This window comes from Phyllobates terribilis, unplaced genomic scaffold (assembly GCF_046119375.1).
Source record: "Phyllobates terribilis strain yellow unplaced genomic scaffold, ASM4611937v1 Scaffold_1__5_contigs__length_1240528914, whole genome shotgun sequence".
NCBI classification, from domain to species: Eukaryota; Metazoa; Chordata; class Amphibia; order Anura; family Dendrobatidae; genus Phyllobates; species Phyllobates terribilis.
This window is the reverse complement of record NW_027362761.1, coordinates 968,425,084-968,713,441: the sequence shown is the minus strand read 5'-3', so window position 1 is coordinate 968,713,441 and position 288,358 is coordinate 968,425,084.

Sequence of the window (288,358 nt, the reverse complement as noted above, 5' to 3'; positions counted from 1 at the left end):
ATATGATGGCCAGAGATGCAAATACAATAGAAGTGGTAAAAATGTATGCAGCTATTAAGAGTCAGTTACCAGTCAGATGAAAGGCCTGGCTTGCGGGAAAGAGGCTTCCACTTGGGAGGCTTGTGGTTCCCTCTGTTGCGTGACTTCTCCCCACATGAGAAAAAACTGAGAAAAAGCACTACACCTCGGATGAACCTGAATCTCCTCCCTGTGTCCATGGCAGATAATAAGTCCAAAACGTCAGATGGGTCATAACTCCTTAACGGATGGTCCTAGGGAGGCGGTTCTGGTGTCATTGTATCCAGCAGGGCCCCTGATACGCGTGGAGAGTAAACACAACCATACTATCAATTTCTGAATAGCTGTTCTATGTATCTCCCTATCCTTATGTGTTAAACTGGGTCGAGAACCAGGAGGACATTCACCATGTCCTGGGGATCATGGAAATATATTCGATGTATGGCTAGGACATATAATATTTCCATTACTCGACATGAAATTCCTATCTGTCTGAAGAAAGGAAACCACGTGGCTTGGATCCACATGGCAAGTGAGTCCTTTGTAGTGTTGAGCCACCCCCGTAGTGTTCGAGTTCGGTTCGGTTCGTCGAACACCCGTATGTTCGCAGAACTGTTCGTCGAACTGTTCGTCGAACACCTTCGAACACCATTAAAACCAATGGCAGGCAAACAAAAACACATAGAAGCACATAGAAAACACCTTCAAAGGTGTCCAAAAGCTGACAAACTGCTCAGAAGACACAACTAACACATGGAAAAGTGACAAGTACATATAGTCATGCGAAAAGAAAAGAGGTGGAGGAGTAAAAGGAGGGGGAGACACAAATATAGGCATGTCTAAGCTTTTTAATTTAAATTGTCTCTCTAATTTGAATGAGTACACTTTAAATCCTTTTACAAGGATCTATTGGAGGGCAAGTCTCATGCCAGCAGCCGCGTAATTCCAGCTCCAGTAGCATCCACTAAAGCTGCTGCAGTTAAAAAGCTTTTATAAGGATCGAGCTCGGCAGTCCACCGCAAGGCGTCCTACCGCCAGTCCCAGCCTCTATGCCTTGGGGTGCCTCCTGATGCTCTTCACTGAGTATCCCGGGGTCCCGAAGCATTTCCTTTGAAAAAATTAAGTGTCCAAACTACAGGTGGTGTAGCTTGCTTAACAGCCAGGATAATCCGCTGACTAGCAGACACTGCTACTAGGCACAAAGTATTTCCTGGGCTAGATGCAGTTAAAAAATTGTAATTAGATACTCTCGTTGGATGCTGAGAAAGCATTCCATAGAGTCTCCTGGCACGCCATATATTATTCTCTTAAAAAGCTTGGGGTAGGGGTCTAGGGGCCCCTTTTATAGCCAAAATCATGGCCCTGTATCGCAGTACGTCACCTAGGCTGAAGATAAATGGAACTGTAGCACCCCGAGGGCTCGGTTGCTACAGAGGTATTGCACCTCACCCAGAGGTGTGATATCTCACTCTCAGATAAGGATGGAGTGTGGATCAGGACCCCGACACCTGCATGCATTACACCACATTGCCGTGGGGCAGGGCAACCAATATGCCCCTGAGATGGGCACGACAGTCCCTGTCCCTGGCTGGTGTGGGGGGAGGGAACACCGAGGAAGGGGAACCCTGTAGTGCAGGAGCAGGGAGGAAGCAGTTCCTGGGTGCATTGAGAAGGGAGTATAAAAGGTGGGCACCATCTTAGTTCAGTGCAGAGAAGTCTGAGCAGAAGTGACAGGGAGCAGGGGCTCTGCATAAGCTCTGCTCCGGAGGCGGGCCTAGTAACAGAGGCCCAGGCATGGAAGAGGGAGAAGGAAGGAAGAGGAGCGAAGAAGGCTCCAGGAACGAGGAACGAAGGGATTCCAGGGGTGCGGACGGGCGAGTCGCCACCGCACGCCCAAATCCACCTGCGTGGAGGGGTCAGGCCAAAGGGGGAGACCGGTTCTGAAACTAGTGGAGGCGGTAAACGACCCTCAGCTAGAAACCGGAGGCTGTGACATTTTATGTGGCGCAGCCCCTCGCTACACCCGCTAGGAAGGCACCACATAGGGTCAGGGAAACTGGGGCCAAGTTTACCAAGAGGAGGCCCGAGGCAGCCGGACAGAAGGGTTGGTAAGAAAGGCCAGACAAAGGACACACAAAGGGGGTCCTGTGAAGCGCTCCAAAGTTATCTGGGAGTTGTCTGAGCCCCTCACCTGGTGAGCACAGTACGACGTGGGCAGCGGTTACCTGCAGAAGTGGTCTGCATAATAAGAACTGTGAGTAAAGGCCCTGGACTGCATCACTGACTCCGTGTCGTTACTGCTGCTGCTCTGCACCATCACCCCCATCCTCTGTATACACTGCCCTGAGGCTATGGGGAGTTATATTCCGCTCTGCTGCACCCATAACACCAGCCTAAGCAGTCTGCCCTGCAGCGGCGGTTCACTCTGACCGCAGTCCACGGGTGGCGTAGTCGGACATTTAAACATCAAAAACACATAAATAGTTCCGCCACTGGTTTCACCGCCCTGAGCCACGGAACCGGGTCGCGGCCGCGGAGACTACAACCACCAGCATCCACTAAAAAGGGTCCGGCTCCGGGTGTCCCAAGGCCCAGGGGGCGCGTCAGAACATTTTCATCACCTTTCATAATCACCAATGGGACAAGGCAGGGATGTCCTCTGTCCCCTCTCTTATACATCCTAGTGACGGAGCACCTGCTCTCATCAATTCGCCATAACCCCAATATTAGGTGGATTGAGGTGGGAGGCACCGAGTACAAGTGCTCTGCATTTGCTGATGATGTCCTAGTATATATCACTCAATCACATATATCCATTCCTGCTGTTATGGCTGAAATAGATCACTTTGTTACATGGTCAAATTTTAAAATCAATGCAGCGAAGTCTGAGGCCCTCGATGTCTCCCTCCCCAAATCCATACAGGATTCCATCCAGTCCAACTTTCCCTTTGCCTGGCCCTCACAGGGTATCAAATACTTAGGAATTCCTATTCATAGAGACCTCTCCCGTCTATGTTATCTTAATTTTGGGCCCTTTATTGAACAACTCCATACAGACCACGGTTGGCAAGTTAGAACTGTAAGATTCACTACGTGAACCACTGGTGTTTTGTGGAAAAGCACATGTACACTGTGTTCCAAAATATTATGCAAAAAGTGTTTAGGAGTGATAAGGGAAGAATTTGTTTGTTTGTCAGTTAAACTCATTGATGGTGATGTGTGTCAGGGCTCTTTATATCACTGTAAGCAATTGCAGACACCTGTGCTAATTAGTTTGGCAGGTGTGTCCAATGAAAGGCAAGACTACTTAAGAAGGCTGTCCCACATTATTAAGCAGCCTACATTTTCTGCTAAAATGGGAAAGAAAAAGGATGTGTCGGCTGCTGAGAAGCAACAAATTGTGGAGTGTTTAGGTCAAGGCATGACTACAATCAACATTGCCAAGACACTTCATCCTGATCATCGCACAATCAAGAAGTATGTAGCTGATTCACAGTACACACGTGTGCGTGCTGATAAGGGAAAATTGAGGACACTTTCCTACAGGCAATTACGTCAGGTTAAAAGAGCTGCGGCAAAAAAGCCTTGTCATAGCAGCAGACAAGTTTTTGAAGCAGCTTGTGCCTCCAACGTCCCCCGAACAACAAGATGCAGAGTCCTTCAGAGGTTTGCAGCTGTGCGTAAGCCATCCTGTCGACCTCCTATATCCACTGCACACAAGCAGAAACGGCTGCAGTGGGCCAAATAATATATGAAGACTGACTTCAAAACTGTTTTGTTCACCGATGAGTGCCGTGCAACGCTCGATGGTCCAGATGGATGGAGTGGAGGATGGCTGGTTGATGGACACCCCACGCAAACACGGCTACAGCGCCAACAAGGAGGAGGTGGAGTAATGTTTTGGGCTGGAATCATGGGGAGAGAGATTGTCGGCCCCTTTAGGATCCCTGAAGGGGTAAAGATGAACTCCATAATGTATGTGGAGTTTATCAAACAGCACTTCCTGCCATGGTTCAAGAAGAAGAACCGTGTATTCCACAGCAAGATCATTTTCATGCATGATAATGCACTGTCTCATGCTGCACATAACACATCTGCATCTCTGGCTGATATGGGCATAAAAGGGGACAAACTTATGGTGTGACCCCCATGCTCCCCTGACCTCAACCCCATTCAGAACCTCTGAAGCATCATCAAAAGGCGTGTCTATGATGGCGGGAGGCAGTTCACATCTAAGCAACCGCTCTGGGAGGGTATTCTGTCCTCATGCAAAACAATTGAAGCAGAAACCATCCAAAACCTGACAAATTCAATGGACGAGAGAGTTCAGAAGCTCCTTTCGAACAAGGGGTCCTATGTGCAAATGTAACATCACCTAGAATAAAGTTTTGAGTTGAAAACTGATTGATTTCAGTTTCTAATAACCTGCTAATGCTTATAATTTCAAAAATGACAATTTTTTTGTTCTTTATTAAAATGAAAAGGTTGATCGAAGAGTGTGGGGGATCTAAGAGTGTGGCAACCCAGTAGTCAGGATTACTTCGATTTCTGACAATCTGAGGGTCATGTTGCAGGTAGTGCAGCATGAAGGCACTCATGTGTCTTGCACATCTAGGAGACCCAAAATTATTTTCCGGGCTAGATGCAGCTAAAAATTATTATTAATTTGAAAGCTGGTGGATCTTAGTATAGATGGCCTAATAGAATCAGTAGTGCACACTGCTACAAAGCCCAAATTATTTTCCAGACAAGATACAGATAAACATGACTAGTAATTTTAAATCTGGTGGAGCTTAGTATAGATGGCCTAATAGAATCAGTACTGCACACTGCTACAAAGCCCAAATTATTTTCCAGCCAAGATACAGATAAACATGATTAGTAATTTTAAAGCTGGTGGAGCTTAGTATAGATGGCCTAATAGAATCAGTACTGCACACTGCTACAAAGCCCAAATTATTTTCCAGCCAAGATACAGATAAACATGATTAGTAATTTTAAATCTGGTGGAGCTTAGTATAGATGGCCTAATAGAATCAGTACTGCACACTGCTACAAAGCCCAAATTATTTTCCAGCCAAAATACAGATAAACATGATTAGTAATTTTAAAGCTTTAAACGGTTGGTGAGGTGATTTTAACCAATCATCAAGCTTTTACTCTCCCCAGGATGACACAGGTTTAGAAAAGTCGAGAGAGCCGCGTGCGCTTATCTGTCAGCACACCACCAGCAGCGCTGAACACACATTCAGACAGAACGCTGGCTGCAGGGCATTACAAGATCTCCAAGGCGTAAGTGGCGAGCTCCGGCCATTTATCCAGATTGGAAGCCCAAAAAGAGCAAGGGTCTAGTGACACTGTCATGGCTTCAATATTTACTTGGAGATACTCCTGTACCATCGTCTCTAGGCATTGACTATGTGTCAGACTTCTTGTCTCCTGTGGCCTTGCCAAGGATGGGCTAAAAAAGTGGTGAAATGATTCCGCAAAACTGATGTTACCAGCAGATACTGTGTTTCTGTTACGGTTTGAGTGCTGAACACTCGACGGTCCCACGGTTGACAAGTTGGAACTGTGAGATTCACTACGTGCACCACTGGTGTTTTGTGGAAAAGCACATGTAAGATTCTGCAACAGTCTCTGCTAATACTCCTGCATGCGTGCATCCCTTTCTATGGCAGGAATAATTTCTGCAAATTTACTTTTGTACCGGGGATCTAACAGTGTGGCAACCCAGTAGTCAGGATTATTTCTAATTCTCACAATTCGAGGGTCATGTTGCATGTAGTGCAGCAAGAAGGCACTCATGTGTCTTGCGCAACCAGGAGCACCAAGTCCCTGTTGTGTTGGTGGCGAGGTAACAATCATGCTTCCTTCCTCTGTCCTCTCCCCCCAACCTCGCACAACAGAAATGTGATCAAGGTCTCCCTCATCTGATGAGTCTTCCATCAGTTCGTCCTCCACTTCTTCCTGGGCTCCTGCACCTTCCTCACTAGTTTGGCTGCTACCATGCGCCCTGGTAAAACCATCTCCCTCACCCTCACATGCCTGCCGCCTTGGTGCTGCCGACCATCTAGACCTTGTAGATGTTAGCCCTTCCGGATACAACTCCTCCTCCTCTACTTCCTCCACCTCCTCTTGTGCCACCACCTGACTCCGAAATCTGTTTAACATGTGCTCCAGCATGTAAATCACCGGAATAGTCATGCTGATAATGGCATCGTCAGCACTAAACATCTTCGTCACCATTTCAAAACTGTGCAGAAGGGTGCATAGGTCCCTGATCTGAGACCACTCCTCCAGCGTGATTTGCCCCACCTCTGGATCTCTTTGGCCCAGGCTATACGTCAGAACGTATTGCACCAGGGCTTGTCGGTGCTGCCACAGTCGCTGCAACATGTGCAGAGTTGAATTCCACCGGGTAGGCACATCGCATTTTAGCCGATGAAGTGGCAGGCCCAACGACTTCTGTAGAGGTGTAAGTCGCTGAGCTGCGGGATGCGAACAGCGGAAGTGAGCACACAGCGACCGTGCCCTCTGCAGAAGGCTATCTAGCCTGGGATAGTGGGCTAAAAATTGCTGGACAACCAGGTTCAACACGTGAGCCATACAAGGCACGTGTGTGACATTGCCCCGGCGAAGGGCCGCACCCAGGTTTGCAGCATTGTCGCACACGGCCTTCCCTGGTTTCAGGTCCAGTGGAGACAACCATTCATGAAACTGGTTCCCCAGAGCTGACCACAACTCCTCAGCTGTGTGACTCACATTTCCCAGACATTTCAAAGTAAAAACCGCCTGATGACGTTGAGCCCTACTGCCAGCATAGTAAGGAGGTGTGCATGATCCCTTCTGCGCAGTTAGAAAGCTTGTGGCATGACCAGACAGGCTTTGGGTGCAGGTGGAGGACCGAGAGGAGGTTGAGGAGGCAGAAGCAGTGGAGGAACTTTGAGATAAAGAGGATTGACGCACAACTCGTGGGGACGGCAAGACTTTGACAGCAGCCCCTTGTCCTGCTGTCACCATAGTTACCCAGTGCCCAGTCAGCGACATGTAACGCCCCTGTCCATGCCTACTCGTCCAAGTGTCTGTGGTGAAATGCACCCTGTCACACACAGAGTTTCTCAAAGAAACGGTGATGTTGTGTGTGACATGCTGGTGGAGCGCAGGCACACCTTTCTTTGATAAGTAGTGCCGACTGGGCATCTGGTACTGGGGCACTGCGACGGACATAAGGTCTCGAAAATCCTCTGTGTACAACAGGCGGAAAGGAAGCATTTCTGTAGCCAAGAGCTTGCAGATGGTGAAATTCAACCTCTTAGCTTTCTCATGGCTAGGAGGAAATGGTCTTTTACTTGTCCACATCTGAGGGACCGAGGGCTGGCTATTGTGCTTAGACGGGGTTGATAAGGGTGTCCCCGGCAAACTGCCGGTCTGTGAGGAAGATGCAGGCGGACATGTTAGGTTGCCTTGATCCAAAGGTGGTGCTATCGATGTCGGACAGCGCTCAACACCAGCTGGTGTTACCACCTCCAAAGAAAATGATGACCTGCCAATCACGCTGGCTGTTGCGGGTAAAGAGTTGGCAGGTCTGCGTCCCAAAACAGGTGTGACTGCTGTCCCCCCAGTCACAGAGGATGAAGAGGCCGCGGATGCACAAGATATGGCAGACGGTGCTTGGCCCGGCCGGCTAGGCCGCATTGTAGCACACTGAGCTTCCCACTGCAACTTATGCTTCATGTCCATCTCCGAGATGCGCAAGACACATAAGTGCCTTCTTGCTGCACTACCTGCAACATGACCCTCATATTGTCAGAATTCGAAGTAATCATGACTACTGGGTTGCCACACTCTTAGATCCCCCAAACTTTTCGATCAACCTTTTCATTTTAATAAAGACCAAAAAAAGGTCATTTTTGAAATTATAAGCATTAGCAGGTTATTAGAAACTGAAATCAAACAGTTTTCAACTCAAAACTTTATTCTAGGTGATGTTACATTTTCACATAGGACCCCTTGTTCGAAAGGAGCTTCTGAACTCTCTCGTCCATTGAATTTGTCAGGTTTTGGATGGTTTCTGCTTCAATTGTTTTGCATGAGGACAGAATACCCTCCCAGAGCTGTTGCTTAGATGTGAACTGCCTCCCGCCATCATAGACACTCCTTTTGATGATGCTCCAGAGGTTCTGAATGGGGTAGAGGTCAGGGGAGCATAGGGGTCACACCATAAGTTTGTCCCCTTTTATGCCCATATCAGCCAGAGATGCAGTTGTTTTATGTGCAGCATGAGATGGTGCATTATCATGCAAAAAAATGATCTTGCTGTGAAATACATGGTTCTTCTTCTTGAACCATGGCAGGAAGTGCTGTTTGAGAAAATCCACATACATTATGGAGTTCATCTTTAGCGCCTTCAGGGATCCTAAAGGGGCCGACAATCTCTCTCCCCATGATTCCAGCCCAAAACATTACTCCACCTCCTCCTTGTTGGCGCTGTAGCCGTGTTTGCGTGGGGTGTCCATCAACCAGCCATCCTCCACTCCATCCATCTGGACCATCGAGCGCTGCACGGCACTCATCCGTGAACAAAACAGTTTTGAAATCAGTCTTCATGTAATGTTTGGCCCACTGGAGCCGTTTCTGCTTGTGTGAAATGGATAGAGGAGGTCGACAGGCTGGCATATGCACAGCTGCAAACCTCTGAAGGACCCTGCATCTTGTTGTTCGGGGGACGTTGGAGGCACCAGCAGCTTCAAAAACTTGTTTGCTGCTATGACAAGGCTTTTTTGCCGCTGCTCTTTTAACCTGACGTAATTGCCTGTAGGAAAGAGTCCTCAATTTGCCCTTATCAGCACGCACACGTGTGTACTGTGAATCAGCTACATACTTCTTGATTGCCAAGACACTTCATCCTGATCATCGCACAATGTTCTCAGCAGCCGACACATCCTTTTTCTTTCCCATTTTGGCAGAAAATGTAGGCTGCTTAATAATGTGAGACAGCCTTCTTAAGTAGTCTTGCCTTTCATTGGACACACCTGCCAAACTAATTAGCACAGGTGTCTGCAATTGCTTACAGTGATATAAAGAGCCCTGACACACATCATCATCAATGAGTTTAACTGACAAACAAACAAATTCTTCCCTTATCACTCCTAAACACTTTTTGCATTTATAATTTGGAACACAGTGTACATGTGCTTTTCCTTTTTCATCCCGCAGACACTGAGAAGAGCAGGCATGCTTGCGCTCCACATTGTCTCTCTGTGACGGCATAAAGATGAGCCTAGGTCATGTCCAATGAACTCGGCTCACCTCATGCACGTCACTTACAGCGTGGGAGAATTCTCACGCTGAAGCGCTGAGTGCAGGAGAATTTTCCCACGCTGTCAGTGAGGTGCATGAGGTGAGCTGAGTACATTGGACATGAGCTCACCTCATGCACGTCACTGACAGCGTGGGAGAATTCTCCTGCACTCAGCACTTCAGCGTGAGAATTTTCCCACGCTGTCAGTGACGTGCATGAGGTGAGCCGAGTTCATTGGACATGACCTCGGCTCATCTGGATGCCGTCACAGCGAGACACTGAGGAGCGCAAGCATGCCTGCTCTTCTCAGTGTCTGCGGCATGACAGGCTGGATGGCAGCGTTCTGCTGCGGTCCAGCCTGTCATCTCGATGTAGCAGAGCTGAAGCTGTCGTGGGAACCATGGAAAGGTAAGGATGAGGTTGGTTTATTATTTTTCTTTTATTGCAGGAGATCGTTGGCTTCAGCTGGAATGGGCGTGAGGGTAAGTATAGTTTAATTTAGAACAATAAAGAATTGTGTGTTTATTTCAATTAAAGGACTTTATTCTGGGTGTTGTGTTTTTTTTAAATACTTTACTAGAAATTCATGGCGGTCATGTCTAATACTGGCGTGACCCATTAAATTTTGGGCTTGGGGCCAGCTGATAATACCAAGCTGGCCCTAACCCCTTTATTACCCAGTGAGCCACCGCACCAGGGCCCTGGATGAGTTGGGTACAGCGCCAGAAGATGGCGCTTCTATGAACGCGCCATCTTCCGGGGTGGCTGCGGACTGCAATTTGCAGCGGGGGGGGGGCCCAGAAAGCTTGGGCCTCCCTGCGCTGCAGATTCCAGCCCCCAGCTGCCTAGTTGTACCTGGCTGGACACAAAAATAGGGCGAAGCCCCACGTATTTTTTTTTTTATTATTTCATGAAATTCATGAAATAATTAAGAAAAAAAGGCCTTCCCTATATTGTTGTGTCCGGCCAGGTACAAATAGTCAGCTGGTGGTTGGGGGCAGCCCGTTCCTGCCTGCTGTACCTGGCTGGACACAAATATAGTGCGAAGCCCCACTTCAATTTTTTTTAATTATTTCATGAAATTCATGAAATAATTAAGAAAAAAAGGCCTTCCCTATATTGTTGTGTCCGGCAAGGTACAAATAGGCAGCTGGTGGTTGGGGGCAGCCCATTCCTGCCTGCTGTACCTGGCTGGACACAAATATAGTGCGAAGCACCACTTCAATTTTTTTAAATTATTTCAGGAAATTCATGAAATAATTTAAAAAAAATTGACGTGGGGCTTCGCACTATATTTGTGTCCAGTCAGGTGCAGCAGGCAGGAACGGGCTGCCCCCAACCACCAGCTGCCTATTTGTACCTGGCCGGACACAACAATATAGGGAAGCCCTTATTTTCTTAATTATTTCATGAAATAATTTAAAGAAAATTGACGTGGGGCTTCGCCCTGTTTTTGTGTCCAGCCAGGTACAACTAGGCAGCTGGGGGCTGGAATCCGCAGCGCAGGGAGGCCCAAGCTTTCTGGGCCACCCCCGCTGCAAATTGCAGTCCGCAGCCACCCCGGAAAATGGCGCGTTCATAGAAGCGCCATCTTCTGGCGCTGTACCCAACTCATCCAGGGCCCTGATGCGGTGGCTCACTGGGTAATAAAGGGGTTAGGGCCAGCTTGGCATTAACAGCTGGCCCTAAGCCCAAAACTCATGGGGTCACGCCAATATTAGACATGACCACCATGAATTTCTAGTAAAGTATTTAAAAAATACACAACACCCAGAAAAAAGTCCTTTAATTGAAATAAACACACAATTCTTTATTGTTCTAAATTAAACCATACTTACCATCACACCCATTCCAGCTGAAGCCAACGATCTCCTGAAATAAAAGAAAAATAATAAAGCAACATCATCCTTACCTTTCCATGGTTCCCATGACAGCTTCAGCTCTGCTACATCGAGATGACAGGCTGGACCGCAGCAGAACGCTGCCATGCAGCCTGTCATCCCGCAGACACTGAGAAGCGCAGGCTTGCTTGCGCTCCACAGTGTCTCTCTGTGAGGACATCCAGATGAGCCGAGTTAATGTCCAATGAACTCGGCTCACCTCATGCACGTCACTGACAGCGTGGGAAAATTCTCCTGCACTCAGCGCTTCAGCGTGGGAGAATTCTCACGCTGAAGCGCTGAGTGCAGGAGAATTTTCCCACGCTGTCAGTGACGTGCAGGAGGTGAGCTGAGTTCATTGGACATGAGCTCACCTTATGCACGTCACCGACAGCGTGGGAGAATTCTCCTGCACTCAGCGCTTCAGCGTGAGAATTTTCCCACGCTGTCAGTGACGTGCATGAGGTGCGCCGAGTTCATTGGACATAAACTCGTCTCATCTTTATGCCGTCACAGCCAGACACTGCAGAGCGCAAGCATGCCTGCGCTTCTCAGTGTCTGCGGGATGACAGGCTGGATGGCAGCTTTCTGCTGCGGTCCAGCCTGTTATCTCGATGTAGCAGAGCTGAAGCTGTCGTGGGAACCATGGAAAGGTAAGAATGATGTTGCTTTATTATTTTTCTTTTATTGCAGGAGATCGTTGGCTTCAGCTGGAATGGGCGTGATGGTAAGTATGGTTTAATTTAGAACAATAAAGGATTGTGTCTTTATTTCAATTAAAGGACTTTATTCTGGGTGTTTGTGTTTTCTTTTAACTTTGACTATGGGGTTAGTAATGGGGGTGTCTTATAGACGCCTCTCCATTACTAACCTGGGCTTGATGTCAGCTGGCATTATAAGCTGACATCAACCCCAGCCCTATTACCCCCTGCCACCGCTACAGGGCAGCGTGGAAGAGCGAGGCTAAGTGCCAGAATTGGCGCATCCTATGAATGCGCCATTTCTGGGGCGGCTGACGGCTGGTGTTTCTAGCCTGGGAGGGGGCCAATTTTCATGGCTCCCTTCCTGGGCTATTAATATCAGCCCCCAGCTGTCTGCCTAGCCTTTGCTAGCTATTAAATTAGGGGGGACCCCACGTCATTTTTTGGGGGGGGGTCCCCCATTTTAATAGCTAGTAAAGGCTATGTATTCAGCTGGGGGCTCATATTAGTAGCCTGGGAAGCTCCGTGGGTATTACCCCCTTCCCAGGCTTCAAACATCTGCCCCAGCTGTCTGCTTAACCTCCGCTAGAGACTAAAATTAAGGGGAACCCCACGCCAATTTTTTTTTAATAATAAATCCTTTATTTTAATACTAAATGACAAGTACAGTAACCAACACTGTCACTGTACTTATTATATATGTGACTGACATGTTTCTATCTATCTAATCTATGTGTGATTCTCTATTCTGTCTGTTATAAATTGTCGGGTACAGATGCTGAATTGCCGGCCGGCTTTTTTAAAGAGACGGTGCATGAAAACACTATTATTTTTTTTAATAAATCCTTTACACTAAATGACAAGTACAGTAAGCAACATTGTCACTGTACTTCATATATATGTGACTGACATGTTTCTATCTATCTAATCTATGTGTGAAGCTCTATTCTGTCTGTTATAAATTGTCGGGTACAGATGCTGAATTGCCGGCCAGCTTTTTTAAAGAGACAGTGCATGAAAACACTATTATATTTTTTAATAAATCCTTTACACTAAATGACAAGTACAGTAAGCAACACTGTCACTGTACTTCATATATATGTGACTGACATGTTTCTATCTATCTAATCTATGTGTGAGGCTCTATTCCTTCTTGTCTAAATTGTCGGGTACCGGTGTATGCCGCTGCTGAATTGCCGGCCGGCTTTTTTAAAGAGAGTGTCTTCTGAGCAGTTTGTCAGCTTTTGGACACCTTTGAAGGTGTTTTCTATGTGTTTCTATGTGTTTTTGTTTGCCTGCCATTGGTTTTAACGGTGTTCGACGGTGTTCTAAGGTGTTCGACGAACAGTTCGACGAACAGTTCCTCGAACATCCCGGTGTTCGACTAACCGAACCGAACCCGAACACTACGGGGGTGGCTCAACACTAGTTATGGCGAATTGATGAGACAGGAGCTCCGTCACTAGGATGTATAAGAGAGGGGACAGAGGACATCCCTGCCTTGTCCCATTGGTGATTGTGAAAGGTGATGAAAATGTTCTGATGCACCCCCTGGGCCTTGGGACACCCAGAGCCGGACCCTTTTTGGTGGATGCTGGTGGTTGTAGTCTTCGTGGCGGCGACCCGGTTCCGTGGCTCAGGGTGGTCAAACCAGTGGCGGAACTATTTATGTGGTTTTGATGTTTAAATGTCTGACTACGCCACCCGTGGATTGCGCTCAGAGTGAACCGCCGCTGCAGGGCAGACCGCTGAGGCTGGTGTTGTGGGTGCAGCAGAGCGTAGCATAACTCCCCACGGGAGGAGTATAGCCTCAGGGCAGTGTATGCGGAGGATGGGGGTGATGGTGCAGAGCAGCAGCAGTAACGACACGGAGTCAGTGATGCAGTCCAGGGCCTTTACTCACAGTTCTTATTATCCAGACCACGTCTGCAGGTAACGGCTGCCCACGTCGTACTGTGCTCACCAGGTGAGGGGCTCAGACAACTCCCAGATAACTTTGGAGCGCTTCACAGGACCCCCTTTGTGTGTCCTTTGTCTGGCCTTTCTTACCAACCCTTCTGTCCGGCTGCCTCGGGCCTCCTCTTGGTAAACTTGGCGCCAGTTTCCCTGACCCTATGTGCTGCCCTCCTAGCGGGTGTAGCGAGGGGCTGCGCCACATAAAATGTCACAGCCTCCGGTTTCTAGCTGAGGGTCGTTTCCTGCCTCCACTAGTTTCGGGGACCGGTCTCCCCCTTTGGCCTGACCCCTCCATGCAGGTGGATTCGGGCGTGCGGTGGCGACTCGCCCGTCCGCACCCCTGGGATCCCTTCGTTCCTCATTCCTGGAGCCTTCTCCGCTCCTCTTCCTTCCTTCTCCCTCTTCCAGGCCTGGACCTCTGTTACTAGGCCCGCCTCCGGAGCAGAGCTCATGCAGAGCCCCTGCTCCCTGCCACTTCTGCTCAGACTTCTCTGCACTGAACTAAGATGGTGCCCACCTTTTATACTCCCTTCTCAATGCACCCAGGAACTGCTTCCTCCCTGCTCCTGCACTACAGGGTTCCCCTTCCTCGGTGTTCCCTCCCCCCACTCCAGCCAGGGACAGGGACTGTCGTGCCCATCTCAGGGGCATATTGGTCGCCCTGCCCCACGGCAATGTGGTGTAATGCATGCAGGTGTCGGGTCCTGATCCACACTCCATCCTTACCTGAGAGTGAGATATCACACCTCTGGGTGAGGTGCAATACCTCTGTAGCAACCGAGCCCTCAGGGTGCTACAGTTCCATTTATCTTCAGCCTAGGTGACGTATTGCGATACAGGGCCGTGATTTTGGCTATAAAAGGGTCCCCTAGACCCCTACCCAAGCTTTTTAAGAGAATCATATATGGCGTGCCAGGAGACTCTATGGAATGCTTTCTCAGCATCAAACGAGAGTATCTAATTACAAATTTTTAACTGCATCTAGCCCAGGAAATACTTTGTGCCTAGTAGCAGTGTCTGCTAGTCAGCGCATTATCCCGGCTGTTAAGCAAGCTACACCACCTGTAGTTTGAACACTTAATTTTTTCAAAGGAAATGCTTCGGGACCACGGGATACTCAGTGAAGAGCATCAGGAGGCACCCCAAGGCATAGGGGCTGGGACTGGCAGTAGGATGCCTTGCGGTGGACAGCCGAGCTCGATCCTTATGAAAGCTTTTTAACTGCAGCAGCTTTAGTGGACGCTACTGGAGCTGGAATTACGCGGCTGCTGGCATGAGACTTGCCCTCCAATAGATCCTTGTAAATGGATTTAAAGTGTATTCATTAAAATTAGAGAGACAATTTAAATTAAAAAGCTTAGAGCTGCCTCCATCACAGGGGGGCTCGCTCGACCCACCAGCGGACAGGCACCAGTATTGGGAGAGGGGGGCTGGCCGTCAGGGTTCACCGCGGCTCTGGCACAAACCCGGCGACACGGAGGTGGCACGGGCAGGAGCGGACTGGCCGTGTCGGCTTCTCACTTTTTGGATTTTAGAAGGGCAAGACATGCCTATATCTGTGTCTCCCCCTCGTTTTACTCCTCCACCTCTTTTCTTTTCGCATGACTATATGTACTTGTCACTTTTCCATGTGTTAGCTGTGTCTTCTGAGCAGTTTGTCAGCTTTTGGACACCTTGGAAGGTGTTTTCTATGTGTTTCTATGTGTTTTTGTTTGCCTGCCATTGGTTTTAACGGTGTTCGAAGGTGTTCGACGAACAGTTCGACGAACAGTTCGGCGAACACACGGGTGTTCGACGAACCGAACCGAACTCGAACACTACGGGGGTGGCTCAACACTAATGAAGAGGCCGCGGATGCACAAGATGTGCCAGACGGTGGTTGGCCCGGCCGGCTAGGCCGCATTGTAGCACAGTGAGCTTCCCACTGCAACTTATGCTTCATGTCAAGGCTTAGCACCCATGCGACCTGAAGAGCCACCACGACTTGTGGTCAGAGGCAGAGTTGTATTTGATGATGCAGTTGTTGACGTGCTTCCAGTACTACGTCTCTGTCCAGGAAGGCACAACCTGACCTCGTCGTCACTAGCATCTTGCTCCACCTCCTCTGCTGACCTCATCTCTTGGCTGACTGTGGGTTGACAGTAAGTGGGATCTCCAACTTCATCACCATCACCCTGTGTGTTATCACACCCGTCGTCCTCAGAGCCTACCTGTTCCTGCCCTGACAAAAAACTAAAGTTGTCGCTCCAATCAGGTATTTGAGTCTCATCATCGTCTTCCTCATTGTCTCCACCAACAGGAGTTAAAGTTTGGGAACGAGGGTCTACATTATGGTCAGAACCTTCTGCGTCTGGTCCTGGATCCGACTCATAAAGATTCTGGCATCAGTGCAGATCATTTCCTTGTCTGGATTCACAGAAGCTCTGGAGCCGACCTCTGATTCCCAGACTATAGTATGAGTAAACAGCTCTGCATACTCAACCATCTGTTCTACCGCATACTCAGACGGGCAGCGGGAGACTTGGGAGCTGTGAGTAAGCAAGTACGATTTGGGTGACACCTCTGAGGACTGGAGTATTTGTGATGTTGAAGTTGAGGTGGAGGAGAGCCCACTTAAAGGAGCACTTGATATCCATTGAAGCACCTGCTGTTTTTGTGCCTCATCTGGAATTTGTAGCGATTGGAGTGGTCGTAAGAAAGGGATCTTATCACATTGTCCGCTAAAAGAAGTAGACTTTTTATTTTGGCTGGAAGATGGTCTTTCTTCTGCAGATGTTACTGTTGCTTTAACACCTACCCCACGGACACAACCTTTTTTCCCCTTCCCAACACGCCTCTTCCCTTTTCCACCAGCAGCAGGCCTTTTTTCACTCATTTTGGTGGTTAACTAATTCACAACTCTGGAGTTGTTTGCACAAAAAAACAATGGATGGGAACCGAGCAGAGCTGAGTGGCCAAACTGTGGTATTAGGCCAAAAGTATTGGCTGGGTTAGATGCAGATAAAAATTATATTGAATTTGCAACCTGGTGGAGGTCAGTATAGATGGACTAATAGAACAAGTCCCACACACTGCTAGAAGCTGAAATATTTTTTCAGAGCTACATGCAGAAAAAAATTATATTGAATTTGCAACCTGATGGAGGTCAGTATAGATGGACTAATAGAACAAGTCCCACACACTGCTAGAAGCCCAAATATTTTTTCAGAGCAAGATGCAGATAAAAATTATTTTTAATTTGCAACCTGGTAAAGATTAGTATAGATGGACTAATAGACCAAGTCCCACACACTGCTGGAAGCCAAAATATTTTTTCAGAGCTAGATGCAGATAAAAATTATATTGAATTTGCAACCTAATGGAGGTTAGTATAGATGGACTAATAGACCAAGTCCCACACACTGCTAGAAGCCTAAATATTTTTTCAGAGCAAGATGCAGAAAAAAAATATATTGAATTTGCAACCTGATGGAGGTCAGTATAGATGGACTAATAGAACAAGTCCCACACACTGCTAGAAGCTGAAATATTTTTTCAGAGCTAGATGCAGAAAAAAATTATATTGAATTTGCAACCTGATGGAGGTCAGTATAGATGGACTAATAGAACAAGTCCCACACACTGCTAGAAGACTAAATATTTTTTCAGAGCTAGATGCAGAAAAAAATTGTATTGAATTTGCAACCTGATGGAGGTCAATATAGATGGACTTATAGAACAAGTCCCACACACTGCTAGAAGCCTAAATATTTTTTCAGAGCTAGATGCAGAAAAAAATTATATTGAATTTGCAACCTGATGGAGGTCAGTATAGATGGACTAATAGAACAAGTCCCACACATTGCTAGAAGCTGAAATATTTTTTCAGAGCTAGATGCAGAAAAAAATTATATTCAATTTGCAACCTGATGGAGGTCAGAATAGATGTACTAATAGAACAAGTCCCACACACTTCTAGAAGCTGAAATATTTTTTCAGAGCTAGATGCAGAAAAAAATTATATTGAATTTGCAACCTGATGGAGGTTAGTATAGATGGACTAATAGAACAAGTCCCACACACTGCTAGAAGCCTAAATATTTTTTCAGAGCTCGATGCATAAAAATATTAGATTGAATTTGCAACCTGGTGGAGGTTAGTATAGATGGACTAATAGAATGATGCTATGCCCAAAAGGTTTTACTTCACTAGGTGCAGTAAAAAAAATTGTATTCTATACACAGGTGGTGTAGCTTGCAACACAGATAGGCTACTCCACTGACTAACACACTCTGCAATAGGCCAAAAGGGATTTGCTTTGCTAGATTTAGCCAAATGCTGTGAAAAAAACTTGCACAGCACTGGCACAGACCTGCCTGGCAAAAAGTGATAGGAAGTGATGTAACCTAGCCCTGGAAAGGACTGCAATTACAACTAGTCTTTACTCCCAACCTATCTATTTAAGAGCACAGACCTGCCTGATAAAAGTGATAGGAACTGATGTAACCTAGCCCTGAAAAGGACTGCAATTACAATTAGTCTTTACTCCCACAACCTATCTATTTAAGAGCACAGACCTGCCTGATAAAAGTCCTAGTAAATGATGTAACCTAGTCCTTAAAAGGACTGCAATCACAACTATTCCCTACTCCCAAGCTATCTGTAGATTTGTGCGAAAATTGGCTTGAAATTAACAAAGTATAGCGCACACAGCAAAAGCAGTGCCGTCTAACACGCAGCTGCAGCAGTGAGAAAATGGTGGCGATGGGGAAAATGGCTGAGTCTTATAGGGCAAGGACATGTGACATACACTGCCAATGACACATGCCCTTGCTTGTGTGAAAAAAACAGTTCGCTCCGTGTGTGCGCTGCTGATAGGCTGACAGACTGCACCTCCCCACTGTAAATGCGGGAAAGAGAAAAAAAAAATGGAGATCTTCATTATTCCTGCGGAGATCCATCCCCTGCCCCTCCCCCCGCCCTGCTGTACACTCAAACTGCGTATTAACATTAATTTTCAGCATTACTGAGAAAAATCCAGTTATGATTTTGGTGCACGAACAGTTATCGAACATAACCTCGAACAGCCAAATTTTTTTCAAATCGTTCGTGTTCGCCGAACGGCTCGAACACCGCCCAAAACAGCTCGAATTTGAGATTGGCGAACAGTTCGAGTCGAACACCGCTCATCTCTAGTCCTTTGTTCTAAATTGAGCTGGCTCGAGGTGTGATATCTGTCACTGACAGTCTCTTGACCCACACTGCTGCTGCTAACTGTTCTGTTACAACTGTACACTGAAGGGGGGATTATAATACCAGGCCAAATATGATACAATGATTGACATGAAATTATATCTCCAATATTCTTTACACTTTCATATTAAACAGTGCAGGTTTTTTCTTGCAGTGCAGCGGTTAATCTGCTCTGTCGAGATCTCCTGGAAGCTTACCTGCCTTAAGGCTTTCTAAAACCGTAGTCAACAGACGTGATCCCATATTACTGCGATAATAATTGTGACATTATTTGGAATGGGCCAAATATTACACTCCATTTAAAGTGGACAAGGCACGTGGCAAGGGAAGGGGAAGTGGACGTGATGGTGAATGTGCACGCAGAGACCGAGGCCGTGAACAAGATGAAACTGTGCCTGCTGAGGGAGCACAACAAACACCCACATCATGTCCAACTACCTTCCTGTTCCAATTACTAGGGGGCCGTGGAACAACCACTCTTGAAGCCAGAGCAGTGTGAAAAAGTTGTTGCTTGAACAGCAGATAATGCTTCCAGACAGTTTGCCACCACCACCACCCTGTCTTCCACATGGTCAAGTCTCAGTAGCCATGGGTCTGGACCACATATTCCTCACCCTGATCCTCCTTCCTCCCACCATGCTGAGTGCCCGAAGACAACTGATCCCACACTTGGACACTCCGAAGAGCTGTTCACTTTTCCATTTATAGATTCGGGCCTCTTGCCCGGCCCGCTTCAAGCAGGGCAAGAGGAGATTGCATGTAGTGATTCCCAAATATTTGAGCAGCCATGATCACACGGAGGCGACAGTGGGAAACTGTCGCAAGAGGTCGATGATGATGATGAGACACAATTGCCACCAAGTCAGGAGGAGGCCCAGGTTGCATACATGGAAGACACTGTGGTGGACAATGAAGTCACTGACCCAACCTGGCAAGTTGACATGCATAGCAAGGACAGCACCACACAGGGGGAGGGAGACATAGCATCACAACAGGCAGGAACAAGCAGTGGAGTGGCCATAGACACAAGGTGCGCAACTGTTCCCCAAAACATCAATACGAGCCAAGTTTCCAGTCCAACTTCCAGAGTCTGTCTCTTTTTTAAAGACTGTTCAGATAACCCCAAAAAGGCCATTTGCAACCTCTGCCATGCCAGCATCAGTAGGGACAGCAAAACTACCAGCCTGACCACCACCAGCATGCTCAGGCACAAGACAGCAAAGCACCCGACTAGTTGGGCCGAATGCCAGGGTCCAGAAACAGTGTCTGCGTGTGACACTACCACCTGTTCCGCTATTGTGCATGCACTCCAATCCTCTGTCCATGGCACAGGCGAAGATGCCTCCCGCCCTGCACGTGTCATTGCACACTTGCAACCATCACCATCAGCATCCACGATCCCTATCCCAGTCTTTTTGAACGCAAGCATAAATACGCAGCAACAACACTAAACTCAGACATTTCTCGAATGCTTGCACTTGAAATGTTGCCTTTTAGACTCATGGAGACAGAATCTTTTCGTAATCTTATGACGGCAGCCGTCCTTCAGTACTCAGTCCCCAGACGCGACTATTTCTCCCGGTGTTCCTTCCCGCATTACACAAGCACGAGTCCCCTAACATTACCCGTGCCCTCAACATTGCAGTTATTGGGAAGGTCCACCTACCCACAGACACATGGACTGATGACACACTGGGTTATTATAGTGGAAACCGGGACCCAGTCGACCTTGGGACGAAACACTCTGGGTTAATCAGGGTTGCCCCTACATTCTACAGCTCCTGCACCTCCTCCTTCTCCTCAGCCTCCATCTCCGAAATGACAACATTAGTCCCAAGCTGGAAGCACAGCAGCACTGACTCGACAAAGCAGCAACAGTCAGTGCTGTGGCCAAGGGACAACAGTCAGTGCTGAAGCTAATATGCTTATGTGACAAACCGCACACCGCTGCAGAGTTGTTCACAGCTGTAAAAGAGCAGGCAGATCTGTGTCTGTCACCGCTGAACCTACAGCCAGGCATGGTCATGTGTGACAATGGCTGGAACCTGGTGGAGTCTCTGAAGCTAGGCAAACTCGCACACGTACCATGCCTGACACATGAGCTCAACCTCGAGGTTCAGCGGTTTTTGAAAACCTACCCAGATCTGCCTGATCTGCTTGTCAAAATATTCCGCGTGTGTGCCCATTTTCAAAAGTCACCTACAGCTTCTGCTGCCCTCGCCGTGCTTCAACAGCATTTGCAGCTTCCTGCTCACTGACTGGTGTATGATGTCGCCATGTGTTGGAACTCAACATTGTAGATGGTGGGAAGAATTTGTGAGCAGCAGAGGGCAGTTATTAAGTACCAGCTTCAACACGCCTGTCATTATTCAGGTCAGCCTCTGCACATAAGAGCTGATTAGTGGGCATTGATGTCAAAACTTTGAGGACTCCACCAAGATGGTGAGCAGCAATGATGCCATAATTAGGGTCACCATCTCTCTTCTCTGTCTACTGAAACACTCACTGCTCACAATTAAAGAGGAGACATTGCACGCGCAGCACGGTGAGATGGAGCAAGGAACTATATCGGATGATGCTAAACAGCCCAACCTCATCTCATCTCAATGCGGATTGGGTTATAATGAGGAGGAGGAATAAGAGGAGAAAGAGGAGCTGTTTTCCTGCGCTACAGACGGTACTAACCACACAACTGTCATACCATCTGTTCAACGTGGATGGCCTGAGTAGAGGGAAAACGAGGAGGAGGAGGAGGAGAGCATGGACAGTCGTCCTCTTGGTCAGGACAGGGAAGACTTGGCTGTTGGCAGTCTGGCACACATGGCTTTATGTTCCTCTGCCTTTCCCGTGACCCTCGCGTTGTATACATTTTGGCCAACAGTAATTACTGGTTGGTCACACTTTTAGACCAATGCTACAAGGAGAACTTTCTATCTCTCCTTCCCGTGGCGGAGAGGTCTAGTAAAATGTTGCAGTACCAGAAGGCCCTTGTTGAGGAATTATTAAAAAAATTCCCATCTGAAAATGCTGACAGCAGAGGTCACAGTTCCTTGGACAACCAAGGAGTACAGGTGAGAGAGACACAAATACGATGCAGCAGAGGCAGGGGAACACTGTCAAAGGTGTGAGACAGTTTTTTCAGACCCTCCCAGCTCCCAAGCCCTGATACGTGGGGTACTCTGACAAGGAGGGAAAAGTTTTCGAAGATGCTGGAGGAGTACCTTACTTACCATATCAACGTCCTCAGTGATTCCTCTGTGCCTTATAACTGTTGGGTATCCAAGCTGGACATGTGGCATGAACTGGTTCTCTATGCTTTGGAGGTCCTGGCCTGCCCTGCCGCTAGAAATTTTGTCAGGGCAGGTTTTTATTGCCTCCGGGGTCATTATAACTGATAGGCGCATCCGCCTGTAGACTGAAAATGCTGACAGGCTGACTCTTATCAAATCAATAATGGGAACATTTTTTTTTACTGAGACCCTCCTTTATGTCTTTTTAAAGGGGTATTGGGGTGCATCCAAATTTTTAGCAACCCTTGCAGTCATTGCATATGCAATAACAGTATAGGAGACCCTCTTCTTAATAATTGGAACAACAAAGCATAGCCAGCTGATGGCCCTCTTACAATAGTGAGGGTTAACTGCTGGCCCTTTAAGAATAGTAAGGGTCGCCTGATTGCCCTATAAAAATAGTGTTTGTGACTTTCAGAGTCCGTCTTTCATAAATGAAACAGAATGTGTCTGATCATGTCTCATATACCACATGGTCAGATAAGGTAGTAAAATGTTAAAATTACATTTACTGGTGAATGTATTTTTCACCGTTGAAAGTAATGCAAAAGTGCAAAAACTCATCAAAAAACGCTACATGTGAACATAGCCCAAGGTGTGGAGGAGTGGAGGAGCTTTTTTTTTTTGTGGTTTTTGGTTTGCCCTGTATACAAGTCATTACCCTGGAAAGAATGTCCTTAACGTTTTTTAAAGTAAAATCCATTTTGGCTTTGTTTAGTATGTTTTGTTGTGAGTCCGTAAAAGTGGCATAATACTCTTTGTTGACAGCAGTGACCTGGAAGTCAGCCATGCTTCCAGGGGTCTTCCCCATGCTGTTCCCATGTCATTTGAGCACTGTTCCCATCGATTTGGGCAATTTTTTATCCCCCCTCCAGACCTCCGGTGGGGCCGCTTGAAAAATGCTCGAGTTTCCCATTGACTTACATTGTGCTCGTTGCTTTACGATTTGCTCAACCCGAGCAACGAGCACCTGAGCATTTTAGTGCTCACTCATCACTAATAGCTAGGGCTCCCCTAGCATTAGGGACAGGAAAGGAGCCCCTGGATACCCGAGCCGTGACAGTGACCTACTTTATTATGTGTTGCGCAGTCAATTATTAAATAGTTTTATCTTATATATAGTGTCATACATTAGTACACAGTGTCCTCACTTATTAAGTATAGCACCATCTTGTATTACATAGTATATTCTTTATTATGTAAAGTGCCATCCCATATAAGAAAGTATCTTTCATTTTGTATAGAGCTATCCCTCATTACAGTGTTATATATTGTGTAAAGCGTTGTCCATAGTTGCAGAAATTTCTCTCAAATGTATAACATCATCAGTTATTACATGGTGTCCTGTTTGATTATACCATGCTCAGCATACACTCTAACAGATTTGTCAGAAACCTTTAGTGTCCTTTCAGAATTGACATTTTCTATGGGATTCCATTCTAGAAAATTCTCCCACAAATGTGAGCCATTGATTGCAAGCAAGATTTGTTATTTTGCACTCCCAAAAAAAGTAATTTTCCTAAAAAATGAATACATGACCATGTTGAAAAAATGAGTACACCCCAATGAAAGTCTCAGGAACAAAGCTAAATGTTATAATACAAAACTTTAAATAACAAGAATTTAACTGTAGGTAAGGCTAATTATTCATTAAACATGTGTCCAACAGACAGTAGACTATAAAAATGCATTACTTAACAAAGAAAACCCCTTTCCATTTCATGCTGTCAGCAATTTACAGGTGTACTGCTCTATATTGAAAGAGAGAAGATGCTACCATTACTCTGTGACCTTGGTAGAAGTGCACTTTACCAACATGACAATGGTACCATTGCCTTTAAACTGAATGACTTGGGTCAAACGTTTAGGATATTCTTCCACAAGTTTCTCACAATAGTTGGTCAGAATTTGGGCTCTTTCCTCCTGACAAAACTGGTGTAACAGATTCAAGTTTGTAGGTCGCCTGCTCACACCTGCCTTTTCAGATTTGCCCATTGATATCAGGGTTTTTTTTGATGGCCACACTGAATTTGCTATCCTTTAGCCACTTTGTTACCATTTTTGCAGTATGCTTCGGGTCATTGTCCATTTGGAATACCCATTTCCACCCAAGCTTTAACTTCCTGGCTGATGTCTTGAGATGTTGCTTCAGTTTTGCCACATAATCTTCTTTTCTCGTGATGCCAACTATCTTGTGAAGTGCACCAGTCCCTCCTGCAGCAAAACAACCCCACAACATGATGCTGCCACCTCCGTGTTTCACAGTTGGGATGGTGTTCTTAGGCTTCCAAGCTTGTCCCTTTTTCTTCCAAATGTAACGATGGTCATTATGCCCAAAAAGTTCAATTTTAGTTTTATCAGACCACAGGACATATCTCCAAAAATTAAAGTCTTTGTTCCTGTGTGCATTTGCAAACATTAATCTGGCTTTTTTATGTTTCTTTTGGAGTAATAGCTTCTTCCTGGCAAAGTGACCTTTCAGCCCATGTTGATATAGTACTCGTTTCACTGTGGATATTGACACCATCTTACCAGCTTCCACCATCATCTTCACAAGGTCTTTTGATTTTGTCCTTGGGTTGATATGCACATGTTGGACCAAAACACGTTCATCTCTGGGACACAGAACCCCTCTCCTTCCTGAGCGGTATGATGGCTGGACATTCCCATCTTGTTTGTACTTGCGCATAATTGTTTGTACAGATGAACGAGGCACCTTCAGATATCTTGAAATTGTACTTAAGGATGAGCCAGACTTGTGCAAGTCCATAATTCTCTTCCTGATATCTTGGCTTATTTCTTTAGACTTTCCCATGATGCTACACAAAGCAACAGTGTGTTCAGGTGTGCATTAAAATACATTCCTAGGTGTTTCTCTAATTAACACAGATTTTGTCAAAAACCTATCATAAGTCATCCAAACACATGAAATCATCATATGGGCAGTCCAAAATTGTTTAAAGGCGTAGCAATCTTATTGTATGTAAACTTTTGACTTTGCTGTAAGTAATAAAAATGCCTTAAAACATTCTCTCTCTCATTCTGGAATTTGGCAAATATAAAAAATTAGGGTAATCCTAATTGACCTAAAACGGGAAAGGTTTATTCTGATTTCATATCAGATATTAAGAAAAACATGCCTATGTGTCTTTTTTATATAGTGTATGTAAACTTTTGGTTTCAACTGTATGTCTCCTGATCTAAACCCAATTGAACACCTGTGGGGAGTTCCGAAGAGAAGGGTAGAGCATCACTCTCCAACCAACATCCAGGCTCTAAAAGAGGTCATTCTTGGAGAATGGAAAAACACAGATGTTGAAATATGTCACCAACTTGTTCATTCCATGCCTAAAAGACTTGGTGCTGTCCTTGAAAATTATTGCGATCATGCAAAATACTAAATGTAATTGATTTTTGGAAGTTGTGTTAATTTTTCCATCAACATTTGAGTGATACTGAACATTTATAGATTTGGGCCTCTCGCCCCGCCAGCTTCAAGCGAGTCAAGGGGAGAACGTGTGAAGCGATGCCCAAACATTTGAGCAGCCATGGTCACACAAAGGCAACGGTGGGAAAGTGCAATTACTGTTGCAAGAGGTGGATGATGAGAAGACACAATTTCCAGAAAGTCAGCAGGAGGACCCGGGAGTGGAAGTGGAGGACGAGGTGGTGTATGATATAGTAACTGACCCAACCTGGCAGGGAAACATGCAGAGCGAGGACAGAAGCACACAGGGGGAGGGAGGCTTAGCACCACAACAGGCAGGAAAAAGCAGTATGGTGGCCACAGACAAGGCGGGAAAGCGTTCCCCGTAACGCCAACACGACGGAAGTTGCCAGTGCAAGGTCTTCCCAAGTATGGTTGTGTTTTAAAGACTCTGCCAGTAACCCCAAAAAGGCCATTAGCACCACCTGCCAGGCCAGCATCAGCAGGGGTAGCAAAACTAGTAGCCTGACCACTACCAGCATGATCAAGCACCCTACTAAGTGGGTCAAACCCCATGGTCCACAAACAGTGTCTGTGAGTGATACCACTGCTTCTTCCGCTGTTGTGCGCATGTGCAGGTCAATCCTCTGTCCATGACACCTGATGAAGGTGGCTGTGTCCACCGAAACGCGTTGTGTGTATATTAATAAATCAGTCCTTTTAATATTTTTGCCCTGTTATTGGCGCTCTGGTACCGCTATTCATATCCATTTATAATCCTCTGTCCATGACGCATACGAAGATGTATCGTTGCACACTCTCAACTAGCACCAGCAGCAAGCACGTCCACGTCCTTGTCACAGTGCAGCGTTCAGTTGTCCCTACCCCTGTTCCTGGAAAGCAAGCACAAATACTCAACCAACGCCCCCAGGCCACACTACTAAATTCACACATTTCGGGACTGCTTGCGCTCAAAATGTTGCCGTTTAGGCTCGTGGATATTGAAGCTCTATGCAACCTGATGGCGGCGGCTGTCAGTACTCGGTCCTCAGCCTCCACTATTTCTCACGGTGTGCTGTCCCCGCATTACATGAGCACGTGTCTCACAACATTAGCCGTGCCCTGAACAACGCAAGTACTGGAAAAGTCCACCTAACCATGGATACGTAGACAAGTGCTTGTGGGCAGGGATGGTACATCTCGCTGAAGGCACACTGGGTTAATATAGTGGAAGCAGGGACCCAGTCGGACCTTGGGACGGAACACATCCTCCCGACGCAGAGGATTGCGGGCCCTGGGTAAATCAGGGTTGCCCCCACATTCTACAGCTCCTGCACCGCCTCCTCCTCCTCTTCAGCCTCAGTCTGCAAAATGAGCACATCAATCAGAAGCTGGAAGCACTGCAGCACTGACTTGGCCAAGCAGCAACAAGTGGTGCTGAAGCTAAGGTGGGAAACCGCACACCACTGAAGAGTTGTGGATAGCTCTGAAAGCGCAGGCAGATCTGTCGCTGACACCGCTGAACCTACAGCCAGGCATGGTCATGTGTGACAATGGCCGGAACCTGGTGGTGACTCTGAGGCGAGGCGAGCTCACACACGTACCATGACTGGCCCATGTGCTTAACCTCGTGGTTCAGCAGTTTCTCAAAACCTACCCAGATCTGACGGATCTGCTTGTCAAAGTACACTGCCTGTGTGCCCATTTTAGAAAGTCAGCTACAGCTTCCGCCACCCTTGCCGTGCTTCAGCAGTATTTGCAGCTTCGAGCTCACCGACTGATCACACGTTGGAATTCTATATTGCAGATGTTGGGAAGAATTTGCGAGCAGAAGAGGGCAGCTGTTGACTACCAGCATCAACAAGGCTGTCGGTATTCAGTACAGACTCCACACGTAAAACCTCAGGAGTGGACATGGATGTCAGACATGTGTACCATCCTCCAAAACTTTTGAGGACACCACCAAGATGGAGAGCGGCAATGATGCCATAATGAGCATCACCATCCCGCTTCTCTGTCTTCTGAAACACTCTCTGCTCACAATTAAAGAGGATGCATTGCAGGCGGAGCACAATGAGATGGAGCAAGGAACCATACAGGGTGTTTCCACACAGCCCAGCCTCATCTCATCCCAACGTGGATTGGGTGACAATGAGGAAGAGGAGGAGAAGGAAGAACAGGAGCTAGTTTCATGCGCTGTAGACAGTACTACCTGCACAACTGTCATACCGTCTGTTCAGCGTGGATGGCCTGAGGAAAAGGAGGAGGAGGAAGAGGAAGAGGATGAGTAGAGCATGGTCAGTTGTCCTCTTGGTGAGGACACGGAAGTCTTGCCTCTTTGCAGTCTGGCACACATGGCTGAGTTTATGTTAAGATGCCTTTCCCGTGACCCTCGCGTTGTCCAAATTTTGGGAGACAGTCATTACTTATTGGTGACACTTCTAGACCCACGCTACAAGGATAACTTTCTGTCTCTTATTCCCACGCAGGACAGGCCTAATAAAATGGGGCAGTATGAGAAGGCCCTTGTTGCGGAATTTTTTAAAAATTCCCATCTGAAAACGCTGGCAGCAGAAGTCACAGTTCGTTAGACAATCCAGGAGTACAGAAATGAGAGACACAAATGCAATCCAGCAGAGACAGAGGAACAATGTCAAAGTTCTGGGACAGTTTTCTCAGACCCTCCCATCGCAGAGGCCCTGAGACGCGGGGCAGTCTCACAAAGAGGGAAAAGTTTCGGAAGATGGTGAGGGAGTACCTTGCCGACAGTACCAACATCCTCCGTGATTCCTCTGGGCCTTATAATTATTGGGTATCCAAGCTGGACACGTGGCATAAACTGGCTCTCTACGCCTTGGAGGTCCTTGCCTGCCCTGCCACTAGCGCTTTGTCGGAGCGGGTTTTTAGTGCTGCCGGTGGATTTATAACCGGTAGGCACATACGCCTGTCAACTGAAAATGCTGACAGGTTGACTCTTATAAAAATGAACAAGGGCTCGATTGGGCCAGACTTCTCAACACCCCCGAATGTTAGCAGCATAACATAAACTCAAATACAGTGGGGTTTTTTTGGGAGGTCTAACTCTATTCCCATGCACCTCTGTCTTCACACCCAGACATGGGTAAACGCTTGCTGATTTTGTCTATTTACTTTGGCCTCCTCCTTCTCCTCATCCTCATCCTCCACATCCTCCTCCATATCACCACCATATCTACCATATTACCATATCTATGTCTCTTGCATGTGACATTGGAGTTCCTCCAAATTTTTGACAGCATTCATTGCATAGGCAAACAGTATGAGTGACCCATTTCCTAATAATGGGTACATTGTTTTCAGGAGGCCCTCTGACCTCTACATCTCTTGCAAGGGGCATTGGAGTTCCTCTAAATTTTTGGCAGCTGTTGCATTCACTGCAGAGGCAAACAGTATGGGAGACCCACTTCCTAATAATGGAAACATTGTTTTCAGGAGGCCCTCCGACCTCTCTGTCTCTTGCAAGGGGCATTGGAATGCCTCCAAATTTTTGGCAGCCGTTGTATTCACTGCATAGGCAAACAGTATGAGAGACCTACTTCCTAATAATGGGAACATTGTTTTCAGGAGGGACTCTGACTAGTGATTAGTGTTGAGCCACCCCCGTAGTGTTCGAGTTCGGATCGTCGAACAACCTTGTGTTCGCCGAACTGTTCGTCGAACTGTTCGTCGAACACCTTCGAACACCGTTAAAAACAATGGCAGGCAAACAAAAACACATAGAAACACATAGAAAACACCTTCAAAGGTGTCCAAAAGCTGACAAACTGCTCAGAAGACATAACTAACACATGGAAAAGTGACAAGTACATATAGTCATGCGAAAAGAAAAGAGGTGGAGGAGTAAAAGGAGGGGGAGACACAGATATAGGCATGTCATGCCCTTCTAAAATCCAAAAAGTGAGAAGCCGTCACGGCCAGTCCGTTCCTGCCCGTGCCACCTCCGTGTCGCCGGGTTTGTGCCAGAGCCGCGGTGGACCCTGACGGCCAGCCCCCCTCTCCCAATACTGGTGCCTGTCCGCTGGTGGGTCGAGCGAGCCCCCCTGTGGTGGAGGCAGCTCTAAGCTTTTTAATTTAAATTGTCTCTCTAATATGAATGAATACACTTTAAATCCTTTTACAAGGATCTATTGAAGGGCAAGTCTCATGCCAGCAGCCGCGTAATTTCAGCTCCATTAGCATCCACTAAAGCTGCTGCAGTTAAAAAGCTTTTATAAGGATCGAGCTCGGCTGTCCACCGCAAGGCGTCCTACCGCCAGTCCCAGCCCCTATGCCTTGGGGTGCCTCCTGATGCTCTTCACTGAGTATCCCGTGGTCCCGAAGCATTTCGTTTGAAAAAATTAAGTGTCCAAACTACAGGTGGTGTAGCTTGCTTAACAGCCAGGATAATCCGCTGACTAGCAGACACTGCTACTAGGCACAAAGTATTTCCTGGGCTAAATGCAGTTAAAAATTTGTAATTAGATACTCTCGTTGGATGCTGAGAAAGCATTCCATAGAGTCTTCTGGCACGCCATATATTATTCTCTTAAAAAGCTTGGGGTAGGGGTCTAGGGGACCCTTTTATAGCCAAAATCACGGCCCTGTATCGCAATACGTCACCTAGGCTGAAGATAAATGGAACTGTAGCACCCCGAGGGCTCGGTTGCTACAGAGGTATTGCACCTCACCCAGAGGTGTGATATCTCACTCTCAGGTAAGGATGGAGTGTGGATCAGGACCCGACACCAGCATGCATTACACCACATTGCCGTGAGGCAGGGCGACCAATATGCCCCTGAGATGGACACTACAGTCCTTTTCCCTGGCTGGAGTGGGGGGGAGGGAACACTGAGGAAGGGGAACCCTGTAGTGCAGGAGCAGGGAGGAAGCAGTTCCTGGGTGCATTGAGAAGGGAGTATAAAAGGTGGGCACCATCTTAGTTCAGTGCAGAGAAGTCTGAGCAGAAGTGACAGGGAGCAGGGGCTCTGCATGAGCTCTGCTCCGGAGGCGGGACTAGTAACAGAGGCCCAGGCCTGCAAGAGGGAGAAGGAAGGAAGAGGAGCGGAGAAGGCTCCAGAAACAAGGAATGAAGGGATCCCAGGGGTGTGGACGGGCGAGTCGCCACCGCACGCCCGAATCCACCTGTGTGGAGGGGTCAGGCCAAAGGGGGAGACCGGTCCCCGAAACTAGTGGAGGCGGGAAACGACCCTCAGCTAGAAACCGGAGGCTGTGACATTTTATGTGGCGCAGCCCCTCGCTATACCCGCTAGGAGGGCAGCACATAGGGTCAGGGAAACTGGCGCTAAGTTTACCAAGAGGAGGCCCGAGGCAGCCGGACAGAAGGGTTGGTAAGAAAGGCAAGACAAAGGACACACAAAGGGGGTCCTGTGAAGCGCTCCAAAGTTATCTGGGAGTTGGCCGAGCCCCTCACCTGGTGAGCACAGTACGACGTGGGCAGCCGTTACCTGCAGAAGTGGTCTGGATAATAAGAACTGTGAGTAAAGGCCCTGGACTGCATCACTGACTCCGTGTCGTTACTGCTGCTGCCCTGCACCATCACCCCCATCCTCCGCATACACTGCCCTGAGGCTAAACTCCTCCCGTGGGGAGTTATGCTACGCTCTGCTGCACCCACAACACCAGCCTCAGCGGTCTGCCCTGCAGCGGCGGTTCACTCTGACCGCAATCCACAGGTGGCGTAGTCGGACATTTAAACATCAAAACCACATAAATAGTTCCGCCACTGGTTTGACCGCCCTGAGCCACGGAACCGAGTTGCCGCCACGGAGACTACAACCACCAGCATCCACTAAAAAGGGTCCGGCTCCGGGTGTCCCAAGGCCCAGGGGGCGCGTCAGAGCATTTTCATCACCTTTCATAATCACCAATGGGACAAGGCAGGGATGTCCTCTGTCCCCTCTCTTATACATACTATTGACAGAGCACCTGCTCTCATCAATTCGCCATAACCCCAATATTAGGTGGATTGAGGTGGGAGGCACCGAGTACAAGTGCTCTCTATTTGCTGATGATGTCCTAGTATATATCACTCAATCACATATATCCATCCCTGCTGTTATGGCTGAAATAGATCACTTTGTTACATGGTCAAATTTTAAAATCAATATAGAGAAATCTGAGGCCCTCGATGTCTCCCTCCCCAAATCCATACAGGATTCCATCCAGTCCAACTTCCCCTTTGCCTGGCCCTCACAGGGTATCAAATTCTTAGGAATTCCTATTCATAGAGACCTCTCCCGTCTATGTTATCTTAATTTTGGGCCCTTTATTGAACAACTCCATACAGACCACGGTTGGCAAGTTAGAACTGTAAGATTCACTACGTGAACCACTGGTGTTTTGTGGAAAAGCACATGTACACTGTGTTCCAAATTATTATGCAAAAAGTGTTTAGGAGTGATAAGGGAAGAATTTGTTTGTTTTCTCAGTTAAACTCATTGATGGTGTTGTGTGTCAGGGCTCTTTATATCACTGTAAGCAATTGCAGACACCTGTGCTAATTAGTTTGGCAGGTGTGTCCAATGAACGGCAAAACTACTTAAGAAGGCTGTCCCACATTATTAAGCAGCCTACATTTTCTGCCAAAATGGGAAAGAAAAAGGATGTGTCGGCTGCTGAGAAGCAACAAATTGTGGAGTGTTTAGGTCAAGGCATGACTACAATCAACATTGTGCGATGATCAGGATGAAGTGTCTTGGCAATCAAGAAGTATGTAGCTGATTCACAGTACACACGTGTGCGTGCTGATAAGGGCAAATTGAGGACTCTTTCCTACAGGCAATTACGTCAGGTTAAAAGAGCAGCGGCAAAAAAGCCTTGTCATAGCAGCAGACAAGTTTTTGGAGCTGCTGGTGCCTCCAACGTCACCCGAACAACAAGATGCAGGGTCCTTCAGAGGTTTGCAGCTGTGCGTACGCCATCCTGTCGACCTCCTCTATCCATTGCACACAAGCAGAAACGGCTCCAGTGGGCCAAACAATACATGAAGACTGACTTCAAAACTGTTTTGTTCACGGATGAGTGCCGTGCAACGCTCGATGGTCCAGATGGATGGAGTGGAGGATGACTGGTTGATGGACACACCACGCAAACACGGCTACAGCGCCAACAAGGAGGAGGTGGAGTAATGTTTTGGGCTGGAATCATGGGGAGAGAGATTGTCGGCCCCTTTAGGATCCCTGAAGGGGTAAAGATGAACTCCATAATGTATGTGGAGTTTCTCAAACAGCACTTCCTGCCATGGTTCAAGAAGAAGAACCGTGTATTCCACAGCAACATAATTTTCATGCATGATAATGCACCGTCTCATGCTGCACATAACACATCTGCATCTCTGGCTGATATGGGCATAAAAGAGGACAAACTTATGGTGTGACCCCCATGCTCCCCTGACCTCAACCCCATTCAGAACCTCTGGAGCATCATCAAAAGGAGTGTCTATGATGGCGGGAGGCAGTTCACATCTAAGCAACAGCTCTGGGAGGGTATTCTGTCCTCATGCAAAACAATTGAAGCAGAAGCCATCCAAAACCTGACAAATTCAATGGATGAGAGAGTTCCGAAGCTCCTTTCGAACAAGGCGTCCTATGTGCAAATGTAACATAACCTAGAATAAAGTTTTGAGTTGAAAACTGTTTTATTTCAGTTTCTAATAACCTGCTAATGCTTATAATTTCAAAAATGACCATTTTTTTGGTCTTTATTAAAATGAAAAGGTTGATCGAAGAGTGTGGGGGATCTAAGAGTGTGGCAACCCAGTAGTCAGGATTACTTCGAATTCTGACAATCTGAGGGTCATGTTGCAGGTAGTGCAGCAAGAAGGCACTTATGTGTCTTGCGCATCTCGGAGCCCCAAAATTATTTTCCAGGCTAGATGCAGCTAAAAATTATTATTAATTTTAAATCTGGTGGAGATTAGTATAGATGGCCTAATAGAATCAGTACTGCACACTGCTACAAAGCCCAAATTATTTTCCAGCCAAGATACAGATAAACATGATTAGTAATTTGAAAGCTTAAAACGGTTGGTGAGGTGATTTTAACCAATCATCAAGCTTTTACTCTCCCCAGGATGACACAGGGGTAGAAAAGTCGTTTCAGATCCATGATTTGTTCATCTTTATGAACGTGAGTCTGTCTACATTATCAGTGGAGAGCCGCGTGCGCTTATCTGTCAGCACACCACCAGCAGCACTGAACACACGTTCAGACAGAACGCTGCCTGCGGGGCATGACAAGATCTCCAAGGCGTAAGTGGCGAGCTCCGGCCATTTATCCAGATTGGAAGCCCCAAAAGAACAAGGGTCCAGTGACACAGTCATGGCTTCAATGTTTTCTTGGAGATACTCCTGTACCATCGTCTATAGGCGTTGACTATGTGTCAGACTTCTTGTCTCCTGTGGACTTGCAAAGGATGGGCTAAAAAAGTGGTGAAATGATTCCGCAAAATTGATGTTAACAGCAGATACTGTGTTTCTGTTACGGTTTGAGTGCTGAACACTCGACGGTCCCATGGTTGGCAAATTGGAACTGTGAGATTCACTACGTGCACCACTGGTGTTTTGTGGAAAAGCACATGTAAGATTCAGCAACAGTCTCTGCTGATACTCCTGCATGCGTGCATCCCTTTCTATGGCAGGAATAATTTCTGCTAATTTACTTTTGTACCGGGGATCTAACAGTGTGGCAACCCAGTAGTCAGGATTATTTCTAATTCTCACAATTCGAGGGTCATGTTGCAGGTAGTGCTGCAAGAAGGCACTCATGTGTCTTGCGCATCCAGGAGCACCAAGTCGCTGTTGTGTTGGTGGCGAGGTAACAATCATGCTTCCTTCCTCTGTCCTCTCCCCCCAACCTCGCACAACAGAAATGTGATCAAGGTCTCCCTCATCTGATGAGTCTTCCATCAGTTCGTCCTCCACGTCTTCCTGGGCTCCTGCACCTTCCTCACTAGTTTGGCTGCTACCATGCGCCCTGGTAAAACCATCTCCCCCACCCGCACATGCCTGCCGCCTTGGTGCTGCCGACCGTCTAGACCTTGCAGATGTTAGCCCTTCCGCATACAACTCCTTCTCCTCTACTTCCTCCACCTCCTCTTGTGCCACCACCTGACTCCGAATTCTGTTTAACATGTGCTCCAGCATGTAAATCACCGGAATAGTCATGCTGATAATGGCATCGTCAGCACTAAACATCTTCTTCGCCATTTCAAAACTGTTCAGAAGGGTGCATAGGTCCCTGATCTGAGACCACTCCTCCAGCGTGATTTGCCCCACCTCTGGATCTCGTTGGCCCAGGCTATACATCAGAACGTATTGCACCAGGGCTTGTCGGTGCTGCCACAGTCGCTGCAACATGTGCAGAGTTGAATTCCACCGGGTAGGCACATCGCAGTTTAGCCGGTGAAGTGGCAGGCCCAACGACTTCTGTAGAGATGTAAGTCGCTGAGCTGGGGGATGCGAATGGCGGAAGTGAGCACACAGCGACCGTGCCCTCTGCAGAAGGCCATCTAGTCCGGGATAGTGGGCTAAAAATTGCTGGACAACCAGGTTCAACACGTGAGCCATACAAGGCACGTGTGTGACATTGCCCCGGCGAAGGGCCGCACCCAGGTTTGCAGTCTTGTCGCACACGGCCTTCCCTGGTTTCAGGTCCAGTGGAGACAACCATTCATGAAATTGGTTCCCCAGGGCTGACCACAACTCCTCAGCTGTGTGACTCACATTTCCCAGACATTTCAAAGTAAAAACCGCCTGTTGACGTTGAGCCCTACTGCCAGCATAGTAAGGAGGTGTGCAGGATCCCTTCTGCGCAGTTAGAAAGCTTGTGGCATGACCAGACAGGCTTTGGGTGCAGGTGGAGGACCGAGAGGAGGTTGAGGAGGCTGAAGCAGTGGAGGAACTTTGAGATAAAGAGGATTGACGCACAACTCGTGGGGACGGCAAGACTTGGACAGCAGCCCCTTGTCCTACTGTCACCATAGTTACCCAGTGCCCAGTCAGCGACATGTAACGCCCCTGTCCATGCCTACTCGTCCAAGTGTCTGTGGTGAAATGCACCCTGTCACACACAGAGTTTCTCAAAGAAGCGGTGATGTTGTGTGCGACATGCTGGTGGAGCGCAGGCACACCTTTCTTTGAGAAGTAGTGCCGACTCTGCATCTGGTACTGGGGCACTGCGACGGACATAAGGTCTCGAAAATCCTCTGTGTCCACCAGGCGGAAAGGCAGCATTTCTGTAGCCAAGAGCTTGCAGATGGTGAAATTCAACCTCTTTGCTTTCTCATGGCTAGGAGGAAATGGTCTTTTACTTGTCCACATCTGAGGGACCGAGGGCTGGCTTTGGTGCTTAGACGGGGTTGATAAGGGTGTCCCCGGCAAACTGCCGGTCCATGAGGAAGATGCAGGCGGACATGTTAGGTTGCCTTGATCCAAAGGTGGTGCTATCGATGTCGGACAGCGCTCAACACCAGCTGGTGTTACCACCTCCAAAGAAAATGATGACCTGCCAATCATGCTGGCTGTTGCGGGTAAAGAGGTGGCAGGTCTGCGTCCCAAAACAGGTGTGACTGCTGTCCCCCCAGTCACAGAGGATGAAGAGGCCGCAGATGCACAAGATTTGGCAGATGGTGGTTGGCCCGGCCGGCTAGGCCACATTGTAGCACAGTGAGCTTCCCACTGCAACTTATGCTTCATGTCCATGTGCCGGTTCATGCATGAAGTACTCAAACTATGTATTTTTTGGCCTCTACTTAGCTTTTGTTGACAAATGTTACAGATAACACGAGTTGGGTCATCTTCATCGATCTGAAAAAATGCCCAGGCTATGCAAGGCTTAGCACCCATGCGACCTGAAGAGCCACCATGACTTGTGGTCAGAGGCAGAGTTGTGTTTGAGGATGCAGTTGTTGACGTGCTTCCAGTACTACGTCTCTGTCCAGGAAGGCGCAACCTGACCTCGTCGTCACTAGCATCCTCCTCCACCTCCTCTGCTGACCTCATCTCTTGGCTGGGATGATCTGGCGTGGGATCTCCAACCTCATCATCATCACCCTGTGTGTTATCACACCCGTCGTCCTCAGAGCCAACCTCTTCCTGCCCTGACAAAAAACTAAATGTTGTCGCTCCAATCAGGTATTTGAGTCTCATCATCGTCTTCCTCATTGTCTCCACCAACAGGAGTTACAGTTTGGTAATGAGGGTCTACATTATGTTCAGAACCTTCTGCGTCTGGTCCTTTATCCGACTCATTAAGATTCTGGGCATCAGTGCAGATCATTTCCTCGTCTGGATTCACAGAAGCGCTGGAGCCGACCTCTGATTCCCAGGCTATAGTGTCAGTAAACAGCTCTGCAGACTCAACCATCTGTTCTACCTCATACTCAGACGGGCAGCTGGAGATTTGGGAGCTGTGAGGAAGCAAGTGCGATTGTAGTGACACCTCTGAGGACTGGAGTATTTGTGATGTTGAAGTTGATGTGCAGGAGAGCCCACTTAAAGGAGCACTTGATATCCGTTGAAGCACCTGCTGTTTTTGTGCCTCATCTGGAATTTGTAGCGATTGGCGTGGTCGTAAGAAAGGGATCTTATCACATTGTCCGCTAAAAGAAGTAGACATTTTAGTTTGGCTGGAAGATGGTCTTTCTTCTGCAGATGTTACTGTTGCTTTAACACCTACCCCACGGACACAACCTTGTTTCCCCTTCCCAACACGCCTATTCCCCTTTCCACCAACAGCAGGCCTTTTTCCACTCATATTGATGGTTAACTAATTCACAACTCTGGAGTTGTTTGCACAAAAAAACAATGGATGGGAACCGAGCAGAGCTGAGTGGCCAAACTGTGGTATTAGGCCAAAACTATCGTCTGGGTTAGATGCAGAAAAAAATTATATTCAATTTGCAACCTGATGGAGGTCAGTATAGATGGACTAATAGAACAAGTCCCACACACTGCTAGAAGCCCAAATATTATTTCAGAGCTAGATGCAGAAAAAAATTATATTCAATTTGCAACCTGATGGAGGTCAGTATAGATCGACTAATAGACCAAGTCACACACACTGCTAGAAGGCCAAATATTTTTTCAGAGCTAGATGCAGATAAAAATTATTTTTAATTTGCAACCTGATGGAGGTCAGTATAGATGGACTAATAGAACAAGTCCCACACACTGCTAGAAGGGCAAATATTTTTTCAGAGCTAGATGCAGATAAAAATTACTTTTAATTTGCAACCTGATGGAGGTCAGTATAGATGGACTAATAGAACAAGTCCCACACACTGCTAGAAGCCCAAATATTTTTCAGAGCTAGATGCAGATAAAAATTATTTTTAATTTGCAACCTGATGGAGGTCAGTATAGATGGACTAATAGAACAAGTCCCACACACTGCTAGAAGCCCAAATATTTTTTCAGAGCTAGATGCAGAAAAAAATTATATTCAATTTGCAACCTGATGGAGGTCAGTATAGATGGACTAATAGACCAAGTCCCACACACTGCTAGAAGCCCAAATATTTTTTCAGAGCTAGATGCAGAAAAAAATTAAATTCAATTTGCAACCTGATGGAGGTCAGTATAGATGGGCTAATAGACCAAGTCCCACACACTGCTAGAAGCCCAAATATTTTTTCAGAGCTAGATGCAGAAAAAAATTATATTCAATTTGCAACCTGATGGAGGTCAGTATAGATGGACTAATAGCATGATGCTATGCCCAAAAGGTTTTACTTCACTAGGTGCAGTAAAAAAATTGGTATTCTATACACAGGTGGTGTAGCTTGCAACACAGATAGGCTACTCCACTGACTAACACACTCTGCAATAGGCTAAAAAGGATTAGCTTTGCTAGATTTAGCCAAATGCTGTGAAAAAAACTTGCACAGCACTGGCACAGACCTGCCTGGCAAAAACTGATAGGAACTGATGTAACTTAGTCCTGAAAAGGACGGCAATTACAATTAGTCTTTACTCCCAACCTATCTATTTAAGAGCACAGACCTGCCTGATAACAGTCATAGGAAATGCTGTAACCTAGTCCTTAAAAGGACTGCAATCACAACTATTCCCTACTCCCAAGCTATCTGTAGATTTGTGTGAAAATTGACTTGAAATTAACAAGGTATAGCGCACACAGCTACAGCGGTGCCGTCTAACACGCAGCTGCAGCAGTGACAAAATGGTGGCGACAGGGAAAATGGCTGGGTCTTATAGGGCAAGGACATGTGACATACACTGCCAATGACACATGCCCTTGCTTGTGTGAAAAAAAGCAGTTCGCTCCGTGCGTGCTCTGCTGATAGGCTGACAGATTGCACCTCCCCACTGTAAATGCGGGAAAGAGAAAAAAAAATGGAGATCTTCATTATTCCTGCAGAGATCCATCCCCTGCCCCTCCCCCCGCCCCGCTGTACACTGAAACTGCGTATTAACATTAATTTTCAGCATTACTGAGAAAAAATCCAGTTATGATTTTGGTGCTCGAACAGTTATCGAACATAACCTCGAACAGCCGAATTTTTTTCAAATCGTTCGTGTTCGCCGAACGGCTTGAACACCGCCCAAAACAGCTCGAATTTGAGATTGGCGAACAGTTCGAGTCGAACAACGCTCATCTCTGCTAGTGATCAGCAAACACTAAAATGCTCGGGTACTCATTGCTCAGGTCGAGCAAATTGGAATACTCGGGTGCTTGACCCGAGCAATGAGCCCAATGTAAGTCTATGGGAAACTCGAGTATTTTTTAGGTGGCACCCCCCTGGCGGTCTGCAGAGGGCCTAAAAATTGCCCAAATTGACGGGACCAGTGCTCAAATGACATGGGAACAGCATGGGCAAGACCCCTGGTGATTGCTGTCAACGACAATGTCAACGACAATGTCAGAGGTATTACGCCACTTTTACGGACTCACAATAAAACATACCAAAATGGATTTTACTGGGAAATATGTTAAGGAACATCCTTTCCAGGGTAATGACTTGTATATAAGGCAAAATAAATAACCAAATGCTCTTCCACACCGTGGGCTATGTTCACATGTAGCATTTTTAATGCGTTTTTGCACTTTTGCATTGCTTTCAAAAAAGACAAATGCATTCACTGGGAAATGTCATTTTAACATTTTACAACCTTATCTGGCCATGTGGTGTGTGACACATCATCAGACACATGCAACAGTGCTGAAAAGACATGGGAACAGCATAAGGAAGACCTCTGGAAACATTTCTGATTACCGGGTCACTGCCTAAAAGTTTGCCCATCATGAGTGATCCTTGGCGCATGCGAAGATGCCTCCCGCCATGCACCTGTCATTGCAGACTTGCAACAATCACCGTCCACGTCCTTGTCCCAGTGCAGTGTTCAGTTGTTCCTACCCCATTCCTTGGAATGCAAGCACAAGTATGCAGCCAGCCATCCACCCTCCCACAGGCTGAAATACTATGCTGACAAATTTTTGACATCTGCCTGCAGTTGAAATGTGGCCTTTTAGGCTCGTGGAGGCAGAAGCTGTCCACAATCTTATGGCGACGGTGACCGGGTATACATACTTGGTCCCCAGCCGCCACTATTTCTCCCGGTATCGTCTCCACCTTCCACAAGCACGGGTCCCACAACATTACCAGTACCCACCCCAGTGCACTTCCTGGGAAGCACCACCTAACCACAAACACGTGGACAGGTGAATGTGGCCAGGGACGGTACAGAGTCATTTTACAGCTTTTTTGCTGAGTTGTGTTTAGCTCAGTGAAAGGACTGGCATAGAGGGAAACCGTATCTACTCTGGGTGTCATTTCCCCCCAGGAAGTACTTTAATGCAGCTTGTTGCAGAAGCAATGGCAGCCCGTCCAACATCAACTTGCACTTGTCGATGGTGCTTTGACACCCAAACATCTTTCTTTGCGCATTTAATTTCATGACTACAGAGTTGGGCAAAGGCCTGATCTGCAATGCGGTTTGAGAAATAACATGCATAAGCATGTCCGATTAACATTAAAAAAGCAGCCATAGAGTGTCCGGGAACTTTCCCCCACACTTTCCTTAGCCAGAACTGCTTCTCGGCAGGGTTGGATGGTCCCAACAGAGAATCCTGTGGTGTGCCCTGGCTTCTACCTCAGGAGAGTTCATGATAGCGCTAACTTTGCAGCTGCTATGGGGCTCTTGAGCGGGGGGGAGAAAGGTGAAACCTCAGAATCAAATCCTCTGGTGGGCACAATGTTTTTCAATCTGAAACACCTTCTCAGTGGGAGTTGTATTTCACCACAGCCATATTCTTTAGCTCGGTGAAAGGACTGGCATAGAAGGAAACCGTATCTACTCCGGATGTCATTTCTCCATCATCAGGTTCTGCCCATTGTCACACACGACCATGTCTGGCTGTAAGTTCAGCGGTGAGAGCTACACATCAGGCTGCTGTGTTACAGCTTTCAACAACTCTGCAGGCTGGGCGGTTTGTCACCAAAGCATTAAGCATGATATCTTCAGCACAGCCTGTTGCCGCTTGGCCAAGGCAGTGCTGCAGTGCTGTCAGCTTGTGAATGATGTGGTCATTTCGGAGATGGAGGAGAAGGTGCAGGAGCTGAACAATGTGATTACATTGAGGTTCAATTGGTGACGCTGTTTTTTATAGTAAAGAAAGATCCTATTGTTTGTTTTTTACAATATTTTTAAAAGACAAATGCATTCACCGGGAAATGTCATTTTAACATTTTACAACCTTATCTGGCAATGTGGTGTGTGACACATCATCAGACACATCCTGTTCTATTTATGATGGAGGGACTATGAAAGTCTTGAAGCCTATTTTTATAGTGCCATCAGACGGCCCTTACTATTCTTAAAAGGCTAGCAGTCGGCCCTCGCTATTGTTAGAGAGCCATCAGCTGGCTATGCTTTGTTGTTCCCATTATTAATAAGTGGGTCTCCTATTCTGTTATTGCGTATTAAGTGACTGCAAGGGCTGCCAAAAATTTGGACGCAACCCAATACCCCTTTGAAGAGACATAGAGGAGGGTATCAAAAAAAAAATGTTCCCATTATAAAGGAGCGGGTCTCCTATAGTGGTAATGCTCATGCTGTGACTGCAAGGTCTGCCAAAATTTGGGAAAAACCCCACTAAGAATTTAAAGACACATAGAGCAGGGCCACAGTAATAAGTACGACATGTGCCCATTAGAAAGTAGAGGGTCTGCTATACTGTTATAGGGTATGCAGTGAGTCCAACGCTGACCAAATTTAGAAAAAACCCCACTAAGAATTTAAAGACACATAGAGTAGGGCCACAGTAACAAGTACGACATGTTCCCATTAGAAAGGAGAGGGTCTGTTATACAGTTTTAGGGTATGCAGTGAGTCCAACGGCTGACCAATTTTAGGAAAAACCCCACTAAGAATTTAAAGACACAGAGAGCAGGGCCACAGTAACGACAAATTCCCATTAGAAAAGAGAAAGTCTGCTACACAGTTATAGAGTATGCAGTGAGTCCAACGGCTGACCACTTTTAGGAAAAATCCCACTGAGATTTTAAAGACACATAGAGCAGGGCCACAGTAACAACAAATTCCCATTGGAAAGGAGAGAGTCTGCTATACAGTTATAGGGTATGCTGACCAATTTTAGGAAAAACCCCACTAAGATTTTAAAGACACAAAGAGCAGGGCCACAGTAACAACAAATTCCCATTAGAAAGGAGAGAGTCTGCTATACAATTATAGGGTATGCAGTGAGTCCAACGGCTGATCAATTTTAGGAAAAACCCCACTAAAATTTTAAAGACACATAGAGCAGGGCCACAGTAACAACAAATTCCCATTAGAAAGGAGAGAGTCTGCTATACAGTTATAGGGTATGCAGTGAGTCCAACGGCTGACCAATTTTAAGAAAAACCCCACTAAGAATTTAAAGACACATAGAGCAGGGCCACAGTAACAACAAATTCTCATTAGAAAGGAGAGGGTCTCCCATAGTGTTGGCCTTTGCAGTGAATGCAAGGGCTGCCAAAAATTGGGAGGCACTCCAATGCCCCTTGGAAGAGACTTAGAGGGCCTCATAAAAAAATGTTCCCATTAGAAAGGAGCGGGCCTCCAATACTTGTAATGCCCATGCACTAAGTGTATGGGCTAATAAACATTTACCCCTGGGGAGTATACATGAACATACTGTATAATTTTTTTTTTTTTACGGGCATCATAAACACCCTTTAAAAAAATTATGTGGGTGTTGCATCACGGACCACGGTCATCCTGGTGATATGGTGGTGGAGGATGAGGAGAAGGAGAAGGGCAAGAGCAAACAGCCAAAATCAGGAATGTGTATGCCCATGTGTGGGTATGAAGAGGTGCATGGGAATACACCTCCCAAAAAAAGACACTGGATTTGAGTTTATGTTACGCTGCTATCATTCGGTGGTGTTGAGAAGTCTGGCACAAAACAGCCCTTGTTCATTTTTTTAAGAGTCAGCCTGTCAGCATTTTGATAAAACGCTGGTGGCAGGGCGGCCCAGGATCTCCAAGGCATAGAGAGCCAGTTCATTCCACGTATCCAGCTTGGATACCCAATAATTAAAAGGCACAGAGGAATCACGGAGGACGTTGGTGCAGTCGGCAAGGTACTCTCTCAGCATCTTCCCAAACTTTGCACTCCTTGTTAGAGTATCCCGCACCTCAGGGCTTGTGCGATGGGAGGGTCTGAGAAAACTGTCCCAGAACTTTGACAGTGTTTCCCTGCCTCTGGTGGATTGCATTTGTGTCTCTCTCGCCTGTACTCCTTGGTTGTCCAACGAACTGTGACCTCTGCTGCCAGCGTTTTCAGATGGGAACTTTTTTAATAGATCCGCAACAAGGGCCTTCTGGTACTGCCCCATTTTTGTAGACCTGTCCGCCTCAGGAATAAGAGATATAAAGTTCTCCTTGTAGTGTGGGTCTAGAAGTGTCACCAACCAGGAATGACTGTCACCCAAAATTTTGTGAACACGAGGATCATCGGAAAGGCAGCGTTACATAAACTCAGCCATGCGTGCCAGACTTCTAACAGGCAAGACTTCCGTGTCCTCACCAAGAGGATGACTGACCATGCTCTTCTCCTCCTCCTCTCTGTCCTCTGGTTATCCACACTGAACAGACGGTATGATAGTTGAGCAGGTAGTACCATCTGTAGCGCATGAAACTAGCTCCTGTTCTTCCTCCTCCTCCACTTCCTCATTGTCACCCAATCCACTTTGGGATGAGATGAGGCTGGGCTGTGTGTAATCACCCTGTATGGTTCCTTGCTCCATCTCATCGTGCTCCTACTGCAATGCATCCTCTTTGATTGTGAGCAGAGAGCGTTTTAGAAGATTTTCCCAGTAACTGCGTTTTTGAAGGCACGGCTAATGTTTTGGGACACGTGCTTGTGGAATGCGGGGATGGCACACTGGGAGAAATAGTGGTGGCTGGGGACCGAGTAGCGAGGGACGGCCGCCATCAGGTTGCCGAATGCTTCAGTCTCCACGAGCCTAAAAGGCAACATTTCGAGCGCAAGCACTAGTGAAATGTGGGAATTTAGTACTGTGGCCTGTGGGCCGTTAGCAGCGTATTTGAGCTTGCGTTCCAAGGACTGGGTTATGGACAACTGAACGCTGCACTGGGATAAGGACGTGGGCATGCTTCCTGATGCTTCTACTTGAGAGTGTGCAACGATAGGTGAAGGGCAAGAGGCATCTTTGCATGCACCATGGACAGGGGATTGGCTTGCATGCACAACAGCGGAAGAAGCAATGGTGCCACCCGCAGACACTGTTCCTGGACCCTGGGGTTCGGCCCACAAAGTGCAGTGCTTTGCTGCCGTGTGCCTGATCATGCTGGTGGTGGTCAGGCTGGTCGTTTTGCCACCCCTACTGATGCTGGCCTGGCAGGTGGTGCAAATGGCCTTTTTGGGGTTATCGGCAGAGTCTTTAAAAAACAGCCAGACTCGGGAAGACCTAACAGTTGTACTGGCAACATCCTTCGTGTTGGTGTTACGGGGAACGTTTGCCTGCCTTCTTTCTGCAGCCACCACACTGCTTCTTCCTGTCTGTTGGGGTGCTCTGCCTCCCTCCCCCTGTGTGCTGCTGTCCTCGCTCTGCATGTCCTTCTGCCAGGTTGAGTCAGTTACTATATCATCCACCAACTCGTCTTCCACTTCCGCACTCTGGTCCTTCTTCTGACTTTCTGGCAATTGTGTCTCATCATCGTACACCTCTTGTGACACTTTCCCACCGTCGCCTTTGTGTGACCGTGGTTGCTCAAATATTTGGGCATTGCTACATGCGATCTCCTCTTGCCCCACTTCAAGTGGACTGGGCGAGAGGCCCGAATCTATAAATGGGAAAGTGAACAGCTCTTCGGAATGTCCAAGTGTGGGATCAGTTGTCTCTGGGCACTCGGCATGGTGGGAGGAAGGAGGTTCAAGGTGAGGAATATGCAGTCCAGACTCACAGCTACTGAAACTTGACCGTGTGAAAGACAAGGTGGTGGTCATGGCTAAGTGACTGGAAGCATTATTTGCTATCCAACCAATAACCTTTTCACACTGCTCTGTGTTCAATAGTGGTGTTCTGCGGTCTCCTATTAATTGGGACAGGAAGGTCGAGCGAGATGATGTGGGTGTTTGTTGTGGCACAATTTCAGCTTGCCCATGGCCTCGGCCTCTGCATGCACCATCATCACCATCACGTCCAGTTCCCCCGTCAGTTGCCACGTGCTTTGCCCACAAATGATTGAATTTGGAGCAAACTTATATGTGATCCGTGTGACAGACAAACCACAGTTTTAAATACCTGTCCTGTAGGTAACTATTTTGAATTGCAATCTCGTGTCAATTGCTTCACTGACACACTGCAACAAATTTTTAATGAAGGTCAGAAATGGCAGTATTTCCTGAAAATGTATATGTGATCCGTGTGACGGAGAAAACAGTTTTAAATACCTGGTCTGTAGGTAACTATTTTGAACAGCAATCTGGTGTCAATTGCTTCACTGACACACTGAAACAAATTTTTAATGGAGGCCAGAAATGGCAGTATTTTCTGAAAACGTATATGTGATCCGTGTGATGGAGAAAACACAGTTTTAAATACCTGGCCTGTAGGTAATTTTTTTGAACAGCAAACCGGTGTCAAAAACTTTGCTGACACACTGAAAAAAAAACTTAATGGAGGCCAGAAATGGCAGTATTTTCTGAAAACGTATATGTCATCCGTGTGACGGAGAAAACACAGCTTTAAATACCTGGCCTGTAGGTAACTATTTTGAACAGCAATCTGATGTCAATTGCTTCACTGACACTGCAACAAATTTTTAATGAAGGTCAGAAATGGCAGTATTTTCTGAAAACGTATATGTGATCCGGGTGACGGAGAAAACATGGTTTTAAATACATGGCCTGCAGGTAACTATTTTGAAACGCAATCTAGTGTCAATTGCGTCACTGACACGCTGAAACAAATTTTTAATGGAGGCCAGAAATGGCAGTATTTTCTGAAAACGTATATGTGATCCGTGTGACGGAGAAAACACAGTTTTACATACCTGGCCTGAAGGTAACTATTTTGCATAGCAAACCGGTGTGAAAAACTTTACTAACACACTGAAAAAAAATTTAATGGAGGCCAGAAATAGCAGTATTTTCTGAAAACGTATATGTGATCCGTGTGACGGAGAAAACACAGTTTTCAATACCTGGCCTGTAGGTAACTGTTTGAACAGCAAACCGGTGTCAAAAACTTTGCTGACACACTGAAAAAAAAACTTAATGGAGGCCAGAAATGGCAGTATTTTCTGAAAACGTATATGAGATCCGTGTGATGGAGAAAACACAGTTTTAAATACCTGGCCTGTAGTTAACTATTTTGAACAGCAATCTGGTGTCAATTGCTTCACTGACACACTGCAACAAATTTTTAATGGAGGCCAGAAATGGCAGTATTTTCTGAAAACGTATATGTGATCCGTGTGATGGAGAAAACACAGTTTTAAATACCTGGCCTGTAGGTAATTTTTTTGAACAGCAAACCGGTGTCAAAAACTTTGCTGACACACTGAAAAAAAAACTTAATGTAGGCCAGAAATGGCAGTATTTTCTGAAAACGTATATGTCATCCGTGTGACGGAGAAAACACAGCTTTAAATACCTGGCCTGTTGGTAACTATTTTGAACAGCAATCTGATGTCAATTGCTTCACTGACACTGCAACAAATTTTTAATGAAGGTCAGAAATGGCAGTATTTTCTGAAAACGTATATGTGATCCGGGTGACGGAGAAAACACAGTTTTAAATACCTGGCCTGTAGTTAACTATTTTGAACAGCAATCTGGTGTCAATTGCTTCACTGACACACTGCAACAAATTTTTAATGGAGGCCAGAAATGGCAGTATTTTCTGAAAACGTATATGTGATCCGTGTGATGGAGAAAACACAGTTTTAAATACCTGGACTGTAGGTAACTATTTTGAACAGCAAACCGGTGTCAAAAACTTTGCTGACACACTGAAAAAAAATATTAATGGACGCCAGAAATGGCAGTATTTTCTGAAAACGTATATGTGATCTATGTGACGGAGAAAACACAGTTTTAAATACCTGGCCTGTAGGTAACTGTTTGAACAGCAATCTGGTGTCAATTGCTTCAATGACACGGAAAAATTTTTTAATGGAGGCCAGAAATGGCAGTATTTTCTGACAACGTGTACGTGATCCGTGTGACGGAGAAAACACAGTTTTAAATTGCTGGATTTTTAGCGCTGTTATATGGAAATGACCTGGTTGTAATCTGCAGTGCCAACAATCAAATGGCACAGAAAAACTGTGTTCTCTCGATTGCTTTTTAAGCAAATAATGAGGATTAATATCCCCAAAAAAATTATTCCTGGTCCCTGAGACCTGGGCCTATTTCTAGAAATATAACAGAAGCAGCAGACAACACTGGAATGGAGCCTCTTGTGCTATATGCACTGCAGTCTGCTATATACCCTGCCTGCCTCCCTATATGCACTGCCTGCCTGATATCTCTGCAGATGGATTAGTACTCAGAAGGACTGTTTGTTGAGGTGGATATGTGTCTCTAATATAGTTTGGTATACCTACACTAAACAAGCAAATCTCTCCCTAGCTCAGCAGCAGCTCTCCCTACACTGTCTGATTTCGGAGTAACTGTGATGAGCATGGTGGCGTCAGGTCTGATATAGACCTGATGACGCTGTGCGGCAAGCCAATCACTGTAATGCCGCAACCAACATGGCTACGGCATTACAGTGAGTGGCAGGCAATTCCAAACATGCAGGGAGGAGACCCGAGCTCCCGCCGAGTAACCCCAAAAATACTTGGCGAGCATGTCGAGCAGTGAGATGCTCGGGCGAGCACCGAACAGTAGCGAACATGCTCGCTCATCACTACCTCTGACCTCTACGTCTCTTGCAAGGGGCATTGGAATGCCTCCAAATTTTTGGCAGCCTTTACATTCACTGCAAAAGCAAACAGTATGGGAGAACCACTCCTTTTAAAGGGAACATGTCATACTCATTACTGTTGCCCAGCTCCATGTGTCTTTAAATTGTTAGTAGGGTTTTTCCTAAATTTTGGCAGCCATTGGATTCACTGCATACCCTATAACTATATAGCAGACCCTCTCCTTTCTACTGGGAACATGTCGTTACTGTGGCCCAGCTCTATGTGTCTTTAAATTGTTAGTGGGGTTTTTCCTAAATTTTGGCAGCTGTTGGACTCGCTGCATACCCTATAACTGGATAGAAGACCCGCTCCTTTCTAATGGGAACATGTCGTTTCTGAGGCCCACCTCTGTGTGTCTTTAAATTGTTATTGGGGTTTTTCCCAAATGGTGGCAGCACTTGCAGTCACTGCATAAGCATTACCACTATAGGAGACCCACTCCTTTATAATGGGAACATTTTTTTTACTGAGACCCTCCTCTATGTCTCTTCAAAGGGGTTTTGGGGCGCGTTCAAAGTTTTGGCAGCCCTTGCAGTCACTGCATACACAATAACAGTATAGGAGACCCACTTGTTAATAATGCGAACAACAAAGCATAGCCGACTGCTGGCCATTTAACCCCTTTCCAGCCTGTGCCGTATTAGTACGGCACAGGCTAGCACCCCTGGTTCAGCCTGGCTTCCGGCGCTGAGCCCACACTGAACCGAGCACAAGTCAATAAATACAGCTGACATGTGCCCGAAACAGCTGCGGGTGGAATCGCGATACACCCGCGGCTGTTAACTAGTTATATGCCGCTGTCAATCTCGGACAGCAGCATTTAACTCGCACTTCCAGGAAGCGCGTTGTTAGCCCCGCCCATCGGTGACCCTCTGATCGCGGGTCACCAATGGGTTGGCATGACAATCCGGGGTCTGCAGCAGACCCCTGTGGTTGTTATGTCCAGATTGCTATGAGCGCCTCCCAGTGGTCGGCGCTCATAGCAAGTGAGCATTTCTGCTGCATATAGGGAATCTGCTTATCCCCTGTATGCAGCAGAGCCGATCAGGCAAGTGCTCCTTCTAGTCTCCTATGGAGACTATTGAAGAATGCAAAAAGTAAAAAAAAATGTTTTTAAAAATATTTAAAAAATTAAAAAAATATATAAGTTTAAATCATCCCCCTTTCGCCCCATTCAAAATAAAATAATAATAAAAAAAAAACACATACACATATTTGGTATCGCCAAATTCAGAATCACCCATCCTATCAATATTAAAAAATAATTAATCCGATCGATAAACGGCGTAATGAGAAAAAAATTCTAAACACCAGACTTACTTTTTTTGGTCGCCACAACATTGCAATAAAATGCAATAACGGACGATCAAAACATCGTATCTACCCCAAATTGGTATCAATAAAAATGTCAGCTCGGGGCGCAAAAAATAAGCCCTCACCTGGCCCCTGACGCTAAGAGTCTCGGAAAATGGCTCCATTTTTTTTTTTAGCAAATTTTGAATTTTTTTTTTCACCACTTAAATAAAAAAGAACCTATATATGTTTGGTGTCTACAAATTCGTAATGACCTGGAGAATAATAATGGCTGGTTAGTTTTAGCATTCAGTGAACATGGTAAAAAAAACAACTGTGGAATTGCATTTTTTTGCAATTTCACTGCACTTGGATTTTTTTCCCATTTTCCAGTACACGATATGGTAAAACCAGTAATGGCGTTTAAAAGTACAACTTGTCCTGCAAAAAATAAGCCTAAGGCGATATTGACTGACAAATAAAAACGCTATGGCTCTGGGAACAAGGAGAGCAAAAAACGAAAATGCAAAAACGGAAAATCCCAAGGTTGTTAAGGGGTTAAGAATAGTGAGACTGTAAAAATAATGTTTGTGACTTTCACAATCCCTCCTTCATAAATGAAACAGGATGTGTCTGATGATGTTTCACACACAACATGGCCAGATAAGGTAGTAAAATGTTAAAATGACATTTCCCGGTGAATTCATTTGTCTTGGTTGAATGCAATGCAAAAGTGCAAAAACGCATCAAAAACATTACGTGTGAACTTAGCCCAAGGTGTGGAGGAGCATTTTTGTTTTTGGTTATTTATTTTGCCTTATATACAAGTCATTATCCTGGAAAGGCTGTTCCTTAACATATTTCCTATGGAAAATCCATTTTGGTTTTGTTTTTGTATGTTTTATTGTGAGTCTGTAAAAGTGGTATAATACCTCTGACAACGTTGTTGATAGCAGTGACCTGGGAGTCAGAAATGCTTCCAGGGGTTTTCCCCATGTTTTTCCCATCGATTTGGGCAATTTTTTAGGCCCTCTGCAGACCGCCGGGGGGAGCCACCGGAAAAATGCTTGAGTTTCCCATAGACTTACATTGGGCTCGTTACTCCGGACCGAGCACTCGAACATTCCATTTTAGTGCTTGCTCATCAATATCGAACACGGACATTCTCCTGAAGTCCGGTGCAGTGTTTGGGTAAGTCCGGAGAGAGAGAAAAAGAGAGAGAAAGAGAGAGAGAGGTTTTTTTTCTTACAAGTTCGGGCCTCCATTATTTTCAATGCGCTTCGGGTTATGGTGGAAGTTCGGGTACTGTTCGGGTACCCGAACCAAACTTTTTCAAAAGTTCGGGTCAAGTACCAGAGCACGAACTTTCACCGGTCCGCTCATCCCTCTTGAACTGTGTTATAGTTTCAATTCAGCCTTTAGCTACAAAGCAGAATGTAAATGGATTGTTTGCAAACAGCTGTTTTAACCCCTTCACCCCGAAGCTTGTTTTCACCTTTCTGACCAGGCCATTTTTTTCAATTCTGACCACTGTCACTTTATGAGGTAATAACTCTGGAACGCTTCAACTGATCCTAGTGATTCTGAGATTGTTTTCTCATGACATATTCTACTTCATCATAGTGGTAAAATTTCATCAATAGGACTTGCATTTATTTGTGAAAAAAATGGAAATTTGGCAAAAATTTAGAAATTTTCTAAATTTTAATTTTTATGCCCTCAAATCAGAGAGTCATGTCACACAAAATAGTTAATAAATAACATTTCCCACATGTCTACTTTACATCAGCACAATTTTGGAAACAATTTTTTGTTTTGTTACGAAGTTAGAAGGGTTAAAAGTTGACCAGTGATTTCTCATTTTTACAAAAAAATTTACATAACCATTTTTTTAGGGACCAAATCATATTTGAAGTGATTTTGAAGGGTCTATATGACAGGAAATACCCAAAAGTGACACCATTCTAAAAACTGCACCCCTGAAGGTGCTCAAAACCACATTCAATAAGTTTATTAACCCTTCAGGTGCTTCACAGGAATTAATAGAATGTGGAAGGAAAAAATGAACATTTTATTTTTAGTCACAAAAATTATATTTTCACCCAATTTTTTTTATTTTCACAAGGGTAACAGGAGAAAATGTACCCCAAAAGTTGTTGTGCAATTTCTCCTGAGTACACTGATACCTCATATGAGGGGTAAAACCACTGTTTGGGCGCACGGTAGGGAAGGAGCACCATTTGACGTTTTGAATGCAAAATTGGCAGGAATTAAGAGTGGACGCCATGTCGCGTTTGGAAGGCCCCTGTGCCAAAATAGTGGAAATCCCCCACAAGTGACCCTATTTTGGAAACTAGACCCCTCAAGGAATTTATCTAGAGGCATAGTTTTATAGTAATGATTATAATGCTTTTGGTTTTACTGGTGTATGAAATCATAATATGGTATGTATGAATTGTGCGGAGTACATCAGATTATAAAAGTGTGTTGTGTCAACAGGGTAAAACAGCATTTTATTAATTTGCAGATGTGTGGTATGCTTTGAAGCAATTCTTAATGCAAAGGCCAGGTTTTTCAGGGCAGGTTTCACAATTGTAAAGTGTGTCTTTTCGGATTACCCTTTTGGAGCATTATCTGCACCGTTTTTGTGATCTTCCCTTCCTCGCAGTTTCAGGAACCTCTCCTGGAAAATGCTGACTTGGGACGATACGGGCACTATCAGTTTCAAAAGTACTGAGACCCTCAACTTCCTGATTGCCAAACATTAGGGTCTTGATGACTGCCTCCTGAAACTGAAGGAAGGTCCCGGTATTGCCTGCAGATCTAAATAACACAAAAGCATTGTACAGTGCCATCTGTACAATGTGCATGGCTAATTTTTTGAAACATACAGTACTTTAGCTTTTCAAATGGCACTGTATGGTTTGAGGACCTGATATGAGAGATCTACACTCCCCATGGACTTATTGTAGTCCAAGATACAATCTGGCTTTGGGACTTGCGTTGTGGTACCTCGGACAGTGAAAAGGAAGCTGTTGTCATGGTGTATGGTGTTAAAGATAAGGACATCCCTCTTGTCCTTATACTTGACCACCAACATGTTGTCGCAGCATTGGGCTCTGCTTTCGCCCCTTCTCAGTGGTTGCCCAATTAGTGGCTTAGGGTGGTTTCCCTGATTTTTTTGCATGGTGCCGCATGCAACTGTACCTCTGCCAAAGAGGGTTTTGAACAGCGGGATGCTGGTTTAAAAGTTATCAATGTAGAGGTGATAACCCTTATCCAGCAGTGGGTGCAGCAATTCCCACACAATTTTCCCACTCACCCCCAAGACAGGGGGGCATTCAGTTTTATTCTGTACCTGGCCCTCTTACTGGGCAGGTATTGTTGGAATTGTAGTCTCCCTTTATGCAAATTGTCTCTTCAATACATCAATAAAACTCACTGATATTTGATCAGGTGCTGCCATTTTTTAAACTTCCAAACGCCCTCTGCATCAGAACCACCACCGCCTTTGCTGTCTAATTTATAAATCAAGAATAACCTAGAAAGGATCAGAGTGACACACTTATTCACAGATAGATGCTTCTCTATGAAAAGTCCTAATTTCCTCACATCCCACAAACACAGCATCACACATGCCATAATTAACCATAATACTCTATTTTTCACAAGACTACATGCACCATATCCTAACATCGCAACACGCCAATCAATGAAACTCACACCCGCTAACTTTTTAGAAAAAAACCCAACACTCTTCCACACACTGTATGCATAATCACAGTCCCATACCAGACCTTACACTTGAAAGCAACAGGCACTCTAGCATCCCTCTTTCTCCAACATAATTCATGCAACATCCAACAAGCTGAATAACTTGCCAAATATACTCCCTTCTTCTCTTTATTCAACAACATAACTACCGTTTTGATATACTGAAGCCCCCCAAAAATCTCAATGTTTGGAAAGGCAATGCCACCATGGTGACAAGCCTTGAAAAGATTTTCTCTCTTAAATTTCTCCATTTTACTGCTCCAGAAAAAAGTAAAAACTAACTTCTCCACTCTTTTGATTTTCCCATAAGACAGTGGAAAAACTGTTGCAATAAAGAGCAAATCGGAAGAAGCCACACTTTTATGATCAAAATCTTACCACTCAGAGTCAAGTCTCTCAGGCGCCAATAATTTAACTTACGTTTTATGCGCAATCCACACTCCTCCCAGCTCTCCTTAACTTACAAATCCTTATTAAATAATACTCGCAGCACTTTGATAGCACCCTCCTCACACTTTACTCCATTTCAACCCTGTCATCCCCAAAACATTTAAAACTACATTTATTCCAATTCACTCTAAAGCCAGATGCACCACAGAAAAAAATCTAAAAGCAACTTAAACCTACTCAAAGATGCAACACTTTCACACACAGCCACAACGTCATCCATATATCCAAGAACTTTAACATGCTTCCCACCACTTCCTGATACCAACAATCCTCCAACCATTTTATCACGTCTCACCAAGAACAACAAAGGTTCAATCACACATACAAACAAGACAGGGGACATGGGACACCCCTGCCTAAGGCTATGTGCCCACGTTGCATTTATGAAGCAGAAAATTTCTGCTGCATAAATGCAAGTCCTCTCCCGGAAAAACGCATGCGGAATTCCGCACGCGTTTATCGCGCATTTTTCGCATGCGTTTTTCCGGGAGAGGACTTGCATTTATGCAGCAGAAATTTTCTGCTTCATAAATGCAACGTGGGCACATAGCCTTACATCAGACATAACATTCACTTTCTCACTCAACCATCCATTAACAAGAAACTCACTTGACACACGATCATACAAAGACATTATCTAATTCACAATTTTCTTAGGAAATCCCATTCTCTCCAGAACTTTAAACAAAAAAAATGCAAGACCCTATCAAACGCTTTCTCAAAATCATTTGCAAGAACCATACACTTCTGTTTCTTCACCATGCAGTCTCCAATCAAATCCCTTAATAATAAAAAGTTATCACTCATACTTCTTCCAGGCACAGCACACACTTGATCGTCACCAGCAACACTACCAATCACTTCACGCATATGATTCGCCAACAATTTGCTGTAGATTTTGTAATCTGAATTCAACAACGTTATAGGTCTCCAATTCTCTGAACACGTTCTCTCACCTTTCTTGTACACAAGCACAACCACACCCTCTTTCATAGATTCACACAACTTACCATTCTCCCACATATACTTACATACCTCAGTCAAATCAGCACCCAGAAATCCATCTTTACCCGGTGTCTTATTCTTTTTAGCACTCTTCATCTTGTTTTCCACTTCATCCATAATCACATCCTCATTCAAAATATCACATTCATCACTGTCCAACTTATTCTCTAACCCATTCAGCACTTCTGAATCAAGAATCAATACATTTTTTATCATATAACTTGCTATAGAACCTATTCACCTCCTTTATCACATTCTCACCTGACACACACAAACAGTTCCTTTCCAAGACTTTATCCATATCAACCTTTCTCCCATTCATTTTCTTAAAAAAAGAACCTCATGCACTTTTCATCTTTCTCAAGATGTTTTATTTTAGTACAATAAATTATTTCTTTCCCTTTTTCATCCATAACATGCTTTAACTTACTGTCAACCAGCAGATCAGACACATACATCCCACTTGCTCAACACTTTCTTAACTAGTCTATAGTGTTGAGCCACCCCCGTAGTGTTCGAGTTCGGTTCGTCGAACTGTTCGTCGAACACCTTCGAACACCGTTAAAACCAATGGCAGGCAAACAAAAACACATAGCAACACATAGAAAACACATAGAAAACACTTCAAAGGTGCCCAAAATCTGACAAACTGCTCAGAAGACACAACTAACACATGGAAAAGTGACAAGTACATATAGTCATGCGAAAAGAAAAGAGGTGGAGGAGTAAAAGGAGGGGGAGACACAGATATAGGCATGTCATGCCCTTCTAAAACCAAAAAAGTGTGAAGCCGACACGGCCAGTCCGTTCCTGCCCATGCGACCTCCGTGTCGCCGGGTTTGTGCCAGAGCTGCGGTGGACCCTGACGGCCAGCCCCCCTCTCCCAATACTGGTGCCTGTCCGCTGGTGGGTCGAGCGAGCCCCCCTGCGGTGGAGGCAGGTCTAAGCTTTTTCATTTAAATTGTCTCTCTAATTTGAATGAGTACACTTTAAATCCTTTTACAAGGATCTATTGGAGGGCAAGTCTGATGCCAGCAGCTGCGGGAATTCCAGCTCCAGTAGCGTCCACTAAAGCTGCTGCAGTTAAAAAGCTTTTTAAAGGATCAGGCTTGGCGGTCCACCGCCAGTCCCAGCCCCTGTGCCTTGGGGTGCCTCCCGATGCTCTTCACTGAGTATCCCGGGGGCCCGAAGCATTTCCTTTGAAAAAATTAAGTGTCCAAGCTACAGGTGGTGTAGCTTGCTTAACAGCTGAGATAATCCGCTGACTAGCAGACACTGCTACTAGGCACAAAGTATTTCCTGGGCTAGATGCAGTTAAAAATGTGTAATTAGATACTCTCGTTGGATGCTGAGAAAGCATTCCATAGAGTCTCCTGGCACGCCATATATTATTCTCTTAAAAAGCTTGGGGTAGGGGTCTAGGGGACCCTTTCATAGCCAAAATCACGGCCCTGTATCGCAATAGATCATCTAGGCTGAAGATAAATAGGACTGTAGCACCCCGAGGGCTCGGTTGCTACAGAGGTATTGCACCTCACCCAGAGGTGTGATATCTCGCTTTCAGGTAAGGATGGAGTGTGGATCAGGACCCCGACACCTGCATGCATTACACCTCATTGCCATGGGGCAGGGAGACCAATATGCCCCTGAGATGGGCACGACAGTCCCTGTCCCTGGCTGGAGTGGGGGGAGGGAACACCGAGGAAGGGGAACCCTGTAGTGCAGGAGCAGGGAGGAAGCAGTTCCTGGGTGCATTGAGAAGGGAGTAAAAAAGGTGGGCACCATCTTAGTTCAGTGCAGAGAAGTCTGAGCAGAAGTGACAGGGAGCAGGGGCTCTGCATGAGCTCTGCTCCGGAGGTGGGCCTAGTAACAGAGGCCCAGGACTGGAAGAGGTAGAAGGAAGGAAGAGGAGCGGAGAAGGCTCCAGGAACGAGGAACGAAGGGATCCCAGGGGTGTGGACGGGCGAGTAGCCACCGCACGCCCGAATCCACCTGCGTGGAGGGGTCAGGCCAAAGGGGGAGACCAGTCCCCGAAACTAGTGGAGGCGGGAAACGACCCTCAGCTCGAAACCGGAGGCTGTGACATTTTATGTGGCGCAGCCGCTCGCTACACCCACTAGGAAGGCACCACATAGGGTCAGGGAAACTGGCGCCAAGTTTACCAAGAGGAGGCCCGAGGCAGCCGGACAGAAGCGTGGTCACTGGTGGGGTAAGAAAGGCCAGAGAAAGGACACACAAAGGGGGTCCTGTGAAGCGCTCCAAAGTTATCTGGGAGTTGGCCGAGCCCCTCACCTGGTGAGCACAGTACGACGTGGGCAGCGGTTACCTGCAGAAGTGTTCTGGATAATAAGAACTGTGAGTAAAGGCCCTGGACTGCATCACTGACTCCGTGTTGTTACTGCTGCTGCCCTGCACCATCACCCCCATCCTCCGCATACACTGCCCTGAGGCTATACTCCTCCCGTGGGGAGTTATATTACGCTCTGCTGCACCCATAACACCAGCCTAAGCGGTCTGCCCTGCAGCGGCGGTTCACTCTAACCGCAATCCACGGGTGGCGTAGTCGGACATTTAAACATCAAAAACACATAAATAGTTCTGCCACTGGTTTGACCGCCCTGAGCCACGGAACGAGGTCGCGGCCACGGACACTACAACCACCAGCATCCACCAAAAAGGGTCCGGCTCTGGGTGTCCCAAGGCCCAGGGGGCGCGTCAGAACATTTTCATCACCTTTCATAATCACCAATGGGACAAGGCAGGCATGTCCTCTGTCCCCTCTCTTATACATCATAGTGACGGAGCACCTGCTCTCATCAATTCGCCATAACCCCAATATTAGGTGGATTGAGGTGGGAGGCACCGAGTACAAGTGCTCTGCATTTGCTGATGATGTCCTAGTATATATCACTCAATCACATATATCCATCCCTGCTGTTATGGCTGAAATAGATCACTTTGTTACATGGTCAAATTTTAAAATCAATGCAGCGAAGTCTGAGGCCCTCGATGTCTCCCTCCCCAAATCCATACAGGATTCCATTCAGTCCAACTTTCCCTTTGCCTGGCCCTCACAGGGTATCAAATACTTAGGAATTCCTACTCATAGAGACCTCTCCCGTCTATGTTATCTTAATTTTGGGCCCTTTATTGAACAACTCCATACAGACCACGGTTGGCAAGTTAGAACTGTAAGATTCACTACGTGAACCACTGGTGTTTTGTGGAAAAGCACATGTACATTGTGTTCCAAATTATTATGCAAAAAGTGTTTAGGAGTGATAAGGGAAGAATTTGTTTGTTTGTCAGTTAAACTCATTGATGGTGATGTGTGTCAGGGCTCTTTATATCACTGTAAGAAATTGCAGACACCTGTGCTAATTAGTTTGGCAGGTGTGTCCAATGAAAGGCAAGACTACTTAAGAAGGCTGTCCCACATTATTAAGCAGCCTACATTTTCTGCCAAAATGGGAAAGAAAAAGGATGTGTCGGCTGCTGAGAAGCAACAAATTGTGGAGTGTTTAGGTCAAGGCATGACTTCAATCATCATTGCCAAGACATTTCATCCTGATCATCGCACAATCAACAAGTATGTAGCTGATTCACAGTACACACGTGTGCGTGCTGATAAGGGAAAATTGAGGACTCTTTCCTACAGGCAATTACGTCAGGTTAAAAGAGCAGCGGCAAAAAAGCCTTGTCAAAGTAGCAGACAAGTTTTTGAAGCTGCTGGTGCCTCCAACGTCCCCCGAACAAAAAGATGCAGGGTTTTTCAGAGGTTTGCAGCTGGGCGTAAGCCATCCTGTCGACCTCCTCTATCCACTGTGCACAAGCAGAAACGGCTCCAGTGGGCCAAACAATACATGAAGACTGACTTCAAAACTGTTTTGTTCACCGATGAGTGCCGTGCAACGCTCGATGGTCCAGATGGATGGAGTGGAGGATGGCTGGTTGATGGACACCCCATGCAAACACGGCTACGGCGCCAACAAGGAGGAGGTGGAGTAATATTTTGGGCTGAAATCATGGGGAGAGAAATTGTCGGCCCCTTTCGGATCCCTGAAGGGTAAAGATGAACTCCATAATGTATATGGAGTTTCTCAAACAGCACTTCCTGCCATGGTTCAAGAAGAAGAACCGTGTATTCCGCAGCAAGATCATTTTCATGCATGATAATGCACCGTCTCATGCTGCACATAACACATCTGCATCTCTGGCTGATATAGCCATAAAAGGGGACAAACTTATGGTGTGTCCCCCATGCTCCCCTGACTTCAACCCCATTGAGAACCTTTGGAGCATCATCAAAAGGAGTGTCTATGATGGCGGGAGGCAGTTCACATCTAAGCAACAGCTCTGGGAGGGTATTCTGTCCTCATGCAAAACAATTGAAGCAGAAACCATCCAAAACCTGACAAATTCAATGGACGAGAGAGTTCAGAAGCTCCTTTCGAACAAGGGGTCCTATGTGCAAATGTAACATCACCTAGAATAAAGTTTTGAGTTGAAAACTGTTTGATTTCAGTTTCTAATTACCTGCTAATGCTTATAATTTCAAAAATGACCATTTTTTTGTTCTTTATTAAAATGAAAAGGTTGATCGGAGAGTGTGGGGGATCTAAGAGTGTGGCAACCCAGTAGTCAGGGTTATTTCGAATTCTGACAATCTGAGGGTCATGTTGCAGGTAGTGCAGCAAGAAGGCACTCATGTGTCTTGCGCATCTTGAAGCACCAAAATTATTTTCCGGGCTAGATGCAGCTAAAAATTATTATTAATTTGAAAGCTGGTGGAGCTTAGTATAGATGGCCTAATAGAATCAGTACTGCAAACTGCTACAAGACCCAAATTATTTTCCAGCCAAGATACAGATAAACATGATTAGTAATTTTAAATCTGGTGGAGTTTAGTATAGATGGCCTAATAGAATCAGTACTGCACACTGATACAAGGCCCAAATTATTTTCCAACCAAGATACAGATAAACATGATTAGTAATTTTAAATCTGGTGGAGTTTAGCATAGATGGCCTAATAGAATCAGTACTGCACACTGCTACAAGGCCCACATTATTTTCCAGCCAAGATACAGATAAACATGATTAGTAATTTGAAAGCTTAAAACGGTTGGTGAGGTGATTTTAACAAATCTCCCCAGGATTACACAGTGGTAGAAAAGTCGTTTTGGATCCATAATTTGTTCATCTTTATGAACGTGAGTCTGTCTACATTATCAATGGAGAGCCGCGTGCGCTTATCTGTCAGCACACCACCAGCAGCGCTGAACACACGTTCAAACAGAATGCTGGCTGCGGGGCATGACAAGATCTCCAAGGCGTAAGTGGCGAGCTCCGGCCATTTATCCAGATTGGAAGCCCAAAAAGAGCAAGGGTCCAGTGACACAGTCATGGCTTCAATGTTTACTTGGAGATACTCCTGTACCATCGTCTCTAGGCGTTGACTATGTGTCAGACTTCTTGTCTCCTGTGGCCTTGCAAAGGATGGGCTAAAAAAGTGGTGAAATGATTCCGCAAAATTGATGTTACCAGCAGATACTGTGTTTCTGTTACATTTTGAGTGCTGAACACTCGACAGTCCAACGGTTGGCAAGTTGGAACTGTGAGATTCACTACGTGCACCACTAGTGTTTCGTGGAAAAGCACATGTAAGATTCTGCAACAGTCTCTGCTGATACTCCTGCATGCGTGCATCTCTTTCTATGGCAGGAATAATTTCTGCAAATTTACTTTTGTACCGGGGATCTAACAGTGTGGCAACCCAGTAGTCAGGATTATTTCTAATTCTCACAATTCGAGGGTCATGTTGCAGGTAGTGCAGCAAGAAGGCACTCATGTGTCTTGCGCATCCAGGAGCACCAAGTCCCTGTTGTGTTGGTGGGGAGGTAACAATCATGCTTCCTTCCTCTGCCCTCTCCCCCCAACCTCGCACAACAGAAATGTGATCAAGGTCTCCCTCATCTGATGAGTCTTACATGAGTTCGTCCTCCACTTCTTCCTGGGCTCCTGCACCTTCCTCACTAGTTTGGCTGCTACCATGCGCCCTGGTAAAACCATCTCCCCCACCCGCACATGCCTGCCGCCTTGGTGCTGCCGACCGTCTGGACCTTGCAGATGTTAGCCCTTCCGCATACATCTCCTCCTCCTCTACATCCTCCACCTCCTCTTGTGCCACCACCTGACTCCGAATTCTGTTTAACATGTGCTCCAGCATGTAAATCACCAGAATAGTCATGCTTATAATGGCATCGTCAGCACTAAACATCTTCGTCGCCATTTCAATACTGTGCAGAAGGGTGCATAGGTCCCTGATCTGAGACCACTCCTCCAGCGTGATTTGCCCCACCTCTGGATCTCGTTGGCCCAGGCTATACGTCAGAAGGTATTGCACCAGGGCTTTTCGGTGCTGCCACAGTCGCTGAAACATGTGCAGAGTTGAATTCCACCGGGTAGGCACATCGCAGTTTAGCCGGTGAAGTGGCAGGCCCAACGACTTCTGTAGAGATGTAAGACGCTGAGCTGCGGGATGCGAACGGCGGAAGTGAGCACACAGCGACCGTGCCCTCTGCAGAAGGCCATCTAGTCCGGGATAGTGGGCTAAAAATTGCTGGACAACCAGGTTCAACACGTGAGCCATACAAGGCACGTGTGTGACATTGCCTCGGCGAAGGGCCGCACCCAGGTTTGCAGCATTGTCGCACATGGCCATCCCTGGTTTCAGGTCCAGTGGAGACAACCATTCATGAAACTGGTTCTCCAGAGCTGACCACAACTCCTCAGCTGTGTGACTCACATTTCCCAGACATTTCAAAGTAAAAACTGCCTGATGAAGTTGAGCCCTGATGCCAGCATAGTAAGAAGGTGTGCAGGATCCCTTCTGTGCAGTTAGAAAGCTTGTGGCATGACCAAACAGGCTTTGGGTGCAGGTGGAGGACCGAGAGGAGGTTGAGGAGGCAGAAGCAGTGGAGGAACTTTGAGATAAAGAGGATTGACGCACAACTCGTGGGGACGGCAAGACTTGGACAGCAGCCCCTTGTCCTGCTGTCACCATAGTTACCCCGTGCCCAGTCAGTGACATGTAACGCCCCTGTCCATGCCTACTTGCCCAAGTGTCTGTGGTGAAATGCACCCTGTCACACACAGAGTTTCTCAAAGAAGCGGTGATGTTGTGTGCGACATGCTGGTGGAGCGCAGGCACACCTTTCTTTGAGAAGTAGTGCCGACTGGGCATCTGGTACTGGGGCACTGCGACGGACATAAGGTCTCGAAAATCCTCTGTGTCCAACAGGCAGAAAGGCAGCATTTCTGTAGCCAAGAGCTTGCAGAAATTCAACCTCTTACCTTTCTCATGGCTAGGAGGAAATGGTCTTTTACTTGTCCACATCTGAGGGACCAAGGGCTGGCTGTTGGGCTTAGACGGGGTTGAGAAGGGTGTCCCCGGCAAACTGCCGGTCTGTGAGGAAGATGCAGGCGGACATGTTAGGTTGCCTTGATCCAAAGGTGGTGCTATCGATGTCGGACAGCGCTGAACACCAGCTGGTGTTTCCACCTCCAAAGAAAATGATGACCTGCCAATCACGCTGGCTGTTGCGGGTAAAGAGGTGGCAGGTCTGCGTCCCAAAACAGGTGAGACTGCTGTCCCCCCAGTCACAGAGGATGAAAAGGCCGCGGATGCACAAGATGTGGCAGACGGTGGCTGGCCTGGCCAGCTAGGCCGCATTGTAACACACTGAGCTTCCCACTGCAACTTATGCTTCATATCCATGTGCCGGTTCATGCATGAAGTACTCAAACTATGTATTTTTTGGCCTCTACTTAGCTTTTTCTGACAAATGTTACAGATAACACGAGTTGGGTCATCTTTATCGATCTGAAAAAATGCCCAGGCTATGCAAGGCTTAGCACCCATGCGACCTGAAGAGTCACCCCAACTTGTGGTCAGAGGCAGAGTTGTGTTTGAGGATGCAGTAGTTGACGTGCTTCCAGTACTATGTCTCTGTCCAGGAAGGCGCAACCTGACCTCGTCTCTAGAATCCTCCTCCACCTCCTCTGCTGACCTCATCGACTGGCTGACTGTGGGTTGACAGTAAGTGGGATCTCCAACCTCGTCATCATCACCCTATGTGTTATCACACCCGTCGTCCTCAGAGCCAACCTCTTCCTGCCCTGACAAAAAACTAAAGTTGTCGCTCCAATCAGGTATTTGAGTCTCATCATCGTCTTCCTCATTGTCTCCACCAACAGGAGTTACAGTTTGGGAACGAGGGTCGACATTATGGTCAGAACCTTCTGCGTCTGGTCCTGGATCCGACTCATAAAGATTCTGGGCATCAGTGCAGATCATTTCCTCGTCTGGATTCACAGAAGCTCTGGAGCCGACCTCTGATTCCCAGGCTATAGTATGAGTAAACAGCTCTGCAGACTCAACCATCTGTTCTACCCCATACTCAGACGGGCAGCTGGAGACTTGGGAGCTGTGAGGAAGCAAGTGCGATTGGGGTGACACCTCTGAGGACTGGAGTATTCGTGATGTTGAAGTTGAGGTGGAGGAGAGCCCACTTAAAGGAGCACTTGATATCCGTTGAAGCACCTGCTGTTTTTGTGCCTCACTTGGAATTTGTAGCGATTGGCGTGACCGTAAGAAAGGGATCTTATCACATTGTCCGCTAAAAGAAGTAGACATCTTAGTTTGGCTGGAAGATGGTCTTTCTTCTGCAGATGTTACTGTTGCTTTAACACCTACCCCACGGACACAACCTTTTTTTCCCTTCCCAACACGCCTATTCCCCTTTCCAACAGCAGCAGGCCTTTTTCCACTCATTTTGGTGGTTAACTAATTGACAACTCTGGAGTTGTTTGTACAAAAAACAATGCATGGGAACCGAGCAGAGCTGAGTGGCCAAACTGTGGTATTATCCCAAAAGTATTGGCTGGGTTAGATGCAGATAAAAATTATTTTGAACTTGCAACCTGGTGGAGGTTAGTATAGATGGACTAATAGATCAAGTCGCACACACTGCTATAAGCCGAAATATTTTTTCAGAGCTAGATGCAGATAAAAATTATATTGAATTTGCAACCTGGTGGAGGTTAGTATAGATGGACTAATAGAACAAGTCCCACACACTGCTACAAGCCGAAATATTTTTTCAGAGCTAGATGCAGAAAAAAATTATATTGAATTTGCAACCTGGTGGAGGTTAGTATAGATGGACTAATAGAACAAGTCCCACACACTGCTACAAGCCGAAATATTTTTTCAGAGCTAGATGCAGATAAATATTATTTTGAATTTGCAACCTGGTGGAGGTTAGTATAGATGGACTAATAGAACAAGTCCCACACACTGCTACAAGCCGAAATATTTTTTCAGAGCTAGATGCAGATAAAAATTATTTTGAATTTGCAACCTCGTGGAGGTTAGTATAGATGGACTAATAGAACAAGTCCCACACACTGCTACAAGCCGAAATATTTTTTCAGAGCTAGATGCAGAAAAAAATTATTTTGAATTTGCAACCTGGTGGAGGTTAGTATAGATGGACTAATAGAACAAGTCCCACACACTGCTACAAGCCGAAGCCAAAATATTTTTTCAGAGCTAGATGCAGATAAAAATTATATTGAATTTGCAACCTGGTGGAGGTTAGTATAGATGGACTAATAGAACAAGTCCCACACACTGCTACAAGCCGAAATATTTTTTCAGAGCTAGATGCAGAAAAAAATTATATTGAATTTGCAACCTGGTGGAGGTTAGTATAGATGGACTAATAGAACAAGTCCCACACACTGCTACAAGCCGAAATATTTTTTCAGAGCTAGATGCAGATAAAAATTATTTTGAATTTGCAACCTGGTGGAGGTTAGTATAGATGGACTAATAGAACAAGTCCCACACACTGCTACAAGCCGAAATATTTTTTCAGAGCTAGATGCAGATAAAAATTATTTTGAATTTGCAACCTCGTGGAGGTTAGTATAGATGGACTAATAGAACAAGTCCCACACACTGCTACAAGCCGAAATATTTTTTCAGAGCTAGATGCAGAAAAAAATTATTTTGAATTTGCAACCTGGTGGAGGTTAGTATAGATGGACTAATAGAACAAGTCCCACACACTGCTACAAGCCGAAGCCGAAATATTTTTTCAGAGGTAGATGCAGATAAAAATTATATTGAATTTGCAACCTGGTGGAGGTTAGTATAGATGGACTAATAGAACAAGTCCCACACACTGCTACAAGCCAAAATATTTTTTCCGAGCTAGATGCAGATAAAAATTATTTTGAATTTGCAACCTGGTGGAGGTTAGTACAGTTGGACTAATAGAACAAGTCCCACACACTGCTACAAGCCAAAATATTTTTTCCGAGCTAGATGCAGAAAATAATTATATTGAATTTGCAACCTGGTGGAGGTTAGTATAGATGGACTAATAGAACAAGTCCCACACACTGCTACAAGCCGAAGCCGAAATATTTTTTCAGAGCTAGACGCAGATAAAAATTATTTTGAATTTGCAACCTGGTGGAGGTTAGTATAGATGGACTAATAGAACAAGTCCCACACACTGCTACAAGCCGAAATATTTTTTCAGAGCTAGATGCAGATAAAAATTATATTGAATTTGCAACCTGGTAGAGGTTAGTATAGATGGACTAATAGAACAAATCCCACACACTGCTACAAGCCAAAATATTTTTTCAGAGCTAGATGCAGATAAAAATTATTTTGAATTTGCAACCTGGCGGTGGTTAGTATAGATGGACTAATAGAACAAGTTCCACACACTGCTACAAGCCGAAATATTTTTTCAGAGCTAGATGCAGAAAAAAATTATATTGAATTTGCAACCTGGTGGAGGTTAGTATAGATGGACTAAAAGAACAAGTCCCACACACTGCTACAAGCCGAAATATTTTTTCAGAGCTAGATGCAGATAAAAATTATTTTGAATTTGCAACCTGGTGGAGGTTAGTATAGATGGACTAATAGAACAAGTCCCACACACTGCTACAAGCTGAAGCCAAAATATTTTTTCAGAGCTAGATGCAGATAAAAATTATTTTGAACTTGCAACCTGGTGGAGGTTAGTATAGATGGACTAATAGATCAAGTCGCACACACTGCTACAAGCCGAAGCCGAAATATTTTTTCAGAGCTAGATGCAGATAAAAATTATATTGAATTTGCAACCTGGTGGAGGTTAGTATAGATGGACTAATAGAACAAGTCCCACACACTGCTACAAGCCGAAATATTTTTTCAGAGCTAGATGCAGAAAAAAATTATATTGAATTTGCAACCTGGTGGAGGTTAGTATAGATGGACTAATAGAACAAGCCCCACACACTGCTACAAGCCGAAATATTTTTTCAGAGCTAGATGCAGATAAATATTATTTTGAATTTGCAACCTGGTGGAGGTTAGTATAGATGGACTAATAGAACAAGTCCCACACACTGCTACAAGCCAAAATATTTTTTCAGAGCTAGATGCAGATAAAAATTATTTTGAATTTGCAACCTCGTGGAGGTTAGTATAGATGGACTAATAGAACAAGTCCCACACACAGCTACAAGCCGAAATATTTTTTCAGAGCTAGATGCAGATAAAAATTATATTGAATTTGCAACCTGGTGGAGGTTAGTATAGATGGACTAATAGATCAAGTCCCACACACTGCTACAAGCCGAAATATTTTTTCAGAGCTAGATGCAGATAAATATTATTTTGAATTTGCAACCTGGTGGAGGTTAGTATAGATGGACTAATAGAACAAGTCCCACACACTGCTACAAGCCAAAATATTTTTTCAGAGCTAGATGCAGATAAAAATTATTTTGAATTTGCAACCTCGTGGAGGTTAGTATAGATGGACTAATAGAACAAGTCCCACACACAGCTACAAGCCAAAATATTTTTTCAGAGCTAGATGCAGATAAAAATTATATTGAATTTGCAACCTGGTGGAGGTTAGTATAGATGGACTAATAGATCAAGTCCCACACACTGCTACAAGCCGAAATATTTTTTCAGAGCTAGATGCAGAAAAAAATTATATTGAATTTGCAACCTGATGGAGGTTAGTATAGATGGACTAATAGAACAAGTCCCACACACTGCTACAAGCCAAAATATTTTTTCAGAGCTAGATGCAGATAAAAATTATTTTGAATTTGCAACCTGGTGGAGGTTAGTATAGATGGACTAATAGAACAAGCCCCACACACTGCTACAAGCCGAAATATTTTTTCAGAGCTAGATGCAGAAAAAAATTATTTTGAATTTGCAACCTGGTGGAGGTTAGTATAGATGGACTAATAGAACAAGTCCCACACACTGCTACAAGCCGAAGCCGAAATATTTTTTCAGAGCTAGATGCAGATAAAAATTATATTGAATTTGCAACCTGGTGGAGGTTAGTATAGATGGACTAATACAACAAGTCCCACACACTGCTACAAGCCAAAATATTTTTTCCGAGCTAGATGCAGATAAAAATTATTTTGAATTTGCAACCTGGTGGAGGTTAGTATAGTTGGACTAATAGAACAAGTCCCACACACTGCTACAATCCAAAATATTTTTTCCGAGCTATATGCAGAAAATAATTATATTGAATTTGCAACCTGGTGGAGGTTAGTATAGATGGACTAATAGAACAAGTACCACACACTGCTACAAGCCGAAGCCGAAATATTTTTTCAGAGCTAGACGCAGATAAAAATTATATTGAATTTGCAACCTGGTGGAGGTTAGTATAGATGGACTAATAGAACAAGTCCCACACACTGCTACAAGCCGAAATATTTTTTCAGAGCTAGATGCAGATAAAAATTATATTGAATTTGCAACCTGGTAGAGGTTAGTATAGATGGACTAATAGAACAAATCCTACACACTGCTACAAGCCAAAATATTTTTTCAGAGCTAGATGCAGATAAAAATTATTTTGAATTTGCAACCTGGCGGTGGTTAGTATAGATGGACTAATAGAACAAGTCCCACACACTGCTACAAGCCGAAATATTTTTTCAGAGCTAGATGCAGAAAAAAATTATATTGAATTTGCAACCTGGTGGAGGTTAGTATAGATGGACTAAAAGAACAAGTCCCACACACTGCTACAAGCCGAAATATTTTTTCAGAGCTAGATGCAGATAAAAATTATTTTGAATTTGCAACCTGGTGGAGGTTAGTATAGATGGACTAATAGAACAAGTCCCACACACTGCTACAAGCCGAAGCCAAAATATTTTTTCAGAGCTAGATGCAGATAAAAATTATTTTGAATTTGCAACCTGGTGGAGGTTAGTATAGATGGACTAATAGAACAAGTCCCACACACTGCTACAAGCCGAAATATTTTTTCAGAGCTAGATGCAGAAAAAAATTATATTGAATTTGCAACCTGGTGGAGGTTAGTATAGATGGACTAATAGAACAAGTCCCACACACTGCTACAAGCCGAAATATTTTTTCAGAGCAAGATGCAGATAAAAATTATTTTGAATTTACAACCTGGTGGAGGTTAGTTTAGATGGACTAATAGAATGATGCTATGCCCAAAAGGTTTTACTTCACTAGGTGCAGTAAAAAATGTGTATTCTATACACAGGTGGTGTAGCTTGCAACACAGATATTCTACTCCACTAACTAACACACACTGCAAGAGGCCAAAAAGGATTTGCTTTGCTAGATTTAGCCAAATGCTGTGAAAAAAACTTTCACAGCAATAAAACAGACCTGCCTGGCAAAAAGTGATAGGAACTGATGTAACCTATCCCTCAAAAGGACTGTAATTACAATTAGTCTTTACTCCCAACCTATCTATTCAAGAGCACAGACCTGCCTGATAAAAGTGATAGGAACTGATTTAACCTAGCCCTGAAAAGGACTGCAATTACAATTAGTCTTTACTCCCAACCTATCTATTTAAGAGCACAGACCTGCCTGATAAAAGTCGTAGGAAATTATGTAACCTAGTCCTTAAAAGTACTGCAATCACATTTATTCCCTATTCCCAAGCTATCTGTAGATTTGTGCGAAAATTGGCTTGAAATTAACAAAGTATAGCGCACACAGCAACAGCGGTGCCGTCTAACACGCAGCTGCAGCAGTGAGAAAATGGTGGCGATGGGGAAAATGGCTGGTTATAGGGCAAGGACATGTGACATACACTGCCAATGACACATGCCCTTGCTTGTGTGAAAAAAAGCAGTTCGCTCTGTGTGTGCGCTGCTTATAGGCTGACAGATTGCACCTCCCCACTGTAAATGCGGGAAAGAGGAAAAAAAATGGAGATCTTCATTATTTCTGCAGAGATCCATCCCCTGCCCCTCCCCCCGCCCCGCTGTACACTCAAACTGCGTATTAACATTAATTTTCAGCATTACTGAGAAAAAATCTAGTTATGATTTTGGTGCACGAACAGTTACCGAGCATAACCTCAAACAGCCAAATTTTTTTCAAATTGTTTGTGTTCGCCGAACGGCTCGAACACCGCCCAAAACAGCTCGAATTTGAGATTGGCGAACAGTTCGAGTCGAACACCGCTCATCTCTACTAGTCTATTCACCTGTTTATATCATTAAATCTGCTCCAATAAATAGTAGTTTTTTATAGCCCCATTTTTTTAATAATTTGTTGCAACACACTTTAACCTAGTCCCACCATTCAAGCAAACACGCAAAATTCCTCTTACATGGTCTCCACTCTTTATACTTTATTTTTAATTCATTCATCACAGCCTCATCTTCTGACATTCTTACATTCAACTTCCATACCTCACACCCATACACACTGTCATCGATCGCACTAAACACTTCTCTCAAATACTCATGATAAGGAAAGGGTACAACATTTTGTTCAAAATTCATACACAACATATTTTTGGAAAACAAAATTTTATCTATTCTAGATACAATACCACCCCTAGCAGCATGGTATGTTGGCGGAGGTGGAATGCCAAATTCAAGAACAGCAGCATCTAGAAGGGAGAAATCAGAAATAAGATTAGGTAAGTTTTTACCAGTTATGTCACAATTCCCTTCTGTGATGCAATTGAAGTCCCCAACTTAAACTGTAGGCATTTTGCCTGGAAGAAACAAACTTAATTTTTAGAAAAGAGACAGTCACTCCTTTTTTTTGTCCTTTCCTGAAGGACAGTACACATTAATAATTCTAACCTGCCACCCCCTATAGCTAACATGTGCAATTATACATCTACCCACCTCCACTACCGTGTAGCTATCTAAACTAATCTCCCTGTTACCCATTAATATCCCACAATAGTCCACAATCCCACATTCCTGAAGATATCAGCATTCATCAGTTTGATATAATCAAGGACGATTACCCTCCTGGATTTGTATCTAATTTGCCTGACATTCAGGGACGTAATGCCCAACCAGCCTGGGGAGCTACAACATGATGGTATTATATACATGACGACAAACAGGCCACTTCCTCTTCAACTGTTTTCGTCTCACATCTGGAACTGCAACTCCTCTAATCTGTTTACGTCTGTGGGAATGCCTAAAAAAGCACTGGTGTCAGGAGAGAAGACATTCTGAGGGTAGCTACTTTCACTCACGGGACTTAAAACATCTTCACCGGCGTCTGCCCAATCCGTTCTGGGCTTCTTACAAGAAGTTCCAGACTTCTCGTCTTAAGAGGACTTTACAAGAGTGAAGTCACCTTGACCTCCACAACTGGCCAACTCCTCCTCAGTGTCTATCCAAGATACACTGGGGGACTTACCAAGAGAACCTTCCAACTCCCCCTCCCCACAGACATCAGACTGATGAGGGAGTTCACACTCAACTTCAGCAAGTTCCAAACTCGCCAAGTCTGGGCTGGGAGACTCTGTTTGGGGAGGGCCTCCTCATGTGCATCCATGATTTCAGGTTCCTCATTAAGATCCGAGCCTGTAACCTGTGGAATGTCAACAACAGCAGCAGGGGGTGCAGCCACCTACCCTGAGACTTCAGCATAAGACCTAGGACTGGTTCTGGCCTTACTGCCCCGATACTTATGGCCTTCCTCACCACAAGCATTGCACATAACAGGATTTGTGCAGTCTTTTGCCATATGGCCAGAACCATTGCAATTCCTGCAAGGTGGCATATCCCCACAACTATCCTGGGTATGCCCGAAATTCTTACACCTCCTGCAGAACATCGGGGCATCCGGAAAAAACTAAAAAACACGATTCTTCCCAACTGAAAAATTATGAGGGGGGTAATGGATGCCTCAGGGGGCTTTGGGGATCCATCCCAAATCTCTCAAAAAATGTGTACTTCCTGGTCCAGTGCCCTCCCCATTCAGGACCCTGTGGGAGTACTGAACATAAATGCAATGTCTCTTTAAAAATAAAGTAATGTCATCCAGGCAAACAAAAGGGTTGTGCATAAAAACTACAAGTGGGACATCCCCCTTCGAGTAAAGCACAGTAAAGGTAAGACCTTCCAGCAAAGGATTTGCAACTCCATTTGTCAGTGCAGCAAACAAATTCCGGCAAGCGGCCATAGAAGATAGTACCAGCACATACCTGGCTTCTTTCCTTAACTCCTGCAGGCATATTATCTCAGACTTGTGAATCCTCAGGATGTCACAAAACACCATGTTGACCAAATATCCCAGAGAAAAATGCAACTTTTTATCTTCAGTGATGTCAATCCTGAATCCATTTTTGACACGGCTACCACCGGTCCCAGAGAATTGAAGCTTGACTCCCATCATCCACAGCTTCCAGAATCTCCCTCCCGATACCTCCTGCCTATCTCCCAAAATCAGCAACTGGCTTAAGCCACCGAAGTGGCAATGCTGGAAGGCCAAGAGACAGCACTCAAGGTGTTCAGGAGACTTTGCACCTCATCAGTGCAAAGTGTGAGTTCTGGTTTGGTTGGGTGAGAGGTGTCAGACCGGTATCTAAGGGGTAATATTTCTCCTTGCGGAGAGCGACATGTTAATCCTGTCATGGTGAGGAGACTTTTAAAGGATTGCTACTTCCTGTAGGTGGCACTAGAGTTCTGGTCCTCTTCCTCTCTGAAGAGACAATTTGCATATTTCCCAGAGGAGTATTTTAAAAGTCTCCTCACCGTGACATGCTTAACATGTCACTCTCAGCAAGGAGAAATGTTACCCCTTAGACACCTGTCTCCTTTTAAAATGAGCCAGAGATTCATCTATAGCGATGTCCCTTTGGGGGTTGTACGCCTCAGAAAATTTTCTGCTGAAGTGTCCAACTACTGGCCAAATTTTGTATAGACGATCAAAGTTAGGATTGTCTCGGGGAGGACACTGCACATTATCATTATAATGCAAACATTTTTGGATAGCTTCAAATCGTGTCCTTTTCATGGCCATACGGAATACCGGTGTGCCGTAGAGAATATCAGTACTCCTGTATTGCTGAAGCTTTGGTTTTTTGATTATGCCCATATGTAGCACAATGCCCCAAAATGTCATCATCTCTGCTTCATTTGCAGGCGTCCATCTGGCATATGATGAAGTTGGATTTTGGGAGAAAAATTGATGGGCATAAAAATTTCTCTGAGCCACCATAACATTTATTATTTACTCGCTGAAAAAGAATTTGAAGAAGTCAATTTCAGTGAGGCATGTAACATCAAATTGGATTCCTGAGTTGCAGATGAAATTCGGAATTACAGGCTGATAATTTTTGGGAGGCGCAGTCCATATGGGATTGATTGCTGTAGGGGTTGCCTGGGACCTAGGACGCCTTTCTGGGGGTCCTTCCTCACAAGATGAGGAGGAGGAAGAGGAATAGAGGAATGTGGGATCTTCCTCACTGCCTGAATCTGTGTGGGAGGCAAGGAAAGTGTATGCCTCCTCTGATGAATAGTGTCTTCTTGATGAACGGGCAATTTTTATTTTAATTTTCAAAACACTGGGGATGTGTGTGTAATCGGTGGTTTTACACGTGTATTGTGTGGGGCCTGTGTAAGGGGTACTATTTATTATAAAAAGTAGAGCGAGAAAAAAAGAGAGAAAATATAAAAATTTAGAAAAAACAGGAAAAATTGATGTAAAAAATAAGTTTGTCTAAAAAAATTACAGTGACGTTCACTACACTAAAATTTACTCAACGCAAATAATTCTTTTTTTTTTGCAAAAGAAAAACGGACGTCACCAACACTGCAACATACACTCCCCTAATGCACTCACTAACAATTTACTCGACGCAAATAATTCTTTTTTTTTGCAGAACAAAAATGGACGTCACCAAACGCTGTGACATCCGCTACTCTAATATGCTACCTCGTTATCTATAAAACTATTCCAAACTATTTTTTTTTCTCTAAACAAAATCGGACTTCACAAATTCTGTGACGTCCTCTACTCTAATACGTTACCATGCTATCTATAAAACTACTCTGTATTATTATTTTTTTCTCTAAACAAAATCAGACGTCACCAAACTCTGTGACATCCGCTTCTCAAATATACTACCTCGCTACTTATAGAACTACACTACACTAACTACTACGGATGCTCAGCTCAAGACGCCATGCACAAAAAAAATCGCAAAAAAGAAATGTGCAAAAAATTAAATTGGGTGTGATGGGATGGGGAATGGATGGGGGACTGGAACAGGGATTGGGGAACTGCTGCTGTGATCACAGAGGAGTCACACAGCAGCCAGCAGCACACAGCACAGGAAGAGATCTGAGCACATAGTTCAGATCGCACAGGACACAGCAGGAGCAGAAGGCTCCACAGCACAGCTCTGGATCGCAGGGGGATAGCACTGGCCACCAATGAATCTCTCTGTCAGGTAACACACGGGGGCTCACAACAGCTCTGCACGCCAACTCTGAGGTAAAGATGGCGTGCAGAGCGGTGATCGCTATTTTAGAGTAACCTCTTTGGCGCTGATTGGTCAGAAACTATTGTTCAGCTGATCAGCGCCACAGGGGTTAATTATGATCACCCCACCCATTGTGATGACTGTGATTGGTGCTGTGTCACACAGCACCGATCACAGCATGTCAGATGTTGTTTTTTTTTCGAACTTTATTGAAACATTGCTGTGATTGGCTGGACAGAATTGCCCAGCCAATCACAGCGATCACCGACACGGGGGGGCGGTACAGACCCCGGGGTGACGTGCAGGGATGGCATGCTGTCAGAGACAGCAGCTATCTTAACCCTGTCACCCCGTGATGCAGCGCGGTGACCGGAAATAACAGCGCCGTACATATACTGCTCTTTGCAACACCTAAGTTTCCGCAGAGCAGTACATGTACTGTGCATGTTCGGAAGAGGTTAACAGCGAATAAACATGCGGGGATTGCCTGCCTCTCACTGTAATGCTGCAGCCATGTTGGTTGTGGCATTACAGTGATTGGCTGGCCATATAGTGTCATCGGGTCTATATGTGACCCGGTGACCCTATGCTCGTCACAGTCAGAGTAGGGAGAGCTGCTGCTGAGCTAGCGAGAGAATTGGCGGTTTATTAGTGAGGTAGTAGGTATTCCACAGCTATATATACACATCTGAATTAACAGTACTTCTAAGGACTAATCCAGCTGCATATATCATTAATCCTGATGATAGCAGGAGTTAGGCAGGCAGAGTTTGTGGAGAGTGTGTGACCAGATTAGGATCCATTGCATGTTCTGTCTGCTCTGCTGCTGTTACAGATATCCATAGCCCTAGATATCAGTGCTAATTTTTTTTTTGCTCTTAATCCTGATTATTTGCTTAAAAAGCAATATGGTGCACCAATTTATTGCTCCATTTGCTAGTTAGCAGAATACAGACCAATTTTTTTTATTTTATTTGCATTGCTGTATTGTGGAAGCAAAGAAACTTGTCCAACATAAGATGTGATATGATATTACTGCAGTAATAGTTGTGACATTATTTGGAGCGCGCCTAATATTATCCTCCATTTAAAGTCTGCCACTTGGGTGTTGTTTATCCTATTCACACTTGGTCGCTGACCAATACCACATCTATTAGGCCACTTCCCAAAACCGTGGTCATCAGACGTGATCCCATGTTACTGCTGTAATAATCGTGACTTTTTTGGAGCAGGCCAAATATTATACTCCATTTAAAGTGGGCAAGGCGCGTGGCAAGGGATGAGAAAGTGGACGCGATGGTGCACAAAGAGGCCAAGGCCGTGGGCAAGATGAAACTCCATTTAAAGTCCGCCAGTTGTGTGTTGTTCAACCTATTCACACTTAGTTACTGACCAATACCACATCTACAAGGCCACTTCTCAAAACTGTAGTCATCAGACATGATCCCATGTTACTGGGGTAATAATCGTCATATTTTTTCGAGTGTGCCAAATATTACACTCCATTTAAAGTCTGCCAGTTGTGTGTTGTTCAACCTATTCACACTTGGTCGCTGACCAATACCATATCTCTAACACCACGGCCTAAAACCATGGTCATCAGACGTGATCTCATGTTACTGCGGTAATAATATCTCTAACGCCACTGCCTAAAACTGTGGTCATCAGACTTGATCCCATATTACTGCGGTAATAATCGTCACATTTTTTGGAGCGTGCCAAATATTACTCTCCAGTTAAAGTCTGCTAGTTGTGTGTTGTTCAACCTATTCACACTTAGTCACTGACCAATACCATATCTCTAACACCACTGCCTAAAACCGTGGTCATCAGATGGGATCAGATATTACTGCCCTAATAATCCAGAATTTTTTGGGAGCGTACCAGATATTACACTCTATTTAAAGCCTGTCAGTTGTCTGTTGTTCAAACCGATTCACACTTGGTTGCTGACCAATATCATACTAATAGGCCACTGCCTAAACCATGTTCATCAGACGTGATCTGATGTTACTGCCGTAATAATTGTAACATTTTGGGGAGCATGCCAGATATTATACTACAATTAAATTCTGCCAGTTGTGTGTTGTTCAAACCTATTCACACTTGGTGGCTGACCAATATCATACTAATAGGCCACTGCCTAAAACCGTGTTCATCAGACGTGATCCAATATTACTGTAGTAATAATCGTGACATTTTGGGGATCATGCCAGACACAGTGGGTACGGAAAGTATTCAGACCCCTTTTTAATTTTTCACTCTTTGTTTCATTGCAGCCATTTGGTAAATTCTAAAAAGTTTCTAGCAATCCTGCAAGCAGCTCTCATTGAAAATTTGCTTGGTCTTTCAGACCTTATCTTGATCTCTGCTGTTCCTGTTAACTGATATTTCTTACAGTGGGTACGGAAAGTATTCAGACCCCTTTACATTTTTTACTCTTTATTTCATTGCAGCCATCTGCATTCTAAAAAGTTCATTTTTTTTTCTCATTAAAGTACACTCTGAACCCCATCTTGACTGAAATAAAAACAGAAATGTAGAAATTGTTACAAATTTATTATAAAAGAAAAACTGAAATATCACATGGTCATAAGTATTGAGACCCTTTGCTCAGTATTGAGTAGAAGCACCCTTTTGAGCTAGTACAGCCATGAGTCTTCTTGGGAATGATGCAACAAGTTTTTCACACCTGGATTTAGGGATCCAAAAAATGAACTTTTTAGAATTTACCAAATGACTGCAATGAAACAAAGAGTGAAACATTTAAAGGGATCTGAATACTTTCCATACCCACTGTATTACACTCCATTTAAAGTTTGCCAGTTGTGTGTTGTTCAAACCTATTTACACTTGGTCCAGAGGAGTACATAGAAATCAAGGGGCTCCATAGTAGAAGCAGTCCTCCAAACAGTATAATGCACCCCCATACTGTATTATGGCCACCGGTCACTGATCTAAACAAAAATAAATACAATACTCACCTCTCCTGGTTCCAGTCGATGCTCCAGTCCCCTCAGCATGTGGTGTGAAGAGCCTGACATCTCTGAGCTGTGGGCACCCTGTAATGACGTCAAACATTGAGAAAAAATTATGGGGGTGGAAGCATCAGCTGATGCTCCCTCCTCCATCATCATCGCTCGCACTGGGCCCCCCTGTGGCCGTCAGCGCGAGCAATGATGATGGAGGAGGGAGCGTCAGCAGATGCTTCCACTCCAATCATTCTGTGCAGACGGTCGGCTGGGCAGTGCGAGTGGTAACGGGCAGAGGCGGGGCCCGATGCGGTCAGGGCACCCAGCGGTGAAAGCCCACTGGGGGCCTCACCGGCTCACGGGCCATTGGCGGTACACCACTGCATATATACACACACATATACATATACATATATATATATATATATATACATACTGTATATATACAGTACAGACCAAAATTTTGGACACAACTTCTCATTTAAAGATTTTTCTGTATTTTCATGACTATGAAAATAGTACATTCACACTGAAGGCATCAAAACTATGAATTAACACATGAGGAATTATATACTTAACAAAAAAGTGTGAAACAACTGAAAATATGTCTTATATTCTAGGTTCTTCAAAGTAGCCACCTTTTGCTTTGATGACTGCTATGCACACTCTTGGCATTCTCTTGATGAGCTTCAAGAGGTTGTCACCGGAAATGGTCTTCCAACAATCTTGAAGGAGTTCCCAGAGATGCTTAGCACTTGTTGGCCCTTTTGCCTTCACTCTGCGGTCCAGCTCACCCCAAACCATCTCGACTGGGTTCAGGTCTGGTGACTGTGGAGGCCAGGTCATCTGGCGTAGCACCCCATCACTCTCCTTCTTGGTCAAATAGCCCTTACACAGCCTGGAGGTGTGTTTGGGGTCATTGTCCTGTTGAAAAATAAATGATGGTCCAACTAAACACAAACCGGATGGAATAGCATGCCACTGCAAGATGCTGTGGTAGCCATGCTGGTTCAGTATGCCTTCAATTTTGAATAAATCCCCAACACTGTCACCAGCAAAGCACCCCCACACCATCACACCTCCTCCTCCATGCTTCGCGGTGGGAACCAGGCATGTAGAGTCCATCCGTTCACCTTTTCTGCGTCGCACAGACATGGTGGTTGGAACCAAAGATCTCAAATTTGGACTCATCAGACCAAAGCACAGATTTCCACTGGTCTAATGTCCATTCCTTGTGTTCTTTAGCCCAAACAAGTCTCTTCTGCTTGTTGCCTGTCCTTAGCAGTGGTTTCCTAGCAGCTATTTTACCATGAAGGCCTGCTGCACAAAGTCTCCTCTTAACAGTTGCTGAAGAGATGAGTCTGCTGCTAGAATTCTGTGTGGCATTGACCTGTTCTCTAATCTGAGCTGCTGTTAACCTGCGATTTCTGAGGCTGGTGACTCGGATAAACTTATCCTCAGAAGCAGAAGTGACTCTTGGTCTTCCTTTCCTGGGGCGGTCCTCATGTGAGCCAGTTTCTTTGTAGCGCTGGATGGTTTTTGCAACTGCACTTGGGGACACTTTCAAAGTTTTCCCAATTTTTCGGACTGACTGACCTTCATTTCTTAAAGTAATGATCGGCACTCATTTTTCTTTACTTAGCTGCTTTTTTCTTGCCATAATACAAATTCTAGCAGAAATTTAGTAGGTTTCAGTTCACACAGGAGAGCAACCTGAGTGACCTCCCCTTGTATATCACACCAGTGACTCTGTCACAATATATATATATATATATCTATATACAGTACAGACCAAAAGTTTGGACACACCTTCTCATTTAAAGATTTTTCTGTATTTTCATGACTATGAAAATTGTACATCAAAACTATGAATTAACCCATGTGGAATTATATACTTAACAAAAAAGCGTGAAACAACTGAAAATATGTCTTATATTCTAGGTTCTTCAAAGTAGCCACCTTTTGCTTTGATGACTGCTTTGCACACTCTTGGCATTCTCTTGATGAGCTTCAAGAGGTAGTCAGCGGAAATGGTTTTCACTTCACAGGTGTGTCCTGTCAGGTTTAATAAGTGGGATTTCTAGCCTTATAAATGGGGTTGGAACCATCAGTTGTGTTGTGCAGAAGTCTGGTGGATACACAGCTGATAGTCCTACTGAATAGACTGTTAGAATTTGTATTATGGCAAGAAAAAAGCAGCTAAGTAAAGAAAAACGAGTGGCCATCATTACTTTAAGAAATGAAGGTCAGTCAGTCCAAAAAATTGGGCAAACTTTGAAAGTGTCCTCAAGTGCAGTTGCAAAAACCATCAAGCGCTACAAAGAAACTGGCTCACATGAGGACCGCCCCAGGAAAGGAAGACCAAGAGTCACCTCTGCTTCTGAGGATAAGTTTATCCGAGTCACCAGCCTCAGAAATCGCAGGTTAACAGCAGCTCAGATTAGAGACCAGGTCAATGCCACACAGAGTTCTAGCAGCAGACACATCTCTACAACAACTGTTAAAAGGAGACTTTGTGCAGCAGGCCTTCATGGTAAAATAGCTGCTAGGAAACCACTGCTAGGGACAGGCAACAAGCAGAAGAGACTTGTTTGGGCTAAAGAACACAAGGAATGGACATTAGACCAGTGGAAATCTGTGCTTTGGTCTGATGAGTCCAAATTTGAGATCTTTGGTTCCAACCACCGTGTCTTTGTGCAACGCAGAAAAGGTGAACGGATGGACTCTACATGCCTGGTTCCCACCGTGAAGCATGGAGGAGGAGGTGTGATGGTGTGGGGGTGCTTTGCTGGTGACACTGTTGGGGATTTATTCAAAATTGAAGGCATACTGAACCAGCATGGCTACCACAGCATCTTGCAGCGGCATGCAATTCCATCCGGTTTGCGTTTAGTTGGACCATCATTTATTTTTCAACAGGACAATGACCCCAAACACACCTCCAGGATGGGTAAGGGCTATTTGACCAGGAAGGAGAGTGATGGGGTGCTACGCCAGATGACCTGGCCTCCACAGTCACCAGACCTGAACCCAATCGAGATGGTTTGGTGTGAGCTGGATCGCAGAGTGAAGGCAAAAGGGCCAACAAGTGCTAAGCATCTCTGGGAACTCTTTCAAGATTGTTGGAAGACCATTTCCGGTGACTACCTCTTGAAGCTCATCAAGAGAATGCCAAGAGTGTGCAAAGCAGTCATCAAAGCAAAAGGTGGCTACTTTGAAGAACCTAGAATATAAGACATATTTTCAGTTGTTTCACACTTTTTTGTTAAGTATATAATTCCACATGTGTTAATTCATAGTTTTGATGCCTTCGGTGTGAATGTACAATTTTCATAGTCATGAAAATACAGAAAAATCTTTAAATGAGGTTTGTCCAAACTTTTGGTCTGTACTTTATATATTTATATATATATATATATATATATATATATATATATATATGTATATCTATATATACAGGTGCTTCTCACAAAATTAAAATATCCTCAAAAATTTTATTTATTTCAGTTCTTCCATACAGAAAGTGAAACTCATATATTATATAGCGTTATTACAAAAGAGTGATCTATTTCAAGCGTTATTTCTGTTAATGTTGATTATTATGGATTACAGTCAATGAAAACACAAAAGTCATTATCTCAGTAAATGAGAATACTTTATAACACCAGCTTGAAAAATGTTTTTAAAATCCGAAATGTTGACCTACTGAAATGTATGTTCAGTAAATGCACTCAATACTTGGTAGGGGCTCCTTTTGAATCAATTACTGCATCAATGCTGTGGCACTGCTGAGGTGCTATGGAAGCCCAGGTTGCTTTGATAGCAGCTTTCAGATAATCTGCATTGTTGAGTCTGGTGTATCTCCTCTTCCTCTTCACAATACCCCATAGATTCTCAATGGAGTTAAGATCGTGCGAGTTTGCTGGCCAATCAAGCACAGTAATACTGTTGTTTTTAAACCAGGTATTGGTACTTTTGGCAGTGTGGCCAGGTGCCAAGTCCTGCTGGAGAATGAAATTTCCATCTCCAAAAAGCTTGTCGGCAGAGGGAAGCATGAAGTGCTCTAAAATTTCCTGGCAGACAGCTGCGCTGACTTTGGTCTTGATAAAACATATTGGACATACACCAGCAGATGACATGGCTCCCCAAACCATCACTGATTGTGGAAACTTCACACTAGACCTCAAGCAGCTTGGGTTGTGTGCCTCTACACTCTTCCTAAAAGAAATGCAAAATGTACTTTCATCTGAAAACAACACCTTGGACCACTGAGCAACAGTCCAGGTCATTTTCTCCTTGGCCCAGGTAAGACGCATCTGACGTTGTCTATTGGTCATGAGTGGCTTGACACAAGGAATGCGACACTTGTAGCCAATGTCCTTGATACGTCTGTGTGTGGTGGCTCTTGAAGCAATGACTCCAGCAGCAGTCCACTCCTTGTGAATCTCCCCAAATGTTTGAATGGCCTTTTCTTAACAATCCTTTCAAGGCTGCGGTTATCCCTCTTGCTTGTGCACCTTTTTTCTATCATACTTTTTCCTTCCACTAAACTTTCCATTAATATGCTTGGAAACAGCATTCTGTGAACAGCCAGCTTCTTTAGCAATGACCTTTTGTGGCTTACCCTCCTTGTGGAGTGTGTCAATGACTGCCTTCTGGACATCTGTCAAGTCAGCAGTCTTCCCCAAGATTGTGGAGCCTACTGAAACAGAATAAGGGACCTTTTTAAATGCTTAGGAAGCCTTTGCAGGTGTTTTTTGTTACTTATCCTAATTTACTGAGATAATGACTTTTGTGATTTCATTGGCTGTAATCCATAATCTTCAACATTAACAGAAATAAACACTTGAAATAGATCACTCTAAATAAATGAGTTTCACATACTGCTGCACTTGCTTATTTTTACTAAAAACGCAGCAAAACCTGATAGCTATGTTCACACATCATGTTTTATTCAGCATTTTTTCACGATCTTTATTTCCAATGGGTGAAAAATGCTGAAAAAACGCTGAAAAAAGTGACATGCTCTATTTTCCAAAAACTCAACCAAGGCAGAAAATGTGCAGCAAAAAAAAAAAAAAAACAAGATGTGAGAACAGAGAATTCTGATTTCTCATAGACTTTGTTGGTACTGCAAAATGCAGCTGAAATTTTCATAAAAATCTGCAGCAAAAAGCGCTGAAAAACCCAACATGTGTGAACTAGTGATGAGCGAGCATGCTCGCTACTGCTCGGTGCTCGTCCGAGCATCTCACTGTATTTCCGGGTTGCTCGGGCGGGAACTCGGGTCCCCTCCCTGCATGTTTGGCGGTCTTTAGAGAGCCAATGAACATGCAGGGATTGCCTGCCATGCACTGTAATGCCGTAGCCATGTTGGTTGTGGGCATTAAAGTGATTGACTGGCCGCACAGCGTCATCAGGTCTTTATCAGACCTGGCGCCGCCATGCTCATCACAGTCACTCCGGATCAGACAGTGTAGGGAGAGCTGCTGCTGCGTTAGGGAGAGATTTGATTGTGTATTAGGTAGTGTAGGGAGAAAAAACGAACACTACACATATCCATCTTAAAAAACAGTCCTTCTGAGGACTAATCTATCTGCATAGATATCAGGCCGGCAGGGTGTATAGGCAGGCAGTGTATATAGCAGACTGCAGTGCATATAGCACAAGAGGCTCCATTCCAATTCTGCCTTCTGCTGCTGTTAGATATTTCTATAGAAAGGCCTAGGGGCCAGGAATACTTTTCTTTGGATCTTAATCCTCATTATTTGCTTAAAAAGCAATCCAGAGAACACATTTTTTTCTGCGCCATTTGCTTGTTGGCACTGCAGAATACAGCCAGGTCCTTTCCATATTAGAGCGCTAGAAATCCAGCTATTTAAAACTCTGTTTTCTTCGTCACACGGATCACATATACGTTGTCAGAAAATACTGCCATTTCTGGCCTCCATTAAAATTTTCCTTTAGTGTGTCATGAAGCAATTCACAGCAGTTTGCTGTTCAAACTACTTACCTACAGGTAATGTATTTAAAACTCTGTTTTCTCCATCACACGGATCACATATACGTTGTCAGAAAATACTGCCATTTCTGCCCTCCATTAAAAATTTCCTTTAGTGTGTCAGTGAAGCAATTCACCGCAGTTTGCTGTTCAAACTACTTACCTACAGGCCAGGTATTTAAAACTCTGTTTTCTCCGTCAAACGGATCACATATACGTTGTCAGAAAATACTGCCATTTCTGGCCTCCATTAAAAATTTATTTTAGTGTTTCAGTGAAGCAATTCACACCAGTTTGCTGTTCAAACTACTTACCTACAGGTCAGGCATTTAAAACTCTGTTTGCTCCATCACACGGATCACATATAAGTTCACTCCAAACTCAGTCATTTGTAGTGAGCGTGGAAGATATTGTCCTCCATTTAAAATGGGCAATGCACGTGGCAAGGGACGGGGAACTGGACGTGATGGTAATGGTGCATGCAGAGGCCGAGGACAAGGCCGTGAGCAAGCCGAAATTGTGCCACAACACCATTATTGAACCCAGAGCAGTGTCAAAAGATTGTTGGTTGGATAGTGGATAATGCTTCCAGTCACTTTGCCACCACCACCCTGTCTTCCACACGGTCAAGTCTCAGTATCTGTGAGTCTGGACCGCATATTCCTCACACTGATCCTCCTTCCTACCACCATGCCGAGTACCCAGAAACAACTGATCCCACACTTGGACACTCTGAAGAGCTGTTCACTTTTCCATTTATAGATTCGGGCCTCTCGCCCGGTCCACTTGAAGTGGGGCAAGAGGAGATCGCGTGTAGCGATGCCCAAATATTTAAGCAGCCACGGTCAGACGAAGGCGACGGTGGGAAAGTGTCACAAGAGGTGGACGATGATGAGACACAATTGCCAGAAAGTCTGGAGGAGGACCAGGGTGCGGAAGTGGAAGACGAGGTAGTGGATGATATAGTAACTGACCCAACGTGGCAGGAGGACATGCAGAGCGAGGACAGCAGCACACAGGGGGAGGGAGGCAGAGCACCCCAACAGGCAGGAAGAAGCAGTGTGGTGGCTGCAGACAGAAGGCAGGCAACCATTCCCCTTAACACCAACATGAAGGAAGTTGCTAGTACAACTGTTAGGTCTTCCCGAGTCTGGTTGTTTTTTAAAGACTCTGCCGATAACCCCAAAAAGGCCATTTGCACCATCTGCCAGGCCAGCATCAGCAGGGGTGGCAAAACGACAAGCCTGACCACCTCCAGCATGATCAGGCACACGGCAGCAAAGCACCCGACTTTGTTGGCCGAACCCCAGGGTCCAGGAACAGTGTCTGTGGGTGGCACCGTTGCTTCTTCCGTTGTTGTGCATGCAAGCCAATCCCCTGTCCATGGTGCATGCGAAGATGCCTCCTGCCCTGCACCTGTATTTGCACACTCTCAAGTAGCAGCATCAGGAAGCACGTCCATGTCCTTGTCCCAGCGCAACGTTCAGTTGTCCATACCCCAGTCCTTTGAACCCAGGATCCCAGCGCTGCAAGGCTTCAGTGATAACCACTGATCCAATGTGCTGCCGTTCACCCTCTAATATCTAACAGTCTGGAGAAACTTGCACCTACTGCCCTACTGCCACTCTATCTTCAGCTCCATTGTGAGAAAATGTATTCGGGCAGCCACTCAGTCTACCAAATAAAATTCCTGAGAAGGAAATTGGGGATGGCTTTGCTACTGGTTCTGGGGGCAGTGCTAATACCATGGCGTTGTACCATAGTTTGCTAGAAATATTACAGGCTGGTAGGAGGCAAGCAAATTCCCACAGAAAAGTGGCAGCAGTAATGTTCAGGCCACATTTCAAGTGCAAGCAGCTTTAGAGGACTTCCTGGGAGAAATGACACGCAGGGTAGATACAGTTTCCCTCTATGCCAGTCCTTTCACCGAGCTAAATACAGCTCTCAGCAAAAAAAGTTGTGGACTGGCTCCGTACCATCCCTGGCCACATTCACCTGTCCACGTGTTTGTGGTTAGACGGTTCTTCCCAGTAAGTGCACTGGGGAGGGCACGGGTAATGTTGTGGGACCCATGCTTGTGGAAGGCAGAGACGATACCGGGAAAAATTATGGGGGCTGGGGACCGAGTATGGATACCCAGTCGCCGCCAGCATGAGGTTGTGAAAAGCTTCTGTCTCCACGAGCTTAAAAGGCCATATTTCAAGTGCAAAGAGCTGTCCAGAAATCTGGCAGTTTAGTGTTGCGGCCTGTGGGTGGGTGGGTGGGTGGCTGCATACTTGCACTTGCATTCCAAGTAACAGAAAACTAAGCAGATGGTGGCCTCTATCATCATCATGGCCTCACCTCGGCACTATGAACTCTCCTAAAGGAGAAGCCAGGGCCCGTCGGAGGAGTCTCCGTTTCTCTGGTGGGCCTGTCCAACCCTGCTGAAAAGCAGCCCTGGCTAAAAAAAGTGTGGGGGAAGGTTCCCGGACACTCTATGGCTGCTTTTTTAATGTGGATCGGCCATGCTTATGCATGTTATTTCTCAAAACGCATTACAGATCAGGCCATTGTCCAACTCTGTATTCAAGAAATTAAATGCGCAAAGAAAGATGTGTATGGGTCAAAGCACCACCGACAAGTGCGAGTTGATGTTGGACGGGCTGCCATTGCTTCTGCAACAAGCTCAATTACAGGACTTCCTGGGAGAAATGACATGCAGGGTAGATACGTTTCCCTCTATGCCAGTGCTTTCACCGAGCTAAATACAACTCTTATCAAAAAAAGTTGTGGACTGGCTCCTTACCATCCCTGGCCACATTCACCTGTCCACATGTTTGTGGCTAGGCCGTCCTTCCCAGTAAGTGCACTTGGGAGGGCACGGGTAATGTTGTGGGACCCGTGCTTGTAAAGGCGGAGACGATACCGGGAAATATAATGGCGGCTGGGGACTGAGTATGGACACCAGGCTCCCACGGCATGAGGTTATGAAAAGCTTTCACCTCCACGAGCCTAAAAGGCCACATTTCAAGTGCAAGCAGCTGTCAAAAATTTGGCTGTATAGTATTGCAGCCTGTGGGTGGGTGGCTGCCTGCATACTTGCGCTTGCATTCCAAGGAATGGGGTAGGGACAACTGAACGCTGCACTGGGACAAGGACGTGGATGGTGATTGTTGAAAGTCTGCATCTACAGGTGCATGGCGGGTGGCATCTTCGCATGCGCCAAGGATCACTTATGATGGGCAAACTTTTAGGCAGTGACCCGGGAGTCAGAGATGCTTCCAGAGGTCTTCCCCATGCTGTTCCCATGTCTTTTCAGCACTGTATGTGTTGAAGGAGGGCAATAACCCTTCACGGTTGACCAAGTGAGTGTCAAATTATTATGTTGATTGCGCAATCCACAGAAAACCAAACAGAGGCAATGCGTGCTCTGTATTGGGAGGATTCAAAGAATCTCTGATCCCTTTTATTTTGCTTAGCATTTTATATTGTTTTGAGTTTATTAATGTCCAATCATCTACACCCTTACTACAGGCTTGAACCAATGTTAGTACAATTATTACGGAAATACACATATGGTCATATTGTCGTTAGTTCGGTGCATGGTGGAAATGTACAAGGTCAATCCTGGCCTAGACTAGTTAGATAACAGGAGCGGGGTGTCTGACAAAATGTTCTTGAGATAAAAAGTTAGTGTGGGAAAGTTCCATGGGAAGAGAAAGAAACAATGTATGTTATGCAGGGAGTGATAATAACATGATTTTAAAGCAAGCAGAGAAAATTGAGTTGCTCTAGCATGAGTATCAATATGTCTTTTACACTTGGATAGCATGAATATTAATATGTCCTTTACATTCACCCCTAAAAATTATGTTCTTATCAACAATAGAGGTGCTTTCCCAGGGTCATGCTTTGAGCCTGAGGGACATTGGTCTTCACTCAATTAGTGCCCTTGTCACCAATAGAGGCTGTCACGGCATGTCCATCCCCCGTTGTTTGTTGACATTATCATAATGCTCTGATATTCAGACGTGAAGTTGGTCGGGGCAAGCGGGTAAAGGTCATCATTCCCTTGTCGTTCAGGTCCTCAATGCTGGTTACGTCTGGGAGGTCCGTGTACAGTAGCACTGGATGTTGGTTGACAGCGTCCTCCTTGCTCCTCTCTGATGACTGGCAAGCTTTCCTCATGCAAAATGGGATACAATAAAAGACTAGTTTTAGTAAAACATATATTAACAAGATGCAAGCAGCAATATGCATCACTCCTTGTAATATTCCAGCAATCCATCCACCAATCCCTTTAAACCAATTAGTAGGATTTAAAAAGAAAAACGTATCAGACCACCAACTGTCTTTGGTCAATTCATTATGTTTGTTATACTCTTCCTTGAGTTTCCTAACGTCTTCCATTTTAGTCTTTAACCGTATGGTAGAGTCGGGGTCAATATAGTGACAACAGGCTGGGCCTATAACCTGACACATCCCTCCTTGAGCTGCTGTCAAATAGTCCAGCACTAAAGTATTTTGATTAGCCACTATAATAAGTTGATTCTGCACTGCAACAGTAGTATTAATTACTTCCAAAACACTCCAAATCTGGTCATCTAAGTAATCAGTGACCTCCAATAATTTATCCCACATTTGTGTTACCATAGGGTAGAGGAAGACAGTACTGACTATCTTATTGGGTATACTCATTTGTACTAAATGAGGTCTTCCTGATGGGCGTGGGGTGTTGTCTTTTGCACGTTTATAAATGGTATGAAGAGGGATGGCTCTCATATCTACTTCACTATGGGGAATAAGATAAGTGGCTGGAGTTAGCCGGGCCAACGTACAAGTGCCCCCTACTCCGACTGGGAGCCATTTGTATGCATTATTCCCACAGACCCAAAATGTGGCTGATGGCAGGTCTCATAAAACAGAGTGCTGTAATACTAATTTATGTACCAAATCGATAAAAACGGTGTTATTTGATAACATACACCATGAAGACATTTGTCCCAGGGGGCTACAATATCCAACATTCGGATTGCCACATGTTGGATCACTAGACTTATATTCAGAAAATTCATGTTTTACTGCTGTTGGGGTTGTCAGGAGTAGAGATGAGCGTTGTTCTACTCGAACTGTTCGCCAATCTCAAATTCGAGCTGTTTTGGGCGGTGTTCGAGCCGTTCGGCGAACACGATCAATTTGAGAAAAATTCGACTGTTCGAGGCTATGTTCGATAACTGTTCGTGCACCAAAATCATAACTGGATTTTTTCTCAGTAATGATGAAAATTAATGTTAATACGCAGTTTGAGTGTACAGCGGGGTGGGGGGAGGGGCAGGGGATGGATCTCTGCAGGAACAATGAAGATCTCCATTTTTTTTTCTCTTTCCCGCATTTGCAGTGGGGAGGTGCAATCTGTCAGCCTATCAGCAGCGCACACACGGAGCGAAGTGCTTTTTTTCACACAAGCAAGGGCATGTGTCATTGGCAGTGTATGTCACATGTCCTTGCCCTATAAGACCAAGCCATTTTCCCCGTCGCCACCATTTTCTCACTGCTGCAGCTGCGTGTTAGACGGCACCGCTGTTGCTGTGTGCGCTATACCTTGTTAATTTCAAGCCAATTTTCGCACAAATATACAGATAGCTTGGGAGTAGGGAATAGTTGTGATTGCAGTCCTTTTAAGGACTAGGTTACAGCATTTCCTACGACTTTTATCAGGGAGGTCTGTGCTCTTAAATAGATAGGTTGTGGGAGTAAAGACTAATTGTAATTGGAGTCCTTTTCAGGACTAGGTTACATGAGTTCCTATCAGTTTTTGCCAGGCAGGTCTGTGCCAGTGCAGTGCAAGTTTTTTTCACAGCATTTGGCTGAATCTAGCAAAGCTAATCCTTTTTAGCCTATTGCAGAGTGTGTTAGTCAGTGGAGTAGCCTATCTGTGTTGCAAGATATAACACCTGTGTATAGAATACCAATTTTTTTACTGCACCTAGTGAAGTAAAATCTTTTTGGCATAGCATCATTCTATTAGTCCATCTATACTGACCTCCATCAGGTTGCAAACTGAATATAATTTTTTTCTGCATCTAGCTCTGAAAAAATATTTGGGCTTCTAGCGGTGTGTGGGACTTGGTCTATTAGTCCCTCTATACTGACCTCCATCAGGTTGCAAATTAAAAATAATTTTTTTCTGCATCTAGCTCTGAAAAAATATTTGGGCTTCTAGCAGTGTGTGGGACTTGGTCTATTAGTCCATCTATACTGACCTCCATCAGGTTGCAAATTAAAAATAATTTTTTTCTGCATCTAGCTCTGAAAAAATATTTGGGCTTCTAGCGGTGTGTGGGACTTGGTCTATTAGTCCATCTATACTGACCTCCATCAGGTTGCAAATTAAAAATAATTTTTTTCTGCATCTAGCTCTGAAAAAATATTTGGGCTTCTAGCAGTGTGTGGGCCTTGGTCTATTAGTCCATCTATACTGTCCTCCATCAGGTTGCAAATTAAAAATAATTTTTTTCTGCATCTAGCTCTGAAAAAATATTTGGGCTTCTAGCAGTGTGTGGGACTTGGTCTATTAGTCCATCTATACTGACCTCCATCAGGTTGCAAATTAAAAATAATTTTTTTCTGCATCTAGCTCTGAAAAAATATTTGGGCTTCTAGCAGTGTGTGGGACTTGGTCTATTAGTCCATCTATACTGACCTCCATCAGGTTGCAAATTAAAAATAATTTTTTTCTGCATCTAGCTCTGAAAAAATATTTGGGCTTCTAGCGGTGTGTGGGACTTGGTCTATTAGTCCATCTATACTGACCTCCATCAGGTTGCAAATTAAAAATATTTTTTTTCTGCATCTAGCTCTGAAAAAATATTTGGGCTTCTAGCAGTGTGTGGGACTTGGTCTATTAGTCCATCTATACTGACCTCCATCAGGTTGCAAATTAAAAATAATTTTTTTCTGCATCTAGCTCTGAAAAAATATTTGGGCTTCTAGCGGTGTGTGGGACTTGGTCTATTAGTCCATCTATACTGACCTCCATCAGGTTGCAAATTAAAAATAATTTTTTTCTGCATCTAGCTCTGAAAAAATATTTGGGCTTCTAGCAGTGTGTGGGACTTGGTCTATTAGTCCATCTATACTGACCTCCATCAGGTTGCAAATTAAAAATAATTTTTTTCTGCATCTAGCTCTGAAAAAATATTTGGGCTTCTAGCGGTGTGTGGGACTTGGTCTATTAGTCCATCTATACTGACCTCCATCAGGTTGCAAATTAAAAATAATTTTTTTCTGCATCTAGCTCAGAAAAAATATTTGGGCTTCTAGCAGTGTGTGGGACTTGGTCTATTAGTCCATCTATACTGACCTCCATCAGGTTGCAAATTAAAAATAACTTTTTTCTGCATCTAGCTCTGAAAAAATATTTGGGCTTCTAGCAGTGTGTGGGACTTGGTCTATTAGTCCATCTATACTGACCTCCATCAGGTTGCAAATTAAAAATAATTTTTATCTGCATCTAGCTCTGAAAAAATATTTGGCCTTCTAGCAGTGTGTGGGACTTTCTCTATTAGTCCATCTATACTGACCTCCATCAGGTTGCAAATTGAATATAATTTTTTTCTGCATCTAACCCAGCCAATAGTTTTGGCCTAATACCACAGTTTGGCCACTCAGCTCTGCTCGGTTCCCATCCATTGTTTTTTTGTGCAAACAACTCCAGAGTTGTTAATTAGTTAACCACCAAAATGAGTGGAAAAAGGCCTGCTGCTGGTGGAAAGGGGAATAGGCGTGTTGGGAAGGGGAAAAAAGGTTGTGTCCGTGGGGTAGGTGTTAAAGCAACAGTAACATCTGCAGAAGAAAGACCATCTTCCAGCCAAACTAAAATGTCTACTTCTTTTAGCGGACAATGTGATAAGATCCCTTTCTTACGGCCATGCCAATCGCTACAAATTCCAGATGAGGCACAAAAACAGCAGGTGCTTCAACGGATATCAAGTGCTCCTTTAAGTGGGCTCTCCTCCACATCAACTTCAACATCACAAATACTCCAGTCCTCAAAGGTGTCACCCAAATCGCACTTGCTTCCTCACAGCTCCCAAATCTCCAGCTGCCCGTCTGAGTATGAGGTAGAACAGATGGTTGAGTCTGCAGAGCTGTTTACTCATACTATAGCCTGGGAATCAGAGGTCGACTCCAGCGCTTCTGTGAATCCAGACGAGGAAATGATCTGCACTGATGCCCAGAATCTTTATGAGTCAGATCCAGGACCAGACGCAGAAGGTTCTGACCATAATGTAGACCCTCATTCCCAAACTGTAACTCCTGTTGGTGGAGACAATGAGGAAGACGATGATAAGACTCAAATACCTGATTGGAGCGACAACTTTAGTTTTTTGTCAGGGCAGGAACAGGTTGGCTCTGAGGACGACGGGTGTGATAACGCACAGGGTGATGATGATGAGGTCGGAGATCCCACTTACTGTCAACCCACAGTCAGCCAAGAGATGAGGTCAGCAGAGGAGGTGGAGGAAGATGCTAGTGACGACGAGGTCAGGTTGCGCCTTCCTGGACAGAGACGTAGTACTGGAAGCACGTCAACAACTGTATCCTCAAACACAACTCTGCCTCTCACCACAAGTCGTGGTGGCTCTTCAGGTCGCATGGGTGCTAAGCCTTGCATAGCCTGGGCATTTTTTCAGATCGATAAAGATGACCCAACTCGTGTTATCTGTAACATTTGTCAGCAAAAGCTAAGTAGAGGCCAAAAAATACATAGTTTGAGTACTTCATGCATGAACCGGCACATGGACATGAAGCATAAGTTGCAGTGGGAAGCTCAGTGTGCTACAATGCGGCCTAGCCGGCCGGGCCAATCACCGTCTGCCATATCTTGTGCATCCGCGGCCTCTTCATCCTCTGTGACTGGGGGGACAGCAGTCACACCTGTTTTGGGGCGCAGACCTGCCACCTCTTTACCCGCAACAGCCAGCGTGATTGGCAGGTCATCATTTTCTTTGGAGGTGGTAACACCAGCTGGTGTTGAGCGCTGTCCGACATCGATAGCACCACCTTTGGATCAAGGCAACCTAACATGTCCGCCTGCATCTTCCTCACAGACCGGCAGTTTGCCGGGGACACCCTTATCAACCCCGTCTAAGCACAATAGCCAGCCCTCGGTCCCTCAGATGTGGACAAGTAAAAGACCATTTCCTCCTAGCCATGAGAAAACTAAGAGGTTGAATTTCACCATCTGCAAGCTCTTGGCTACAGAAATGCTGCCTTTCCGCCTGGTGGACACAGAGGATTTTCGAGACCTTATGTCCGTCGCAGTGCCCCAGTACCAGATGCCCAGTCGGCACTACTTCTCAAAGAAAGGTGTGCCTGCGCTCCACCAGCATGTCGCACACAACATCACCGCTTCTTTGAGAAACTCTGTGTGTGACAGGGTGCATTTCACCACAGACACTTGGACGAGTAGGCATGGACAGGGGCGTTACATGTCGCTGACTGGGCACTGGGTAACTATGGTGACAGCAGGACAAGGGGCTGCTGTCCAAGTCTTGCCGTCCCCACGAGTTGTGTGTCAATCCTCTTTATGTCAAAGTTCCTCCACTGCTTCTGCCTCCTCAACCTCCTCTCGGTCTTCCACCTGCACCCAAAGCCTGTCTGGTCATGCCACAAGCTTTCTAACTGCGCAGAAGGGATCCTGCACACCTCCTTACTATGCTGGCAGTAGGGCTCAACGTCATCAGGCGGTTTTTACATTGAAATGTCTGGGAAATGTGAGTCACACAGCTGAGGAGTTGTGGTCAGCTCTGGAGAACCAATTTCATGAATGGTTGTCTCCACTGGACCTGAAACCAGGGAAGGCCGTGTGCGACAATGCTGCAAACCTGGGTGCGGCCCTTCGCCGGGGCAATGTCACACACGTGCCTTGTATGGCTCACGTGTTGAACCTGGTTGTCCAGCAATTTTTAGCCCACTATCCCAGACTAGATGGCCTTCTGCAGAGGGCACGGTCGCTGTGTGCTCACTTCCGCCGTTCGCATCCCGCAGCTCAGCGACTTACATCTCTACAGAAGTCGTTGGGCCTGCCACTTCACCGGCTAAAATGCGATGTGCCTACCCGGTGGAATTCATCTCTGCACATGTTGCAGCGACTGTGGCAGCACCGACAAGCCCTGGTGCAATACGTTCTGACGTATAGCCTGGGCCAACGAGATTCAGAGGTGGGGCAAATCACGCTGGAGGAGTGGTCTCAGATCAGGGACCTATGCACCCTTCTGCACAGTTTTGAAATGGCGACGAAGATGTTTAGTGCTGACGATGCCATTATCAGCATGACTATTCCGGTGATTTACATGCTGGAGCACATGTTAAACAGAATTCGGAGTCAGGTGGTGGCACAAGAGGAGGTGGAGGAAGTAGAGGAGGAGGAGTTGTATGCGGAAGGGCTAACATCTGCAAGGTCCAGACGGTCGGCAGCACCAAGGCGGCAGGCATGTGAGGGTGGGGGAGATGGTTTTACCAGGGCGCATGGTAGCAGCCAAACTAGTGAGGAAGGTGCAGGAGCCCAGGAAGAAGTGGAGGACGAACTGATGGAAGACTCATCAGATGAGGGAGACCTTGATCACATTTCTGTTGTGCGAGGTTGGGGGGAGAGGGCAGAGGAAGGAAGCATGATTGTTACCTCGCCACCAACACAACAGGGACTTGGTGCTCCTGGATGCGCAACACACATGAGTGCCTTCTTGCTGCACTACCTGCAACATGACCCTCGAATTGTGAGAATTAGAAATAATCCTGACTACTGGGTTGCCACACTGTTAGATCCCCGGTACAAAAGTAAATTTGCAGAAATTATTCCTGCCATAGAAAGGGATGCACGCATGCAGGAGTATCAGCAGAGACTGTTGCAGAATCTTACATGTGCTTTTCCACAAAATACCAGTGGTGCACGTAGTGAATCTCACAGTTCCAACTTGCCAACCGTGGGACCGTCAAGTGTTCAGCACTCAAACCGTAACAGAACCACAGTATCTGCTGGTAACATCAATTCTGCGGAATCATTTCACCACTTTTTTAGCCCATCCTTTGCAAGGCCACAGGAGACAAGAAGTCTGACACATAGTCAACGCCTAGAGACGATGGTACAGGAGTATCTCCAAGTAAACATTGAAGCCACGACTGTGTCACTGGACCCTTGCTCTTTTTGGGCTTCCAATCTGGATAAATGGCCGGAGCTAGCCACTTACGCCTTGGAGATCTTGTCATGCCCCGCAGCCAGCGTTCTGTCTGAACGTGTGTTCAGCGCTGCTGGTGGTGTGCTGACAGATAAGCGCACGCGGCTCTCCACTGATAATGTAGACAGACTCACGTTCATAAAGATGAACAAATCATGGATCCGAAACGACTTTTCTACCCCTGTGTCATCCTGGGGAGAGTAAAAGCTTGATGATTGGTTAAAATCACCCTACCAACCGTTTTAAGCTTTCAAATTACTAATCATGTTTATCTGTATCTTGACTGGAAAATAATTTGGGCTTTGTAGCAGTGTGCAGCACTGATCCTATTAGGCCATCTATACTAAAGCTTCACCAGATTTAAAATTAAAAATAATTTTTAGCTGCATCTAGCCCGGAAAATAATTTTGGGGCTCCGAGATGCGCAAGGCACATAAGTGCCTTCTTGCTGCACTACCTGCAGCATGACCCTCATATTGTCAGAATTCGAAGTAATCATGACTACTGGGTTGCCACACTCTTAGATCCCCCAAACTTTTCGATCAACCTTTTCATTTTAATAAAGACCAAAAAAATGGTCATTTTTGAAATTATAAGCATTAGCAGGTTGTTAGAAACTGAAATCAAACAGTTTTCAACTCAAAACTTTATTCTAGGTGATGTTACATTTTCACATAGGACCCCTTGTTCGAAAGGAGCTTCTGAACTCTCTCGTCCATTGAATTTGTCAGGTTTTGGATGGTTTCTGCTTCAATTGTTTTGCATGAGGACAGAATACCCTCCCAGAGCTGTTGCTTAGATGTGAACTGCCTCCCGCCATCATAGACACTCCTTTTAATGATGCTCCAAAGGTTCTGAATGGGGTAGAGGTCAGGGGAGCATGGGAGTCACACCATAAGTTTGTCCCCTTTTATGCCCATATCAGCCAGAGATGCAGATGTTTTATGTGCAGCATGAGATGGTGCATTATCATGCAGAAAAATGATCTTGCTGTGAAATACACGGTTCTTCTTCTTGAACCATGGCAGGAAGTGCTGTTTGAGAAAATCCACATACATTATGGAGTTCATCTTTAGCGCCTTCACGGATCCTAAAGGGGCCGACAATCTCTCTCCCCATGATTCCAGCCCAAAACATTACTCCACCTCCTCCTTGGTGGCGCTGTAGCCGTGTTTGCGTGGGGTGTCCATCAACCAGCCATCCTCCACTCCATCCATCTGGACCATCGAGCGCTGCACGGCACTCATCCGTGAACAAAACAGTTTTGAAATCAGTCTTCATGTAATGTTTGGCCCACTGGAGCCGTTTCTGCTTGTGTGAAGTGGATAGAGGAGGTCGACAGGATGGCGCATCCACAGCTGCAAACCTCTGAAGGACCCTGCATCTTGTTGTTCGGGGGACGTTGGAGGCACAAGCAGCTTCAAAAACTTGTCTGCTGCTATGACAAGGCTTTTTTGCCGCTGCTCTTTCAACCTGACGTAATTGCCTGTAGGAAAGAGTCCTCAATTTGCCCTTATCAGCACCCACACATGTGTACTGTGAATCAGCTACATACTTCTTGATTGCCAAGACACTTCATCCTGATCATCGCACAATGTTGATTGTAGTCATGCCTTGACCTAAACACTCCACAATTTGTTGCTTCTCAGCAGCCGACACATCCTTTTTCTTTCCCATTTTGGCAGAAAATGTAGGCTGCTTAATAATGTGAGAGAGCCTTCTTAAGTAGTCTTGCCTTTCATTGGACACACCTGCCAAACTAATTAGCACAGGTGTCTGCAATTGCTTACAGTGATATAAAGAGCCCTGACACACATCACCATCAATGAGTTTAACTGACAAACAAACAAATTCTTCCCTTATCACTCCTAAACACTTTTTGTATAATAATTTGGAACGCAGTGTACATGTGCTTTTCCACAAAACACCAGTGGTTCACGTAGTGAATCTTACAGTTCTAACTTGCCAACCGTGGTCTGTATGGAGTTGTTCAATAAAGGGCCCAAAATTAAGATAACATAGATGGGAGAGGTCTCTATGAATAGGAATTCCTAAGTATTTGATACCCTGTGAGGGCCAGGCAAAGGGAAAGTTGGACTGGATGGAATCCTATATGGATTTGGGGAGGGAGACATCGAGGGCCTCAGACTTCGCTGCATTGATTTTAAAATTTGACCATGTAACAAAGTGATCTATTTCAGCCATAACAGCATGGATGGATATATGTGATTGAGTGATATATACTAGGACATCATCAGCAAATAGAGAGCACTTGTACTCGGTGCCTCCCACCTCAATCCACCTAATATTGGGGTTATGGCGAATTGATGAGAGCAGGTGCTCCGTCACTAGGATGTATAAGAGAGGGGACAGAGGACATCACTGCCTTGTCCCATTGGTGATTGTGAAAGGTGATGAAAATGTTCTGACGCACCCCCTGGGCCTTGGGACACCCGGAGCCGGACCCTTTTTGGTGGATGCTGGTGGTTGTAGTCTTCGTGGCGGCGACCCAGTTCCGTGGCTCAGGGCGGTCAAACCAGTGGCGGAACTATGTAAGTGGTTTTCATGTTTAAATGTCCGACTACGCCACCCGTGGATTGCGGTCAGAGTGAACCGCCGCTACAGGGCAGACCACTGAGGCTGGTGTTGTGGGTGCAGCAGAGCGTAGCATAACTCCCCACGGGAGGAGTATAGCCTCAGGGCAGTGTATGCGGAGGATGGGGGTGATGGTGCAGGGCAGCAGCAGTAACGACACGGAGTCAGTGATGCAGTTCAGGGCCTTTACTCACAGTTCTTATTATCCAGACCACGTCTGCAGGTAACGGCTGCCCACGTCGTACTGTGCTCACCAGGTGAGGGGCTCAGACAACTCCCAGATAACTTTGGAGCACTTCACAGGACCCCCTTTGTGTGTCCTTTGTCTGGCCTTTCTTACCAACACTTCTGTCCGGCTGCCTCGGGCCTCCTCTTGGTAAACTTGGCGCCAGTTTCCCTGACCCTATGTGGTGCCTTCCTAGCGGGTGTAGCGAGGGGCTGCGCCACATAAAATGTCAGAGCCTCCGGTTTCTAGCTGAGGGTCGTTTCCTGCCTCCACTAGTTCGGGGACCGGTCTCCCCCTTTGGCCTGACCCCTCCACGCAGGTGGATTCGGGCGTGCGGTGGCGACTCGCCCGTCCGCACCCCTGGGATCCCTTCATTCCTCGTTCCTGGAGCCTTCTCCGCTCCTCTTCCTTCCTTCTCCCTCTTGCAGGCCTGGGCCTCTGTTACTAGGCCCGCCTCCGGAGCAGAGCTCATGCAGAGCCCCTGCTCCCTGCCACTTCTGCTCAGACTTCTCTGCACTGAACTAAGATGGTGCCCACCTTTTATACTCCCTTCTCAATGCACCCAGGAACTGCTTCCTCCCTGCTCCTGCACTACAGGGTTCCCCTTCCTCAGTGTTCCCTCCCCCCACTCCAGCCAGGGACAGGGACTGTCGTGCCCATCTCAGGGGCATATTGGTCGCCCTGCCCCACGGCAATGTGGTGTAATGCATGCAGGTGTCGGGTCCTGATCCACACTCCATCCTTACCTGAGAGTGAGATATCACACCTCTGGGTGAGGTGCAATACGTCTGTAGCAACCGAGCCCTCAGGGTGCTACAGTTCCATTTATCTTCAGCCTAGGTGACGTATTGCGATACAGGGCCGTGATTTTGGCTATAAAAGGGTCCCCTAGACCCCTACCCCAAGCTTTTTAAGAGAATCATATATGGCGTGCCAGGAGACTCTATGGAATGCTTTCTCAGCATCCAACGAGAGTATCTAATTACAAATTTTTAACTGCATCTAGCCCAGGAAATACTTTGTGCCTAGTAGCAGTGTCTGCTAGTGAGCGGATTATCTCGGCTGTTAAGCAAGCTGCACCACCTGTAGTTTAGACACTTAATTTTTTCAAAGGAAATGCTTCGGGACCATGGGATACTTAGTGAAGAGCATCAGGAGGCACCCCAAGGCATAGGGGCTGGGACTGGCAGTAGGATGCCTTGCGGTGGACAGCCGAGCTCGATCCTTATAAAAGCTTTTTAACTGCAGCAGCTTTAGTGGACGCTACTGGAGCTGGAATTACCGCGGCTGCTGGCATGAGACTTGCCCTCCAATAGATCCTTGTAAATGGATTTAAAGTGTATTCATTCAAATTAGAGAGACAATTTAAATTAAAAAGCTTAGAGCTGCCTCCACCACAGGGAGGCTCGCTCGACCCACCAGCGGACAGGCACCAGTATTGGGAGAGGGGGGCTGGCCGTCAGGGTTCACCGCGGCTCTGGCACAAACCCGGCGACACGGAGGTGGCACGGGCAGGAGCGGACTGGCCGTGTCGGCTTCTCACTTTTTGGATTTTAGAAGGGCATGACATGCCTATATCTGTGTCTCCCCCTCCTTTTACTCCTCCACCTCTTTTATTTTCGCATGACTATATGTACTTGTCACTTTTCCATGTGTTAGTTATGTCTTCTGAGCAGTTTGTCAGCTTTTGGACACCTTTGAAGGTGTTTTCTATGTGTTTCTATGTGTTTTTGTTTGCCTGCCATTGGTTTTAACGGTGTTCGAAGGTGTTCGACGAACAGTTCGGCGAACACACGGGTGTTCGACGAACCGAACCGAACTCGAACACTACGGGGGTGGCTCAACACTAGTCAGGAGCACTTGGTATGGTCCGTCATACAATGGTTCTAGTCCATGTTTCCGAACAAGCTTATTCACATACACATAATCTCCAGGCTTGAGGGTATGACAACCTTCTGCATCAGCTGGATCTGGAATAGAAGATGATACTAATGCATGGGTGTTAGTTAAGGCTTTGGCAAACTGAATCACATATTGCACAACATAATCTGTTTCTTCTGATAATTGTTGTGGGGTAAATCGAGCTATGGCTGGTTGTGACCCAAATAGTATCTCATAGTGTGACAGTTTGTGTTTCCCTATGGGGGTGGTGCGTATGTGATATAATGCAATGGGAAGGAGCTCAGGCCACTGGGCCATAGTCTCCTGCATCATTTTGGTTAATTGCCCTTTTCAATCTCTCCACCTTGCCACTTGACTGTGGATGGTAAGGAGTATGTAACGTCACTGTGGATCCGATCATGGTAAGTATTTCTTGATATACACATGAGGAAAAGGCTGGTCCTTGATCACTTTCGATAACTTCTGGGACTCCATACCGGCAAACAACTTCAGAGACCAACTTCTTGGCAGTAGTAAGGTTGCAGCCTCTACCAATGTATCTTCCGTTGTAACAGCATATCCAGTATCCAGTATGAAACCTGCCAGAGGTGTCAGCATATCTTGATCCATCCGTATATAACGTAAGTTCTGGATCATCCAAGGGTACTTCCCCCACTAGAACAAGTGGAGTTGACTCCGCAGTAATTTGTTCCGGACAATCATGCGGTGGAGCCTCTTTCCCCTCTCCTTCAGGTGCTGGTAGCAGGGTGGCAAGGTTGATGCTGGTGCACCGGTGTAATTTCACATTTTCTGGCAAAATCAATGAACACTGCAGCCGCAGGTGCCTCTGTGTAGACAGATGTTTAGGTTGCAGTGTGGCGTGAACCGCTCGTAGACAACTGGGGGAGGCCCTGGCTACCGGGTCCAGATGCGCTGAGTAATAACCGACTGGGCGCTGCTTTGTACAGTGTTTCTGTGTAGTACCCCGGCTGCATGCCCTCCTGTCTCAGAGACATACAAATGGAAAGGTTGAGCATAGTCCGGGTTTCCAAGGGCAGGGGCTGTCATTATCCTTGACTTTAGTTGCTCAAAGGCTTGTTGCAGCTGTTCTTAGAGGTCCTTGTTGTTTACATCAGCCAGAGTGTCTTCTTTTAATGCATCATATAAGGGCTGCATCAGACATGAGGCGTCTGGGATCCATTGTCTGCAATATGTACATAGTTCGAGGAACCGTTGCAGCTCTATGGGATCTTTTGGGAATGGTAGTGCATAGATGGCCATCTTCCTTTCTTCTGTGAGATGTCTGGCACCCTGAGTAAGGCAATGGCCTAAGAAGACCACTTGACCGAGGCAAAACTGAAGTTTCGAGGCTGAGACTCGACAATTCAGTTTTGCTAGATGCTTGAGGAGGCTAACACTGGCCCTGATGGACATTTGCTCCGTGGGGGCACACAAAAGAAGATCATCCACGTATTGTAAAAGTACTACCTCAGAGTTGTCCAGCTGCCACGGCAGCTAGACATGTTCTTTGCAAACTGATTAGGGCTATTCTGCGCACCCTGCGGCATCACCGTTCAAGTCATTTGCCTACCCTGATATGTAAATGCAAAGAGAAACTGACAGTCTTTGTGTAGTGGAATGCTAATAAAAAATAAAAAAAACGTTTGCTAAATCAACTACTGTAAACCAGACAACGTGTATGTGCATCTATTAGAAACTTAAGGATATATGACCATCTAGAAAATTAGTTTACATCACCATATTTTAGCCCTAATGTCAAAGTGGACATAAATATGTGCTGTTGAGGGCAGTGGATTGATCAGCTAACTTATCCTGAGCCCATATTTTAAGGGCTTGACAGAAGTTAACCCCACTCTCATACATATTGGCGTCTAATGCTCTGTCACACACTGATCATGAAGATCTTCCTCATACATATTCCGGGTGTAGAGTGTATTGCTGCCTGCATTCCGGGTGAGCCAAGATGGCCGCCACCAGAAGGAAGCATACTACAGGAAGGGTGCACCAAGATGGCCGCCACCAAAGGGACATCTGGTCAGAGGCCGGAGGTGATGCAATGGGTGTAGCAACATGGCCGCTGCAGGAAGGGTTGGAACTTTGGGCGGACATAGGTATAACAGATGAGGATGGGGCACTAGGAGTGGCTTGGGTAGTAGTGAGGGGTGGGCCTTCTGGACCCTGGACGGGGTGCGTGACATGCAACACAATAATCTGCTGACAATGGACTCTGCTGGCCACAATTAGAACATTCCCAACAATTCATTACTCCGCCATTATCGGAGAGCAGTATCTTTGTAATACACATAACATAGCGTCTTTCCCTTATTGTCAGTATTTTAATTCCTCTATTCACCCTATATTTTTTTTTTTTGACAAATTCTCTGCTGTTCCGTATCAAACCAAGGCCGTTTTGCTATGCTAGCAGCTGTAACTGGGAGCCTCTCTGGCAGCGCGCATATTTCAGTTAACCATTTAAGTTCCTCCACATACTTTTTCCTTCTGTCAACAAACTCAGCGCAACCTTTTTTTCACATGCATTCACTTTATTTTTCAACATTCCATTATCTCTTCCTTGCTGCATTTAACATCTTCAACTGTAATTTACAGTACAACCCACACACGTTACTCTTTTGGTTTTCTCTACATGTATAACAAACTGACATGATAGCTGTCCGACTCTTGTAGCCATCACCTCTCCTTCTCTTAACGGACCATGGTCACGGATGTAATCATTAGATGCAGCTTGTATTGTAGGTCCCCCAATACGACATATCTCTGCAGCTAGCCCCCACCCATGCTGCAGTTTCGCATTTGCTGCGTTTACAATGATCCCAACTTACTGTTGTGGTATACTCCCCATGCCTATTCTCAGTATAGTGGAGAATTCCGAAGGACCATTCAGTAAAACAGACGCCACCTCCTGATACTCGTGTCCATGTTCTATTTCCCCAGTTTGGCAGAGGGTGAATAGGGAAGAGTTCTGAGGACCCTGGGTCTCTCTGAATGGAGTATGGACCATGGCAGGGGCAGGTGGGGGTAGTGATTTATAATACCCCCCGTCAGCATTAAGTAATGGGCAGGTTGGTGCTACAACACCGGGTTTACATGCTCCACAATTATAGCACGTCTTGCGCCATTCCTGGATTAGTGACCCAACACACATTACAGAGCCAACCGTCTGGGTTATATGATGGTGGCTGGATCTCAGTGGGAAGTGCAGGGTATTTAATCTCATAAGGTATAAATTGCTCAGTTTCCGGATTCAGGGGGGCTGGGGTACTGCTACATTTGTGGGGGTAGGGGATGCTTCTTTAGGGGCTTCAGATTCCGGTTGTGGACACATAATTTGGGAAGGGGAACTTATTTCCTCCTGTACTTTTTCCCCATCAGCTTCATTTTGTAGCACAAAACAACCAGTTTTTGTCACAGTGCTAGATAATTTTCCTTTCTTGACATAAAAGTAATTGAAATAACCAGGCTTCATCTCCTCTTCTATTTCAACATATCCTTCATCACAAATCTCATGTGCAACTTTCCTAAAGTTTTCAGCATCTTCCAACAATCCACAATCAACTAACTTTCCTCTATTGTGGCGAATTCCTTCGTCCCACAACGCAGGGTTAAGTCTGCCCTGCACAGGAAAGTTTAACACCTTAAAAACTTTCAGTGCATTTTTAAATGTTCTGTTCCCCTCTCGACTGATCATGACAGTCATCACACGTCCTCACTCTCCTTTGGGGAAGACAAATTCTTTCTGCTCCACGGAAACATTGATTAATCACTACTGCCGCTTCACAACCAACAAAGATTCTTAATTCTTGTGCACAGCGGAGTCTGGCCAGAGCTCCCAGCTGTTCCACTACTAACTCACCCCTCCAGTCGGGGGGAATTGTACGGATGGCTAATGAAAGGAGGAGCGCTTCTGCAGCTTTGCAGCGCTCTGGACACTCGATGTACGTATATCTACTTGCGTGTCCTACCCAATCTTCGATCACCTGCCGCGACTGAAACTGACAATGTCCAGTCTCTTAAGAATCTTTGTCAGGAGTTAAAGAAGGATAGATTCACACAATATTCACTTGTCAATCCGAGGTGATACTGTTTTAAAGTAAATAATATCAGACTCCTAATGGGACTACACTGTCACGGGTGTGTCGCCACGAAGATCGTCACGATTACACAGCCTGACTTCTCGCAGCTGACTTTTTGGTGCTTTGTGTTTTCGGCAGTGAGGGAGTTAATTCTCTTTCTCTCTGTGCTAGACGAGGTCCAGCCTCGCCCAGCTGCAATCAATGCTGCTGTAGTGAGTCTCCTTCAAATGCCTGCTGGTCTGTTTGGGAAGTGTCGGTGAAAGCTTTTCATACAGACTTACAGAGCGGATCGTGGTATTTGGAGTTTCTGAGATAAGTGTATTTGGAGTGTATTTTCCCTTCCTCGCTTTATCATTTATCTCCTTTCCCGTTCGTGTTCCCTCTGTTGTAGTAGTGTAGTCTTTGTATGCAAGGTGGTTTTGGTTTTTCCCTTGTACTGTCTCGTTCGTCTAAGTACTGTGTGTGGGCATATTATTACTTGTCCTCTTTTGTTGTGATCGGGGTCCTTCTCAGGACTAGATTACTTAGGTGCAGGGATCCTCAGGAGGTAGGGGTTACGCTGGCGGCCTGGACCTCTGTACCTTTAACAGTACCTCCAGGTTGAGGGATTAGTCAGGGCCCCAGCTTAGGGTCAGCTTAGGCCCCTACCTCCAGTATACAGAGACAGTGTGACATTTTCACCGACCCACTTAGTTTTTCTCCAGCTACCATGGATCCAGTAGCCGGTCTAGCTCGGCAGTTGCAGAGTTTGTCCATGGAGCTGGCGGACGTTAGGTCCAAGGTTTTGCATCCTCTGGAGCAAGCCGGACCAGAACCTAAAGTAGCTCTCCCTGACAGGTTCACTGGGGGGCGGGACAAGTTTTTTGTTTTCCGGGAGGCATGCAAATTGTACTTTCGGCTGCGGCCTCGGTCATCGGGGAGTGAAGAACAAAGGGTGGGAATTGTCATCTCGCTCCTACAAGGGGACCCACAATCTTGGGCGTTCTCTCTTCCCCCGGGCTCCCCGGCTCTCCAGTCAGTGGATAGGTTTTTCGCTGCTCTGGGACTTGTATATGATGACCCAGATCGGATCTCCCTTGCTGAGTCTAAGTTACGTAGGATCCAGCAGGGAGATCGTCCGGCGGAGGAATTCTGTTCGGAGTTCCGTAGGTGGGCCACGGACACCCAGTGGAATGACCCGGCTCTTAGGAGCCAGTTTTGTCAAGGTTTATCCGACAAATTACAGGATGTGTTGGCACAGTATGACTCTCCCGCGTCACTGGAAGCCGCTATGGCCCTGGCTATTCGCGTTGACAGACGGCTTCGGGAGAGGTGCGGGATAACTCGACCCCCTGTGATGACTCCACCTCCTACAAGGTCCCCTCATATGGTGGTTCCCCTGGTCAGTCCAGAGGAGCCTATGCAATTAGGAGGGACATCATTTCGGGGGAGGGGACCGGTGGTGCGCCATAAGACAGGAAGGTGTTTCTTCTGCGGGAGAAAGGGACATTTTATTGGGGGGTGTCCATCCCGTCCCTTGCAGAGTGAAGAGTCGTCGGAAAACTGTTGATCCCAGGTTGTGTGGTGGACGGCAATCTGGGAGTAGGTATTTCGTCCCTAGGTTCGTCTCAGTTTCTCGTACTGGCGGAGGTGGTGGTGGGTACGAGAACTGAGAAGATATCTGTTCTTCTGGATAGTGGGGCCGGGGCTAATCTGGTTGATGCTCGGTTTGCCCGGGTTCAAGGTATGCGATTGAGTGAGTTGGCTAAACCCATCCCCATATTCTCGATCGATGCCAGGCCTCTCGGTCAGGGAAGTTTTTTGCAAGCTGTGCATGACGTAAAACTTCAAGTGGGGGCGATACATAAAGAACTGTTGTCTTGCTACGTGTTGGAGGGTCTTCCCACTCCTATAGTGTTGGGCCTTCCTTGGTTAACTAAGCATAACCCGGTTATTAATTGGCAAACCAGAGAGATAAGCCAATGGAGTAAATTCTGTAATAAAAACTGCATGAACACGGTCATCGGTGTGGTTACTCCTTGGGTCTTACCTCCATTTCTGGCGGACTTTGAGGATGTATTCTCGGAGAAAGGGTGTCAGGAACTACCTCCTCATCGCGAGTATGACTGTTCTGTAAAACTGCTCCCTGAGGCCAAGTTACCTAAAGCTAGGTTGTATAACCTTTCTGGTCCTGAGAGGCAGGCCATGAAGGATTATATTTCAGAAATTCTGGCTAAGGGGCATATTAGACCTTCATCTTCACCGGTGGCTGCGGGGTTCTTCTTTGTTAAGAAGAAAGATGGAGGCCTACGCCCTTGCCTGGATTTCCGTGAACTTAATCGGATTACGGTCCGAGATCCGTATCCACTCCCACTTATTCCCGATCTCTTTAATCAGATCGTGGGCGCCAAATGGTTCTCTAAGTTGGATCTCAGGGGGGCGTACAATCTGATTAGGATGAAGGAGGGGGATGAGTGGAAGACGGCGTTTAACACTCCGGAGGGGCATTATGAGAACCTTGTCATGCCATTCGGTCTGACTAATGCCCCGGCGGTGTTCCAACACTTTGTTAATGACATTTTTCGCCGCCTGGTGGGACAGTTTGTTGTCATATATCTGGATGATATCTTAATTTACTCGCCGGATCTGGTGTCTCATCAGGAGCACGTTAGGCAGGTGTTACAGATCTTGCGGGATAATAAACTGTATGCCAAATGGGAAAAGTGTGTGTTCGCCGTACAGGAACTCCAGTTTTTAGGCTTCCTGGTTTCAGCGTCCGGTTTTCGTATGGACCCTGGGAAAGTGCGGGCAGTTCTTGAGTGGGATCGGCCAGAGAATCTTAAGGCACTACAACGTTTCCTGGGGTTTGCTAATTATTACCGGAAGTTCATTCGTAATTTCTCGTCCATGGTTAAGCCTCTCACAGACATGACTAAAAAGGGGACGGATTTTTCTAGGTGGTCTGACAAGGCTTGTCAAGCATTCTCCTGCTTGAAAAAATGTTTTGCCTCGGCACCCATACTCATTCAACCTGATGCGTCACAGCCATTCATTGTAGAGGTAGACGCTTCCGAGGTAGGGGTGGGAGCAGTATTGTCACAAGGTTCGTCCCCTGGTAAGTGGCATCCGTGCGCCTTTTTCTCTAAAAAATTGTCGTCCGCTGAGAGGAATTACGATGTCGGCAATAGGGAACTCTTAGCCATTAAGTTAGCTTTTGAGGAGTGGCGCCATTTTTTGGAGGGGGCAGTCCATCCGGTCACCGTCATCACCGATCACAAGAACCTGCTATATCTGGAGTCCGCAAAACGTCTGAATCCCAGACAAGCTAGGTGGTCATTGTTTTTTACCAGGTTTAATTTTGTCGTTACATATCGTCCTGGGTCAAAAAATGTAAAGGCGGATGCCTTATCTCGTAGTTTCCCTGGGGCCGGGAATACGGACGACCCGATTCCTATCCTTCAGGAGGGGGTGGTGGTTTCGGCAGTATGCTCTGAGCTGGAGGAGGAGGTATTGGAGGCTCAGGGGGACGCCCCTGTTGGACCTCCGGGGAGACTGTTTGTTCCAGATCAGTTGCGACAAAAGGTGATCGAGGCACACCATAACTCAGTTTTGGCAGGACACCCGGGGAGTAAAGCAACTGTGGATCTTCTCTCGCGTCGGTTTTGGTGGCCTAACTTACATAAGGAGGTGGTAACTTTTGTCGCGTCCTGTGGGGTTTGTGCGCGCTCTAAGACCTCACATACCCGTCCGTCTGGGGCCCTCTTACCTTTGAAGATCCCGGAGCGTCCTTGGACTCATCTGTCTATGGACTTTATTACGGACCTCCCTCCGTCTTCGGGTAAAACGGTCATACTCGTTGTAGTGGACAGGTTCAGCAAGATGGCACATTTTATCGCTCTTCCGGCTCTCCCTAATGCTAAAACTCTTGCGGAGGTGTTCATTGGGGAGATTGTGAGGCTTCACGGGGTACCCTCCGATGTGGTGTCTGATCGGGGGTCTCAGTTTGTGTCCAAGTTCTGGAAGGCGTTTTGTGCACGGCGGGGGATGCATTTGTCATTCTCATCGGCTTTTCACCCTCAGACCAACGGTCAGACGGAACGTATGAACCAGAGCTTGGAGACATATCTCCGGTGTTTTGTGTCAGAGAACCAGGAGGACTGGGCTTCTTTCTTACCTCTGGCAGAGTTTGCTCTCAATAATAGGCGGAGCGAGTCCACTGGTAAGTCCCCGTTTTTTGGGGCATATGGTTTTCACCCCCAGTTTTGTACTTTCAGTAGGGGGGGCTCTTCGGGGGTTCCTGAGGAGGAACGATTTTCCTCATCACTCGCTTCAGTATGGAGAGGGGTGCTGAAGAATCTGAATACTATGGGGAACCGATACAAACGTATGGCTGATAGGAGGAGAGTGTCTGGTCCGGACCTAAGTGTGAACGATCGGGTATGGTTGTCTACCAGGAATATTAAACTTAAAGTTCCCTCCTGGAAACTGGGTCCCAGGTTCATCGGGCCGTACAGAATCAGTTCTATTATTAATCCGGTGGCATTCCGTCTTGACCTCCCCCCTACGTTTAAAATTCACAACGTGTTCCACAGATCGTTGCTTAAGAGGTATGTGGCGCCGGTGGTACCGTCACCTTTACCTCCCCCTCCAGTGGTGGTCAATGGTAACTTGGAGTTCCAGGTATCAAGGGTCATCGATTCACGTTTTAATCGCCGGTCCCTTCAGTACCTGGTTCATTGGAAAGGGTATGGTCCTGAGGAGAGGATGTGGGTTCCTGCGTCGGATATTAACGCAGACCGATTAGTTCGGGCCTTCCACACGACTCACCCGGATAAACCTGGCCCTGAGGGTCCGGAGGCCCCTCGTAGAAGGGGGGGTACTGTCACGGGTGTGTCGCCACGAAGATCGTCACGATTACACAGCCTGACTTCTCGCAGCTGACTTTTTGGTGCTTTGTGTTTTCGGCAGTGAGGGAGTTAATTCTCTTTCTCTCTGTGCTAGACGAGGTCCAGCCTCGCCCAGCTGCAATCAATGCTGCTGTAGTGAGTCTCCTTCAAATGCCTGCTGGTCTGTTTGGGAAGTGTCGGTGAAAGCTTTTCATACAGACTTACAGAGCGGATCGTGGTATTTGGAGTTTCTGAGATAAGTGTATTTGGAGTGTATTTTCCCTTCCTCGCTTTATCATTTATCTCCTTTCCCGTTCGTGTTCCCTCTGTTGTAGTAGTGTAGTCTTTGTATGCAAGGTGGTTTTGGTTTTTCCCTTGTACTGTCTCGTTCGTCTAAGTACTGTGTGTGGGCATATTATTACTTGTCCTCTTTTGTTGTGATCGGGGTCCTTCTCAGGACTAGATTACTTAGGTGCAGGGATCCTCAGGAGGTAGGGGTTACGCTGGCGGCCTGGACCTCTGTACCTTTAACAGTACCTCCAGGTTGAGGGATTAGTCAGGGCCCCAGCTTAGGGTCAGCTTAGGCCCCTACCTCCAGTATACAGAGACAGTGTGACATACACCCCTTATAGTCTCACCTTTGACTATATCCAACCAGGACGTCCGGAGATACTGCAAACAACCACACACCACGTGGAAACCACGCCAAACGGTCAGTGTCACTAGTAAAGAACTTGTGCACTTACCGTGGCTTTTTGTGGGTGATGATCAGTCCCAATTCCAGTGGGGGAGGCTGAAAGCAAGTCTCTCTTTGTGAACGTCCAGAGGTGGAGGGGCGTCCCTGGTTAGGGATCTGAGTCACGGCACCAGCTGTTGAGGGAGGGCAATAACCCTTCACGGTTGACCTAGTGAGTGTCAAATGATTATGTTGATTGCGCAATCCACAGAAAACCAAATGGAGGCAATGCGTGCTCTGTATTTGGAGGATTCAAAGAATCTCTGATCCCATTTATTTTGCTTAGCATTTTATATTGTTTTGAGTTTATTAATGTCCAATCATCTACACCCATACTACAGGCTTGAACCAATGTTAGTACAATTATTACGGAAATACACATATGGTCATATTATCGTTAGTTCGGTGCATGGTGGAAATGTACAAGGTCAATCCTGGCCTAGACTAGCTAGATAACAGTAGCGGGGTGTCTGACAAAATGTTCTTGAGATAAAAAGTTAGTGTGGGAAAGTTCCATGGGAAGAGAAAGAAAGAATGTATGTTATGCAAGGAGTGATAATAACATGATTTTAAAGCAAGCAGACAAAATGGAGTTGCTCTAGCATGAGTATCAATATGTTTTTTACACTTGGATAGCATGAATATTAATATGTCCTTTACATATGCATGCGTGTGATGATGTGTCACACACAACATGGGCAGATAAGGTTGCAAAATGTTAAAATGACATTTCCTGGTGAATGCATTTGTCTTGGTTGAAAGCAATGCAAAAGTGCTAAAACGCATCAAAAACGCTACCTGTGAACATAGCCCAAGGTGTGGAGGAGTATTTTTGTTTTTGGTTATTTATTTTGCCTGATATACAAGTCATTGCCTTTCCTTAACATATTTCCCTGGAAAATTATTTTGGTTTTGTTTTTGTATGTTTTATTGTGAGTCCGTAAAAGTGGCGTAATACTCTGACCATGTTGTTGACAGCAGTGATCTGGGAGTCAGAGATGCTTCCAGGGGTCTTCCCCATGCTGTTCCCATGTCATTTGATTTCCAACGTGTGGCAACATTGCACACCAGTTGGTGAGCTGGAAGCTGCAAATGCTGCTGAAGCACTGCCAAGTGCGGAAGCTGTAGCTGACTTTCTGAAATGCTCACACATGCGCATACATTCACAAGCAGCTCTGGCAGATCTGGGTAGCCTCAGAGCCACCACCAGGTTCTAGATATTGTCACACACAACCATGCCTGGCTGTATGTTCAGCAGTGAGAGCCACAGATCTGCCTGCTTTGTTACAGCTTATAACAATTCTGCAGTGGTGTGCGGTTTGTCACCTATGCATATTATCTTCAACACAACCTGTTTCTGCTTTGCCAAGTCAGTGCTGCAGTGCTTCCAGCTTGAGACTGATGTGGTCATTTCAGAGATGGAGGCTGAAGAGGAGGAGGAGGTGCAGGAGTTGCAGAATGTGGAGGCAACCCTGATTGACCCAGGGCCCGCAATCCTCTGCGTCATGAGGATGTGTTCTGTCCCAGGGTCCGACTGGGTCCCAGCTTCCACAATATTAACCCAGTGTGCCGTCAGTGAGATGTACCATCCCTGGCCACAAGCACTTGTCCGCATGTCTGTGGTTAGGTGGTCCTTCCCAGTAATTGCGTTGGTGAGGGTACAGGTAATGTTCTGGGACCCATGCTTGTATGAGGCGGGGATGGCAAACCAGGAGAAATATTGGTGGTTGGGGACCGAGTACCAAGGGATGGCCACTGCCATGAGGTTGCAGGAAGCTTCTGCCTCCACGAGCCTAAAAGGTAAAATTTCTAGTGCAAGCAGTCGAGAAAAGAGGCTGTTTAGTGTTGTGGCCTGTGGGTGATTGTGTATTTGTGCATGCGTTCCAAGGACTGGGGTAGGGAACACTACGCTGGGACAAGGACGGGGACAATGTTGCTGACTGTGATGGTTGCAAGTGTGCCACGACAGGTTCAGGGTGGGAAGCATATTCGCCTGCATCATGGACGAAGGCTTGGTGTGCATGTACAACAGGGGAAGAGGCAGTGGTGTCACCCGCAGACACTGTTTCTGAACCCTGGCATTCGGACAAACTAATCTGGTGCTTTGCTGTCCTTTGCCTGAGCATGCTGGTTGTGGTCAGGCTGGTAGTTTTGCTGCCCTTGCTGATGCTGGCATGGCAGATGTTGAAAATGGACTTTTTGGGGTTAAATAGACAGTGTTTATAAAAGAGCCAAACTCGGGAAAACCTAGCAGTTGGACTGGCAGCTTCCCTGGTATTGGTGTTTTGGGGAACAGTTGCATGCCTTGTGTCTGTGGCCACCCCACTGCTTGTGGGGTGGTGCTATGCCTCCCTCCCCCTCTGTGCTGCCATCCTCGCTATGCATGTCACCTTACCATGTTGGGTCAGTGACTTCATGGTCCACCAACTCGTCTTACACTTCAGCACCTTGGTCCTCTTCCTAACTTTCTGTCCATTGTGTCTCATCTTCATCCACTTTTTGTGACAGTAATTGCACTTTCCCACCATCACTTTTGTGTGACCATGACTGCTGAAATACTTGGGCATCACTACATGTGATCTCCTTTTGCCCTGGTTGAAGCGAACCGAGCGAGAGACCAGAATCTATAAATGGAAACATGAACAAAACAGCTCTTCGAAATGTTCAAGTGTGGGATCAGTTGTCTCCCGGCACTTGGCATGTTGGGAGGAAGGAGGATCAAGGTGAGGAATATTCCGACTGCAAGTAAAAAAAATCTCCCGGATCCATACATTACTTGAACAAGAATCTGCAAAAACAATTATGCATGCCCTAATCATCTCCCGCCTCAACTACTGCAACCTACTGCTCTGTGGCCTTCCTTCTAATACTCTAGCACCCCTCCAATCTATCTTAAACTCTGCTGCCTGACTAATCCACCTGTCCCCCCACTATTCCCTGGCCTCTCCTCTCTTTCAATCCCTTCACCCCATTGCCCAGAGACTCTAGTTCAAAACCCTAACCTTGGCATGCAAAGCCATCCACAGCCTGTCTCCTCCATACATCTGTGACCTTGTCTCCCGGCACGTACCTGGACGCAACCTCAAATCCTCACAAGATCTCCTTCTCTACTTCCCTCTTATCTCCTCTTCCCACAATCGCATGCAAGATTTCTCCCGTGTATCCCCCCCACTCTGAAACTCTGTACCCCAACATATCACGCTCTTGCTTACCGTGGAAACCTTCAAAAGAAACCTGAAGACCTACCTTTTCCAACAAGCCTACAACCTGCAGTAACCACTGGTCCACCATACCACTGAATGACCAGCTGTACCCTTACCTACTGTATCCTCACTCATCCCTTGTAGACTGTTAGCCCTCATGGGCAGGGCCCTCTCTCCTCCTGTACCAGTCGCCGTCACGTTTTTATTCAAGATAATTGTAACTGTTTTTGCTATGTATACCCCTTTTTCACATGTTTAGCACCATAGAATAAATAACGCTATAATAATAATAACATGGTCCAGACTCATGGCTACTGAGACTGGACCATGTGGAAGACAGGGTGGTGGTGGTAGTTGCAAACTGACTGGAAGCATTATCTATTTAACTGCTAACCAATCAACAACCTTTTCACACTGGTCTGGCTTCAATAGTGGTATTCCGTGGCCCCCTAGAAAGTGGAACAGGAAGCTAGGTCAACATGATGTGAGTGCTTGTTGTGCTCCCTCAGCATGCACAGTTTCATCTTGACCATGGCCTCGGCCTCTGCGGGCACCATCACCATAACGTCCACTTCCCCATCCCTTGCCACACGCCTTCCCCATTTTAAATGCAATTTAATATTTATCACATTGCCAAAAATGTCTGTATTATTACAGCAGTAATATATCATTACGTCTGATGACCACGGTTTTAGGCAGTCATCTGGGAGTCAGAGATGCTTCCAAGGGTCTTCCCCATGCTGTTCCCATGTCTTTTCAGCACTGTATGGATGTGTCTGATCATGTCTCTGATCATGTCTCACACACCACATGGCCAGATAAGGTAGTAAAATGTTAAAATTACATTTACTAGTGAATGTATTTTTCACTGTTAAAAGCAATGCAAAAGTGCAAAAACGCATCAAAAATGCTAAATGTGAACATAGCCCACGGTGTGGTGGAGCATTTTTGTTTTTGGTTATTTATTTTGCTTTTATACAAGTCATTACCCTGGAAAGGATGGTCCTTAACATTTTTTTCCAGAAAAATCCATTTTGGCTTTGTTTTGTATGTTTTATTATGAGTCTGTAAAAGTGGTGTAATACTCTGACAACATTGTTCACAGCAGTGACCGGGGAGTCAGAAATGCTTCCAGGGGTCTTCCCCATGCTGTTTCCATGTCATTTGAGCACTGTTCCCATCGATTTGGCAATTTTTAGGCCCCCTCCAGACCTCCGAGGGGGGCCCTGGAAAAATTCTCGCGTTTCCCATTGACTTACATTGGGCTCGTTGCTCGGGTCAAGCACCCGAGCATTATGATTTGCTTGTCCCGAGCAACGAGCACCCGAGCATTCTAGTGCTCGCTCATCACTAATTATGATCTAGCTGGGGACTAGTGATGAGCGAGCGTGCTCGATTAACCCTTTTGGGTGCTCACCGAGTATTTGCGGAGTGCCCGGCATCTATGTTTGATCTACTGTGGCTGCATGTGTCATGGCTGTTGGACAGCTGCAACACATGCAGATATTGCCTGTTTGTTAGCTCATCACTACTGAGGACCAGATCCTGGAAATATAAAAGTGAAAAGCCTAATGGCAACTGATGCAATGGATATAGAATACAGTGCAAAAATTTTAGATATGTGTGGAAAAAAATTAGCAAAGCAAAAATGCTTTAAAAATTGAAGTGTTAATAGTACTTATCAACTAAAAACATTCAAAATGAATGAACAAAAGAGAAATCTAAATGAAATCAAAATTTGGTATGAGCACTAGAAATGAGTGAATTAAGCATAGCTCAATTTCATGTGTTCACGCAGATTTTTCTGGGAAATTTGTTTTGCAGGGAAGATATTCTCTAAGAATTTAATGTCCCTTATTATGCACTAAACACCAGAGCATAATAATCTTAAGATGTGTGTCAGGGAAATATTAAGAAATATTGAAAATATTCTCTTTGTCACAAGACAAGAGCTAGCAATCGACCACTTGTTAGTACAAGAGCTGTCTCCATGTAAATCTCAGCACACAGGAAAAGTGTCTAGGTAGACAAATGCTGGCACAAGAAAGGTGCTACAGAACCCGTTTAGCATGCAAATGTGTTTTCCTTTGACACAGAGAGGAGGATGTAGCTCATTAAGTTCAAAGGCACTCACAAATAATTAAGACAATTCTCCAGCAGCAGACTGCAGGATTTTCGAAGCCAATATGAAATATGGAATAACTAAGGTTCCATACATCCGATAATGATGGGACCCATATTTTGGTGACAGGGTCAGCTAGGGAACAATAGAGATATTTTCCTGTCGCTGTAAACCCCTACGTGGAGCTGAAGCGCAAAAGCACCAGAAAAATGGATCACAGGTACGCCATGCGTGGTCTCTAAATGAAGGTAAAATCATAACGGAAAAAATGGCGTTGTTTGCAAGCTTCTGTGATTAACGAGCAATAAGCTATTCCAGAAGTTAGTTATTTTCATAAAAACATAAAGGGTGGAGCTCGAGCCCACGTGATGTCACCACAGGGGTTTGTGGGCAGATTTCCTCTTAGGCATAAAGGAGCCCACTGAAAATTGATCCATACTCATTGCCAGGGTGTATAGAAACTTTAAGCAACGGGTCACATTCAATAACGTTCAAATCAAATCGGGGAGCCCCTCCTCCACCTATATTGAATCATCTCAGTGATCTTATAGTAAGTCTCTTCTTTAATCCTTATTATTTTGTGTAACTGCTTATGTATTGTATGTCTCCTTTGTAAAATCTTATATATTTTTCTTAAACACTGCCTCCCTTTTGTGTTAAATATAAAATTTAATAGTCCTGTTTCTTTTGTTCTGTAATCGTTCCCTTCGCCAGGCATGTATTATATTTCAAACTCGGCCGATGGTGGCAGCGAATAATATTAATAATCAGGCTATCGTGAAGCTGACAGTGACTGTACGGAGGGCGTAAACACGTATTCCATATGTTGGAATCCAGAGGTGTGATGCCATACGCTCACTGGTCGCTTGCCGATACCTACGTAGAGAGTAGTGGGGACCATGTGCTCGCGGATCCCTGACGAAATCCTGACAGCGTGACGGCAATGGTGAGATATTGTGTGATCTCCCCGGTGTCATCACTGTGGAATACCTGACAATGTGAAAAATAAAAAAAATATTTACACTCATCTCACCGCTCACTTCTCCATTCTTTCCACTCCTCACTGTCACCTGTTTAGTCCTTGCTGCTTCTTATAATCACCGCCACATGCATTGTATCACTGAACCTCCTCACACTAGGCCTGGACATCAGTCTCTAATGAGGCTCAGGAGTGTTCTGTGCCAGCACATGAAAGGTAATGAGGTCATGAGGTCATGATGTCACGAATGTGCTGTGACCTTCCACGCACATGCAGTGATATGCGAAGAGGACCAGATGGGTGATGTTGAGGAGAGGAGGGGCCGGAGAGGTTAATAGTAGCTTGAGTCTAATAATTTTTTTTTGTTTTTAAATAAGCATGATGTATGTGTCTATTTTCGCTGCACTCTCACATCTCAGCAAAAGAAATAAAGTGCAAAGGATTAAAGATACATAATATTTACTTCATTTTGTGCTCTGCATGAGTCGTTTTGTCTTTGTTATGCATATACATAAAGTTCAGTGCAAAAAAAATCTCATTCAGGTTTAGGCACAAAAAACACTGAAAAAAACATGATGTGTGAACATAGCCAAAGTTCAACTTTGCTTCCACCAAAGAAGCATGAACACAGGTCGCTAATGCAAGACATACTGTATGTGAAACGATGTTAACCAGAATTTCAAATGAATAGTGGGGGAGGTGAATTGTTCAGGAATAGTTTACCTAAGACACTGGCAGTGCATTGAGTTTGTATGACACTATTTACTTTCACCCTATGGGGTCTGCCATTGAGTTGCTCAGGGCATTGTTCAATTTCACACCTGCCTGGGCCCCAGGTATTTGTTCAATCTCACAAGTAGCTCAGCCAATGTTTACACTTTACACATCACTAATTGTATTACATTGTACAATACAAACTACCATCTCAGTGACCAAGACAAGATGGTAAAATCATAAAAATAAATGAGCTTCACATACTGCGGTACTTGCTTATTTTCACTAAAAACGCAGCAAAACCGGATAGCTATGTTCACAGTAGGCGTTTTTCTGCGTTTTTTCTCTACCCATTATTTCTAATGGGTGAAAAATGCTGAAAAAACACTGAAAAATGCTGAAAGAAGTAACATGCTCTATTTTGCAAGAAACCATGCAAGGCACAAAATCCTGAACAAAAAAAAACCCATGATGTGTGAACTAAGAATTCTGAAATCTCATGGACTTTGCTGTTACTGCAAAAAACAGCTGAAAATTTGCATTAAAAAAAGCATCAAAAACAGAAAAAACATGATTTGTGAACATAGCCTAAGTGAAGTTGGGGATTTGGACAAGATTATTCCTGTTTCAGCATTTTTTTCATACCTACCTAAAACTTTTGCAGAGTATTGCATGTCAACCCAGACTTAGATGTTGTGCAGTTAGCCATACAATTTGTTGATGCTTTTGCTTGTGCAGATTACTAGCCTTTACATGTTGCTAGTCTTAAAGCAAAAATGTAAAAGCATTGTGTCAATTAAGTAATTCAAGTTAATAAAAAATTCTGTAAACATTTCAATGTGTTCTTTTTCTCGGTTGAAGGAGATTTGTGCAATATATAAGCAGAGAACAGGTAATGAAATACAGTGAATATGAATTGAAATGCACCACCAGCTTCATTTGCAAACTATTTACATAATGTTCTAATTATGTAAATGCAGCTTGCACTCACTAGCTATTTACATGAGGATAACTAAACATACAGGATTACACTTCAAACTTATAAAATGTGTTTTACAGGCACTGACATTGTTCACTTTAATGTGTTCATTAAACATACTTATTGTATTAATAAACTGAATAATCTTCAAACATATAATAACAATTTTGTTTAATGTTTCTCAAATTTGCATCTTAAGCCTACATTACTCAAATAAAGAGAAGATTGTGTTTCAAAAATGTTAGATCAAGACCTAGATCTCAAGACTCAAGACATAATAAATTAAAGCTATGCTTTTGGCTGTGTGCCCACAATGAGTTTTTGGTGAGTTTTCGACTCACAGCATCGCAGGAATCTTACAGTTTCAGCAATGGATGGGATTTATTGAAATCTCATGCTTACTGTGCTTTTTTAACTCAGCATAAACTGACCTGTGGTGTGTGTTTCAAATCCGCATCATGTCAATTTCTCTTGCGGATACACTGAGTTTTATCTGCAGAATTTTCCCCTAGACTTGCATTAGATGCGGAAAATCTGGAAAGCTGTCTATGGAACTTGAAAAAATTAGTCCTATAGCTTCAAGTATCTGAGCGGGTGCTCCGGCCGGCAGCACTGTTACAAATTGAAAGTTGCTTAGCTAACTGCTCCATGATTCGTGACGTCACTGAACTACGGAAGGTTTAAAGAACAAAAGGAAACCAGTGATCCTACGCATTATGAAAGTATCATCCTTCTTCCTCAGAAACTTGAATCCACTGTTCATTCCAGACCATTTGGTTGGATACCAGCATCCCACAGCAGGATTGTCAGTGAAAGTGTTGAAGTACAAACTCATTCACTCACTCTTTGGAGAATTTGAACTCCAGACTATTAAACTAGTAAGTGAAATATTTAATAACCAGTATATTCAGCTTTTTTATTCAGAGATATAGAGGTAAGACCACAGCACACATTACAAATTTTTGTTTATTTTTTAATCTGCTCAAGTAAGGCATCAGCAACACTTTCTCAGCATGGACTCTTGGATTCTGTTTCACAATCCTGATTTAAATAGAACAATAGATAATTTCTTGCTTTCACTTTCAATATATATTTTAATTACTAATTATTTAACTCCAAGGCACCATCAAGGTTCATTATACTAGGACAAATAAAAAGTGCAGTACAATTGATTTATTTTCAATCAGAGCGGATAGGTTCTCTATATTTATATGTTGGTATTTGGATGATTTAAAATTAGGTTTTCCATGTATATTGCAACATTTCTATTAGCTGAAGTTCTCTATTTGAGTGGTAAAGCATCATAAAATAATTCAAAATCCATGCTATTCTCTGATACCATCAGCTAAATTTAGGCGCTTAGTACACATTATGTATTCTGGAGAGGCTTATGTAATGTGCTAATTAGTGTTGAGCGAGCACTAAAATGCTCGGGTGCTTGAAGCTTCGGGCCGAGCTCACCGTGATACTCGGGTTCTCGACCCGAGCAACGAGCCCAATGTTAGTCTATGGGAGAAACGAGCATTTTTGCGGCAACACCCCCGGCAGTCTGTAGAAAGCCTAAAAAGTGCCCAAAACGATAGTGACAGTGCTCAAAAGAAATGGGGACAGCATGGGCATTGCCCCAGGAAGCATTTCAGACCTCCATGTCACTGCTGTCAACAATGTGGTCAGAGGTATTAAGCCACTTTAACGGGCTCACAATAAAAAGTTCAAAAACGAAACAAACGGTTTTCCCGTGAAATATGTTAAGGAACTTCCTTTCCAGGGTAAAGACTTGTGCATAAGGTAAAATAAATAACCAAAAACAAAAATACTCTTCCACACCTTGGGCTATGTTCACAAGTAGCATTTTTATGCGTTTTTGCACTTTTGTATTGCTTTCAACCGTGACAAAAGCATTCACCGGGAAATGTCATTTTAACATTTTACAATCTTATCTGTGCTGTGTGACACATGCATACAGTGCTGAAAAGACATGGGAACAGCATGGGGAAGACCCCTGGAAACATCTCTGACACCCAGGTCACTGCCTAAAAGTGTGCCCATCAGAAGTGATCCTTTCCGCATCAGAAGATGCAGACTTGCAACTATCCCCGTGCAAGTCCTTGTCCCAAGGCAGTGTTCAATTGCACCTCCCCCATTCCTTGCAATGCAAGCGCAAGTATGCAGCCTGCCACCCACCCACCCCCAGGCTGCAATACCATACTGCTTGCTTGCTTGAACTTGAAATGGGGCCTTTTAGTTTGGAGGAGGCCGATGCTGGCCACTACCTCATGGCTGCTTCGGCAGCGAGGTATCCATACTCAGTCCCCAGCTGCCCGGCGGCCGGGTGTCCACGCTTGGTCCCCAGCCACCTGGGGGCGGCCGGGTGTCCATAAACGGTCCCCAGCCGTCCCTATTTCTCCTTCAAACTTCCCCCACACTTTTCTTAGCCCGGCCTGCTTTAGGGCAGCATTGGATGAGCCCACCAGAGAACTAGACTCCTCCAGTGGGCCCTGGCTTCTCCATCAGGGGAGTTGAGAGTGCCAAGATGAGGAGCATGATGATGATGATAGAAGTTAGCTTCTGCTTTGTTTTCTTGGAATGCAAGCGTAAGTGTGCAACCTGCCAACCTGAAATTGGACCTTTTAGGCATGTGGAGGCAGACGCCGGCCACCATGTCATGGCTGAGTCAGTGGCCTGGTATCCATACTCAGTCCCCAGCCGCCCGGCGGACGGGTGTCCACGCTCGGTCCCCGGCCGCCAAGTGGCCGTGTGCCCACACACGGTCCCCAGCCGCCTGGCGGCAGCCGGGTGTTTATAAACGGTCCCCAGCCGCCACTATTTGAAGAACAGCCTAACCACAAACACGTGGACAAGTGAATGTGGCCAGGGATGGTCCATCTGAATGACGCCGTCACACTGGGTTAATATTGTGGAAGCCGGGACACAGTTGGATACTGGGATGCAATACGTCCTCCAGACATAGAGGATTGCGGGTCCTGGGTCAATCAGGCTTCAACACAAAGTTCAGAAGGTAGACAGCAGCAGTGGTTGGCCTCCTACACAACGAGTAAATTATTCATGATCATGAGGCCATCCATCTCCTTAGCTTTCTGTTCCGTGGAATGCAAGCGCATGTATGTAGTAGCATCTAGGCCTGAGGTGGTCAGCGTTTTGGTGCATATTCTACCTCCTCCGAGGATTGCTGGATGTTTTCCTGCTACTATCCCAGTTCTATGACTCCTGTTAAAACAAAGCTTCAGGTGATGAATGATGGATGAGGTGGTGGCAAAGGAGAAAGAGCAGGAGGAACAGGGACCATTCACATCAACATCAGGCCAGTCAACCACACATGTTTTGTAGAATATGTTTCTGTACCAAAAGGAGCGGTTCGGCTACACAGTTATAGGGCATTCAGTGAGTGCAATGCCTACCGAAAATTTCGAGGCACTCCAATGCCCCTTGGAAGTGACATGGAGGTCATAGGGCCTTAACTAAACCGTTTTTTCCATTTATAGCAACTGGGTCTCCTGTACACTGCTGGCCTAAGCAGTGAATGGAAGGTTTTCCAAAAATTATCAGGAACTGCAATGCCCCTTGAAACAGACGTGGATTACAGAGTACTAAAAACCTTCTACCCATTATTGGGGAGTGGGTCTCCCTTAGTGTTCGCCTATGCATTGAAAAGCAAAAGCTGACTAAAATTAGGAGGAAATGCAATGCCCGTTGGATGTGTCGTGAAGGTTAGAGTTAGTTAAAAACAACATTTCAATGCCCCTTGGAAGAGACGTGGAGGTCAGAGTAGCTTAGCAAGACGGTTTTAATGCCCCTTGGAAGAGTGGTGGAGGTCACAGTAGCTTAACAAGACGGTTTTAATGCCCCTTGGAAGAGTGGTGGAGGTCACAGTAGCTTAACAAGACGGTTTTAATGCCCCTTGGAAGAGTAATGGAGGTCGCAGTATCTTAACAAGACAGTTTTAATGCCCCTTGGAAGAGTGGTGGAGGTTGCAGTAGCTAAACAAGATGGTTTTAATGCCCCTTGGAAGAGACGTGGAGGTCAAAGTGGTTTAACAAGACGGTATTAATGCCCCTTGGAAGAGACGTGGAGTTCAGAGTAGCTTAACAAGACAGTTTTAATGCCCCTTGGAAGAGACGTGGAGGTCAGAGTAGCTTAACAAGATGGTTTTAATGCCCCTTGGAAGAGACGTGGAGGTCGCAGTAGCTTAACAAGACGGTTTTAATGCCCCTTGGAAAAGTGGTGGAGGTCGCAGTAGCTTAACAAGACAGTTTTAATGCCCCTTGGAAGAGACGTGGAGGTCGCTGTAGCTTAACAAGACAGTTTTAATGCCCCTTGGAAGAATGATGGAGGTCGCAGTGGAATAAAAAGACAATATCAATGCCCCTTGGAAAAGTGGTGCAGGTCGCAGTAGCTTAACAGGACGGTTTTAATGCCCCTTGGAAGAATGGTGGAGGTCGCAGTAGCTTAACAAGACAGTTTTAATGCCCCTTGGAAGAATGGTGGAGGTCGCAGTGGAATAAAAAGACAATATCCATGCCCCTTGGAAAAGTGGTGCAGTTCGCAGTAGCTTAACAGGACGGTTTTAATGCCCCTTGGAAGAATGGTGGAGGTCGCAGTAGCTTAACAAGACAGTTTTAATGCCCCTTGCAAGAGGCGTGGAGGTCGCAGTAGCTTAACAAGACATTTTTAATGCCCCTTGTAAGAATGGTGGAGGTCACAGTAGCTTAACAAGACGATTTTAATGCCCCTTACAAGAGTCATGCAGTACAGCATATTAAAAACATTATTCCCATTATTGGGGAGTGGGTCTCCCATAGTCTTTGCCTATGCCTTCCAAGCAAAAGCTGCCAAAAATTAGGACGGAGGAACTTGCAATACTGGCAACACGGACCATGGTCACGCTGGTGGTATAGTGGTGGTGGAGGCTGAGGATAAGGAGAAGAGCACAAAACAGCCGAAATGAGGAAGCGTATACCCATGTGTGGGTGTGAAGCGGTGCATGGGAATACACCTCCTGAAATAACACAGTGGATTTGACTTTATGTTACTCTGCTATCATTTGGTGGTGATGAGAAGTCTGGCCTAATCCAGCCCTTGTTCATTTTGATAAGGGTCAGCTTGTCAGCATTGTCAGTTGACAGGCGAGCGCGCTTATCAGTTATAATTCCCCCAGCGGCACTAAAAACACGCTCTGATAGCACGCTAGCGGCAGGGCAGGCCAGGACTTCCAAGGCGTACAGAGTGAGTTCATTGCAAGTGTCCAGCTTGGATACCCAATAATTAAAAGGCACAGAGGAATCACGGAGGACGATGGTACAGTCGGCAAGGTACTCCCTCACTATCTTTTGAAACTTTCCACTCCTTGTGAGAGTGCCCAGCGCCTCAGGGCCTGTAAGCTGGGTGGGTCTAAAAAAACTGTCCCAGAATGTTGACAGTGTTCCCCTGCCTCTGCTGGATTGGAGTTGCGTCTCTCTCGCCTGTATGCCTTGGTTGGTCAACAAACTGTGACCTCTGCCGCTAGCATGTTCAGATGGGAATTTTTTTAACAGTTCTGCAGCAAGGGCCTTCTGGTACTGCCACGTTTTTGTAGACCTCTCCACCTCAGGAATAAGCGAGTGAAAGTTCTCCTTGTAGCGGGGGTCTAAAAGTGTCACCAACCAGTAATGACTGTCACCCAACATTTTGACAAAGCGAGGGTCACGGTTAAGGCAGCGTAACATAAAGTTAGCCATGGGTGCCAGACTGGTAATGGGCAAGACTTCCATGTCCTCACCAAGATGACGACTGACCATGCTCTCCTCCTCCTCCTCCCCCCTGTCCTCAGGCCACCCACGCTGAATCGACTGTTTGACAGTTGTACAGGTACTACCGTCTACAGCGCATGATACCAGCTCCTGTTGTTCTTCCTCCTCCTCCTCTCTCTCATTGTCCCCCAATGCACCTTGGGATGAGATGAGGCTGGGCTGTGTGTAATCGCCCATTACGGCTTCTTGATCCATCACATCATACTCTGGTTGCAATGCCTCCTCTTTAATTCTCTGCAAAGAGAGTTGCAAAAGACAGACAAGTGGGATGCTGATGCTAATGATGGTGCCATCGCCACTCACCATCTTGGTGGACTCCTCAAAGTTTGTCAGGATGGTACATATGTCAGACATCCAGGTCCACTCCTGAGGTCTTGTGTGTGGAGTCTGACCTGAATATCGATGGCCTTGTTGCAGCTGGTACTCCACAACTGCTCTCTTCTACTCACAAATCCTTTGCAACATGTGGAGGGCAGAGTTCCAACATCACACACCAGTCGATGTGCCGGAAGCTGCAAACGCTGCTGCCACACAGCAAGGGCGGCGGAAGCTGTAGCCGACTTGTGAAAATGAGCTGACAGGCGGCGTACTTTGACGAGCAGATCTGGCAACTCGGGGTACGATTTAAGAAACCGCTGAACCACGAGGTTAAGCACAAGAGCCAGGCATGGTACGTGTGTGATCTCGCCTCATCTCAGAGCCGCCACCAGGTTACGGCCATTGTCACACACGACCATGCCTGGATGTAGGTTCAGCGGTCTCAGCCACAGATCTGCCTGCTCTTTCACAGCTGTCCACAACTCACAAGCAGTGTGAGGTTTATCACCTAAGCTTATGAGTTTCAGCACAGCCTGTTGCCGCTTGGCTGAGGCAGTACTGCAGTGCTTCCAGCTTTTAACTGATGTGGTGATATCTGAGATGGAGGCTGAACATGAGGAGGAGGAGGAGGATGATGCGCAGGAGCTGTAAACTGAGGGGGCAACTCTGACTGACATAGGGCCCGCAATCCTCGGTGTGGGGAGGATGTGTTCCGTCCCAAGGTCCGACTGGGTCCCGGCTTCCACTATGTTTAATCAGTGTGCCGTCAGGGAGATGTACAGTCCCTGGCCACAAGCAATTGTCCACGTGTCCGTTGTCAGGTGGACTCTCCCAGTAACTGCGTTGTTGAGGGCACGGCAGATGTTTTGGGACATGTGCTAGTGTAGTGCGGGGATGTCACACCGGGCAAAAAAGTGTCGGCTGGGGACCGAGTACCGAGGGACGGCCACCGCCATAAGGTTGCAGAAGGATTCTGTCTCCACCAGCCTAAAAGGCTGCATTTCCAACGCAAGCAGTCGTGAAATGTGCGAATTTAGGACTGTGGCCTGTGGGGCGTTGGCTGCGAATTTGCGCTTTCGTTCAAAGCTCTGGGATATGGACAATTGAACAATACATGGACGTGGACGTTGAAGCTGTTTCTTGAGAAACTGTCATAACAAGCGAAGACTGAGAGGAGGGGGCATCTTTGCATGCAGTATGGACAGGGGATTGCCTTGCATGCACAACAGGGGGTTCTATTACACGCACAACAGTGGAAGAAGCAGTGGTGACACCCCCTGACACTGGTCGTGGTCCCTGGGGTTTGTCCCACAAAGTCGGGTTTTCTGCCATGTGACTGATCATGCTGGTGGTGGTCAGGCTGGTAGTTTTGTCACCCCTGCCGATGCTGGCATGGCAGGAGGTACAAATGGCCTTTTTGGGGTTATCAGCATTGTCTTTAAAAAAATTCCAGACTCTGGAAGACCTACCGGTTGTACTGACAATGTTCCTCGTGTTGGTGTTACGGGAAGCTGTTGCCCGCCTTCTGTGTGCGGCCACCACACTGCTTCTTCCTGCCTGTTGGGGTACTCTGCCTCCCTCCCCCTGTGTGCTGCTGGCCTGGCTCTGCGTGTCCTCCTGCCACGTTGGGTCAGTTACTAGATCATCCACCTCCTCCTCCTCTTCCACTTGCGCACCACGATCCTCCTCCTCACTTCGTGGCAATTGTGTCTTGTCATCGTCCACCTCTTGAGACAAATTGCCAGCGTCGACTTCCTGTGGCCGTGGCTGTTCAAATATTTGGGCATCCCTACATGGGATCTCCTTTTCCACTACTTCAAGTGGAGCAGGCGAGGGGCACAAATATGGAAATGGACCAGTGAACAGCTCTTCAGAGTGTCCAAGTGTGGGATCAGTTGCTGTCTGACGACACTCGGCATGGTGGGAGGAAGGAGCATCAGGGTGAGGAGGAGTATGCGGTCGAGACTCACGGCTATTAAAACTTGACCGTGTGGAAGACAGACCTGAGGTGGTGGTGCCCAGGTAACTGAAAGTATTATCTGCTATCCAATTAATAACCTGTTCACACTGATCAGTTCACTTTACTGGTGTTGTAGTGTGCTTCCCTAGTAATTCGGTCAAGAAGTGGGAGCGAGAAGATGTGGCTGTTGGTTGTGACACATTTTCACCTTGGCCACGGCCCCGTCCTCTACACGCACCATCACCAGAACTTCCAGTTCCAGGTCCCTTGCCACGCGCCTTGCCCATTGTAAATGAAGTAAAATAGCTTACACTCGCACTATCAATGGAAAAAGGGTAATAAAAAGGAGATTAGAACCGTGGAAGAGGAAAACCACAGTTCTATTTCTCTGGCCTGCACCAGACTCTTTTAAACAGATATATTGGTTTCTGAACAGTGAGGGAGACACTATTTCTGTTTTTTATAACGGAAAAAATGCCAAAAGCAGGATAATACAGAGATTTGACCCGTGGAACTGAAAAACCACAGTTCTATTTCTCTGGCCTACACCAGACTCTTTTAAACAGTTATATTTGTGTCTGAACAGTCAGGGAGACACTATTATTATTTTATTTACGGAAAAAATTCCAAAAGCAGGATAATACAGAGATTTGAACCGTGGAACTGCAAAATCACAGTTCTAGTTATCTGGCCTACACCAGACTCTTTTAAACAGATATATTTGTGTCTGAACAGTCAGGGAGACACTATTACTGTTTTTTTTGGGGAAAAAATGCCAAAAGCAGGATAATACAGAGATTTGAACCGTGAAACTGCAAAACCACGGTTCTAGTTATCTGGCCTACACCAGACTCTTTTAAACAGATATATTGGTGTCTGAACAGTCAGAGAAACACTATTACGTTTTTTTTTACGGCAAAAAATGCCAAAAGCAGGATAATACAGAGATTTGACCCATGGAACTGCAAAACCACAGTTCTATTTCTCTGGCCTACACCAGACTCTTTTAAACAGACATATTTGTGTCTGAACAGTCAGGGAGACACTATTACTGTTTTTATTTATGGAAAAAATGCCAAAAGCAGGATAATACAGAGATTTTAACCGTGGAACTGCAAAACCACAGTTCTAGTTATCTGGCCTACACCAGACTCTTTTAAACAGATATATTTGTGTCTGAACAGTGAGGGAGACACTATTACAGTTTTTTTTATGGAAAAAATGCCAAAAGCAGGATAATGCAGAGATTTGACCTGTGGAACTGCAAAACCACAGTTCTATTCCTCTGGCCTACACCAGACTCTTTTAAACAGATATATTTGTGTCTGAACCGTCAGGGAGACACTATTACTGTTTTTTTTACGGAATAAATGCCAAAGGCAGGATAATACAGAGATTTGACCCGTGGAACTGCAAAACCACAGTTCTATTTCTCTGGCCTACACAAGACTCTTTTAAGCAGATATATTTGTGTCTGAACAGTGAGGGAGACACTATTACTATTTTTTTTTTACAGAAAAAAATCCAAAAGCAGGATAATACAGAGATTTGACCTGTGGAGCTGCAAAACCACAGTTCTATTTCTCTGGCCTACACCAGACTCTTTTAAACAGATATATTTGTGTCTGAATAGTCAGGCAGACACTATTACAGTTTTTTTTTTACGGAAAAAATGCCAAAAGCAGGATAATACAGGGATTTGAACCGTGGAACTGCAAAACCACAGTTCTAGTTATCTGGCCTACACCAAACTCTTTTAAACAGATTTATTGGTGTCTGAACAATCAGGGAGACACTATTACAGTTTCTTTTTACGGAAAAAATACCAAAAGCAGGATAATACAGAGATTTGACCAGTGGAACTGCAAAACCACAGTTCTAGTTATCTGGCCTACACCAGACTCTTTTAAACAGATCTATTTGTGTCTGAACAGTCAGGGAGACACTATTACAGTTTTTTTTTACTGAAAAAATGCCAAAAGCAGGATAATACAGAGATTTGACCTGTGGAACTTCAAAACCACAGTTCTAGTTATCTGACCTACACCAGACTCTTTTAAACAGATATGTTGGTGTCTGAACAGTCACAAACACACTCCATTTTTTGGGGGGGTGGGGGGGATACCAAAAGGTTAATAAGACGCGTATTTGTACAGTCTGACTGAGGAAAAAAAAATACAGGATTTAGATGAAAAAAAAAAGGATTTTTCCTGCCGCTGAGACGGGGGGATAAGTCTAGCAATTTGACCAACAGGAGCACACGGGACTGCAATGCAGTGTTTGTTGCTATAACCACTGCGTCTACTATACAGCCTGCCTGCCTGCCTGATATCTGGGATGGATATTAGTCCTGAGAAGGACTGTTTGTTTGATTTGGCAGGCTTTAGAGACCCTACACTACCTATTTCGCAGTATAAATCTCTCCCTAGCTCAGCAGCTCTCTCCCTACACTGTCTGATCTGGACCGACTGTGTTCAAGATGGCGGCGTCCGGTTTTAAATACTCGAGGTGATGCTGTGCGGCCAGCCAATCACTGTAATGCCCACAAACAACATGGCTGCGGCATTACAGTGACTGGCTGGCAATCCCTGCATGTTCATTGGCTCTGTAAAGAGCGCCAAACGTGCAGGGCGGAGACCCGAGCTCCCGCCCGAGTAACCCGGAAATGCTCGGTGCTCGTCGAACATCCCGAGTAGTGAGATGCTCGGGCGAGTACCGAGCAGTGTCGAGCATGCTCGCTCAACACTAGTGCTAATGTATATTGCTACTTTCCTACTGCTCCCTATTTTCATAACACAACCACTATAAAGTGCACCTATAAGTTTGTGACAGAACTTGATTTTCCCATTCTGCCCCTTAGATGAATGTCTCTCACTTGTGCAAAGAGTGATCTGGTTAATAGGTTTATAATATGAAATCCGCCTATTAAAAATAAAATTACAGTGGTTTCAAATTGAAAGTAGTTAAAAATCGCAGAGACTAGATACCGTATTTCTTAGTATAATGTTCTATAACAGTAGATATAATGGTACCTCTATTATATTTCTGTTTGTTACTGAGACTTCAGATATTCAGTATCCAAATTATTTTTTAAATTCATTAACAGAATCTTTTAATAATGAGATATATACTGGCCCAGCATCAGGGTACACATCACAAGAAGAAAAGTGACCTGTGTAAACCTTAAAGTCTCAGCCTTTTGTAAATACTGAGTGATCAGTGGAGAAAAGTTTAATATTTCAATACTTTAATCCTTTCAAGATTTGAAGCTTTTTCGTGCTTGCGCTTTCTTTTATTCCTTCACTCCTTTCAAAAGACATAACTGTTTTATGTCAATATAACTATATGAAGGCTTGTTTTGTTTTTTTTTAGAGATGAGTTGTTGTTTTGAATGACACCATCTATTTTACTACATTAGGCTACGTTCCCATGATGAGCTTTTGGTGCGATTTTGGCATTGTGTATTTTTGCCCATTGAGCTTCTTTTTAGCGCAACGTAAAATCCTCAACATGGCAATTTCTGTTGTGGGAAAGCAGAGTTTTCTGTGCAGAATTTTTCCATAGACTTGAATTAGGTGCGGAGATTCTGCAGATAAAAAATACAAATGCGTTTTTGGTGCGTTTCCGCGTAATCTGCTCCTACTTATGTCAATGAAGTTTTGTCCAAGCCAAATACTAGGGCATCTCAAAAGTAAAGCATCTTTATTTAAAGCATGACATATTAACAAGAAACAAAAACTGCAGCCTGAAAACACAATATTGCATATTAAAAAACTGCACGCAAAAAATGCAATGAAAAAACGCAAGTATCCTAATTTAAATTATAGTTACAAAAGTGGTGTAGAAATTCTGCAGCATTAGAAATTCAACAAAAGCTCATCATGGGAACGTAACCCAATGTACTGAAAAACAAGAAAAAAAAATCCAAATGGGGTGAAATATTAAAAGCTATTGCCTTTTTGGCTTGGTTTTATGGTGTTCAGAGTGCAGTAAAAATTATGTAAAAATATGATTCTCCAGGTCACTATATTATGGTGATAGCAAATGTATAAGGTTTTTTTTACATATATTTAAGTGGTTAAAAACATTCAGAACTTTGATAAAAAATGTTTTTTGTGTCGCCATATTAAGAGACCCATAATTTTTAAACTTTAATGTCACAGAAGATTTGTAAGGGCTTGTGTTTTGCACAATGAACTGCAGTTTGTCTTGAATCCATTTTGGGGTACATATGATTTTGATTGCTTTTTGTTGCATTTTTGAGAGGAATGTGATAACCAAAAATGGCAAATCTGGCATTTTAACTTTTCTTTCTTTTCAGTGTTTACATAATTCCATATTTTGACAGATATGAGCATAACTGCATGTCTGCACCAGGGTACAAAAGTGTGGGAAGGGCTCAGGAGCTATGTTGCATAGCCGACATCTGTCATTAAAGAAGCACACCCACTTACTTTTTTATTCATTAAATGTGTATATATGCGTGTAATGTAGTGTGAGTATTAATATACTCACTACCGCTTCTCTCTCTCCAGTGTCAAGCGCCATTCTTCTGCTCTTCTGAATGACGTCACCGCTTTACAGACTTCTCCGAGTTACTCTACGTGACCCAGAAGTGAATTTTACAAAGTAAGCCTATGGAGCATCATAAGGAGACTTCATAGGCTTTCATTGTAACAGCAACTTCTGGCTCATGCATAGACCACAGAGTGTAGAATGATCCAACAGGTCTCGTTTGGGGTGATGTCACTGAGAAGAGCACAATAAAAGCGCTGGATCCATGAAAGCACATTGATAAGGGAGATCATAAACCCATTCAACCCGAAGCCTGTTTCCACTTTTCTGACCAGGCCAAATTTTCCAATTCTGACCAGTGTCACTTTATGAGGTAATAACTGTAAATGTACTTTATGTTAGTGGTAAATATAGGTTGATATTTTTTGTGTTTATTTGTGAAAATATCAAAAATTTGGTGAAAATGTAGAAAATTTTGCAATTTTCAAACTTTTAATTTGTATACATTTAAACCAGAGTTATATGACACAAAATAGATAATAATAAATAACACTTACCACATGTCTACTTTACGTCACCAACATTTTTTAAACATATTTTTTTTGTTGTTAGGAAGTTAGAAGGGTTAAAAGTTTATCAGCAATTTCTAATTTTTCCAACAAAATGTTCAAACCTAATTTTTTTAGGGACCACATCCCATTTAAAGTGACTTTGAGGAGCCTATGTGACAGAAAATACCCAAAAGTGACACCATTTTAAAACCTGCACCACATAAAGTGCTCAAAAACACATCGAAGAGATATATTTACCCTTCACATGCTTCACAGAAATTAAAGCAATGGGGAAGGAAAAAATTAAAATATTAAATTTTCTCCAAAAAATAATGCTTTATAGCCCCAAGTTTTTCATTTTCACAAGGATAACAAGAGACACCAATTTTTGTTATACAATCACTCCTAAATATGCCGATAGCCAATATGAGGTGGCAAACTTCTGTTTGGGCACACAACAGGGCTCGGAAGGGAAGGAGCACTATTTGACTTTTAAAAATTGGCTTGAAAATACAGCAGATGCCATGTTGCATTTTCAAAGTGCCTGATGTGCCTAGACAGTAGAAACTCCCCACGTGTTACCCAGTTTTGGAAACTACACCCCTCAAGGACTTTATCTTGATGTGTGGTGAGCACCTTGAATCCACACTTGCTTCACAGAATTTGATAACTTTGAGCCGTGAAAATGAAACAATACATTTTTCCCATAAAAAAATATTGCTTTAGTCCCAAATTTTTGATTTTCAGAAGAGTAGCAGGAGAAAATGGACAACCCAATTTGTTGTGCAATTTCTCCTGAGTATGCCGATAGCAATATGTGGTGGAAAACTACTGTTTGAGTACATGACAGGGCTCAGAAGGGAAGGAGCACCATTTGACCTTTGGAGCGGAAAATTGGCTGGAATAGATATCGGACGCCATGTCGCGTTTGTAGAGCCCCTGATGTACCTAAACAGTAGAAATCACCAACAAGTGACCCTCTTCTGGAAACAACACCCCTCAAGGAATTTATCTAGATGTATGGAGACCACTTTGAACCCACAGGTGCTTCACAGAATTTGATAATATTAAGCCGTGAAAATAAAAAAAATGTAATTTTTCTCACAAAAATGTTGCTTTAGCCCCAATTTTAAATTTTCACAAGGTTAAACAGGAGAAATTGAATGATTCAGTTTGTTGCGCAATTTCTTCTGTGTACACCAATATTCCATATGTGGTCAAAAACTACTTTTGAGGCACAGTACAAAACTCAGAAGGGAAGGAGCACCATATTATAATGCAGATTTTGCTGTTATAGTTTGCAGGTGCCATGTCACATTAGCAGAGCCTCTGAGGTGCCAGAACAGCAGAACCCTCCCAAAAGTGACCCCATTTTGCAAACTGCACTTCTCTATGACTTCATCTAAGGGTACAGTGATCATATTGACATCACAGGTGTGCCATAGAACCTTATACCATTGGGCGGTGAAGAAAAAATGATTATATTATTACCACAACAATTTTGTTTTAGTCCCATTTTACATTTTACAAAATCAGAAAAATGGCACCAAAATTTGCTACACAATTTCTGCTGAACGTGTTAATACTCCGTATGTGTCTGTAGAGTACTGCTTAGCCACGTGGGGAACTCGGGAGAGAAGAAGCACTGCTTGACTCTTGAAGCACAGATTTTCCTAGAATGGTTTATGGACTCCATATATGGAGCATCTAAGTTCAAGAACAGAACAAGCACCTGTCATGTGACCCCATTTTGGAAATTACACTCCTCTCGGAATTTATCTATAGGTGTAGTGACGATTTTGACTCCTTGGGTGTTTTCCAGAAACAAACAGCAATAGATGTTGCTGAGTGAAAACTGCAAATCTGTCATTGTAGTGTCCAGTCCCTTGTAGAACACATACATTGTAGTGCCCAATACATTTTAGTGCTCGAACACTGTGCCCAGCTCATGCTTCAGGAGGCACACACCCCTTAAATTAAGTAGGCTCTCATTGCTACAGAAATGCCAAACACGTGGATGCTAAATGTGGTTTAAGCATACTGGAGATCAGAAGGGAGGAGGACATTTGAATTTGGGAGCACAGAATTCTCTGGATTTCTTTTGGGGAGTAAGGAATAGAGATGAGTGGTGTTTGACTCGAACTGTTCGCCAATCTCAAATTCGAGCTGTTTTGGGCGGTGTTCGAGCCGTTCGACGAACCCGAACAATTTGCATAAAATTCGGCTGTTCGAGGTTATGTTCGATAACTGTTCATGTACCAAAAGCGTAACTGTTTCTTTTCACAGTAATACTGTTAATCAATGTTAATAGACAGTTTCAGTGTAGCGTTGGCGGAGGGAGGGGCAGGGGATGGATCTCTGCAGAAATACTGCCGATCTCCATTTTTTTTTTCTTTCCCACATTTACAGTGGGGCGGTGCAGTCTGTCAGCCTATCAGCAGCGCACACACGCAGCGAAGTGCTTTTTTTTCACACAAGCAAGGGCATGAGTCATTGGCTGTGTATGTCACATGTCCTTGCCCTATAAGACCCAGCCATTTTCCCCGTCGCCACCATTTTCTCACTGCTGCAGCTGAGTGTTAGACGGCACCGCTGCTGCTGTGGGCGCTATACAGTATAACTGTGTGAATTGCGAGCGAATTTGCAGTTAAATAGAGAGATAGGTTTAGGGAGTAGGGACTTGTTGTAATTGCAGCCCTTTTGAGGGCTAGGTTACAGCAGTTCCTAGCACTTTTTGCCAGGCAGGTCTGTGCCAGTGCTGTGCAAGTGTTTTTTACAGCATTTGTCTAAATGTAGCTAAGCCAATCCTTTTGGGCCTGTAGCAGTGTCTGATAGTCATTGGAGTAGCCTATCTGTGTTGCACGCTACACCACCTGTGTATCTAATACCATTTTTTACTGCTTCTAAGCCAACCAATCCTTTTGGGCCTGTAGCAGTATCTGGTAGTCAGCGGAGTAGCCCATCTGAAGCAAACTACACCACCTGTGTATCTAATAACAATTTTTTACTGCATCTAGCCCAGTAAATCCTTTTGGGCATAGTAGCAGTGTCTGGTAGTCAGTGGAGTAGCCCACCTGAGCCAAGCTATACCACCTGTGTATCTAATAACAATTTTTTACTGCATTTAGCCCAGTAAATCCTTTTTGGCCTGTAGAAGTGTCTGTTAGTCAGTGAAGTAGCCCATCTGAACCAAGCTACACCACCTGTGTATCTAATAACAATTTTTTACTGCATCTAGCCCAGTAAATCCTTTTTGGCGTGTAGAAGTGTCTATTAGTCAGTGGAGTAGCCCATCTGAACCAAGCTACACCACCTGTGTATCTAATAACAATTTTTTACTGCATCTAGCCCAGTAAATCCTTTTGGGCATAGTAGCAGTGTCTGGTAGTCACTGGAGTAGCCCATCTGAACCAAGCTACACCACCTGTGTATCCAATAACAATTTTTACTGCATCTAGCCCAGTAAATCCTTTTGGGCCTGTAGCAGTGTCTGTTAGTCATTGGAGTAGCCCATCTGAACCAAGCTACACCACCTGTGTATCTAATAACATTTTTTTACTACATCTAGCCCAGTACATCCTTTTGGGCCTGTAGCAGTGTCTGTTAGTCAGTGGAGTAGCCCATCTGAACCAAGCTACACCACCTGTGTATCTAATAATTTTTTTTTACTGCATCTAGCCCAGTAAATCCTTTTGGGCATAGTAGCAGGGTCTCGTAGTCAGCGGAGTAGCCCACCTGTGAAGCAAGCTACACCGACTGTGTATCTAATAAAATTGTTTTACTGCATCTAACCCAGCAATCCTTTTGGGCTAGTACCATAGTTTGGCCACTCAGCTCTGCTCGGTTTCCATTCATCGTTTTTTGTGCAAACAACTACAGAGTTGCCAATTACTTAACCACCAAAATGAGTGGCAAAAGGCCTGCTGCTGGTGGAAAGGGGAATAGGCATGTTGGAAAGGGAAAAAAAGGTTGTGTCCATGGGGTAGGTGGTAAAGCAACAGTAACATCGTGGACAATGTGATACGATCCCTTTCTTACGGACACGCCCATCGCTACAAATTGCAGATGAGGCACAAAAACAGCAGGTGCTTCAACGGATATCAAGTGCTCCTTCAAGTTGGCTCTCCTCCACCTCAACTTCAACATCACAAATACTCCAGTCCTCAGAGGTGTCACCCCAATCGCACTTGCTTCCTCACAGCTCCCAAGTCTCCAGCTGCCCATCTGAGTATGGGGTAACACAGATGGTTGAGTCTGCAGAGCTGTTTACTCATACTATAGCCTGGGAATCAGAGGTCTGCTCCAGAGCTTCTGTGAATCCAGATGAGGAAATGATCTGCACTGATGCCCAGAATGTTTATGAGTCGGATCCAGGCCCAGATGAAGAAGGTCCTGAGCATAATGTGGACCCTCGTTCCCAAACTGTAACTCCTGTTGGTGGAGACAATGAGGAAGACAATGATGAGACTCAGATACCTGATTGGAGCGACAACTTGACTATTCGGTCAGGGCAGGAAGAGGTTGGCTCTGAGGACGACGGGTGTGAGAACACACAGGGTGATGATGATGAGGTTGGAGATCCCACTTACTGTCAACCCACAGTCAGCCAGTTGATGAGGTTAGCAGAGGAGGTGGAGGAGGATGCTATTGATGACGTGGTTAGGTTTGCGCCTTCCTGGACAGAGACGGAGTACTGGAAGCACGTCAACAACTGCATCCTCAACCACAACTCTGCATCTGACCACAAGTCGTGGTGGCTCTTCAGGTCGCATGGGCTCTAAGCCTTGCATAGCCTGGGCATTTTTTGAGATTGATAAGGATGACCCAACTCATGTTATCTGTAACATTTGTCACCAAAACCTAAGTAGAGGCCAAAAAATCCATAGTTTGAGTACCTCATGCATGAACCGTCACATGGATATGAAGCATAAGTTGCAGTGGGAAGCTCACTGTGCTACAATGCGGCCTAGCGGGCCGGGCCAACCACCGTCTGCCCCATCTTGTGCATCCGCAACCTCTTCATCCTCTGTTACTGGGGGGACAGCAGTCACACATGTTTTTGGATGCAGACCTGCCACCTCTTTACCCGCAAAGGCCAGTGTGATTGGCAGGTCGTCAGTTCATTTGGAAGTGGAAACACCTGCTGGTGTTGAGCGCTCTCCGACATCGAGAGCACCTCCTTTGGATCAAGGCAACATATCATGTCCACCTGCATCTTCCTCACAGACCGGCAGTTTGACGGGGACACCCTTATCAACCCCGTCTAAGCACAACAGCCAGCCCTTGGTCCTTCAGATGTGGACAAGTAAAAGACCATTTTCTCCTAGCCATGAGAATGCTAAGAGGTTGAATATCATCATCTGCAAGCTGTTGGATACAGAAATGCTGCCTTTCCGCCTGGTGGACACAGAGGATTTTCGAGACCTTATGTCCGTCGCAGTGCCCCAGTACCAGATGCCCAGTCGGCACTACTTCTCAAAGAAAGGTGTGCCTGCGCTCCACCAGCATGTCGCACACAACATCACCGCTTCTTTGAGAAACTCTGTGTGTGACAGGGTGCATTTCACCACAGACACTTGGACGAGTAGGCATGGACAGGGGCGTTACATGTCGCTGACTGGGCACTGGATAATTATGGTGACCGCAGGACAAGGGGCTGCTGTCCAAGTCTTGCCGTCCCCACGAGTTGTGCGTCAATCCTCTTTATCTAGAAGTTCCTCCACTGCTTTTGCCTCCTCAACCTCCTCTCGGTCCTCCACCTGCACCCAAAGACTGTCTGGTAATGCCACCCGCGTTCTAACTGCGCAGAAGGAATCCTGCACACCTCCTTACTATGCTGGCAGCAGGGCTCAACGGCATCAGGCGGTGTTTACTTTGAAATGTCAGGGAAATGTGAGTCACACAGCTGAGGAGTTGTGGTCAGCTCTGGAGACCGAGTTTCATGAATGGTTGTCTCCACTGAACCTGCAGGTAGGGAAGGCTGTGTGCAACAATGCTGCAAACCTGGGTGCGGCCCTTCGCCGGGGCAATGTCACACACGTGCCTTGTATGGCTCATGTGTTGAACCTGGTTGTCCAGCAATTTTTAGCCCACTATCCCGGACTAGATGGCCTTCTGCAGAGGGCACGGTCGCTGTGTGCTCACTTCCGCCGTTCGCATTCCGCAGCTCAACGACTTACATCTGTACAGAAGTCGTTGGGCCTGCCAGTTCACCGGCTGAAATGCGATGTGCCGACACGGTGGAATTCAACTCTGCACATGTTGCAGCGACTGTGGCAGCACCGACGAGCCCTGGTGCAATACGTTCTGACGTATAGCCTGGGCCAACGAGATCCAGAGGTGGGGCAAATCACGCTGCAGGAGTGGTCTCCGATCAGGGACCTATGCACCCTTCTGCACAGTTTTGAAATGGCGACGAAGATGTTTAGTGCTGATGATGCCATTATCAGCATGACTATTCCGGTGATTTACATGCTGGAGCACACTTTAAACAGAATTCGGAGTCAGGTGGTGGGATAAGAGGAGGGGGAGGAAGTACAGGAGGAGTAATATGCGGAAGGGATAACATCTCCAAGGTCCAGACGGTCGGCAGCACCAAGGCGGCAGGCATGGGAGAGTGGGGGAGAGGGATTAACGAGGGCACATGGTAGCAGCCAAACTGTTGAGGAAGGTGCAGGAGCCGAGGAAGAAGTGGAGGATGAACTGGTGATGGGCATGGAAGACTCATCAGATGAGGGAGACCTTGATCACATTTCTGTTGTGCGATGTTGGGGGGAGAGGGCAGAGGAAGGAAGCATGATTCTTACCTCGCTCCCAACACAACAAGGACTTGGTCCTCCTGGATGCGCAAGACACATGAGTGCCTTCTTGCTGCACTACCTGCAACATGACCCTCGGATTGTCAGAATTCGAAGTAATCCCGACTACTGGGTTGCCACACTCTTAGATCCCCGGTACAAAAGTAAATTTGCTGAAATAATTCCTGCCATAGAAAAGGATTCACGCATGCAGGAGTATCAGCAGAGGCTGTTACAAAATCTTACATGTGCTTTTCCACAAAACACCAGTGGTGCATGTAGTGAATTTCACAGTTCTAACTTGCCAACTGTGGGACTGTCGAGTCTTCATCACTCAAACCATAACAATAACACCGTATCTGCTGGTAACAGCAATTTTGTGGAATCGTTTCACCAATTTTTTAGACCATCCTTTGCAAGGCCACAGGAGACAAGAAGTCTGACACATAGTCAACGCCTAGAGAGGATGGTACAGGAGTATCTCCAAGTGAACATCGAAGCCATGACTGTGTCACTGGACCCTTGCTCATTTTGGGCTTCCAATCTGGAAAAATGGCCTGAACTCACCACTCACGCCTTGGAGATCTTGCCATGCCCCGTAGCCAGCGTTCTGTCTGAACGTGTGTTCAGCGCTGCTGGTGGTGTGCTGACAGATAAGCGCACGCGGTTGTCCATTGAGAATGTAGACAGACTCACGTTCATAAAGATGAACAAATCATGGATCCGCAAGGACTTTTCTACCCCTGTGTCATCCTGGGGAGACTAAAAGCTTGAGGATTTTGGAAAGTCACCTCACCAACCATTTTAAGCAACTCTGGGGCAATTGATGCCACTTAAGTGGTGTCTGTGCCGCAATTCTTGGAAAAAATGGAGACTCTTTTTGGAGTCCCCTTGCTGTGTTTTACATGACGTTGGCATTGTCAATTCCAGGTGGGTCGGGTCGCTCACCCCCCCTTTTAACCGTAAGAAACTACATACACTATGGCTTGGGGTAACACAGATGGTTGAGTCTGAAGAGCTGTTTACTCATACTATAGCCTGGGAATCAGAGGTCTGCTCCAAAGCTTCAGTGTCTGCTAGTCAGCGTAGTAGCCCAGCTGTGAAGCAAGCTACACTGCCTGTGTATCTAATAACAATTTTTTACTGCATCTAACCCAGCCAATCATTTTGGGCTAGTAGCAGTGTCTCGTAGTCAGCGGAGTAGCCCACCTGAAGCAAGCTACACCGCCTTTGTATCTAATAACAATTTTTTACTGCATCTCTAACCCAGCCAATCATTTTGGGCTAGTAGCAGTGTCTGGTAGTCAGCGGAGTAGCCCATCTGAAGCAAGCTACACCGCCTTTGTATCTAATAACAATTTTTTACTGCATCTAACCCAGCCAATCATTTTGGGCTAATAGCAGTGTCTCGTAGTCAGCGGAGTAGCCCATCTGAAGCAAGCTACACCACCTTTGCATCTAATAACAATTTTTAACTGCATCTAGCCCAGGCAATACTTTGGGCCTAGTAGCAGTGTCTGCTAGTCAGCGGAGTAGCCCAGCTGTTTTGCAAGCAACACCGCCTCTAGATCTAATTACAAATTTTTAACTGCATCCAGCCCAGGCAATACTTTGGGCCTAGTATCAGTGTCTGCTAGTCAGTGGAGTAGCCCAGCTGTTAAGCAAGCTACACCACCTGTGGTTTGGACCATGGGCATACCCACCGTGGGGCAGGGGGGGCAGCCACCCCCACTAGAAGCAGGCACGCAAGCCGCACACCAGGGCCGGCGTCAGCACCTGGGCAAAATGCCGGGGCCCTGAGCAGGCGGGGGGGCCCCTCGCCATCAGCGCCCGCTCCCCCCCGCTTGCTCAGGGCCCCGGCACCCGGCACAATACTTACCTCTCCCCGTGCCTCTGCAGCAGCTCCTACATCCTCCGCGGCTTCTGCACTGTGAGGTCTCAGGTCAGAGGGTGCGATGACGTCTTTACACTGCGCTCTCTCCTGAGCAGTCACAGCGCAGCGCGGGATGAGGCCGGCGACGCTGGAGTCCGGAGAGCAGTGGCAGCAGGTGAGATGTGAGGTGAGTATTTGATTTTTTTTTATTATATGGAGGCCTGTGGCAATATAAGGGAGGGGGGTGAGGTGGGGGTGTGTGACATCCTGCATGGGGCATTATAAGGGGGGGTGTGACATCCTGCATGGAGCATTATAAGGGGGGGTGACATCCTGCATGGGGCATTATAAGCGGGGGTGACATCCTGCATGGGGCATTATAAGAGGGGGAGGGGGGAAGTGACATCCTGCATGGGGCATTATAAGGGGGGGTGACATCCTGCATGGGGCATTATAAGGGAGGGGGGGTGTGACATCCTGCATGGGGCATTATAAGGGAGGGGGGTGACATCCTGCATGGGGCATTATAAGGGAGGGGGGGTGACATCCTGCATGGGGCATTATAAGGTGGGGTGACATCCTACATGAGGCATTATATGGGGGGGAACAGCCTGCGTGGGGCATTATGTGGGGGGAACAGCCTGCGTGGGGCATTATGTGGGGGGAACAGCCTGCATGAGGCATTATGTGTGAGGAATAGCCTGCATGGAGCGTTATATGGGGGCCAGTATTCTGTATGGAGCGTTATATGAGGGCCAGTATTCTGTATGGAGCGTTATATGGGGGCCAGTATCCTGTATGGAGCGTTATATGGGGACCAGTATCCTGTATGGGGCATTTTATGGCAGCCAGTATACTGTGTGGAGCGATTCGCCGGTTTCTGAGCTATTGTGGAATTTACAATAGATATCACTCATGTAATGTAAGAAGTGAAATTGTTGCATTGTACTATATATATATTTCTCTTCGGTATCTGTGACAATGACTTGCCCCCCCCCTAGTTTTGATCCTGGGTACGCCCATGGTTTGGACACTTAATTTTTTCAAAGGAAACGCTTCGGGCCCCCGGACACTCAGTGAAGAGCATCGGGGTGGCGCCCCAAGGCAAGGGGGCTGGGACTGGTGGTAGCACGCCGTGCAGCGGACGGCCAAGTTCGATCCTTATGAAAGCTTTTTAACTGTAGCAGCTTTAGGGCCAGTATCCTGTATGGAGCGTTATATGGGGGCCAGTATTCTGTAATGAGCGTTATATGGGGGCCAGTATTCTGTATGGAGCATTATATGGGGGCCAGTATCCTGCATGGAGCGTTATATGGGAGCCAGTATTCTGTATGGAGCGTTATATGGGGGCCAGTATTCTGTATGGGGCGTTATATGGGGGCCAGTATCCTGCATAGAGCGTTATATGGGGGCCAGTATCCGGCCTGGAGTGTTATATGGGGGCCAGTATTCTGTATGGAGCGTTATATGGGGGCCAGTATCCTGTATGGAGCATTATATGGGAGCCAGTATTCTGTATGGAGCGTTATATGGGGGCCAGTATTCTGTATGGAGCGTTATATGGGTGCCAGTATCCTGTATGGAGCGTTATATGGGGACCAGTATCCTGTATGGGGCATTTTATGGCGGCCAGTATACTGTGTGGAGCGATTCGCCGGTTTCTGAGCTATTGTGGAATTTACAATAGATATCACTCTTGTAATGTAAGAAGTGAAATCGTTGCATTGTACTATATATATATTTCTCTTCGGTATCTGTGACCATGACTTGCCCCCCCCCCCCCTAGTTTTGATCCTGGGTACGCCCATGGTTTGGACACTTAATTTTTTCAAAGGAAACGCTTCGGGCCCCCGGACACTCAGTGAAGAGCATCGGGGAGGCGCCCCAAAGCAAGGGGGCTGGGACTGGTGGTAGCACGCCGTGCAGCGGACCGCCAAGCTCGATCCTTATAAAAGCTTTTTAACTGTATCAGCTTTAGTGGACGCTACTGGAGCTGGAATTCCCTCGGCTGCTGGCACCAGACTTGCCCTCCAGTAGATCTTTGTAAAAGGATTTAAAGTGTACTCATTCAAATTACAGAGCTTAGACCTGCCTCCACCGCAGGGGGTCTCGACCCACCAGCGGACTGGCACCAGTAATGGGAGAGAGGGGCTGGCCGTCAGGGTCCACCGCGGCTCTGGCACAAACCCGGCGACACGGAGGTCGCACGGGCAGGAACGGCCTGGCCGTGTCGGCTTCGCACTCCAGCGTAGTCCCTCTGCCCACTCGCGCCCGTAACCTCCAAGGAATGCGCAAGCGGCTTTTCTTCCCAGGGCTGTTCCCCGCCCAGCAGGAGCTGGGGGGAGCTCAGGTCGGCCTTCCACCGTACTCCCTTACCTCCCTCGCCCTCTTTCCTTCTTCCGTTCTCCATCTAACCCCTCAGCTCTGTGGTGTCTGCTCTACCTCCAGCTCTCTCCTTCTCACAGGTGGACTACCACATGTATTCACACTGTGGCGAATCTTTTGGGCCCAGGCATAAGAAGTCGTCGAGGTAATGGATAATATGTGCCCCCTTAGAAACGTCCATGACGACCCATTCGAGGAAGCAACTAAACGCCTCAAATAGTGAGCAGGATCTGGAGCACCCCATGGGCAAACAGCGATCTATATATTATGCTCCTTCCCAGAAGCAGCCCAATAGGCGGACACTATTCGGAGGCACAGGTAGTAAGTAAGCGGAATGCCCCCTCAATGTCTGTTTTGTCCATTAGGGTGCCCCTTCCCAACTTCTTGACCCGCCTGATTGCCTTGTCAAAGGATGTACAATATGTAGCATCAGCGTCTCTGCCCCTGCCAGGCAGAGACGCCGTCCCACTCACCTCCTCGCTCCCCGCGCTCCCCGCTCTGCGTTCACCAGCACTCCTCTTCCTGCTGCCGGCGCGCGCAGCTCCCCGGGCACTGTGCTTAGGGCGCGCGCGCTCCCTCCCTCTTAAAGGGGCCGCACGCGCGTGCTCCCTCCATCTTTAAGGGGCCGCGCGCGCCGTCCTAAGGAGTCCCCGGCCAATAGCCGAGGGTCCTCTCATATATAAGGCACCTCCTCCAAAATGGAGGTGCCCGAGCAAAAGTTGTTGCACAGTGTTTCTGACCTCTGCTTCAGCCCTCAGGTCCCACTGCTAGCCTGACTACCAGTCTTGCCCGCCAGCCTGTTACCTGCCTGTTACCTGCCATGCCTGCCAGCCCGCTCACCTGGGAGCACTTGCCTGTTACCTGTCTGTTACCTGCCGTGCCTGCCAGCCCGCTCACCTGGGAGAACTTGCCTGTTACCTGCCTGTTACCTGCTGTGCCTGCCAGCCAGCTCACCTGGGAGCACTTGCCTGTTACCTGCCTGTTAACTGCCGTGCCTGCCAGCCCGCTCACCTGGGAGCACTTGCCGTGACCACCTAGAGACTCCTGCCGTCATTTGCCGTGACCACCTAGAGACTCCTGCCGTCACTTGCCGTGACCACCTGCCAGCCCACCTAGAGACTCCTGCCCACCGTGGGAGTCACCTGCTCCCTTACAAGGTCGTCCCCAGAGTAGCACCTGGTCCCTCGGCTCGGTCCCACCCTGGTCACGGAGTCGTTAGTCGCCGTACGACCAGGGTCGGTCCGGGTTGATACTTAGTTACGCCCCTCTGGGTCCCTCCTTGCACCGTAGCACAGAGGTTCCACCCCCCGGACCCGTAACAGTTTGCTCGGGCCATGAAACCCGGTGGCCCCCAGACCCCCGCAATCTCCGACCTGCACCAGGAGGTCTTACGTCAGAGGGCTCAACAGGAGTCGGTCCTGTCCTTCCTGTGGTCTGTTAACTCTCGCCTAGGCGCATCGCATTGTCTGATCCGTCTGTGTCCATCTCTGGTCAGGCAGCGCCTGCTTCCGCGGCACCACAACCTAGTCCTATTATGGCGTTCGGCTATGGACCCCGGCTCTCAGCACCTCAACGTTTTGCTGGCAACCCCGCCTTAGCTCGAAGTTTCATAAACCAGTGCACCCTGCACTTTGAACTCTTGGCACATCAGTTCATCTCCGACCGGGCCAAGGTGGCATTCATCATGTCCCATCTCACTGGGGAAGCACTGGCATGGCTAAATCCCCTGTGGGAGAGAGGGGATCCCCTGGTGTCCGACCTATCGTCTTTCCTCGCTGCTTTCCAGAAAGTCTTCAATGAACCAGGACGAAAATCTTCTTCAGCCTCCTCTCTGCTACGCCTCCGCCAAGAGAGTCTCACCGTGGGCCAATATGCCATACGGTTTCGTACCCTCACTTCTGAGCTTGCCTGGGACAATGTGGCTCTGGTGTCCATCTTCTGGGAGGGTCTTTCCGGTCGGATTAAGGACGAGTTAGCCGGTCGGGACATTCCTACCACCCTGGATGACCTAGTGTCACTAGCTACATGGATTGACATCCGTTTCCAAGAACGTACCAAACAGACTACCCGGGAGAGAAAGTTTCCTCGCCTTGCTCCTACTTTCCAGAGACCTGCCTCTCAACCAGTCACTCCCCGGGCACACTCGCCCGAACCTATGCAGATCGACCAGACCAAGATGGTCAAATCTCGCCAAGAGTCACGCTGAGCCGAGGGGAGCTGTTTCTATTGTGGCAGTAAGGAGCACTTCATCCGTTCCTGCCCAGAGAAGCTGGGAAACCCCAGTGTCTAGGACCGCTCGGAGAGGTCGTCCTAGGCAAAAGTAAGTCCTCTCCGTCTCTGATTTTGTCTGTCTCTATCTCCTGGGGAGAGAACCGTCACTTTGAAATTGCTCACCTGGATTCTGGAGCTGCTGGAAACCTCATTTCCCAGTCCCTGGTAGAGAGATACCGGATTCCCACCAAACCTCTGGCTGAACCATTGTCAGTTGCCTCCGTGGATGGAAGACTCCTTCCGGTGACCAACCTGCTCGTCACTGAACCCATAACCCTGCAGGTGGGAATGCTGCACTCTGAGAAGATCTCCTTCCATGTGCTGTCCGGACTCTCTTACTCCCTATTGCTAGGTCTACCCTGGCTCCAGACACATGAACCCGTGCTGAACTGGCAATCCGGTGAAGTACTCCGGTGGGGGCAGGACTGCCATAGGACCTGCCTGGTTCCGGTTCGCCCGGCTCTTCCTCCACCTACCCCGGCTAATTTACCCGGTCTTCCGGCACCTTACTGGTCCTATGCAGATGTCTTCGGTAAAAAGGAAGCAGAGACACTGCCACCTCATAGGCCATATGATTGCCCAATCGACCTAGTACCCGGTGCCACTCCACCCCGTGTGTGTATTTACCCGTTGTCGTCGGCCAAAACCCGGGCCATGTCGGAGTACATCGAGGAGAATCTGGCCAGGGGATTCATCTGGAAATCTACCTCCCCGGCTGGAGCCGGATTCTTCTTCGTCAAGAAGAAAGATGGTTCATTACGCCCCTGTATTGACTATAGAGGACTCAACCAAATCACGGTAAAGAACAAATACCCCCAGCCGCTCATCTCCGAGTTGTTTGACCGTCTTAATTGAGCTAGGATCTTTACCAAGCTAGATCTACGTGGGGCGTATAACCTGGTCCGAATCCGTCAAGGAGACGAGTGGAATACGGCATTCAATACCCGGGACAGACACTATGAATACCGTGTGATACCCTTCAGTCTCTGCAATGCTCCTGCCGTCTTCCAAGAATTGGTCAACGACATCTTCCGTGATCTTCTTTACTCTTGCGTGGTGGTGTACCTGGACGATATCTTGGTCTTCTCTCCTGATCTTCCCACACACCGGAGGGATGTTCGTCAGGTCCTGCTTAGGCTCAGGCAGAATCACCTCTATGCAAAGTTCGAGAAGTGCCTCTTCGAGCAGACCTCTCTTCCTTTCCTGGGCTATGTTATCTCCCAGACAGGCCTACGAAAGGATCCCGAGAAGCTCTCTGCTATCCTTAAGTGGCCCCGTCCGGGGGGGTTGAAGGCGATTCAGCGATTCCTGGGCTTCGCCAACTACTATCGTCTCTTCATCCCGCACTTCTCTTCCTGGACTGCTAACATATATGCGCTCACCCGTAAGGGAGCAAATCCCAAGGAATGGTCGCCCGAAGCTGAGGAGGCCTTCCTTTCCTTAAAGCAAGCCTTCTCCTCTGCCCCAGTGCTGCACCGTCCGGAGAGCAATAAACAGTTCTACCTGGAGGTTGATGCTTCCTCCTCCGGAGCCGGAGCGGTGCTCACCCAAAAGTCTTCATCCGGGAGAATGGTAACCTGCGGCTTCTTCTCCAAACTCTTCTCCTCGTCTGAGCGCAACTACTCCATAGGAGACCGAGAACTCTTAGCCGTTAAATTGGCGATGGAGGAGTGGCGTTACCTGCTTGAAGGGGCTCTATACCCGGTGATCATCTAAACGGATCACAAAAACCTGCCATATCTCCAGAATGCCCAAAGACTCAATCCGCGTCAGGCCCAGTGGTCATTGTTCTTCGCCCATTTCGACTTCGCCCTACATTTCCGCCCGGCGGACAAGAATGTCAAAGCCGACGCCTTGTCCCAATCCTTCCTGTCCTCTGATCAAGAGGAGGAGCCTATGCACATCATCGACCCCTCCAAAGTGATGAATGTGGCCCCCTTGAATCTGACCCGTCTTCCACCCGGTAAGACGTTTGTAGCGGTACCAGATCGTGAGAAGGTTCTTCACTGGGGTCATTCATCTAAACTAGCCAGCCATGCTGGCCAAAAGAAGACCTTCCTACTCATTACCCGGAATTACTGGTGGCCTACCCTGTGCAAGGATGTGGTAGACTTCGTCTCGGCCTGTTCGTCCTGTGCCCGCAACAAAGTTCCCAGACATCTTCCAGCCGGTTGCCTCCTGCCTCTTCCCGTACCTGCTGCCCCGTGGCAGCACATTGCGATGGACTTTATTACTGATCTCCTTGTTTCTGCCGGTTGTACAGTCATTTGGGTGGTCGCCGACCGCTTCTCTAAGATGGCCCACTTCATTCCTCTGCCTGGTCTCCCATCTGCATCGGAGCTGGTCAAGGATTTTTTTTGTCATATTTTCCGTCTCCATGGCCTACCCCTCCACATTGTATCAGATCGAGGGGTTCAGCTCACCTCACGTTTCTGGAGAGCTACCTGTAAGCTACTGGATGTCACCCTGGATTTCTCCTCTGCCTACCATCCACAGTCTAATGGCCAAGTAGAGCGTATCAATCAAATCCTTACCAGCTACCTCCGGCACTTTGTTATGAGTCAGTCGACAGGGTAGGGGTACTCGGATACCGGGATGGATGGGTTACTTCTGTGGGGATCACGGTTGGTCGGTTCCCGGTTCCGTGTCCTGGACCGTCAGTAAAGGGATGGGGGTGAGGATGATGGGAGTATTGTGTCCTGACGCCTCCTGTGGTAACTGGTAAAATCTGTTACCAGCGCGGTGTATGGTTGCTGAGGTGATCGGCATACGGCTTGTACGAACGCTATAGGCAGTAATGTCAAAGTAGGCACACACACACATTAAGTCTTTGTTTCAGTACCTTTCTTTTACTGATGTCCGTTAACAAGTACGGTTCAGGATGGTAACCAGGTTTTCGGTGCAGGTAGAGATATTCACTCTGGAGATTTGTGAGGCCTCCTCTAACAATGTGTGCGTTGTTTGGGATCAGTCCTGCCTTAAGCTGAACCTGCCACCTTTTACTTTCTTTGGTGTCCTTCTCCACAACTGACAATGAGGACCTTTCCTTGGGGCTACCAATTCTCTTCCTGGGCCCCTGGTCCTATACTTGGTCAAGTTTGGCAACTCTTTCCCCTTCTTCTTCAGGGGGAGTAGATCCTCCTGATCTGTCTGGGTTTTCTATGCTATTCCTGAATTAATAGCAATCTCGGACTCCGGTGTCCGGGTGAGCTAAAGGGATAATCGTTTTAACTCTTTCTTTCTCCTTCTAGCCTCCGTCTCTCTCTCTAGGGCATTTTCACAACACAGACCTGTTTCCTAGTTCAGGGCTTAACTGGTCCCCGGCCAACAGCTCTCTGTCTCTCTCCTCCTTCACCCGTCTCAAGACTCACCGCCGCTTTGCTGTCTCCCTGGAAACTGACTCCTCCCCCTCAGACCTGGGGTGGAAGGTGTTGTGTGTGCCCAAGTGTACATCTCTCCCTGCACCTATGGATCCTGTGGTAATCCCCCGCAGGGGTGCCACATTCCCCCCTAGTTAACTTCAGTCGTCCGGGACTGAAACTTTTTTTTTCTTTTTTAACAAAGATAACATAACATTAACATTTATATTTGTAATTTGAACAGATTCTCAAAAATAAAATTTACAATAACCAGGGAAAATGGGAAAAACGGATAACCAGTCCATACAACGCTAGTCGATCTGCTGCAGGCTGTTAAAGGGAAAGTGTTTTTGCCACCACCAGTCCTGTGGCTTCGGTCCATTCTTAAAAATTTTTAAAAAAAAAGTTTCAGACGTCCACACAGGTAAAGTCTCTTTAGGCTTAAAGATTCAAATAGACTTAATAATTCACAATACACAACAAAACATTTACTACATGTGCCTCGGAGCAAGAGGCCTAGGTACTGCAGGGGCCTCTCCCGGTCTTAAGCACTGTAGGCCCTTTGGCCCTGGGGTCACCTATTGGCCAAGATTTTGCTCTCCCTAGACAGCTTCTTACGCCAACTCTACTCATCCTTTTTTTTTTATATTGTGTACCTGGTATAACCTGTTTTGGTCTACTCGTCACCCTTCTATATACTGACTTTAACTACATATTTACATTTTTGAACCTATTTACATTTCCCTTTTGTTATGGTTTACTCCCTGTATCTGAGTGGTGGGTGTCCAAAATTAATACGTGATGACCTCCATAAAACTGGTATCCCACTGGTGCGTAAGCCTGGTGTGGAGCGAACACTACTTACTGACTCATGTGTTGGTCTATGTAGCACAGGTATGCCGGAGTGTCTTCCCACTCCCCTAGTGGCAGGTACACCGATTGCAGGATTCCCTGGCTCAGCTGCAGCAGGTGGTTCTTCTGCTCTTGATCCTTCTACTGGTTGTGGGAATGTCAACATGGGAATTAAATATGCTCCTTCTATTTGGGGCCAATCTGCGGGTAACTCTCCTAAGATTGTCTTAATTGTCCTTGGTGTCTCTTCTTCTGGTATGGGACAAGGAATATATTCTTTTTGTTGTAAGGCTTGAGGACACTTCTTTAAGTGGTCTCGGGACACTGTTGCTGTTGTTTTTCCATTATTCTTGCTGATTAGACAGGTTTTTTGGTTGTCAAAATTGGATGGTAATACAGTGTATGGTTCTTTTTCCCATTGATTATCTAGCTTCTGAAGTCTCTTTTTCCTTTTCAAAGCCAATTCTCCGGGGGTTAACGGGATTCCTTGTGCGTTTTTATTGAAATTGGTTTCTTGTCTTTCTCTGGATTTTGCTAGACTTTTCTCAACACACTCTTGTATTTTCTTGCATTGTTCTGTTCTTCTAGTATCCCAATCTGCACTTGGGGGGTCTTCCTCAGGAACTACAATGCCCATTTCAAAGTCCACTGGCAATTTTCCTGGTCCCACTCTCATCAAGTATGCCGGGGTGCAATTAGTTGAACTTACTGGGATGTTGTTATAGATGTCAATAAGATCTGGTAATTTCTCTGGCCTTCTGTTTCTGTCTTCCAAGGACAGAGTCTTCAGCAATTCTATTACCACGTGATTAATTTTTTCGCACATTCCGTTAGTTTGGGGATGGTAAGGCGTGGTACAAATTTTCTTGCATCCATACAAGCTACAGAACTCTTGAAATATTTCCGCTTCAAAGGCAGGACCCTGATCTGTCAATACCTGTTCTGGATATCCATGTGGCCTGCAGAAATAAGCTTGAAAGGTTCTTGCTGCTGTCTGAGCTGTCAAGTCCTTCACAGGAGCTACCTCTAAGAATCTGGAATAGTGGCCCACCATGGTAAGAGCATAAGTATAGCCTGATCTACTGGGTGTGAGTTTGACATGATCCAAGGCTACTAGTTCCAAGGGCTGTTTGGTTATGATAGGCTGGAGTGGTGCTTTCTGGTTGTTACGATCTCCGCTTCTTAATGAGCATGGGCCACAATTTTCACACCATTTTTCTATGGAAGACCTCATGCCAATCCAATAAAACCTCTCACCTAACAGTATTTCCAGTTTTCTCCATCCAAAGTGTCCTGCTCCATTATGGTACGCTTCCAATACCATTTGGACGTCTCTCTTTGGAACCACAACTTGCCATACCATTTCATGTGTCCTTGGATTGACATACCGTCTGCACAATTGGTTTTTATAGATAAATAACCTGCTTCTTTCTTTCCACAGGTATTGGGCCTCTGGGGGGGCATTCTTCTCAATTTTGGAATCCGGTTGGGTTACGAGCCTCTTCACTAGGCTCATTGCCGGATCGCTGTCTTGGGTTTCTTTCCATCCATAATGAGGCAGCGGGTTTAGTGCAACATCCTGACGGTTCTGGTAGATATGGGTTTCTGTCATTTTCCATTTTCTACTTTTATGGAAAGCTGGAAGTTCTATTTCCTCCAAGTCATCTGCTTCTTCTTCAAGCCCTTGCAAATGTACTTGAGGGTTTCTGGAGAGGGCATCAGCATTTGCATTTCCACGGCCTGTTCGGTACTTGATGGTAAAGTCGTAGTTCGATAGCCGAGCCATCCAGCACTGCTCCAATGCACCAAGCTTTGCAGTATCCAAGTGTGTTAGCTGATTATTGTCCGTAAAGATGGTAAATTTTGAAGCTGCTAAGTAATGCTTGAACCTCTTCGTGACTGCCCAGACCAAGGCCAGGAACTCCAACTTAAAGGAACTGTAATTTTCCGGGTTCCTCTCGGTAGGTCAAAGTCTTCTACTGGAATAGGCAATTACTCTTTCCTTGCCTTCTTGTATTTGGGACAGTACTGCTCCCAGGCCTACATTACTTGCATCCATGTAGAGGATAAATGGTAGGTTATAATCTGGGTACGCCAAGATTTCCTCACCGGTCAGGGCCTGCTTCATTTGTTGAAAGGAGTCTACTTGTTTCTTTCCCCATTCCAACGGTGGCTCTGAAGACCTTCTCTTCTTAGCTTGGCCTACCAGAAGATCTTGTAGGGGCGCTGCCATCTTCGTGTAGCCCTTAATAAATCTTCTGTAATACCCAACCAAACCTAAGAACTGACGTACCTCTCTGACGGTGGTCGGCCTCTGCCAGTCCTGGATAGCTGTCACTTTTTCCGGATCTGGTGCTACGCCATCCGCGCTGACCACATGCCCTAGGTATTGGACTTTTGGATTCAGCAGGTAACATTTAGATGGTTTGAGCTTCATTCCATACTTTGTTAGAGCTGTAAATACCTCCACTAGGTGTTCCAGATATTCTTTATAGGTTTTGGAATACACTATGATGTCATCCAGGTATAAAAGTACCGTCTCAAAATTCCGGTGTCCCAGGCAGCACTCCATGAGTCTCTAAAATGTCCCCGGTGCATTGCATAACCCAAATGGCATGCTACTGAATTCGCATAGGCCCATTGGTGTTGTGAATGCTGTCTTCTCCCGGTCTTCTTCTGCAACGGACTACCAATTCCCACTAGTGAGATCTAATGTAGAGAAATACTTAGCAGTCTTTAATGCAGCAAGAGACTCCTCTATCTGGGGTAACGGGTAAGCATCTTTGTGAGTGATCTTATTGACCTCCTTGTTATCCACACACATCCTCATAGTGCCATCCTTCTTTCTGACTAAGACTAAGGGGGCCGCCCAGGGACTACAGCTATCTCTTAAAACCCCGGCCTCCTTCATGTCCTGCAGCATCTCTTTAGCACACTGGTAGTGGTTTGGTGGGATGTGTCTATGTCTCACTTTAATCGGGGGATGATCTCCTGTGGGTATGTGATGGTGTACCCCTTTTATCCTCCCAAAATCTAATGGATGCTTACTGAATACTTGGCTAAACTCTTGTACTACCCGGTAAACTCCTTGCTTCTGGTGGTCAAGAGTGGCATCAGTCCCTATGTGCAACTGCTGACACCACTCCTCCAGCTGTCTCTTGAGGTTGTTGTCCTCCACCTGACTTGACGGGGGCAAGGGCTCTAGTGTCTGTATGTTGTTATCACTGACAGTGTACAGCTTTGCTACAGTAGCATACCGGGGTAGTTTCACTTCTTTCTCACCACAATTCAACACACGGATTGGTACTCTTCCCCTGCGTACATCCACCACCCCTCTAGCTGTCAGCAGTGTAGGTCTATGCTCTGAATATACGTGTTCTATAATTGCCTGGTATTCCTTTCTTCTGAAACCCATAGCTGCTCGACACCATATCATCATTTCACTGTTTGGTGGTAATACAATGGGAAACGGGTCTGTTACCCGCGCACTGCCAATCTCCCCTCCAGACAGATTTACCTGTTGCTTGTGAATTAAGGCACGGATTTCTCTTTGAAGGACTCTCCTCCGCCCAATGCCATCAGTCTCTGTAATCTGTTGGAGTAAAAACAGCACTTCTTCAAGGCAGTTTTCAATCACATTAGTACCAAGCACCATGTAAGGACATTTGTTATTGGGGTCACCTTCTACCACACATAACTCTTGGTCTCTCAACTCCACCCTCCCAAGCTTTATTGTCACTTCTCTAAACCCCACCTGATTCAGTGGTCGACCATTAGCTGCTAAAATGACAAGACTAGAGTCTGGGGGGGCTAAGATCAGCATCAGACCAAAATTGCTTGTAAAGGATTTGTGGGATGGTGGTGACCCAGTGTCCAATAGGGCCGATGTGGGAATTCCTTCTAGCGTACTGTTGAGGTACGGACGGCCTCCCACATACCAACTACGCCAGTCATATGGGCCCTGCCTTTTTATTCCTGGGGATTGGCCCGCGGACCCAGGAATCTCAGGTTTAAACGACATCCTCTTGCAAAGTGGCCCGGTTTGTTGCAACGAAGGCAAACAGGTTGTCCTGAAGAATCCATGTGGTCGGTGGCTCTGGGTCGGAATGGTGCATTGGTCCCCTGCACAGGCGACTTGAGCTTTCTCCTCATCCACGGAACATCCTCAGGGGATTCAGCTAACTGGATTTTGCTTGGTGGTTGTGCCTCCGGTCTGGCTTGCAAGAGTTTTAGCACGTAGTCCATGTTTTTGGTTAGTTGTAACACTTGATTACGTAGGTCATCAGCAGATTCGGGTATAACAGCTTGTTCTACCGCTTTTACAGAGTCTTTAGGGGTAGGTAAGTTCATGTGAGAGGTATTAACCTGCCAGGATAGGATTGCAGGTTTTGCAGGTAAGGAGTCTCGTAGTACAGTTATAGCACGGTCCTTTAAGGTATTAAAATCCACATCTGGATGATCTAGGATCCACATGTGCACCTGCTGACGGTGAAAGTCTGATCTCAACCCATTCATAAACTTTTCTGCAAGCTGTTTTATGTACCGGAGTGCCGCTTGTAAACGTAGGGCAAAGTCTCTGATGGTATCTTGCGGTCTCTGTTTGCATTGGTAGAATAGCATCCTTAGTTCAGACTGTGTGCGTTTTTCAAAAGAAGCTTTGAGCTTATCAAACACATTTTCTATAGAGTCTCCATCAGCATCGCTCCAAGTCTCAGCTTCTAGCTCCGCTGCACCTATTAATTGTCCCTGCACAACGGAGACTCGCTGCTTTCCTGTCATCGCATACATGTCCAGCACCGCACACATTTTATGTTTGAAAGCTGCTAAGGTACCGGGTTTACCTTCATACGTCGTTAACCACTTGGCTCCCGGTACATATGGCAAGGCAATTGGCATTATCGGGGCCATCGCTCCAGATGCTGCGGCTCCCTCACCAGCTGAGGAACCAGCTGCTGCTGTGTCTTGGGCATCCCCTCCCTCAAGGTCTTGGATATTGTTTGCTTCACTCAAGACGATGCCCCCCTAGTTAACCGTTGCCAACCGCTACAATAAAATCCTTCGGTCACCGGTGACTCTAAAAAAAAAAACCGGCGGGGCTATCCTCGCGCTACTTTAGCCGCGCCCCCGCGACTCTCTCCGCTCTGTGACGCAGTTTAATTTCTCTATGGCGCAGTAATGACAGCCTTTTTTTTACAGTACACAAACATTCAATAAAGTCCAATTTAAGCACACAGTATCTGGTTCTACCGGGCCCAGTATCCTGCTCGTGACGCCAAACTGCCTCCTGATCTGTCCAGGTTTTCTATGCTAATCCTGAATTAATAGCAATCTCGGACTCCGGTGTCCGGGTGAGCTAAAGGGATAATCGTTTTATCTCTTTCTTTCTCCTTCTAGCCTCCGTCCCTCTCTCTAGGGCGCTTTCACAACACAGACCTGTTTCCTAGTTCAGGGCTTAACTGGTCCCCGGGCCAACAGCTCTCTGTCTCTCTCCTCCTTCACCCGTCTCAAGACTCACTGCCGCTTTGCTGTCTCCCTGGAAACTGACTCCTCCCCCTCAGACCTGGGGTGAAAGGTGTTGTGTGTGCCCAAGTGTACATCCCTCCCTGCACTTATGGATCCTGTGGTAATCCCCCACAGGGGTGCCACAGTTAACGCTCACCATACCGATTGGGTGGAGCTCCTACCATGGGCCGAATTCTCCTACAACAACCATGAGAGCGAATCTACTTCTAAATCCCAGTTCTTCGTGGTCCACGGTCAATATCCCCGGATTCCGTTTCCCATCTCCGCCTCAGTGGACAACCCTGCTGGGGAGACTCTTGTCAGCGAATTCTCCACCATTTGGGAAAATACTAGGTCCGCACTTATTCAGTCCTCCGAGCGGATGATGAAGAAACATGCTGACAAGAGACGTCTGGATCCGCCTCAATTCCGCCCGGGAGATAAAGTCTGGCTCTCTTCCAAACATGTCCGACTCAAAATACCCTCCTATAAGTTGGGTCCTCGGTTTATCGGTCCATTTGAAGTTCTCAAACTAATCAACCCAGTGGCCTACAAGTTAAAACTCCCGGCCACCTTACGGATTCCCAACTCCTTCCATGTATCTCTCCTCAAACCAGTTGTGTTTAACTCTTTTTCCAATCTAGGTACTCCCCCTGCTCCAGTTTCCGCTGAGGACGTTTTTGAGGTAGAGAACATTCTGGCCACTAAGAGGGTAAGAGGAAAGATCCTTTTTCTTGTGGATTGGAAGGGGTTTGGCCCAGAGGAGAGAACTTGGGAACCCAGGGAGAACATTCATGCCCCGCTTCCCCTTGAAAAATTCCTTTCTGGCCTAAAGAAGAGGGGGCATAAAGGGGGGGGGTACTGTAGCATCGGCGTCTCTGCCCCCTGCCAGGCAGAGACGCCGTCCCACTCACCTCCTCGCTCCCCGCGCTCCCCGCTCTGCGTTCACCAGCGCTCCTCTTCCTGCTACCGGCGCGCGCAGCTCCCCGGGCACTGTGCTTACGGCGCGCGCGCGCACCCTCCCTCTTAAAGGGGCCGCGCGCGCCGTCCTAAGGAGTCCCCGGCCAATAGCCGAGGGTCCTCCCATATATAAGGCACCTCCTCCAAAATGGAGGTGCCCGAGCAAAAGTTGTTGCACAGTGTTTCTGACCTCTGCTTCAGCCCTCAGGTCCCAATGCTAGCCTGACTACCAGTCTTGCCCGCCAGCCTGTTACCTGCCTGTTACCTGCCGTGCCTGCCAGCCTGCTCACCTGGGAGCACTTGCCTGTTACCTGCCTGTTACCTGCCGTGCCTGCCAGCCCGCTCACCTGGGAGCACTTGCCTGTTACCTGCCTGTTACCTGCCGTGCCTGCCAGCCCACTCATCTGGGAGCACTTGCCTGTTACCTGCCTGTTACCTGCCGTGCCTGCCAGCCCGCTCACCTGGGAGCACTTGCCTGTTACCTGCCTGTTACCTGCCATGCCTGCCAGCCCGCTCACCTGGGAGCACTTGCCGTGACCACCTAGAGACTCCTGCCGTCACTTGCCGTGACCACCTAGAGACTCATGCCGTCACTTGCCGTGACCACCTGCCAGCCCACCTAGAGACTCCTGCCGTCATTTGCTGTGTCTACCTGATAGCCTACCTGGAGACTTCCGCTCGCCAGCCTGCCTGCTGTGCCTACCTGCTATTCCGGTCAGTCCCTGCCATCTGTACCGTGGGAGTCACCGGCTCCCTTACAAGGTCGTCCCCAGAGTAGCACCGGGTCCCTCGGCTCGGTCCCACCCTGGTCACGGAGTCGTTAGCCACCGTACGACCAGGGTCGGTCTGGGTTGATACTTAGTTACGCCCCTCTGGGTCCCTCCTTGCACCGTAGCACAGAGGTTCCACCCCCCGGACCCGTAACACCGTAACACAGTATATACTATTGTACTTGGTTCCACGTCGATATTGTCGTTTACTGACCTGCCCCTTGGATATGACAAATGGTGGATTAGTCCGAATGTATTGGGTTCAGTTTTTAGCAAGACTCCCAACGGGGATACCACTATGTCTTGTTAGGAAAATGTTCTGAATGGAACCGCCATTCTACCTAAAGATATTTATTTTTTTAATTTTCTTGTCACGACGTCTGGGTGTTGGTAGGCTGATTTTAGATTTTTACTCCAGTCTTTCTTGATTTTAGAAAGGCATCACATGCCTATATCTGTGTCTCCTCCTCCTTTTACTCCTCCACCTCTTTTCTTTTCGGATGACTATATGTACTTGTCACTTTTCCATGTGTTAGTTGTGTCTTCTGAGCAGTTTGTCAGCTTTTGGACACCTTTTAAGGTGTTTTCTATGTGTTTTCTATGTGTTTCTATGTGTTTTTGTTTGCCTGCCATTAGTTTTAACGGTGTTCGATGGTGTTCGACTAATCGTTCGACGAACATTTCGGCGAACATGCCGGTGTTCGACTAACCGAACCCGAACACTATGGGGGTGGCTCAACACTAGTAAGGAACCATTTCGCTTTTCCAGAGCCTTTGTGTTACCAGTAGCATATACGCTCCCTATATTTCTGTTAACAAATGACTGACCTGAGTGGGGACTTGCTTTTTTTGTGGATTCAATTGAAGGTTTTACGGGGAACATTTTACATAACATTTTGGATCACATTGATCCAGCGCTTTATGCTGATTACTTACATTGGAGTTTCCATTTAAATTTCCTAAAGACATGATTCAGATGACACCCGCAATGGATCCAATCACAATAATGAGGAAGAAGTGTTACTCTGGACTCTGTTTGGCCTCTGTTCAGCAGTGTCCTTCTTTTCAGAGGCGCACAAAACTGTGGCTGACCGCACTTATAATCCTCAATTAAGAAGACAGACCCCACAAGATCACAGGTCAGACAGTGTCCACAGTGTCCCCATCTGCCTCATTATAGGGAATCTTCTGCCATGGGTTTTATCTTAATCACTAGTGATGAGCGAGCGTGCGCGCCACTGCTTGGTATTCGCCCGAGCATCATGGTGCTCGAAATGCTCTGCACTCAGTGAGTTTTTCCGGGTTGCTCGTGCGGGATTACCTACCACGCACTGTAATTCTGTAGCCATGTTGGTTGGGGCATTACAGTGATTGGCTGGCTGCATAGCGTCATCGGGTCTATATTAGACCTTGTGCTCCTTTGGTCGTCACAGTCTAACCCGGAAACAGGCAGAGTAAGGAGAGCTGCTGCTGAGTCAGGGAGAGATTTGCTTGTTTATCAGTTAGTATAGGTATTCCACAACATATCTATATATCAATCTGAACTAACAGTCCTTCTGATGACTAATCCAGCTGCATATATTCGTTGGTGATAGCAGGAGTTAGGCAGGCAGGGTTTGTGGCAGTGTATATAGCACAAGAGGGTCAATTGCACGTTCTCTCTGCTCCTGCTGTTACAGATATCCAAGGACATAGCCCCAGATATAAGGGGCCAGGGCTAATTTTTCTTTTTATCTTAATCCTGATTATTTGCTTAAAAAGCAATACAGAGTACACCATTTTAGTGCTACATTTGCTTGTTAGCACTCCAGAATACAGCCAGATCTTTTCCATCAGACATGATCCCATATTACAGTGATAAAAATCCACAAATTTTTAGTGAATGTGGAAAATATTGTCCTCCATTTATAGTTTTGCATCAGTGTTTCAGTGAAACTATTCACACGTGGTCGCTGTGAAGAATAGTAAAACTACAGGGCCTCTATTTAAAACCATAGGTGTCCGCCAGATGTATCACATATAACTACGGTTCAAATCCAGCCATTTGTAGTGAACGTGGAAAATATTGTCCTCCATTTAGAGTTTGTAGCAGTGTGTCAGTGAAGCTATTCACACGAGGTCACTGTCAATAATAGTAAACTACAGGGCCACTATTTAAAACCATGGGTGTCCGTCAGACTTATCACATATAACTGCGTTTCAAATCCAGCCATTTGTAACATAGTAACATAGTTTTTAAGGTTGAAGGAAGACTAAGTTCATCTACATTGTACACATTGTAGAGAATGTGGAAAATATTGTCCTCCATTTAAAATGGGCAAGGTGTGTGGCCAGAGATGGGGAATTGGACGTGATGGTGCATGCAGAGGCCGAGGCCATGGGCAAGCTAAAATTGTGCCATAAGAAACACCCACATCTTGTCGCTCGACCTTCCTGTCCCAATTACTAGGGGACCGCAGCACACCACTATTGAACGCAGAGCAGTGTCAAAAGCTTGTTGGTTGGATAGAAGATAATGTTTCCAGTCACTTGGCCACCACGACCACCTTGTCTTCAACAGTCAAGTCTCAGTAGCCGTGAGTCTGGACCGCATATTCCTCACCCTGATCCTCCTTCCTCCCACCATGCCGAGAGCCTGGAGACAACTGATCCCACACTTGGACTCTCAGAAGAGCTGTTCACTTTTCCATTTAGAGATTTGGGCCCCTCCCACGTCCAGCTTCAAGCGGGGCAAGAGGAGAACGCGTGTAGCGATGCCCAAATATTTGAGGAGACATGGTCACATGACGGCAACGGTGGGAAAGTGCAATTACTGTCGCAAGAGGTGAATGATGATGAGACACAATTGTCAGAAAGTCAGAAGGAGTACCAGGGTGCGGAAGTGGAAGACGAGGTGGTGGACTTTAAAGTCACTGACCCAACCTGGCAAGGTGACATGCTGACAAGCAATGTGGTGGCTACAGACACAAGGCAGGCTACCGTTACCCGAAACACTAACACGACAGAAGTTGCCAGTACAACTGTTAGGTCTTCCCGAGGCTGGTTCCTTTTTAAAGACTCTGCCGATAACCCCAAGAAGGCCATTTGCACCATCTGCCAGGCAAGAATCAGCAGGGGTAGCAAAACTAGCAGCCTGACCACCATCAGCATGATCAGGCACATGAAAGAAAAGCACCCAACTAAGGCCGAATGCCAAGGTCCAGAAACAGTGTCTGTGGGTGACACCACTACTTGTTCTGCTGTTGTGCATGCACGCCAATCCCCTGTCCATGGCACATGCAAAGATGCCTCCCGCCCTGCACCTGTCATTGCACATTCTCAACTAACACCATCAGCAACCATGTCCACGTCCTTGTCCCAGTGCAGCATTCACTTGTCCCTACCCCAGTTCTTGGAACGCAGTCAACGCCCCACAGGCCACAGTACTAAACTCACATTTCGCGAATGCTTGCACTCAAAATGTTGCCTTTTAGGCTCGTGGAGATGGAAGCTTTTCGCAATCTGTTGGTGGCGGCCGTCCCTCGGTACTCGGTCCCCAGCCACCACTATTTCTTCCGTTGCACCATCCCCGCATTATACAAGCACGTGTCCCACAACATTAGCAGTGCTCTCAACAACGCAGTTACTAGAAAGATCCACCTAACAATGGACACATGGACAAGTGCTTAGGGGCAGGGATGGTACATCTATCTGATGGCACACTGGGTTAACATAGTGGAAGTCGGGACCCAGTCCAACCTTGGGATGGAACATGTCCTACTGACGCCTGGGTCAATCAGGGTTGCCCCCACATTCTACAGCTCCTGCACCTCCTCCTCTTCTTCCTATTCAGCCTCCATGTCCGAAATGAACACATCAGTCACAAATTGGAAGCACTGCAGCACTGCCTCGGCCAAGCGGCAACAGGCTGTGCTGAAGCTAATATGCTTAGGTGACAAACGGCACACCGTTGAAGAGTTTTTGACAGCTCTAAAAGAGCAGGCAGATCTGTGGCTGACACCGCTGAACCTACATCCTACCATGGTCATGTATGACAATGGCCGGGACCTGGTGGCGGCTCTGAGGCAAGCTCACACAAGTACCATGCCGGGCCCATGTGCTTAACCTCATGGTTCAGCGATTTCTCAACACCTACCTGGATCTGACGGATCTGCTTGTCAAAGTACGCCGCTTGTGTGCCCATTTTAGAAAGTCAGCTACAGCTTTCTTCGCCCTTGCCGTGCTTCAGCAGAAGTTTCCAGATTCCAGCTCACCGACTGGTGTGCGATGTCCCCACACATCGGAACTTAACGTTGCGGATGTTGGGAAGAATTTGTGAGCAGCAGAGGGCAGTTATTGACTACCAGCATCAGCACAGCTGTCGGTATTCAGGTCAGCCTCCACATATTAGACCTCAGGAGTGGGCATGGATGTCAGACATCTGAGCTATCCTCCAAAACTTTGAGGACTCCACCAAGATGATGAGCGGCGATGACATCTTAATTAGGGTCACCATCCCGCTTCTCTGTTTCCTGAAATGCTCGCTGCTCACAATTAAAGAGGAGAAATTGTAGACAGAGCACGATGAGATGGAGCAAGGAACCATACAAAGTGATTCCATACAGCCCAGCCTCATCTCATCCCAATGTGGATTGGGTGACAATGAGGAAAAGGAGAAGGAGAAAAAAGAACAGGAGCTAGTTTCCTGCGCTATAGACGGTACTACCCGCTCAACTGTCATACCGTCTGTTCAGCGGGGATGGCCTGAGGAGAGGGAAGAGGAGGATCAGGAGGAGAGCTTGAACAGTCGTCCTCTTGGTGAGGACACAGAAGTTTTGCCTGTTAGCAGTCTGGCACACATGGCTGAGTTTATGTTACGCTGCCTTTCCCATGACCCTCACGTTCTCCAAATTTTGGGTGACAGTCATTACTGGTTGGTGACACATCTAGACCCACGCTACAAGAACTTTTTATCTATTATTACCGTGGTGGACAGGTCTGCTAAAGTGTGTCAGAACCAGAAGGCTCTTGTTGTGGAATTATTAAAAAATTCCCATCTGAAAACGCTGGTGGCAGAGGTCACAGTTCGTTGGACAATCAAGGAGTACAGGCGAGAGAGACACAAATCCAATCCAGTAGAGGCAGGGGAACAGTGTCAAAGTTCTGGAACAGTTTTCTCAGTCCCTACCATCGCACAAGCCCTGATGCGCGGGGTAGTCTCAAGAAGGGAAAAGTTTGGGAAGATGCTGAAAGAGTACCTTGCCGACCATACCAAAGTCCTCCGTGATTCCTCTGGGATTTATAATTATTGGATATCCAAGCTGGACACATGGTTTGAACTGGCTCTCTACTCTTTGGAGGTCCTGGCCTGCCCTGCCTCTAGCGTTTTGTCAGAGCGGGTTTTTAGGGCCTCCGGTGGAATTATAACTCATAGGCGCATCCACCTGTCCACTGAAAATGTTGACAGGCCGACTCTTATAAAAATGGGCTGGATTGGGCCAGACTTTTCAACATCACCGAATGATAGCAGCATAACATAAACTCAAATACAGTGTCTTTTTATTGGAAGGTTTAACTCTATTCCCATGCACCTCTGTCTTCACACCCACACATGGCTATATGCTTCCTGAGTTTGTCTATTTGCTGTTTTCCTCCTCCTTCTCCTCATCCTCATCCTCCACCACCATATCACCACCATATCTACCATATCACCATATCTACACCTCTTCCAAGGGGCATTGGAGTGCCTCCAAATTTTTGGCAGCCCTTGCATTCACTGCATAGGCATTAACAGTATGGGAGACCCACTTCCTAATAATGGGCAACATTTTTTCATAAGGCCCTCCTCTACCTCTCTCTTCCAAGAGGCATTGGCATGTGTCCAAATTTTTGGCAGCCCTTGCATTCACTACATAGGCAATAACAGTAATGGAGACCCCCTTCCTAATAATGAGCAACATTTTTTCATAAGGCCCTCATCTACGTCTCTCTTCCAAGAGGCATTGGAGTGGGTCCAAATTTTTGGCAGCCCTTGCAGTTACTGCATACGCAATAACTGAATAGCAGAACCGCTCCTTTCTAATGGGAACATGTCGTTACCGAGGCCCAGCTCTATGTGTCTTCAAATTAGTATTGAGGTATTTCAGAAATTTAGGCAGCCCTTCCAGTCACTGTATGGGCATTACCACTCTAGGAGACCCGCTCCTTTATAATAGGAACTTTTTTTTTACTGAAGCCCTCCTCTATGTCTCTTCAAAGGGGTATTGGGGTGTTTCCAAATTTTTGGCAGCCCTTGCAGTCAGTGCATATGCAATAACAGTATAGGAGACCCACTCTTTAATAATGGGAACAACAAAGCATAGCCGGCTGATGGCTTTCTAACAATAGTGAGGGCCGTCTGCTGGCCCTTTAAGAGTAGTAAGGGCTGCCTGATGGCCCTATAAAAATAAGCTTTGTGACTTTCAGAGTCTCTCCTTCATAAATGAAACAGGATGTGTCTGATCATGTCTCACACACAACATGGCCAGATAAGGTTGTAAAATGTTTAAATTACATTTAATGGTGAATGTATTTTTCACTGTTGAAAGCAATGCAAAAGTGCAAATACGCATCAAAAATGCAATGTGTGAACATAGCCCAAGGTGAGGAGGAGCATTTTTGCTTTTGGTTATTTATTTTGCCTTATATATAAGTAATTACCCTGGAAAGGATGTTCCTTACCATATTTCCCAGGAAAATCCATTTTGGTTTCATTTTTGTATGTTTCATTGTGAGTCCGTAAAAGTGGCATAATACTCTGACAACATTGTTCACAGCAGTAACCTGGGAGTCAGAGATGCTTCCAGGGGTCTTCCCCATGCTGTTCCCATGTCATCTGAGCACTGTTCCCATCGATTTCGGCAATGTTTAGGCCCTTTGCAGACCTCAAAGTGGGGCCGCTGGAAAAATGCTCGAGTTTCCCACATACATTTTAGTGCTCGCTCATCACCATTAATCACGTATCTGAGAGAATGACATGGAAACCCCAATGTCAGCGTAGAGTGGAGGATAGATGTGAGCCGAGCCTTACAGTGAACTTTGGGAGGGAGAATGAACAAATAAACAGCAGATTAAGAATTTATTTTTAATTATTTTTTATGCCTTTCCTCGTGCGGCACAAGTGATTAGACGATTTTATTCTTCGGGTTGGTGCGATTACACCAATACCAGAATTATATAGTTTTTTATGTTTGGCTGCTATCACACACTAAAAAACGCTCTATTTTTGCAATATTTTGAGAGCTATAATTTTTCTATATTTTTGCCGAAAGGGTCATGTGAGGACTTGTTTTTTCAGTGATGAGTCTGAGTTTTTATTGGTATAATTTTTGGGAACATAACATTTTTTGATCACTTTCTGTTGTGATGTTTGGGAGGAAATATAAACAAAAGCAAGCAATTCAGGAATGTTTTTTCTTTTAATGCTGTTCACTCTGTCATAAAAGTGACAAGCCAGCTTTCTTCTTAGGATTAGTATGAATACAGAGATATCACATTTACATCCTGTTTTTATGTTTTGCTGCTTTTTCACAGTAAAAACATTTTTGTAAAAACAAAAAGCATTGTTTTTACATTGTTATATTCTAAGAGCTATAGCTTTTTTATATCTCTGCTGAAGGAGCTGTATGTATGGCAGCTTGTTTTCTGTGGAACAAGATTACATTTTCAGCTATGCCATTTTTATTTGTTTGACTTTTTGATCGTGTTTTATTCCACTTTTTGTTCGGTGGTATGATGAAAAAGCATTGCTTTTTTGCCACTTTTTTATGGTGTTCACTGAAGGGGTTAACTAGCGTGACAGTTTTATAGATCGGATCGTTTTATAGATCTGCTTTTACACAATAAAGATTTTTTTTTTTAGAAAAAAGACTTGTTTTTATTGCTATAGTCTGAGAGCCTTAGCTTGTTTATTTCTCAGCTGATGGAGCTGTATGGCGGCTTTTTTTGTGGAACAAGATGACAATTTCAGCTATATCATTTTTATTTAGATTTGACTTTTTGATTGCATTTTATTCCACTTTTTGTTTGGCAGTATAATGGAAAACCATTGTGTTTTTAACTTTTTTTTTTTTTTTTTTTACGGTGTTCACTGAAGGGGTTAACTAGTGGACCAGTTTTATAGATTGGGTCATTCTGGATGTGGCAATACCAAATTTGTATACTTTGTTTGCATATTTTTGTTTTTACATTAAATATACAGTCATTGCCGAAAGTGTTGGCACCTTTGAAATTGTTATAGAAAATGTATATATGAAAAAGTATTTCTCCCAGAAAATGATTGTCCATGACATTGCTTTCCCAGAAAGATTTTGGCTTACTCACCTACATTTTGGAAAACTGCAGTCTAGCTTTTTCATTAGTCTGCCATAGTGTTTCATTCAAATGTTGATTGAGAGTTCGCGCTGACACTGATGTACCCTGAGCCTGCAGGACAGCTTGACTTTCTTTGGAACTTGATTGGGGCTTGTTATCCACCATCCAAACTATCCTGGCTTGTAACCTTTCATCAATATATCTCTGCTGTCCACTTCCAGGCAGATTAGCTACAGTGCCATAGCTTGTAAACTTCTTGATTATATTATCCACCATGGACAAAGGAACACTAAGATCTCTGGAGATGGACTTGTAAACTTGAGATTGTTGATATTGTTCAACAATTTTGGCCAGTTGGGCTACAGCTTGTATAATTCACGAATAGCTGTGACATACCTTATGACAAAAATCGAACTCCGGTCCCCGACTGGAGTAAGATTTGTGTCAAGACGCACGAATGCACATGCCAATTTTCAGACACTTTAGATTCATCAAGAGGCATGCGCCCAATCAATCAAAATGTATTTATTTTAAAAGTACATTCTTTCTTTAAAGGGCATAATGATTTTAAGTGCTTTTTATACTAATCTCACAAATAAAGAAAACATTTTCTACAATTACTGAAGATTGATAAATTATGGTTTAAGCAATTAGCTGTTCACTCTGCCAAAGTACAGTAGATTTGATACAGTAGGTTTGATTTATGAGTTTGAGACAAACCCTTTAAACCAAATATGATAAAAAAAAATGTGCACTAACTATGGCTTCCTCACAGCTTCCCCAAGGAGCTTCATGGGGTAAAAAATAATGAATAACACTCACATATCCTGCCTCTACAGCCCCTCATCCCATTCTGCAAACAGCTCTCTATTACCTCTTTATAACTTATCCATGACACACGACATTATCTTTCTCCATTTTCACTGTGCACTGGAAGCAGATGGCGACATATATTGTAATGTGATGCATGTGAATCTCAATACTGTAAAGCCTGTAATTGCTTGGAAAATACACGTGGGGAGAGGTGGGAGCTGCTGACCATAAGAGCTTACACTCGACAGGAGAGAGAGGACCCCGCTGACCATAAGAGCTTACCCTCTACAGTACAGAGAGAGATAGAGAAAAAAAAAACACTGGCCATAAGAGCTTACATTCTACAGAAGAGAGAGAGATGCCTGCTGATCATAAGAGTTTACACTCTACAGGAGAGAGAGAACCCTGATGCCCATAAGAGGTTACACTCTACAAAAGGAAGAGACTTACCCAGTGACTCTGGAGATGGAAAACAACTATGCCATACAAACTGTGCTGTACTGGGAACTGCCGATCTGTGATGGCCCAGGTACTAACCGCTACTGTACACGGTATGATAATCCGTAAGATGTCAAAAATGTAGTGCATTATGAGGAGGCCTGCGTGGCAACACAAAATGACATTAGCTCACGCTCTGAAGCTTCAACAGTGTAGAAAATGGTGTCAGCAAGTTTTTATTTTTGCGAAACGTGTATCAATCTCAAACTTTATTTGATCCACTCCTCTCTAGTAAATAGTGATTCAAATGTATTAGGTAAATCATGTGCCATATTGCAGAAGAAAGGTCATGAGTGCTCACCGAAAAATGATTTCCAGGTAATCTTTATTATCATTATGCACTGATGAAATCTTCAGTGATATTAAGGGATGAGGTTAATATAGATAATTTTCTTAACATTGATTGGTAACATAATATTAATATTTTAATGGAGGCCATTTTCTTCTAAAACAAAAAGATGTGAAATTTTGTGAGGAATTTAATGATTTCTCTCAACAAACAAGAATCTGAAAGTGAAACACATTATGTGCTATTTTGCTCTGAGGGAAACTGTTATCTCCGTCTTGATTGCATGAATCTCGGCATCACTGCAATCAGAAGCTGCAGAGTCTCACAAAGACCTCATTACTAGTGTTGAGCATTCCGATACTGAAATATCGGGTATCGGCCGATATTCGCGGTATCGGAATTCCGATACTTAATTCCGATACTTTTACAATATCGGATACCGGAATCGGAAGTTCCCATAATGCCTGCGCTCTGCAGTGTCTGTGAAGGATGACAAGTTGGATGGCAGCGCGATCCAGCCTGTCATCAGAATGCCATCCCAGCGGGGGAGAATTCTCCTGATTGTTTAAAAGCCGGCGGGCGGTATAAAGCCGCCGGCTTTTAAACAATCACACAGCCCCATACTGCTTCCCCGCAGCCTCCCACCCCGATCCTCCGCTCCCCTCGCCACCTCCCATCCCGATCGTAAGTTAGGACCGGGCGGGGAGCGCAGCTCCAAGGAGCGGGGAGTGAAGGACCCGGGCGGGGAAGCCGGCAGTGAAAAGACTTCACCGCCGGCTTTCCCGTTCTGTGCTGCGCTTTCCCGCCGGTTATTTCAAATGAACAGCTGAGGTATCAGCTGATGCCGATCAGCTGTTCATTTGAAGTCGCCGAGTTGCCCTCAGAGGGTTCATGTGAGTTCATGCTTGACTGCATGAACTCACATGAACTTTCCCACGGCCGCACAGGTCAGCCTCACCTCCCAGACCATCAGCCCGTCATGATTAGTGTGTGTGCGGGGTGTGTGTGCGGGGTGTGTGCGCGATGTTTGTGTGGGTGTGCGCGGTGTCTGTGCGATGTGTGCGGGTGTGTGCGGTGTCTGTGCGGGTGTGTGCGTGCAGGCAGACATAGGCCGATGTGACACTACTACTCCCATCGGCCTATGTCTGTCCCCCGTCCACTCCTGCCAGCAGGATCAGCTCGATGGGAGCAGTAGTTCCCATCAGACTGATCCTGCTATTTAAATTGCCCTACTGTGTCCCCAATAAATGTTAGATACATGTCATTGGTGGCCAGTGGTTACCTAAAATAAATTAGTTTATACATTACCTGTCCCCGCCGATCGCCACCTAAAATAAAGTAAAAAATAAAAAACTACACCTATACTCACCTAGACACCTAATTCCCCGAAGCCATCGATCTCCTGTAATAAAATAATAAACCACAACCTTATCCTTACCCCTCCGTAGCAGTCCACGAGTGTCCCACGAAGATCTCCAGTTCAGAGCAGCCACATAAACTGTGACCGCTCTGAACCGCTGCCGCCGCTAGAATGACGGGGCCGTAAGGGTTCACCGGAGTTCAGGCAGCGCTGCTCCGGTTAGCTCCTTTACGGCCCTGCTGTATCGTGAGAAATTCCCACGGTACAGCAGTGCCGTAAAGGAAGTCTCCGGAGCTGCGCTGCCTGAATTCACTCCGGTGACCTCAGTCAGTGGCTCCCGCTGCCGGGAGCGGACGTGCTCCCGGCAGCGTGAGCTTACAGCAGCCATGCACAGCTGTCACCATCTCCAGATGTGACAGCTGTGCATGGGAGATCAGCGCAGGAACGTGGACAGGTAACTATTATTTTTAGTAAACTAAGAATTAAATAAAATTGTGTGTTTTATTTCAAATAAATTATTTTTTTCTGGGTGTAGTGTGTTTTTTCTTTTTAACACTTTGTAGGTTAGTAAATGGGGGTGTCTTATAGACGCCCATCATTACTAACCTGGGCTTCATGGCAGCTGGCGCTGACATGAACCCCACCACTATTACCCCCTGCCACCGCACCAGGGCAGCGTGGAAGAGCGAGGCTAAGTGCCAGAGTTGGCGCATCCTATGGATGCGCCATTTCTGGGGCGGCTGACGACTGGTGTTTCTAGCCTGGGAGGGGGCCAATATTCATGGCACCCTTCCTGGGCTATTAATATCAGCCCCCAGCTGTCTGCCTAGCCTTTGCTAGCTATTAAAATAGGGGGGACCCCACGTCATTTTTTTGGGGGGGGTCCCCCATTTTAATAGCTAGTAAAGGCTAGGTATTCAGCTGGGGGCTGATATTAGTAGCCTGGGAAGCTCCGTGGGTTTTACCCCCTTCCCAGGCTTCAAACATCTGCCCCAGCCGTCTGCTTAACCTCCGCTAGAGACTAAAATTATGGGGGATCCCACGCCATTTTTTTTTTAAATAAATCCATTATTTTAACACTAAATGACATTTGAGGAGTTAATAAAGATGCAGTCCCTAAATTATTATTTATTTTTTAATTAATTTTTCCCAAAACTTTTGACGTGGGCTTCGCCATATTTTTGTATGCCAGCCAGGTAAAGCATCCAGCTTCTATGAACGCGACATTTTCCGGGGCGGCTGCAGACTGCAATTTTCAGCGGGGGGCAGAAAGCTTGGGCCTCCCTGCGCTGCAGATTCCATCCCCCAGCTGCCTAGTTGTACCTGGCTGGACACAAAAATAGGGAGAAGCTCCACGTTTTTTTTTTTTTTAATTATTTCATGAAATTCATGGAATAATTAAGAAAAAAAGGGCTTCCCTATATTGTTGTGTCCAACCAGGTACAAATAGGCAGCTGATGGTTGGGGGCAGCCCGTTCCTGCCTGCTGTACCTGGCTGGACCCAAATATAGTGCAAAGCCCCACGTCAATTTTTTTTTAATTATTTCAGGAAATTCATGAAATAATTAAAAAAAAATTATGTGGGGCTTCGCCCTATATTTGTGTCCAGTCAGGTACAGCAGGCAGGAACGGGCTGCCCCCAACCACCAGCTGCCTATTTGTACCTAGCCGGACACAACAATATAGGGAAGCCCTTTTTTTCTTAATTATTCCATGAATTTCATGAAATAATTAAAAAAAAAAATACGTGGGGCTTCGCCCTATTTTTGTATCCAGCCAGGTACAACAAGGCAGCTGGGGGCTGGAATCCGCAGCGCAGGGAGACCCAAGCTTTCTGGGCCCCACCCACTGCAAATTGCAGTCCGCAGCCGCCCCGGAAAATGGCGCGTTCATAGAAGCGCCATCTTCTGGCGCTGTACCCAACTCATCCAGGGCCCTGGTGCGGTGGCTCACTGTGTAATAAAGGGGTTAAGGCCAGCTTGGCATTATCAGCTGGCCCTAAGCCCGAAATTCATGGGGTCACGCCAATATTAGACATGACCACCATGAATTTCTAGTAAAGTATTTAAAAAAAACACAAACACCCAGAAAAAAGTCCTTTAATTGAAATAAAGACACAATTCTTTATTGTTCTAAATTAAACCATACTTACCATCACGCCCATTCCAGCTGAAGCCAACGATCTCCTGCAATAAAAGTAAAATAATAAAGCAACCTCATCCTTACCTTTCCATGGTTCCCAGGACAGCTTCAGCTCTGCTACATCGAGATGACAGGCTGGACCGCAGCAGAACGCTGCCATCCAGCCTGTCATCCCGCAGACACTGAGAAGCGCAGGCATGCTTGCGCTCCTCAGTGTCTCGCTGTGACGGCATCCAGATGAGCCGAGGTCATGTCCAATGAACTCAGCTCACCTCATGCACGTCACTGACAGCGTGGGAAAATTCTCCTGCACTCAGCGCTTCAGCGTGAGAATTTTCCCACGCTGTCAGTGACGTGCATGAGGTGCACCGAGTTCATTGGACATGACCTCACCTCATGCACGTCACTGACAGCGTGGGAAAATTCTCACGCTGAAGCGCTGAGTGCAGGAGAATTCTCCCACGCTGTCAGTGACGTTCATGAGGTGAGCCGAGTTCATTGTCGGCTCATCTGGATGCCGTCACAGCCAGACACTGAGGAGTGGAAGTATGCCTGCGCTTCTCAGTGTCTGCGGAATGACAGGCTGGATGGCAGCGTTCTGCTGCGGTCCAGCCTGTCATCTCGATGTAGCAGAGCTGGAGCCGTCATGGGAGCCATGGAAAGGTAAGGATGAGGTTGCTTTATTATTTTTCTTTTATTGCAGGATATCGTTGGCTTCAGCTGGAATGGGCGTGATGGTAAGTATGGTTTAATTTAGAACAATAAAGAATTGTGTGTTTATTTCAATTAAAGGACTTTTTTCTGGGTGTTTGTGTTTTTTTTAAATACTTTACTAGAAATTCATGGTGGTCATGTCTAATATTGGCGTGACCCCATGAATTTCGGGCTTAGGGCCAGCTGATAATGCCAAGCTGGCCTTAACCCCTTTATTACCCAGTGAGCCACCGCACCAGGGCCCTGGATGAGTTGGGTACAGCGCCAGAAGATGGCGCTTCTATGAACGCGCCATTTTCCGGGGCGGCTGCGGACTGCAATTTGCAGCGGGTGGGGCCCAGAAAGCTTGGGCCTCCCTGCGCTGCAGATTCGAGCCCCCAGCTGCCTAGTTGTACCTGGCTGGACACAAAAATAGGGCGAAGCTCCACGTTTTTTTTTTTTAAATTCATGAAATTCATGGAATAATTAAGAAAAAAAGGGCTTCCCTATATTGTTGTGTCCGGCTAGGTACAAATAGGCAGCTGGTGGTTGGGGGCAGCCCGTTCCTGCCTGCTGTACCTGACTGGACACAAATATAGGGCGAAGCCCCACATCAATTTTTTTTAATTATTTCATGAATTTCCTGAAATGATTTAAAAAAAATTGACGTGGGGCTTCGCACTATATTTGTGTCCAGCCAGGTACAGCAGGCAGGAACGGGCTGCCCCCAACCACCAGCTGCCTATTTGTACCTGGCCGGACACAACAATATAGGGAAGCCCTTTTTAAAAAAATTATTTCATGAAATAATTAAAAAAAAATTGACGTGGGGCTTCGCACTATATTTGTGTCCAGCCAGGTACAGCAGGCAGGAATGGGCTGCCCCCAACCACCAGCTGCCTATTTGTACCTGGTTGGACACAACAATATAGGGAAGCCCTTTTTTTCTTAATTATTCCATGAATTTCATGAAATAATTTAAAAAAAAAATGCGTGGGGCTTCGCCCTATTTTTGTGCCCAGCCAGATACAACTAGGCAGCTGGGGGCTGGAATCCGCAGCGCAGGGAGACCCAAGCTTTCTGGGCCACCCCCGCTGCAAATTGCAGTCCGCAGCCGCCCCAGAAAATGGCGCGTTCATAGAAGCGCCATCTTCTGGCGCTGTACCCAACTCATCCAGGGCCCTGGTGCGGTGGCTCACTGGGTAATAAAGGGGTTAAGGCCAGCTTGGCATTATCAGCTGGCCCTAAGCCCGAAATTCATGGGGTCACGCCAATATTAGACATGACCACCATGAATTTCTAGTAAAGTATTTAAAAAAACACAACACCCAGAAAAAAGTCCTTTAATTGAAATAAACACACAATTCTTTATTGTTCTAAATTAAACCATACTTACCATCACGCCCATTCCAGCTGAAGCCAACGATCTCCTGCAATAAAAGTAAAATAATAAAGCAACATCATCCTTACCTTTCCATGGCTCCCACGACAGCTTCAGCTCTGCTACATCGAGATGACAGGCTGGACCGCAGCAGAACGCTGCCATCCATCCTGTCATCCCGCAGACACTGAGAAGCGCAGGCATACTTCCACTCCTCAGTGTCTGGCTGTGACGGCATCCAGATGAGCCGAGGTCATGTCCAATGAACTCAGCTCACCTCATGTACGTCACTGACAGCGTGGGAAAATTCTCCTGCACTCAGCACTTCAGCGTGAGAATTTTCCCACGCTGTCAGTGACGTGCATGAGGTGAGCTGAGTTCATTGGACATGAACTCGGCTCATCTGGATGACGTCACAGAGAGACACTGAGGAGCGCAAGCATTCCTCCGCTTCTCAGTGTCTGCGGGATGACAGGCTGGATGGCAGCTTTCTGCTGCGGTCCAGCCTGTCATCTCGATGTAGCAGAGCTGAAGCTGTCCTGGGAACCATGGAAAGGTAAGGATGAGGTTGCTTTATTATTTTACTTTTATTGCAGGAGATCGTTGGCTTCAGCTGGAATGGGCGTGATGGTAAGTATGGTTTAATTTAGAACAATAAAGAATTGTGTCTTTATTTCAATTAAAGGACTTTATTCTGGGTGTTTGTGTTTTCTTTTAACTTTGACTATGGGGTTAGTAATGGGGGTGTCTTATAGACGCCTCTCCATTACTAACCTGGGCTTGATGTCAGCTGGCATTATAAGCTGACATCAACCCCAACCCTATTACCCCCTGTCACCGCACCAGGGCAGCGTGGAAGAGCGAGGCTAAGTGCCAGAATTGACGCATCCTATGGATGCGCCATTTCTGGGGCGGCTGACGGCTGGTGTTTCTAGCCTGGGAGGGGGCCAATATTCATGGCACCCTTCCTGGGCTATTAATATCAGCCCCCAGCTGTCTGCCTAGCCTGTGCTAGCTATTAAATTAGGGGGGACCCCACGTTATTTTTTTGGGGGGGTTCCCCCATTTTAATAGCTAGTAAAGGCTAGGTATTCAGCTGGGGGCTGATATTAGTAGCCTGGGAAGCTCCGTGGGTATTACCCCCTTCCCAGGCTTCAAACACTTGCCCCAGCTGTCTGCTTAACCTACGCTAGAGCCTAAAATTAAGGGGAACCCCACGCCAATTTTTTTTTAAATAAATCCTTTATTTTAACACTAAATGACAAGTACAGTAATCAACACTGTCACTGTACTTCATATATATGTGACTGACATGTTTCTATCTATCTAATCTATGTGTGATTCTCTATTCTTTCTGTTATAAATTGTTGGGTACAGATGCTGAATTGCCGGCCGGCTTTCTTAAAGAGACGGTGCATGAAAACACTATTATTTTTTTAAATAAATCCTTTACACTAAATGACAAGTACAGTAAGCAACACTATCACTGTACTTCTTATATATGTGGCTGACATGTTTCTATCTATCTAATCTATGTGTGAAGCTCTATTCTTTCTGTTATAAATTGTCGGGTACCGCTGCTGAATTGCCGGCCGGCTTTTTTAAAGAGACGGTGCACGAAAACACTAATATTTTTTTTAATAAATCCTTTACACTAAATGACAAGTACAGTAAGCAACACTGTCACTGTACTTCATATATATGTGACTGACATGTTTCTATCTATCTAATCTATGTGTGAAGCTCTATTCTTTCTGTTGTAAATTGTCGGGTACCGGTGTATGCCGCTGATGAATTGCCGGCTTTTCATGTCATTCTACATTATTCTTAGTTGTTTTACTTCATGTAGAATTAACCTACAAGGAAAGAAAGGGTTTATTTTCATTCCGATATTTGTGTCCCATTGACTTGCATTGGTTTCCGGTATCGGAATCGGCGATATCCGATACTTTTTGGGTATCGGCCCGATCCAATCCGATACGATATTTCCTGATATCGGAAGGTATCGCTCAACACTACTCATTACTAGATGAATTCTCATCTTAAAATGAGTTTGTATGCTCTGCTTAGAAGTGAGACAGTCTTGCGGGACAGTATTTGATGCTAAATTCAGTATTTATGTTAAAGAACCTACTGTAAAGATTCACGCAAAGTTGGAACAAGAAAAGCAGGCATTACTTGATTTTGAGTCTACAGAATTATTGTTAAAAGGGTTGTTCAATATACAGTACAGACCAAAAATTTGGACACACCTCATTTAAAGATTTTTCTGTATTTTCATGACTATGAAAATTGTACATTCACACTGAAGGCATCAAAACTATGAATTAACACATGTGGAATTATATACTTAACAAAAAAGTGTGAAACAACTGAAAATATGTCTTATATTCTAGATTCTTCAAAGTAGCAACCTTTTGCTTTGATGACTGCTTTGCACACTCTTGATGAGCTTCAAGAGGTAGTCACCGAAAATGGTCTTCCAACAATCTTGAAGGAGTTCCCAGAGATGCTTAGCACTTGTTGGCCCTTTTGCCTTCACTCTGCGGTCCAGCTCACCCCAAACCATCTCTATTGGGTTCAGGTCTGGTGACTGTGGAGGCCAGGTCATCTGGCGTAGCACCCCATCACTCTCCTTCTTGGTCAAATAGCCCTTACACAGCCTGGAGGTGTGTTTGGGGTCATTGTCCTGTTGAAAAATAAATGATGGTCCAGCTAAACGCAAACCGGATGGAATAGCATGCTGCTGCAAGATGCTGTGGTAGCTATGCAGGTTCAGTATGCCTTCAATTTTGAATAAATCCCCAACAGTGTCACCAGCAAAGCACCCCCATGCCATCACACCTCCTCCTCCATGCTTCACGGTGGGAACCAGGCATGTAGAGTCCATCCGTTCACCTTTTCTGCGTCGCACAAAGACACAGTGGTTGGAACCAAAGATCTCAAATTTGGACTAGTCAGACCAAAGCACAGATTTCCACTGATCTAATGTCCATTCCTTGTGTTCTTTAGCCCAAACAAGTCTCTTCTGCTTGTTGCCTGTCCTTAGCAGTGGTTTCCTAGCAGCTATTTTACCATGAAGGCTTGCTGCACAAAGTCTCCTCTTAACAGTTGTTGTAGAGATGTGTCTGCTGCTAGTACTCTGTGTGGTATTGACCTGGTCTCTAATCTGAGCTGCTGTTAAACTGCGATTTCTGAGACTGATGACTCGGATAAACTTATCCTCAGAAGCAGAGGTGACTCTTGGTCTTCCTCTCCTGGGGCGGTCCTCATGTGAGCCAGTTTCTTTGTAGCGCTTGATGGTTTTTGCAACTGCACTTGGGGACACTTTCAAAATTTGCCCAATTTTTCGGACTGACTGACCTTCATTTCTTAAAGTAATGATGGCCACTCGTTTTTCTTTACTTAGCTGCTTTTTTCTTGCCATAATACAAATTCTAACAGTCTATTCAGTAGGACTATCAGCTGTGTATCCACCAGACTTCTTCACAACACAACTGATGGTTCCAACCCCATTTAAAGGCAAGAAATCCCACTTATTAAACCTGACAAGACACACCTGTGAAGTGAAAACCATTTCCGGTGACTACCTCTTGAAGCTCAACAAGAGAATGCCAAGAGTGAGCAAAGCAGTCATCAAAGCAAAAGGTGGCTACTTTGAAGAACCTAGAATATAAGACATATTTTCAGTTGTTTCACACTTTTTTGTTAAGTATATAATTCCACATGTATTAATTCATAGTTTTGACGCCTTCAGTGTGAATGTTCAATTTTCATAGTCATGAAAATACAGAAAAATCTTTAAATGAGAAGGTGTGTCCAAACTTTTGGTCTGTACTGTATAAAAAAAAATTCAAGGCATAGATACTCTTGAAATAAATAAAATGGCATAATCACCTTCCAGCACTCCACATGTGCAAGGTAGGCCATTCCAGAGGTTTTTGACAGCTGTGGAAGTGATGGCTGCTCTGTAGGGAAGTCCCAGGACCGCTCATCGATCGATTGCCCAGTTAAAGCCATTTGTAGGCTATTTTAGTTTTCTTAACGCTCCACTTATAGACTATATTTGTAGACAATTAGCTAATAAAACTGTGAGTATGTAATTGCTATTGGTTTAGAATAAACTTTTAGAGTATGCAGACCCACCGAGGTTTTCCTAGACGATGACGCTTCTGGAAAAAGCCAGCGATGTTTTTCCTGAAGCAGCTTCTGTGGCACTTTTGCCATCATTTGTGCTTCTGCTCCACCACCATTATCCGTAAAGTAATTAAAAGAAGTAGCAATAGACAGGACATGTGGACAACAATATCATTTTTAAATTGCTGTGCATTTTGTTTCTTTTTTATAGCTTTTTTTCAGGTGAGTTCCAGGCAGAATTTGCCTGAGAAAGGTGTCGTGTGCACATAACCTTAAACTGCATCTTATCTGCATATTTTTCATAGGCAGGCAAAATGATTGAAAATGATTAAGCGTCTTAAATCTAAGTACCATGATGCAGCCCAAAAATCTTTGTCAGCCAGCTAAACAAAAGTTTTATAATGCATTTTGAGCACCATGTGGTGCAAAACCTAGTCAACAAAAAAATGGTCCTCATATGAAGAACAATATTCTAATAATACAGTATGCAATGAAGCATGTGTTGCGGTGCCAGAATGACACCAATGGGCAGTATAGTAGATGAGGAGGCAGAAACAAAATTCTGGCTTTATTGAAGAACAGAGGGTTTTACAGTTCTTATGATGATAATAGCAATAACAGATATAAGGATGGATAGCTGGAAAATGTCACACAAGCTGTGCTCCAGCTATGGCAATTCAAAGTGCAATACCAACAATATAAACAATTTTCTACAGACTAATAAATTCCTACCTGGCCTCCGCTAACCGGGCCATGCTTCTACAACACACTAACTAGAGAAACCTACTCTATACCCTAACGCACTTGAACACCGGTGTCACACTCACAGTGCTGCAGCGGTGAGGAGAAAGTCTACTATCTTCTGCTTGGTCCCAATGTAGTGGAGCAGAGTTTGCTGTGTGTGTGTTGCACTCTTCCTTAAGGTTAATAATCCCGCCTTCTTGCAAGTGTCATGCCACGAAGTGTGCAATCGTTTTCTTGTTAATTTTCAAAGTGACTTTATTATATGTGCTTCCTTTTAAAACAGGACACACATGAGTAAAGTATAAACCCTTAGCAATGAATTCTACAGATCAGTGTTCCAAATACCAAACAGCAATTTACATCTTAAAAAGCAGTTCAAGTTAATTTCACAGTATATCCATTCTCAGGTTCACACTATTTTACTGTTTAAAAAGGCGAGATTTTCTACCATTTGGATAAGAATATTACATAGCTATATTCCCTTTCATTTATACAATTTAGGTAAAAATAGAACGGAATTCAAGCATAAAAGAATGGCTTTTCTACTTTCTCTTGCTTTCTCTTGCTTGGGTATATTCACATTATACATAAGAGAATGCAGACCTTAAATATGATTGTCTGAATCAGTACTTGCAGAAGCTTTACATTAACAATGATAAGGGGCGCTTGTGCCTTGAGGTAAGATGAGCATCTCGCCTCAAGCATAGTCTGGTCATGGGCCACAGCGGCCTGCTACATTTTTAACAGTATTAGTGTTGCAAGGTTCGGATGGAGGTTGGGTTTGGCTATATTGCCATCATGCTATGTTAAGAGCGTTAAGGGGGCATTATACTGTGTGTAGGAGGCTGTGGTATCATAATCAGTGTAAAGAGGGCTATGATGGCATTTTAATGTGAATATGGATCTGTGGTGCCAACATACTGTGTAAAGGGGGTTGTGGGGACATTTACTGTGTGTAGGGGGCTATGAAATATACTGTGTATAGTGGGCTATGAGGGTATTTTAGTGTGTATGGGGTAGTATGGGGGTATCATACTGTGTATAGGGGTCTATTAGGACATTATTCTGTGTATGAAGGGAAATAATACTGTGCATGGGGACATCACAATTAGTGATTATTGAGCACTAAAATGGTTTAGTGCTCGGTACTTGAATCAAGCAGGTCGGACACTCAGACTGGCTCAGCTTGAGTAACGAGTATAACGGAAATCAATGGGAAGCTTGAGATAACGTTTTTTTCGATACACTGCAATATTTTTGTATTTCTCTGTGTTCAATAGTATAAGTAATCAGCCAGAAAATCGCAGGGGACTAAATAATGAATGCATACTTTAAAATCAAAACCCAAAAAACAATGATGGAATTGTGTGTATTCAAGGGAGGTTTATATTGCAATGAGAGGAGGGACTCCATTTAAATTTTTACTTCAGGAAACAGAAAATCTAGAACTGGCCCTGACATATTGATTACATTTGGAACTGTTTATTAATGTGCAGTCAGACAGTTAAACTTTTTGCTTTAAAATTTTGGTGAATTGTTAGGCTGCGTGCACACGATGCGTTTTTCATGCGTTTATGCTGCGGAATTTCCGCAGCGGAAACGCATCAAAAACGCATGGTAATCTGCACCCCATGGTCCCCAATGGCATTCCGCAATGTCAATGCACATGCTGCGGATTTTTACGCAGCGTTTCTGCAGCGCAAATAAATCCGCAGCATGTTCATTAATTTTGCGGAAGCCGCCATTGACTTGCATTGAGACGCATAGAATGCGCGTCTGTACATTTGTACAAGTGGATTTTATGCGTCTCTATGTGCAGATGGTACCCAGTTCTGGAGGAGAGGAGACTCTCATCCAGACCTGGGTACCATTGTACTTGTGAAAAAAAGAATAATATAATAAATAATTTATATTCACCTGTCCGGCGGCTTCTCTCTGCATGCCGGCAGCGCTTCTCCTTCCAGGACCTGAGATGACGTCGCGGTCACATGTGACCACACGCGGCGGGGGATCGGGGGTAAGTATAGCTTTATTTTTTTATTTTTACGGTCACACTGTATAAATCCATGCCTTTTGCATGGATTTATATAGTGTGACCTAGTTGTCAAGCACTTTCCAAGTGATGCTATCGCCTGGAAAGTGCTTGTCAGTCCGCATATGGAAACACATGCGTTAACGCATGTGGGTACGCATGTGAATCCGCATGTATTCCGCATGTATTCTGCAGGAAAAACGCATGCACAATCTGCATGTACAATCTGCATGCGTTTTTTCTGCCAGGGAGATGCAGAAATGCTGCAGAAATTTTCTGCTTCATTTCTGCATCGTGGGCACATAGCCTAATAAACAATTTTTTCTTATATAGGGATTTTCTCAGGTCAAAATTGTATTTCATTATATGAAGAATTAAATTGGCTTCAGTTTTGAACAATATTATTGAACTCTCTTTTCCAGTCTCTTCTATGGTTAATCAAAAAAAGTTGAAAGAATCAACATATTTCCAATGAAACATGATAATACATTGTTTGATTCATTAATAGTGTTGAGCCACCCCCGTAGTGTTCGAGTTCGGTTCGGTTCGTCGAACACCCGTGTGTTCGCCGAACTGTTCGTCGAACACCTTCGAACACCGTTAAAACCAATGGCAGGCAAACAAAAACACATAGAAACACATAGAAAACACCTTCAAAGGTGTCCAAAAGCTGACAAACTGCTCAGAAGACACAACTAACACATGGAAAAGTGACAAGTACATATAGTCATGCGAAAAGAAAAGAGGTGGAGGAGTAAAAGGAGGGGGAGACACAGATATAGGCATGTCATGCCCTTCTAAAATCCAAAAAGTGAGAAGCCGAGACGGCCAGTCCGCTCCTGCCCGTGCCACCTCCGTGTCGCCGGGTTTGTGCCAGAGCCGCGGTGAACCCTGACGGCCAGCCCCCCTCTCCCAATACTGGTGCCTGTCCGCTGGTGGGTCGAGAGAGCCCCCCTGTGGTGGAGGCAGCTCTAAGCTTTTTAATTTAAATTGTCCCTCTAATTTGAATGAATACACTTTAAATCCATTTACAAGGATCTATTGGAGGGCAAGTCTCATGCCAGCAGCCGCGTAATTCCAGCTCCAGTAGCGTCCACTAAAGCTGCTGCAGTTAAAAAGCTTTTATAAGGATCGAGCTCGGCTGTCCACCGCAAGGCATCCTAGTGCCAGTCCCAGCCCCTATGCCTTGGGGTGCCTCCTGATGCTCTTCACTAAGTATCCCGTGGTCCCGAAGCATTTCCTTTGAAAAAATTAAGTGTCCAAACTACAGGTGGTGTAGCTTGCTTAACAGCCGGGATAATCCGCTGACTAGCAGACACTGCTACTAGGCACAAAGTATTTCCTGGGCTAGATGCAGTTAAAAATTTGTAAGTAGATACTCTCGTTGGATGCTGAGAAAGCATTCCATAGAGTCTCCTGGCACGCCATATATGATTCTCTTAAAAAGCTTGGGGTAGGGGTCTAGGGGACCCTTTTATAGCCAAAATCACGGCCCTGTATCACAATACGTCACCTAGGCTGAAGATAAATGGAACTGTAGCACCGAGGGCTCGGTTGCTACAGACGTATTGCACCTCACCCAGAGGTGTGATATCTCACTCTCAGATAAGGATGGAGTGTGGATCAGGACCCGACACCTGCATGCATTACACCACATTGCCGTGGGGCAGGGCGACCAATATGCCCCTGAGATGGGCACGACAGTCCCTGTCCCTGGCTGGAGTGGGAGGAGGGAACACTGAGGAAGGGGAACCCTGCAGTGCAGGAGCAGGGAGGAAGCAGTTCCTGGGTGCATTGAGAAGGGAGTATAAAAGGTGGGCACCATCTTAGTTCAGTGCAGAGAAGTCTGAGCAGAAGTGGCAGGGAGCAGGGGCTCTGCATGAGCTCTGCTCCGGAGGCGGGCCTATTAACAGAGGCCCAGGCCTGCAAGAGGGAGAAGGAAGGAAGAGGAGCGGAGAAGGCTCCAGGAACGAGGAATGAAGGGATCCCAGGGGTGCGGACGGGCGAGTCGCCACCGCACGCCCGAATCCACCTGCGTGGAGGGGTCAGGCCAAAGGGGGAGACCGGTCCCCGAACTAGTGGAGGCAGGAAACGACCCTCAGCTAGAAACCGGAGGCTCTGACATTTTATGTGGCGCAGCCCCTTGCTCCACCCGCTAGGAAGGCACCACATAGGGTCAGGGAAACTGGCGCCAAGTTTACCAAGAGGAGGCCCGAGGCAGCCGGACAGAAGTGTTGGTAAGAAAGGCCAGACAAAGGACACACAAAGGGGGTCCTGTGAAGCGCTCCAAAGTTATCTGGGAGTTGTCTGAGCCCCTCACCTGGTGAGCACAGTACGACGTGGGCAGCCGTTACCTGCAGACGTGGTCTGGATAATAAGAACTGTGAGTAAAGGCCCTGAACTGCATCACTGACTCCGTGTCGTTACTGCTGCTGCCCTGCACCATCACCCCCATCCTCCGCATACACTGCCCTGAGGCTATACTCCTCCCGTGGGGAGTTATGCTACGCTCTGCTGCACCCACAACACCAGCCTTAGCGGTCTGCCCTGTAGCGGCGGTTCACTCTGACCGCAATCCACGGGTGGCGTAGTCGGACATTTAAACATCAAAACCACATAAATAGTTCCGCCACTGGTTTGACCGCCCTGAGCCACGGAACCGGATCGCCGCCACGAAGACTACAACCACCAGCATCCACCAAAAAGGGTCCGGCTCTGGGTGTCCCAAGGCCCAGGGGGTGCGTCAGAACATTTTCATCACCTTTCACAATCACCAATGGGACAAGGCAGGGATGTCCTCTGTCCCCTCTCTTATACATCCTAGTGACGGAGCACCTGCTCTCATCAATTCGCCATAACCCCAATATTAGGTGGATTGAGGTGGGAGGCACCGAGTACAAGTGCTCTCTATTTGCTGATGATGTCCTAGTATATATCACTCAATCACATATATCCATCCCTGCTGTTATGGCTGAAATAGATCACTTTGTTACATGGTAAAATTTTAAAATCAATGCAGCGAAGTCTGAGGCCCTCGATGTCTCCCTCCCTAAATCCATATAGGATTCCATCCAGTCCAACTTTCCCTTTGCCTGGCCCTCACAGGGTATCAAATACTTAGGAATTCCTATTCATAGAGACCTCTCCCATCTATGTTATCTTAATTTTGGGCCCTTTATTGAACAATTCCATACAGACCACGGTTGGCAAGTTGGAACTGTGAGATTCACTACGTGCACCACTGGTATTTTGTGGAAAAGCACATGTAAGATTCTGCAACAGTCTCTGCTGATACTCCTGCATGCGTGCATCCCTTTCTATGGCAGGAATAATTTCTGCAAATTTACTTTTGTACCGGGGATCTAACAGTGTGGCAACCCAGTAGTCAGGATTATTTCTAATTCTCACAATTCGAGGGTCATGTTGCAGGTAGTGCAGCAAGAAGGCACTCATGTGTGTTGCGCATCCAGGAGCACCAAGTCCCTGTTGTGTTGGTGGCGAGGTAACAATCATGCTTCCTTCCTCTGTCCTCTCCCCCCAACCTCGCACAACAGAAATGTGATCAAGGTCTCCCTCATCTGATGAGTCTTCCATCAGTTCGTCCTCCACTTCTTCCTGGGCTCCTGCACCTTCCTCACTAGTTTGGCTGCTACCATGCGCCCTGGTAAAATCATCTCCCACACCCTCACATGCCTGCCGCCCTGGTGCTGCCGACCGTCTGGACCTTGCAGATGTTAGCCCTTCCGCATACAACTCCTCCTCCTCTACTTCCTCCACCTCCTCTTGTGCCACCACCTGACTCCGAATTCTGTTTAACATGTGCTCCAGCATGTAAATCACCGGAATAGTCATGCTGATAATGGCATCGTCAGCACTAAACATCTTCGTCGCCATTTCAAAACTGTGCAGAAGGGTGCATAGGTCCCTGATCTGAGACCACTCCTCCAGCGTGATTTGCCCCACGTCTGGATCTCGTTGGCCCAGGCTGTACGTCAGAACGTATTGCACCAGGGCTTGTCGGTGCTGCCACAGTCGCTGCAACATGTGCAGAATTGAATTCCACCGGGTAGGCACATCGCATTTTAGCCGGTGAAGTGGCAGGCCCAACAACTTCTGTAGAGATGTAAGTCGCTGAGCTGCGGGATGCGAACGGCGGAAGTGAGCACACAGCGACCGTGCCCTCTGCAGAAGGCCATCTAGTCTGGGATAGTGGGCTAAAAATTGCTGGACAACCAGGTTCAACACGTGAGCCATACAAGGCACGTGTGTGACATTGCCCCGGCGATGGGCCGCACCCAGGTTTGCAGCATTGTCGCACACGGCCTTCCCTGGTTTCAGGTCCAGTGGAGACAACCATTCATGAAATTGGTTCTCCAGAGCTGACCATAACTCCTCAGCTGTGTGACTCACATTTCCCAGACATTTCAATGTAAAAACCGCCTGATGACGTTGAGCCCTACTGCCAGCATAGTAAGGAGGTGTGCAGGATCCCTTCTGCGCAGTTAGAAAGCTTGTGGCATGACCAGACAGGCTTTGGGTGCAGGTGGAAGACCGAGAGGAGGTTGAGGAGGCAGATGCAGTGGAGGAAAAATGACATAAAGAGGATTGACGCACAACTCGTGGGGACGGCAAGACTTGGACAGCAGCCCCTTGTCCTGCTGTCACCATAGTTACCCAGTGCCCAGTCAGCGACATGTAACGCCCCTGTCCATGCCTACTCGTCCAAGTGTCTGTGGTGAAATGCACCCTGTCACACACAGAGTTTCTCAAAGAAGCGGTGATGTTGTGTGCGACATGCTGGTGGAGCGCAGGCACACCTTTCTTTGAGAAGTAGTGCCGACTGGGCATCTGGTACTGGGGCACTGCGACGGACATAAGGTCTCGAAAATCCTCTGTGTCCACCAGGCGGAAAGGCAGCATTTCTGTAGCCAAGAGCTTGCAGATGGTGAAATTCAACCTCTTAGCTTTCTCATGGCTAGGAGGAAATGATCTTTTACTTGTCCACATCTGAGGGACCGAGGGCTGGCTATTGTGCTTAGACGGGGTTGATAAGGGTGTCCCCGGCAAACTGCCGGTCTGTGAGGAAGATGCAGGCGGACATGTTAGGTTGCCTTGATCCAAAGGTGGTGCTATCGATGTCGGACAGCGCTCAAGACCAGCTGGTGTTACCACCTCCAAAGAAAATGATGACCTGCCAATCACGCTGGCTGTTGCGGGTAAAGAGGTGGCAGGTCTGCGCCCCAAAACAGGTGTGACTGCTGTCCCCCCAGTCACAGAGGATGAAGAGGCCGCGGATGCACAAGATATGGCAGACGGTGGTTGGCCCGGCCGGCTAGACCGCATTGTAGCACACTGAGCTTCCCACTGCAACTTATGCTTCATGTCCATGTGCCGGTTCATGCATGAAGTACTCAAACTATGTATTTTTTGGCCTCTACTTAGCTTTTGCTGACAAATGTTACAGATAACACGAGTTGGGTCATCTTTATCGATCTGAAAAAATGCCCAGGCTATGCAAGGCTTAGCACCCATGCGACCTGAAGAGCCACCACAACTTGTGGTGAGAGGCAGAGTTGTGTTTGAGGATGCAGTTGTTGACGTGCTTCCAGTACTACGTCTCTGTCCAGGAAGGCGCAACCTGACCTCGTCGTCACTAGCATCTTCCTCCACCTCCTCTGCTGACCTCATCTCTTGGCTGACTGTGGGTTGACAGTAAGTGGGATCTCCGACCTCATCATCATCACCCTGTGCGTTATCACACCCGTCGTCCTCAGAGCCAACCTGTTCCTGCCCTGACAAAAAACTAAAGTTGTCGCTCCAATCAGGTATTTGAGTCTTATCATCGTCTTCCTCATTGTCTCCACCAACAGGAGTTACAGTTTGGGAATGAGGGTCTACATTATGGTCAGAACCTTCTGCGTCTGGTCCTGGATCCGACTCATAAAGATTCTGGGCATCAGTGCAGATCATTTCCTCGTCTGGATTCACAGAAGCGCTGGAGTCGACCTCTGATTCCCAGGCTATAGTATGAGTAAACAGCTCTGCAGACTCAACCATCTGTTCTACCTCATACTCAGACGGGCAGCTGGAGATTTGGGAGCTGTGAGGAAGCAAGTGCGATTTGGGTGACACCTTTGAGGACTGGAGTATTTGTGATGTTGAAGTTGATGTGGAGGAGAGCCCACTTAAAGGAGCACTTGATATCCGTTGAAGCACCTGCTGTTTTTGTGCCTCATCTGGAATTTGTAGCGATTGGCGTGGCCGTAAGAAAGGGATCTTATCACATTGTCCGCTAAAAGAAGTAGACATTTTAGTTTGGCTGGAAGATGGTCTTTCTTCTGCACCTACCCCACGGACACAACCTTTTTTCCCCTTCCCAACACGCCTATTCCCCTTTCCACCAGCAGCAGGCCTTTTTCCACTCATTTTGGTGGTTAACTAATTCACAACTCTGGAGTTGTTTGCACAAAAAAACAATGGATGGTAACCGAGCAGAGCTGAGTGGCCAAACTGTGGTATTAGGCCAAAACTATTGGCTGGGTTAGATGCAGAAAAAAATTATTTTTAATTTGCAACCTGATGGAGGTCAGTATAGATGGACTAATAGACCAAGTCCCACACACTGCTAGAAGCCCAAATATTTTTTCAGAGCTAGATGCAGAAAAAAATTATTTTTAATTTGCAACCTGATGGAGGTCAGTATAGATGGACTAATAGACCAAGTCCCACACACCGCTAGAAGCCCAAATAATTTTTCAGAGCTAGATGCAGAAAAAAATTATTTTTAATTTGCAACCTGATGGAGGTCAGTATAGATGGACTAATAGACCAAGTCCCACACACCGCTAGAAGCCCAAATATTTTTTCAGAGCTAGATGCAGAAAAAAATTATATTCAATTTGCAACCTGCTGGAGGTCAGTATAGAAGGACTAATAGAACAAGTCCCACACACTGCTAGAAGCCCAAATATTTTTTCAGAGCTAAATGAAGAAAAAAATTATTTTTAATTTGCAACCTGATGGAGGTCAGTATAGCTGGACTAATAGACCAAGTCCCACACACTGCTAGAAGCCCAAATATTTTTTCAGAGCTAGATGCAGAAAAAAATTATTTTTAATTTGCAACCTGATGGAGGTCAGTATAGATGGACTAATAGACCAAGTCCCACACACTGCTAGAAGCCCAAATATTTTTTCAGAGCTAGATGCAGAAAAAAATTATTTTTAATTTGCAACCTGATGGAGGTCAGTATAGATGGACTAATAGACCAAGTCCCACACACCGCTAGAAGCCCAAATATTTTTTCAGAGCTAGATGCAGAAAAAAATTATATTCAATTTGCAACCTGCTGGACGTCAGTATAGAAGGACTAATAGAACAAGTCCCACACACTGCTAGAAGCCCAAATATTTTTTCAGAGCTAAATGAAGAAAAAAATTATTTTTAATTTGCAACCTGATGGAGGTCAGTATAGATGGACTAATAGACCAAGTCCCACACACCGCTAGAAGCCCAAATATTTTTTCAGAGCTAGATGCAGAAAAAAATTATATTCAATTTGCAACCTGCTGGAGGTCAGTATAGAAGGACTAATAGAACAAGTCCCACACACTGCTAGAAGCCCAAATATTTTTTCAGAGCTAAATGAAGAAAAAAATTATTTTTAATTTGCAACCTGATGGAGGTCAGTATAGATGGACTAATAGACCAAGTCCCACACACTGCTAGAAGCCCAAATATTTTTTCAGAGCTAGATGCAGAAAAAAATTATATTCAGTTTGCAACCTGATGGAGGTCAGTATAGATGGACTAATAGAATGATGCTATGCCCAAAAGATTTTACTTCACTAGGTGCAGTAAAAAAATTGGTATTCTATACACAGGTGGTATATCTTGCAACACAGATAGGCTACTCCACTGACTAACACACTCTGCAATAGGCCAAAAAGGATTAGCTTTGCTAGATTCAGCCAAATGCTGTGAAAAAAACTTGCACAGCACTGGCACAGACCTGCCTGGCAAAAACTGATAGGAACTCATGTAACCTAGTCCTGAAAAGGACTCCAATTACAATTAGTCTTTACTCCCACAATCTATCTATTTAAGAGCACAGACCTGCCTGATAAAAGTCGTAGGAAATGCTGTAACCTAGTCCTTAAAAGGACTGCAATCACAACTATTCCCTACTCCCAAGCTATCTGTATATTTGTGCGAAAATTGGCTTGAAATTAACAAGGTATAGCGCACACAGCAACAGCGGTGCCGTCTAACACGCAGCTGCAGCAGTGAGAAAATGGTGGCGACGGGGAAAATGGCTTGGTCTTATAGGGCAAGGACATGTGACATACACTGCCAATCACACATGCCCTTGCTTGTGTGAAAAAAAGCACTTCACTCCGTGTGTGCGCTGCTGATAGGCTGACAGACTGCACCTCCCCACTGCAAATGCGGGAAAGAGAAAAAAAAATGGAGATCTTCATTGTTCCTGCAGAGATCCATCCCCTGCCCCTCCCCCCGCCCCGCTGTACACTCAAACTGTGTATTAACATTAATTTTCATCATTACTGAGAAAAAATCCAGTTATGATTTTGGTGCACGAACAGTTATCGAACATAACCTCGAACAGCCGAATTTTTCTCAAATTGTTCGTGTTCGCCGACCGGCTCGAACACCGCCCAAAACAGCTCGAATTTGAGATTGGCGAACAGTTCGAGTAGAACAACGCTCATCTCTATTCATTAATCTCTGTCTTTGTTTCTTAGTACATGCTTTTTCACAAACTACCCATTATTCAGCACTGTCACACCGACACTTCAATTCAAGAGGAACTCAAAAATGTGTTTATTCCAAAGAGCATTGGAACAGCAAATCACTTTTGCAGTCGGTGGAAACAATTAAGTGTCCTATAATGTAGTTTACAGTGCCTTATTATGTAAACGGATGGGTGATAAAAAAGAAATGTGTTGTGTGTCTCATTTCATAAGTTTGCTTGTGTTTGGTTTTCATGTCCTTTCTTCTGTACAGCATTCTTATGAGCAGATGTGCTGTTCATTGTTTCCTAACACCTGGCACATTGGCGTCTCTATAAAATAAATGCTTGAGATAAGCCCACAAACTGCATTCCCTATCTGATTGTTATTGAAACAGATTGCACTTTCTGCATGGCTACATTTGTACAGGATATTAAAAGAAATCACATGGCTGATACATCAGATCTCTGATGTGGTATCAGAAGAATTTGAGGAAAGCAGAGATGGTTACGTTTTCACCATAGAAATACGGGCGCTGAAATTAGAGTATACAAATCATCCATATGAATGAATGTTTCATGTAATAAAAGGTCCATATAATAATATACAGTATATTGTTAGGCTGACCGAATATCAACTCACAAGTTAACCCCTTCGCAACCTTGGGTTTTGTCGTTTTTGCTTTTTCGTTTTTTGCTCCCCTTGTTCCCAGAGCCATAGCGTTTTTATTTTTTGGACAATATGGCTACGTGAGGGCTTATTTTTTGCGGGACAAGTTGTACTTTTCAACTCCATTACTAGTTTTACCATATCGTGTACGGGAAAATGGGAAAAAAATTCCAAGTGCGGTAAAATTGCAAAAAAAGTGCAATACCACAGTTGTTTTGTATTTTATTTTTTTACCACGTTCACTGAATGCTAAAACTGACCTGCCATTCTTATTCTCCAGGTCATTACGAGCTCGTAGACACCAAACATGTATAGGTTATTTTATATTTAAGTGGTGAAAAAAAATTCCAAAATTTGGTAAAAAAAACTAAAAAAAAATAGCGCCATTTTCCGAGACCTGTAGCGTCTCCATTTTTCGTGATCTGGGGCTGGGTGAGGGCATATTTTTTGTGCGCCAGGCTGACGTTTTTTATTATAACATTTTGGGGTAGATCCGATGTTTTGATCGCCCGTTATTGCATTTTATTGCAATTTTGCCGCGACCAAAAAACGTAATTCTGGCGTTTAGAATTTTTTTATCATTACACCGTTTACCGATCGGATTAATTCTTTTTTTATATTGATAGATCGGGCGATTCTGAACCCGGCGATACCAAATATGTGTATGTGGGTTTGTTTTTTTTTATATTTTATTTTGAATGGGGCGAAAGGGGGGTGATTTAAACTTTTATATTTTTTTTATTTTTTTTATATTTTTAAAAACATTTTTTTTTCACTTACTGCATGCTTCAATAGTCTCCATAGGAGACTAGAAGCTGCAGTTGTCTGATCATCTCTGCTACATACAGGGGACGAGCAGATCTCCTGCATGCAGCAGAAATGGTCCTGTGCTATGAGCGCCGACCACTAGGTGGCGCTCATAGCGACCAGATCATGACAACCACAGGCGTCTGCTGCAGACCCTGGGTTGTCATGCACGCCCATCGGCGACCCGCGATCACGTGACGGGGTCGCCGATGGGCGGGGCTTATGACGCGCAACCCGGAAGCGTGCGTTAAATGCCGCTGTCGGAGATTGACAGCGGTATTTAACATGTTAACAGCCGGCTGTTGCGGGCACATGTCAGCTGTAAGAATCAGCTGACATGTGCTCGGTTCTGTGAGGGCTCAGCGCAGCAGCCCTCACTGAACCGGGGGTACGCAAATGTGCGTACTAAGACGTCATGGGTTGGAAAGGGGCTAACAGAGTTGTCTCATAAAACAGACAAAATAATATATTTACTGTGCTTGCACTGATGGCTAGCATTGTAGCCATTAGTGTTGAGCGAGCACTAAAATGCTCGGGTGCTCGAAGCTCTGGCCGAGCTCGCCATGATACTCGGGTGCTCGACCTGAGCAACGAGCCCAATGTTAGTCTATGGGAGACCCGAGCATTTTTGCGGCGGCACCCCCGGCAGTCTGTAGAAAGCCTAAAAAGTGCCCAAAACGATAGTGACAGTGCTCAAAAGACATGGGGACAGCATGGGCATCGCCCCAGGAAGCATTTCTGACCCCCAGGTCACTGCTGTCAACAACGTGGTCAGAGGTATTAAGCCACATTTACAGGCTCACAATAAAACGTTCAAAAACAAAACTGAAACGGTTTTCCTGTGAAATATGTTAAGGAACTTCCTTTCCAGGGTAAAGACTTGTGTATAAGGTAAAATAAATAACCAAAAACAAAAATACTCCTCCACACCTTGGGCTATGCTCACAAGTAGCATTTTTTATGCGTTTTTGCACTTTTGTATTGCTTTCAACAGTGACAAATGCATTCACCGGGAAATGTCATTTTAACATTTTACAATCTTATCTGGCCATGTGCTGCGTGACACATGCATACAGTGCTGAAAAGACATGGGAACAGCATGGGGAAGACCCCTGTAAGCATCTCTGACACCCAGGTCGCTGCCTAAAAGTGTGCCCATCAGAAGTGATCCTTTCCGCATCAGAAGATGCAGACTATCCCCGTGCAAGTCCTTGTCCCAGGGCAGTGTTCAATTGTACCTCCCCCATTCCTTGCAATGCAAGCACAAGTATGCAGCCTGCCACCCACCCACCCCCAGGCTGCAATACCATACTGCTAGCTTGCTTGCACTTGAAATTGGGCATTTTAGTTTGGAGGAGGCCGAAGCTTGCCACTACCTCATGGCTGCTTCGGCAGCGAGGTATCCATACTCAGTCCTCAGCCGCCCGGCGGCAGGGTGTCCACGCTCGGTCCCCAGCCACCAGGGGGCGGCCGGGTGTCCATACTCGGTCCCCAGCCACCCCGCGGCCGGGTGTCCACACATGCTTTCCAGCCACCTGGGGGCGGCCGGGTGTCCTTAAACGGTCCCCAGCCGCCCCCATTTCTCCTTGGAACATCCCCCCACACACTTTTCTTAGCCGGGCCTGCTTTAGGGCAGTATTGGACGAGCCCACCAGAGAACCAGACTCCTCCGGTGGGCCCTGGCTTCTCCATCAGGGGAGTTGAGCGTGCCAAGTTGAGTAGCATGATGATAATGATAGAAGTCTGCTTTGTTTTCTTGAAATGCAAGCGCATGTATGTAGTAGCGGCTAGGCCTGAGGTGGTCAGCGTTTTGGCGCATATCCTACCTCCTCCGAGGATTGCTGGATGTTTTCCTGCTACTATCTGATGAATGATGGATGAGGTGGTGGCAAAGGAGAAAGAGCAGGAGGAACAGGGACCATTCACATCAATATCAGGCCAGTCAACCACACATGTCTTGTAGGATATGTTTCTGTACCAAAAGGAGCCGTCCGGCTACACAGTTAAAGGGCATGCAGTGAGTGCAATGCCTACCAAAAATTTTGAGGCACTCCAATGACCCTTGGAAGTGACATGGAGGTTAGAGGGCCTTAACTAAACCATTTTTTTTATTTATAGCAACTGGGTCTCCTGTGCACTGTTGGACTAAGCAGTGAATGGAAGGCTTTCCAAAAATTTTGAGGAACTGCAATGCCCCTTGAAACAGACGTGGATTACAGCATACTAAAAACCTTCTACCCATTATTGGGGAGTGGGTCTCCCTTAGTGTTCGCCTATGAATTGAAAAGCATAGGAGGAAATGCAATGCCCCTTGGAAGAGTGGTGGAGGTCGCAGTAGCTTAACTAGACGGTTTTAATGCACCTTGGAGTGGTGGTGGAGGTCACAGTAGCTTACCAAGATGGTTTTAATGCCCTTTGGAAGAATGTTGGAGGTCGCAGCTGCTTAACAAGACTGTTTTAATGCCCCTTGGAAGAGCGGTGGAGGTCGCAGTAGCTTAAAAAGACGGTTTAAATGCCCCTTGGAAGAGACGTGGAGGTCACAGTGGAATAAAAAGACAATATCAATGCCCCTTGAAAATGTGGTGGAGGTCGCAGTAGCTTAACAAGACGGTTTTAATGCCCCTGGGAAAAGTGGTGGAGGTCGCAGTAGCTTAACAAGTCAGTTTTATTGCCCCTTGGAAGAGCGGTGGAGGTCGCAGTAGTTTAACAAGACGGTTTTAATGCCCCTTGGAGAAGTGGTGGAGGTCGCAGTAGCTTAACAAGATGGTTTTAATGCCCCTTGGAGAAGTGGTGGAGGTTGCAGTAGCTTAACAAAACGGTTTTAATGCCCCTTGGAAGAGATGTGGAGGTCGCAGAGGAATAAAAATACAATATCAATGCCCCTTGAAAATGTGGTGGAGGTTGCAGTAGCTTAAAAAGACGGTTTTAATGCCCCGTGGAGAAGTGGTGGAGGTCGCAGTAGCATAACAAGACGGTTTTAATGCCCCGTGGAGAAGTGGTGGAGGTCGCAGTAACTTAACAAGACAGATTTAATGCCCCTGGGAAAAGTAATGGAGGTCGCAGTAGCTTAACAAGACGGTTTTCATGCCCCTTTGAAGAGCGGTGGAGGTTGCAGTGGAATAAAAAGACGGTTTTAATGCCCCTTGGAGAAGTGGTGGAGGTCACAGTTGCTTAACAAGATGGTTTATTGCCCCTTGGAGAAGTGGTGGAGGTCGCAGTAGCTTAACAAGATGGTTTTAATGCCCCTTGGAGAAGTGGTGGAGGTCGCAGTAGCTTAACAAGACGGTTTTAATGCCCCTGGGAAAAGTGATGGAGGTCGCGTAGCTTAACAAGACGGTTTTAATGCCCCTTGGAGAAGTGGTGGAGGTCGCAGTAGCTTAACAAGATGGTTTTAATGCCCCTGGGAAAAGTGGTGGAGGTCGCAGTAGCTTAACAAGACAGTTTTAATGCCCCTTGGAAGAGAGGTGGAGGTCACAGTGGAATAAAAAGACAACATCAATGCCCCTTGAATGTGTGGTGGAGGTCGCAGTAGCTTAACAGGATGGTTTTAATGCCCCTTGGAGAAGTGGTGGAGGTCACAGTAGCTTAGCAAGACAGTTTTAATGCCCCTTGGAAGAGTGATGGAGGTCACAGTAGCTTAACAAGATGGTTTTAATGCCCCTTGGAAGAATGGTGGAGGTCGCAGTAGCTTAACAAGACGGTTTTAATGCCCCTTAAAAGCATTATTCCCATTATTGGGGAGTGGGTCTCCCATAGTCTTTGCCTATGCCTTCCAAGCAAAAGCTGCCAAAAATTAGGAGGGAGGAACTTGCAATGCTGGCAACACGGACCAAGGTCACCCTGGTGGTATAGTGGTGGTGGAGGCTGAGGATAAGGAGAACAGCAAAATACAGCTGAAATGAGGAAGCATATACCCATGTGTGGGTGTGAAGTGGTGCATGGGAATACACATCCCAAAACAACACAGTGGATTTGACTTTATGTTACTCTGCTGTCATTTGGTGGTGATGAGAAGTCTGGCCCAATCCAGCCCTTGTTCATTTTGATAAGGGTCAGCTTGGCAGCATTGTCAGTTGACAGGCGAGTGCGCTTATCAGTTATAATTCCCCCAGCGGCACTAAAAACACGCTCCGATAACACTCTAAAGGCAGGGCAGGCCAGGACCTCCAAGGCATACAGAGCGAGTTCATTCCAAGTATCCAGCTTGGATACCCAATAATTAAAAGGCACAGAGGAATCATGGAGGACGCTGGTATGGTCGAAAAGGTACTTCCTCACCATCTTTTGAAACATTCTACTCCTTGTGAGAGTACCCCGCGCCTCAGGGCCTGTAAGCTGGGCGGGTCTCAGAAAACTGTCCCAGAATGTTGACAGTGTTCCCCTGCCTCTGCTGGATTGGAGTTGCGTCTCTCTCGCCTGTGCACCTTGGTTGGTCAACGAACTGTGACCTCTGCCGCTAGCGTGTTCAGATGGGAATTTTTTTAACAGTTCTGCAGCAAGGGCCTTCTGGTACTGCCCCATTTTTGTAGACCTCTCCACCTCAGGAATAAGAGAGTGAAAGTTCTCCTTGTGGCGGGGGTCTAAAAGTGTCACCAACCAGTAATGACTGTCACCCAACATTTTGAAAATGCGAGGGTCACGGTTAAGGCAGCGTAACATAAAGTCAGCCATGTGTGCCAGACTGGTAACGGGCAAGATTTCTGTGTCCTCACCAAGATGACAACTGACCATGCAACTGATCATCCTCCTCCCCCCTGTCCTCAGGCCACCCACGCTGAACCGACGGTATGACAGTTGTTCAGGTACTACCGTCTACAGCGCATGATACCAGCTCCTGTTCTTCCTCCTCCTCCTCCTCCTCTCCCTCATTGTCCCCCAATGCACGTTGGGATGAGATGAGGCTGGGCTGTGTGTAATTGTCCTCTACGGATCTGAATATCGATGGCCTTGTTGCAGCTGGTACTCCACAACTGCCCTCTTCTGCTCACAAATCCTTTGCAACATGTGGAAGGTAGAGTTCCAACATGTGGGGACATCACACACCAGTCGGTTTGACGGAAGCTGCAAACGCTGCTGCAACACAGCAAGGGCAGCGGAAGCTGTAGCCGACTTGCGAAAATGAGCTTACAGGCGGCGTATTTTGACGAGCAGATCTGGCAACTCGGGGTACGATTTAAGAAACCGCTGAACCACGAGGTTAAGCACATGAGCCAGGCATGGTACGTGTGTGATCTCGCCTCGCCTCAGAGCCGCCACCAGGTTACAGCCATTGTTACACACGACCATGCATGGATGAAGGTTCAGCGGTCTCAGCCACAGATCTGCCTGCTTTTTCACAGCTGTCCACAACTCACAAGCAGTGTAAGGTTTATCACCTAAACTTATGAGTTTCAGCACAGTCTGTTGCCGCTTGGCTGATTGGTTGAGGCAGTACTGCAGAGCTTCCAGGTTGTAACTGATGTGGTGATATCTGAGATGGAGGCTGAACATGAGGAGGAGGAGGATGAGGTGCAGGAGCTCTACACTGTGGGGGCAAATCTGACTGACATAGGGCCCGCAATCCTCGGTGTGGGGAGGATGTGTTCCGTCCCAAGGTCCAACTGGGTCCCGGCTTCCACTATGTTTACCCAGTGTGCCGTCAGGGAGATGTAGCATCCCTGGCCACAAGCACTTGTCCTCGTGTCCATTGTCAGGTGGACTCTCCCAGTAACTGCATTGTTGAGGGCACGGCAGATGTTTTGGGACACGTGCTTGTGTAGTGCGGGGATGGCACATCGGGCAAAATAGTGTCGGCTGGGGACCGAGTACCAAGGGACGTACACCGCCATAAGGTTGCGGAAGGATTCCATCTCCACCAGCCTAAAAGGCAGCATTTCCAACGCAAGCAGACGTGAAATGTGCGAATTTAGGACTGCGGCCTGTGGGGCGTTGGCTGCGAATTTGCGCTTTCATTCAAAGCTCTGGGATATGGACAATTGAACTCTGCGGTGGGACGTGGACGTGGACGTTGATGCTGTTTCTTGAGAAACTGCCATAACAAGTGAAGACTTAGAGGAGGGGGCATCTTTGCATGCAGTATGGACAGGGGATTGCCTTGCACGCACAACAGTGGGTTCTATTACACGCACAACAGCGGAAGAAGCAGTGGTGACACCCGCTGACACTGATCGTGGACCCTGGGGTTTGACCAACAAAATTGGGTGCTTTGCTGCCATGTGTCTGATCATGCTGGTGGTGGTCAGGCTGGTAGTTTTGTCACCCCTGCTGATGCTGGCATGGCAGGTGGTACAAAGGGCCTTTTTGGGGTTATCAGCAGAGTATTTAAAAAAATTCCAGACTCTGGAAGACCTACCGGTTGTACTGGCAATGTCCCTCGTGTTAGTGTTACGGGGAACTGTTGCCCGCCTTCTGTGTGCGGCCACCACACTGCTTCTTCCTGCCTGTTGGGGTACTCTGCCTCCCTCCCCCTGTGTGTTGCTGGCCTCGCTCTGCGTGTCCTCCTGCCACGTTGGGTCAGTTACTAGATCATCCACCACCTCCTCCTCTTCCACTTGCACACCACGATCCTCCTCCTCACTTCATGGCAATTGTGTCTCGTCATCGTCCACCTCTTGTGACAAATTGCCATCGTCGACTTCCTGTGGCCGTGGCTGTTCAAATATTTGGGCATCGCTACATGGGATCTCCTCTTCCACTACTTCAAGTGGAGTAGGCGAGGGGCACAAATATGGAAATGGACCAGTGAACAGCTCTTCAGATTGTGCAAGTGTGGGATCAGTTGCTGTCTGATGACACTCGGCATGGTGGGAGGAAGGAGCATCAGGGTGTGGAAGACAGACCGGAGGAGGTGGTGCCCAGGTAACTGGAAGTATTATCTGCTATCCAATTAATAACCTGTTCACACTGATCAGTTCTCAATACTGGTGTTGTAGTGTGCTTCCCTAGTATTTCGGTCAAGAAGTGGGAGCGAGATGATGTGGCTGTTGGTTGTGGCACATTTTCACCTTGGCCACGGCCCCGTCCTCTACACGCACCATCACCAGAACATCCAGTTCCACGTCCCTTGCCACGCGCCTTGCCCATTGTAAATTAAGTAGAATAGCTTACACTCGCACTATCAATGGAAAAAGGGTAATAAAAAGGAGATTAGAACCGTGGAAGAGGAAAACCACAGTTCTATTTCTCTGGCCTACACCAGAATCTTTTAAACAGATATATTTGTGACTGAACATACAGGGAGGCACTATTTTTTTTTTTTTTTACGTAAAACAGGCCAAAAGCTGGATAATACAGAGATTTGAACCGTGGAACTGCAAAACCACAATTTTAATTTACTGGCATATACCAGACTTTATTTAATAGATATATTTGGGGCTGAACAGTCAGCGACTCACTCAAACTTTTTTTAATGTAAAAAAGGCCCAAAAGTGGATAATACAGAGATTTGAACCGAGGAACTGCAAAACCACAGTTATATTTTTCTGGCCTACACCAGAATCTTTCAAACAGATATATTTGTGTCGGAACAATCATGGTGTTAGGAGGGCGGTTGCAGACAACTTTATTATAATGGAACGCAACCGACCCCGGGGTCCGCGATGCATCCTGGAGGACTGCTGCCGAACACTTTCCGGGTGGAAAGTAAAGCAACCAACTTAAATGATAAACCCTTCCGTGTTACTGCACACAGGAACGGGTATAGCGATTCGCTCTATCTCCGTTAACAGCACGGGAGATGTGCGACCGGGAAACTCTCTGTAGCCCTGTTACTGCACAGGGACTACACTGGCGGCGCTAGGATGCGTGTGACTATGCCGACGGGTACACGTGCCTCCAGCCGGCGTGATACCGGACTAAAGGGTACTACTCCACGTGGCAGACAGGCGATAGCCGTGGATAGGACGTCTGCAGGCTGCTCGGGGTGTTAGGCGACCACTTTGGCAGAGCCAGACTGCTAGACGAAGCTGCCTGCCTACTTTCACTAGCCTGCCTACTTTCACTACGTGGAGCACAGTCGTCCACACACAGCAACACTTGCTCAATGATCAGAGCGCGCCACCATGTTTGTGGGCGGGCCTTTTAAAGACTAAGCCCTGCCCACTGATGCGCCATTGGTGACGCCACCCTTGGACCAATCAGGCGGTGCCAGGTCACCGGGTCAGGTGGGTGCCAAACCACCAATCATGATCCGCCAGGTCACGGTCATGCTCAGTGCAGCGAATCCAGGACTTAAACTCCAAAAGCCCTGTCTCGATCCGCAACCTATGCTTAACATTGCTAGGCACAAATATCCAGCAGACAATCTGTACATCTCGTGGACCAGCTAGGCGTTGGTGCTGTTAAACATGATGCTGAGCAGCATCAGCCCTGGCTGGACCAAGATGGGAGACCCCAGAAGGTTCTGGACCCATTTCAAATCCAGCAACAGGGAGACACTGTTACTGTTTTTCTTTATGGAAAAAATACCAAAATTTGGATAATACAGAGATTTGAACAGTGGAACTGCAAAACCACAGTTATATTTTTCTGGCCAACACCAGACTCTTTTAAACAGATATATTGGTGTCTGACCAATCAGGGAGACACTATTACGAGTTTTTTTATGTCAAAAAATGCCAAAAACAGGATGATACACAGATTTGACCCGTGGAACAGCAAAACCACAGTTATATTTTTCTGGCCTACACCAGAATCTTTCAAACAGATATATTTGTGTCTGAACAATCAGGGAGACACTATAACTGTTTTTCTTTATGGAAAAAAATACCAAAAGCTGGATAATACAGAGATTTGACCCGTGGAACTGCAAAACCACAGTTATATTTTTCTGGCCTACAGCAGAATCTTTCAAACAGATATATTTGTGTCTGAACAATCAGGGAGACACTATTACTGTTTTACTTTACGGAAAAAAATACCAAAAGCTGGATAATACAGAGATTTGAACCGTGGAACTGCAAAACCACTGTTATATTTTTCTGGCCTACACCAGAATCTTTTAAACAGATATATTGGTGTCTGACCAGTCAGGGAGACACTATTACATTTTTCTTTTATGGCAAAAAATGGCAAAAACAGGATAATACAGAGATTTGAACCGTGGAACTGAAAAACCACAGTTATATTTTTCTGGCCTACATCAGAATCTTTCAAACAGATATATTTGTGTCTGAACAATCAGGGAGACACTATTACTGTTTTTCTTTACGGAAAAAATACCAAAAGCAGAATAATACAGAGATTTGAAATGTGGAACTGCAAAACCACAGTTATATTTTTCTGGCCAACACCAGACTCTTTAAACAGATATATTGGTGTCTGACCAGTCAGGGAGACACTATTACGATTTTTTATTACGGCAAAAAATGCCAAAAACAGGATAATACAGAGATTTGACCCGTGGAACTGCAAAACCACAGTTATATTTTTCTGGCCTACATCAGGCTCTTTTAAACAGATATATTGGTGTCTGACCAGTCAGGGAGACACTATTACAGTTTTTTTTTCCGGCAAAAAATGCCAAAAAAAGGATAATACAGAGATTTGACCCATGGAACTGCAAAACCACAGTTATAGTTATGTGGCGTACACCAGACTCTTTTAAACAGATATATTGGTGTCTGACCAGTCAGGGAGACACTATTACAGTTTTTTTTTTACGGCAAAAAATGCCAAAAACAGGATAATACAGAGATTTGACCCGTGGAACTGCAAAACCACAGTTATATTTTTCTGGCCTACACCAGACTCTTTTAAACAGATATATTGGTGTCTGAACAGTCACAGACACACTCATTTTTTTTTTGGGGTGGAGGGAAATACCAAAGGTTAATAAGACGCGTATTTGGACAGTCTGACTGAGGGAAAAAAAACAAATACAGGATTTAGATGAAAAAAAAAAAAAATTTTCCTGGCCCCTGAGATGGGGTGATAAGTCTATCAATTTGACCAACAGGAGCACACAGGACTGTAATGCAGCATTTGCTGGTATAACCACTGCGTCTCCTATACAGCCTGCCTGCCTGCCTGCCTGATATCTGGGATGGATATTAGCCCAGAGAAGGACTGTTTGTTTGATTTGGCAGGCTTTAGGGACCCTACACTAACTATTTCGGAGTATAAATCTCTCCCTAGCTCAGCAGCACTGACCCTACACTGTCTTATCCGGAGCGACTGTGTCCAAGATGGCGGCGCCCGGTTTTAAATACTCAAGGTGACGCTGTGTGGCCAGCCAATCACTGTAATGCCCACAAACAACATGGCTGCGGAATTACAGTGACTGGCTGGCAATCCCTGCATGTTCATTGGCTCTGTAAAGAGCGCCAAACGTGCAGGGCAGAGACCCGAGCTCCCGCCCAATTAACCCGGAAATGCTCGGTGCTCGCTGAACATCCCGAGTAGTGAGATGTTCGGGCGAGCACCGAGCAGTGTCGAGCATGCTCGCTCAACACTAGTAGCCATATGTCTACTTCACATCAGCATCATTTTTCAAATTTACTTTATTTTGTTAGCCTGTCATAAAGGTTTAAAATTTTATAGAGATGTTTCATTTTTTTCAAGAAAATTTACAAATCCTATTTTTTTTACTGAGCTATTCAGTTTTGAGGTGACTTTGAGGGACCTATACAGTATATTGGAAAAACCACAGAAATTATATCATTTTAAAAACTGCACCCCTCCAATTATTCTAAACTGTTCTCAGGAAATTTGTTAACTTTTCAATTACTACACAGGAATAAAAGCAATGTGGAATGAAAAACTTAAAACATTGTTTCCACTAAAATATTGTTTAGCTGCAAATTTTTGATTTTCCCAATGTTAAATAGACAGAGAATAAAGAAAATGGACCTCAAAATCTATTATGCAATTTTTCCTCATGGTGCCAATATCCCATATGTGAACTATATTTTGGCATATGACAAGGCTCAGAAGGGAAGAAGCACTATTTGATTTTTGCAGTGAAAGCTTGGGTAGAATAGAGTTCGAGCATCATGTCACATTTGCAAAGACAATGACAAAATAGCAGAAACCCCCAAAAGTGATCTTATTTTGGAAACTAGACACCTCAAGGAATTCATTGAAGTGTGTGTTGACTATTTTGCACCCATCGGTGCTTTACAGAACTTTATAACATTTGTATGTGAAAATGAAAAAATGCTTCCACTGAGATGCGGTTTTAGCTCCAAATTTGTCATTTTCACTAGGATAGCAATAAAAAATGGACCATTAATTTGTTCTGCAATTCCTCCCAAATGTGGTTACTGTATACTCCATTTGTAGTCAAAAGCTAATGTTTGGGTACATGGCAGGACTTGGAAAGGAAAGATCGCTATTTAATTTTTGAAGTGCAAATGTGTCAGAAATAAATTGTGGTTGTCATATTAGCTGAACCACTGAGGTGCCTGAACACCAGAACACCAGAAACCTTCCACATATGACTCCATTTTGCAAACTAGACCCCTTAACAAATTCAGGGTGTAAATTAAGGGTGTGCTGATCATTTTGAACCTATAGGTGCTTTACAGAACTTTATAACACTTGGATGTGAAAGTGAATAATTACATTTTTTCCAGTAAAATGTTATTGTAACCCCATGTTTGTTATTTTCACAAGGGGCGATGAACCACATAATTTCTTATGCAATTTCTCCCAAACATGGTGATATTCTATATATGGTCGAAAAGCTTTTGAAAGGCAGATTTTCCTGGAATAGTTGCAGGAGACGTTTGCAGAGCCCCTAAAATGTCAGAAGAGCAGAAAATACCCCAAAATGACCTCATTTTATAAATTACACCTTTTGATTAATTAATCTACGTCTACAGAGACTATTTTGGACCCACAGGAATTTTCACTCTGCAACACCCACTCCATATTCTTTTCTTCAAAATTGCAAATATTCCACCTTAGTACCCATACATTGTTTCCAGCTTGTTCTTTTGGAGGCACACATCTCTTAAAGGGAACTTGTCATGTCTGATAAAGCTATCAACTGCACATATAGTGTTATTCTGCAAGGCAATAATATTATGAAGTTGCCTATGCTAACAATGAGGCACCTGGGAGAAAATTTATTTTATTTTTACCGGGATTCGCCAGCTTTCAGACATGCTGGTTTGCTGGCGTGGCTTCAGTCACTGCTCACTACACTAATGCATAAAATAGCAGGAAATTTCATCTTTAACATGCCTGTCGACATTGCAGTGTTGTGACCTACACCAGGGGGCCTAAGTGGGGACTTTGCCACACAAATGACCAGCAAGGTAATCATGATGTTTTCAAATTATTGTATTAAATGTAGTTATGTAGAAAACTTTCATTAAAAAAAAATACCTTATATTTATTATACACTGTCTATAGTAAAGTATAATCAATAACGTAAATAATAATAATAATACTACAAGTTGTAGATTTGTTTGCTGGCTTCTGATATCATGTCAGACATTAATTTATTGATTGACAAGATACAGGATCTACATCAGCTGAGGTAGAAATTTCAAAGTTTTCTTGCAAAAAAAAAATGGATTTAATGTCAGCTATGCAATTATTGACTGGTGACTGGTGTGAGAATATGCCGGGAACAGTGGAAAATTGCAGCCTTAAAAGTCTACCGAATTCCCCAAACAAGTCCGCAAATATTTACATCATTGTATGTATAATGTATATTTTAACAGTGGAAACGTTCTAACTAGAGATGAGCGTTGTTCTACTCGAACTGTTCGCCAATCTCAAATTCGAGCTGTTTTGGGCGGTGTTCGAGCCGTTCGGCGAACACGAACAATTTGATAAAAATTCGGCTGTTCGAGGTTATGTTCGATAACTGTTCGTGCACCAAAATCATAACTGGATTTTTTCTCAGTAATGATGAAAATTAATGTTAATACGCAGTTTGAGTGTACAGCGGGGTGGGGGGAGGGGCAGGGGATGGATCTCTGCAGGAACAATGAAGATCTCCATTTTTTTTTCTCTTTCCCGCATTTGCAGTGGGGAGGTGCAATCTGTCAGCCTATCAGCAGCGCACACACGGAGCGAAGTGCTTTTTTTCACACAAGCAAGGGCATGTGTCATTGGCAGTGTATGTCACATGTCCTTGCCCTATAAGACCAAGCCATTTTCCCCGTCGCCACCATTTTCTCACTGCTGCAGCTGCGTGTTAGACGGCACCGCTGTTGCTGTGTGCGCTATACCTTGTTAATTTCAAGCCAATTTTCGCACAAATCTACAGATAGCTTGGGAGTAGGGAATAGTTGTGATTGCAGTCCTTTTAAGGACTAGGTTACAGCATTTCCTACGACTTTTATCAGGGAGGTCTGTGCTCTTAAATAGATAGGTTGTGGGAGTAGAGACTAATTGTAATTGGAGTCCTTTTCAGGACTAGGTTACATCAGTTCCTATCAGTTTTTGCCAGGCAGGTCTGTGCCAGTGCTGTGCAAGTTTTTTTCACAGCATTTGGCTGAATCTAGCAAAGCTAATCCTTTTTGGCCTATTGCAGAGTGTGTTAGTCAGTGGAGTAGCCTATCTGTGTTGCAAGATATACCACCTGTGTATAGAATACCAATTTTTTTACTGCACCTAGTGAAGTAAAATCTTTTGGGCATAGCATCATTCTATTAGTCCATCTATACTGACCTCCATCAGGTTGCAAATTAAAACTAATTTTTATCTGCATCTACAGTACCTCTGAAAAAATATTTGGGCTTCTAGCTGTGTGTGGGACTTGTTGTATTAGTCCATCTATACTGACCTCCATCAGGTTGCAAACTGAATATATTTTTTTCTGCATCTACCTCTGAAAAAAATATTGGGCTTCTAGCTGTGTGTGGGTCTTGTTCTATTAATCCATCTATACTGACCTCCATCAGGTTGCAAACTGAATATAATTTTTTTCTGCATCTAGCTCTGAAAAAATATTTGGCCTTCTAGCAGTGTGTCGGACTTTCTCTATTAGTCCATCTATACTGACCTCCATCAGGTTGCAAATTAAAACTAATTTTTATCTGCATCTACAGTACCTCTGAAAAAATATTTGGGCTTCTAGCTGTGTGTGGGACTTGTTGTATTAGTCCATCTATACTGACCTCCATCAGGTTGCAAATTAAAACTAATTTTTATCTGCATCTACAGTACCTCTGAAAAAATATTTGGTCTTCTAGCTGTGTGTGGGACTTGTTGTATTAGTCCATCTATACTGACCTCCATCAGGTTGCAAACTGAATATATTTTTTTCTGCATCTACCTCTGAAAAAATATTTGGGCTTCTAGCTGTGTGTGGGACTTGTTGTATTAGTCCATCTATACTGACCTCCATCAGGTTGCAAACTGAATATATTTTTTTCTGCATCTACCTCTGAAAAAATATTGGGCTTCTAGCTGTGTGTGGGACTTGATGTATTAGTCCATCTATACTGACCTCCATCAGGTTGCAAACTGAATATATTTTTTTCTGCATCTACCTCTGAAAAAATATTGGGCTTCTAGCTGTGTGTGGGTCTTGTTCTATTAATCCATCTATACTGACCTCCATCAGGTTGCAAACTGAATATAATTTTTTTCTGCATCTAGCTCTGAAAAAATATTTGGCCTTCTAGCAGTGTGTCGGACTTTCTCTATTAGTCCATCTATACTGACCTCCATCAGGTTGCAAATTAAAACTAATTTTTATCTGCATCTACAATACCTCTGAAAAAATATTTGGGCTTCTAGCTGTGTGTGGGACTTGTTGTATTAGTCCATCTATACTGACCTCCATCAGGTTGCAAACTGAATATATTTTTTTCTGCATCTACCTCTGAAAAAATATTTGGGCTTCTAGCAGTGTGTGGGACTTGTTGTATTAGTCCATCTATACTGACCTCCATCAGGTTGCAAACTGAATATATTTTTTTCTGCATCTACCTCTGAAAAAATATTGGGCTTCTAGCTGTGTGTGGGACTTGTTGTATTAGTCCATCTATACTGACCTCCATCAGGTTACAAACTGAATATATTTTTTTCTGCATCTACCTCTGAAAAAATATTGGGCTTCTAGCTGTGTGTGGGTCTTGTTCTATTAATCCATCTATACTGACCTCCATCAGGTTGCAAACTGAATATAATTTTTTTCTGCATCTAGCTCTGAAAAAATATTTGGCCTTCTAGCAGTATGTCGGACTTTCTCTATTAGTCCATCTATACTGACCTCCATCAGGTTGCAAAATAAAACAAATTTTTATCTGCATCTACAGTACCTCTGAAAAAATATTTGGGCTTCTAGCTGTGTGTGGGACTTGTTGTATTATTCCATCTATACTGACCTCCATCAGGTTGCAAACTGAATATATTTTTTTCTGCATCTAACCCAGCCAATAGTTTTGGCCTAATACCACAGTTTGGCCACTCAGCTCTGCTCGGTTACCATCCATTGTTTTTTTGTGCAAACAACTCCAGAGTTGTGAATTAGTTAACCACCAAAATGAGTGGAAAAAGGCCTGCTGCTGGTGGAAAGGGGAATAGGCATGTTGGGAAGGGGAAAAAAGGTTGTGTCCGTGGGGTAGGTGTTAAAGCAACAGTAACATCTGCAGAAGAAAGACCATCTTCCAGCCAAACTAAAATGTCTACTTCTTTTAGCGGACAATGTGATAAGATCCCTTTCTTACGGCCACGCCAATCGCTACAAATTCCAGATGAGGCACAAAAACAGCAGGTGCTTCAACGGATATCAAGTTCTCCTTTAAGTGGGCTCTCCTCCACATCAACTTCAACATCACAAATACTCCAGTCCTCAAAGGTGTCACCCAAATCGCACTTGCTTCCTCACAGCTCCCAAATCTCCAGCTGCCCGTCTGAGTATGAGGTAGAACAGATGGTTGAGTCTGCAGAGCTGTTTACTCATACTATAGCCTGGGAATCAGAGGTCGACTCCAGCGCTTCTGTGAATCCAGACGAGGAAATGATCTGCACTGATGCCCAGAATCTTTATGAGTCGGATCCAGGACCAGACGCAGAAGGTTCTGACCATAATGTAGACCCTCATTCCCAAACTGTAACTCCTGTTGGTGGAGACAATGAGGAAGACGATGATAAGACTCAAATACCTGATTGGAGCGACAACTTTAGTTTTTTGTCAGGGCAGGAACAGGTTGGCTCTGAGGACGACGGGTGTGATAACACACAGGGTGATGATGATGAGGTTGGAGATCCCACTTACTGTCAACTCACAGTCAGCCAAGAGATGAGATAAGCAGAGGAGGTGGAGGAAGATGCTAGTGACGACGAGGTCAGGTTGCGCCTTCCTGGACAGAGACGTAGTACTGGAAGCACGTCAACAACTGCATCCTCAAACACAACTCTGCCTCTCACCACAAGTCGTGGTGGCTCTTCAGGTCGCATGGGTGCTAAGCCTTGCATAGCCTGGGCATTTTTTCAGATCGATAAAGATGACCCAACTCGTGTTATCTGTAACATTTGTCAGCAAAAGCTAAGTAGAGGCCAAAAAATACATAGTTTGAGTACTTCATGCATGAACCGGCACATGGACATGAAGCATAAGTTGCAGTGGGAAGCTCAGTGTGCTACAATGCGGCCTAGCCGGCCGGGTCAACCACCGTCTGCCATATCTTGTGCATCCGCGGCCTCTTCATCCTCTGTGACTGGGGGGACAGCAGTCACACCTGTTTTGTGGCGCAGACCTGTCACCTCTTTACCCGCAACAGCCAGCGTGATTGGCAGGTCATCATTTTCTTTGGAGGTGGTAACACCAACTGGTGTTGAGCGCTGTCCGACATCGATAGCACCACCTTTGGATCAAGGCAACCTAACATGTCCGCCTGCATCTTCCTCACAGACCGGCAGTTTGCCGGGGACACCCTTATCAACCCCGTCTAAGCACAATAGCCAGCCCTCGGTCCCTCAGATGTGGACAAGTAAAAGATCATTTCCTCCTAGCCATGAGAAAGCTAAGAGGTTGAATTTCACCATCTGCAAGCTCTTGGCTACAGAAATGCTGCCTTTCCGCCTGGTGGACACAGAGGATTTTCGAGACCTTATGTCCGTCGCAGTGCCCCAGTACCAGATGCCCAGTCGGCACTACTTCTCAAAGAAAGGTGTGCCTGCGCTCCACCAGCATGTCGCACACAACATCACCGCTTCTTTGAGAAACTCTGTGTGTGACAGGGTGCATTTCACCACAGACACTTGGACGAGTAGGCATGGACAGGGGCGTTACATGTCGCTGACTGGGCACTGGGTAACTATGGTGACAGCACGACAAGGGGCTGCTGTCCAAGTCTTGCTGTCCCCACGAGTTGTGCGTCAATCCTCTTTATGTCAAAGTTCCTCCACTGCTTCTGCCTCCTCAACCTCCTCTCGGTCTTCCACCTGCACCCAAAGCCTGTCTGGTCATGCCACAAGCTTTCTAACTGCGCAGAAGGGATCCTGCACACCTCCTTACTATGCTGGCAGTAGGGCTCAACGTCATCAGGCGGTTTTTACATTGAAATGTCTGGGAAATGTGAGTCACACAGCTGAGGAGTTGTGGTCAGCTCTGGAGAACCAATTTCATGAATGGTTGTCTCCACTGGACCTGAAACCAGGGAAGGCCGTGTGCGACAATGCTGCAAACCTGGGTGCGGCCCTTCGCCGGGGCAATGTCACACACGTGCCTTGTATGGCTCACGTGTTGAACCTGGTTGTCCAGCAATTTTTAGCCCACTATCCCAGACTAGATGGCCTTCTGCAGAGGGCACGGTCGCTGTGTGCTCACTTCCGCCGTTCGCATCCCGCAGCTCAGCGACTTACATCTCTACAGAAGTCGTTGGGCCTGCCACTTCACCGGCTAAAATGCGATGTGCCTACCCGGTGGAATTCAACTCTGCACATGTTGCAGCGACTGTGGCAGCACCGACAAGCCCTGGTGCAATACGTTCTGACGTATAGCATGGGCCAACGAGATTCAGAGGTGGGGCAAATCACGCTGGAGGAGTGGTCTCAGATCAGGGACCTATGCACCCTTCTGCACAGTTTTGAAATGGCGACGAAGATGATTAGTGCTGACGATGCCATTATCAGCATGACTATTCCGGTGATTTACATGCTGGAGCACATGTTAAACAGAATTCGGAGTCAGGTGGTGGCACAAGAGGAGGTGGAGGAAGTAGAGGAGGAGGAGTTGTATGCGGAAGGGCTAACATCTGCAAGGTCCAGACGGTCGGCAGCACCAAGGCGGCAGGCATGTGAGGGTGGGGGAGATGGTTTTACCAGGGCGCATGGTAGCAGCCAAACTAGTGAGGAAAGTGCAGGAGCCCAGGAAGAAGTGGAGGACGAACTGATGGAAGACTCATCAGATGAGGGAGACCTTGATCACATTTCTGTTGTGCGAGGTTGGGGGGAGAGGACAGAGGAAGGAAGCATGATTGTTACCTCGCCACCAACACAACAGGGACTTGGTGCTCCTGGATGCGCAACACACATGAGTGCCTTCTTGCTGCACTACCTGCAACATGACCCTCGAATTGTGAGAATTAGAAATAATCCTGACTACTGGGTTGCCACACTGTTAGATCCCCGGTACAAAAGTAAATTTGCAGAAATTATTCCTGCCATAGAAAGGGATGCACGCATGCAGGAGTATCAGCAGAGGCTGTTGCAGAATCTTACATGTGCTTTTCCACAAAATACCAGTGGTGCACGTAGTGAATCTCACAGTTCCAACTTGCCAACCGTGGGACCGTCAAGTGTTCAGCACTCAAACCGTAACAGAAACACAGTATCTGCTGGTAACAGCAATTTTGCGGAATCATTTCACCACTTTTTTAGCCCATCCTTTGCAAGGCCACAGGAGACAAGAAGTCTGACACATAGTCAACGCCTAGAGACGATGGTACAGGAGTATCTCCAAGTAAACATTGAAGCCACGACTGTGTCACTGGACCCTTGCTCTTTTTGGGCTTCCAATCTGGATAAATGGCCGGAGCTAGCCACTTACGCCTTGGAGATCTTGTCATGCCCCGCAGCCAGCGTTCTGTCTGAACGTGTGTTCAGCGCTGCTGGTGGTGTGCTGACAGATAAGCGCACGCGGCTCTCCACTGATAATGTAGACAGACTCACGTTCATAAAGATGAACAAATCATGGATCCGAAACGACTTTTCTACCCCTGTGTCATCCTGGGGAGAGTAAAAGCTTGATGATTGTTTAAAATCACCCTACCAACCGTTTTAAGCTTTTAAATTACTAATCATGTTTATCTGTATCTTGACTGGAAAATAATTTGGGCTTTGTAGCAGTGTGCAGCACTGATCCTATTTGGCCATCTATAATAAGCTCCACCAGATTTAAAATTAAAAATAATTTTTAGCTGCATCTAGCCCGGAAAATAATTTTGGGGCTCCGAGATGCGCAAGACACATAAGTGCCTTCTTGCTGCACTACCTGCAGCATGACCCTCATATTGTCAGAATTCGAAGTAATCATGACTACTGGGTTGCCACACTCTTAGATCCCCCAAACTTTTCGATCAACCTTTTCATTTTAATAAAGACCAAAAAAATGGTCATTTTTGAAATTATAAGCATTAGCAGGTTGTTAGAAACTGAAATCAAACAGTTTTCAACTCAAAACTTTATTCTAGGTGATGTTACATTTTCACATAGGACCCCTTGTTCGAAAGGAGCTTCTGAACTCTCTCGTCCATTGAATTTGTCAGGTTTTGGATGGTTTCTGCTTCAATTGTTTTGCATGAGGACAGAATACCCTCCCAGAGCTGTTGCTTAGATGTGAACTGCCTCCCGCCATTACAGACACTCCTTTTAATGATGCTCCAAAGGTTCTGAATGGGGTAGAGGTCAGGGGAGCATGGGGGTCACACCATAAGTTTGTCCCCTTTTATGCCCATATCAGCCAGAGATGCAGATGTTTTATGTGCAGCATGAGATGGTGCATTATCATGCAGAAAAATGATCTTGCTGTGAAATACACGGTTCTTCTTCTTGAACCATGGCAGGAAGTGCTGTTTGAGAAAATCCACATACATTATGGAGTTCATCTTTAGCGCCTTCAGGGATCCTAAAGGGGCCGACAATCTCTCTCCCCATGATTCCAGCCCAAAACATTACTCCACCTCCTCCTTGTTGGCGCTGTAGCCGTGTTTGCGTGGGGTGTCCATCAACCAGCCATCCTCCACTCCATCCATCTGGACCATCGAGCGCTGCACGGCATTCATCCGTGAACAAAACAGTTTTGAAATCAGTCTTCATGTAATGTTTGGCCCACTGGAGCCGTTTCTGCTTGTGTGAAGTGGATAGAGGAGATCGACAGGATGGCGTATGCACAGCTGCAAACCTCTGAAGGACCCTGCATCTTGTTGTTCGGGGGACGTTGGAGGCACAAGCAGCTTCAAAAACTTGTCTGCTGCTATGACAAGGCTTTTTTGCCGCTGCTCTTTCAACCTGACGTAATTGCCTGTAGGAAAGAGTCCTCAATTTGCCCTTATCAGCACGCACACGTGTGTACTGTGAATCAGCTACATACTTCTTGATTGCCAAGACACTTCATCCTGATCATCGCACAATGTTGATTGTAGTCATGCCTTGACCTAAACACTCCACAATTTGTTGCTTCTCAGCAGCCGACACATCCTTTTTCTTTCCCATTTTGGCAGAAAATGTAGGCTGCTGAATAATGTGAGAGAGCCTTCTTAAGTAGTCTTGCCTTTCATTGGACACACCTGCCAAACTAATTAGCACTGGTGTCTGCAATTGCTTACAGTGATATAAAGAGCCCTGACACACATCACCATCAATGAGTTTAACTGACAAACAAACAAATTCTTCCCTTATCACTCCTAAACACTTTTTGCATAATAATTTGGAACACAGTGTACATGTGCTTTTCCACAAAACACCAGTGGTTCACGTAGTGAATCTTACAGTTCTAACTTGCCAACCGTGGTCTGTATGGAGTTGTTCAATAAAGGGCCCAAAATTAAGATAACATAGATGGGAGAGGTCTCTATGAATAGGAATTCCTAAGTATTTGATACCCTGTGAGGGCCAGGCAAAGGGAAAGTTGGACTGGATGGAATCCTATATGGATTTGGGGAGGGAGACATCGAGGGCCTCAGACTTCGCTGCATTGATTTTAAAATTTGACCATGTAACAAAGTGATCTATTTCAGCCATAACAGCATGGATGGATATATGTGATTGAGTGATATATACTAGGACATCATCAGCAAATAGAGAGCACTTGTACTCGGTGCCTCCCACCTCAATCCACCTAATATTGGGGTTATGGCGAATTGATGAGAGCAGGTGCTCCGTCACTAGGATGTATAAGAGAGGGGACAGAGAACATCCCTGCCTTGTCCCATTGGTGATTGTGAAAGGTGATGAAAATGTTCTGACGCGCCCCCTGGGCCTTGGGACACCCGGAGCCGGACCCTTTTTGGTGGATGCTGGTGGTTGTAGTCTCCGTGGCGGCAACCCGGTTCCGTGGCTCAGGGCGGTCAAACCAGTGGCGGAACTATTTATGTGGTTTTGATGTTTAAATGTCCGACTACGCCACCCGTGGATTGCGGTCAGAGTGAACCGCCGCTCCAGGGCAGACAGCTGAGGCTGGTGTTGTGGGTGCAGCAGAGCGTAGCATAACTCCCCACGGGAGGAGTATAGCCTCAGGGCAGTGTATGCGGAGGATGGGGGTGATGGTGCAGGGCAGCAGCAGTAATGACACGGAGTCAGTGATGCAGTCCAGGGCCTTTACTCACAGTTCTTATTATCCAGACCACGTCTGCAGGTAACGGCTGCCCACGTCGTACTGTGCTCACCAGGTGAGGGGCTCAGACAACTCCCAGATAACTTTGGAGTGCTTCACAGGACCCCCTTTGTGTGTCCTTTGTCTGGCCTTTCTTACCAACCCTTCTGTCCAGCTGCCTCGGGCCTCCTCTTGGTAAACTTGGCGCCAGTTTCCCTGACCCTATGTGGTGCCTTCCTAGCAGGTGTAGCGAGGGGCTGCGCCACATAAAATGTCACAGCCTCCTGTTTCTAGCTGAGGGTCGTTTCCTGCCTCCACTAGTTTCGGGGACCGGTCTCCCCCTTTGGCCTGACCCCTCCACGCAGGTGGATTCTGGCGTGCGGTGGCGACTCGCCCGTCCGCACCCCTGAGATCCCTTTGTTCCTCGTTCCTGGAGCCTTCTCCGCTCCTCTTCCTTCCTTCTCCCTCTTCCAGGCCTGGGCCTCTGTTACTAGGCCCGCCTCCGGAGCAGAGCTCATGCAGAGCCCCTGCTCCCTGCCACTTCTGCTCAGACTTCTCTGCACTGAACTAAGATGGTGCCCACCTTTTATACTCCCTTCTCAATGCACCCAGGAACTGCTTCCTCCCTGCTCCTGCACTACAGGGTTACCCTTCCTCAGTGTTCCCTCCCCCCACTCCAGCCAGGGACAGGGACTGTCGTGCCCATCTCAGGGGCATATTGGTCACCCTGCCCCACGGCAATGTGGTGTAATGCATGCAGGTGTCGGGTCCTGATCCACACTACATCCTTACCTGAGAGTGAGATATCACACCTCTGGGTGAGGTGCAATACCTCTGTAGCAACCGAGCCCTCAGGGTGCTACAGTTCCATTTATCTTCAGCCTAGGTGACGTATTGCGATACAGGGCCGTGATTTTGGCTATAAAAGGGTCCCCTAGACCCCTACCCCAAGCTTTTTAAGAGAATCATATATGGCGTGCCAGGAGACTCTATGGAATGCTTTCTCAGCATCCAACGAGAGTATCTAATTACAAATTTTTAACTGCATCTAGCCCAGGAAATACTTTGTGCCTAGTAGCAGTGTCTGCTAGTCAGCGGATTATCCCGGCTGTTAAGCAAGCTACACCACCTGTAGTTTGGACACTTCATTTTTTCAAAGGAAATGCTTCGGGACCACGGGATACTCAGTGAAGAGCATCAGGAGGCACCCCAAGGCATAGGGGCTGGGACTGGCGGTAGGATGCCTTGCGGTGGACAGCCGAGCTCGATCCTTATAAAAGCTTTTTAACTGCAGCAGCTTTAGTGGACGCTACTGGAGCTGGAATTACGCGGCTGCTGGCATGAGACTTGCCCTCCAATAGATCCTTGTAAATGGATTTAAAGTGTATTCATTCAAATTAGAGAGACAATTTAAATTAAAAAGCTTAGAGCTGCCTCCACCACAGGGGGGCTCGCTCGACCCACCAGCGGACAGGCACCAGTATTGGGAGAGGGGGGCTGGCCATCAGGGTTCACCGCGGCTCTGGCACAAACCCGGCGATACGGAGGTGGCACGGGCAGGAGCGGACTGGCCGTGTCGGCTTCTCACTTTTTGGATTTTAGAAGGGCATGACATGCCTATATCTGTGTCTCCCCCTCCTTTTACTCCTCCACCTCTTTTATTTTCGCATGACTATATGTACTTGTCACTTTTCCATGTGTTAGTTATGTCTTCTGAGCAGTTTGTCAGCTTTTGGACACCTTTGAAGGTGTTTTCTATGTGTTTCTATGTGTTTTTGTTTGCCTGCCATTGGTTTTAACGGTGTTCGAAGGTGTTCGACGAACAGTTCAACGAACAGTTCGGCGAACACACGGGTGTTCGACGAACCGAACCGAACTCGAACACTACGGGGGTGGCTCAACACTAGTTCTCACAGAAGCTAGCATGGTGATTAGCTGATTGCCGCGGGTCCTGCTTCTCCTATAATCAGCTATCAGGGGGGGGGTGGGCTTCCATATTCCTTTAGCTTCATAAACACACTAACCAATTTCCTTAATATCATTAATAAAACATTAAAAAAATGAAAAGAAGAGACTCAAATGAAAAGAAATAATGAAAAGAAGAATACAATGTTTGACTTTCCGATAAAAAAAATTACAGTGCTGCTTTATAGGTAAAACAGAGAATTATTTGGATGCTACAACATGGCCCTCCGGCTATCTAATTTTAAAATCTTACATCACGCATCATGAACTTTTTATGTTTGCTCTGTCATAAAATCTCCTTAAGCCTGAAATAAACATAATAAAGCTAATTCAGCAAAGATCTTTTCTACGCCTAAAATTTATATAAGTGAAATGCTAATGGAATTCCTTGTGTTGCTTTTATTTTCCATAACTTACTTTAAAGCCATTATCATTCACTAGTTTTAATGATAACTTGTCTGAGAAAATGATTATGCAGAAAAGCAGATATAGACATATTTTAACTTTCAGCCAGAAGTACAAAAAAATAATGTGTCACTTCATCAAGGTCTAATGAAGAAAAAACTAATAATCTGATATCAAAAAGCATATTTAAACCAATGATATACACTGCTCAAAAAAATAAAGGGAACACTCAAATAACACATCCTACATCTGAATGAATGAAATATTCTCATTGAATACTTTGTTCTGTACAAAGAAAATAAGGAGAACCTTAGAGTATTTGCAGCAAGAATGGACATAATTTTATTAAATATGAAAAATTCAAGACAGAGTAAAAATCACATAAATTCACATTAAGCAGGGAAGGAAAATGACGTATGCCAAACCTCAGGGACATCCAAGGGACAGTAATATATAGTACACTAGTAGTTGCCGCCCAAAATTTAGGCGGATATATGCAGGTGAGCGTCAAATTACAGTTTTGCATAGGGAACGATGAGATACTAAAACCTAAAAGCGTCGGTCACAAACGGGAAAATGTCCCACCATATATAGAATGTGATTAAAGTACATGCCAGTGCATATTCATATAAACAATCTTCAAGGGGGGACCCAGTTAAGACCCGCAGCTAAATAGAGAGGAAAAGTACCCCATTACTGATGTTAAAACAGTGTAAACAACAATCTCCACATTAATGTAACTCACCAAAGTGTAGGAAAAAATCAAAATTGTCCCAAGGAGTCTCTGGACAGTGTGCCAAGGATAGTACCGCGTGGTACTATCTCAATGATCTCAATGGTCCAGATGGATGGAGTGGAGGATGGCTGGTTGATGGACACCCCATACAAACACGGCTACGACGCTAATAAGGAGGAGGTGGAGTAATTTTGGGCTGGAATCATGGGGAGAGAGATTGTCGGCCCTTTTAGGATCCCTGAAGGGGTAAAGATTAGTGTTGAGCGAGCACTAAAATGCTCGGGTGCTCGAAGCTCGGGCCGAGCTCGCCGTGATACTCGGGTGCTCGACCCGAGCAACGAGCCCTATGTTAGTCTATGGGAGACTCGAGCATTTTTGCGGTGGCACCCCCGGCAGTCTTTTCAAAGCCTAACAAGTGCCCAAAACGATAGTGACAGTGCTCAAATGACATGGGGACAGCATCGGCATCGCCCCAGGGAGCATTTCTGACCCCCAGGTCACTGCTGTCAACAACGTGGTCAGAGGTATTAAGCCACTTTTACAGGCTCACAATAAAACATTCAAAAACGAAAGTGAAACTTTTTTCCTGTGAAATATGTTAAGGAACATCCTTTCCAGGGTAAAGACTTGTGTATAAGTTAAAATAAATGACCAAAAACAAAAATACTCCTCCACACCTTCGGCTATGTTCACAAGTAGCATTTTTTATGCGTTTTTGCACTTTTGTATTGCTTTCAACTATGACAAATGCATTCTCCGTGAAATGTCATTTTAACATTTTACAACCTTATCTGGCCATGTGCTGTGTGACACATGCATGAAGTGCTGAAAAGACAAGGGAACAGCATGGGGAAGAATCCTGGAAGCATCTCTGACTCCCAGGTCACTGTCTAAAAGTGTGCCCATCATAAGTGATCCTTACCGCATCAGAAGAAGATGCAGACTTGCAACTATCCCCATGCAAGTTCTAGTCCCAGGGCAGTGTTCAATTGTACCTCCCCCATTCCTTGCAATACAAGCTCAAGTATGCAGCCTGCCACCCACCCACCCCCAGGCTGCAATACCATACTGCTTGCTTGCTTGAACTTGAACTTGAAATTGGGCCTTTTAGGCATGTGGAGGCGGAATCTGGCCACCACGTCATGGCTGTGTTGGCGGCCTGGAATCCATACTCAGTCCCCAGCCGCCCGGAGGCCGGGTGTCCATACTCGGTCCCCAGCTGCCCCACAGCCGGGTGTCCACACACGGTCCCCAGCCGCCAGGAGGCAGCCGGGTGTCCATAAACGGTCCCCAGCCGCCCCTATTTCTCCTTGTAACATCCCCCCATACACTTTTCTTAGCCCGGCCTGCTTTAGGCAGCATTGGATGAGCCCACCAGAGAACCAGACTCCTCCGGTGGGCCCTGACTTCTCCATCGGTGGAGTTGAGAGTGCCAAGGTGAGGAGCATGATGATGATGACAGAAGTTAGCATCTGCTTTGTTTTCTTTTAATGCAAGTGTAAGTGTGCAGCCTGCCACCCACCCACCCCCAGACTGCAATTCCATACTGCTAGCTTGCACTTGAAATTGGGCCTTTTAGTTTGGAGGAGGCCGAAGCTGGCCACTACCTCATGGCTGCTTCGGCAGCGAGGTATCCATACTCAGTCCCCAACCGCCCATATTTGTCCTGGTGTGCCTTATACATAAGATTAAACGCGTATACCAAAACATTACCTGAGCCCTCCCCAGTGCATTTAGTGGGAAGGAGAGCCTATTCCGCTGTAGTGTGTGCATGCCAAACCCCTGTTCATGGTACATGCGAAGATGCCTCCCACCTTGCACCTGTCGTTGCAGACTTGCAACTATCCCCATTCAAGTCCTTGTCCCAGGGCAGTGTTCAATTGTACCTCTCCCATTCCTTGCAATGCAAGCGCAAGTATGCAGCCTGCCACCCACCCACCCCCAGGCTGCAATACCATACTGCTTGCTTGCTTGCACTTTAAATTGGGCCTTTTAGGCATGTGGAGGCTGAATCTGGCCACCACGCCATGGCTGTGTTGGCGGCCTGGTATCCATACTCAGTCCCCGCCTGGTGGCCGGGTGTCCCCGCTTGCTCCCCAGCCTCCAGGGGGTGGCCGGGTGTCCATACTCGGTCCCCAGCCACCCCTATTTGTCCCGGTAACCTTTCCCACACTTTTCTTAGCCTGGCCTGCTTTAGGGCAGCATTGGCCGAGCCCACCGGACTATCAGACTCCTCTGGTGGGCCCTTGCTTCTCCATCAGGGGAGTTGAGAGTGCCAAGGTGAGGAGCATGATGAGGATGATAGAAGTTAGCATCTGCTTTGTTTTGTTGTAATGCAAGCGCATGTATGTAGTAGCGGCTAGGCCTGAGGTGGTCAGCGTTTTGGCGCATATTCTACCTCCTCTGAGGATTGCTGGATGTTTTCCTGCTACTATCCAAGTTCTATGACTCCCGTTAAAACAAAGCTTCAGGTGATAAATGATGGATGAGGTGGTGGCAAAGGAGAAAGAGCAGGAGGAACAGGGACCATTCACATCAATATCAGGCCAGTCAACCAGATATGTCTTGTAGGATATGTTTCTGTAACAAAAGGAGCGGTTCGGCTACACAGTTATAGGGCATACAGTGAGTGCAATGCCTACCAAAAATTTCGAGCCACTCCAATGCCCCTTGGAAATGACATGGAGGTCAGAGGGCGTTAACTAAACCTTTTTTTCCATTAATAGCAACTGGGTGTCCCGTGCACTGTTGGCCTAAGCAGTGAATGGAAGGCTTTCCAAAAATTATGAGGAACTGCAATGCCCCTTACAAGAGCCATGTGTGGCACCCCAGGGGTCTGGTCACAACAGTAATAGAGATATTATGTCGGAGAGCAAGTGGGAGGTTTCCTGGTCAGGATCCCTTAAACATCCAACATCCTCCTGCCCCAATCCTGGGAGGGGAGAATTCTGCCCTTATAAACTGGATCTGGGGCGGGGTTGAGTGAGTCAGAGAACAGTCAGAGTCAGAGTGAGAGCAAGGGAAAGTAACAGCAAGGAGCTCTGTAGGAGCTAGGAGCTAAAGACCAGGGGCTGGAAGCTGAGCAGAGCTCGCCCTGGCAGAAGACAATAGGAACCGGACACAGGAGCCCGAAGCTGTGAGGACTTATATATCCAGCAGCAGAAACCAGCCGGCAGGGGATTTCAGGTCCTCTGGCCATAGAAGCCCGGAGGCTCAGTCACAAGCAAGGGACCAGCACCGCCGTCGTGGAGCGGAGGCTAACAGAAGGCCCCAAGTCACCAGCCATACGGGTGAGCACTACACGGTACACTCAGGGACGTGGGCTACTTCTACCCGCTTACAGCAAGGTAGCCAGGAAGAGTGCAGACAGACGGGGAGGCCTACAACTCCACCTGGCCAGCGGAACTCCTGCTTGCTCACAGACTGACCAGGCCTCTTATGCTAGCCAGTACTCCCAGGAGGGTCTACCTTATAATCATCAGTAAAGACCCTGAACTGCACTGCAAAGACTCTGAGTCATTCTTGCTGCGCTCGTGCACCATCACCCCATCATCCACACTCACTGCCCTGAGGCTATACTCCTCCCGAGGGGAGTTATCCCATTCTATGCTGCGCACACAACACCAGCCTCAGCGGTCTGCCTCGCAGTGGTGGTACTCCCTGACCGCAATCCACGGGTGGCGCAGTCGGACAATTAACCTCAAAACCTAAGAAAGACTGCCACTGTTTTGACCAGCCTGAGCCACGGGACCGGGTCACCGCCACGGAGACTACAGACCCCAGAGACCCGGCACAGGTATCACACACACGTCTACACACGGCCCAGGGGGCGCGTCACATGCAGTACAGCATATTACAAACATAAGTCCGATTATTGGGGAGTGGGTGTCCCATGGTATTTGCTTATGCTTTCCAAGCAAAAGCTGCCAAAAATTAGGACGGAGCAACTTGCAATGCCCCTTACAAGAGCCATACAGTACAGCATATTACAAACATAAGTCCCATTATTGGGGAGTGGGTGTCCCATAGTATTTGCTTATGCTTTCCCAGCAAAAGCTGCCAAAAAATAGGACGGAGCAACTTGCAATGCCCCTTACAAGAGCCATGCAGTACAGCATATTACAAACATAAGTCCCATTATTGGGGAGTGGGTGTCCCATGGTATTTGCTTATGCTTTCCCAGCAAAAGCTGCCAAAAATTAGGACGGAGCAACTTCCAATGCCCCTTACAAGAGCCATGCAGTACAGCATATTACAAACATAAGTCCCATTATTGGGGAGTGGGTGTCCCATAGTATTTGCTTATGCTTTCCCAGCAAAAGCTGCCAAAAATTAGGACGGAGCAACTTGCAATGCCCCTTACAAGAGCCATGCAGTACAGCATATTACAAACATAAGTCCCATTATTGGGGAGTGGGTGTCCCATAGTATTTGCTTATGCTTTCCCAGCAAAAGCTGCCAAAAATTAGGACGGAGCAACTTGCAATGCCCCTTATAAGAGCCATGCAGTACAGCATATTACAAACATAAGTCCCATTATTGGGGAGTGGGTGTCCCATGGTATTTGCTTATGCTTTCCCAGCAAAAGCTGCCAAAAATTAGGACGGAGCAACTTGCAATGCCCCTTACAAGAGCCATGCAGTACAGCATATTACAAACATAAGTCCCATTATTGGGGAGTGGGTGTCCCATAGAATTTGCTTATGCTTTCCCAGCAAAAGCTGCCAAAAATTAGGACGGAGCAACTTGCAATGCCCCTTACAAGAGCCATGCAGTACAGCATATTACAAACATAAGTCTCATTATTGGGGAGTGGGTGTCCCATGGTATTTGCTTATGCTTTCCCAGCAAAGGCTGCCAAAAATTAGGACGGAGCAACTTGCAATGCCCCTTACAAGAGCCATGCAGTACAGCATATTACAAACATAAGTCCCATTATTGGGGAGTGGGTGTCCCATAGTATTTGCTTATGCTTTCCCAGCAAAAGCTGCCAAAAATTAGGACGGAGCAACTTGCAATGCCCCTTACAAGAGCCATGCAGTACAGCATATTACAAACATAAGTCCTATTATTGGGGAGTGGGTGTCCCATAGTATTTGCTTATGCTTTCCCAGCAAAAGCTGCCAAAAATTAGGACGGAGCAACTTGCAATGCCCCTTACAAGAGCCATGCAGTACAGCATATTACAAACATAAGTCCCATTGTTGGGGAGTCGGTGTCCCAGAGTATTTGCTTATGCTTTCCCAGCAAAAGCTGCCAAAAATTAGGACGGAGCAACTTGCAATTCCCATTACAAGAGCCATGCAGTACAGCATATTACAAACATAAGTCCCATTATTGGGGAGTGGGTGTCCCATAGTATTTGCTTATGCCTTGCAAGCAAAAGCTGCCAAAAATAAGGACGGAGGAACTTGCAATGCTGGCACCCTGGTGGTATAGTGGTGGTGGAGGCTGAGGATAAGGAGAAGAAGATTAAACAGCCGAAACGAGGAAGCGTATATCCATGTGTGGGTGTGAAGCGGTGCATGTAAATACACCTCCCGAAATAACACAGTGGATTTGACTTTATGTTACTCTGCTGTCATTTGGTGGTGATGAGAAGTCTGGCCCAATCCAGCCCTTGTTCATTTTGATAAGGGTCAGCTTGTAAGCATTGTTGACAGGCGAGTGCGCTTATCAGTTATAATTCCCCCAGCGGCACTAAAAACATGCTCCGATAACACGCTAGCGGCAGGGCATGCCAGGACCTCCAAGGCGTACAGAGCGAGTTCATTCCAAGTGTCCAGCTTGGATACCCAATAATTAAAAGGCACAGAGGAATCACGGAGGATGCTGGTACGATCGGCAAGGTACTCCCTCACCATCTTTTGAAACTTTCCACTCCTTGTGAGAGTACCCCGTGCCTCAGGGCCTGTAAGCTGGGCGGGTGTCAGAAAACTGTCCCAGAACGTTGACAGTGTTCCCCTGCCTCTGCTGGATTGGAGTTGCATCTCTCTCGCCTGTACGCCTTGGTTGGGCAACGAACTGTGACCTCTGCCGCTAGCGTGTTCAGATGGGAATTTTTTTAAGAGTTCTGCAGCAAGGGCCTTCTGGTATTGCCCCATTTTTGTAGACCTCTCCACCTCAGGAATAAGAGAGTGAAAGTTCTCCTTGTAGCGGGGGTCTACAAGTGTCACCAACCAGTAATGACTGTCACCCAACATTTTGACAACGTGAGGGTCACGGTTAAGGCAGCGTAACATAAAGTCAGCCATGCGTGCAGACTGGTAACGGGCAAGATTTCCGTGTCCTCACCAAGATGACGACTGACCATGCTCTCCTCCTCCTCCTCCTACTCTTCCTCCTCCCCCCTGTCCTCAGGCCACCCACGCTGAACTGACGGTATGACACTTGTACAGGTACTACCGTCTACAACGCATGATAGCAGCTCCTGTTCTTCCTCCTCCTCCTCCTCTCCCTCATTGTCCCCCAATGCACGTTGGGATGAGATGAGGCTGGGCTGTGTGTAATCGCCCGCTACGGCTTCTTGATCCATCTCATCATACTCTGGCTGCAATGCCTCCTCTTTAATTCTCTGCAGAGAGCGTTGCAAAAGACAGACAAGTGGGATGCTGACACTAATGATGGCGTCATCGCCACTCACCATCTTGGTGGCCTCCTCAAAGTTTGTCAGGATGGTACATATGTCAGACATCCAGGTCCACTCCTGAGGTCCTATGTGTGGAGTCTGACCTGAATATCGACGGCCTTGTTGCAGCTGGTACTTCACAACTGCTCTCTTCTGCTCATAAATCCTTTGCAACATGTGGAGGGTAGAGTTCCAACGTTTGGGGACATCACACACCAGTCAGTGTGCCGGAAGCTGCAAACGCTGCTGCAACACAACAAGGGCGGAGGAAGCTGTAGCCGACTTGCGAAAATGAGCTGACAGGCGGCGTACTTTCACGAGCAGATCTGGCAACTCGGGGTACGATTTAAGAAACCGCTGAACCACGAGGTTAAGCACATGAGCCAGGCATGGTACGTGTGTGATCTCACCTCGCCTCAGAGCCGCCACCAGGTTACGGCCATTGTCACACACGACCATGCCGGGATGTAGGTTCAGCGGTCTCAGCCACAGATCTGCCTGCTCTTTCACAGCTGTCCACAACTCACAAGCAGTGTGAGGTTTATCACCTAAGTTTAGGAGTTTCAGCACAGCCTGTTGCCGCTTGGCGGAGGCAGTACTGCAATGCTTCCAGCTTGTAACTGATGTGGTGATATCTGAGATGAAGGCTGAACATGAAGAGGAGGAGGAGGATGCGCAGGAGCTGTACACTGTGGGGGCAACTCTGACTGACATAGGGCCCGCAATCCTCAGTGTGGGGAGGATGTGTTCCGTCCCAAGGTCCGACTAGGTCCCGGCTTCCACTATGTTTACCCAGTGTGCCATCAGAGAGATGTAACGTCCCTGGCCACAAGCACTTGTCCACGTGTCCGTTGTCAGGTGGACTCTCCCATTAACTGCGTTGTTGAGGGCACGGCAGATGCTTTGGGACACGTGCTTGTGTAGTGCGGGGATGGCACACCGGGCAAAATAGTGTCGGCTGGGGACCGAGTACCGAGGGACGGCCACCGCCATAAGATTGCGGAAGGATTTAGTCTCCACCAGCCTAAAAGGCAGCATTTCCAATGCAAGCAGTCGTGAAATGTGCGAATTTAGGACTGTGGCCTGTGGGGCGTTAGCTGCGAATTTCCGCTTTCGTTCAAAGGTCTGGGATATGGACAACTGAACGCTGCGGTGGCACGTGGACGTGGACGTTGATGCTGTTTCTTGAGAAACTGCCATAACAAGTGAAGACTGAGAGGAGGGGGCATCTTTACATGCAGTATGGACAGGGGATTGCCTTGCACACACAACAGGGGGTTCTTTTGCACGCACAACAGTGGAAGAAGCAGTGGTGACTAGAGATGAGCGTTGTTCTACTCGAACTGTTCGCCAATCTCAAATTCAAGCTGTTTTGGGCGGTGTTCGAGCCGTTCGGCGAACACGAACGATTTGAGAAAAATTCGGCTGTTCGAGGTTATGTTCGATAACTGTTCGTGCACCAAAATCATAACTGGATTTTTTCTCAGTAATAATGAAAATTAATGTTAATACGCAGTTTGAGTGTACAGCGGGGTGGGGGGAGGGGCAGGGGATGGATCTCTGCAGGAATAATGAAGATCTCCATTTTTTTTTCTCTTTCCCGCATTTGCAGTGGGGAGGTGCAGTCTGTCAGCCTATCAGCAGCGCACACACGGAGCGAACTGCTGTTTTTCACACGAGCAAGGGCATGTGTCATTGGCAGTGTATGTCACATGTCCTTGCCCTATAAGACCAAGCCATTTTCCCCGTCGCCACCATTTTCTCACTGCTGCAGCTGCGTGTTAGACGGCACCGCTGTTGCTGTGTGCGCTATACCTTGTTAATTTCAAGCCAATTTTCGCACAAATCTACAGATAGCTTGGGAGTAGGGAATAGTTGTGATTGCAGTCCTTTTAAGGACTAGGTTACAGCATTTCCTACGACTTTTATCAGGCAGGTCTGTGCTCTTAAATAGATAGATTGTGGGAGTAAAGACTAATTGTAATTGCAGTCCTTTTCAGGACTAGGTTACATCAGTTCCTATCAGTTTTTGCCAGGCAGGTCTGTGCCAGTGCTGTGCAAGTTTTTTTCACAGCATTTGGCTGAATCTAGCACAGCTAATCCTTTTTGGCCTATTGCAGAGTGTGTTAGTCAGTGGAGTAGCCTATCTGTGTTGCAAGATATACCACCTGTGTACAGAATACAAATTTTTTTACTGCACCTAGTGAAGTAAAATCTTTTGGGCATAGCATCATTCTATTAGTCCATCTATACTGACCTCCATCAGGTTGCAAATTGAATATAATTTTTTTCTGCATCTAGCTCTGAAAAAATATTTGGGCTTCTAGCAGTGTGTGGGACTTGTTCTATTAGTCCATCTATACTGACCTCCATCAGGTTGCAAACTGAATATAATTTTTTTCTGCATCTAGCTCTGAAAAAATATTTGGCCTTCTAGCAGTGTGTGGGACTAGAGATGAGCGGTGTTCGACTAGAACTGTTCGCCAATCTCAAATTCGAGCTGTTTTGGGCGGTGTTCGAGTTGTTCGACGAACCCGAACGATTTGCAAAAAATTCGGCTGTTCGAGGTTATGTTCGATAACTGTTCGTGCACCAAAAGCGTGTCCTGCATGTCTGGCGCTATTTAGAGCACCAATCATGCAGGGATTGTCTGCCACTCACTGTAATGCCACAGCCATGGTGGTTGTGGCATTACAGTGATTGCCCAACAGTGCCAACAGTGAAACATGAAAAGCCGGCAATTCAGCAGCGGCATACACCTGTACCTGACAATTTAGAACCGAAAGAATAGAGCTTCACACATAGATTAGATAGATATAAACATGTCAGCCACATATATACGAAGTACAGTGAAAGTGCTGCTTACTGTACTTGTCATTTAGCGTAAAGGATTTATCAAAAAAAATAATAGTGTTTTCATGCACCGTCTCTTTAAAAAAGCCGGCCGGCAATTCAGCATCTGTACCCGACAATTTATAACAGACAGAATAGAGCTTCACACATAGATTAGATAGATAGAAACATGTCAGTCACATATATATGAAGTACAGTGATAGTGTTGGTTACTGTACTTGTCATTTAGTATTAAAATAAAGGATTTATTATTAAAAAAATTGGCGTGGGGTTCCCCTTAATTTTAGGCTCTAGCGGAGGTTAAGCAGACGGCTGGGGCAGATGTTTGAAGCCTGGGAAGGGGGTAATACCCACGGAGCTTCCCAGGCTACTAATATCAGCCCCCAGCTGAATACATAGCCTTTACTAGCTATTAAAATGGGGGACCCCCCAAAAAAAATGACGTTGGGTCCCCCCTAATTTAATAGCTAGCAAAGGCTAGGCAGACAGCTGGGGGCTGATATTAATAGCCCAGGAAGGAAGCCATGAATATTGGCCCCCTCCCAGGCTAGAAACACCAGCCGTCAGCCGCCCCAGAAATGGCGCATTCATAGGATGCGCCAATTCTGGCACTTAGCCTCGCTCTTCCACGCTGCCCTGGTGCGGTGGCAGGGGGTAATAGGGTTGGGGTTGATGTCAGCTTATAATGCCAGCTGACATCAAGCCCAGGTTAGTAATGGAGAGGCGTCTATAAGACACCCCCATTACTAACCCCATAGTCAAAGTTAAAAAAAACACAAACACCCAGAATAAAGTCCTTTAATTGAAATAAAGACACAATCCTTTATTGTTCTAAATTAAACCATACTTACCGTCACGCCCATTCCAGCTGAAGCCAACGATCTCCTGCAATAAAAGAAAAATAATAAAGCAACCTCATCCTTACCTTTCCATGGTTCCCACGACAGCTTCAGCTCTGCTACATCGAGATGACAGGCTGGACCGCAGCAGAACGCTGCCATCCAGCCGCTCATCCCGCAGACACTGAGAAGCGCAGGCTTGCTTGCGCTGCTCAGCGTCTCTCTGTGACGACATCCAGATGAGCCGAGTTCATGTCCAATGAACTCGGCTCACCTCATGCACGTCACTGACAGCGTGGGAAAATTCTCACGCTGAAGCGGTGAGTGCAGGAGAATTCTCCCACGCTGTCAGTGACGTGCATAAGGTGAGCTCATGTCCAATGAACTCAGCTCACCTCCTGCACGTCACTGACAGCGTGGGAGAATTCTCCTGCACTCAGCGCTTCAGCGTGAGAATTCTCCCACGCTGAAGCGCTGAGTGCAGGAGAATTTTCCCACGCTGTCAGTGACGTGCATAAGGTGAGCTCATGTCCAATGAACTCAGCTCACCTCCTGCACGTCACTGACAGCGTGGGAGAATTCTCCTGCACTCAGCGCTTCAGTGTGAGAATTCTCCCACGCTGAAGCACTGAGTGCAGGAGAATTTTCCCACGCTGTCAGTGACGTGCATGAGGTGAGCCGAGTTCATTGGACATTAACTCGGCTCATCTGGATGCCCTCACAGAGAGACACTGTGGAGCGCAAGCAAGCCTGCGCTTCTCAGTGTCTGCGGGATGACAGGCTGGATGGCAGCGTTCTGCTGCGGTCCAGCCTGTCATCTCGATGTAGCAGAGCTGAAGCTGTCATGGGAACCATGGAAAGGTAAGGATGATGTTGCTTTATTATTTTTCTTTTATTTCAGGAGATCGTTGGCTTCAGCTGGAATGGGCGTGATGGTAAGTATGGTTTAATTTAGAACAATAAAGAATTGTGTGTTTATTTCAATTAAAGGACTTTTTTCTGGGTGTTGTGTTTTTTTTAAATACTTTACTAGAAATTCATGGTGGTCATGTCTAATATTGGCGTGACCCCATGAATTTCGGGCTTAGGGCCAGCTGATAATGCCAAGCTGGCCCTAACCCCTTTATTACCCAGTGAGCCACCGCATCAGGGCCCTGGATGAGTTGGGTACAGCGCCAGAAGATGGCGCTTCTATGAACGCGCCATTTTCCGGGGTGGCTGCGGACTGCAATTTGCAGCGGGGGTGGCCCAGAAAGCTTGGGCCTCCCTGCACTGCGGATTCCAGCCCCCAGCTGCCTAGTTGTACCTGGCTGGACACAAAAAACAGGGCGAAGCCCCACGTCAATTTTCTTTCAATTATTTCATTAAATAATTAAGAAAAAAAGGGCTTCCCTATATTGTTGTGTCCGGCCAGGTACAAATAGGCAGCTGGTGGTTGGGGGCAGCCCGTTCCTGCCTGCTGTACCTGGCTGGACACAAATATAGTGCGAAGCCCCACGTCAATTTTTTTTAAATTATTTCATGAATTTCCTGAAATAATTTAAAAAAATTGAAGTGGGGCTTCGCACTATATTTGTGTCCAGCCAGGTACAGCAGGCAGGAACGGGCTGCCCCCATCCACCAGCTGCCTATTTGTACCTGGCCGGACACAACAATATAGGGAAGCCCTTTTTTTCTTAATTATTTCATGAATTTCATGAAATAATTAAAAAAAATTGAAGTGGGGCTTCGCACTATATTTGTGTCCAGCCAGGTACAGCAGGCAGGAACGGGCTGCCCCCATCCACCAGCTGCCTATTTGTACCTGGCCGGACACAACAATATAGGGAAGCCCTTTTTTTCTTAATTATTTCATGAATTTCATGAAATAATTAAAAAAAATTGAAGTTGGGCTTCGCACTATATTTGTGTCCAGCCAGGTACAGCAGGCAGGAACGGGCTGCCCCCAACCACCAGCTGCCTATTTGTACCTGGCCGGACACAACAATATAGGGAAGGCCTTTTTTTCTTAATTATTTCATGAATTTCATGAAATAATTAAAAAAAAAGTACGTGGGGCTTCGCCCTATTTTTGTGTCCAGCCAGGTACAACTAGGCAGCTGGGGGCTGGAATCTGCAGCGCAGGGAGGCCCAAGCTTTCTGGGCCCCCCCCCGCTACAAATTGCAGTCCGCAGCCACCCCGGAAAATGGCGCGTTCATAGAAGCGCCATCTTCTGGCGCTGTACCCAACTCATCCAGGGCCCTGGTGCGGTGGCTCACTGGGTAATAAAGGGGTTAGGGCCAGCTTGGTATTATCAGCTGGCCCCAAGCCCAAAATTCATGGGGTCACGCCAGTATTAGACATGACCGCCATGAATTTCTAGTAAAGTATTTAAAAAAAACACAGCACCCAGAATAAAGTCCTTTAATTGAAATAAAGACACAATTCTTTATTGTTCTAAATTAAACCATACTTACCATCACACCCATTCCAGCTGAAGCCAACGATCTCCTGCAATAAAAGAAAAATAATAAACCAACCTCATCCTTACCTTTCCATGGTTCCCACGACAGCTTCAGCTCTGCTACATCGAGATGACTGGCTGGACCGCAGCAGAACGCCGCCATCCAGCCTGTCATCCCGCAGACACTGAGAAGCGCAGGCATGCTTGCGCTCCTCACTGTCTCGCTGTGACGGCATCCAGATGAGCCGAGGTCATGTCCAATGAACTCGGCTCACCTCATGCACGTCACTGACAACGTGGGAAAATTCTCACGCTGAAGTGCTGAGTGCAGGAGAATTCTCCCACGCTGTCAGTGATGTGCATGAGGTGAGCTCATGTCCAATGATCTCAGCTCACCTCCTGCACGTCACTGACAGCGTGGGAAAATTCTCCTGCAATCAGCGCTTCAGCGTGAGAATTTTCCCACGCTGTCAGTGACGTGCATGAGGTGAGCCGAGTTCATTGGACATGAACTCGGCTCATCTGGATGTCGTCACAGAGAGACGCTGAGCAGCGCAAGCAAGCCTGCGCTTCTCAGTGTCTGCGGGATGACAGGCTGGATGGCAGCGTTCTGCTGCGGTCCAGCCTGTCATCTCGATGTAGCAGAGCTGAAGCTGTCGTGGGAACCATGGAAAGGTAAGGATGAGGTTGCTTTATTATTTTTCTTTTATTGCAGGAGATCGTTGGCTTCAGCTGGAATGGGCGTGATGGTAAGTATGGTTTAATTTAGAACAATAAAGGATTGTGTCTTTATTTCAATTAAAGGACTTTATTCTGGGTGTTTGTGTTTTTTTTAACTTTGACTATGGGGTTAGTAATGGGGGTGTCTTATAGACGCCTCTCCATTACTAACCTGGGCTTGATGTCAGCTGGCATTATAAGCTGACATCAACCCCAACCCTATTACCCCCTGCCACCGCACCAGGGCAGCGTGGAAGAGCGAGGCTAAGTGCCAGAATTGGCGCATCCTATGAATGCGCCATTTCTGGGGCGGCTGACGGCTGGTGTTTCTAGCCTGGGAGGGGGCCAATATTCATGGCTCCCTTCCTGGGCTATTAATATCAGCCCCCAGCTGTCTGCCTAGCCTTTGCTAGCTATTAAATTAGGGGGGACCCCACGTCATTTTTTTTGGGGGTCCCCCATTTTAATAGCTAGTAAAGGCTATGTATTCAGCTGGGGGCTGATATTAGTAGCCTGGGAAGCTCCGTGGGTATTACCCCCTTCCCAGGCTTCAAACATCTGCCCCAGCCGTCTGCTTAACCTCCGCTAGAGCCTAAAATTAAGGGGAACCCCACGCCAATTTTTTTAATAATAAATCCTTTATTTTAATACTAAATGACAAGTACAGTAACCAACACTATCACTGTACTTCATATATATGTGACTGACATGTTTCTATCAATCTAATCTATGTGTGATGCTCTATCTTTCTGTTCTAAATTGTCGGGTACCGCTGCTGAATTGCCGGCCGGCTTTTTTAAAGAGACAGTGCATGAAAACACTATTATTTTTTTAAATAAATCCTTTACACTAAATGACAAGTACAGTAAGCAACACTATCACTGTACTTATTATATATGTGACTGACATGTTTCTATCTATCTAATCTATGTGTGAAGCTCTATTCTTTCTGTTCTAAATTGTCGGGTACAGATGCTGAATTGCCGGCCGGCTTTTTTAAAGAGACGGTGCATGAAAACACTAATATTTTTTTTAATAAATCCTTTACACTAAATGACAAGTGCAGTAACCAACACTGTCACTGTGCTTCTTATATGTGTGACTGACATGTTTCTATCTATCTAATCTATGTGTGATGCTCTATTCCTTCTTGTCTAAATTGTCGGGTACCGGTGTATGCCGCTGCTGAATTTGCCGGCCGGCTTTTTTAAAGAGAGTGTCTTCTGAGCAGTTTGTCAGCTTTTGGACACCTTTGCAGGTGTTTTCTATGTGTTTCTATGTGTTTTTGTTTGCCTGCCATTGGTTTTAACGGTGTTCGACGGTGTTCTAAGGTGTTCGACGAACAGTTCGACGAACCGAACCGAACCCGAACACTACGGGGGTGGCTCAACACTATGTGGGACTTTCTCTATTAGTCCATCTATACTGACCTCCATCAGGTTGCAAACTGAATATATTTTTTTTCTGCATCTACCTCTGAAAAAATATTGGGCTTCTAGCTGTGTGTGGGACTTGTTCTATTAATCCATCTATACAGACCTCCATCAGGTTGCAAACTGAATATATTTTTTTTCTGCATCTTCCTCTGAAAAAATATTGGGCTTCTAGCTGTGTGTGGGACTTGTTCTATTAATCCATCTATACAGACCTCCATCAGGTTGCAAACTGAATATAATTTTTTTCTGCATCTAGCTCTGAAAAAATAGTTGGCCTTCTAGCAGTGTGTGGGACTTTCTCTATTATTCCATCTATACTGACCTCCATCAGGTTGCAAATTAAAAATAATTTTTATCTGCATCTAGATCTGATAAAATATTTGGCCTTCTAGCAGTGTGTGGGACTTTCTCTATTAGTCCATCTATACTGACCTCCATCAGGTTGCAAATTAAAAATAATTTTTATCTGCATCTACCTCTGAAAAAATATTTGGGCTTCTAGCTGTGTGTGGGACTTGTTCTAATAGTCCATCTATACTGACCTCCATCAGGTTGCAAACTGAATATAATTTTTTTCTGCATCTAGCTCTGAAAAAATATTTGGCCTTCTAGCAGTGTGTGGGACTTTCTCTATTAGTCCATCTATACTGACCTCCATCAGGTTGCAAATTAAAAATAATTTTTATCTGCATCTAGCTCTGAAAAAATATTTGGCCTTCTAGCAGTGTGTGGGACTTTCTCTATTAGTCCATCTATACTGACCTCCATCAGGTTGCAAATTAAAAATAATTTTTATCTGCATCTAGCTCTGAAAAAATATTTGGCCTTCTAGCTGTGTGTGGGACTTTCTCTATTAGTCCATCTATACTGACCTCCATCAGATTGCAAATTAAAAATAATTTTTATCTGCATCTACCTCTGAAAACATATTTGGGCTTCTAGCTGTGTTGGGGACTTGTTCTATTAATCCATCTATACTGACCTCCATCAGGTTGCAAACTGAATATAATTTTTTTCTGCATCTAGCTCTGAAAAAATATTTGGCCTTCTAGCAGTGTGTGGGACTTTCTCTATTAGTCCATCTATACTGACCTCCATCAGGTTGCAAATTAAAAATAATTTTTATCTGCATCTAGCTCTGAAAAAATATTTGGCCTTCTAGCAGTGTGTGGGACTTTCTCTATTAGACCATCTATACTGACCTCCATCAGGTTGCAAATTAAAAATAATTTTTATCTGCATCTAGCTCTGAAAAAATATTTGGCCTTCTAGCAGTGTGTGGGACTTTCTCTATTAGTCCATCTATACTGACCTCCATCAGGTTGCAAATTAAAAATAATTTTTATCTGCATCTACCTCTGAAAAAATATTTGGGCTTCTAGCTGTGTGTGGGACTTGTTCTATTAATCCATCTATACAGACCTCCATCAGGTTGCAAACTGAATATTTTTTTTTTCTGCATCTACCTCTGAAAAAATATTGGGCTTCTAGCTGTGTGTGGGACTTGTTCTATTAATCCATCTATACAGACCTCCATCAGGTTGCAAGCTGAATATATTTTTTTTCTGCATCTACCTCTGAAAAAATATTGGGCTTCTAGCTGTGTGTGGGACTTGTTCTATTAATCCATCTATACAGACCTCCATCAGGTTGCAAACTGAATATAATTTTTTTCTGCATCTAGCTCTGAAAAAATATTTAGCCTTCTAGCAGTGTGTGGGACTTTCTCTATTAGTCCATCTATACTGACCTCCATCAGGTTGCAAATTAAAAATAATTTTTATCTGCATCTAGATCTGAAAAAATATTTGGCCTTCTAGCAGTGTGTGGGACTTTCTCTATTAGTCCATCTATACTGACCTCCATCAGGTTGCAAATTAAAAATAATTTTTATCTGCATCTACCTCTGAAAAAATATTTGGGCTTCTAGCTGTGTGGGGGACTTGTTCTAATAGTCCATCTATACTGACCTCCATCAGGTTGCAAACTGAATATAATTTTTTTCTGCATCTAGCTCTGAAAAAATATTTGGCCTTCTAGCAGTGTGTGGGACTTTCTCTATTAGTCCATCTATACTGACCTCCATCAGGTTGCAAATTAAAAATAATTTTTATCTGCATCTAGCTCTGAAAAAATATTTGGCCTTCTAGCAGTGTGTGGGACTTTCTCTATTAGTCCATCTATACTGACCTCCATCAGGTTGCAAATTAAAAATAATTTTTATCTGCATCTAGCTCTGAAAAAATATTTGGCCTTCTAGCAGTGTGTGGGACTTTCTCTATTAGTCCATCTATACTGACCTCCATCAGGTTGCAAATTAAAAATAATTTTTATCTGCATCTACCTCTGAAAAAATATTTGGGCTTCTAGCTGTGTGTGGGACTTGTTCTATTAGTCCATCTATACTGACCTCCATCAGGTTGCAAACTGAATATAATTTTTTTCTGCATCTAGCTCTGAAAAAATATTTGGCCTTCTAGCAGTGTGTGGGACTTTCTCTATTAGTCCATCTATACTGACCTCCATCAGGTTGCAAATTAAAAATAATTTTTATCTGCATCTAGCTCTGAAAAAATATTTGGCCTTCTAGCAGTGTGTGGGACTTTCTCTATTAGTCCATCTATACTGACCTCCATCAGGTTGCAAATTAAAAATAATTTTTATCTGCATCTAGCTCTGAAAAAATATTTGGCCTTCTAGCAGTGTGTGGGACTTTCTCTATTAGTCCATCTATACTGACCTCCATCAGGTTGCAAATTAAAAATAATTTTTATCTGCATCTACCTCTGAAAAAATATTTGGGCTTCTAGCTGTGTGTGGGACTTGTTCTATTAGTCCATCTATACTGACCTCCATCAGGTTGCAAATTAAAAATAATTTTTTTCTGCATCTAGCTCTGAAAAAATATTTGGCCTTCTAGCAGTGTGTGGGACTTTCTCTATTAGTCCATCTATACTGACCTCCATCAGGTTGCAAATTAAAAATAATTTTTATCTGCATCTACCTCTGAAAAAATATTTGGGCTTCTAGCTGTGTGTGGGACTTGTTCTATTAGTCCATCTATACTGACCTCCATCAGGTTGCAAACTGAATATAATTTTTTTCTGCATCTAGCTCTGAAAAAATATTTGGCCTTCTAGCAGTGTGTGGGACTTTCTCTATTAGTCCATCTATACTGACCTCCATCAGGTTGCAAATTAAAAATAATTTTTATCTGCATCTAGCTCTGAAAAAATATTTGGCCTTCTAGCAGTGTGTGGGACTTTCTCTATTAGTCCATCTATACTGACCTCCATCAGGTTGCAAATTAAAAATAATTTTTATCTGCATCTAGCTCTGAAAAAATATTTGGCCTTCTAGCAGTGTGTGGGACTTTCTCTATTAGTCCATCTATACTGACCTCCATCAGGTTGCAAAATAAAAATAATTTTTATCTGCATCTACCTCTGAAAAAATATTTGGGCTTCTAGCTGTGTGTGGGACTTGTTCTATTAGTCCATCTATACTGACCTCCATCAGGTTGCAAACTGAATATAATTTTTTTCTGCATCTAGCTCTGAAGAAATATTTGGCCTTCTAGCAGTGTGTGGGACTTTCTCTATTAGTCCATCTATACTGACCTCCATCAGGTTGCAAACTGAATATATTTTTTTTCTGCATCTACCTCTGAAAAAATATTGGGCTTCTAGCTGTGTGTGGGACTTGTTCTATTAATCCATCTATACAGACCTCCATCAGGTTCCAAACTGAATATATATTTTTTCTGCATCTGCCTCTGAAAAAATATTGGGCTTCTAGCTGTGTGTGGGACTTGTTCTATTAATCCATCTATACAGACCTCCATCAGGTTGCAAACTGAATATAATTTTTTTCTGCATCTAGCTCTGAAAAAATAGTTGGCCTTCTAGCAGTGTGTGGGACTTTCTCTATTAGTCCATCTATACTGACCTCCATCAGGTTGCAAATTAAAAATAATTTTTATCTGCATCTAGCTCTGAAAAAATATTTGGCCTTCTAGCAGTGTGTGGGATTTTCTCTATTAGTCCATCTATACTGACCTCCATCAGGTTGCAAATTAAAAATATTTTTATCTGCATCTACCTCTGAAAAAGTATTTGGGCTTCTAGCTGTGTGTGGGACTTGTTCTAATAGTCCATCTATACTGACCTCCATCAGGTTGCAAACTGAATATAATTTTTTTCTGCATCTAGCTCTGAAAAAATATTTGGCCTTCTAGTAGTGTGTGGGACTTTCTCTATTAGTCCATCTATACTGACCTCCATCAGGTTGCAAATTAAAAATAATTTTTATCTGCATCTACCTCTGAAAAATTATTTGGGCTTCTAGCTGTGTGTGGGACTTGTTCTATTAGTCCATCTATACTGACCTCCATCAGGTTGCAAACTGAATATAATTTTTTTCTGCATCTAGCTCTGAAAAAATACTTGGCCTTCTAGCAGTGTGAGGGACTTTCTCTATTAGTCCATCTATACTGACCTCCATCAGGTTGCAAATTAAAAATAATTTTTATCTGCATCTAGCTCTGAAAAAATATTTGGCCTTCTAGCAGTGTGTGGGACTTTCTCTATTAGACCATCTATACTGACCTCCATCAGGTTGCAAATTAAAAATAATTTTTATCTGCATCTAGCTCTGAAAAAATATTTGGCCTTCTAGCAGTGTGTGGGACTTTCTCTATTAGTCCATCTATACTGACCTCCATCAGGTTGCAAATTAAAAATAATTTTTATCTGCATCTACCTCTGAAAAAGTATTTGGGCTTCTAGCTGTGTGTGGGACTTGTTCTAATAGTCCATCTATACTGACCTCCATCAGGTTGCAAACTGAATATAATTTTTTTCTGCATCTAGCTCTGAAAAAATATTTGGCCTTCTAGTAGTGTGTGGGACTTTCTCTATTAGTCCATCTATACTGACCTCCATCAGGTTGCAAATTAAAAATAATTTTTATCTGCATCTAGCTCTGAAAAAATATTTGGCCTTCTAGCTGTGTGTGGGACTTTCTCTATTAGTCCATCTATACTGACCTCCATCAGATTGCAAATTAAAAATAATTTTTATCTGCATCTACCTCTGAAAACATATTTGGGCTTCTAGCTGTGTTGGGGACTTGTTCTATTAGTCCATCTATACTGACCTCCATCAGGTTGCAAACTGAATATAATTTTTTTCTGCATCTAGCTCTGAAAAAATATTTGGCCTTCTAGCAGTGTGTGGGACTTTCTCTATTAGTCCATCTATACTGACCTCCATCAGGTTGCAAATTAAAAATAATTTTTATCTGCATCTAGCTCTGAAAAAATATTTGGCCTTCTAGCAGTGTGTGGGACTTTCTCTATTAGACCATCTATACTGACCTCCATCAGGTTGCAAATTAAAAATAATTTTTATCTGCATCTAGCTCTGAAAAAATATTTGGCCTTCTAGCAGTGTGTGGGACTTTCTCTATTAGTCCATCTATACTGACCTCCATCAGGTTGCAAATTAAAAATAATTTTTATCTGCATCTACCTCTGAAAAAATATTTGGGCTTCTAGCTGTGTGTGGGACTTGTTCTATTAATCCATCTATACAGACCTCCATCAGGTTGCAAACTGAATATTTTTTTTTTCTGCATCTACCTCTGAAAAAATATTGGGCTTCTAGCTGTGTGTGGGACTTGTTCTATTAATCCATCTATACAGACCTCCATCAGGTTGCAAGCTGAATATTTTTTTTTTCTGCATCTACCTCTGAAAAAATATTGGGCTTCTAGCTGTGTGTGGGACTTGTTCTATTAATCCATCTATACAGACCTCCATCAGGTTGCAAACTGAATATAATTTTTTTCTGCATCTAGCTCTGAAAAAATATTTAGCCTTCTAGCAGTGTGTGGGACTTTCTCTATTAGTCCATCTATACTGACCTCCATCAGGTTGCAAATTAAAAATAATTTTTATCTGCATCTAGATCTGAAAAAATATTTGGCCTTCTAGCAGTGTGTGGGACTTTCTCTATTAGTCCATCTATACTGACCTCCATCAGGTTGCAAATTAAAAATAATTTTTATCTGCATCTACCTCTGAAAAAATATTTGGGCTTCTAGCTGTGTGTTGGACTTGTTCTAATAGTCCATCTATACTGACCTCCATCAGGTTGCAAACTGAATATAATTTTTTTCTGCATCTAGCTCTGAAAAAATATTTGGCCTTCTAGCAGTGTGTGGGACTTTCTCTATTAGTCCATCTATACTGACCTCCATCAGGTTGCAAATTAAAAATAATTTTTTTCTGCATCTAGCTCTGAAAAAATATTTGGCCTTCTAGCAGTGTGTGGGACTTTCTCTATTAGTCCATCTATACTGACCTCCATCAGGTTGCAAATTAAAAATAAATTTTATCTGCATCTAGCTCTGAAAAAATATTTGGCCTTCTAGCAGTGTGTGGGACTTTCTCTATTAGTCCATCTATACTGACCTCCATCAGGTTGCAAATTAAAAATAATTTTTATCTGCATCTACCTCTGAAAAAATATTTGGGCTTCTAGCTGTGTGTGGGACTTGTTCTATTAGTCCATCTATACTGACCTCCATCAGGTTGCAAACTGAATATATTTTTTTTCTGCATCTAGCTCTGAAAAAATATTTGGCCTTCTAGCAGTGTGTGGGACTTTCTCTATTAGTCCATCTATACTGACCTCCATCAGGTTGCAAATTAAAAATAATTTTTATCTGCATCTAGCTCTGAAAAAATATTAAGCCTTCTAGCAGTGTGTGGGACTTTATCTATTAGTCCATCTATACTGACCTCCATCAGGTTGCAAATTAAAAATAATTTTTATCTGCATCTAGCTCTGAAAAAATATTTGGCCTTCTAGCAGTGTGTGGGACTTTCTCTATTAGTCCATCTATACTGACCTCCATCAGGTTGCAAATTAAAAATAATTTTTATCTGCATCTACCTCTGAAAAAATATTTGGGCTTCTAGCTGTGTGTGGGAGTTGTTCTATTAGTCCATCTATACTGACCTCCATCAGGTTGCAAACTGAATATAATTTTTTTCTACATCTAGCTCTGAAAAAATATTTGGCCTTCTAGCAGTGTGTGGGACTTTCTCTATTAGTCCATCTATACTGACCTCCATCAGGTTGCAAACTGAATATATTTTTTTTCTGCATCTACCTCTGAAAAAATATTGGGCTTCTAGCTGTGTGTGGGACTTGTTCTATTAATCCATCTATACAGACCTCCATCAGGTTGCAAACTGAATATATTTTTTTTCTGCATCTGCCTCTGAAAAAATATTGGGCTTTTAGCTGTGTGTGGGACTTGTTCTATTAATCCATCTATACAGACCTCCATCAGGTTGCAAACTGAATATAATTTTTTTCTGCATCTAGCTCTGAAAAAATAGTTGGCCTTCTAGCAGTGTGTGGGACTTTCTCTATTAGTCCATCTATACTGACCTCCATCAGGTTGCAAATTAAAAATAATTTTTATCTGCATCTAGCTCTGAAAAAATATTTGGCCTTCTAGCAGTGTGTGGGACTTTCTCTATTAGTCCATCTATACTGACCTCCATCAGGTTGCAAATTAAAAATAATTTTTATCTGCATCTACCTCTGAAAAAGTATTTGGGCTTCTAGCTGTGTGTGGGACTTGTTCTAATAGTCCATCTATACTGACCTCCATCAGGTTGCAAACTGAATATAATTTTTTTCTGCATCTAGCTCTGAAAAAATATTTGGCCTTCTAGTAGTGTGTGGGACTTTCTCTATTAGTCCATCTATACTGACCTCCATCAGGTTGCAAATTAAAAATAATTTTTATCTGCATCTACCTCTGAAAAATTATTTGGGCTTCTAGCTGTGTGTGGGACTTGTTCTATTAGTCCATCTATACTGACCTCCATCAGGTTGCAAACTGAATATAATTTTTTTCTGCATCTAGCTCTGAAAAAATACTTGGCCTTCTAGCAGTGTGTGGGACTTTCTCTATTAGTCCATCTATACTGACCTCCATCAGGTTGCAAATTAAAAATAATTTTTATCTGCATCTAGCTCTGAAAAAATATTTGGCCTTCTAGCAGTGTGTGGGACTTTCTCTATTAGTCCATCTATACTGACCTCCATCAGGTTGCAAATTAAAAATAATTTTTATCTGCATCTAGCTCTGAAAAAATATTTGGCCTTCTAGCAGTGTGTGGGACTTTCTCTATTAGTCCATCTATACTGACCTCCATCAGGTTGCAAATTAAAAATAATTTTTATCTGCATCTACCTCTGAAAAAATATTTGGGCTTCTAGCTGTGTGTGGGACTTGTTCTATTAGTCCATCTATACTGACCTCCATCAGGTTGCAAACTGAATATAATTTTTTTCTGCATCTAGCTCTGAAAAAATATTTGGCCTTCTAGCAGTGTGTGGGACTTTCTCTATTAGTCCATCTATACTGACCTCCATCAGGTTGCAAACTGAATATATTTTTTTTCTGCATCTGCCTCTGAAAAAATATTGGGCTTCTAGCTGTGTGTGGGACTTGTTCTATTAATCCATCTATACAGACCTCCATCAGGTTGCAAACTGAATATAATTTTTTTCTGCATCTAGCTCTGAAAAAATAGTTGGCCTTCTAGCAGTGTGTGGGACTTTCTCTATTAGTCCATCTATACTGACCTCCATCAGGTTGCAAATTAAAAATAATTTTTATCTGCATCTAGCTCTGAAAAAATATTTGGCCTTCTAGCAGTGTGTGGGACTTTCTCTATTAGTCCATCTATACTGACCTCCATCAGGTTGCAAATTAAAAATAATTTTTATCTGCATCTACCTCTGAAAAAGTATTTGGGCTTCTAGCTGTGTGTGGGACTTGTTCTAATAGTCCATCTATACTGACCTCCATCAGGTTGCAAACTGAATATAATTTTTTTCTGCATCTAGCTCTGAAAAAATATTTGGCCTTCTAGTAGTGTGTGGGACTTTCTCTATTAGTCCATCTATACTGACCTCCATCAGGTTGCAAATTAAAAATAATTTTTATCTGCATCTAGCTCTGAAAAAATATTTGGCCTTCTAGCAGTGTGTGGGACTTTCTCTATTAGTCCATCTATACCGACCTCCATCAGGTTGCAAATTAAAAATAATTTTTATCTGCATTTACCTCTGAAAAAATATTTGGACTTCTAGCTGTGTGTGGGACTTGTTCTATTAGTCCATCTATACTGACCTCCATCAGGTTGCAAACTGTATATAATTTTTTTCTGCATCTAGCTCTGAAAAAATATTTGGCCTTCTAGCAGTGTGTGGGACTTTCTCTATTAGTCCATCTATACTGACCTCCATCAGGTTGCAAATTAAAAATAATTTTTATCTGCATCTAGCTCTGAAAAAATATTTGGCCTTCTAGCAGTGTGTTGGACTTTCTCTATTAGTCCATCTATACTGACCTCCATCAGGTTGCAAGTTAAAAATAATTTTTATCTGCATCTAGCTCTGAAAAAATATTTGGCCTTCTAGCAGTGTGTGGGACTTTCTCTATTAGTCCATCTATACTGACCTCCATCAGGTTGCAAATTAAAAATAATTTTTATCTGCATCTACCTCTGAAAAAATATTGGGCTTCTAGCTGTGTGTGGGACTTGTTCTATTAATCCATCTATACAGACCTCCATCAGGTTGCAAACTGAATATAATTTTTTTCTGCATCTACCTCTGAAAAAATATTTGGGCTTCTAGCTGTGTGTGGGACTTGTTCTATTAGTCCATCTATACTGACCTCCATCAGGTTGCAAACTGAATATAATTTTTTTCTGCATCTAGCTCTGAAAAAAATATTTGGCCTTCTAGCAGTGTGTGGGACTTGTTCTATTAGTCCACCTATACTGACCTCCATCAGGTTGCAAATTCAAAATAATTTTTTGTCTGCATCTAGCTCTGAAAAAATATTTGGCCTTCTAGCAGTGTGTGGGACTTTCTCTATTAGTCCATCTATACTGACCTCCATCAGGTTGCAAACTGAATATATATTTTTTCTGCATCTACCTCTGAAAAAATATTTGGGCTTCTAGCTGTGTGTGGGACTTGTTCTATTAGTCCATCTATACTGACCTCCATCAGGTTGCAAATCGAATATAATTTTTTTCTCCATCTAACCCAGCCAATAGTTTTGGCCTAATACCACAGTTTGGCCACTCAGCTCTGCTCGGTTCCCATCCATTGTTTTTTTGTGCAAACAACTCCAGAGTTGTGAATTAGTTAACCACCAAAATGAGTGGAAAAAGGCCTGCTGCTGGTGGAAAGAGGAATAGGCGTGTTGGGAAGGGGAAAAAAGGTTGTGTCCGTGGGGTAGGTGTTAAAGCAACAGTAACATCTGCAGAAGAAAGACCATCTTCCAGCCAAACTAAAATGTCTACTTCTTTTAGCGGACAATGTGATATGATCCCTTTCTTACGGACACGCCAATCGCTACAAATTCCAGATGAGGCACAAAAACAGCAGGTGCTTCAACGGATATCAAGTGCTCCTTTAAGTGGGCTCTCCTCCACATCAACTTCAACATCACAAATACTCCAGTCCTCAAAGGTGTCACCCCAATCGCACTTGCTTCCTCACAGCTCCCAAATCTCCAGCTGCCCGTCTGAGTATGAGGTAGAACAGATGGTTGAGTCTGCAGAGCTGTTTACTCATACTATAGCCTGGGAATCAGAGGTCGACTCCAGCGCTTCTGTGAATCCAGACGAGGAAATGATCTGCACTGATGCCCAGAATCTTTATGAGTCGGATCCAGGACCAGACGCAGAAGGTTCTGACCATAATGTAGACCCTCATTCCCAAACTGTAACTCCTGTTGGTGGAGACAATGAGGAAGACGATGATGAGACTCAAATACCTGATTGGAGCGACAACTTTAGTTTTTTGTCAGGGCAGGAACAGGTTGGCTCTGAGGACGACGGGTGTGATAACACACAGGGTGATGATGATGAGGTTGGAGATCCCACTTACTGTCAACCCACAGTCAGCCAAGAGATGAGGTCAGCAGAGGAGGTGGAGGAAGATGCTAGTGACGACGAGGTCAGGTTGCGCCTTCCTGGACAGAGACGTAGTACTGGAAGCACGTCAACAACTGCATCCTCAAACACAACTCTGCCTCTCACCACAAGTCGTGGTGGCTCTTCAGGTCGCATGGGTGCTAAGCCTTGCATAGCCTGGGCATTTTTTCAGATCGATAAAGATGACCCAACTCATGTTATCTGTAACATTTGTCAGCAAAAGCTAAGTAGAGGCCAAAAAATACATAGTTTGAGTACTTCATGCATGAACCGGCACATGGACATGAAGCATAAGTTGCAGTGGGAAGCTCAGTGTGCTGCAATGCGGCCTAGCCGGCCGGGCCAACCACCGTCTGCCATATCTTGTGCATCCGCGGCCTCTTCATCCTCTGTGACTGGGGGGACAGCAGTCACACCTGTTTTGGGGCGCAGACCTGCCACCTCTTTACCCGCAACAGCCAGCGTGATTGGCAGGTCATCATTTTCTTTGGAGGTGGTAACACCAGCTGGTGTTGAGCGCTGTCCGACATCGATAGCACCACCTTTGGATCAAGGCAACCTAACATGTCCGCCTGCATCTTCCTCACAGACCGGCAGTTTGCCGGGGACACCCTTATCAACCCCGTCTAAGCACAATAGCCAGCCCTCGGTCCCTCAGATGTGGACAAGTAAAAGATCATTTCCTCCTAGCCATGAGAAAGCTAAGAGGTTGAATTTCACCATCTGCAAGCTCTTGGCTACAGAAATGCTGCCTTTCCGCCTGGTGGACACAGAGGATTTTCGAGACCTTATGTCCGTCGCAGTGCCCCAGTACCAGATGCCCAGTCGGCACTACTTCTCAAAGAAAGGTGTGCCTGCGCTCCACCAGCATGTCGCACACAACATCACCGCTTCTTTGAGAAACTCTGTGTGTGACAGGGTGCATTTCACCACAGACACTTGGACGAGTAGGCATGGACAGGGGCGTTACATGTCGCTGACTGGGCACTGGGTAACTATGGTGACAGCAGGACAAGGGGCTGCTGTCCAAGTCTTGCCGTCCCCACGAGTTGTGCGTCAATCCTCTTTATGTCAAAGTTCCTCCACTGCTTCTGCCTCCTCAAACTCCTCTCGGTCTTCCACCTGCACCCAAAGCCTGTCTGGTCATGCCACAAGCTTTCTAACTGCGCAGAAGGGATCCTGCACACCTCCTTACTATGCTGGCAGTAGGGCTCAACGTCATCAGGCGGTTTTTGCTTTGAAATGTCTGGGAAATGTGAGTCACACAGCTGAGGAGTTGTGGTCAGCTCTGGAGAACCAATTTCATGAATGGTTGTCTCCACTGGACCTGAAACCAGGGAAAGCCGTGTGCGACAATGCTGCAAACCTGGGTGCGGCCCTTCGCCGGGGCAATGTCACACACGTGCCTTGTATGGCTCACGTGTTGAACCTGGTTGTCCAGCAAATTTTTAGCCCACTATCCCAGACTAGATGGCCTTCTGCAGAGGGCACGGTCGCTGTGTGCTCACTTCCGCCGTTCGCATCCCGCAGCTCAGCGACTTACATCTCTACAGAAGTCGTTGGGCCTGCCACTTCACCGGCTAAAATGCGATGTGCCTACCCGGTGGAATTCAACTCTGCACATGTTGCAGCGACTGTGGCAGCACCAACAAGCCCTGGTGCAATGCGTTCTGACGTATAGCCTGGGCCAACGAGATCCAGAGGTGGGGCAAATCACGCTGGAGGAGTGGTCTCAGATCAGGGACCTATGCACCCTTCTGCACAGTTTTGAAATGGCGACGAAGATGTTTATTGCTGACGATGCCATTATCAGCATGACTATTCCGGTGATTTACATGCTGGAGCACATGTTAAACAGAATTCGGAGTCAGGTGGTGGCACAAGAGGAGGTGGAGGAAGTAGAGGAGGAGGAGTTGTATGCGGAAGGGCTAACATCTGCAAGGTCCAGACGGTCGGCAGCACCAAGGCGGCAGGCATGTGAGGGTGGGGGAGATGGTTTTACCAGGGCGCATGGTAGCAGCCAAACTAGTGAGGAAGGTGCAGGAGCCCAGGAAGAAGTGGAGTACGAACTGATGGAAGACTCATCAGATGAGGGAGACCTTGATCACATTTCTGTTGTGCGAGGTTGGGAGGAGAAGACAGAGGAAGGAAGCATGATTGTTACCTCGCCACCAACACAACAGGGACTTGGTGCTCCTGGATGCGCAACACACATGAGTGCCTTCTTGCTGCACTACCTGCAACATGACCCTCGAATTGTGAGAATTAGAAATAATCCTGACTACTGGGTTGCCACACTGTTAGATCCCCGGTACAAAAGTAAATTTGCCGAAATTATTCCTGCCATAGAAAGGGATGAACGCATGCAGGAGTATCAGCAGAGACTGTTGCAGAATCTTACATGTGCTTTTCCACAAAACAACAGTGGTGCACGTAGTGAATCTCACAGTTCCAACTTGCCAACCGTGGGACCGTCAAGTGTTCAGCACTCAAACCGTAACAGAACCACAGTATCTGCTGGTAACATCAATTTTGCTGAATCATTTCACCACTTTTTTAGCCCATCCTTTGCAAGGCCACAGGAGACAAGAAGTCTGACACATAGTCAACGCCTAGAGACGATGGTACAGGAGTATCTCCAACTAAACATTGAAGCCATGACTGTGTCACTGGACCCTTGCTCTTTTTGGGCTTCCAATCTGGATAAATGGCCGGAGCTAGCCACTTACGCCTTGGAGATCTTGTCATGCCCCGCAGCCAGCGTTCTGTCTGAACGTGTGTTCAGCGCTGTTGGTGGTGTGCTGACAGATAAGCGCACGCGGCTCTCCACTGATAATGTAGACAGACTCACGTTCATAAAGATGAACAAATCATGGATCCGAAACGACTTTTCTACCCCTGTGTCATCCTGGGGAGAGTAAAAGCTTGATGATTGGTTAAAATCACCCTACCAACCGTTTTAAGCTTTCAAATTACTAATCATGTTTATCTGTATCTTGGCTGGAAAATAATTTGGGCTTTGTAGCAGTGTGCAGCAGTGATTCTATTAGGCCATCTATAATAAGCTCCACCAGATTTAAAATTACTAATCATGTTTATCTGTATCTTGGCTGGAAAATAATTTGGGCTTTGTAGTAGTGTGCAGCACTGATCCTATTAGGCCATCTATACTAAGCTCCACCAGATTTAAAATTAATAATAATTTTTAGCTGCATCTAGCCCGGAAAATAATTTTGGGGCTCCGAGATGCGCAAGACACATAAGTGCCTTCTTGCTGCACTACCTGCAACATGACCCTCATATTGTCAGAATTCGAAGTAATCATGACTACTGGGTTGCCACACTCTTAGATCCCCCAAACTTTTCGATCAACCTTTTCATTTTAATAAAGACCAAAAAAATGGTCATTTTTGAAATTATAAGCATTAGCAGGTTATTAGAAACTGAAATCAAACAGTTTTCAACTCAAAACTTTATTCTAGGTGATGTTACATTTTCACATAGGACCCCTTGTTCGAAAGGAGCTTCTGAACTCTCTCGTCCATTGAATTTGTCAGGTTTTGGATGGTTTCTGCTTCAATTGTTTTGCATGAGGACAGAATACCCTCCCAGAGGTGTTGCTTAGATGTGAACTGCCTCCCGCCATCATAGACACTCCTTTTGATGATGCTCCAGAGGTTCTGAATGGGGTAGAGGTCAGGGGAGCATGGGGGTCACACCATAAGTTTGTCCCCATTTATGCCCATATCAGCCAGAGATGCAGATGTTTTATGTGCAGCATGAGATGGTGCATTATCATGCAAATAAATGATCTTGCTGTGAAATACACGGTTCTTCTTCTTGAACCATGGCAGGAAGTGCTGTTTGAGAAAATCCACATACATTATGGAGTTCATCTTTAGCGCCTTCAGGGATCCTAAAGGGGCCGACAATCTCTCTCCCCATGATTCCAGCCCAAAACATTACTCCACCTCCTCCTTGTTGGCGCTGTAGCCGTGTTTGCGTGGGGTGTCCATCAACCAGCCATCCTCCACTCCATCCATCTGGACCATCGAGCGCTGCACGGCACTCATCCGTGAACAAAACAGTTTTGAAATCAGTCTTCATGTAATGTTTAGCCCACTGGAGCCATTTCTGCTTGCGTGAAGTGGATAGAGGAGGTCGACAGGATGGCATATGCACAGCTGCAAACCTCTGAAGGACCCTGCATCTTGTTGTTCGGGGGACGTTGGAGGCACCAGCAGCTTCAAAAACTTGTCTGCTGCTATGACAAGGCTTTTTTGCCGCTGCTCTTTTAACCTGACGTAATTGCCTGTAGGAAAGAGTCCTCAATTTGCCCTTATCAGCACGCACACGTGTGTACTGTGAATCAGCTACATACTTCTTGATTGCCAAGACACTTCATCCTGATCATCGCACAATGTTGATTGTAGTCATGCCTTGACCTAAACACTCCACAATTTGTTGCTTCTCAGCAGCCAACACATCCTTTTTCTTTCCCATTTTGGCAGAAAATATAGGCTGCTTAATAATGTGAGACAGCCTTCTTAAGTAGTCTTGCCTTTCATTGGACACACCTGCCAAACTAATTAGCACAGGTGTCTGCAATTGCTTACAGTGATATAAAGAGCCCTGACACACATCACCATCAATGAGTTTAACTGACAAACAAACAAATTCTTCCCTTATCACTCCTAAACACTTTTTGCATAATAATTTGGAACACAGTGTACATGTGCTTTTCCACAAAACACCAGTGGTTCACGTAGTGAATCTTACAGTTCTAACTTGCCAACCGTGGTCTGTATGGAGTTGTTCAATAAAGGGCCCAAAATTAAGATAACATAGATGGGAGAGGTCTCTATGAATAGGAATTCCTAAGTATTTGATACCCTGTGAGGGCCAGGCAAAGGGAAAGTTGGACTGGATGGAATCCTATATGGATTTGGGGAGGGAGACATCGAGGGCCTCAGACTTCGCTGCATTGATTTTAAAATTTGACCATGTAACAAAGTAATCTATTTCAGCCATAACAGCATGGATGGATATATGTGATTGAGTGATATATACTAGGACATCATCAGCAAATAGAGAGCACTTGTACTCGGTGCCTCCCACCTCAATCCACCTAATATTGGGGTTATGGCGAATTGATGAGAGCAGGTGCTCCGTCACTAGGATGTATAAGAGAGGGGACAGAGAACATCCCTGCCTTGTCCCATTGGTGATTGTGAAAGGTGATGAAAATGTTCTGACGCACCCCCTGGGCCTTGGGACACCCGGAGCCGGACCCTTTTTGGTGGATGCTGGTGGTTGTAGTCTCCGTGGCGGCAACCCGGTTCCGTGGCTCAGGGCGGTCAAACCAGTGGCGGAACTATTTATGTGGTTTTGATGTTTAAATGTCCGACTACGCCACCCGTGGATTGCGGTCAGAGTGAACCGCCGCTGCAGGGCAGACCGCTGAGGCTGGTGTTGTGGGTGCAGCAGAGCGTAGCATAACTCCCCACGGGAGGAGTATAGCCTCAGGGCAGTGTATGCGGAGGATGGGGGTGATGGTGCAGGGCAGCAGCAGTAACGACACGGAGTCAGTGATGCAGTCCAGGGCCTTTACTCACAGTTCTTATTATCCAGACCACGTCTGCAGGTAACGGCTGCCCACGTCGTACTGTGCTCACCAGGTGAGGGGCTCAGACAACTCCCAGATAACTTTGGAGCGCTTCACAGGACCCCCATTGTGTGTCCTTTGTCTGGCCTTTCTTACCAACCCTTCTGTCCGGCTGCCTCGGGCCTCCTCTTGGTAAACTTGGCGCCAGTTTCCCTGACCCTATGTGGTGCCTTCCTAGCGGGTGTAGCGAGGGGCTGCACCACATAAAATGTCAGAGCCTCCGGTTTCTAGCTGAGGGTCGTTTCCTGCCTCCACTAGTTTCGGGGACCGGTCTCCCCCTTTGGCCTGACCCCTCCACGCAGGTGGATTCGGGCGTGCGATGGCGACTCGCCCGTCCTCACCCCTGGGATCCCTTCATTCCTCGTTCCTGGAGCCTTCTCCGCTCCTCTTCCTTCCTTCTCCCTCTTCCAGGCCTGGGCCTCTGTTACTAGGCCCGCCTCCGGAGCAGAGCTCATGCAGAGCCCCTGCTCCCTGCCACTTCTGCTCAGACTTCTCTGCACTGAACTAAGATGGTGCCCACCTTTTATACTCCCTTCTCAATGCACCCAGGAACTGCTTCCTCCCTGCTCCTGCACTACAGGGTTCCCCTTCCTCAGTGTTCCCTCCCCCCACTCCAGCCAGGGACAGGGACTGTCGTGCCCATCTCAGAGGCATATTGGTCGCCCTGCCCCACGGCAATGTGGTGTAATGCATGCAGGTGTCGGGTCCTGATCCACACTCCATCCTTACCTGAGAGTGAGATATCACACCTCTGGGTGAGGTGCAATACCTCTGTAGCAACCGAGCCCTCAGGGTGCTACAGTTCCATTTATCTTCAGCCTAGGTGACGTATTGTGATACAGGGCCGTGATTTTGGCTATAAAAGGGTCCCCTAGACCCCTACCCCAAGCTTTTTAAGAGAATCATATATGGCGTGCCAGGAGACTCTATGGAATGCTTTCTCAGCATCCAACGAGAGTATCTAATTACAAATTTTTAACTGCATCTAGCCCAGGAAATATTTTGTGCCTAGTAGCAGTGTCTGCTAGTCAGAGGATTATCCCGGCTGTTAAGCAAGCTACACCACCTGTAGTTTGGACACTTAATTTTTTCAAAGGAAATGCTTCGGGACCACGGGATACTCAGTGAAGAGCATCAGGAGGCACCCCAAGGCATAGGGGCTGGGACTGGCAGTAGGATGCCTTGCGGTGGACAGCCGAGCTCGATCCTTATAAAAGCTTTTTAACTGCAGCAGCTTTAGTGGACGCTACTGGAGCTGGAATTACGCGGCTGCTGGCATGAGACTTGCCCTCCAATAGATCCTTGTAAATGGATTTAAAGTGTATTCATTCAAATTAGAGAGACAATTTAAATTAAAAAGCTTAGAGCTGCCTCCACCACAGGGGGGCTCGCTCGACCCACCAGCGGACAGGCACCAGTATTGGGAGAGGGGGGCTGGCCGTCAGGGTTGACCGCGGCTCTGGCACAAACCCGGCGACACGGAGGTGGCACGGGCAGGAGCGGACTGAACGTGTCGGCTTCTCACTTTTTGGATTTTAGAAGGGCATGACATGCCTATATCTGTGTCTCCCCCTCCTTTTACTCCTCCACCTCTTTTCTTTTCGCATGACTATATGTACTTGTCACTTTTCCATGTGTTAGTTGTGTCTTCTGAGCAGTTTGTCAGCTTTTGGACACCTTTGAAGGTGTTTTCTATGTGTTTCTATGTGTTTTTGTTTGCCTGCCATTGGTTTTAATGGTGTTCGAAGGTGTTTGACGAACAGTTCGACGAACAGTTCGGCGAACACACGGGTGTTCGACGAACCGAACTCGAACACTACGGGGGTGGCTCAACACTAGTGGTGACACCCGCTGACACTGGTCGTGGACTCAGGGTTTTGCCCCACAAAGTCGGGTGCTTTGCTGCCATGTGCCTGATCATGCTGGTGGTGGTCAGGCTGGTAGTTTTGTCACCCCTGCTGATGCTGGCATGGCAGGTGGAACATATGGCCTTTTTGGGGTTATCAGCAGAGTCTTTAAAAAAATTCCAGACTCTGGATGACCTACCGCTTGTAATGGCAACGTCCCTCGTGTTGGTGTTACGGGGAACGGTTGCCTGCCTACTGTTTGCGGCCACCACACTGCTTCTTCCTGCCTGTTGGGGTATTCTGCCTCCCTCCCCCTGTGTGCTGCTGGCCTTACTCTGCATGTCCTCCTTCCATGTTGGGTCAGTTACTAGATCATCCACCACCTCCTCCTCTTCCACTTGCGCACCACGATCCTCCTCCTCACTTCCTGGCATTTGTGTCTCGTCATCGTTCACCTCTTGTGACAGATTGCCAACGTCGACTTCCTGTGGCCGTGGCTGTTCAAATATTTGGGCATCGCAACATGGGATCTCCTCTTCCACCACTTCAAGCGTATCAGGCGAGGGGCCCAAATATGGAAATGGACCAGTGAACAGCTCTTCAGAGTGTCCAAGTGTGGGATCACTTGCTGTCTGACGACACTCGGCATGGTGGGAGGAAGGAGCATCAGGGTGAGGAGGAGTATGCGGTCGAAACTCACCGTTACTGAGAGTTGACCGTGTGGAAGACAGACCGGAGTTGGTGGTGCCCAGGTAACTGGAAGTATTATATGCTATCCAATTAATAACCTGTTCACACTGATCAGTTCTCAATATTGGTGTTGTTCTGTGCTTCCCTAGTAATTCGGTCAAGAAGTGGGAGCGAGAAGATGTGGCTGTTTTTTGTGGCACATTTTCACCTTGGCCACGGCCCCGTCCTCTGCACGAACCATCACCAGAACATCCACTTCCACGTCCCTTGCCACGCGCCTTGCCCATTGTAAATGAAGTAAAATAGCTTACACTTGCACTATCAATGGAAAAAGGGTAATAAAGAGTAGATTAGAACCGTGGAAGAGGAAAACCACAGTTATTGTTTACTGTGGTATACCACACTTTTTTAAATAGAGATATTTGCGGCTGACCAGTGAGCGACACACTCAAACTGCTTTTTTTTTAGATACCAAAGGCCCAAAACTGGATAGTACAGCGATTTGACCCGTGGAACTGCGAAACCACACTGGGATGTCGGGCCTACACAAGACTATTTTCAACAGATATATTTTTGTGTCACAACAGTCAGGAGACACTACTGTTTTTCTTTACGGAAAAAACTACCAAAACCTGAATAATAGAGATTTTTTACCGTGGGATGGCAAAACCACAGTTATTGTTTACTGGGGTATACCACACTTTTTTAAATAGAGATCTTTGCGGCTGACCAGTGAGCGACACACTCAAACTGCTTTTTTTTTAGATACCAAAGACCCAAAACTGGATAGTACAGGGATTTGACCCGTGGAACTGCGAAACCACACTGGGATGTCGGGCCTACACAAGACTATTTTCAACAGATATATTTTTGTGTCACAACAGTCAGGAGACACTACTGTTTTTCTTTACAGAAAAAACTACCAAAACCTGAATAATAGAGATTTTTTACCGTGGGATGGCAAAACTACAGTTATTGTTTACTGGGGTATACCACACTTTTTTAAATAGAGATATTTGCGGCTGACCAGTGAGCGACACACTCAAACTGCTTTTTTTTTAGATACCAAAGGCCCAAAACTGGATAGTACAGCGATTTGACCCGTGGAACTGCGAAACCACACAGGGATGTCGGGCCTACACAAGACTATTTTCAACAGATATATTTTTGTGTCACAACAGTCAGGAGACACTACTGTTTTTCTTTACGGAAAAAACGACCAAAACCTGAATAATAGAGATTTTTTACCGTGGGATGGCAAAACCACAGTTATTGTTTACTGGGGTATACCACACTTTTTTAAATAGAGATATTTGCGGCTGAACAGTGAGCGACACACTCAAACTGCTTTTTTTTTAGATACCAAAGGCCCAAAACTGGATAGTACAGCGATTTGACCCGTGGAACTGCGAAACCACACTGGGATGTCTGGCCTACACAAGATTATTTTCAACAGATATATTTTTGTGTCACAACAGTCAGGAGACACTACTGTTTTTCTTTACGGAAAAAACTACCAAAACCTGAATAATAGAGATTTTTTACCGTGGGATGGCAAAACCACAGTTATTGTTTACTGGGGTATACCACACTTTTTTAAATAGAGATTTTTGTGGCTGACCAGTGAGCGACACACTCAAACTGCTTTTTTGTTAGATACCAAAGGCCCAAAACTGGATAGTACAGCGATTTGACCCGTGGAACTGCGAAACCACACTGGGATGTCGGGCCTACACAAGACTATTTTCAACAGATATATTTTTGTGTCACAACAGTCAGGAGACACTACTGTTTTAGTTTACGGAAAAAACTACCAAAACCTGAATAATAGAGATTTTTTACCGTGGGATGGCAAAACCACAGTTATTGTTTACTGGGGTATACCACACTTTTTTAAATAGAGATCTTTGCGGCTGACCAGTGAGCGACACACTCAAACTGCTTTTTTTTTAGATACCAAAGACCCAAAACTGGATAGTACAGGGATTTGACCCGTGGAACTGCGAAACCACACTGGGATGTCGGGCCTACACAAGACTATTTTCAACAGATATATTTTTGTGTCACAACAGTCAGGAGACACTACTGTTTTTCTTTACGGAAAAACTACCAAAACCTGAATAATAGAGATTTTTTACCGTGGGATGGCAAAACTACAGTTATTGTTTACTGGGGTATACCACACTTTTTTAAATAGAGATATTTGCGGCTGACCAGTGAGCGACACACTCAAACTGCTTTTTTTTTAGATACCAAAGGCCCAAAACTGGATAGTACAGCGATTTGACCCGTGGAACTGCGAAACCACACTGGGATGTCGGGCCTACACAAGACTATTTTCAACAGATATATTTTTGTGTCACAACAGTCAGGAGACACTACTGTTTTTCTTTACGGAAAAAACTACCAAAACCTGAATAATAGAGATTTTTTACCGTGGGATGGCAAAACCACAGTTATTGTTTACTGGGGTATACCACACTTTTTTAAATAGAGATATTTGCGGCTGAACAGTGAGCGACACACTCAAACTGCTTTTTTTTTAGATACCAAAGGCCCAAAACTGGATAGTACAGCGATTTGACCCGTGGAACTGCGAAACCACACTGGGATGTCTGGCCTGCACAAGATTATTTTCAACAGATATATTTTTGTGTCACAACAGTCAGGAGACACTACTGTTTTTCTTTACGGAAAAAACTACCAAAACCTGAATAATAGAGATTTTTTACCGTGGGATGGCAAAACCACAGTTATTGTTTACTGGGGTATACCACACTTTTTTAAATAGAGATCTTTGCGGCTGACCAGTGAGCGACACACTCAAACTGCTTTTTTTTTAGATACCAAAGGCCCAAAACTGGATAGTATAGCGATTTGACCCGTGGAACTGCGAAACCACACTGGGATGTCGGGCCTACACAAGACTATTTTCAACAGATATATTTTTGTGTCACAACAGTCAGGAGACACTACTGTTTTTCTTTACAGAAAAAACTACCAAAACCTGAATAATAGAGATTTTTTACCGTGGGATGGCAAAACCACAGTTATTGTTTACTGGGGTATACCACACTTTTTTAAATAGAGATCTTTGCGGCTGACCAGTGAGCGACACACTCAAACTGCTTTTTTTTTAGATACCAAAGACCCAAAACTGGAAAGTACAGCGATTTGACCCGTGGAACTGCGAAACCACACAGGGATGTCGGGCCTACACAAGACTATTTTCAACAGATATATTTTTGTGTCACAACAGTCAGGAGACACTACTGTTTTTCTTTACGGAAAAAACGACCAAAACCTGAATAATAGAGATTTTTTACCGTGGGATGGCAAAACCACAGTTATTGTTTACTGGGGTATACCACACTTTTTTAAATAGAGATATTTGCGGCTGAACAGTGAGCGACACACTCAAACTGCTTTTTTTTTAGATACCAAAGGCCCAAAACTGGATAGTACAGCGATTTGACCCGTGGAACTGCGAAACCACACTGGGATGTCTGGCCTACACAAGATTATTTTCAACAGATATATTTTTGTGTCACAACAGTCAGGAGACACTACTGTTTTTCTTTACGGAAAAAACTACCAAAACCTGAATAATAGAGATTTTTTACCGTGGGATGGCAAAACCACAGTTATTGTTTACTGGGGTATACCACACTTTTTTAAATAGAGATTTTTGTGGCTGACCAGTGAGCGACACACTCAAACTGCTTTTTTGTTAGATACCAAAGGCCCAAAACTGGATAGTACAGCGATTTGACCCGTGGAACTGCGAAACCACACTGGGATGTCGGGCCTACACAAGACTATTTTCAACAGATATATTTTTGTGTCACAACAGTCAGGAGACACTACTGTTTTAGTTTACGGAAAAAACTACCAAAACCTGAATAATAGAGATTTTTTACCGTGGGATGGCAAAACCACAGTTATTGTTTACTGGGGTATACCACACTTTTTTAAATAGAGATCTTTGCGGCTGACCAGTGAGCGACACACTCAAACTGCTTTTTTTTTAGATACCAAAGACCCAAAACTGGATAGTACAGGGATTTGACCCGTGGAACTGCGAAACCACACTGGGATGTCGGGCCTACACAAGACTATTTTCAACAGATATATTTTTGTGTCACAACAGTCAGGAGACACTACTGTTTTTCTTTACGGAAAAACTACCAAAACCTGAATAATAGAGATTTTTTACCGTGGGATGGCAAAACTACAGTTATTGTTTACTGGGGTATACCACACTTTTTTAAATAGAGATATTTGCGGCTGACCAGTGAGCGACACACTCAAACTGCTTTTTTTTTAGATACCAAAGGCCCAAAACTGGATAGTACAGCGATTTGACCCGTGGAACTGCGAAACCACACTGGGATGTCGGGCCTACACAAGACTATTTTCAACAGATATATTTTTGTGTCACAACAGTCAGGAGACACTACTGTTTTTCTTTACGGAAAAAACTACCAAAACCTGAATAATAGAGATTTTTTACCGTGGGATGGCAAAACCACAGTTATTGTTTACTGGGGTATACCACACTTTTTTAAATAGAGATATTTGCGGCTGAACAGTGAGCGACACACTCAAACTGCTTTTTTTTTAGATACCAAAGGCCCAAAACTGGATAGTACAGCGATTTGACCCGTGGAACTGCGAAACCACACTGGGATGTCTGGCCTGCACAAGATTATTTTCAACAGATATATTTTTGTGTCACAACAGTCAGGAGACACTACTGTTTTTCTTTACGGAAAAAACTACCAAAACCTGAATAATAGAGATTTTTTACCGTGGGATGGCAAAACCACAGTTATTGTTTACTGGGGTATACCACACTTTTTTAAATAGAGATCTTTGCGGCTGACCAGTGAGCGACACACTCAAACTGCTTTTTTTTTAGATACCAAAGGCCCAAAACTGGATAGTATAGCGATTTGACCCGTGGAACTGCGAAACCACACTGGGATGTCGGGCCTACACAAGACTATTTTCAACAGATATATTTTTGTGTCACAACAGTCAGGAGACACTACTGTTTTTCTTTACAGAAAAAACTACCAAAACCTGAATAATAGAGATTTTTTACCGTGGGATGGCAAAACCACAGTTATTGTTTACTGGGGTATACCACACTTTTTTAAATAGAGATCTTTGCGGCTGACCAGTGAGCGACACACTCAAACTGCTTTTTTTTTAGATACCAAAGACCCAAAACTGGAAAGTACAGCGATTTGACCCGTGGAACTGCGAAACCACACAGGGATGTCGGGCCTACACAAGACTATTTTCAACAGATATATTTTTGTGTCACAACAGTCAGGAGACACTACTGTTTTTCTTTACGGAAAAAACGACCAAAACCTGAATAATAGAGATTTTTTACCGTGGGATGGCAAAACCACAGTTATTGTTTACTGGGGTATACCACACTTTTTTAAATAGAGATATTTGCGGCTGAACAGTGAGCGACACACTCAAACTGCTTTTTTTTTAGATACCAAAGGCCCAAAACTGGATAGTACAGCGATTTGACCCGTGGAACTGCGAAACCACACTGGGATGTCTGGCCTACACAAGATTATTTTCAACAGATATATTTTTGTGTCACAACAGTCAGGAGACACTACTGTTTTTCTTTACGGAAAAAACTACCAAAACCTGAATAATAGAGATTTTTTACCGTGGGATGGCAAAACCACAGTTATTGTTTAGTGGGGTATACCACACTTTTTTAAATAGAGATCTTTGTGGCTGACCAGTGAGCGACACACTCAAACTGCTTTTTTTTTAGATACCAAAGGCCCAAAACTGGATAGTACAGCGATTTGACCCGTGGAACTGCGAAACCACACTGGGATGTCGGGCCTACACAAGACTATTTTCAACAGATATATTTTTGTGTCACAACAGTCAGGAGACACTACTGTTTTTCTTTACGGAAAAAACTACCAAAACCTGAATAATAGAGATTTTTTACCGTGGGATGGCAAAACCACAGTTATTGTTTACTGGGGTATACCACACTTTTTTAAATAGAGATCTTTGCGGCTGACCAGTGAGCGACACACTCAAACTGCTTTTTTTTTAGATACCAAAGACCCAAAACTGGATAGTACAGGGATTTGACCCGTGGAACTGCGAAACCACACTGGGATGTCGGGCCTACACAAGACTATTTTCAACAGATATATTTTTGTGTCACAACAGTCAGGAGACACTACTGTTTTTCTTTACGGAAAAACTACCAAAACCTGAATAATAGAGATTTTTTACCGTGGGATGGCAAAACTACAGTTATTGTTTACTGGGGTATACCACACTTTTTTAAATAGAGATATTTGCGGCTGAGCAGTGAGCGACACACTCAAACTGCTTTTTTTTTAGATACCAAAGGCCCAAAACTGGATAGTACAGCGATTTGACCCGTGGAACTGCGAAACCACACTGGGATGTCGGGCCTACACAAGACTATTTTCAACAGATATATTTTTGTGTCACAACAGTCAGGAGACACTACTGTTTTTCTTTACGGAAAAAACTACCAAAACCTGAATAATAGAGATTTTTTACCGTGGGATGGCAAAACCACAGTTATTGTTTACTGGGGTATACCACACTTTTTTAAATAGAGATATTTGCGGCTGAACAGTGAGCGACACACTCAAACTGCTTTTTTTTTAGATACCAAAGGCCCAAAACTGGATAGTACAGCGATTTGACCCGTGGAACTGCGAAACCACACTGGGATGTCTGGCCTGCACAAGATTATTTTCAACAGATATATTTTTGTGTCACAACAGTCAGGAGACACTACTGTTTTTCTTTACGGAAAAAACGACCAAAACCTGAATAATAGAGATTTTTTACCGTGGGATGGCAAAACCACAGTTATTGTTTACTGGGGTATACCACACTTTTTTAAATAGAGATCTTTGCGGCTGACCAGTGAGCGACACACTCAAACTGCTTTTTTTTTAGATACCAAAGGCCCAAAACTGGATAGTATAGCGATTTGACCCGTGGAACTGCGAAACCACACTGGGATGTCGGGCCTACACAAGACTATTTTCAACAGATATATTTTTGTGTCACAACAGTCAGGAGACACTACTGTTTTTCTTTACAGAAAAAACTACCAAAACCTGAATAATAGAGATTTTTTACCGTGGGATGGCAAAACCACAGTTATTGTTTACTGGGGTATACCACACTTTTTTAAATAGAGATCTTTGCGGCTGACCAGTGAGCGACACACTCAAACTGCTTTTTTTTTAGATACCAAAGACCCAAAACTGGATAGTACAGCGATTTGACCCGTGGAACTGCGAAACCACACTGGGATGTCGGGCCTACACAAGACTATTTTCAACAGATATATTTTTGTGTCACAACAGTCAGGAGACACTACTGTTTTTCTTTACGGAAAAAACTACCAAAAGCTGAATAATAGAGATTTTTTACCGTGGAATGACAAAACCACATTTATTGTTTACTGGGGTATACCACACTTTTTTAAATAGAGATATTTGCGGCTGAACAGTGAGCGACACACTCAAACTGCTTTTTTTTTAGATACCAAAAGCCCAAAACTGGATAGTACAGCGATTTGACCCGTGGAACTGCGAAACCACACTGGGATGTCGGGCCTACACAAGACTATTTTCAACAGATATATTTTTGTGTCACAACAGTCAGGAGACACTACTGTTTTTCTTTACGGAAAAAACTACCAAAACCTAAATAATAGAGATTTTTTACCGTGGGATGGCAAAACCACAGTTATTGTTTACTGGGGTATACCACACTTTTTTAAATAGAGATATTTGCGGCTGAACATTGAGCAACACACTCAAACTGCTTTTTTTTTAGATACCAAAGGCCCAAAACTGGATAGTACAGCGATTTGACCCGTGGAACTGCGAAACCACACAGGGATGTCGGGCCTACACAAGACTATTTTCAACAGATATATTTTTGTGTCACAACAGTCAGGAGACACTACTGTTTTTCTTTACGGAAAAAACGACCAAAACCTGAATAATAGAGATTTTTTACCGTGGGATGGCAAAACCACAGTTATTGTTTACTGGGGTATACCACACTTTTTTAAATAGAGATATTTGCGGCTGAACAGTGAGCGACACACTCAAACTGCTTTTTTTTTAGATACCAAAGGCCCAAAACTGGATAGTACAGCGATTTGACCCGTGGAACTGCGAAACCACACTGGGATGTCTGGCCTACACAAGATTATTTTCAACAGATATATTTTTGTGTCACAACAGTCAGGAGACACTACTGTTTTTCTTTACGGAAAAAACGACCATAACCTGAATAATAGAGATTTTTTACCCTGGGATGGCAAAACCACAGTTATTGTTTACTGGGGTATACCACACTTTTTTAAATAGAGATATTTGCGGCTGAACAGTGAGCGACACACTCAAACTGCTTTTTTTTTAGATACCAAAGGCCCAAAACTGGATAGTACAGCGATTTGACCCGTGGAACTGCGAAACCACACTGGGATGTCTGGCCTACACAAGATTATTTTCAACAGATATATTTTTGTGTCACAACAGTCAGGAGACACTACTGTTTTTCTTTACGGAAAAAACTACCAAAACCTGAATAATAGAGATTTTTTACCGTGGGATGGCAAAACCACAGTTATTGTTTACTGGGGTATACCACACTTTTTTAAATAGAGATATTTGCGGCTGAGCAGTGAGCGACACACTCAAGCTGCTTTTTCTTTAGATACCAAAGGCCCAAAACTGGATAGTACAGCGATTTGACCCGTGGAACTGCGAAACCACACTGGGATGTCGGGCCTACACAAGACTATTTTCAACAGATATATTTTTGTGTCACAACAGTCAGGAGACACTACTGTTTTTCTTTATGGAAAAAACTACCAAAACCTGAATAATAGAGATTTTTTACCGTGGGATGGCAAAACCACAGTTATTGTTTACTGGGGTATACCACACTTTTTTAAATAGAGATGTTTGTGGCTGAACAGTGAGCGACGCACTCAAACTGCTTTTTTTTTAGATACCAAAGGCCCAAAACTGGATAGTACAGCGATTTGACCCGTGGAACTGCGAAACCACACTGGGATGTCGGGCCTACACAAGACTATTTTCAACAGATATATTTTTGTGTCACAACAGTCAGGAGACACTACTGTTTTTCTTTACGGAAAAAACTACCAAAACCTGAATAATAGAGATTTTTTACCGTGGGATGGCAAAACCACAGTTATTGTTTACTGGGGTATACCACACTTTTTTAAATAGAGATCTTTGCGGCTGACCAGTGAGCGACACACTCAAACTGCTTTTTTTTTAGATACCAAAGACCCAAAACTGGATAGTACAGGGATTTGACCCGTGGAACTGCGAAACCACACTGGGATGTCGGGCCTACACAAGACTATTTTCAACAGATATATTTTTGTGTCACAACAGTCAGGAGACACTACTGTTTTTCTTTACGGAAAAACTACCAAAACCTGAATAATAGAGATTTTTTACCGTGGGATGGCAAAACTACAGTTATTGTTTACTGGGGTATACCACACTTTTTTAAATAGAGATATTTGCGGCTGAGCAGTGAGCGACACACTCAAACTGCTTTTTTTTTAGATACCAAAGGCCCAAAACTGGATAGTACAGCGATTTGACCCGTGGAACTGCGAAACCACACTGGGATGTCTGGCCTACACAAGATTATTTTCAACAGATATATTTTTGTGTCACAACAGTCAGGAGACACTACTGTTTTTCTTTACGGAAAAAACTACCAAAACCTGAATAATAGAGATTTTTTACCGTGGGATGGCAAAACCACAGTTATTGTTTACTGGGGTATACCACACTTTTTTAAATAGAGATATTTGCGGCTGAGCAGTGAGCGACACACTCAAGCTGCTTTTTTTTTAGATACCAAAGGCCCAAAACTGGATAGTACAGCGATTTGACCCGTGGAACTGCGAAACCACACTGGGATGTCGGGCCTACACAAGACTATTTTCAACAGATATATTTTTGTGTCACAACAGTCAGGAGACACTACTGTTTTTCTTTATGGAAAAAACTACCAAAACCTGAATAATAGAGATTTTTTACCGTGGGATGGCAAAACCACAGTTATTGTTTACTGGGGTATACCACACTTTTTTAAATAGAGATGTTTGTGGCTGAACAGTGAGCGACGCACTCAAACTGCTTTTTTTTTAGATACCAAAGGCCCAAAACTGGATAGTACAGCGATTTGACCCGTGGAACTGCGAAACCACACTGGGATGTCGGGCCTACACAAGACTATTTTCAACAGATATATTTTTGTGTAACAACAGTCAGGAGACACTACTGTTTTTCTTTACGGAAAAAACTACCAAAACCTGAATAATAGAGATTTTTTACCGTGGGATGGCAAAACCACAGTTATTGTTTACTGGGGTATACCACACTTTTTTAAATAGAGATATTTGCGGCTGAACAGTGAGCGACACACTCAAACTGCTTTTTTTTTAGATACCAAAGGCCCAAAACTGGATAGTACAGCGATTTGACCCGTGGAACTGCGAAACCACACTGGGATGTCTGGCCTACACAAGATTATTTTCAACAGATATATTTTTGTGTCACAACAGTCAGGAGACACTACTGTTTTTCTTTACGGAAAAAACTACCAAAACCTGAATAATAGAGATTTTTTACCGTGGGATGGCAAAACCACAGTTATTGTTTACTGGGGTATACCACACTTTTTTAAATAGAGATCTTTGTGGCTGACCAGTGAGCGACACACTCAAACTGCTTTTTTTTTAGATACCAAAGGCCCAAAACTGGATAGTACAGCGATTTGACGCGTGGAACTGCGAAACCACACTGGGATGTCGGGCCTACACAAGACTATTTTCAACAGATATATTTTTGTGTCACAACAGTCAGGAGACACTACTGTTTTTCTTTACGGAAAAAACTACCAAAACCTGAATAATAGAGATTTTTTACCGTGGGATGGCAAAACCACAGTTATTGTTTACTGGGGTATACCACACTTTTTTAAATAGAGATCTTTGCGGCTGACCAGTGAGCGACACACTCAAACTGCTTTTTTTTTAGATACCAAAGACCCAAAACTGGATAGTACAGGGATTTGACCCGTGGAACTGCGAAACCACACTGGGATGTCGGGCCTACACAAGACTATTTTCAACAGATATATTTTTGTGTCACAACAGTCAGGAGACACTACTGTTTTTCTTTACGGAAAAACTACCAAAACCTGAATAATAGAGATTTTTTACCGTGGGATGGCAAAACTACAGTTATTGTTTACTGGGGTATACCACACTTTTTTAAATAGAGATATTTGCGGCTGAGCAGTGAGCGACACACTCAAACTGCTTTTTTTTTAGATACCAAAGGCCCAAAACTGGATAGTACAGCGATTTGACCCGTGGAACTGCGAAACCACACTGGGATGTCGGGCCTACACAAGACTATTTTCAACAGATATATTTTTGTGTCACAACAGTCAGGAGACACTACTGTTTTTCTTTACGGAAAAAACTACCAAAACCTGAATAATAGAGATTTTTTACCGTGGGATGGCAAAACCACAGTTATTGTTTACTGGGGTATACCACACTTTTTTAAATAGAGATCTTTGCGGCTGACCAGTGAGCGACACACTCAAACTGCTTTTTTTTTAGATACCAAAGACCCAAAACTGGATAGTACAGGGATTTGACCCGTGGAACTGCGAAACCACACTGGGATGTCGGGCCTACACAAGACTATTTTCAACAGATATATTTTTGTGTCACAACAGTCAGGAGACACTACTGTTTTTCTTTACGGAAAAACTACCAAAACCTGAATAATAGAGATTTTTTACCGTGGGATGGCAAAACTACAGTTATTGTTTACTGGGGTATACCACACTTTTTTAAATAGAGATATTTGCGGCTGAGCAGTGAGCGACACACTCAAACTGCTTTTTTTTTAGATACCAAAGGCCCAAAACTGGATAGTACAGCGATTTGACCCGTGGAACTGCGAAACCACACTGGGATGTCTGGCCTACACAAGATTATTTTCAACAGATATATTTTTGTGTCACAACAGTCAGGAGACACTACTGTTTTTCTTTACGGAAAAAACTACCAAAACCTGAATAATAGAGATTTTTTACCGTGGGATGGCAAAACCACAGTTATTGTTTACTGGGGTATACCACACTTTTTTCAATAGAGATATTTGCGGCTGAGCAGTGAGCGACACACTCAAGCTGCTTTTTTTTTAGATACCAAAGGCCCAAAACTGGATAGTACAGCGATTTGACCCGTGGAACTGCGAAACCACACTGGGATGTCGGGCCTACACAAGACTATTTTCAACAGATATATTTTTGTGTCACAACAGTCAGGAGACACTACTGTTTTTCTTTATGGAAAAAACTACCAAAACCTGAATAATAGAGATTTTTTACCGTGGGATGGCAAAACCACAGTTATTGTTTACTGGGGTATACCACACTTTTTTAAATAGAGATGTTTGTGGCTGAACAGTGAGCGACGCACTCAAACTGCTTTTTTTTTAGATACCAAAGGCCCAAAACTGGATAGTACAGCGATTTGACCCGTGGAACTGCGAAACCACACTGGGATGTCGGGCCTACACAAGACTATTTTCAACAGATATATTTTTGTGTAACAACAGTCAGGAGACACTACTGTTTTTCTTTACGGAAAAAACTACCAAAACCTGAATAATAGAGATTTTTTACCGTGGGATGGCAAAACCACAGTTATTGTTTACTGGGGTATACCACACTTTTTTAAATAGAGATATTTGCGGCTGAACAGTGAGCGACACACTCAAACTGCTTTTTTTTTAGATACCAAAGGCCCAAAACTGGATAGTACAGCGATTTGACCCGTGGAACTGCGAAACCACACTGGGATGTCTGGCCTACACAAGATTATTTTCAACAGATATATTTTTGTGTCACAACAGTCAGGAGACACTACTGTTTTTCTTTACGGAAAAAACTACCAAAACCTGAATAATAGAGATTTTTTACCGTGGGATGGCAAAACCACAGTTATTGTTTACTGGGGTATACCACACTTTTTTAAATAGAGATCTTTGTGGCTGACCAGTGAGCGACACACTCAAACTGCTTTTTTTTTAGATACCAAAGGCCCAAAACTGGATAGTACAGCGATTTGACCCGTGGAACTGCGAAACCACACTGGGATGTCGGGCCTACACAAGACTATTTTCAACAGATATATTTTTGTGTCACAACAGTCAGGAGACACTACTGTTTTTCTTTACGGAAAAAACTACCAAAACCTGAATAATAGAGATTTTTTACCGTGGGATGGCAAAACCACAGTTATTGTTTACTGGGGTATACCACACTTTTTTAAATAGAGATCTTTGCGGCTGACCAGTGAGCGACACACTCAAACTGCTTTTTTTTTAGATACCAAAGACCCAAAACTGGATAGTACAGGGATTTGACCCGTGGAACTGCGAAACCACACTGGGATGTCGGGCCTACACAAGACTATTTTCAACAGATATATTTTTGTGTCACAACAGTCAGGAGACACTACTGTTTTTCTTTACGGAAAAACTACCAAAACCTGAATAATAGAGATTTTTTACCGTGGGATGGCAAAACTACAGTTATTGTTTACTGGGGTATACCACACTTTTTTAAATAGAGATATTTGCGGCTGAGCAGTGAGCGACACACTCAAACTGGTTTTTTTTTAGATACCAAAGGCCCAAAACTGGATAGTACAGCGATTTGACCCGTGGAACTGCGAAACCACACTGGGATGTCGGGCCTACACAAGACTATTTTCAACAGATATATTTTTGTGTCACAACAGTCAGGAGACACTACTGTTTTTCTTTACGGAAAAAACTACCAAAACCTGAATAATAGAGATTTTTTACCGTGGGATGGCAAAACCACAGTTATTGTTTACTGGGGTATACCACACTTTTTTAAATAGAGATATTTGCGGCTGAACAGTGAGCGACACACTCAAACTGCTTTTTTTTTAGATACCAAAGGCCCAAAACTGGATAGTACAGCGATTTGACCCGTGGAACTGCGAAACCACACTGGGATGTCTGGCCTGCACAAGATTATTTTCAACAGATATATTTTTGTGTCACAACAGTCAGGAGACACTACTGTTTTTCTTTACGGAAAAAACTACCAAAACCTGAATAATAGAGATTTTTTACCGTGGGATGGCAAAACCACAGTTATTGTTTACTGGGGTATACCACACTTTTTTAAATAGAGATGTTTGTGGCTGAACAGTGAGCGACGCACTCAAACTGCTTTTTTTTTAGATACCAAAGGCCCAAAACTGGATAGTACAGCGATTTGACCCGTGGAACTGCGAAACCACACTGGGATGTCGGGCCTACACAAGACTATTTTCAACAGATATATTTTTGTGTAACAACAGTCAGGAGACACTACTGTTTTTCTTTACGGAAAAAACTACCAAAACCTGAATAATAGAGATTTTTTACCGTGGGATGGCAAAACCACAGTTATTGTTTACTGGGGTATACCACACTTTTTTAAATAGAGATATTTGCGGCTGAACAGTGAGCGACACACTCAAACTGCTTTTTTTTTAGATACCAAAGGCCCAAAACTGGATAGTACAGCGATTTGACCCGTGGAACTGCGAAACCACACTGGGATGTCTGGCCTACACAAGATTATTTTCAACAGATATATTTTTGTGTCACAACAGTCAGGAGACACTACTGTTTTTCTTTACGGAAAAAACTACCAAAACCTGAATAATAGAGATTTTTTACCGTGGGATGGCAAAACCACAGTTATTGTTTACTGGGGTATACCACACTTTTTTAAATAGAGATGTTTGTGGCTGAACAGTGAGCGACGCACTCAAACTGCTTTTTTTTTAGATACCAAAGGCCCAAAACTGGATAGTACAGCGATTTGACCCGTGGAACTGCGAAACCACACTGGGATGTCGGGCCTACACAAGACTATTTTCAACAGATATATTTTTGTGTAACAACAGTCAGGAGACACTACTGTTTTTCTTTACGGAAAAAACTACCAAAACCTGAATAATAGAGATTTTTTACCGTGGGATGGCAAAACCACAGTTATTGTTTACTGGGGTATACCACACTTTTTTAAATAGAGATATTTGCGGCTGAACAGTGAGCGACACACTCAAACTGCTTTTTTTTTAGATACCAAAGGCCCAAAACTGGATAGTACAGCGATTTGACCCGTGGAACTGCGAAACCACACTGGGATGTCTGGCCTACACAAGATTATTTTCAACAGATATATTTTTGTGTCACAACAGTCAGGAGACACTACTGTTTTTCTTTACGGAAAAAACTACCAAAACCTGAATAATAGAGATTTTTTACCGTGGGATGGCAAAACCACAGTTATTGTTTACTGGGGTATACCACACTTTTTTAAATAGAGATCTTTGTGGCTGACCAGTGAGCGACACACTCAAACTGCTTTTTTTTTAGATACCAAAGGCCCAAAACTGGATAGTACAGCGATTTGACCCGTGGAACTGCGAAACCACACTGGGATGTCGGGCCTACACAAGACTATTTTCAACAGATATATTTTTGTGTCACAACAGTCAGGAGACACTACTGTTTTTCTTTACGGAAAAAACTACCAAAACCTGAATAATAGAGATTTTTTACCGTGGGATGGCAAAACCACAGTTATTGTTTACTGGGGTATACCACACTTTTTTAAATAGAGATCTTTGCTGCTGACCAGTGAGCGACACACTCAAACTGCTTTTTTTTTAGATACCAAAGACCCAAAACTGGATAGTACAGGGATTTGACCCGTGGAACTGCGAAACCACACTGGGATGTCGGGCCTACACAAGACTATTTTCAACAGATATATTTTTGTGTCACAACAGTCAGGAGACACTACTGTTTTTCTTTACGGAAAAACTACCAAAACCTGAATAATAGAGATTTTTTACCGTGGGATGGCAAAACTACAGTTATTGTTTACTGGGGTATACCACACTTTTTTAAATAGAGATATTTGCGGCTGAGCAGTGAGCGACACACTCAAACTGGTTTTTTTTTAGATACCAAAGGCCCAAAACTGGATAGTACAGCGATTTGACCCGTGGAAATGCGAAACCACACTGGGATGTCGGGCCTACACAAGACTATTTTCAACAGATATATTTTTGTGTCACAACAGTCAGGAGACACTACTGTTTTTCTTTACGGAAAAAACTACCAAAACCTGAATAATAGAGATTTTTTACCGTGGGATGGCAAAACCACAGTTATTGTTTACTGGGGTATACCACACTTTTTTAAATAGAGATATTTGCGGCTGAACAGTGAGCGACACACTCAAACTGCTTTTTTTTTAGATACCAAAGGCCCAAAACTGGATAGTACAGCGATTTGACCCGTGGAACTGCGAAACCACACTGGGATGTCTGGCCTGCACAAGATTATTTTCAACAGATATATTTTTGTGTCACAACAGTCAGGAGACACTACTGTTTTTCTTTACGGAAAAAACTACCAAAACCTGAATAATAGAGATTTTTTACCGTGGGATGGCAAAACCACAGTTATTGTTTACTGGGGTATACCACACTTTTTTAAATAGAGATCTTTGCGGCTGACCAGTGAGCGACACACTCAAACTGCTTTTTTTTTAGATACCAAAGGCCCAAAACTGGATAGTATAGCGATTTGACCCGTGGAACTGCGAAACCACACTGGGATATCGGGCCTACACAAGACTATTTTCAACAGATATATTTTTGTGTCACAACAGTCAGGAGACACTACTGTTTTTCTTTACAGAAAAAACTACCAAAACCTGAATAATAGAGATTTTTTACCGTGGGATGGCAAAACCACAGTTATTGTTTACTGGGGTATACCACACTTTTTTAAATAGAGATCTTTGCGGCTGACCAGTGAGCGACACACTCAAACTGCTTTTTTTTTAGATACCAAAGGCCCAAAACTGGATAGTACAGCGATTTGACCCGTGGAACTGCGAAACCACACTGGGATGTCGGGCCTACACAAGACTATTTTCAACAGATATATTTTTGTGTCACAACAGTCAGGAGACACTACTGTTTTTCTTTACGGAAAAAACTACCAAAAGCTGAATAATAGAGATTTTTTACCGTGGAATGACAAAACCACACTTATTGTTTACTGGGGTATACCAGACTTTTTTAAATAGAGATATTTGCGGCTGAACAGTGAGCGACACACTCAAACTGCTTTTTTTTTAGATACCAAAAGCCCAAAACTGGATAGTACAGCGATTTGACCCGTGGAACTGCGAAACCACACTGGGATGTCGGGCCTACACAAGACTATTTTCAACAGATATATTTTTGTGTCACAACAGTCAGGAGACACTACTGTTTTTCTTTACGGAAAAAACGACCATAACCTGAATAATAGAGATTTTTTACCCTGGGATGGCAAAACCACAGTTATTGTTTACTGGGGTATACCACACTTTTTTAAATAGAGATATTTGCGGCTGAACAGTGAGCGACACACTCAAACTGCTTTTTTTTTAGATACCAAAGGCCCAAAACTGGATAGTACAGCGATTTGACCCGTGGAACTGCGACACTACACTGGGATGTCTGGCCTACACAAGATTATTTTCAACAGATATATTTTTGTGTCACAACAGTCAGGAGACACTACTGTTTTTCTTTACGGAAAAAACTACCAAAACCTGAATAATAGAGATTTTTTACCGTGGGATGGCAAAACCACAGTTATTGTTTACTGGGGTATACCACACTTTTTTAAATAGAGATCTTTGTGGATGACCAGTGAGTGACACACTCAAACTGCTTTTTTTTTAGATACCAAAGGCCCAAAACTGGATAGTACAGCGATTTGACCCGTGGAACTGCGAAACCACACTGGGATGTCGGGCCTACACAAGACTATTTTCAACAGATATATTTTTGTGTCACAACAGTCAGGAGACACTACTGTTTTTCTTTACGGAAAAAACTACCAAAACCTGAATAATAGAGATTTTTTACCGTGGGATGGCAAAACCACAGTTATTTTTTACTGGGGTATACCACACTTTTTTAAATAGAGATCTTTGCGACTGACCAGTGAGCGACACACTCAAACTGCTTTTTTTTTAGATACCAAAGACCCAAAACTGGATAGTACAGCGATTTGACCCGTGGAACTGCGAAACCACACTGGGATGTCGGGCCTACACAAGACTATTTTCAACAGATATATTTTTGTGTCACAACAGTGAGAAGACACTACTGTTTTTCTTTACGGAAAAAACTACCAAAACCTGAATAATAGAGATTTTTTACCGTGGGATGGCAAAACTACAGTTATTGTTTACTGGGGTATACCACACTTTTTTAAATAGAGATATTTGCGGCTGAGCAGTGAGCGACACACTCAAGCTGCTTTTTTTTTAGATACCAAAGGCCCAAAACTGGATAGTACAGCGATTTGACCCGTGGAACTGCGAAACCACACTGGGATGTCGGGCCTACACAAGACTATTTTCAACAGATATATTTTTGTGTCACAACAGTCAGGAGACACTACTGTTTTTCTTTATGGAAAAAACTACCAAAACCTGAATAATAGAGATTTTTTACCGTGGGATGGCAAAACCACAGTTATTGTTTACTGGGGTATACCACACTTTTTTAAATAGAGATATTTGTGGCTGAACAGTGAGCGACGCACTCAAACTGCTTTTTTTTTAGATACCAAAGGCCCAAAACTGGATAGTACAGCGATTTGACCCGTGGAACTGCGAAACCACACTGGGATGTCGGGCCTACACAAGACTATTTTCAACAGATATATTTTTGTGTAACAACAGTCAGGAGACACTACTGTTTTTCTTTACGGGAAAAACTACCAAAACCTGAATAATAGAGATTTTTTACCGTGGGATGGCAAAACTACAGTTATTGTTTACTGGGGTATACCACACTTTTTTAAATAGAGATATTTGCGGCTGAGCAGTGAGCGACACACTCAAACTGCTTTTTTTTTAGATACCAAAGGCCCAAAACTGGATAGTACAGCGATTTGACCCGTGGAACTGCGAAACCACACTGGGATGTCGGGCCTACACAAGACTATTTTCAACAGATATATTTTTGTGTCACAACAGTCAGGAGACACTACTGTTTTTCTTTACGGAAAAAACTACCAAAACCTGAATAATAGAGATTTTTTACCGTGGGATGGCAAAACTACAGTTATTGTTTACTGGGGTATACCACACTTTTTTAAATAGAGATATTTGCGGCTGAGCAGTGAGCGACACACTCAAGCTGCTTTTTTTTTAGATACCAAAGGCCCAAAACTGGATAGTACAGCGATTTGACCCGTGGAACTGCGAAACCACACTGGGATGTCGGGCCTACACAAGACTATTTTCAACAGATATATTTTTGTGTCACAACAGTCAGGAGACACTACTGTTTTTCTTTACGGAAAAAACTACCAAAACCTGAATAATAGAGATTTTTTACCGTGGGATGGCAAAACCACAGTTATTGTTTACTGGGGTATACCACACTTTTTTAAATAGAGATCTTTGCGGCTGACCAGTGAGCGACACACTCAAACTGCTTTTTTTTTAGATACCAAAGGCCCAAAACTGGATAGTATAGCGATTTGACCCGTGGAACTGCGAAACCACACTGGGATGTCGGGCCTACACAAGACTATTTTCAACAGATATATTTTTGTGTCACAACAGTCAGGAGACACTACTGTTTTTCTTTACAGAAAAAACTACCAAAACCTGAATAATAGAGATTTTTTACCGTGGGATGGCAAAACCACAGTTATTGTTTACTGGGGTATACCACACTTTTTTAAATAGAGATCTTTGCGGCTGACCAGTGAGCGACACACTCAAACTGCTTTTTTTTTAGATACCAAAGACCCAAAACTGGATAGTACAGCGATTTGACCCGTGGAACTGCGAAACCACACTGGGATGTCGGGCCTACACAAGACTATTTTCAACAGATATATTTTTGTGTCACAACAGTCAGGAGACACTACTGTTTTTCTTTACGGAAAAAACTACCAAAAGCTGAATAATAGAGATTTTTTACCGTGGAATGACAAAACCACAGTTATTGTTTACTGGGGTATACCACACTTTTTTAAATAGAGATATTTGCGGCTGAACAGTGAGCGACACACTCAAACTGCTTTTTTTTTAGATACCAAAAGCCCAAAACTGGATAGTACAGCGATTTGACCCGTGGAACTGCGAAACCACACTGGGATGTCGGGCCTACACAAGACTATTTTCAACAGATATATTTTTGTGTCACAACAGTCAGGAGACACTACTGTTTTTCTTTACGGAAAAACTACCAAAAGCTGAATAATAGAGATTTTTTACCGTGGAATGACAAAACCACAGTTATTGTTTACTGGGGTATACCACACTTTTTTAAATAGAGATATTTGCGGCTGAACAGTGAGCGACACACTCAAACTGCTTTTTTTTTAGATACCAAAAGCCCAAAACTGGATAGTACAGCGATTTGACCCATGGAACTGCGAAACCACACTGGGATGTCGGGCCTACACAAGACTATTTTCAACAGATATATTTTTGTGTCACAACAGTCAGGAGACACTACTGTTTTTCTTTACGGAAAAAACTACCAAAACCTAAATAATAGAGATTTTTTACCGTGGGATGGCAAAACCACAGTTATTGTTTACTGGGGTATACCACACTTTTTTAAATAGAGATATTTGCGGCTGAACATTGAGCAACACACTCAAACTGCTTTTTTTTTAGATACCAAAGGCCCAAAACTGGATAGTACAGCGATTTGACCCGTGGAACTGCGAAACCACACTGGGATGTCTGGCCTACACAAGATTATTTTCAACAGATATATTTTTGTGTCACAACAGTCAGGAGACACTACTGTTTTTCTTTACGGAAAAAACGACCAAAACCTGAATAATAGAGATTTTTTACCGTGGGATGGCAAAACCACAGTTATTGTTTACTGGGGTATACCACACTTTTTTAAATAGAGATATTTGCGGCTGAACAGTGAGCGACACACTCAAACTGCTTTTTTTTTAGATACCAAAGGCCCAAAACTGGATAGTACAGCGATTTGACCCGTGGAACTGCGAAACCACACTGGGATGTCTGGCCTACACAAGATTATTTTCAACAGATATATTTTTGTGTCACAACAGTCAGGAGACACTACTGTTTTTCTTTACGGAAAAAACTACCAAAACCTGAATAATAGAGATTTTTTACCTTGGGATGGCAATACCACAGTTATTGTTTACTGGGGTATACCACACTTTTTTAAATAGAGATCTTTGTGGATGACCAGTGAGCGACACACTCAAACTGCTTTTTTTTTAGATACCAAAGGCCCAAAACTGGATAGTACAGCGATTTGACCCGTGGAACTGCGAAACCACACTGGGATGTCGGGCCTACACAAGACTATTTTCAACAGATATATTTTTGTGTCACAACAGTCAGGAGACACTACTGTTTTTCTTTACGGAAAAAACTACCAAAACCTGAATAATAGAGATTTTTTACCGTGGGATGGCAAAACCACAGTTATTTTTTACTGGGGTATACCACACTTTTTTAAATAGAGATCTTTGCGACTGACCAGTGAGCGACACACTCAAACTGCTTTTTTTTTAGATACCAAAGACCCAAAACTGGATAGTACAGCGATTTGACCCGTGGAACTGCGAAACCACAATGGGATGTCGGGCCTACAGAAGACTATTTTCAACAGATATATTTTTGTGTCACAACAGTCAGGAGACACTACTGTTTTTCTTTACGGAAAAACTACCAAAACCTGAATAATAGAGATTTTTTACCGTGGGATGGCAAAACTACAGTTATTGTTTACTGGGGTATACCACACTTTTTTAAATAGAGATATTTGCGGCTGAGCAGTGAGCGACACACTCAAACTGCTTTTTTTTTAGATACCAAAGGCCCAAAACTGGATAGTACAGCGATTTGACCCGTGGAACTGTGAAACCACACTGGGATCTCGGTCCTACACAAGACTATTTTCAACAGATATATTTTTGTGTCACAACAGTCAGGAGACACTACTGTTTTTCTTTACGGAAAAAACTACCAAAACCTGAATAATAGAGATTTTTTACCGTGGGATGGCAAAACTACAGTTATTGTTTACTGGGGTATACCACACTTTTTTAAATAGAGATATTTGCGGCTGAGCAGTGAGCGACACACTCAAGCTGCTTTTTTTTTAGATACCAAAGGCCCAAAACTGGATAGTACAGCGATTTGACCCGTGGAACTGCGAAACCACACTGGGATCTCGGTCCTACACAAGACTATTTTCAACAGATATATTTTTGTGTCACAACAGTCAGGAGACACTACTGTTTTTCTTTACGGAAAAAACTACCAAAACCTGAATAATAGAGATTTTTTACCGTGGGATGGCAAAACTACAGTTATTGTTTACTGGGGTATACCACACTTTTTTAAATAGAGATATTTGCGGCTGAGCAGTGAGCGACACACTCAAGCTGCTTTTTTTTTAGATACCAAAGGCCCAAAACTGGATAGTACAGCGATTTGACCCGTGGAACTGCGAAACCACACTGGGATGTCGGGCCTACACAAGACTATTTTCAACAGATATATTTTTGTGTCACAACAGTGAGAAGACACTACTGTTTTTCTTTACGGAAAAAACTACAAAAAAACCTGAATAATAGAGATTTTTTACCGTGGGATGGCAAAACTACAGTTACTGTTTACTGGGGTATACCACACTTTTTTAAATAGAGATATTTGCGGCTGAGCAGTGAGCGACACACTCAAGCTGCTTTTTTTTTAGATACCAAAGGCCCAAAACTGGATAGTACAGCGATTTGACCCGTGGAACTGCGAAACCACACTGGGATGTCGGGCCTACACAAGACTATTTTCAACAGATATATTTTTGTGTCACAACAGTCAGGAGACACTACTGTTTTTCTTTATGGAAAAAACTACCAAAACCTGAATAATAGAGATTTTTTACCGTGGGATGGCAAAACCACAGTTATTGTTTACTGGGGTATACCACACTTTTTTAAATAGAGATATTTGTGGCTGAACAGTGAGCGACGCACTCAAACTGCTTTTTTTTTAGATACCAAAGGCCCAAAACTGGATAGTACAGCGATTTGACCCGTGGAACTGCGAAACCACACTGGGATGTCGGGCCTACACAAGACTATTTTCAACAGATATATTTTTGTGTCACAACAGTCAGGAGACACTACTGTTTTTCTTTACGGAAAAAACTACCAAAACCTGAATAATAGAGATTTTTTACCGTGGGATGGCAAAACTACAGTTATTGTTTACTAGGGTATACCACACTTTTTTAAATAGAGATATTTGCGGCTGAGCAGTGAGCGACACACTCAAACTGCTTTTTTTTTAGATACCAAAGGCCCAAAACTGGATAGTACAGCGATTTGACCCGTGGAACTGCGAAACCACACTGGGATGTCGGGCCTACACAAGACTATTTTCAACAGATATATTTTTGTGTCACAACAGTCAGGAGACACTACTGTTTTTCTTTACGGAAAAAACTACCAAAACCTGAATAATAGAATTTTTTTACCGTGGGATGGCAAAACTACAGTTATTGTTTACTGGGGTATACCACACTTTTTTAAATAGAGATATTTGCGGCTGAGCAGTGAGCGACACACTCAAACTGCTTTTTTTTTAGATACCAAAGGCCCAAAACTGGATAGTACAGCGATTTGACCCGTGGAACTGCGAAACCACACTGGGATCTCGGGCCTACACAAGACTATTTTCAACAGATATATTTTTGTGTCACAACAGTCAGGAGACACTACTGTTTTTCTTTACGGAAAAAACTACCAAAACCTGAATAATAGAGATTTTTTACCGTGGGATGGCAAAACTACAGTTATTGTTTACTGGGGTATACCACACTTTTTTAAATAGAGATATTTGCGGCTGAGCAGTGAGCGACACACTCAAACTGCTTTTTTTTTTAGATACCAAAGGCCCAAAACTGGATAGTACAGCGATTTGACCCGTGGAACTGCGAAACCACACTGGGATGTCGGGCCTACACAAGACTATTTTCAACAGATATATTTTTGTGTCACAACAGTCAGGAGACACTACTGTTTTTCTTTACGGAAAAAACTACCAAAACCTGAATAATAGAGATTTTTTACAGTGGGATGGCAAAACTACAGTTATTGTTTACTGGGGTATACCACACTTTTTTAAATAGAGATATTTGCGGCTGAGCAGTGAGCGACACACTCAAGCTGCTTTTTTTTTAGATACCAAAGGCCCAAAACTGGATAGTACAGCGATTTGACCCGTGGAACTGCGAAACCACACTGGGATGTCGGGCCTACACAAGACTATTTTCAACATATATATTTTTGTGTCACAACAGTCAGGAGACACTACTGTTTTTCTTTATGGAAAAAACTACCAAAACCTGAATAATAGAGATTTTTTACCGTGGGATGGCAAAACCACAGTTATTGTTTACTGGGGTATACCACACTTTTTTAAATAGAGATATTTGCGGCTGAACAGTGAGCGACACACTCAAACTGCTTTTTTTTTAGATACCAAAGGCCCAAAACTGGATAGTACAGCGATTTGACCCGTGGAACTGCGAAACCACACTGGGATGTCGGGCCTACACAAGACTATTTTCAACAGATATATTTTTGTGTCACAACAGTCAGGAGACACTACTGTTTTTCTTTACGGAAAAACTACCAAAAGCTGAATAATAGAGATTTTTTACCGTGGGATGGCAAAACCACAGTTATTGTTTACTGGGGTGTGCCACACTTTTTTAAATAGAGATATTTGCGGCTGAACAGTGAGCGACACACTCAAACTGCTTTTTTTTTAGATACCAAAGGCCCAAAACTGGATAGTACAGCGATTTGACCCGTGGAACTGCGAAACCACACTGGGATGTCGGGCCTACACAAGACTATTTTGAACAGATATATTTTTGTGTCACAACAGTCAGGAGACACTACTGTTTTTCTTTACGGAAAAAACTACCAAAACCTGAATAATAGAGATTTTTTACCGTGGGATGGCAAAACCACAGTTATTGTTTACTGGGGTATACCACACTTTTTTAAATAGAGATATTTGCGGCTGAACAGTGAGCGACACACTCAAACTGCTTTTTTTTTAGATACCAAAGGCCCAAAACTGGATAGTACAGCGATTTGACCCGTGGAACTGCGAAACCACACTGGGATGTCGGGCCTACACAAGACTATTTTGAACAGATATATATTTGTGTCACAACAGTCAGGAGACACTACTGTTTTTCTTTACGGAAAAAACTACCAAAACCTGAATAATAGAGATTTTTTACCGTGGGATGGCAAAACCACAGTTATTGTTTACTGGGGTATACCACACTTTTTTAAATAGAGATATTTGCGGCTGAGCAGTGAGCGACACACTCAAACTGCTTTTTTTTTAGATACCAAAGGCCCAAAACTGGATAGTACAGCGATTTGACCCGTGGAACTGCGAAACCACACTGGGATGTCGGGCCTACACAAGACTATTTTCAACAGATATATTTTTGTGTCACAACAGTCAGGAGACACTACTGTTTTTCTTTACGGAAAAAACTACCAAAACCTGAATAATAGAGATTTTTTACCGTGGGATGGCAAAACCACAGTTATTGTTTACTGGGGTATACCACACTTTTTTAAATAGAGATATTTGTGGCTGAACAGTGAGCGACACACTCAAACTGCTTTTTTTTTAGATATCAAAGGCCCAAAACTGGATAGTACAGCGATTTGACCCGTGGAACTGCGAAACCACACTGGGATTTCGGGCCTACACAAGACTATTTTCAACAGATATATTTTTGTGTCACAACAGTCAGGAGACACTACTGTTTTTCTTTACGGAAAAACTACCAAAAGCTGAATAATAGAGATTTTTTACCGTGGGATGGCAAAACCACAGTTATTGTTTACTGGGGTATGCCACACTTTTTTAAATAGAGATATTTGCGGCTGAACAGTGAGCGACACACTCAAACTGCTTTTTTTTTAGATACCAAAGGCCCAAAACTGGATAGTACAGCGATTTGACCCGTGGAACTGCGAAACCACACTGGGATGTCGGGCCTACACAAGACTATTTTGAACAGATATATTTTTGTGTCACAACAGTCAGGAGACACTACTGTTTTTCTTTACAGAAAAAAATACCAAAACCTGAATAATAGAGATTTTTTACCGTGGGATGGCAAAACTACAGTTATTGTTTACTGGGGTATACCACACTTTTTTAAATAGAGATATTTGCGGCTGAGCAGTGAGCGACACACTCAAACTGCTTTTTTTCTAGATACCAAAGGCCCAAAACTGGATAGTACAGCGATTTGACCCGTGGAACTGCAAAACCACACTGGGATGTCGGGCCTACACAAGACTATTTTCAACAGATATATTTTTGTATCACAACAGTCAGGAGACACTACTGTTTTTCTTTACGGAAAAAACTACCAAAACCTGAATAATAGAGATTTTTTACCGTGGGATGGCAAAACCACAGTTATTGTTTACTGGGGTATACCACACTTTTTTAAATAGAGATATTTGCGGCTGAACAGTGAGCGACACACTCAAACTGCTTTTATTTTATTTACCAAAGGCCCAAAACTGGATAGTACAGCGATATGACCCGTGGAACTGCGAAACCACACTGGGATGTCGGGCCTACACAAGACTATTTTCAACAGATATATTTTTGTGTCACAACAGTCAGGAGACACTACTGTTTTTCTTTATGGAAAAAAATACCAAAACCTGAATAATAGAGATTTTTTACCGTGGGATGGCAAAACCACAGTTATTGTTTACTGGGGTATACCACACTTTTTTAAATAGAGATATTTGCGGCTGAACAGTGAGCGACACACTCAAACTGCTTTTTTTTTAGATACCAAAGGCCCAAAACTGGATAGTACAGCGATTTGACCCGTGGAACTGCGAAACCACACTGGGATGTCGGGCCTACACAAGACTATTTTCAACAGATATATTTTTGTGTCACAACAGTCAGGAGACACTACTGTTTTTCTTTACGGAAAAACTACCAAAAGCTGAATAATAGAGATTTTTTACCGTGGCATGGCAAAACCACAGTTATTGTTTACTGGGGTATGCCACACTTTTTTAAATAGAGATATTTGCGGCTGAACAGTGAGCGACACACTCAAACTGCTTTTTTTTTAGATACCAAAGGCCCAAAACTGGATAGTACAGCGATTTGACCCGTGGAACTGCGAAACCACACTGGGATGTCGGGCCTACACAAGACTATTTTCAACAGATATGTTTTTGTGTCACAACAGTCAGGAGACACTACTGTTTTTCTTTACGGAAAAAACTACCAAAACCTGAATAATAGAGATTTTTTACCATGGGATAGCAAAACCACAGTTATTGTTTACTGGGGTATACCACACTTTTTTAAATAGAGATATTTGCAGCTGAACAGTGAGCGACACACTCAAACTGCTTTTTTTTTAGGTACCAAAGGCCCAAAACTGGATAGTACAGCGATTTTACCCATGGAACTGCGAAACCACACTGGGATGTCGGGCCTACACAAGACTATTTTCAACAGATATATTTTTGTGTCACAGCAGTCAGGAGACACTACTGTTTTTATTTATGGAAAAAACTACCAAAACCTGAATAATAGAGATTTTTTACCGTGGGATGGCAAAACCACAGTTATTGTTTACTGGGGTATACCACACTTTTTTAAATAGAGATATTTGCGGCTGAACAGTGAGCGACACACTCAAACTGCTTTTTTTTTAGATACCAAAGGCCTAAAATGGATAATACAGAGGTTTGAACCGTGGAAGTGCAAAACAACACTTCTGTTTCTCTAGCCTACACCAGACTATTTTCAACAGTTATATTTGAGTCTGAAAAATCAGAGACACGCTTTTTTTTGGGTGGGGGGGGGGGACACACCAAAAGGTTAATAAGACGGGTATTTGTACAGTGTGAAGGAGCAAAAAAAAGGAGGATTTAGATGAAAAAAAAAGGATTTTTCCTGGCCCCCGACACCTGGTGCTAAGTCCAGCAATTTCAGCAACAGGAGCACACAGGACTGTAATGCAGCGTTTGCTGGTATAACCACTGTGTCTCCTATACAGCCTGCCTGCCTGGTATCTGGGATGGATATTAGTCCTGAAAAGGACTGTTTGTTTGTTCTGGCAGCCTTTACAGACCCTACACTAACTATTTCGCAGTTTATATCTCTCCCTAAATCAGCAGCTCTGTCCCTGCACTGTCTAATCCGGAGCGACTGTGTCCAAGATGGCGGCGCCCCGTTTTAAATACTCGAGGTGACGCTGTGCGGCCAGCCAATCACTGTAATGCCCACAACCAACATGGCTGCAGCTTTACAGTGACTGGCTGGCAATCCCTGCATGTTCATTGGCTCTGTAAAGAGCGCCAAACATGCAGGGCGGAAACCCGAGCTCCCCCCGAGTAACCCGGAAATGCTCGGTGCTCACCGAACATCCCGAGTAGCGTGATGCTCGGGCGAGTACCGAGCAGTGTCGAGCATGTTCGCTCAACACTAGTAAAGATGAATTCCATAATGTATGTTGAGTTTCTCAAACAGCACTTCCTTCCATGGTTCAAGAAGAAGAACCGTGCATTCCGCAGCAAGATCATTTTCTTGCATGATAATGCCCCGTCTTATGCTGCATATAACACATCTGCATCTCTGGCTGCTATGGGCATAAAAGGGGACAAACTTATGGTGTGGCACCCATGCTCCCCTGACCTCAACCCCATTGAGAACCTCTGGAGCATCATCAAAAGGAGTGTCTATGATGGCGGGAGGCAGTTCACATCTAAGCAACAGCTCTGGGAGGGTATTCTGTCCTCATGCAAAACAATTAAAGCAGAAACCATCCAAAACCTGACAAATTCAATGGACGAGAGAGTTCAGAAGCTCCTTTCGAACAAGGGGTCCTATGTGCAAATGTAACATCACCTAGAATAAAGTTTTGAGTTGAAAACTGTTTGATTTCAGTTTGTAATAACCTGCTAATGCTTATAATTTCAAAAATGACCATTTTTTTGTTCTTTATTAAAATGAAAAGGTTGAAAACTCTGCTTTGCATAATAATTTGGAACATGTATTTTAAGTGCAGTTTGAGTTTTTTATTTTTTTAAAAATATGCTGTTATCATAAGCAGTTTGTACAAAAACCTTTCAATTGTACTCTAATAGTTATTTGACTGGAAAATTACAATGACTGCAATTCATATAGGTAATTTGGGAAAATCTGAGATAATATTATTTGCATAATAATTTGGAACACAGTGCATACATTACACCTACAGGAACTTTATTGACATGCCATTCTTAATCAATAAGTATTAATACTGAGTTGATAACTCTTTTTACAGCAAAACAGCTTCCACTTTTATGGGAAGTCTTTCTACAAGCTTTTGGAGTATGTTTGTAAGAATTTTTGCTAATTCACCCAAAAGGACATTTGTGAGACACTGATGTTCGATGAGAGGGCCTAGCTTGCAATTTCTATTTTAGTTAATTTCAAAGGTGTTTTGATCGGTTCAAGGTAAGGGCTCTGTGCAAGTGATTCAAGTTCTTCCATACCAAACTCACTGGAATACAGTCACATAGAATACAAAAGGGGTCTTCCCTAAGCTCTTGCCACAATGTTGGAAGCATGCAATTATCCAAATTGCTTTGATATTGTGAAGCATTAAGATTTACTTACAATGAAACTTAGGGGATTAGGTAGAGATGAGCTGATTGATTTACAAAATATCGAATTTGAGTCAAATTTCATGAAAACCGCAGTTTCACACAAATTAAAACATTTTGAGATTTGATGTTATTTTCTGGTGCTGCGCCGGCCTCCACATAATGGCTATAAGATCTTTTGTGCTATCATATCTTGCATAGTGGTGGTCAGTACCTGGGCCATCACAGATAAGCTGTTCGGTGAGGAGCACAATTATATAGCAAAGTTGTTTTCTATTTCCAGAGTCACTGGGTGTTTCTCTCCTGTAGAGTGTAAGCTCTTATGGTCAGCAAAGTCGGCTTGCTCTCTCACTTTCTTGTAGAGTGTAAGCTCTTATTATCAGCAGAGTCTTATTTCCCTTTCTCTTCTGTAGAGTGTAAGCTCTTACGAGCTACAAGATTTCCAGTATTGAGATTTGCACAAATATATTCATTGCAAATCGGTTTTCTTGGGAAAATTTGGCAAAGTCAGTGAATTTAAATTTCACAAATTCATCTATGTATACTTGCACACAGTATTTAAAATACAGGCAGGTACTTATCCATCATACATTACCATCATGGAAGCATCTGTTAGGCTTCAAAATGTATTCTGCAGAAGGTCAACAACCCTAAACATACAGACAAATTCATTACAAACTATCTTCAGGATAAGTAAGTAATGATATGGTCCCCACTGAGCCCTAATCTCAACATTATCAAGCCTGGCTTAGATTATATGAAGAGAAAGAAGGATTACCGCAAGCCTACATCCACAGAAGATCAATGGCTAGTTCTACAAAATGTTAATCTCCCTGCCATATTCCTTCAAAAACTGTAAGCAAGTGTAACGAAAATAATTGATGATTTGATTCAATATTGAAAACAAAGGCTGGTCACGAGAGAGGAGCCAAATTTTTTCCAAAAATGTATTCAATGTGAATCTCATTACTGTAAATCTTCTATTTGCAAGGAAAAGACATGTATAACCCTTCAAAATCTACAAGTAATGTATTGAACCCCTTTTGAGCTCTTTAATACAAAATTAGGACACAGCGGTATTAAAATGCCCTTCTTGTTTGCAATGTTTAAAGAATTTAAAAAATGCTGTTATTAAGCTGCAGTTACTGCAGAATTTTATAGATCAATCAATTGACAGTCACACTGACTATGCAGATACATCCCTTGCCTATCATTTGAGTTGTCCCCCGTTTGCCGGCACTAGATCATGTGATGTGATAACTGAAAGGCATTATGGGAAGCCTGCACAGCAGCACCTGACATCATGAGCACACTTTCTGGCTGCTGCAATCTTAAAGAAGCTCTCCTTCTATTTTTTATCCTCTTAATATATTGCAGTCATCATATTATATAGCACTGTATGCTTACAATTGCTCATTTTTCCCTTCAACCCAGTCAATTCTTCTGTTTTCCATTAGGTCTATGACATCACGTGATTAAAAACAGACTAGCTGAATCCTCCTATGCTCTATGTAGAAAAAGTAAGTCTATTTTTCCTATGTGTCATCATTCACTGCAAAAGTCAATGGCATGGAGAGGGATGGAGCAGCTGGGTCAGAAGTTGAAGAGGAATGATTTCTGCAGGGACAAAACACTTCCTGTGTCTACATAGAGCAGAGAGAACAATTATCTGGATAAAAGGACTAAATGAACAATTCTAAGTACACAGTGTTATATCATATGAATAATATGATTTTCACGGTTCTGTTGTCAGATTACCCGGGGCCAGGGGTTCCTTCCCTGTCCCTAACGCCAGGGGCACCCTAGCTATCTCTGCTTCCCAGAAAACTTCTGATGGTGAAGATGCTGGGTCCATGTGTTGCTGAACTTCTGAATCAGTCCTATGTCTGTCTCCATATCCCACCCAGGGAAGTGGGAAGTGGGGAGGAATAGTGTACATACACAAACCAGACAAACAAGGAATGATTTACAGGGATAAATGAAAATATCAATCATACAAATATGCACTCACAGACAACAGAGAGGAATAGTGATGAGCGAGTATGTTCTGTTAACCCTTTCGGCGAGTATGCTCGGGCCGAGCACCGAGTAGTTACAGCTGCTCAGTGTTATGTTTGAATCACTCCCATGTGCATGATTTGCAACTGGTTGACAACTTTAATACATGTGAGGAATGTGTAAGAAATAGACATTCCTTACATGTACTAAAGCTGTCAAACAGTCACAAATCATGCACACGGGAGTGATTCAAACATAACACCAAGCAGCTGTAACTACTCGGTGCTCGGCCCGAGCATACTCGCCTTGTGTACTAGGGCCCTTGTGTACTGAGATTATGTGCAATCTCATGTCATAGCTGCTGTCTGGGGAGGGTGGAGATAGGGAGGTAGGGGCATATTATATTTACAGTTTAGAACTTATAATTAGAGATGAGCGGTGTTCGACTAGAACTGTTCGCCAATCTCAAATTCGAGCTGTTTTGGGCGGTGTTCGAGTTGTTCGACGAACCCGAACGATTTGCAAAAAATTCGGCTGTTCGAGGTTATGTTCGATAACTGTGCACCAAAAGCGTGTCCTGCATGTCTGGTGCTATTTAGAGCACCAATCATGCAGGGATTGTCTGCCACTCACTGTAATGCCACAGCCATGGTGGTTGTGGCATTACAGTGATTGCCCAAATCGATGGGAACAGTGCTCACAGTGAAACATGAAAAGCCGGCAATTCAGCAGCGGCATGCACCGGTACCCGACAATTTAGAACCGAAAGAATAGAGCTTCACACATAGATTAGATAGATAGAAACATGTCAGTCACACATATAAGAAGCACAGTGACAGTGTTGCTTACTGTACTTGTCATTTAGTGTAAAGGATTTATCAAAAAAAATAATAGTGTTTTCATGCACCGTCTCTTTAAAAAAGCCGGCTGGCAATTCAGCATCTGTACCCGACAATTTAGAATAGAAGGAATAGAGAATCACACATAGATTAGATAGATAGAAACATGTCAGCCGCATATATAAGAAGTACAGTGACAGTGTTGCTTACTGTACTTGTCATTTAGTGTAAAGGATTTATTAAAAAATATAATAGTGTTTTCGTGCACCGTCTCTTTAAAAAAGCCGGCCGGCAATTCAGCAGCGGTACCCGACAATTTATAACAGACAGAATAGAGCTTCACACATAGATTAGATAGATAGAAACATGTCAGTCACATATATATGAAGTACTGTGACAGTGTTGCTTACTGTACTTGTCATTTACTGCAAAGGATTTATTAAAAAAAATAATAGTGTTTTCATGCACCGTCTCTTTAAAAAAGCCGGCCGGCAATTCAGCATCTGTACCCGACAATATATAACAGAAAGAATAGAGAATCACACATAGATTAGGTAGATAGAAACATGTCAGTCACATATATATTTAGTACTGTGACAGTGTTGCTTACTGTACTTGTCATTTACTGCAAAGGATTTATTAAAAAAAATAATAGTGTTTTCATGCACCGTCTCTTTAAAAAAGCCGGTCGGCAATTCAGCATCTGTACCCGACAATTTATAACAGACAGAATAGAGCTTCACACATAGATTAGATAGATAGAAACATGTCAGTCACATATATAATAAGTACAGTGACAGTGTTGGTTACTGTACTTGTCATTTAGTATTAAAATAAAGGATTTATTATTAAAAAAAATTGGCGTGGGGTTCCCCGTAATTTTAGTCTCTAGCGGAGGTTAAGCAGACAGCTGGGGCAGATGTTTGAAGCCAGGGAAGGGGGTAATACCCACGGAGCTTCCCAGGCTACTAATATCAGCCCCCAGCTGAATACCTAGCCTTTACTAGCTATTAAAATGGAGGACCCCCCAAAAAAAAATGACGTGGGGTCCCCCCTAATTTAATAGCTAGCAAAGGCTAGGCAGACAGCTGGGGGCTGATATTAATAGCCCAGGAAGGGAGCCATGAATATTGGCCCCCTCCCAGGCTAGAAACACCAGCCGTCAGCCGCCCCAGAAATGGCGCATCCATAGGATGCGCCAATTCTGGCACTTAGCCTCGCTCTTCCACGCTGCCCTGGTGCGGTGGCAGGGGGTAATAGGGTTGGGGTTGATGTCAGCTTATAATGCCAGCTGACATCAAGCCCAGTTTAGTAATGGAGAGGCGTCTATAAGACACCCCCATTACTAACCCCATAGTCAAAGTTAAAAGAAAACACAAACACCCAGAATAAAGTCCTTTAATTGAAATAAAGACACATTCCTTTATTTTTCTAAATTAAACCATACTTACCGTCACGCCCATTCCAGCTGAAGCCAACGATCTCCTGCAATAAAAGAAAAATAATAAAGCAACCTCATCCTTACCTTTCCATGGTTCCCACGACAGCTTCAGCTCTGCTACATCGAGATAACAGGCTGGACCGCAGCAGAACGCTGCCATCCAGCTTGCCATGCCGCAGACACTGAGAAGCGCAGGCATGCTTGCGCTCTGCAGTGTCTGGCTGTGACGGCATAAAGATGAGACGAGTTCATGTCCAATGAACTCGGCGCACCTCATGCACGTCACTGACAGCGTGGGAGAATTCTCCTGCACTCAGCACTTCAGCGTGAGAATTCTCCCACGCTGTCAGTGACGTGCATGAGGTCAGCTGAGTTCATTGGACATGAATGAGCTCACCTCATGCACGTCACTGACAGCGTGGGAGAATTCTCACGCTGAAGTGCTGAGTGCAGGAGAATTCTCCCACACTGTCAGTGACGTGCATGAGGTGCGCCGAGTTCATTGGACATGAATGAGCTCACCTCATGCACGTCACTGACAGCGTGGGAGAATTCTCACGCTGTAGCGCTGAGTGCAGGAGAATTTTCCCACGCTGTCAGTGACGTGCATGAGGTGAGCTGAGATCATTGGACATGAATGAGCTCACCTCATGCACGTCACTGACAGCGTGGGAAAATTCTCCTGCACTCAGCGCTTCAGCGTGAGAATTTTCCCACGCTGTCAGTGACGTGCATGAGGTAAGCTCATTCATGTCCAATGAACTCAGCTGACCTCATGTACGTCACTGACAGCGTGGAAGAATTTTCACGCTGAAGCGCTGAGTGCAGGAGAATTCTCCCACGCTGTCAGAGACGTGCATGAGGTGCGCCGAGTTCATTGGACATGAGCTTGTCTCATCTTTATGCCGTCACAGCGAGACACTGAGGAGCGCAAGCATGCCTGCGCTTCTGAGTGTCCGCGGGATGACAGGCTGGATGGCAGCTTTCTGCTGCGGTCCAGCCTGTCATCTCGATGTAGCAGAGCTGAAGCTGTCGTGGGAACCATGGAAAGGTAAGGATGAGGTTGCTTTATTATTTTACTTTTATTGCAGAAGACATTGGCTTCAGCTGGAATGGGCGTGACGGTAAGTATGGTTTAATTTAGAACAATAAAGAATTGTGTGTTTATTTCAATTAAAGGACTTTATTCTGGGTGTTGCGTTTTTTTAAATACTTTACTAGAAATTCATGGTGGTCATGTCTAATATTGGCGTGACCCCATGAATTTCGGGCTTAGGGCCAGCTGATAATGCCAAGCTGGCCGTAACCCCTTTATTACCCAGTGAGCCACTGCACCAGGGCCCTGGATGAGTTGGGTACAGCGCCAGAAGATGGCGCTTCTATGAACGCGCCATTTTCTGGGGCGGCTGCGGACTGCAATTTGCAGCGGGTGGGGCCCAGAAAGCTTGGGCCTCCCTGCGCTGCGGATTCCAGCTCCCAGCTGCCTAGTTGTACCTGGCTGGGCACAAAAATAGGGCGAAGCCCCACGCATTTTTTTTTAAAATTATTTCATGAAATTCATGGAATAATTAAGACAAAAAGGGCTTCCCTATATTGTTGTGTCCAACCAGGTACAAATAGGCAGCTGGTGGTTGGGGGCAGCCCGTCCCTGCCTGCTGTACCTGGCTGGACACAAATATAGTGCGAAGCCCCACGTCAATTTTTTTTTAATTATTTCATGAAATAATTTTTTTAAAAAAGGGCTTCCCTATATTGTTGTGTCTGGCCAGGTACAAATAGGCAGCTGGTGGTTGGGGGCAGCCCGTTCCTGCCTGCTGTACCTGACTGGACACAAATATAGGGCGAAGCCCCACGTCAATTTTTTTTAAATTATTTCAGGAAATTCATGAAATAATGAAAAAAAAATTGATGTGGGGCTTCGCCCTATATTTGTGTCCAGTCAGGTACAGCAGGCAGGAATGGGCTGCTCCCAACCACCAGCTGCCTATTTGTACCTAGCCGGACACAACAATATAGGGAAGCCCTTTTTTTCTTAATTATTCCATGAATTTCATGAATTTAAAAAAAAAATACGTGGAGCTTTGCCCTATTTTTGTGTCCAGCCAGGTACAACTAGGCAGCTGGGGGCTGGAATCTGCAGCGCAGTGAGGCCCAAGCTTTCTGGGCCCCACCCGCTGCAAATTGCAGTCCGCAGCCGCCCCGGAAAATGGCGCGTTCATAGAAGCGCCATCTTCTGGCGCTGTACCCAACTCATCCAGGGCCCTGGTGCGGTGGCTCACTGGGTAATAAAGGGGTTAAGGCCAGCTTGGCATTATCAGCTGGCCCTAAGCCCGAAATTCATGGGGTCACGCCAATATTAGACATGACCACCATGAATTTCTAGTAAAGTATTTAAAAAAAACACAAACACCCAGAAAAAAGTCCTTTAATTGAAATAAACACACAATTCTTTATTGTTCTAAATTAAACCATACTTACCGCCACGCCCATTCCAGCTGAAGCCAATGATCTCCTGCAATAAAAGTAAAATAATAAAGCAACATCATCCTTACCTTTCCATGGCTCCCACGACAGCTTCAGCTCTGCTACATCGAGATGACAGGCTGGACCGCAGCAGAACGCTGCCATCCAGCCTGTCATCCCGCAGACACTGAGAAGCGCAGGCATGCTTGCGCTACTCAGTGTCTGGCTGTGACGGCATCCAGATGAGCCGAGGTCATGTCCAATGAACTCGGCTCACCTCATGCACGTCACTGACAGCGTGGGAAAATTCTCACGCTGAAGCGCTGAGTGCAGGAGAATTTTCCCACGCTGTCAGTGACGTACATGAGGTGAGCCGAGTTCATTGTCGGCTCATCTGGATGCCGTCACAGTCAGACACTGAGGAGCGCAAGCATGCCTGCGCTTCTCAGTGTCTGCGGGATGACAGGCTGGATGGAAGAGTTCTGCAGGTCCAGCCTGTCATCTCGATGTAGCAGAGCTGAAGCTGTCCTGGGAACCATGGAAAGGTAAGGATGAGGTTGCTTTATTATTTTTCTTTTATTGCAGGAGATCGTTGGCTTCAGCTGGAATGGGCGTGATGGTAAGTATGGTTTAATTTAGAACAATAAAGAATTGTGTCTTTATTTCAATTAAAGGACTTTATTCTGGGTGTTTGTGTTTTCTTTTAACTTTGACTATGGGGTTAGTAATGGGGGTGTCTTATAGACGCCTCTCCATTACTAACCTGGGCTTGATGTCAGCTGGCATTATAAGCTGACATCAACCCCAACCCTATTACCCCCTGCCATCGCACCAGGGCAGCGTGGAAGAGCGAGGCTAAGTGCCAGAATTGGCGCATCCTATGGATGCGCCATTTCTGGGGCGGCTGACGGCTGGTGTTTCTAGCCTGGGAGGGGGCCAATATTCATGGCTCCCTTCCTGGGCTATTAATATCAGCCCCCAGCTGTCTGCCTAGCCTTTGCTAGCTATTAAATTAGGGGGGACCCCATGTCATTTTTTTGGGGGGGGTCCTCCATTTTAATAGCTAGTAAAGGCTAGGTATTCAGCTGGGGGCTGATATTAGTAGCCTGGGAAGCTCCGTGGGTATTACCCCCTTCCCAGGCTTCAAACATCTGCCCCAGCTGTCTGCTTAACCTCCGCTAGAGACTAAAATTACGGGGAACCCCACACCAATTTTTTTTAATAATAAATCCTTTATTTTAATACTAAATGACAAGTACAGTAACCAACACTGTCACTGTACTTATTATATATGTGACTGACATGTTTCTTTCTATCTAATCTATGTGTGAAGCTCTATTCTGTCTGTTATAAATTGTCGGGTACAGATGCTGAATTGCCGGCCGGCTTTTTTAAAGAGACGGTGCATGAAAACACTACTATTTTTTTTAATAAATCCTTTGCAGTAAATGACAAGTACAGTAAGCAACACTGTCACAGTACTTCATATATATGTGACTGACATGTTTCTATCTATCTAATCTATGTGTGAAGCTCTATTCTGTCTGTTATAAATTGTCGGGTACCGCTGCTGAATTGCCGGCCGGCTTTTTTAAAGAGACGGTGCACGAAAACACTATTATATTTTTTAATAAATCCTTTACACTAAATGACAAGTACAGTAATCAACACTGTCACTGTACTTCATATATATGTGACTGACATGTTTCTATCTATCTAATCTATGTATGATTCTCTATTCCTTCTATTCTAAATTGTCGGGTACAGATGCTGAATTGCCAGCCGGCTTTTTTAAAGAGACGGTGCATGAAAACACTATTATTTTTTTTAATAAATCCTTTGCAGTAAATGACAAGTACAGTAAGCAACACTGTCACAGTACTTCATATATATGTGACTGACATGTTTCTATCTATCTAATCTATGTGTGAAGCTCTATTCTGTCTGTTATAAATTGTCGGGTACCGCTGCTGAATTGCCGGCCGGCTTTTTTAAAGAGACGGTGCACGAAAACACTATTATATTTTTTAATAAATCCTTTACACTAAATGACAAGTACAGTAAGCAACACTGTCACTGTACTTCATATATATGTGACTGACATGTTTCTATCTATCTAATCTATGTGTGATGCTCTATTCCTTCATGTCTAAATTGTCGGGTACCGGTGTATGCCGCTGCTGAATTGCCGGCCGGCTTTTTTAAAGAAAGCGTCTTCTGAGCAGTTTGTCAGCTTTTGGACACCTTTGAAGGTGTTTTCTATGTGTTCCTATGTGTTTTTGTTTGCCTGCCATTGGTTTTAACGGTGTTCGACGGTGTTCGACGAACAGTTCGACGAACAGTTCCTCGAACATCCCGGTGTTCGACGAACCGAACCCGAACACTACGGGGGTGGCTCAACACTACTTATAATAAGCCCCTGCCTGATAGTATAACAAGCCCCCATACAGTAACTATGGCATTAGCTGCTCTGTGTCTAAAGGGGTTGTCTGGTCTAAATCTACAAGTCTGCCGTGACTCTATGTGGCTACAGACATGTGATTCCTTACTTTGTGCACACTGTGAGGATTCACCATTGCCCTTATCGGCGAGTATGCGATTTACATGCGCTTGGCCACATTCCAACTGCTTGGCCTCATTCAATACAAGTGTATCAAGGGAGACCGGAAACAGTGTAGGTGGAATGTGGCCAGGTGTTTGCATATCACATACTTGAGGTCACATGACGACCCGCTGCCCGCACTGGAGAGCCCTGACAGTGCGCTGTGCGTGCAATGTGAGGATTCACAAGTCTGCGGTCATATAGTCACTGCAGACTTGTATCTGAAGACCAGACAATCCCTCTAATTGTTTCATAATGAGCAGCTTATTATTTGTATAAAGTTATTAAAGGGGTTGTCTGGGCTTGGGATAAAAGTCTGCATGTCACTCTATGTGACTGCAGACTGGTAAATCATGACAGGGTGCGGTGCAACTGCTGTCATGAGTCTCCAGCAGCACTTATGTGATCGGGAGGTCATGTGACCACACGTTTGCTATTTGCACATGTCGACTAGATACGTTTGGCTTCTCTCAATAGAAGAGAATTGAGAAAAGCCAAAAGAGTAGTCAATACATGCAAATAGCAAACGTGGTCACATGACCTGTCGATCACGTAAGTGATGCTGGGGACTCATGAGCCATTATTACTATACATGTACACTGTAACTGCGCCCCTGCACTGACTGAAAACCGGCTTTAAGGGCTCTTTCACACGTCAGTATCTCCAGTATGTGAGGGGACAGATTCCACATGTACTGGAGACACTGACACATGCAGACCCATTCAAATGAAAGGGTCTGTGCACATGTCAGTGTGTTTCCATAGATCGTGTGTCCATGTGCAAAACACGCTGACATGTTTGGTCTTTGCACACCGCACGGGCCACAAAACATCCCACACTGATGACATCCGTGTGTCATCCATGTGACACGTACCGATGCCTGGGAATCAGTGTAAAGTTAGCGCTGCTCCCAAGCGCCAGGTGCTGAACACTGCCATCATCATGGTTCCCTGCAGGCGCTGCGATCAGCATGAGCAGGGGATAATGTTGAAAATTGTATCTAGCCCCCGCTGTGTCCAGCAAGTGTAAAAGTAAGAATAAAATAAAAAAAATCCTTATACTCACCTATCTCAAGTTGGAAAAATCCAGTGTCCAACGCTGTAATCCATCTGACCAGCAGGCGACCACACACACCAAGGAGCAGAGCAGAATGACTTGCTGCAGCGAGCGGGACTCTGACCTGCCCTGAGCTCACTGAGTGACAACGCAGGTCAGGGGTCCGCTCGCTGCAGCAAGTCATTCTGCTCTGCTCCTCGGCGTATACGGTCGCCTGTCGGTCAGATGGATTACAGCGTGAAACAGGTGAGTATAAGGATATTTTTATTTTATTCTTATTTTAACACTTGCTGGACACAGCGGTGGCACAATACAACTCTCAACATTGTCCTCTGCTTGTGCTGATTGCAGCGCAAGTAGGGGACAATGATGAGTGATGCCTCTAGCACCCCGTGCTTGGGAACAGCACTAATTGTACCGCTAATTCCCAGACATCAGTACGTGTGATCCTGATGCGGCACACGGGCAGCACACGGTTGCCACACGTATTCCACACAGGTACACAGTGACTCGGATATCTCCAGTACTGTTTTTTCCAATACCGGTAATATCCGGACATGTGAAAGAGACCTAATGCTGAGCAGCTGTCAGCGTCGGGGCGCAGTTACAACCATGATCTGTCTCTCGCAGTCGTGGGTGGAACTGAGCTCCGCCAGCTGCTGGTAACTCCTTAAAGGGGTTTTCCACTACTCAAACAACCCAATTTTAGGCCTATTTCAGACATCAGTGTGTCCAGTACGTGTGGTGACAGTTTCAACACGTACCATAGACACTGACACACGCAGACCCATTCAAATCTATGGGTCTGTGCACATGTCAGTGTGTTTCCACAGACCGTGTGATCCACACGCTGACAAGTCTGTTTTTGGCCGGCAGCACGGATCACATGGACCCATTCAAGTCATTCATGATATCCGTGTGACACGGACCGGTGCTTGGGAATCAGCGGTACAGTTACCGCTGTTCCTAAGCGCTGGGTGCTGAACACTGCCCTCATCAAGGTTCCATGCTGGTGCTGCGATCAGCACCAGCAGGGACAATGATGAGAGTAGTAGTGTCTGCTCCTGCAGTGTCCATCTGTGAAAATAAGAATAAAATAAAAAATCCATATGCTCACCATTCCTAAGTGTCCCTCGCTGTAATCCATGCGACCGCTCAGCAGATGAGCTGCAACGAGTGCCCCCGGAGCTGCGCCCAGTGAGATCAAGTGGTGTCACGTCAGATTTGTAGAGTTATTTGCACTGCTACATGACCGGCCATTTATGATCTGAAGGGTTTGACAAGGACTCATATGTTTCTTCTTGAATTTTGTTAGTTTTTTTTCTGGTCAGATTGTTGAAAAATACTGATCAGATATACAGTACAGACAAAAAGTTTGGACACACCTTCTCATTTAAAGATTTTTCTGTATTTTCATGACTATGAAAATTGTACATTCACACTGAAGGCATCAAAACTATGAATTAACACATGTGTAATTATATACTTAACAAAAAAGTGTGAAACAACTGAAAATATGTCTTATATTCTAGGTTCTTCAAAGTAGCCACCTTTTGCTTTCATGACTGCTTTGCACACTCTTGGCATTCTCTTGATGATCTTCAAGAGGTAGTCACCAGAAATGGTTTTCACTTCCCAGGTGTACCCTGTCAGGTTTAATAAGTGGGATTTCTTGCCTTATAAATGGGGTTGGGACCATCAGTTGTGTTGTGCAGAAGTCTGGTGGATACACAGCTGATAGTCCTACTGAATAGACTGTTAGAATTTGTATTATGGCAAGAAAAAAGCAGCTAAGTAAAGAAAAATGAGTGGCCATCATTACTTTAAGAAATGAAGGTCAGTCAGTGTGAAAAATTGGGAAAATTTTGAAAGTGTCCCCAAGTGCAGTTGCAAAAACCATCAAGCGCTACAAAGAAACTGGCTCACATGAGGACCGACCCAGGAAAGGAAGACCAAGAGTCACCTCTGCTTCTGAGGATAAGTTTATCCGAGTCACCAGCCTCAGAAATCGCAGGTTAACAGCAGCTCAGATTAGAGACCAGGTCAATGCTACACAGAGTTCTAGCAGCAGACACATCTCTTCAACAACT